Genomic DNA, 288,358 nt, shown 5'->3' with positions numbered 1-288,358 from the left:
GAATATGTATCCCATGATTGTGGCCTTATATATTTTTACATGGCTTTTTAACCAGGGCTGTTACAGAACCCTCCCCTTTGGGGGAACACCATCCTTGGTGTTCAATGACACGTATAACCAATAAGACTGCTGAAAACAAAACATATAGCCCATGGAGATTTATAACACAACTCGTTGTAGTATTTACAATGACCATCTGCTAAAACATGACAAACATACCATTTACTGGAGCTTTATAACACAACTCATTACAATATTTACAATCCACATATACTTGTACACATTTTATTCAACCAACAATTAACCATATTTTCTATGGAGCTTGATAAACTAATTCGATACAATATTTACAATAATATACACATATATACATATGATCGACCGAAAAATAAAATGATATGATGCTTGTATTAATCAACAATGAAATCCAGAGGCTCATACCTCCACCCTCAAAGGTAGTACTAGGATTCACATCCTTCCTAGGAAGTCCAGAATCCACTGTGAAAGTCAAATCTACATCCAATGTCCAACATTATAATCAAGTGCCAATTTTCCTTTTAGTTAATAATTACCAAGTAATTGTTCTAGGGCAAACTCCCAATGTGCATATGATTCCATCTGGAAATTCTAATGACCAAAAAAAATATATCCCTGACCTTCCCTTCTCTGCTACACAGTCCCTCAGGCAATGCGCTCACCCCCTTCCATTCAGTCACACACCTTCCAAGTTCCACTGACACCCCCATCCTAGGCAGTCCATCCCTTGGCAAGGCTTCCTCGCATCGGAAGATACAAAAACCAAGGTGTATCCCTACCTCAAACCATACCGGTCATAACATCTTCATGGAAATCAATAGACACTATTGGGTACTAGTATTCCATGACTTTATCAACATACTATTGCATTTTCCAATTCTTTTTACTGTTGCAAATTCTTGTAGTTCACTTCAACCACCTAACCGGGCATTTCATATTTTCCTGTACCAAACACATAATGCCCATTAGATTCAAATTAAATTTAAATAACTTCAAATCATACCTCAGTGGTGGCTCATGAATAAGGTATACTTGCAATTATGTTTGCTTCCTGTTACAACAAGTCAAACTAGCATCTTTGACGAAATCATCATAAAACATCTCACATCATGTTAGCTCAAAACACAACCATCATAGATCAAAATCATAAATAACATGTACCCATCATAAACCAGAATCATAGATCACATGTAATCATCATAGACCAGAATAATAAATCTCATGTGTAATAAAATTGAAATAAACCACTGATACTTATCCTTTAATCAATCCTTAGCTCAAGGATAATTTTAGGGGTGAATGTTCGCCATTTGGCGAAATTAAGGGGTTTTAAATTTTTAGTGGGTGAATATTTTGTATCATAGTACATTTTTACAAATCACCTCAAATAGCCCACCTTATTTTAAGGGAGAGGGTAAAAAAGGTAAATTTAGCCCGTGAAATTAGGACTTACAACCTTCCATTCGCCCATTTTCAAGAATAGGTTTTATTTAAGTGAATCCTATAGGCCAAATACCATATTTATAAAAGAGGTATGGTAAATTAATAAAAATATAAATAAATGAGAGGTATGGTAAATAAATAAAACATTTTTTATATTTACTCCATAAGTCACCTTATATACATGTAAGCGTGTAAACAAATAAAAATATAAGTAAAGTGGAGGTATGGTAAATAAATAAAACGTCTTTTTATACTTACTCAAAAGGTATGGTAAATAAATAAAAATATAGATAAACTAGACGTATCGTAAATAAATAAAACCTCCTTTTATATTTAATCCATAACCCTCGTTCTATTTATGAAGGCTCAAGAAAGAGGTTTTATTTAAGTGAATCCTATGGGCCAAATACCATATTTGTAAAAGTGGTATGGTAAATTAATAAAAATATAAATAAATGAGAGGTATGGTAAACAAATAAAACATTTTTTTATATTTACTCCATAAGTCACCTTATATTTACGAACACTCAAAAAATGGGTTATATTTAGGTGAAACCTATGGCCAAAATACTATGGGACAAATACCATGGACTAGATTGTTATTAATACCATGCAAAAAACCATTATTAACCCTAATATTAGAATTAATAAAAATAAAAATGGCACCTGGTATTGACCCATGGTATTCACCAAAATGGCACATGGTATTGACCCATGGTATTCACCTGGAATGTAGCCTATCTAAATGGGGGAATTAAACCAGCATGTAGCCTATGCTAAGATTCACTAGGACTTTACAAAGTTTTATTATTTAGTGAAAGACTCGCCACGATCTTACAAGATTTTATAATTGAGTAAAATATTCGCCATGCCTTGTGAGAGATTCGCCAAAAAATTATATATACATATTATATTATTGATAAAATCGCCTTCCATTTTTCTTAAAATTTTCCCTGCCTTAGCTTCTACCTTTGTCTTATTCTGTATGCACTCTGAATTGGTTTCCACACCCACCATGTTAGTGTTCGTATCTTCATCCCTCCGTCAGTGATCAAATTATCTTGTTGCATTGCATTTTAGGTGTCTCGCTCGGTCAGCTGCATTCCATTAGGATCATGGATCATCTAACGGTAGTGGCTTATTATACATTTTCCCTCATGTCCTTTACTTGCTGGCCCATTTTCATTCATCTAGATCATCTGCAGTCATTTTTTGTCTTTAAATCCACAAAAGTTATTTTTAGGGTTTTAGGTCTCATTAGGTCTAGGGTTTCGTCAAAAATGTCTTCAAAATGCTCAATAAGGGTCAGCAAGTGGATGAGGAGGACAAATAAAGTTTCAACAACAATAATTTCTATAATCACATGTTCAGTGATTGATTTTTCCTCAAAACCTTGTTTTGAGGAAAAACAGAATTTTTTATGTTTTTATGTATAAATTTGATGTAATTTTAGTTTTTCCATATGTAATAACTTTAGTGGCAACCCTAGTCACCTTGCCAAGCTTCAACATCTCCATCACCTGCAAGGAAAAAAAAAAATCAAAGCATTCAGTTCATCACAGGAAAAAATAAAGCAAACTGCCCAAAAACAGAGTTTGAAAAACAAGTCAAACGCAAACATTAGAAAGTGGGTTTTTGATAAGTGAAAAATTAAAATCTTTTGTATATAATCATGTTTAAAGAGCTCATTTGAATCCAAAGGAGAAGGAGTGAACAAGAGAACAATCAGGTTGAAAGCAAAGAGAAAAATTGCAACAATTTGGGCAAGTTTCAGGGGCGCGGTGCATTGGATCGTGGGCATAGCGGATAGGGCTGGCACGGTACATTGGGCCACCCTCTGCAGTGTTAAACTTACACTGGCACAACGCACTGGGTTAGTGGTGCGGCGCATAGGGCTTCAAGCCGATTTCACCCACAAAATCTCCCAAATTTGCAAAATTTTCTCAATGTTCAGGTGTCCAAGTAAGTCAAGCATTATTCCACTACTAGTGAATGAGTTTCTCTTAGAGTTTATGGTGATTTAATGAGAAAAACTTGAAACCCTACCTCCTTGCAATTTTGCCAAAAACAATTGCATAGGGTTTACAATTTGTGTTTTTGCCACCAATTCCACTCCATCATTCCCTCACGCTTTGCTTCCCTCATTCATTTTCTAGTTGCATCAACCCATTCCCTAATCCCCATATCCATAAATTCATTCATCCCCTATCCCCAATTCCCACTATCCCAAACCCTAGCCACAAATCCCTAAACTCTAATTGTTGTCCCAAGAGCCTAAATACTATTCCCTAAACCCCCTATTCCCCAAAAACTTGTCAGCATCATTCCCAAAACCTCTCATACACATTCCCTCCACAGTCCCTCATACATTCTTATCCTTGGCAGCAAAAATCTAAAAACACCATAAATCTCTTCATACTCATCTAAGAAAACTCAAACATTGGCAAACATGGAGTCTGATCCTTCCTATGAGAGGGATGATGAAACTATCAGTGATTCTTTCCAAAAGATTCATGTCACCATTCAGCTGAGCGTACCATCATTTAGAGGGTTGTCATCATCACGTCAGGTTCTAATGGGTCATTTTACACCTTGTTCATGCTTCAGTTGTGCCTAGGTAAGGTTTGTTTCCCTCTCCTAGGGTTTTGAGGGTAATTTCTTTTGGATGGTCAAATCATCATCAAAAATTGTATCTTGATGTTCATACACCTTCCCCTATCCTTAACGTACCTTATTAAACAATTCCCATCACTGATATGCCTTAAATTCCTCATTTTCCCACAAACCCTATTTTCTTGCTACAATTTGGCAATTTTCTAGGCTAGGCCTGTGTTTTGCCCTTTTGGACCCCTTCCCCTCACTCAATCTTTGAAATTCAACTTTCCCCTATTTCATAACATCCCTTCCTACTTCCCAAAATTTCCTCAAGAATGTAGAAGCCCCTTATCTCCTTCATTTCCCTTCATTTTGACAAATCCCCTATTCCACACATCGGGGTAGGTTTTACTCAAATGATAATTCTGAGCAAGGAAATATGAATTTGGAAATCCTGAGAGAGGTTTTGTCCAAAAGAGGCCAAGGAAGAAAAACCTCCTTCACATTTTACACAAGTGTCATGGTTTTAGAGAAATGTCAAAAATACAGTTGCCTCAGGAGAATTGATGCACCTCTGAAGTGACTTTGGGAAAATCATGATTTCGCCTAGCTTGGTTGGCCAAATGACTTTCTTGATGAGTCAAATGATAACTAGACACAAAGATATTTCCAATGATCTATCATGAGCTCACTTTGGGGTTGAGGAAGGCCTTCAAAAGTTGACTGCAACAACACTCTGCCTTTAGGTAGCCTCATTTTGCACATTTTGACCAGTCGTGGGAGATTTGACTTTTGACAGGGCAAATGAACTCCAAATTGAAAAATTCTTATTGGGTTGGAAAGTAGATTCAATAATATTTCCAATGAGATATTTTTCACCCAATATGGACACCAGAAATACCCTCAAAATGTATCTGCAAAAAGGCACTACGCATAGAAAGTTTTAAGACAGGTTTTTCTGCCCAATGCGCCGCGCCACCTGGTGCTCGCTTTTGATGTGGACCTCCTTTTGAGGAAAGATTAGAATTTTTGGATTTTTCATGAAACAATATGCATGATCACCAATTTTCAAGAAATTTTGACAGGTTTTGAGCCCCAAAAAAGGTCAACAACACCCTAAAAATGACCTTTCTGCCCCTTTTTTGACACATAGGAAGCAGTCTTGGGAGAACTCCGTTTTGGAGAAGAAAATGGAGGATACATTCAAAAATTATACTTTTTCTATAAAGTAGACATGAATACCTTTCCAACAAGCCCACTTGGAGCAAATTTAGACACCGGGAAGGCCTCCAAAAGTAGCTTCAAAAAGGTGCTACGCATAGGGAAATCAGCGCGGCGCATTGGAGAAATTTCGCTCAGTTTGACCATAATACTCCATTTTTGACCTAGTTTCTTGACAGTTTGAATTTTCTCCTTCTTAATGTCAAAATATTGATGTAATTCAATTTAATTTGATGGATCTTGATGTAATTATGTTGAATTTTTTCTCATAGAGATAGATTCATCCATGAAAAAGTAGTTTGCAACTGAATGAATCATTTCCCTAGTTTTTAGAGGCATGATGTTCCACTGCCTACTTTTTAGTTCTCAGTTTAGAATTTGTTGGAATAGCTCCTAAACTCATGAGCTCGACCACTAGAAGCTAGGATGAGTTTTTTTTTGCCTATATCGTATGTTTTTCAGTCATTAGCATGGTTGGACTTTTCAGAAAGCTTGGAGCTTATTGTATACTCATTTCAACAGTTTTGGCTAAGGAATAGACTAGTGGTTTGCAGCACTCTATGGGATTCATGTGGCATGTTTCTTTGATATTGTGTTTCCTTCTGTAAATGTAAGTTTATATTTGTTTTATGTATGCCATTATCTCTCTTGTTTCTTCTTAACTAAAACAAAGAAGGATAAAGGTAGAATCCATTGAAATTGGAGTGCTCTACCTAGGGTTTGCTTAGTTATTGATGTTTTCAGCTGATTCAAGAGGATCCTTGAGGTTTTCTTGCCCTCTTCAACTCCTCACCTATCTAAATCTCTCCATTTCATTCAATTTTGAAGTATCAAATCATTTTCCTACCTTTCCCCATTGAGACCTTTGCAAAACTGAGCCTCATTTCCATGACCCAAAACTGCCTTTCCATTTGAGCCAACAAAATCATCAAATTCAATCAAGCCCTTTTTCATAAATACCTAGCCTAAAATCAGTCTTCATTCAATTCATCTCAAGCCTCATTGATCATTTTTGCTGAGATTGATAGGAGAGAGCCCTCTCCCAACCTGGTAGGGCTAGCTATCAAGTTAAGCTTGGTTTGATGTTACCCTAGATCCTACCTTTCTCAGCCTGAGGTAGATTTAGGCCCTAACATATTGGAAACCATATTGGGGAAGAAAAGATTATTTGTTTGTTAGTGTTATTTCTTTATAAACTACAGACGGAGCCTGAAGTTATGCCAGGAAGCCTTCGAACTGCACATTTCTTTGCGAGTGCATAAGTAGATAAAAGAAGCTTCAGTCAATCTCTAGTCTAGTCTTATAAGCTGAACATCTAACTTGCAAATTGCCATAGTACATGAATCAAGTTAGATCTGATTGTTGATGGTGGACAACAGTCAGACACATATGAAGGCTGAAATCATTCTCCTAGCGACTCCAGTGTCAAAGAATCCCAAGCTTCAGAATTTTTATGGCAACTCCACTGTTCAAGAACCAGTAGCCTGAAGAATTTCTTGGTGAATTCATTGTTATCAAAATTGTTTCGCTGGATTGAAGGTATGCTCCCATGAGCCGAGATCACATTCCAGGTTTCCAAAATAAAATTCCTAAGGTAGATTGGCAAAGGAATTTGCCTACGTTCGAAGATGATGATAGGAAGGATGTTGCTTTACATCTGGTTAGATTTCACATACATATTCGCAAGTTGAAGGTTGATTTTCCTGAAGATTGTTTGATGAAGATATTCATGGCCACTCTGGAAGGTGAAGCCCGATCTTGGTATGAAATTTTTCCGCCTACTTGTATTTACTGTTTGAAGGATTTTCATACCATGTTCTTTGAGAGGCATAAAGAATCTTATCCATCCTTAACCTTTGTTCAGGACTGTTGTAAACATGTTTATAGTTTTATTGAAAATCTTGAAAAAGTTTATGAAGATGATGACTTCATGGACGATGAGATCATGGAGGCTCTGTACAAAAATCCATTTCAGCAGCATAAAGAGAACTTAGAGGACACTCATCAAGATGCTCAGGAAACTTTGCAGTAGGATCAAGAACTTAGTACAATGGAAAATAATGAAAGAGAAGGTTTTATTTCAGATCTGTCCATAGAAGAAAACAGTATGTAGGAAAGTCAAGTTTCAATTTCAAAATGGGATAAAGTCAAGTCGGCTATTTCAAATCTAGATTCAGATCGTGATGATCAAGAGTACCTTGGTTTGAATCCCATGAAGGAGAGATCTACTGTTGAGGTCATCTGGAATGAAGAAGATAGAGTTATTGACCCAAGTGTTCTCATTTCATTAGAACCAAGCCTTCATGAGGAGGTAGTCCAGTCATTTTATGAAAAACAAGATGAGATCTTTGTTCAAGTAAGTGAAAAATCCTCTTTCGATAACTTGGTGGTAAATGATAATTTGATTGCCATGTCATATGAAGATGATAAAAAATGTTTTCAAATTTCAAAAGATCAGGGAAATGAGGATTGTCATTCAGGTTTTTCATGTTTTGAAATGTTATTTCATGAAGAATATAATCACTTGAGCAAAAGAAAACAAAAGGTAGTATCTCCTCTATCTGAAGATGAGATAGATCAAATCCTGAAAGTTCAGGTTACAACCCAAACTAATGTAGGTCTACAGTGTGCACATGGTCAAGAAAGTGTTGGTGAAACTTCTTCCACATTTGAAAATAATGATAGTCTTGAAATTAACTTTATTTATCAGTGAAAAGATAATGTTTTCCTTCATGAAAATGATAAGATTGTCATGTTTGATAATCTTGAAGATTGTTTTCTATTTAAGAATGACCTAGACCATGAAGTTGAGGGATATGAGCTTGAGAGAGACAATATGCCAGAATTTCTCATGGTCAAGGAATTTACAGCTAACACTTAGATGGAAGAAGCTTATACCTCTCTGTGCCTTCCTATCACTTAGCAACTAGTTGTTCTTTCAGATTAGAATGAAGGGAGTACTTGTATTTTTGCTGTTGGATCTCAAGACAAGCTAGTGCTTCAGGATTTTCAAGATCCTTTCGGCATTCTTTTGCAAGCACTAGAGAAGATGAATGTTGGCTGGTTTGTTAGCATAAGCCTTGGTTTCAATTGTTATTGTGAGTTGCCTACATGTACATCGTTCTGCCTGCTCGAGGAAAGAGAGAGCAGAATTTCATTGAGTAGCCATTTGTTGGATTGGTTACATTGGAAGACCCACTTCACATGAATGTACATATTTCATCAGTAAGCAGGTAATTTTCGTCATGATTTGAAGCCCTCAAATCTCGATGGACTGCTTCCCTTTGAAAGCTTTGTAAGTACTTGTTTCAATTAAGTCAGTCTTGAGTCATTTTTTGTTTTAGTCAGTTCAGTTTAAAGATAGTTTCAGCTGAGTGTCTAGTTTTAGCTTTTGAGAGTCTTGTTTCAATTTTGAATTAGTCAGTCCAACTATGAGTCTTGAGTCAAAGTTTCATATCAATTGGTTTTTGGTTTATCGAAGTTATTGACTCCATAGCCCAATGGAAGAGGCACTGCCTTCTTTCCCAAAGATCTGTAGTTCTTGGCACCTCCAAGGAGCTACCATCCCCATTGGAGCCAATGTTAGTGTCGGTATCTTGATCCGTCCCTCAGTGATCAAATTCTCTTGTTGCATTGCATTTTAGGTGTCTCGCTCTGTCAGATACATTCCATTAGGATCATGGATCATCTGAAGGTAGTGGCTTATTATACATTTTCCCTCATGTCCTTTACCTGCTAGCCCATTTTCATTCATCTAGATCATCTGTAGTCATTTTTTGTCTTTAAATCCACAAAAGTTATTTTTAGGGTTTTAGGTCTCATTAGGTCTAGGGTTTCGTCAAAAAGGTCTTCAAAATGCTCAATAAAGGTTAGCAGGCACATGAGGAGGACAAATAAAGTTTCAACAACAATAATTTCTATAATCACATGCTCAGTGATTGATTTTTCCTCAAAACCCTGTTTTGAGGAAAAACATAGTTTTTTATGTTTTTATGTATAAATTTGATGTAATTTTAGTTTTTCCATATGTAATAACTTCAGTGGCAACCCTGGTCACCTTTCCAAGCTTCAACATCTCCATCACCTGCAAGGCAAACAAAAAATAAAAGCATTCAGTTCATCATAGGGAAAAATAAAGTAAACTACCCAAAAACAGAGTTTGAAAAACAAGTCAAATGCAAACATTACAAAGTGGGTTTTGATAAGTGAAAAATTAAAATCTTTTGTATATAATCATGTTTAAAGAGCTCATTTGCATCCAAAGAAGGAGTGAACGAGAGAACAGTCGGGTTGAAAGCAAAGAGAAAAACTGCAGCAATTTGGGCAAGTTTCAGGGGCGCGGCGCATTGGGTTGTGAGCACGGCGCATAGGGCTGGCACGGTGCATTGGGCCGCCCTCTGTAGTTTTAACCTTACATTGGTGTGGAGCATTGGGTTAGTGGCGCGGCACATAGGGCTTCAAGCCGATTTCACCCACAAACTCTCCCAAATTTGCAAAATTTTCTCAATTTTCAGGTGTCCAAGTAAGTCAAGCATTCTTCCACTACCACTGAATGAGTTTCTCTTAGAGTTTATGGTGATTTAATGAGAAAATCTTGAAACACTACCTCCTTGCAATTTTGCCAAAAATAGTTGCACAGGGTTTACAATTTGTGTTTTTGCTACCAATTCCACTCCATCACTCCCTCACTCTTTGATTCCCTCATTCATTTTCCAGTTTCATCAACCCATTCCCTAATCCCCATATCCCTAAATTCATTCACCCCCTATCCCCAATTCCCACTATCCCAAACCCTAGCCACAAATCCCTAAACCCTAATTGTTGTCCCAAGAGCCTAAATACTATTCCCTAAACCCCCTATTCCCCAAAAAACTTGTCAGCAACATTCCCAAAACCCCTCATACACATTCCCTCCATAGTCCCTCATACATTCTTATCCTTGGCAAAAAAAATCTAAAAACACCATAAATCTCTTCATACTCATCTAAGAAAACTCAAACATTGGCAAACATGGAGTCTGATCCTTCCTATGAGAGGGATGATGAAATTGTCAGTGATTCCTCCCAAGAGCTTTGTGTCACCATTCAGCTGGGTGTACCATCATTCAGAGGGTTGTCATCATCACGTCAGGTTCCAATGGGTCATTTTACACCTTGTTCATGCTTCAGTTGTGCCTAGGTAAGGTTCGTTTCCCTCTCCTAAGGTTTTGAAGGTAATTTATCTTGGATGGTCAAATCATCAGCAAAAATTGTATCCTCATGTTCATTCACCTTCCCCTATCCTTAATGTACATTATTAAACACTTCCCATCACTGATATCCCTTAAATTCCTCATTTTCCCACAAACCCTAGTTTCTCGCTACAATTTGGCAATTTTCTAGGCTAGGCCTGTGTTTCCCCGTTTTGGACCCATTCCCCTCAATCAATCTTTGAAATTCAACTTTCCCCTATTTCCTAACATCCCTTCCTGCTTCCCAAAATTTCCTCAAGAATTTAGAAGCCCCTTATCTCCTTCATTTCCCTTCATTTCAACAAATCCCCTTTTCCACACATCGGGGTAGGTTTTACTCAAATGATTTTTCTGAGCAAGGAAAGATGAATTTGGAAAAACTGAGAGAGGTTTTTGTCCATAATAGGCCAGGGAAGAAAAATCTCATTCACTTTTTACACACGTGTCATGGTTTTAGAGAAATGTCAAAAATACAGTTGCCTCAGGAGAATTGATGCACCTCTGAAGTGACTTTGCGAAAATCATTATTTTTCCTAGCTTGGTTTGGCCAAATGACTTTCTTGATGAGTCAAATGATAACTAGACGCAAAGATATTTCCAATGAGATATCATGAGCTCAATTTGGGGTTGAGGAAGACCTTCAAAAGTTGACTGCAACAACACTCTGCCTTTAGGGAGCCTCATTTTGCACATTTTGACCAGTCGTGGGAGATTTGACTTTTGACAGTGCAAACGAACTCCAAATTGAAAAATTCAAGTTGGTTTGGAAATTAGACTCAATAATATTTCCAATGAGCTATTTTTCACCCAGTTTGGACATAGGGAAGGACCTCAAAACGGATCTTCAAAAAGGAACTACGCATAGAAAGTTTTAAGACAGGTTTTTCTGCCCAATGTGCCGCGCCACCTAGTGCTCGCTTTTGATGGGGACCTCCTTTTGAGGAAAGCTCAGAATTTTTGGATTTTTCATGAAAAATATGCATTCTCACCAATTTCCAAGAAAATTTTACAGGTTTTGAGCCCCCGAAAAGGTCAAAAACACACTAAAAATGACCTTTTCTGCCCCTTTTTTGACACACAGGAAGCAGTCTTGGGAGAACTCAGTTTGGGAGGAGAAAATGGAGGCCACATTAAAAATTCCACTTGTTTTGGAAATTAGACAGACATACCTTTCCAACGAGCCCACTTGGAGCAAATTTGGACACCGGGAAGGCCTCCAAAAGCAGCTGTAAATAGGCGCTATGCATAGGGAAATCAACACGACGCATTGGAGAAATTTTGCTCAGTTTGACCAAAATGCTTTGTTTTTCACCTAGTTTCTTGACAGTTTGACTTTTTTCCTTCTTAATGTCAAACTCCTAATGTAAGTTAATGTAATTTGAGGGATCCTGATGTAATTATGTTTAATTTTTACTCATAGAGATAGATTCATCCATGAAAAGGTAGTTTGCGACTGAATGAATCAGTTCCCTAGTTTTTAGAGGCATGATGTTCCATTGCCTAATTTTTAGTTCTCAGTTTAGAATTTGTTGGAATAGCTCCTAAACTCATGAACTTGACCCCTAGAGGCTAGGATGAGTTGTTGTTTGCCTATATCTTATGTTTTTTTAGTCATTAGCATGGTTGGACTTTTGAGAAAGCTTGGAGCTTATTGTATACTTATTTCAGCAGTTTTGGCTAAGGAATAGACCAATGTTTTGCAGCGCTCTATGGGATTCATGTGGCATGTTGCTTTGATATTGTGTTTCCTTCTGTAAACGTAAGTTTATATGTGTTTTATGTATGCAATTATCTCTCTTGTTTCTTCTTAACTAAAACAAACAAGGATAAAGGTGGAATCCATTGAAATTGGAGTGCTCTACCTAGGGTTTGCTTAGTTATTGATGTTTTCAGCTGATTCAAGAGGATCCTTGAGGTTTTCTTGCCCTCTTCAACTCCTCACCTATCTAAATCTCTCCATTTCATTCAATTTTTAAGTATCAAATCACTTCCCTACCTTGCCCCATTGAGACCTCTGCAAAACTAAGCCTCATTCCCAAGACCCAAAACTGCCTTTCCATTTGAGCCAACAAAATCATCAAATTCAATCAAGCCATTTTGCATAAATACCTAGCCCAAAATCAGTCTTCATTCAAGTCATCTCAAGCCTCATTGATCATTTTTGCTGAGATTGATAGGAGAGAGCCCTCTTCCAACCTGGTATGGCTAGCTAACAGGTTAAGCTTGGTTTGATGTTACCCTAGATCCTATCTTTATCAGCCTGAGGTAGATTTAGGCCCTAACACAAAAAACACCCAGTACCTTCTCCTCAACCATGTGCAGATACACATAGTGTGCATCACACACATACAACCACAAACAACATACAACACCATGCAATACATGCAGCTACACCTGACATACCATACATACACCTACACCCAGGGTTCAACACAACACATACATACACCTACACCCAGGGTACAACACAACGCATACATACACCTACACTTGATGTACAACACAATACATCCATCTATACCCGATGTACAATGCCAGACAATACATGTACCTACACCTGTCATACAACATAACACAATACATACACCTACACCTGATGTGCAACACAATACATCCATCTATACCCAATGTACAGTGCCACACGATACATGTACCTACACCTGGCGTACAATGCAACATAATACATCTACACCCGATTTACAACACCACACAAAACAAGTACTTACACATGGCATAAAACAAAACACAATACATGTGCTACACAAAGTACAACACAACAAGTACACATGTCATGATAACATGACTACACAATGCACATACATAATACCGCATGTACCCAACACAACGTCCACGACATACACATAATACCACATGTACAACATGTACACAGTACCACCTGTACAAAGCACCACCTGCACAATGTATGCACAACATCACATGTACATGACACAACCCACACAACATGTACACATTGATGCCACATGTCCATCATACCACTTGCACAATGTGTACACAACACCAGACATACACAACACCACATGCACGACATGTACATGACAACACATGTAAACAAAACCAAAAGCACGACATGTACACAGCACCACCTACACACAACACCATATGTACAACATGTACACAAAATTACATGCACACAACACCATATGTATATAGCACTGCATATAAAAATGTATATAACACCCTATGTACACAACACTACATATCCAACATGTGCACAATACCATATGCACACAACACCACATATCCATTGTGTGCACAGTACAATATGTACACAACACCACATATCCAACACGTACATAACAGCATCTATACCCAACACTGCATATGCAATATTCCTACAACATTGTCTATAGCACCTTGTAGATAGCATTGCATAAACAAAAGGTACACACACTATATATAAAAAACACTGCATGTGCACAACATCACATATTCAACATGTACAACATATTCACAACAATAGTACCTCACATCCAAAACCACACTATCTCTACCAAGCAACCTTGCTTCCAATATCTTATCCACGCTTGTCCTAGCATGTCGTAGACCACATCGGTTTCATTTCACTGATGTATCTCTTGGTATATCCTACCCATAACATAGACATAATATAATCATATAATATCAAATCATAACCACATGATATTGACCTCATAGATTTGTCAAGGCTACTCCTCCCAATTGATTCCTTGTAAGACTAGGAACCTCTTCATGCCATTAACTTACATAAGAAAACATTCTTCCACAAGAATGATCTCTGGTCACCCATTGGATAGTGAAATAGATACATGTATACATACATACATATACATAAACATTAGGATAAAAAATCATGATCCTTTCAGACAACGATATGCATACATTCACATACATACATATAAAAACCAACAAAAAATAATAGTGATCTAGTCAGTCAACAACATACATACATATATATATGTACATATAAACATTAGCATAAAATAATCATGATCCATGATGACCCTGTTAGACATGACATACATACATACATACATACATGTATACACATATAGACATTAGCATAATCGTGATCACAAGTTAATTACTAGGTATCATAAGGTCATGATTAAGAGAACTCCCTTTATACATGCAACACATGCGTAACATTGAGAAAAACTATTCCAAAAATAGTTAAGGCATATGATGCCTTAAATCCCTTCACCTTACCTTTACTGATTACTTTTCCCATGATTGTCCTGCCATCGTTGATTTACATGAATATACACAACCAGTCTAATAGGCTATCATACTCTTTCCTTCAACTGCACTTATACATGCACTGATTTTCATCTAGCTCTTACCTTACATGTTAGGTACAACATATCACTCCCTGAGCTCCATTAACTTCCTCCTTCCCCAACCAATTCCCAAGACTCTCAAAACAATAAAGGCAAGATCGAGAAGCAAAAGGAACAAAACCATGGAAAACCAACAACAATACAACACCATAAACAAAGTGGAAAGGCCTTGCACTAGACATAACAAAGATGCAATCAAGTGAAACCAAATCACAAAATACCAAAAGCACAAGACTGAAAACATATGCCATGACTCAATACCAATGTTCCTAGTGCTTCCAAAGGAAAGTTCAACCGGATACTTCTTCATAATTTCATGGAAGTCTCTTTCCATGAAATCCCCTACATGATATTTCCATGGACATGTAACTGTCAGTGCATAAATAAACATAACAATACACCATTTACCTTACCTTGTTTTTCCAGGTACATTGCTTGCAACTGAAAACATCCATGCCATCTCTCAAGGGACTCCAATTCCCTTGATAGATCCACCTGTAACTAGAGACTAGATAATATAGTTTTCAAGAACATGTTCATGAGTCTACCACTTATCCACATAATGTCACACAAGAATAAGGTTAAGAAGAATTCCTATATGCAAAGAACTCATTTGTTTTGACTTAGGATTTCCAAACACAGCCAGAGGAATTCTTTCTCAATTCATTTCTTTTACCTTTTTACCTTACTGCAATCAAGGCTTACTATGTATTGTCACCTCATCCAACTGTAAAACACATCAATTTTTACCTTTTCAAGAAAATACCAAGGATGTTTCTCTGCAACTGCGTACACATGTCAATCACATATTCCAAATATCAAGACATCATATCTATTAATCTAAAATCAACCTTTATCAAGACTAAAAATCATGTCATAATCCATAGTCAATGCATAGTCATCGGACATAATGCTACAACTGTCACCTATTACACTCAAGTACATGTCAAGTATCTCAATGCATATGCGTGAGTAAAACCATATTAAAACAAGTTCATTTCTTGATGCAATCTTATAGGCACATACTCATATCATGTGATTAATCAAGCATTCAACAATAGATAGATGACATAATAGATAACAACACTCAAACACCAAATATATGACATAATCAAACATTCAAGAACAAAGTAAATGACATAAGAAAGCTCATAACTTAATGTATCTCAGGGGAGGCTACCTTGTCTGCACAATCAATCTAGTTAGCACGAGATAACTTTACAACACATCAGCTCAAGAACAAACAAGATCATGATATCCATAACAGTAACTAACTAACATGTTGACATCATAAACTCATAAACAATTATCATTCATACTTAATAATCACATATAAACAGTCAGTCTAGATTAGTACGACACAATGTCACAAATATGTCAAATCATACCATAATTTCATAACCCTAACCATATCCATATGAAAATCCAAGTTAGTGTGATACATATATCATCAAGATATTAAATGTAATAACCCTAATCATCAAGTTACTAGCATATAACAACAACAAGTTATATATCATGCTCATCAACAACATATAATCTAATCATCAAGCTAACTATCATGTAACAACAAGAAGTTAACCGATAACATACTCAACAACAACATATAACATATAACATAATGATAACAAGTTATCTATCATGAAACAACAATAGAAATGCATACAACCACATGTTACTATCAGTCAGGACTATCCGACACATGTGCATATGACTATACTAATCAAATAGTATCTATCATGTATGTAACCATAACATCAATATAATGAAAGGCATACACGTAATCATAATTCATATAACAATCCTTAACCTACATACCCGCATTCGCAACATACAAACATGTATGATGACATGCTCTTGCCTCGACATCCATTGTTGCAACTTGACTTTGATGGTCTAAATCTTCTACTCTATCTCAATCAACACATTAGAATCATAACATAATAACTACATCATGATGACATAACCACATCCAATGACCTCACAATGCATATCTAACCTACCATACATGCATAACCATAACCATGGCAATGCATGCATATAGACACTGACATGCATAGCAATGCATATACACCCATACACTCATGATGAAACATCCCACAGCAACACCATCAACCTTCACATGGTGACATCATTACAATCATGATCAACACCATGCAAATGCAGCAAGCACATGTACTACAAGCAAAAGGAAAATATATGCAACCAACATGAATGCATGAACAACACAACGCCCATCCAGTCCGAGGGGTGAACCATGCTGAGATACCACTCTATAACACCCTCCTCTTAATTCTACTGAAGTAACTGGCTAACGGGGGGAAACATGTGACGATAACCTACTATGATATGATTCCAACCAAGGCTTCTAGGACTAGTAACTCAACCCAAAAATTTTACAAGGATTCCAAATCATTTTTCCAACCAGGGCTTCCAGGACTAGTAACTCAACCCACCAAAGGCTTCCATAGAATTTTTCCTACTAAGGCTTCCAGGACTAGTAACTCAACGCAAGTTGTTACAGGGATTCCAAAGATTTTTACCAACCAGGGCTTCCAAGAACTAATAACTCAACCCAAGCTAAGGAAACAAGAGAACCAACCAAAACAAAACAAGGAAGTAAACACACAATCTTTGTGGCTATCTAGGAAATGGAAAGGCTAGGCAAATCAACTATCAATCCAGGAAATCCTCCATGTCAATGACATATCATAGCTAAGACACCACATGCATGTTCCATGTATGCCAAAACTAGTGAGGAAAACATACATGCAACTCGACACCAGCAAGAAAAACCCACTATTGCTGTTGATCCTCATGTCCTTTTGCACCTTCCTGCTCTTCCTTTGCCTTCTTGATCCAAAACTCCAAGTACGTCACACTATTGAGAAGGTTAATCCTCTACGCGGATAGAGACGATCCCTTTAGCCCAATGAGTGATTCTAGCAACTGAAGGGACAATCAACTAGACATCTTCCTAGATTATAATTGAAAAGTAGAACAAGAGAGGTGGCTTACCTTGTTATGATGCTAATCCGGTTTCCTTTGTTGAGATCCTCAAACTGCATGTGTCACGAACTTGTTCCTACTTCTTTTAGCGCTTATATACCTGCAAAAATGACCAAAAGACAACAAAGCATGCCAAAACCAATAGCAAATACAATAATAATCTACTTAGCTAATCAAGGAATGCCAAGCCAATACATACATGCATATATATATATATATATATATATATATATATATATATATATATATCTATATATTGGGAAGATGAACCAACAATTGTATTATTATTTAAAGAATAAAGGGGAATATTACAACCATAGCCTTGATGTTGAAAGGCTCTGCTTGAGTGGTAATCCAAGTCCAAGCCAAGAAACTCTCTAACACTCCTTCTCCAAGTCTAATGAATAGCCTCTAAGCACAAGCTCAGCATAGGGGTGGAAATGGACATAGATCAACCATTTGGGAATGGTAGAGGGGGGGATTTACAGGCTAGGAGGAGTTAGGTCTCCTCCAAAGATAGGATTAGGCCCACATCTCAAGGAGGTAGCTCATATGGATGAGACAAAGAGGTCAAATTAGGAGGATTCGACCTCATCTATGTGAAACCACCTCCAGCTCGCTACTTTGGAAGCTTCTAGACCATTGTTGAGCTAATTTGTGGACCTAAATTAACACAATTATTTCTTATCAATCCGAGTTGTTTATGATTTGAGGCAAGTTCACTATATGTGAAGATCAAATGTAATCAAACCTTGAAAGATAAGTTATTCAAAAGCTAAAAGCAATACATTCTATAACTCTAATTCAATCAGCTTAAAAAGAGGAAAAAACATTGAAAGAGTTCTTGACTTCAAGAAGTCCACCTTCACCTCAATTATCACTTAATGAATCAGAGATTGAAACCAAAAGCTTAAGATGGATAAATTATTAATGAAAGAATCTCTTAACTTAAGAGACACATAAGGTATTCCATCATAATTCATTCATCTCAATATCAAAATCTCAATGAGAAACTACTTGGATGCGAACAAAAGAAACTAGTTTTGATTCATCATTTTAGCAGAAGGGATGCCCAACTTGAACACCTATTTTTCCAACTCAATAAAGTGATGAATAAGCTATTAACTAATGAAATCAATCACTATGCATAAACCATAAAGCAAACTGAAATAAAGCTTTGAAAAACTAGTGCTACAATCAACCAGATTACAAGGAAATGAAACTAGTTAACAAGGAAGTGTACTTAGCTTGGAATGGGGGCCCTCCACCCTTGCCTTGCACACTTTGAGAGGTGATATCAGAAGCTTAAATTCAGTCACACATCCATAGCATTGAATAAAAAAATAATAATAACACAATTCTTCAAATTAACTCCTCAATCCAAAGATGTCACAACATAAAAGTATATCATAAAATCAATACATAAGCCATCAAAGTTTTGGCTTTAAATAATAAGTCTCATGAACAAACTGATCTATATTCACTCAAACAAACCCATCTACTCTCATCCACCTATCTAAGTCAAATTCATTACTCCCATCCCAAGAAAGATGACCATTCCTATGAAATCTCAAAACTGCCCTATTTCTATGGGATTCCTGAATGACTAGTCATGGTTAACTAGCACCAAATGGGCCTAATAAAGCTTGTTCTGTTTGAACTAAGCATTGCTGGCTTAGTCCTAGTTCCCAAGCTATTCATCCATGCATTCCATTCGTGCCCAAGTGTCCTGCAACCATATCAACCATAGAGCTATCACGGGAACTTCTGAATCTGCCAATTTTGCACTAAAAACCAAATTTTCATAAAAACTTTAGAAATTGAAAAATTAAAATTAAATACCTGAATGGATATCAAATATACATAAAAATGGGATAAATGAAGGGAAAATGGATGGAAAATAAATGGATAAGTAAGTTTCTTTGAGCAAAAATAAGACCAAAACTAAGGCCCAACATCTCTCCCTTGCTTATCATCAAGCATGTCCCTATGCTTGCTTGCTCCTCTTTGACCTTTGTCTCTCTGTAGTAGATGCTGTACCTGTAGATGCTTCCTGTTGTGCTGCCCTGACCAAACAATCCAGACCTGTGTCATGTCTCTCCCTAAACAAAGTTGCTTTGACCTTTTGTTTTTCATACTTTGCTTGCCACATGTTCTTTTCCTTTAGCCATTTAAATGCTTTCTTAGAAAGTAGATCATTTTTCCTTTTCAGCCTCCCCAATTCTTCATTTAATTTTTCATTGGCCTTAACCAATTTAGCATTATCTTTCTTATTTGCCTTGTTTTCTTCTTTTAATTGTTTCTCCAAGATTTTGCTAATTTCCAATTGGTCAGTTAAATCCCTGATTCTTCCCAAATTGATTTCTCTCTCAAAATCTTGTGTTGTTTTCATTAGTGATGTTGCTGCTGCATCATCATATGAAGAATCCTTCTCAAATACCTCTTGTGCAATATCATTTTCTTCTTGTTGTCTTGGGGAATATGTTTCTACTTCCTTGTCTAAATCAATGGGACTTTTATTCCTAAATCTTCTACGAATAGACATAACAGATGTTTCATTTTCTTGCATATCCATGCTACTCTATTGTTTGGCTCTTGTTCTAGGATACAAGGGTGAGTTCATCAATCCTCTGTTTTCCTGCTTTGTTTTATCCTGTACCTCATTAACCTGTTCAATGAATTGATTTTTAGACATGAATTCTCACCACACCCTGTGATCTCACCTGATACTCAACTAGGATTTTGATTAATCCTTGGTGGTAAATCTGTCCTGCTTTAGGCCTGTGTTCATGTTTGACTATTTCAATCATTCTCAAAAGGCTCCTATATAGGAAATAAGGCAAGTTAATCCTATCCTCCCCTTTTATATGCTGCAAAAGTCTGACATGATACAAGTTGGCAACGCTATATCCTCTATCACAGGTCAAAAACTTTTGGATAACCAAAACCAACTCAGCCCATGGTTCATTAAACCATTCCCTGGGTATCCCTTTTGTTCTATCAAATGTCCTTTTCCAGTTCCTCTCAAGAAAGAAAGTCCAAGATTTCTCCTTGAAGTGCAGGCCTTTGTAATACTTCTCACCTATCATGGGTAGATCTAAAGCTTGGGAAAGATATTCCTGGGTTACAGGAATAATGACATCTCCCACCCGTGTCTGGTCTTGACTGAAATTGTTTATAAAGTCCCTAGTTATTTGTTCAGAGTGGCCATCAAAGTTTTGTAGGAAACTTATCATCCCCGCCTGGTAAATTTTTTCTATAATTTACTTCCCCCAACTCTCTATCTGAAATTTTGGCTCTACTCTGACTGACATTGCTTCTGTAAAACAATGAATGAATTCCTCTGTTGTTACTAATTTCATTTTGACAAAAAGAGATATAACTATTTGTTTGTTTTCAAAATGAAATTTTGAAAGCGAAGAATCTTACCTTCCTCCTCTCAATCAACTTAATTCTGACCTCTGCTTGACTCTGTTCTCTACAACAACACTGTTTTAGTTCCCTGCTCAATGCAAACATACACCTGTATACCCCTGTTAATATGCTGCTCTCTGTTTTTTTTTTAAAACAAAAATACATATATAAACAATATCCATATATGCTTAGTGCCTTATTTCATTGCCAAAATTCAAACCATTGTTTTAATGTGTATGTTCAACCAGGGAAACTGAGTAGTTCGCATGCACATGGCTCTCGGCCTCATAAAAAATTCAAGATGCTCTCGGCCTAACCAAAAATATTTGCAAAAACGCTTTTGACTGATCACAAAATTTGGAAAATATGCCTACAGCCTCATCATAAAAACAATTACCAAAAATGCGCTTGGTTGCATCAAAAATATGGGCAAGAAGGCTCTCGGCCTCAGCATGGCAGATTGAGGACTATACACATACGCTCGGCCTCACAAACATGAGTGATAAAATAAGAAAACACGGCGCATTTAGCTCAGCAATCAAATCTTCATTTGGCAAGTCAAAATTTCACATGCATTATCTATTCAATCCTTAGGCATTTCAATCCCCTGTTTTCGGTGCAAACAAAACAACAGTGCGCAGCAAGGGTTATGGATGCATGTCGTTTCATAACAGTTTGACTGTTTGTTTTAACGTTTGAAACGGCGCGCAATCAAAACAATGTATGGCAATAAACAAGCGCAGTGCGCAGTCTATAACACTCACATTTTAATACCCACTCACCGCCATTCAATATAACATGCCATAACAACTAAGTTTCGTGCCTCCTCTGTGTATAGTTTCCAATGTTAACACGGCATACCATAAAAATTCCTTATAACAATGCCAAATCCTAAACGTGTTAACCATGCAATGCATTGTCATTTAAGGGAAGCGTGATCCACTAGCAGTGCATACCAAGATTCACGCAGCGAATCAACGGATTTGAGGCTATGGTTTCGGCTTACCTGTTATCAACGAGCGCTTTGAGGAATATCCGGTGCTCCAAATCCTTGTTCAACTGTGCAATTGACTGGTGGCAGGGACAGAGCAATCGTAACCATTAATTCAGATAGTTCATGACCTTAACTCACTGTGTGCCAAGCTTTAAACAACTAGCGCCTTACCTGATTAAATCCCGAAAATCTGCTATCCCTGAATGTTAAACCCGGGATGGTTTCCTTCTTTAAATCCGCCCCAACTCAATTCACTCTTATTTTTACTATGCTACGACCTCAAACACCATTTCTCTGAGCTATTTGGCAATGAAGATTATGGTTTAAACAGCGCAAGAGCTCAGTCGGTTCATGACTGTTTCAGGGTTGTACTGCACTTTGTGTCCATTGGTGTTTACAATGCGTGGTTTACATGGCCGTCCTGTTTGACCAGTCGCCCGACTGTGTCATGAGGATGGCCGAATCATTGTTTTCATACGCATGACCCCTGCGCAGTATACTGTCCAATGACCATGAGTTGCCATGCCACCGTGTTAAGCTCGTACCTGTGTGCTGGCCGGTAGTTGTTTGGGGTTAATGTTTTGTTTATTGCGGTTGTTTTACCATCATGCCCACCGTCATGCGCTTGCAATGATATACAACCATTGCTTGTTTTGCAATGATTCGCATGTAATGATATTTCAACCTCCCCGCCGTAATGTTTCAATTGTTGGTTTGCATGCGGCCGTCCACCATATATATCATACCATATTGTATGCATTGTGTTATGAGCCTTCACTTATAACTATATCATATACCATATGTTGTGCACCACTTATCATATGCGCGTTGGGTGATATAAATGATTTTAGCGCATTCACACATTTTGTTTTGAACTATGGTATATGTTGTATGATATATAATAACTTTTGATTTCCATATAGCGCATGGGGTTTATTTGACCTGTATAACATAGCTTTATAATTTTAAAATGACCATTTGGGTCATATTTAAAATTATCACCATCACTAATGCTTTGAGTTGTATGTGCAGGTTGAAGGTTGTCCCAGTTTGGTCTTTCTAAGCTCTTAAAGAAAAATACTTTAGGAGTAATAGGGAATATGTATGGAAATGAAAGGGAATAGGGTTATGATGTATAAGGGTTAGGAATATGTATGGAAATGAAAGGGAATAGGGTTATGATGTATAAGGGTTATAGGAATATAGGATATGAATGATAATGAATATCCTCAAGTACTAATTTCAACTTAACAAAAACTAAAAATTTCTAAGAAAAATTTGAATTTTTAAAGCACAAAATGACTATACATATACTCCCCTGGATGATGGCTGTACAAGTGAGATGAAATCAATTGATCAGATGTTGTAGATGGATCAAAATGTAAACTTTATTGTTGCTCCTTGTTCTTCATGTTCTGGTTCTTGAAATGTTAATCAGGTCCCTCTATAATGATTCTTTGTTTCAGGTCCCTTTCACTGCTTACAAAATATGCACATGTTGTTTTGACATTGGCAGGTCTTTCAGGTCCCTTGGCAATGATTTGTTATGTCAGGTCCCTCTGTTGACAATACAAGTTCTGTCTATACTTCAGCGTTCCAGCTAAAGAGTTGATGTTTGCAATGTCAGCTTTTAACTTCAGCTGGCCAGTTTAAGAGTGGATGCAAGTCTCCCCCTTGTTGAAGATATGACTTGTCCTCAAGTCTTTTGGTGGTGGAGAGTGCCTGCAGTAAAAGTATCTGAGAACAGTAGAACAAGTAGAAGGAATTCATAGAGTCCAAGTTGCCCTGGTTTTCCCCTATGAATTCGTGTTTGCAAAGTGCCAGTTGCCTGGTTTTCACTTGCAAACAAATTATTTGTTTTTTTATGTTTTTTTTTCTTTTGTTATGTTTTTTTTATTTTTTATTTATTTTTTATGTTTTTTTTATTTATGTTTATTCAACTACTAGACTGGAAGATGGCTGACCCTGTGCCATGAGTTCCAGTTTTGTATCTTCGATCAGTTGTTTCATAAATGCTTCATTACTAATAGGCCTATTGTAAACTTTGAGCCTATGTCCATTCACTATAAACGAGGTGGAATCCTGGTCGATTGTTTTGATCATGACTGCTCCATTGTCAAAGATTTCGTCAATTTCATATGGGCCTAGCCAGTGTGTTGTGAACTTCTTTTTGAAGTCTTTGAATTTGGAGTCCAAAAGCAATGCCCAGTCTCCCTTGTGAAATGTCTTTGTTTTGATATATCTGTCGTGCCACTTCATTCTTTGTTGTTGCACCAATGTAGTATGTTCCATGGCTTGTTGACGATGCTCATCTAACTGATTCAGCTCCATGATCCGCTGCTGTTGTGCTTCTGTCAAGTCGAGTGCTAGTTCAGCTACTAGTCTGTATGTATGTATCTGAAACTCTATAGGCAGTAGGGCCTCTTTCCCATATACTAACTGGTATGGACTGAAACCAGTTGTAGTTTTCCATGTGATCCTATAGGCCCATAGTGCATCTTTTAATTTTTTAGACCAATCTTTTCTGTTCATCTGTACTGTTTTTGTCATGATATTTTCTAGGACTTTATTTGTTGATTCAACCTGCTCATTTGCTTGTGGATGATATGGTGTAGATTTCCTGTGTTTGATCTTGTATTTCTCCGTTAGATCTCGTACCAAGTTTGATGTAAACTGTGTGCCTTGATCTGTTACAATTTGTCTAGGTACTCCATATCTGACAAAGATTTATTCAAAAAGAAGTTGACCACTGTATCTTCTGTTGCTCTATTTACTGCTTTTGCTTATGCCCATTTGGTTACATAGTCTTTACATACTAAGATGTACCTCTTCCCATTTGATGGTGGATTGATAGGTCCAACAAAGTCAAGTGCCCACTGCTCAAATGGTTCTATGAGAACCTGTGGCTTCAGCGGCATTTCATCCAATGTTATTGGTCGCCCTATTCTCTGGTAGCTGTCACATTGCTTGACATATTTCTTAGAATCTTTGAAGATGGATGGCTAGTAATAGCCCAGTTGCAGCACCTTGTATGCTGTTCGTTTATCTGCAAAATGGCCACCACATGGTTCATCGTGACATGCTCTTAGAATGTCTAATATTTGTTTTTTTTTTTAATTATCAAGTCTGAACCAATATAAAATAAATCACCATTTACCCAACTATATCTAGAGCTTGCTCTAACAATTTTGTATTTTTGCTTTTTAGTGAATTGAGTTGGAAACTTCCCAGAAGATAAATAGTTTGCAATGTCAGCAAACCATGGTGTTTTGATTGTGATGGCAAACAGATGTTCATCTGGAAAGTTATCTGCAACTGGATTTGGATCGTTGGGTGAGTGTATGCAGGACAGAAAGTCAGCCACTTGATTTTCTTTGCCTGGCTGATCTTGTATTGTGATATTAAATTCTTGCAATAACAGTAACCATCTTGTTATTCGTCCATTGGTGATGGGTTTATTCATCAAGTATTTGATTGCTGAATGATCAGTATGAATGAAAACTTGATATCCTGTTATATAGTGCCGGAATTTATTTACTGCATGTATAACGACTAACATTTCTTTTTCTGTGACTGTGTAGTTCATTTCTGCAGGTGTTAGATTCTTGCTTATAAAGTATATTGCATAAGTGAACAAGTTCTCTTTCTGTCCAAGAGAGGCACCTATCGCGGTATCAGATGCATCAGTTGATATATGAAATGGTAAAGACCAGTTGGGCCCACGAAGAATGGGGGCAACTGACAATTTCTCTTTTAGAATTTGAAATGCATTTTGACAATCATTTGTCCAGTGAAATTTGATATCTTTTGCTAATAGTTTGAACAGAGGTTGGGATATTTTACTAAAGTTTTCAATGAATCGTCTATAATAGCCTGTATAGCCTAAGAAACTTCTTACCTCTTTCTGTGTTGTAGGAGGCATTAAGTTTACTGGGACTTGGATTTTTGTTGGATGCACCTTTATTCTTGAAGCAGAAATATGGTGTCCCAGAACTATTCCTTCTGTCAACATCATATAGCATTTCTCATTGCTTAATGACAAATTTGTTTCAATGCATCGTTTCAAAACTTTCTCAAGGTTGTTTAAGTAATCATTGTATGTGTTTCCGTAAACTGTGAAGTCATCCATATAGACCTCTACACATTCATGAATTAGATCAGAAAATATTGCAAGTACTGCTCGTTGGAAAGTTGCAGGTGCATTGCATAGACCAAATGGCAAAACATTATATGCATATGTTCCCCATGGGCAAGTAAATATTGTCTTGTCTTGGTCTTCTGTTGCTATCTTATCTGGTTGTATCCTCTAAACCCATCTAAGAAGGAGAAAAATTTCTTCCCAGCTAATGAGTCTAACACTTGATCAATGAATGGTAGAGGAAAATAATCTTTTAGTGTAGCTTTGTTTAGTTCCCGATAGTCCACACATACCCTCCAATTTCCATTTTTCTTTGGTACAATAACCAGTGGAAAAATCCATTGACTATCTGAAATAGGATAGATGAATCCAACTTTTAACAATTTTTGCAGTTCTTCTTTCACTATTTCCTTCATCATGGGATTCATTCATCTTTGAGGTTGTCTTACAGGTTTAATTTGATCATCTGTATAGATGTGGTGGATACATGTGCTAGGATGGATTCCTTGCATATCAGTATAATCCCAGGCAAAAGCTTTTGAATATTTCTGTAATAATGCAATTACCTCTTGCTCTTATGCTGATTGCAATTCATTTCCAATGTTTAGATGTTTTCCAGGATGAACCTCAATTGTTTTTATTGTTGGCTTGGAGATTGTGTTTACAGGAAAGATGTCTATAAAAGATTTCTGCAAAGTTTGAATTGTACAAGTTTCCTAAAAGCATTGATTCAAAAGGTTACTTGCAGCTTCATATTGAACTTTTCTAAGCTGCTCTGAAATAATGAAAAGATCCATTAAGTCTTCATTCTCTTCTTCTTCTCTAAAATCAAAGAATTGATTTATACTTAAAACTGATTTTGTTTGTTGTTTTTCTTGAGTTTCAAGTACTGATTCTAAAGAAGTTGATTGTGCAGGTAAATAAAGAGTTATGTGTTTCCTTTCATCTCCATGTGAAATAATCATGCTTCTAGATCTGCATCCTATGAAGACATCAACGGTAGCTAACCATGGTCTGCTTAAGATTAGAGGATGTCCTCCCAAATTTGTCTTTGGTTGCAAGATCAGGAAGTCAACAGGATACTCCCATGAATCCAAAGAGACTATGATATCTTCTAATATTCCTTCAGGAACAACTTTAGATCTATCTGCTAGTTCCAATATTGTAGAAGTTGATCTAATGTTATTTAAATGCAAAGTTTTCATTGTCTCCATTGTCATTACGTTTATAGCTGCTCCCAAGTCTATTAATGTGTTTGGTATTGAGAAATTATTTATTGATATAGTAACCATAGGGATACCAGGGTCAATATATTTCTCTACTATAGTTTGTGTAGACATGAGGCTTGCTAATTTACCAATGACTTGGATTGTAGTAGGATCCTTTTTCTTTTTCTCTGATTTTCGAATGCACAATTCCTTTATTGTTTTAGCATATATTGGTATTTCTTTAATTGCCTTCAACAAAGGAATTTTTACATAAGCATTTTTTAACTCATCTAAGATATCAAATTCAGGAAGGATTGTTTTGTTTTGTTGTTCCACTAACCTCTCAGGATAAGGTGGTGTTCGTGTTGTAATATTTGTTCCTTTCTGAATTTGTATCTCAGTTTGTGATGTTTCAGGTGATTCTCCTTGTTCAGTTGGTTCTTCTATGATTGGAGGAGAATCCTTTTTAAGCACTTTTCCAGACCTTAGAAGGACATCATTAAGAGGAAGAATCGAATATGTAGGAAAACATGCTGCTTCCTCTACAGTGTATGCAAATTTGTCCACCTTATTATTTGGATTGGCCATTGGTTGGGCTGGTAGTTGCGTTGGTCTGGGTTGATTTGTGGGTAGCTGTAACTGTTGTGGTTGGGTCAACAACGATGGTCGATTCTGCTGTGGAAGTGGGATGGATTGCGGATATGCAGAATGTTGTTGTTGAAAGGGTATGGATTGTGGATATTGTGGATATGCAAATGGTTATTGGTATTGTTGCTGGTATTGTTGTTGATATTGTTGAGGTGGCTGGTTTCCTTAACCATATCCTCTCCAACCTTGTACAGGTTGTTGTGAATATTGTTGTGGAGGCCAATCTTGCCATGGCATTGGAGGGGTCCAAGGATTGTGAGGTGGATAGGGATAATTTTGTTGAGGGAATTGCTGTTGATTTTGTTGAGGCATCCTAGGTTGCCATGGTCTTCGTGGTGCTACATAATAGAAACCTTCTATCCCTGGCACTTCTTCCATTGAGTTCATTTGTAATTCTTTCAATCTTAAACAATTCTCTGTGGAATGATTTTCTGTACAAAGACCACAAACCTGAATACTATCCAAAGGACATTCTCTCAAGGGATGTTTCTTTTTACATTTGGAACAAAAGATTGCTAGAGCTTGTTCTTGTTCTTCTTTCTTCTTGTTTGCCTTTAGCACATCTACTTGTGTCCCTAATGTACGCAAGAGATCTGTTTTGAATTTTTCAATAAGCTTCTTATTTGAGCTCTTGTTATCCCTCCTGCAGCTGATTTTGCTGCTTTTGAACTTACTTCCCTTCTTCCGGTTTTTGATCTTCCTCTAGAATATTTTTGACATAACTCAACAATTTCATCGAATGGTAGGTTTGAAATGTCTCCTTTACCCATCACATTCAAAATGTCAAGGTATTCATCCCTTACACCCTTGAGAAAGATCGTGCGAACGGTTTCTTGATTTAGAGAGTGTTGTTTAGATTTCTGTAGATTATATGCAAATCTTTCCAAATATTCTTCTAAACTTTCATCTTCTTGTTGTGTCATTCTGAAAACATCTTCCTTTGAATCTCTAGATCTACAATAAGCTTGATATTTCTTAAGGAAGACAGATCTCATATCATCCCAAGAAGCTATTGTTTGTTCTCCTAAACCCATAAACCATTTCAAAGCTGCTGCTTTTAATGTTGCAGGGAAAAGACGAAGTTTATGAACGTCATCAGTATATCCATATGTTCTACATAGAATATCAAATTCAAACATAAATGCATCAGGATCTTCTGTGGACATTCTATAAAAGTTTGGCAATACAGAAGGTGGAATATTTTTCATTTTTACTTCTTCTCCTAATATTGCACTTGTGTCTACTATTGGAAAGCCAAAAGTAGTTTCTTGATCATTACCATCTTCTTGTCTTTTCCGATCGTTTTCTAGCTTCCTATCATTTTCTTGTTTTGCCTCCTCTTCTCTTTTTCTTCTCCATTCTCTTTTTTGTCTTTCATATTCAGCCCTTCATTGTTCAAGAGTGAAAATAACGGATCCATGTCCCTCTTCTGCCATTGATTGATTTGTTTCAATTTCGAGTGGAATTTCCGGTTGTTGGAAGATAGGAGGATTTATGGATGGAAAGACAGGTTGTTTTCCTTTAATAATTTCTTTTTGTTTTCCAGAAGTGGAGAATTGTTTTTGTTTTGCTTCCCAAGCTAACAAAGTTTTCCTTTCAATCAAGGTTAATCTTTGTCCAGTTCTTTGTTTTTCTGCCAATTCCTCAATTATTGGATTACCAGTAACTGGGGTGTGTGATGTTCCTATCTCTACTTGTGGGGGGTTTTTGATAAATCTACCTTGAGGATCTTTATATCTAGGCATAAATAAACATAACTAAAAAGGAATGTAACTAATGTTTTTGTTGTTTTTAAATTTATCTTTCTATTGACTATGTCGATATTTGCCTCCCCGGCAACGGCGCCAAAATGTTGAGCTAATTTGTGGACCTAAATTAACACAATTATTTCTTATCAATCCGGGTTGTTTATGCTTTGAGGCAAGTTCACTATATGTGAAGATCAGATGTAATCAAACCTTGAAAGATAAGTTATTGAAAAGATAAAAGTAATACATTCTATAACTCTAATTCAATCAGCTTAAAAAGAGGAAAAAACATTGAAAGGGTTCTTGACTTCAAGAAGTCCACCTTCACCTCAATTATCACTTAATGAATCAGAGATTGAAACCAAAATCTTAAGATGGATAAATTATTAATGAAAGAAGCTCTTAACTTAAGAGACACATAAGGTATTCCATCATAATTCATTCATCTCAATATCAAAATCTCAATGAGAAACTACTTGTATGCAAACAAAAGAAACTAGTTTTGATTCATCATTTTAGTAGAAGGGATGCCCAACTTGAACACCTATTTTTCCAACTCAATAAAGTGATCAATAAGCTATTAAATAATGAAATCAATCACTATGCATAAACCATAAAGCAAACTGAAATAAAGCTTTGAAAAACTAGTGCTACAATCAACCAGATTACAAGGAAATGAAATTAGTTAACAAGGAAGTGTACTTAGCTTGGAATGGGGGCCCTCCAACCTTGCCTTGCACACTTTGAGAGGTGATATCAGAAGCTTAAATTCAGTCACACATCCATAGCATTGAACAACAAAATAATAATAACACAATTCTTCAAATTAACTCCTCAATCCAAAGATGTCACAACATAAAAGTATATCATAAAATCAATACATAAGCCATCAAAGTTTTGGCTTTAAATAAGAAGTCTCATGAACAAACTGATCTATATTCACTCAAACAAACCCATCTACTCTCATCCACCTATCTAAGTCGAATTCATTACTCCCATCCCAAGAAAGATGACCATTCCTATGAAATCTCAAAACTGCCCTATTTCTATGGGATTCCTGAATAACTAGTCAAGGTTGACTAGCACCAAATGGGCCTAATAAAGCTTGTTCTATTCAAACTAAGCATTGCTGGATTAGTCCTAGTTCCCAAGCTGTTCATCCATGCATTCCATTCGTGCCCAAGTGTCCTGCAACCATATCAACCATAGAGCTATTACGGAAATTTCTGAATATGCCAATTTTGCACTAAAAACCAAATTTTCATAAAAACTTTAGAAATTGAAAAATTAAGATTAAATACCTGAATGGATATCAAATATACATCAAAATGGGATAAATGAAGGGAAAATGGATGGAAAATAGATGGATAGTAAGTTTCTTTGAGCAAAAATAAGACCAAAACTAAGGCCCAACAATCATGAAGCTTCTCATCATCTTTGGGAAAACTTCCTTTTCGAGACCATCACAAGTATGAGAGAAAACAAAGTGAGTCCATTGTTTGCTTAACAAGGTGAAACAGACGATCATCACAGTTTTGAGCTTCATAAGGGCGATGACTCTCATCTTAAGGTTTCAAGAGCCATTTCTTTAGGGAAAGCTCCGGGGATTTTCCAAGAAAAGTTAAAGGAGGGATCTTAGTTGTATACATTGATGAGTATACTATATAATGATCATGTTTCAGGCACTTCAAGGTATGTCACAGGGAAGTGCAGGAGGCGTGACAAAATACTGTGTAACAAATTCCCTCTAAAGCATGAAGGCAGAATGAGGAGTGATGGTTGAGATGCTTTATGGGCTTTTGGTAAGGACGAGGACGCACACTATGAGGAGGCCTGCAAATCAAGGACGCATATAAATATACATATCTGAGATCAAGGAATGAATCCACGGCATGCATGTAGCCATCCAGATGATGAAGACTAAATAAAAGATCCATGGTATGGGCGCAACCATCCAGATAACAAGGATCATCATAAATATAAAGTCTCACGGTATGGTCACAACCATCCGTATAGTAGAAACATGTGTACAATCATGAATAACATATAACTCCATGCAGCCTTATCCATAAGAGACAAGTCGCAGGCAGGGTCTTGCACTCCATCTCGACCTAATCAATGTACAAATTCCAGCATGCAAATAAACGTGATGAAGTCAAACATGCTAGGAAACCACTTGATTATGGCCAATGATGTGGACCGTTAACAGGTATGAGAGAAACCACCAATAATGATAATGGCTCTCAAGGTACAGCAGTACAATTTGTGAATGTGATAATGAAGCTGATATCAAACACTCGTGGAATCTCTCGATCGAAAACCAATAATGAAGACTTGTCGTAGGATGCGAAGAACTAACCATTAAGGCATGCTAGCTATAAGGTACTGAAAGGGAGTTCTTAAGTCATCTTCCTGGATAATGAGCTGAAGTCGACAGGAAGTGACCCGTCGAAGGAGGGAAATGATGAATACCCCATCATCGACACGAAATAAGGAATAAAGTGGAATGATATTCAGGACTTTAGAAATGACTCAAACAATGTGTAGGTAAATAAATGCATATTGGACTTCTCTTGAACATATTAGCGACAGGACTCTAGAGTGTGGCAGCATCTGACTCAACATGGGCCTAAAGGTCATGATGACAGTGTGGAATATTCAAATGAGAGGCAGAATGGATCACCCAAACACAGGAGGAAAAGTGACTGAGTGAGGATATCCCAAACCCAACACGAGAGAAGAAGAGTGTCATGTTCAAGAGAGACATGCTGCCTATACCAAGGATCTCTGATCTTCATTTTTCCGTACTATTTCTAGCAAGTACCCCAATTATTTTTATCACAAGCTTGAAGGGGATATCATATGCTTGTTATGTAATTTCATTCTTCAAATGAATCCATCCTCGTAAGTTTTACAAGCCCTAGGAAGGAGAAGCTCGGTCTCATCATGGTGATAAGTCTTTCGTCATAAAGTTTTAATGAGAACGATGTAAGAATAGCTCTGTATCTTTTTCATGTTTAGAGAGTTTGAAAAATAAATGAAAAAATAAAACTTCGTCATGTCCCTTTTCCTAATTTGTCCCTTGAATCCAAAAAGGTAGAAAACAATATCTGAGGGAACCTCTTGACCATATCGACCAAGGTGTACATTTTTCATAAATATTCAATCTCAACCCGAAAAATGGGTAAACATATACTAAGGTGATGTTGATTCATTAACTTTAACGAGTTCCAAACGAAAAGTACTCAGAAATCTTTTCAATTTTCGAGATTCAGAAAAGCGCTGAAAGATGACCCCAGGGGGGTTCCTTTTTCGTTTATTTAATGAGTCCGAAAAAGAGATAAAATAAAACTCCCAGAATCGGTCAATAATGATCATTGTTCACATTGAAGGCACCTATAACTGAACAAGAAACACAACCATCACTAATATTGAGGACATATTGAAATATTATAAAACTATTTGACAAAATGACTTTCAAAACTTATAAGTAGGTAGAAGTAATTTCATTTTTTACCATTTTACGAAATTGAGCTCTGAAAGTACTTTTGTGCCCTAATTTCTTTGATTTTCTAATGGCTACTGCAAGAGATTCAGGGTATCATTTCATGATCTGTCTGTGACCAGTAACAGCCTCATCCATGCTCTTGCATTTCATTACTTTTTTATGCAATTTGAATGGTAAAGTTTAGTCTAGAAAAGGAGGATTTTAAAATTTTAGGTTTCTTGTGACCATCGTGGGTGTGGTCATCAAACCCGCGATGGTCGCACTTGAGACCAAAGGCTCGTGCGATGATGTGAGAGTGATTTTTTGAGATTAAAAAACTTTCTTTAAAGAAAAATTTGTTGATTTTTATCCATGTAAGAAGCATTAGTAAGTGTTTAAATGTTGTTTTGCAGGAGAATATGATTTTGGAATGGAAAGAAAGGGGCCATGAGGCCGAATATTTCCAAGCATCTTAGGATTCGGTTTGCATAAATTCTCTAAGGGATTGTGGACTGCTGAAATTCTTCAGGTCCACAGGGTTGAGGGCTTAGATGGAGATATTACGTTATTTGATCAGCCTTTGGGATGTAGATCGAGAGATATTCATCATCAAAGGGCAATAAATGGAACTAGAGGAGATGGATATTTATTTCATCACAAGATTATCCCGTTGAGGAGAAGCAATTCAACTCTTTCGATCTCACTAAGGAGGTGAGAGTACCAAGAGTCTAGTACAGAGATACTATTCTGGTGCCAAGATAATCAATGAAGGTAAGGTGAAGATTGCAAAAATCACCAAAAACCTCATTCTGAGAACAATTTTGTTCACCACAGCATGTGTATCCGGTGCACAAGCTTTGCATGAGGCTTCCAAGTCTCAGTTTTAGTATGCTATCGCATGCTTGACCCCCACCATCTTCAACTGCTGTGGAGGCCTCTTGGAAAAAATGAAGCGACAACTGACCAAGGGTAAGCACAGACACCTGAAGCGATTCAAGTTCAACTCTATACTGGTGACCTTCTTCTTGGAGTGAGTGCCCCTCTTCTGGTATCAGTGGGAAGAAGTACCACATCCTGCCCCTCAAGATCCGAGGCTCGTGAGATGGAGCCATTTCATGCCTCGATGAGGCATGGGTCAACATATGCATTATCCACCATAGTTCTTCACTTGGATTGAACTCCAACTACTTATGGTAGATTACTATTCTTATGATAGCACAAATTTCAGAGGGGATCCAGATCTACCTCTGCCACTAGGCGTGTTAGGATTCCAAGAAACTCTCCTAGGTTGTAGCTCGGAGATGCCTGGTAACATATAAATTCAACTTGTTGTTGCAAATGGATGAATGGAAGGAATGATGCTTGTTCAAGCCAGATAACCACTTCTATTCCATTTCACTCCAAACATGCGTGAACACCCCCAGACTACAAGGCTTTAGACCACCAACTACTCACAGTTTAAGGATTGGGTGATTATGGAGAATACTGACCACACCAACAGATGCACAAGACCATGTGATGGCCGGTTGCAACCAGTAAAGAAGTATGCAAATCTAATCTCCTAATACACAGACATGATGACAGCTCTCTGGCACTAGATAAATAGAAACTTGAATAACTTATGCGATGATACATGCAAGTCTTTAGCACAGAGATAGGATGACAGCTACTCTAATTCTAAAAATCAAGAGTTCAAGCATACAACATATCAAGCACAGCTTAGAACAGAGGAGAAATGGAAAGTGATCAATTAATAGCAAAAGAAGCTTGTATTAGCTAAAAATGAAGATGAGATGCTGCAAGTTTAAAATAGTTACAGTTTTGAACCTTACATCGAAACATCAACCATCAACCCCGATTACATCTGTTTTTTGGGTATATATATAGAGTTTCAATACAAAGGCACTTGGCCAATTTAGGTATGGAGGGGTCTTAATTGACCACCAACTACATTTAACTGTCTGATGGAGTCTCTGAGTACGTTTACTTGCTTTAGTAGATGAATCTGATCTTTTCAGGTGCTCTGCTATCCTCTCAGGCAGCTGGAGTGTTCGTATCAATGAAGTTTCTTAACTGCTAAATGCAGTTACATGCTCATGTTTTGTCCTTTTCCTCTTCGGCCATACTGTCTGTTAAATGTGGTTGTTGAGGAGCAACAGAAAATGGTACTGGAAGGCCGGTCACCTTCGTCCTTTGGGCACACAGAACGGTCAAGGGGCGTGGACTGCATAGCGAGTGGACGAGTTGGATGAAGGAGCAAGATTGGTCGTCAGATTGGGAGGATAGACGACGGAGATGACCTGGTGGAGGATATTGGAAGAAGTGGGAGTGGGATGAATGTGGGCCATTGGATCTTAGATGGAAATATCCAATGGTGATCGGGTGGCAAAGGCACGTGACGATTATCGGGTGGGGATGGAGGATTAAGCGGTAAGCGGTATCAATCGCACCGCCTTTGGGCATTAGGCGGTAAAAGGATGAGGGCTTGCGATTCCATTCAGCGCGTGACACGTAGCGGCAGAGGAGAGAGAAAAACATCTCTCCATCGCACGCTAACGTCCCCTCGCTTTGTGGGTGCGAAATGTGAGAAGGTTGTCTGATCTTGGCGGAGCTGATCGGATGATGGAGAAGTGATCGGGAAAGGTGCTTCATCGAGCGCGACGGGAGTCATCGGATCAGTTTTTTTGGTAATTTTGGGCCTTTACATATGGCGATGCATGATTGTGATCATATCGCGTCGCAATATCACGTCAACGGAAGCCGAGGAGTGCAACCTTTACACACACATGGATGCGACTTGCGATATCGATTAAACCTGGACCCGATAAAGGAATTAATCGTTTTTTAGTACTGATGAAGGGAGAATGAGCGTGGCAAAGGAAAAAGGAGAAAGTGACCGTTATGAGATTCTTTTGAGCATGACCAAGGACCAAGCTCACTTCTGACCTTTTAAAAATCAAAGATATGCAGCAGAGCTACCACTGGCTCCTTCTCGGGATGAGATCCTCCTTGTGAGGTCTCAAGAACTGTAGACCGTTGCCTTTCCTTCAAAAACTAGATCAACAAAAATTTCCTAGTGTTCCATTGGGCATGGAGTCTAATTTGGCCTACACTAAAACTGATAAGACAACATAATTACAACTTTAAGGCCTGAAGACCTTAAAAAACATAATTTTTCAAAAATCGCCCATTAACTGGGCCATCAAAAACTGTCTCTTCTTCCATACTTTGTAGCGTGAAAGTATTGTCCCCTTGTATCTGATTGATGAAGAAAGGTCCAATCCACATAGCATCAAACTTCCCATGGTTGCCTTTCTTCTCTTTCAGTGCATCCCACTTAAGAACCAAGTCTCCAAACTGAAAACTATCTGTCTTTGCCTTCCTATCGAAGGCTTCTTTGATTCTTCCCTGATTTGCTACAGACTTCTCAACCAGTTGTTCTCTGATTTGATGTACTTCTGCTAAATCAGTGATCCTTTTTTCCATGTCTTCTTCCTCATTCTGCTCTTCTTGCAAGAATTTTGCCACAGGGAGGGTTAACTGAATTGGGAACACAGCCTCAGTGCCATATACCAGCTTGAATGGAGAATTCCTTGTGGATTTCTTGGTGGTCACTCTGTTAACCCACAGTGCATACTTGAGCTTAGAATCCCAATTCTTTTTGTTGTCTTCCAACAACTTTTTAATTATCCTTATTAGGCTTTTGTTGGAAGATTCTGCTAGACCATTGCCTTGAGGGTAATATGAAGTGGGATGAACCAACTTAATTCCCATTGAGTCACACATATCCACCAACTCTTTTGCCCTGAAGGTTGCTGCATTGTTTGTAACTACTTTATGTGGACAACCAAACTTGGTGAAGATATTCTCTGTCAAGAACTTCATGACCGCATAATGATCAACCTTTCTGGTAGGGATGGCCTAAATCCATTTAGTGAAGTAATCAGTGGCTACTAAGATCCATCTATGTTGGCCACTGGAATGTGCATTGATTTCCCTTATGAAATCCAAGCCTCACTGCTGAAAAGGACCACTGGTATGAATAGGTTTCAAAGGCAAGGACTTCAACTGCTACTTTCCCTCAAACCTATAGCACCTGTCACAATATTTAACAAATGAAAATACATCAGAAAACAAAGTGGGCTAGTAATACCCAGCCCTGAGGATCTTGTGAGCTGTGGTATTCCAATAGTAATGTCCTCCGCAAATGCTGGAATGAAACTGGTGCATGACCTCTATGCATTGTTCTTTGTCCAGACACCTTATAAGGATTCCAAATGGGTCCCTCCAATAGAGCAGGTCTTCATGAATGCAGTAATTGGTTGCCATCAGCTTGATGGTTCTGGCTTGGCTTGAACTTAGGCCTGAAGGGACTTCTAGCTTCATCAAAAATTGAACTATTGTGGAATACCATTCACAAGAAGCTAGATTTTCTACCACTAATTGGCTTTGCCCCGATTCAACTGTTTCCTCTGTCTGTCCATCTTCTGAGACTGTGCTTATGAGATTTATGTCCAGCATCCTGCGGTTTTATTCAGCCATCCATTTGGCTAGGCCCTGGCCTCTGACCAGTTTGGTGGGCTTCATCTCGATGTTGAATTCAATCAGCTTTGCTATCCATTTAGCCCTTCTTCCATCAACATCTGGCTGTGTTAGGACATCTTTAACTGAAGCAGAGGGCACATATGCAATTACCTTGGAGTGCAGAATGTATATCCTAAAATATTTCAAGGATTTGATAAGAGTATAGGCTTGTTTTCTATAACATCGTACCTCAGTTCGGCATCCCTTAAGGTTTTTCTGAAGAATGCCACGGGATGTTTTGAACCTTCATCATCTTTTTGCAACAGAACTGCTGCAAGGGTGTCATCTGAGGCAAATGAGAATATATGGAACTCCTTGCTATAGTCTGGAATAATCAAAGTAGGAGCTTCCATAATGGCTCTCTTGATGGATTCAAAATATCTCCTTGCTTCCTCGGCCCATCTAATTTCTGACCCCTTCTTCAACACAGAGGTAATGTGCTTTACAAGTTCTGAAAAATTTGGAATAAACCTCCTTACAAAATTTATTTTGCCCAGAAAGGACTAGATATCCTTCTTTAATCTCGGGACAGACAAGGTATGTACAACTTTCACTCTTTCTAGGTCGATCTTGATACCTACAGCAGAGACAATGTGCCCTAACAGATTGCCCTCTTCCAATGCAACCTGTGATTTTTTAGGATTGACTAATATCCCAAACCTTTTGCATTTCAGGAATACTTTCTTCAGGTGCTGCAAATGATCTTGATGGCTGCTGGAGTATACTATTATATCATCAAGGTAGATAAGGAAAAACTTGTCCTTCTCTCCCACAAATGCTATATCCATAGCTCTTTGAAAGGTTTCTCCAGCATTCATCAACCTAAAAGGCATCTTGGAATACATGAAAGTGCCCCAGTGAGTGGTGAATGTAGTCTTCTTTTGGTCATCTGGATGCACAACCACTTGATTATACCTTGGAAATCCATCAAGGAAAGACATCACTTTGGCTCCTGAGACTTTCTGCAGCAAATGCTCCATCTTGGGTAAAGGATAATTGTCTTTCTTTGAGCACTTGTTTAAATTTCTGAAATCAATGCAGAGCCTGATTTCTCCGCTTTTCTTCCTCACCACTACCAAGTTGGCCAACCATTTCGAATATCTGAGAGGGACTATGATTTTGGCAGCCAGCAACTTCTTGATCTCCTTTTCAATTAGAGGAAGGAGCAAAGGATTTATGGGTCTCAGCTTCTACTTGAAAGGTATGGTGTCTTTCTCCAAGGGGATCTTATGTTGGATGATATTTTTATCGTATGCTTTGAGGTCACTGTATTCCCAGGCAAAGACATCAACCAACTGCTTCATCAAGGTATAGTATTCAGAACTTTGGGTGGCAGACAAATGAGTGGACAGGTTTATATATCTAGGATGCTCCCTATGTTGTGCTTGTAGACTGCAGATTGATCGTCTTTTTGGGCAGCCTTATAAGGCACATCGTTCTGGTCAAACAACTTTTCTAATGGAACTAGGCCTTTAGGTATATGATTGTTGGGAAGCTGGACAATGCTATCTTTGCCAATTTTGTTCTTTAGCTAGGATTGGGGGCTTTCCTGCAAGGCTTCATTCTCTTGGTCAATTTGTATTTTAGAGAATTCATCAATGACTTGAAGGAACCTATTTAATTCATCATCATCCTCAAATACTTTCCAATGTTGGACATTATCAGGCAAGGATGGTCTATATTTCACTTGAAATTCATAAACTAGTCTGGGAGGCATGGGAGGGATAAACATACTCGTAGATACAGCAAGGGAGTCAGCAAGCTGATTTTTGACTCTAGGGATATATGAGATACAAAAACTGTCAAAAGAATCTTTGAGTCTCCAAACCTCATCTCTATATGCTTTCAACCTCGGGTGCTTTGCTTGGAACGTTTTGTTCACTTGTTGAATGATGAGATCAGCATCTCCAGGCACCTTTATGCTTCTAATCCCTCTGTCTTTAGTTGCGTTAAGGCCCAATATCAGGGCCTCATATTCTGGTGTATTGTTGGTGACTTGGAAAGTCAACTTGAAAGACAGATGCATGCTCTCTTGTTTTGGATATATCAACACCACCCCTGCTCGTGCAGTTTCGCTCGAACATGATCCATCAAAGAACATCTCCCAAACCTGACTACCTTGTTCTTCCATAGCCTGGGCTATTGGTTTCCTGATCTGCAACGATGCCTTCTGGGATTTTTCAATTTGGAGAATACATGCTCCAAAATCAGTGTCCACAGCATAAACAGGATGATTAGTAGGATTCTTCTCATCACTGATGATGTAGGCCAGCTGTGCTTCTCTGTACAATATCTTGCTTTCCCCTACAAAAATTGGGACAATGGTGTAAGATAAATCATTTTGTAATGTCCCACCCAGCCTCTTGACCCATCCTCTATAAAGTAGCATACCAAACTTAGGGGGAACATTTACCACCACAATATCCATCATCATGCTTTTCATGGGCAGCTGAGTTAGGGTAATGGCCAAGTCTTTGATTAATCCCAGACATTTTACCTTTCTTGAATCAATGGAGAATACATCATGATAAGGTCTGGTAATTTCATGGCCTAACTCTTCCATGACAGCTTAGGGCATCAAGTTATGGCTGGCACTGGTGTCCAGCAGGTAGTTATGGAGGGTTTTGTCATGGATGGTCAAGGAGACATAGAATGATGGGGAGCTATTATCAGAAGGTTCAGTCATTGGGATAAGCACAACTGCAGGCATATCATCTTGCAAATTTACATAGTCATGGGAGGCTTGTGAGGCCTTTAGCTCAAGGGCATCAAGGACAGGATTTCTAAATACCTTACTCTTTGCAAGTTCTATCAGAGGCACAAATATTTTTAACTTCTAAAATTCTGATTCAAAACTGAAAGGGGAAGGGAACTTGTCAGGACCTCTTACCTCTTGAGTTGGAGCTTTAGGGATGACTAGTTCAACTGCTGGCTTTTTCTGCTAACCAGCCTGCTGCTCTATGGGGATAACAGCTCTTTGAGCAGGACTCTCCTTGACATTGTTCATTCTTGACCTCAAATTATACCATTGTTGTTCATCGGTCTATAGAACAACTTCTCTGTCCCACTCTTGATTGGTCTAGTCTTGGAGTAGTGATTCTTCATAGGTAGCCAATGTCAAAAAGACAGCACTGCCCTTATCTTCCATGCAATGAATCTCATCTTCTTCTTCAAACTGCACCTCCTCCATGAATACGTTCTGGAAGGGAGCTTTAACATTCTTTTCTTCACCTGCTTCTTTACCGCTCAGAATGATCTATAATTGTTCATTTTCTCTTCTGAATGGATTTGGGTTTCTTGAAGCAAATGTGTTTGGAAGCCTTGCCTTCCCCGAGCTTTGCTCAACCTTCAGCTTAGATATATCAGCAGCCAATGACTCTATCATTTTAGTCATCTTGTCTAACTTAGGCTCTGAAGATGAAATAGAGGAGGAAGATTCCTCACCTCTCTGCCTTCTTCTATTAGCATGACCCTTGAGTTTTTCTGCAGCCATGATATTAGATTCTACCTCTAGGGTTGCATCTTTCATTTCGGCCAACGTGGCACATCTTCTTTCTCTCAACAGTAGGCAAAAGTCAGAGTCAAATGCATTAGCATAGGTGAGTTTTGTAGAGGTGGGGGTAGGTTTTACCTCATCTGGTATCTTTCCATACATACGATTAAACCTTTTATTAAAATCAGACAGTGATTCCCCATTTTCTCTCTTGAGGTTTCCAAACTCAGTATGGTAGTATAACAGGTCTTTTTTATCTCCCCAATGCTTCAAAAACACATCATCTAATGCTTCAATGTCTGTTGTTGACCTAGGGGTCAACACTCTCAACCACTTTCTAGCCTCTCCATGAAGGCTCTGGACAAACACTCTCATCCACACATCATCCTCACTGATATCAAGGTTATCAGCATAACTATAAAAAGATTCAAGGTGTTCTTCAGCTGTTACTCCCTCTGTACCAATGAATTTAGGCATGTATTTTTGATATTCTCCTACGGGCATGGCATTCAAAGGAACAGGTAGGACAAGAGGTCCATACCTAGCAGCTATGATTCTTTCCATCTTAGTGGGAGCTTGTGGGCCTGCCATGGCTAGGTTAGGTGAATGGATGTTGGCAGTTTGAAAGGTAGGGGGCTGTGAATGAATGATAGGGAAAAAGTAATATGATGGAATATGTGGGAGGTTTTCTTTGGGCTGAGATCCAAAGGGGAACTTAACGAACAAGGAGTTTTATGAATCTCTGAGGGTATTTCTTCGCTAACAATGCTAGGCTTTATATCCTCAAAATGCATATGTTCAGTTACAAGCCTCTCTTGCAGAGATGCATAAAATTGTTTAGGATTACCTGATCCTGATGCCCCTTTCTGTGATGTTTTTCTTTGCTTAACAATCTTCTCAGGGTCAGGCACTGGGTCAGCAGGCGATTTTTGAGGATTTCTCCAGGTATGCCTCAGGAACTGAGCCAGAACTGAAATGTGGAGTCGCCAAAGGTTGGTTCTCCAGTAGAGTCACCACATAGATGATTACAACTAGAAATGTGTCCAGGATTTGTCTATCATCAAAGCTGGAACTGTGTCGTTTTCCCAAGGAAGATGAGCTTTAATCTCCTCTCCCCATCAATGGTGCGAATTATATTAGGATTCCAAGAAACTCTCCTAGGTTGTAGCTTGGAGATGCCTGGTAACATATAAATTCAACTTGTTGTTGTAAATGGATGAATGGAAGGAATGATGCTTGTTCAAGCCAGATAACCACTTCTATTATGTTTCACTCCAGACATGCATGAACACCCCCAGACTACAAGGCTTTAGACCACCAACTACTCACATTTTAAGGATTGGGTGATTATGGAGAATAATGACCACACCAGCAGATGCACAAGAACATGTGATGGCCGGCTGCAACCAGTAAAGAAGTTTGCAAATCTAATCTCCTAATACACAGACAAGATGACAGCTCTCTAGCACTAGATAAATAGAAACCTAAATAACTTATGCGATGATACATGCAAGTCTTTAGCACAGAGATAGGATGACAGGTACTCTAATGCTAAAAATCAAGAGTTCAAGCATACAACATATCAAGCACAACTTAGAATAGGGGAGAAATGGAAAGTGAGCAATTAATAGCAAAAGAAGCTTCTATTAGTTGAAAATGAAGACGAGACGCTGCAAGTTTCAAATAGTTATAGTCTCCAGAAGTTGAACCTTACATCTAAACATCAACCATCAACCCCGATTACATCTGTTTTTTGGTATATATAGAGTTTCATTACAAGGCACTTGGCCAATTTAGGTATGGAGGGGTCTTAATTGACCACCAATTGCGTTTAACTGCCTGATGGAGTTTCTGAGTGTGTTTTCTTCCTTTAGTAGATGAATCTGATCTTTTCAGGTGCTCTACTGTCCTCTCAGGCAGCTAGAGTGTTTGTATCAATGAAGTTCCTTAACTGCTAAATGCAGTTACATGCTCATGTTTTGTCCTTTTCCTCTTTGGCCATACTGTCTGTTAAATGTGGTTGTTGAGGAGCAACAACAAATGGTACTGGAAGTCCGGTCACCTTCATCCTTTGGGCACACAGAATGGTCAAGGGGCGTTGACTGCATAGCGAGTGGACGAGTCGGATGAAGGAGCAAGATTGGCCGTCGGATCGGGAGGATAGACAGTGGAGATGACTTGGTAGAGGATATCAGAAGAGGAGGGAGCGGGATGAACGTGGGTCATTGGATATTAGATGGATAGATCCAACGGTGATTGGGTGGCAAAGGTGCGTGACGGTTATTTGGCAGGGACGGAGGATTAAGCGGTAAGCGGTATCGATTGCACTGCCTTTGGGTGTTAGGTAGTAAAAGGATGAGGGCATAAGCTTCCATTCAACATGTGACACGTAGCGGCAGAGGAGAGAGAAAAACCACTCTCCATTGTGCACTAACGTCCCCTTGTTTTGTGGGCACAAAATGTGCGAAGACCGTCCGATCTTGGCGGAGCTGATCGGACGGTGGAGAAGTGATTGGGCAAGGTGCTTCATTGAGCGCGACGGGAGTCACCGGATTGGGTTTCTTGGTAATTTTGGGCCTTTAAATATGGCGATGCGCAATTTTGATCAAATCATGTCGCAATATCATGTCGGTGGAAGCCGAGGGGCGCCACCTTTACACACACATGGATGCGACTTGCGATAGCGATTAAACCCGGACCCGATAAAGGAATTAATCATTTTTTTAGATTGATGAAGGGAGAATGAGCGGGGCAAAGGAAAAAGGAGAAAGTGACCGTTATGAGCTTCTTTTGAGCATGACCAAGGACCAAGCTCACTTCTGACCTTTTAAAAATCAAAGATATGCAGCAGAGCTAACAAGGTGAACAGTGGATCGACACAGGTAAAAAATTGTTTTTTGGATTTTTTGCAAGTTTTATGATTTTTATAAAAGTGTAAACTGAGACTCAACTTATGATAAATGTGTAGATGTGGGACCAGAGAGACCATCAAGCATGTCTCCAATAGCAGGATGAGCTGCCCATCCGATAGTGGGTGCGGACTACGAGGAAGGGGCTGACCCCTTAGTAGAGATGGAATGCAATTTGGAGGCAATCACTCGAGGGATTCCAAATTATGCCACTATCAACGATGTTCCACTGCATTGGAAAAGACATACCGTGGGAGTCTCTGTGAGACTATGTCAGATTCTAGGACGAGTGATCAAGGCAGTCTCGTGCTACCATGAGCACCGTGTAGTTTCATAGTTTATCTAGTCTTTTACACATTTTGTAGGCTTTGAAAGCGAAGTGTCACATAACACTCTATTTTTTGACATTTTGATGTAAACATATCTAGCAGATATATATATATATATATATATATATATATATATATATATATATATATATATATATATATATATCTGTGTGTGTGTGTGTGTATGTTTATTTCTACTTACGTGTTCATAACATGATTTAGTTTTATAAATGACGCAAATGTTTATCAAGAACAAAATTTTCTAATGCATCGATTAATGTATTTAAATTACGTGGAATATGTTGATATGTAATGTAATCAAAATTTCTTTCCATCAATCTAACACGTAGATACATACACAATATTCGTGGATTTCTCACTGAAGTAATGTTTTTTAATTGTAACACAACAAGATGCGAATCCAACTTGACAACTAAATATTTAATGCCAAGAGCAACTACTTCTGACAAGAGTTCGATAACTACACTATATTAACAAATATTATTGGTTGTTCGCCCAAGGCAGATACCTTGTAAGTTAATCAACTCGCCGTTAGGGTCATAAAGTACACATGCTGTGGAAGAGATGTTCTATGTGCTACGACAAACACCATCAGCAAAATCAACGTAATGACCTGATGACATCTGCAAATCGAGTGGAACACGGGATAAGCAGAAAAGCATATGTCTGCAAAGAAATCAAACACACTGAAAATAAGAAACGCACACTAATGAATTAACACTAACGTTTAACACACGTTTGACATTGTAGGGCCCATGCCACATGGGTTCGAACTTGCCTACTCCAAATTTACCATTGGCTTGATCGTAAAGAAGTACCAAGTCGCCTTTAGCAAAAGTGCGAGGAGAAACAGTTTGGTCAAAATTAGCTTTGAATCACTTCTTTTGAGCTTTTATGACAATCGCAGCAATGCGACGAGTCTCGTCGAGTCTCTCAAGATACAGTAGCCACTCCTCTTCAGGAGAGGTATTCTAAAGAAGTTAAATAGCTAGCTTAAGTGAAGGGATTTCACATTCGATTGGAAGAGTTGCCTCTAAACTGTACACCAACTGGAACAGAGTGAATCCATTGGCCATCTTAGTAGAAGTTTTGTAAGCCCAAAGAGATGAGAATAACATTAAATTCCAATCCTTTCTATGCTTCCCAATGGTACATTGAAGCATAGTAATCAAAACTTTATTGACTGCTTCAACTTGGCCATTGGCTTGTAGATAATAAGGAGTTGAGCTATCATGTCGAAGGCCCAACTGAGCAGTTAGCTCTGCCATCATGTGTCGATGAAAATGTGATCCATGGTCAGTCACAATAGCTTCATGGACACCAAAACATGCTATGACGTGGTTAAAAATGAATTGTGTGGTAGTAATACCATCAACCTTGTATGTAGGCATTGCCTCGGCCCATTTCATAAAATAGTCGATGGTGACGATAATATAACCATGCCCCTCGACTGAGCGAGGGTTACAGATCATGAAATCAATGCCCTATTTGGTAAATGGGTCAATGGTAATTACTGGGTGTAGGGGTGCGGGTGGGGCATGCTGTTTGCTATTGAAAATCTGTCATTCATGGCATTTTTAGACAGTGAGAATGTAATCCTTGAAGATAGAAGGCCAGAAATAACCAGCACAAAGGATCTTCTGGGCAGTGGCATATCGAGACATATGACCACCATAGGAACCAGATTGTTAATCATTGAGGACCCACTCAGGCTCTTCAAGGGTGATATATCTGCTACGGAGAGAGTCCACATCGACCCAATACGATGTATCACCGAGGATCCGATATGGTTGGGACTAATGCCGGATGTGGTGTTGGTCGGATCAGGACAACTCAGATTGGAAAGTCTTAGTTTGAAGATAAACAATAATGTCTCCATACCAGGGGTCAAGAGTGTTGATTAGAAACAAAGTTTCAACGGGTATCTGCTCAGTAAAATTAGTTGGGGTGCTTGCAGATGGAAGAGCACAGATTAACTCAGCAAAGACAAGTGATTTCTTTGATTTGGCAGCAGTAAATTCCAAATCAAACTCCTGCAAGATGACAATCCATTTGGAGTATTTTCCCCCAAGTAACTGGCGAGTCAGTATATATGTCATGGGGTTGCAATCAGAAATCACGGTGGTTTTCCATAAAAGGATATAGTGTTGAAACCTTTGGACGGCATGAATTGCCACCAAAGCAAGCTTCTCAACATGAGCATAGCGAGACTCAGTATTAAGAATATTTTGGTGTAGATAATAAACCACGTGCTTGTTTCCAACATTGTTGTCCTAGACTAACACCATAGAAATAGTGGTATCAGTTGTAGCCAAATATAGGAAATAATCGCGATGGTAATTGGGGGGATGTAGTAAAGGAGCATTAATCATGGATTTTGTTAAAGCATCAAAGGATTCTTGGGCAAATTCATCCCAAATAAAAGGGATCCCCTTCTTAAGTAAGTGAGTATAACCCTTGGCAAGTTCGGTGTAATTCAGGACAAATCGATGGAGAAAATTATCTTTTCCTTGCAAGCTTTGCAATTGCAATAGTGATGAAGGAGGGGTAGATTGATGATGGCCTCAACTTTCAAAGGATCAATCCTGATATCTTCACGAGACACCACAAAACCTAAGATTCGGCCAGACTGGATGCAAAACACACACTTGTGTGGATTGAGACATATATTATAATGCCGACATTGTAAAAAGATGGCTCTTAAGTGATCCAGATGGTCACGACATTTAGTTGAATGAGCGGGTAAGTCGTCAAGTTATGGCTGAACAATGTGTCGAATTTCATGGAATGCACATGACATTTCTCGTTGGAAAGTAGTGCCAACATTCTTCAAACCGAAAGGGATATTTTTGTAAGAGAAAGTACCCCCGGTATAGATAAAGGCTATTTTATGTTGATCGACAGGTGAAATGTTAATCTGGTTATAGCCAAAACAACTGTCCATGAACGAAAAAATCTCACTCCCAGTGCATTCGTCAATGATTTGGTTGATGAAGGGAGTAGGATAATTATCCTTAGGACATGTGTGATTGATATCGTGGTAATCAACACAAGCACGTATCATGCCCTGCTTTTTGGCAACAAGGACGATATTGGATACCAAAACCATTAATGGAATAGGATAAATGAAATCATATTTTAAAAGCTTTTGTACTTCTTCTTTGATAGAAGTAGCCTTTCAAGGGTGCACAGGGCGAAGCCATTGCCGAACAGGCTTAGGTCTAGGATAAGTCTAAATCTCATGCACCACTATATCTGGATTGATAAAAAGCATTTCCTCGTATGACCAAGAGAAAACGTCTTGAAATTCTTTAAAACGCTAAGTATAAATATTGATCTCATCAGGAGAACAGGAAATCCCAATATGGATGTTCTCGACAAATCATGGTTTAATGGAAATGTCAAGAGGCATCGTAGCAGTGATGTTTCCCATATTACCCTCCGACAAGAATTCATGTACCCAGATAGGTGTTTGAAGTGGAGGTTAGGAGAATGAGAAACATACACTTCAATATAGGAAGGCATCTCATTGAGGCTAGGGAGAAAGGAAGAACAATGATGTAGACCATTCCACAGAACTTCATCCAAAGACATGACCTCCATGATACTTGCGTCAGTGAGGAATGTTTCATTCAAAGGATTCAGAGAATCCCAAGAACCAAGCCAAGGAGATGGCACATAAGTGTCCAAGTTCATACTGAAGATAGTATGACTTTCTGAAGCAACTATTGAAGCTAAAACAATTTCTTGATAATTTATCTCCAATGGACTCGAAGGCATAACATCGCCAATTGAGTCAATTTGATCTTCGGTAGGGATAATCCAAGGATCCATAGAATCTGAGATCATATTGACTGAATGAACATTCAGAGGTGGGAGAGTAAAAGTACCCATTAAGGAAAATAATTTGAAGAGACCTGCCCCCATGCTCTCGTAAGGAATCTCAGTATTTCCCACGTAAGGAATCTTACTGTTGGATGAACCAAAAGAGAAGAAAGACAGTTGATCAACCGTGACAATTTTTCCTTCATGAGGAAAACAAAGTACGTGGAATAAAGAAGACACCACACAAAACATGGTGTGAGGCCAACTTCGCCCAAGAAGAAGGTCGTAGTTGAGATTTGCATCTACAACTTCTACTTTTAATTTAACAGTCTTTCCTTCTAATGTAATCGGTATGTTTGTGAGAATATCTCATGGTTGTGAACCTATACCATCAAAGGCTTCCAAGGTGTTCAAAGATTGGTTAAGAGGAGGAGAGCCAATGGATTTCCAACACGAAATTGACATGATGTAAGTAGAGGCACCTTCATCAATAACAATCTGATGGATCGTCTTTCTTTTGATAAGGACCTGTATCAGAAATGAAATCTGATTAGGAAGATGAGGTACATGATTCTCTATATCGAAAGTAATCAAACCTGAATTAGAAGGATCGATAGAACCTATAGCAGACAACAGTGACTTTCGCTGCGTTGGACAGGATTGAAGAACCACCAAGGTAGACATTTCCAAAGGTGCCTGAGCTAAATCCTCAACAATATTGTAATGTTGTGCAACTCTAGCATTTGGATTGAAAGATGACTTCCGAATAACACCTTTGGGAGGTGGTCGGATGACAGACTCACTATTAGGATGCTTGATATGGAGCGGACCAGAACTAGATGGATTATAAGTAGAAGGAGGGTCGGTAGCTTCTTTTTCCATCATCTACTTAGACGTGGCTTGATAGTCCTTAGTTCAAGTAGCGATTGAGACAGGTGATGAAGCTTGCATCATGAACCCTTGGGAACCTGAGGAAGAAGAAGATTGGGGTTGGTCTTCAAGTTGGGTCTGGTGTGGTGGAAAGGGTTATTTTAAGACAATCGGAGTCCCTTTTAGCAAGCGACTAACTTCAGATCATTGGGGACAATCCTTAGTGTAATGATCCTCCTCATAGATGAGGCAAGGATATTTCGGCTTTCTTTGAGAAGAATCATCAGCAGAAGACTTAGACGGGTCTTGTTTTGGGGCATCGACTTTGACCTTACCTTTGCCCTTCTTTTTACCTTTAGAGGTCTTATCTACCGTGGTAGATTGGACAGCATGGAACTCAGATATTTTACCAAGATTGGATGAATTTTTGGAAGGATTATTGGAACTGGCGTTCAAGACAGATTTCTTCTTCGAACAATCTTTCCCGGGAGCCTGATACACAAAACCAATCACACAGTCAACAGGTGGTGTATCTGGAGACTTCAATGCTATCAAATCTGATGATGGTCTCAGATCATCAGGTAACATCTCATACAATGTGATAGATTGTGAATAGACCAAGTCTAAATACTGGGCATGGGCGATAGATTTCTCTTTAGTAACAAATCCAGCCATGGCTATGTCCTTCGCAATTTTGTTGACGAATGATTTTGTAAACCATTCTTTCAACAATTCATCAACAATCTCAAACTTTATGAGGTGACACCGATGTCTCCATTCATGGATATGATCAGAAATATGGGTCATAGTGTCTTGCTTAAGTGACGTAAGTTCTAGTTTCATAGCGAATTGGCAGTTGGAAATGAGTGAGGAAAGCCATAGCGAGATAGTTGAAGTCATGGTAGGTACCTCGAGGAAATTCGATGTACCATTTAGCAGCAGCACCTGTGAGAGTTCTTTGAAAGAGTTGAATATGGATAGAGTAATCGACATATGAATTGGAGGAACACCAGAAAGTGATATGTCATCATGTGGGCATGTGTATCCTCCTTCGCTTTTCCCTCGAATTTGGGGCGATCACTTGGAATCTTAATCGAAATTGGAGGCCAATAAGGAAAATGAAGAATGGGATCATTCGTGATCCTCAAAACATCAGGGAGCTCTAACATAGCCAAGAAAGACAATTGCATGTTAAATGACATATAGGGCCTTTGAGGAGACCCAAACTGCAGAGTCCATCCTTGTTGTTAAGGATCTTTCCCCCACAATGGAGGATTTTGTCCAAATGGAATCTGGTTATTTCCCCACTAAGGGTTACCTTGTACGTAAGGAGGATTCATTCCTGGGTAGGTTTGATACTAACCCACCATAGGCCGTTGATGAGAATGGTACACGACATACGGGTTATAAGGTTGTTGAACCTGTTGACCCTGGACGTAAAGTGATTGACCCTGGTGATGCAGGGGTTGACCTTGACCTTGCAAAGGCTAACCTTGTTGATATGCATATAAATCTTGCTATTCCCAAGGCGAACCTTGTTGTTCCATAGGCTGACTTTGCTACTGTAAAGGATGACCTTGCGGCTGTAATGGTTGGCCTTGTGAGGATGAAGGTTGGGAGAACTACTGGACAAACTGAGTTTGCAACTGCAAAGGTTGTTGCGACTGTTGTAAAGGTTTCCGTTGTAGTTGTAATAGTTGTCCTTGCTGCTACAATGCTTGCCCTTGCTGCTGCAAAGATTACCCTTGCTGCTACGAAGGTTTCCCTTGCTGATGGAAAGGTTTTCCTTGTTGCTACAAGGGTAGCTAGACAATTCCTGGGGTTATACCCTGAGGGTATTGATAGTTCCTGAATTTGATCTAGCTATATCCACCAGGCACAACAGATTGACTAGGCTGAGAATAAGGTCTAGCTTGAGGAATGTAAGGAGGATTAACCAAGGCTTGCAAAGGATATGGGACATAAGCTAGTTGGAATGGGACCTGAGCCATATATAGCGGTTGGTATTGGACATTACCTAACCTGGAAGGACCAACAGGGTTAGGAATAACACCGTCAAAAGGTTGATCTTTCCAGCCATGTGAGTTTGTAATCCAATCACACTCGTTTTGCCTGACATGAGGGGAATATTCAGATCTTGCCCCTCGGGTAGTGGCACAGTCTATCCACTAGTTGGAGAAATAGAAGAACTTACTGAGACCTGACCCGAGACAGCCAGTTGAACTGAAAGAGTCAGTGAAAACGATGAAACATGTTGAGACAGAATGGTAGGTTGAACTGGAAATGAGATGACCGTAGTTTTCACAATTGGTCAAGAGGTCATATTTTGAATGAACAAACCTAATGTAGGCATAGCATTGGAAGACTAGATGGGGTAATGATACAATGATGAGGCACTCAGAATGCTCGAAACCAATTGAGCTAAATAATTATAACCATGTGGCAACATGGGTTCACTAATCTCAGGAAAGCTAAGAGACGTGACTCTTCTTGTATAAGGAAAGCCTTCTGGAGGGAATTCATATCCCTACTCATCATCTATGTGAGGAGTATGGGTAACGGAAACTTACGAATTAACCGGAGAGGAGACTGAGATTTCACCTTCTGACTCCATAGGTGGAAATAACTGGAGATGAGGAACTGAAGATGTACGAGGAGATAAATCCAAAGGAATACTAGGTCGATCGTACGGATTGTATGGACACTGAGGAGATATCACAACAGGATCGAACAATTGGTTCGGTGGATAGACAACCAGCCTCTATGGACTTTCAGGAGTCTGCGGACTGTCAGGAGTCTAAATATGGTTATCAAAGGAATCCAGATCATATTTGTGAGGTAACCATGAATCTGATTAAGGCGGATGAGAAGACAAAGCTTAAATACTCATAACAATTCCAAGTTCAACACTTTGATCCTCAAGTGACTGAGGAAGTTCTATATTAACTCCTTGGGAGGATCCTTGAGTATCAGACAACGAAGGGGAACTATGAGATGGACTCAATGGTTCAACCATGGTGGCTTCCCCTCAACAACAAAAAATGAAAGGAAAAATTCTTTTAGGGATTTAACATTTGTTTGTTGATAATTTTAATCCTCTCTATAAATAGAGACGATCCCTCTAGCCCAATGAGTGGGTCTAGCAACTGAAGGGACAATCAACAAGACATCTTCCTAGATTATAATTTAAAAGTAGAACACGAGAGGTGGCCTACCTTGCTCTGATGCTAATTTGATTTCCTTTGTTGAGATCCTTGAATTTCTTGTGTCACAAACTTGTTCCTGCTTCTTTCAACACTTATGTACCTGCACAAATGACCAAGATACAACAAATCATGCCAAAACCAATAGCAAATCCAATAATAATCTACTTAGCTGATCAAGGAATGCCAAGACAATACATACATCATATATATATATATATATATATATAGATATATATATATTTTGCGAAGATGAACCAGCAGTTGTATTATTATTTAAAGAATAAAGGGGAAGCTTACAACCATAGCCTTGATGCTGAAATGCTCTCATTGAGTGGTAATCCAATTTCAAGCCAAGAAACTCTCCAACACTCCTTCTCCAAGTATAATGAATAGCCTCTAAGCACAAGCTCAACATAGGGGTGCAAATGGACATAGATCAACCATTTGGGAATGGTAGAGGGGGAATTTATAGGCTAGGAGAGGGAGTTAGGTCTCCTTCAAAGATAGGATTAGGCCCAGATCTCAAGGAGGTATCTCATATGGATGAGACCAAGAGGTTGAATTAGGAGGATTCAACCTCATCTATGTGAAACCACCTCCAGTTCACTGCTCTGGAAGCTTCTATATCACAAAGCTTCTCATCCTCTTTCGGAAAAATTCCTTTTCGAGATCATCATGAGTATGAGAGAGAATAGAGTGATGCCTTTGCTGGCTTAACAAGGTGCAATAGGAGATATTTCACGGTTTTGACCTTCATAAGGGTGATGACTCTCATCTTAGGGTTTGAAGAGCCATTTCCTCAGGGAAAGCTCCATGGATTTTCCAAGCAAAGTTAAAGGAGGGATATGAGTTATATACATTGATGAGAATACTATATAATGATCATGTTTCGGACACTTCATGGTATTTCATAGGGAAGTGCAGGAGGCATGACAAAATACTGTGTAATAGATTCCCACCAAAGCATGGAGGTAGAACAAGGGGTGATGGATGAGATGATTTACTAGATTTTAGCAATGACGAGGATGCACACTGTTAGGAGGCTTACAAATCAAGGATGCATATACATATACATATCTGAGATCAAGACATGAATCCACGGCATGGATGCAGCCATTCGGATTATGAAGACTAGATAAAAGATCCATGGTATGGGCGAAGCCATTCAGATAACAAGGATCATCATAAGTATAAAGTCTCACGGTATGGTCACAGCCATTTGTATAGTAGAAACATGTTTACAATCATGAATGACATATAAATCCATGTAGCTTGATCCATAACAAACAAGACTTAGGGTCTTTTGCTCCATCCCAACACGATCAATGTATGAATTCCATCATGCGAATAAATGTGTTGAAGTCAAACATGCTAGAAAACCACCTAATTACCAGCCAATGATGTGGACCATTATCAGGTACGAGAGTAACCACCAATAATGACAATGGCTCTCAAGGTACAACAATGCAATTCGTTAATGTGATAATGAAGTTGAGGCGAACACTCACGAAATCACTCGATCGAAAGCCAATAATGAAGACCTGTCGTTGGATGCGAAGAACTGGCCATTAAGGCATGCCAACTCTAAGGTACTGAAAGGGAGTTCCTAAGTCATCTTCCTGGATAATGAGCTGAAGTCGACAGGAAGTGACCTGTTGAGGGAGGGAAATGATGAATCCCCCATCATCATCATGAAACAAGGAATAAATTCGAATAATATTCAGGATTGTAGCAATGACTCAAACATTGTATATGTAAATAACTGCAGATTGGATTTCTCTTGAACATATTGACGACACAACTCCAGAGTGTGGCAACATCTAAATCAACATGGGACTCAAGGTCATGATGACAGTGTGAAATAGTCAAATGAGAGGAAAAATGGATCGCCCAAACCTGGGAGGATAAGTGACTGAGTGAGGATATCCCAAACCTAGCACAAGAGCAGAAGAGTGTCATGTTCAAGAGCGACATGCTGCTTATATAAAGGATGTCTCATCTTTATTTTTTCCTGCTATTTCTAGCGATTACCCCAATTATTTCTATCACAAGCTTGAAGGGGATATCATATGCTTGTTATGTAAGTTCATTCTTCGAATGAATCCACCCTAGTAATTTTTACGAGCCCTAGGAAGGAGAAGCTCGGTCTCGTCATGGTGAAAAATTATGAAAATGGACATGATGAAGTTTTATTTTTTCGTTTCTTTTTCAAACTCTCTAAACATGAAAAAGATACCGAGGTATTCTTACATTGAGCTCGTTAAAAATTTATGACATTTGATCCCAATGGAGTCGCTATTTTGTTCACAAGGTTAATCCTCTCTGTGGATAGAGATGATCCCTATGGCCCAATGCGTGGGTCTAGCAATTGAAGGGACAATCAGATAGACATCTTCCTAGATTATAATTTAAAAATAGAACAAGAGAGGTGGCATACCTTGCTTTGATGCTAATTTGATTTCCTTTATTGAGATCCTCGAACCACTTGTCTCACGAACTTGTTCTTGTTTTTTTCAGCGCTTATGTACATGAGCAAATGACCAAGAGACAACAAAGCATGCCAAAACCAATGTGAATCCAATAATAATCTACTTAGCTAAACAAGGAATGCTAAGCTAATACATGCATGAACATATATATTTTGGGAAGATGAACCAACAGTTTTATTATTATTTAAAGAATAAAGGGGAAGATTACAACCATAGCCTTGATGTTGAAACGCGCTCCTTGAGTGGTAATCCAAGTCCAAGCCAAGAAAATATCCAACACTCCTTCTCCAAGTCTAATGAATAGACTCTAAGCACAAGCTCAGCATAGTGGTGCAAATGGACATAGATCAAGCATTTTGAAATGGTAGAGAGGGAATTTATAGGCTAGGAGAGGGAGTTAGGTCTCCTCCAAAGATAGGATTAGGCCCACATCTCAAGGAGGTAGTTCATAGGGATGAGACCAAGAGGTCAAATTAGGAGGATTCGACCTCATCTATGCGAAACCACCTCCAGCTCACCGCACTCGAAGCTTCTAGATCACGAAGCTTCCCATCCTCTTTGGGAAAACTTCCTTTTTAAGACCATCACAAGTATGAGAGAGAACAGAGTGGTTCCATTGCTGGCTTAACAAGGTGCAATAGGTGATCATCGCAGTTTTGAGCTTCATAAGGGCGATGACTCTCATCTTAGGGTTTCAAGAGCCATTTCTTTATGGAAAGCTGTAGGGATTTTCTAAGAAAAGTTAAAAGAGGGATCTGAGCTATATACATTGATGAGTATACTGTATAATGATCGTGTTTTAGGCACTTCATGGTATGTCATAGGGAAGTGTAGGAGGCGTGATAAAATATTGTGTAACACACACCCTCCAAGAGTGCTCCTAGTAAACTCTAAGTGTCCAAGAGTGAGAGAGAGAGAGAGAGAGAGAGAGAGAGAGAGAGAGAGAGAGAGAGAATAATGAGAGAGCTCCAAAAATAAATGACAGAAGTCTATGCATTGATCCTCTTAATCCTTTTATGAATGAGGCCTCCCTTTTCTTCATTTTCCATTATTTTCCTTCATTTTCCGCCCCACATGCAACCTGTGATGTTTCAGCTCCCTTTTTTTCCTAATTTCCATTATTTTCATAAATAAATGTGCCAAAAATGCCTCATGTCTTTCAAAAGCCTTTGCCATTTCCTTTGCCATAATAAACCGAAATGAACACCCAATAGGACGTTTTTCCCACCATTCAACTTGGAATATGTGCCCCATGACCATGGCCTTATATATTTTTACATGGATTTTTAACCAAGGTTGTTACAAACGCATTGGATGCATTGCATTGTTTACAAAAATATCTTCCAAATGATGTCATAAAAAGTAAAAAAAGAGTTGCAAATTCGCAAGCATACCTTATTAATATGGAAATTCCATATGAAAAAGGTGGGGTTGAATATGGGACATTTTTCTTGCAATGAGCAGCAATAATTCAAAGTGAACATACAAGAGTGGTCCTTTCTAACTAGAAGCATTGTCAATTATTTCCAATGCAACAATTGTTCAAGACAAACATATAGCTTAATGTCACTTCAAATAGATACACTACATATTCATTATGCCCCTTTCAAATTAGATGAACATAACAATAGAGACCATTCAAAATGTCAAATGCTACCAATAGGAACAACCTCCTTGCACATCGAACATGGACCCATGTCAAAAAATGCACATAGGCATCAATACACATTGCAATGCGTCATGTTGCCAATGAAAACACAAAAAAATAGTAAGATCAATGTCCATAGATTAAAACAACTACTGCTTCTAGTGATCTAAAATGGAGCAGATTAGTAATGTTGTGCTAATTCACCATTCATAATAAAAGCCAAGATGCTTATCATTTGATTATCAAGTGCTTAAGGATTCACCCTTTTTTCTTAATTAACTGATTCCCATGAGAGTTTCTTATGTAAATGTTATAAACAATTTAACATAAAACATATGCTGAACAATCACAAAATAATAACAAATAACATCAAAATACAACACACAACACAGATATTTGATGAGGAGTTCACCCCTCCTGGGCTACATCTCCTTGGTCTAGTTTCCAATGCTTGGGCATCTATATTATGCTCAAAATTACAATAAAAGTGTGTTTACAATGCTCAAATTCCTCTGAAACCTGTCTCAATGAGTTCAAAATACCCGAAACTACTAGAATTGACTCTTTTTACCTCTAATTTGGATAATAACTGAAGAAGTTACGACCTCTCCCACTTCTCCCACAATTTTCTCAACAAATTCCCCATTTTGGTCACTAACCATCAAACTCGGCCTAAAATTCGCCAAATTTTCCACATTTCGTCCAGCAGAGCCATACTTCCCAGCGGGTTTGGAAATCACAATATCAATCGGTGTTGGTAGAGAGATGGATGGAACAACGCCTTTCAGAAACTGTGATCACCGATCCATGATGGTGGACTTAACAATTTATGCACCATGGTTCATAACAATTTCGCGTCTGGTATATATCGGCTTGTCACAATTGGTGTGGGACTGGGGGACACCTTAACAACTTGTCATTTGCTGCTGCGAAGTGCAAACTATGATGAATTGTTGGACCCAATCATTCCATACATTACAACCTATTCTATTTTCACATTTGGTTAAATCGGAGTTTCATTATCAGCGTGGATAGGGTGATATTTAACAATACTTTCTACTGTGTTGTGATATCGCATATCACATCTCGACAGGACAGGGGGCCGATTTTTAACAGAAAACTTATGTCAATGCGATGCGATGGGCCAATTTGTGGGACCACCGACAGAGTGACACTTGGCATCTCCCGATTGGCTGAAGAGACTTGAACTTGTTGACTGTGCACTTGTTTCACTGGTAGAAAATGATGAAATTAGTGACTAGGTGACTGAAAAAATTAGTCACGATAGATTTTCCTAGTGAAATACTACAAAAAATGAAAAGTATTAAGTGATTAACTAAAAATCACTAGCATAAATGACTAATTTAGTCTCGGGTTAAAATATATGACTAGCTAATAAGTAATACCACTAAAAATGACAAATTTAGTCTAGTAACATAAATATAACTACTTAAAAAGTAATAGAATAGTACAAATCATTCACTTATGTTAGTCATTTTAATTATGTCACTTCAGCAATCTAAACTTACAAGTGATATGGGATTCAAAAGTTGTTATAGATTGGCTGAAAGGTTATACTTCCTTAAACACTTATTTATTGCAGCAATTGACTATCAGAGTTATGGAGCTAATTAGAACCTTCAAGGTTATACCCTTTGATCACATTCATAGGTAATTACATTAAGATATTGATTGATTATCAAAAATGGGAGTGGGCTTATAGCTGGGTCAAATACAATATGAAGAATACCTATAATGAGAAGGGTTGAGTAATTAGTAGAGGACACATTTCATTTAGTTGAAGACTTAACTTTTCATGCATATATACATTTTCTTATTATAAGGGTCATATCCATTGAAATTAGGAGTGACTATTTTTTAAGTTGGATACCATGTTATTTATCTAGTTTGAACATACATTATGAAAATAACAATACTAGACTCTTATGAAATTATTTTGAATCCTATGGGGATCTTGATATTGCCTGAACATTAGATGTTGAACATATTACAATATCATGTCATTCAATTAAAACAAATTTAGTATATGTTAGATGATGTAAATTACATATTTGCATTAATATTAATACAAAAATGTTGTCTTTTTCTTATTGAATTTTTTTTAATGGAATTTCCCACCACCTAAGTTATTAGATATAATTTACGTAGGAATACATGCGTCTACAAGAATATTTGTTGAGTTTCTAAAGATGGTTTGATTTCATAACAATGATGATCATTATTTGTCTTCTTGGTACCATATGTCAATGTTGGCCTTCCATGATGGCTCTGTGATGGTTGGGATTCCTCTCAATAGGCATGTGAACCCCTAGGTGTGCACACAACTTGTTGAATGTGAGTATGGGGTTTGAAACTTGGTATGCACAATGTTGTCTATGTTGTATGAAAGGTTGTTTAGGTTTCAAGACATTACCTTGAATCCTACAAGAACATTCTGCCACCCCTTAAACCTTATGTTAAACACTCCATGCTTTGATATTGATGTGAAAAAGTAAATTTCTCGAAAAATATATATTTATAATTTATATAAAACCATACATCAAATACATGCAATTATGCTAAAATTATACAAAATATCCAATTATGATTTTCCTCATAAAAACTTCAAATACATATAACTAGCATATATCCATCTTAACAACGGATCTATCAAGCGTCGAGAGGGATCTAATCTCTCGAGGTGAACAACTATTTTTTTAGTGAAAAACTTGAGGAAAGGTGTGCACCTCGAGACATTTGATCCCTATCCGTGCTTGATAGATCTGGGGTTAAGATGGATCTAGGAAGGTTAGATAATACTATACAATATCTATTTGTGCATTTATGTGTCTCTTTCTTATTCACTCTCTCTATTTCACCCCCAAACATGCACACACTCTCTCCATATCTATCTATCTCTCTCCCCCTTCCTCTTCCTCTTTTCCTCTCTCTATCTCTCTCACTCTCTCTCCATCTTTATGCCCTTATGTATTTCTTATTCCTTCCCTCTATCTCTCCCCCTCCAAGTCCATCCCTCTCTCCTCTTCTGTCTTTATTTCTCTCTCCCCATTTCTCTCCCACCTCCCTCTATCTCTCCCCCCATCTCTCTCTCTCTCTCTCTCTCTCTCTCTCTCTCTCTCTCCAACTCTATCACTATCTCCCTTTCTCTTCCCTTCTCTCTCTCCCCTCCATCTATGTGTCTCCCTCTTTATCTCTTCCCCTTCTCTCCCTATCTCTCTCTTCCCTCCTCTCCTCTCTCCCTCGACCTCTCTCCATCTCTCCTTTCTCTCTCTCCCTTTGCTCTCCAAATTTGTCACTATATCCCTTCTTCCCCGCTCCTACCCCCCTCCACGCCCCCCCTATCCCCTTCAATTTTCTTTTTGTCATCCCTTGGATGCTTAGTCTCCAACTCTATTGGTATCTACATTTCTCTTCCCTTCTCTCTCTCCCCTCCATCTATGTGTCTCCCTCATTATCTCTTCCCCTTCTCTCCCTATCTCTCTCTTCCCTCCTCTCCTCTCTCTGTCTCTCCCTTCTCTCTCTCTCTTTTCCCTCCATATTTGTCACTATCTCCATCCATGCCCCCCCCCCCCCAACTCCTCTCCCCTTCACTTTTCTTTTTGTCATCCCTTGGATGCTTAGTTAAGATGGATCTATGTTGGTGCTTACTAACACTATTTATATTATATAAATTCACATCTTAAAATATAAAAGTATTTTCATTTAAAATTTTATTAAAACCTTAATTTAATTTATATGGGAATAGTGGTGAGGCTAAAGAGTTTAGATATATCTCAAAATTAATTATATCTTTTTCCTTTTAGCTTATTTTTATTTATATTGTGAAATATGTTATGGTTTTTGGGCATGTGATATTGATAAGCCATGGTATTGGCCCATAGTATTATAACAAAGTCTATTTACAAGTTAATAATATCCATGGTAAACTAGGGGTGAATATCCATGGTTAATAATGTTGTCATATTGTTAAAATATATTTTGATTGTGAAATAAGTTATGATTTTTTGGCATGTGGTATTGATAAGCCTTGGTATCAGCCCCATGCTATTATAACAAAGCCTATTAACAAGTTCATAATATCAATGGAAAAGTGAGAGTGAATTTCCATGTTTAAGAATCTTGTCATATTTTTATAAAATATTTTGATTGTGAAGTAATTTATGTTTTTTGGGCATGTGGTATTGATAAGTGATGGAATTAGTTCATCGTATTGTAACAAAGCCTATTTACATGTTAATAATATCCATGGTAAAGTGGGGGTGAATATCCATGGGTAATAATATTTTCATATTGTCTTAAAATATTTTGATTGTGAAATAAGTTATGGTTTTTTGGTATGTGGTATTGATAAGCCATGGTATTGAAATAGAGCGTAGTTTTTACAATTTAATGATATCCATGGTTAAGAATCTTGTGATATTATTATAAAATATTTTGGTTTTGAAATAAGTTATGGTTTTTGGGCATGTGGTATTGATAAGCTATGTTATTAGTCCATGGTATTATAAAAAATCCTATTCACAAGTTAATAACAAAATCAAAATATAACAATTTTATTTTTAATATTTTTGTTATTGTAATTTTTTATTATTAATTAACCCAATATTTAAATGTTTATAGTCATCTCCAATACCAATTTTATTTATTTTTTCGATTTTTTAATGAAGTTGATATTTAATATTCTTTACATATTTATGTTACACCTACACATGTACTCTATACTGTCAGGCCAGGGTAACTCCTCATTGAACGAGAGAAAACACTGATTGATTTATTCATTAGCTAGTACTTTATTTATACAAATACAAAACGGATCAGTTCATCTTCTAGATGACTGTCCGGCTTCACCTCATCCGTTTCGGATTAGGTGTCAACATTCCCCCCCTTAATCTGAAGGGATGTTGGTGAGTCCAAGCATCATTTTGAATCTTTCAAGCTTTTCTCTTCCAAGCGCTTTGGTGAAGATGTCTGCAATTTGCTCGTTTGTGGAACAATGACGGAGATGGATTGTTTTGGCCTCAACATGATGTCGGATCAGATGATATTTAGTATTGATGTGCTTAGTACGATCATGGAACTTTGGGTTCTTGGCCAACTTTATTGCAGATGTGTTATCAATCATGAGTGGAGTTGATTGTATTTGTTTTACTTGCAAATCTTCAAGAATTTTCCTGAGCCACACAATTTCTTTCGTTGCTTCAGCTGCTGCCACGTATTCTGCTTCTGTTGTGGAATCTGCTCGTACTGATTGTTTGCGTGATCTCCAGGAGACAGCTCCTGATCCAAGACTCATAGCATATCCTGAAGTAGATACCCCAGTTTCTTTGTCTCCATCGAAGTCTGAATCAGAGTATCCAATCAAGTTGAAGTCGTCCACCTGTGTATACTTGATTCCAAGGTCTTGAGTTCCCTTCAAGTACCTTAGAACTCTTTTTGCAGCAGACCAATGTCCCTCACAAGGCTTTTGCATAAACCTGGAGAGGATTCCAACAGCAAATGAAATGTCTGGTCTGGTAGTAGTGAGGTAGATGAGACTTCCTACAAGCTGTCTATACCTTGTTGCATCCTCAAATTCCTTTCCTTCAGTAGATGTGAGCTTCAAGTTTTGTTCCATTGGAGTAGAAAGGGGATTGCACTCTGTCATGCCAAATCTGTATAACAAATCTCCAATGTATTTCTTTTGAGAAAGAAATATGGACTTTGGATGTTGGGTTACTTCAATGCCAAGATAGTAATGAACATAGCCCAAATCAGTCATTTCAAAAAATTTTCCTAATTCTTTCTTTATGGATGCAATATAGCTTTCATTGTTCCCTGTCATTAAAAGATCATCTACATATACCACAAGATATACAACTGTTTTGCCAACTTTCTTGACAAATAAAGTTGCATCATCAAGATCAAAATGTTTGAAGTTGAGTTTCAGAAGATGCTCAGTTAGTTTTTCATACTAGGCTCGTGGTGCTTGTTTGAGGCCATACAAGGACTTCACAAGTTTGCATACTTTGTGTTCATGTCCTTTCACAGCAAATCCTTCAGGCTGGGACATCAAAACATTCTCTTTTAGATCTCCATTCAAGAATGCAGTTTTTACATCCATTTGATGGACTTTCCAACCGTTCTGAGCAGCTAGTGCAAAGAGTGTCCGGATGGTGGCCCATTTTGCTGTGGGAGCAAAAGTTTCCTCATAATCGACCCCTTCCTTCTGTGCAAAACCTTTTGCCACAAGCCTAGCTTTGTGCTTGTCAAGTGAGCCATCAGCTTTGTACTTGTTCTTGTAGACCCACTTGCAGCCAATTGGTTTGGTTCCAAATGGAGGATCAACCAGCTTCCAAGTGCCATTCTTTATGAGGGCATCATACTCCTTCTGCATCGCTTCTTTCCATTCATCATGAGAAGCAGCTTCTTTGAAGGAAGTTGGTTAAAAATCTGTAGACAAGTTCAATTCACAATCATAAGTAACATCCATATCAACAGGTGAATTAGAGTTATCTACATCACCTCCATCTTGTCGGTTTGAATTTCTGGTTCCTGTTTTTCCAATTTCATCAGGATGAACACTTTCAAGTGTCTTTGTCAGCCACTTTGGGGGACCTTTCTGAGATGGTCCAGGCTGTTCTGTTGATGGAGTTGGGTCTGAATCAAGATTGAGTCTCCCAATTCTATCAATTACATCACTTAAAGCATCATCCGTTGTTGGAGTGTCATGCAGGGGAGATTGTTCTTCAGAAGAAGATTCCACATGTTGATCTAGTATAGGAATCCCCCCTTCAAGATGTGGAATCTGATTATCAAACTCTTGAAATGATTTTGGTTTTGTGAATCTATCCAAGCGATCAAGTTGCCGCTCAACAACACTGTCAGATTTGGATGATTCAAGAAAAATGACATCTCTAGATAAAACAAACTTTTTATTTACTTCATCATAAAGGCGGTATGCTTTAGATGTGTTTGAATACCCCAGGAAGATACACTTACGACTTCTAGCACCAAGTTTGTTTCTATGTACCTTTGGTATTAGAGCATAACAGGTGGAACCAAATATCCTGAGATGTTTTACCGAAGGAACATGTCCATACCACAATTCATAAGGAGTCTTGTTTCTTATAGCACTAGATGGACATCTATTCTTTATATATGCAGCACATAGAACAGCATCAGCCCAAAACATTGTCTTTACATTTTTGAAGAAAAGCATGGATCGTACCATATTCAAAATTGTTCTGTTCATTCTTTCAGCTACACCATTCTGTTGAGGATTATAAGGCACAGTTGTTTGATGTTTAATCCCATGTTGGCGAAGATATTGTTCAAATTCATTTGATGTATATTCTTTTCCATTATCAGTGCGAATAGACCCAATATGAGATTGTGCATCATTTTCAATCCATTTATGAAAATTCTTGAATGTTTGAAAAGCATCAGATTTGTTCTTCAAAAAATAAACCCAACACATTCTGTTGTAATCATCAATAAATGTCATGATATACTTATTTCCATTTGCAGAAGGAACAGGCATTGGACCACATAAATCTGAATGAATAAGTTCAAGCTTCCTATGTGCTCTTGAATGTGAATCATGAAAACACTGTTTGCTATGCTTTCCTAGAATGCAAGCATCACATTGTTTATGTTTTCTAGGAATTGTAGGCAAACCAGCAACACCATTTTTCTTCAACAAGCAGAGACTATCATAGTTTAGATGTCCAAATCTAGCATGCCATAATAAACTTGATGGAAGTGTACCTTCATCATGATGAGAAATATATGAAAAATGATGTGCATGAGCAGAGGTTCCTTGCAGTTTAAGAAGTCTTTCTTCTTCTATACCCCTCATGACAAGTGAGTGGTCAGATGCCTTTCTTACCTCAAGCTTGCCATCAAACATGTGAATGGAGTGACCTTGCTGGCAGATGTGGACCAGGGACAACAAGTTTCTCTTCAGCTGTGGGAGATATAGAACATGATCCAGAAGAAAGTCTGGAAGACCAGGCAGTTTAAGCCTGATCGTGCCAAGCCCTGATGGCTTGATTTTTGACTGATCTGCAAAGTATACTGCTCCATCAACATTATCAGTGAAATCTTCAAAAAAATCTTTCCTATGAGTCATATGACAGGTTGCTCCTGAATCAAGCAACCAGTCATTTTTCGAAGAAGTAAGTGAAGCATTAAACAGATCTTCATTTACTCCAATGTTACATTGTGCCTCAATATAGTGAGCGGATTCAAGTGCTTTACCTTTGTCTGAGTCATCAGTTTTACCTTTCTGCTGATTTCTTCTCTGCTCAATCTTTTCCCATGGTAGCTTGCATGTAGAAGCATCATGAGATCCTTTTTGTTTGCAGCGAATGCAATGTAAGTCTGCCTTTTCTTCTTGAGGGTGTCTGCCCCCCCTGCCTCTGAAGTATCTTCTTCTTTCTATTGAATGCATACTGTAACAAAATATCTCTGCCAAAAACTTCTGTAAACAAAATCCTTCTGAAAAAAAAATATCTCTGCCAAAAACACTTCTGTTGAGAGAAAAAAAAAAAAAAAAATTCTTATATGATAGCCTTATGCATTTTATTTTTCTCTTAACATTCCATCAGCATATATATCACTGCTCACATATATATCATGTATATCACTGTTTAAAAAGGGGCGCTCATATACATATCACTTCTCACATGTATATCACTGTTTTAAGAAAAGGGCGCTCATATATCAATGTATATCATTGTTTTAAAAGGAGGGCGCTCATATACATATCACTTTTCACACATATATCAATGTATATCACTGTTCAAAAAAAAGGCGCTCACATATATATATATGACATGAAAACACTGTATTCGGCCTTGTCTTTCACGCAAACACTGTTTCAAAAAAAAACTCGGTTCTTACGCATAATATATATGCTGCTACATATGATGCAATACCATACCCTTTATCGCATACAGACCAGAACAGACCAGGAGTTACAACCAATTTGGGACCTGTGCTCTGATACCATGTCAGGCCAGAACAGACCAGGAGTTACAACCAATTTGGGACCTGTGCTCTGATACCATGTCAGGCCAGGGTAACTCCTCATTGAACGAGAGAAAACACTGATTGATTTATTCATTAGCTAGTACTTTATTTATACAAATACAAAACGGATCAGTTCATCTTCTAGATGACTGTCCGGCTTCACCTCATCCTTTTCGGATTAGGTGTCAACATATACTCGACATTTCCATAATTAAAAAAAATAATACATTAAACAATTACCATCAATTTAATCTCTAACTTCTTTAGTAATTAGTCGCAACTTTCTAATGGGAGCTCCGTAGACAAGTCCAAATTATGTAATGTAACCTCTTTTGAATGATGAATTCAAATGGAAATGACTATCCAACCATAGCCATCAAATTTGAATATAAACCACATAACAAATTTAAAGGGGGGAATTGACTGTCCAACCATAGCCATTAAAAAAATGGCATCGTCTACCAAGGCTGCAGCTAGGATGGCCAAAAAATTGTGGTGATGGCCCAAAATTGGCCTAGATCTTGCAAAAAAATTCCCAATAAAATTGTTTGAATTTTATTTTTACTAGCGAAATTCTAAAACCTTATGTTACCTAAATTCTTGAAAATCCCAAAATTGGCATGGATCTTGCAATTTTTATTTTTTTTTTCTCAGTAAATTTGTTTGAATTATATTTTTATGGGGGATATTCTAAAACCCTATGTTACCTAAATGATTGAAAATCCATAAATATAACCTGGATTTACAAAGTGTTCTGCAAGAATCATATGAAGGGTATATTATTCATAAAGTTATATGTAAAACTGTGAATAATTTGAAAAACCACTTGACATTTTCAGCGACCAAAAATATACAAATTGTTACAGAAGAGTCGAGCAATATGTGAGGAGGAATTGCATGAAGAAGACATTTCTCTTCTTGAAGACATAGTACTCTAATATTTTTGCTTTGAGCACTATAGGAATTGCTTTATCATTACCTTTATCATTCACCAATGGCTACCAAGGGTTTTATGGACAAGAATGTTGTATTCAGAAAGATTTGGGTCAAACCCTAAAATAATGTTCTATTCATATTTCCTGATGCTTTTTCTCTTCAAATTTTTTATGGCTAATTCATTTCTTTAGTGGGAACAAAATATTTTCGCCAAAGAAAAAAGCATTTCATTGTGGGTGAATTGTTTTTATCATTCACAACAAAACATAATGTGATTTGGGTAATTTGAGACCAGATCTATATAGGTATTTTTTTATTTCCTGTAGATATCAGATGATCTAATGTGATTTTTATTCGTGGCAGATGTGTTTTGAATGTAAGACAAGGAGTCCCACATGGGAATTGATCACTTATGGGATTTTTATTTTCCTGGATTGTTCTTCATCTCATCGTACTCTTGGTGTTCCCATTATCTTTGTCATGTATGTATTTTAATCTTTACTACTCAAATTTCAATGTGTATTTCTTTGTTTAGGCACTAAAATTACTTAGGGGTGCTTGTCCACTTTGTGGTTCCTTCTTGTATTTGTGGTGTCTATAAGAAAATTAATTAAAGTAAAGTAATATATTCCATTTTGAGGGTTTTGGTTACTTTGTGACGTCTTCTTCACAACAAGTTTTTTAAATTAAAATTAATATGGCATATCCCTTTTTGAAGATTTTATTTAGCATGAGTTCCATTATCTCCTTGTAATGCATATTTAATGATACATTGCAAATTTCTCTGTTAAAAATGAACATTAGTGAAGATGGTGTTATGATATTTAGTGTAGCACAATATAATTTAGCATAGGAGGGCCTTCATGACATATTTGACCCTACCCTACAATCAACTACACGAGATATATGCCTTGGTCTTCTCATTAACTTAAGGTAGAGGTTCTAATTTTTGTTATAATTGTAATATATTATCCCTAATTTAGGCACTAACATTGCTTAGAGGTACTTGTGTGTTTTGTGTTTCCCTATTGTCTTTGTGATATCATTTTAATTACAAGCTAACTTAAAATAAAAATTTAAGTGACATTTTTCCACGAGGATTTTGATTTGTATTAATGACATTATCTCCTTGCAATGTATATTGGATGATAATTGTAAAATTCTTTGTTGAAGTGCATATTAGTTAAGGTTGCATTTTGATAGATAGCTTAACATAATAGTGACTAACATTGGACAATCATGCTAGATATGTTGATACTATTAATAGTAATTAATAACCACAACACCACATTATTTATGAGGGTATACATTGGGATAACACAATTGGATGTGGTGGTTTTGAACATATCATAGTGTATGTCCCTACATGTACGCTCATCAAATTTTGTAGTGCTAGATGCATATTCATTGTCTACAATCAAATAGGTGAGTGCCCTATTTTATGTAGAAGTTTGTATATGGTAGGAGATATGTCACATTTGAATTATGATGTTTATGTGTTGTAACTGGTTATTGCATTTTTTACTTGGAGACAAAAAAATATTGTCTACTACTAATCAAAATGGAAAAATACCCCCCCAAGGCTGAATTTTGCTACCAGTGATGTACTATTTTACACAAAAGACTGAATTTTAATGGATTGATGGGGGAACCATGAGAAGCTATTTCAGTAGATTCCACTTAGATATTACACCTAGGACTTTTACCTAGTGTCATCCCTTTCAAATTTGTGCCATTTAGGTGGGCAATGCACATTCAAAATGGAATCCTGGTGGACAAATTAATTGCCTGTTGACCTGAACAGGTAACTAATACTTCATTGCTATGTAGAGAGGGTTTATGAATGACCTTATCATATAAATTTGGTGCATGTAGTGGTAGACAAGACATTTTAGAAAAGAGTTGGGAAGGTGCCTACTCAAATGGATGAATGTTTTTGGTAATGTGAATTCATGGATGGGATATTACATTGGTTATAGTCTATGAAGAATAGGGGATGCACATGTGAATGGCTAATTAAGGCGACTTTATATTCTTTCTATTGTGTTTTGACATAAATTTAACTCTTTTCTTGCTCACCTTTAGTTTTCTTGAATCTTTCCTAAACTATTTTAGGACTATTGTCTCTAAAATCCCTTTGAGTCAATTGTGTGTCTTATGGTTGGGCTAGAGCAAACATGGCTTAAGATATCAAAAACTTCTCCTACTAAAACTTTCTTATTGATTTTTTTTCTTTAGTTTCTTTTCTTCTATTTATTTCTCTAGTTTCTATGATATTAGCCTTGTAATGAAACTATTAGAGAATATCCTCTCTTTGTAGTTTTTCAACTAAATTTATTGACACTTGACATTGCATCGAGAGGTGCATTCTATAATCTACATATCTAGTATGCCAAAAACCATATAAAGTTGATGTATTACCAATAAAATATAAACCAATGTATATTCGTATTAACCATGTATCTATCATGTGTTGAGATTCAAGGTGAAAACATTTTTTAGAGTGAAAAAACTTAAAGAAAGTTTCGCACTTCAAAGGATTTTGTCTGTCTTGGTGCTTGATAGGTCTAGGGTTAAGATAGATCTATGCAGGGTGATTTGAATTATGATACAAATAAATATCACTTTTTGATATATTCATCTCCATCTCTCTCAACCATATTTGAAAATTTTCTTATTTCCTATTTTGGTGGGCTTGCTAGATTATGACCACATTTGTGCCTATTTATTGCAATATATTGTTCATATTTCTTGCAAAAAATATCATATTAATCACCTTGGGCCTAGAGCATATGAATTTACAAGAGAATGAATTCATGGAAATATTTTAGTTATGTATTATAGCTGCGGATGTGAGCATACACAATGGAATAAAAGAAGAAAAATGGAAATATAATGAATAGAGGGAATGTGTTGAATGTTGGAAAATATCACCATTAAGTATCTCCAGTAAGAAGCATTACTAATCCAAATTCACACCTTGTTACACAATAAAAATAAGGGTTAATAACATTCATCATGGCTATTTGTAAAGAAAAACAATTAAATTAGTGGGTCCAATGCTGGATCATTGACTAGTCCTAGCTTCATTTGCTTAGGGCCTTCCCAAATATCTCTAGGAAACAACCAACTGATCTTATAAGCTATAGCATTAATCCATAGAAATCTATAGCCATTAATTCCCTTCAGATTGTTGGGTATGTGTTATATTCTTTGTATGAGTAGCATCATGTGTAGGTCATATATGTTAGGGGCAATGAGATCATACACAATTGAGATGCAACAAAAAGGGTTATCTGTCAAGATCCTAAAAAATCAGTTGGAAATGGTAAAATCTAATGGTAAGTATAAGTCATGACTCTTAGAAAAGTTAATAGCCCTGGCCACACACAAAGAGAAATTTATCAACACAAAGGAACAAGTTCATGTAGAAGAACTTCAAATGTCCACTAGGTTGGTTTTGGATGACTTTAATGATGTCAGTTGAACGTAGTTGACTAGTTTTCTTCCAAAAAGAAAGAAATATGGGTTGGCATCATATAATTAGTCATTTTTTTGCACGATGAATGTTTTCTTTTCAAACCTATTGTTTTCTTATCTAAAACTCCACTAAGGGAAACTCAAATAATGCACATGCAAGAAAACAAAAATTGAGAAAATGAAAGTTGACAACTCAGCTGATGTAACAACTAATTCCTCCAATATCAACTGCGATTGTTCATGGAAAAGAAAGTGTGGAATATAAGAATGCAACATATACTCTTGATTAAAAAACCTTTCAATATGCATGCAAGTTAGCTTCCATGTCCAATAAAGATATGGGAAAGAAAGCTGAAAATGAAAACTTGTATGTATCTAGTTGGCTTCACTTAGAATAATCAATGAACTATATTACAATTAGGATTTTGTTAGTTCTACATGCAGTTTTATGTCTCCTCTTTTGTTTTGTAATATTGACCATCTCTATTAAGATTCCTTTTCTATCCGAAATATGTATGTTTTCCTTTTAACATGAAGCCTTCTAAGAAATGTTGTACATAATTTTTTACTTGCTTGAATTATATATCACATGGTAAAACTATAATTTTTCAGTACAAGAAGCATTTTATGAAAAACAATGAAATTCACAGCTTCATTTGGCAAGGCCTTTGGGAAGCTTCTGAAACCTAAAATATTGAATGCGAATTCTGTTTTGAGGATAATAGAAAGCTTCATGGATAGAACAAAGAATTTGGAAGATGTGTTCTCCAATTAGTATTTCTCTTTGAATAAGACCACTACTTGCAATGGATTGTCAATATAATATATAGTTGTTTATCAAGATTAAGAAAAAAACTTATCCTTTTTTGATTGATTATTAATTGATTGATTTGTTATTTCTACTTGTTGCTCTTTCTTGAATTTTTTGTGCTAACTAGTTTGAACTAATTGAGCATCAAAAATTGGTGGTATTGTTGTAGTATGTTAACTTCTTGTTTGTATTGAATCAAGTATTTGTTGTAAAATATCAATCGATGTGTTATATCTTGGAAATTACAAGTATGGTAAACATGGGAAAACTATTGGTGCTTTGCATGTAAATCTACAAAATAGATCAAAACTACTCTTATTTTATCTTTTCATTATAATGATCACTGATGTTTTGAGTTTGAGTGATTGAGAATGGCCATGGGTGTTCCCTCAAATTGGATGTTTGGTGTTGGAATTTAGTGTGGATTTTCCATTCAAGAATCATATAGCAATTGGAATCTGAAAGTTACATTTCAAAATAATCCTATTTGGGGGATTACTGGTAGAGATTACTACATATTTTCAATGTTGGAAATTGGCTCCAAATCACAACTAATATATTGTACCACAAGTCAGGAACACAATGGGAAGAGAATTGTCTCTGAAATTTATATACTTATATTGTAGTGATCCATAAATATAAGAAAAACATTAATAATTTGATATAGACTAGTTGGCTTATTCATATGTGACAATGAACCCAAATATTAGTTCTTATATGAAGAAATGCTCATCATACTTGGGCATTCTTGACATCATCGACCTCTAGCCTTGGAATTATTCACTTAGCCTTCTACATTATTTAGTTATATACATGTGTACAAGGCTATCCTACTATTTTATCCTTTTTACTTCATTTCATTTTATTCTAGACTTAGCTCTGCCTTTTTCTAGGAGTTTTGTTTGCACTCCCACACTGTGTAAGTAATCTATATTTTGAGATTTTTAGCATGTAATTTATTTTGCATGATTGTGCCTAACATTCCTTGAAGGTTGAATACTAAGTTTACTAAGGTGTTATTTTCTATGGTGATGTTTTATTTTCTTTGTTTATATAGGTCATCTAGCCACATAATTGCCACTATTTCCAAACTGAAGAAAACTTGTTCGAGTTTATTGCTTTTATGGGGGGGAATGGCATTGACAATATCGCTGACGTTAAGGTATATATCATATAAATCCTTTATAGTCTGCTTTATTTTATATTCCAGTGTTCATCGTCTTTCATGTCTTATACTTTTCATTATATATTCTTTATTTTAAAAAAAAAACTCGGTATTGATGGGAAGAAGCAAGAATTGAAGAAAGAGGAGAACAATAACACTCGAGTGTCAAAATGAAAATTAAAGGGAGAGAGAAGAGAATTGGTCTAGTGGTACTTGTAGAACGAATATCCCACATAAGACAACACATAGAGACTGATGGTCAAGTCCTCATAGTTGGTGAATTCACCTGAAATGCCTTGACAACACAATGATAATGTTTTGAAGTGATGAAATAATATTTCATGTGTAAATTTTACTACAACCAATATTAAGTTGGAAACTCATATTGTAATACTAGACATTTTATATAATATAATTTTTGTGGTTGAAATTATTTATAGTTGCACTTGATATTATTTAGTATTATAATTAACATCTGTAACTTTGTGTTTTCATATTAGATGAACATGTATATTGTATGACATTTTTTTTTTAATTTTATTGCAAAATCGTGCTAATTAATTTATGTTGATTAATAATGAACACATAAAATCAATCTAAAACTACTAAATTAGTAGTTCATGTTGATTAATGATGATCACAACTAAAATGAATGTATGACTAAATTAGTTGCTTGTAATGATTGTTAATGAATGTAAATGAAACGACTATAAACTACTAAAGTAGTCATTTATATAAAGAATATGAAACTACCAAAAAAGGTAAATGACTACCACAAATGATAAATTTGTGATTACAAATGACGACTAAATTTTGCATATATATGACTATTAGTAGCTAATTTACAATATCTTATAACATGACCAACATTTTTGTCATATTTCTTTAGTCATTAATTGGTTTTCTCTGGTGATCATTTAGTAATATATTTTGTTGTATATTTGGTCATTAATTGTGGCAATTAATGACTAAATTATGACTAAATATATTACTAGATAATAAAATTGAGACAACCAATTAATGACTAAGCTAAAAACGACTAAAAGTTGGTCGCATTATAAGATATTGTAAATTAGCTACTATTGATCATTGATCGAAAAATAGTCATTTATATGAAAATTTTAGTCATTTTTTTAGTGACTAATTAGCCATTTTGTACTAGTGTTTTGCTTGTTTAGCAAACTGATCATAACTCATTTCTAGGAGCATCTGAACTCCGTTTTTGATGAAACGAGTTGTGTTGGATTTATATCACCGAGATCTATCCAACCATACAGTTTCCATTCCATTCTATGAACTTTTATTTTTGAGCATAAACTTGAGCACCTGATCACTCCTCCCCACTGGAAGCTTTTGGATCCCAAAAGATTATATTCAATTATTGAATAGATGAGGGTATTGTTCCTCACCTTCCCTTCTTCAATCCATCTGGCCTTTGATGGATTTGTACCTTTGAGACCCACTCGAAGATAATCAACATTTCCCCTCTTTGATGACCTTGTTCTTCTGTCAAGTATGGTGTCTTGATGAATCTCATCAAGAAATTCTGGAAAAAAATCTTCAATTGATGAAATATGTACACTTTCTCCTTGATCTTTAATCAAAGGAGGCTCATACAATCTCAAATTTTCAACATTAACAATGGAATAAATTTGCATATATGAAGGCAAATCAAGCTTGAAAACATTATTACCAATATTTTCTAGAATTCTAGATGGACCATAACGGATTGGTTTCATCTTTTTACCTTCATATTGAAGCCTTTTCTTGCTAATGTAAAACAAAAATTCATCACCTACTTGAAACTGATGATTCACACAATGCCTATCATGCCTTGCCTTATTCTTTCCTTGAATCTTTTATAGTTTTTCTTGAGTTGTTTGATGAATCAACTGATTTTTCTCAATGAATTTCTTTGCTCTGTCTATGTCGCTATGTCCATCGACAACTACATGTTTCTCAAAGATGAAATTCGAAGGTGATTTAGGCAAATAACCAATACATGCATCAAAAGGCTAAGTTAGAGTAGAAGAGTGTTTTGCTCAGTTGTAAGCATGTTGAATATAATTCAATTGTTCATCCCACAACTTAGAATGTTTGCTGTAATATCCTCTTAGAAAATGAATAACTGTCTTGTTAACCACTTCAGTTTGAACATATGTTTGTGGATGGAAGGTTGTAATTTTATTCAACTTGGTGTCCATCAAGTTCCATAAATTTTACCAAAAATTCCCAATAAATCGGGAATCATGATCACTTACAATAGAAATAGGTAATCTAAAATGAACCGATACATTTTGAAAGAAAAGTTAAGTTGCTTGTTCAGCTGTAATTTTTTTTACAAGGCATTAATATTCACATCTTGCTGAACCTATCCACAACTACGTACAAATAATCATGACATTTTCTTGATAAAGGAAGACCTCCTACAAAATCCATAGAAACACTCTCCCATGGAAGTGAAGGCATTGGAAGTGGTGTGTACAATCCTAGTTTCCTATTACTAGGCCTTACTGACTGAACACAATGAACAACCTCTGATAAAACATGACACACTTTCAAGCATACAAGGCCAGTAAAAATACCTCTGAATATTTTTCATTTTTTTACTTACATCGAAATGTCCAACAATAAGAGAAGTGTGTGCTTCCCTTGTGACATTTACTCTCTCTCCCTGTGGAACACAAAATTTTCCCAAATGATACAACATATTATCATGTACATGGTAGTCTAGTTCCTCAACTCGGTGGCCTTGACTCAAGTTTGAATATACCTCTTGAAAGTCAGCATCATGTGTGTATTGTTAAACATAACTTTCAGGAAAAACATAACGATTATTGAGTAAAATGGATACATTAACAACCGGTTTAGAAAGCATATTAGAAAATCTATTACAAATACCTTTCTTGTACCTAATTACCAAGTGGAATTTCTTTAAGAATCCCATCCAATGAAAATTGCTGCAATTTTTTTTGAGATTGTAGATATTAAGTAATTCTTCCATTTCTTCACACTTTGCACCAATGCGTAAAGATCTTTATCATATGTAGGATAGTAAATAAAAGAACCATTAAAAATCTCAGAATGAAATGAAATGGGCTTACCATGTTGTAAAAGAACTGCACCCATGGTATAGTCACTTGCATTTTTTTTATTTCAAATGGTTGTTTCAAATCCAGCAATGCTAAAATTGGGGTTTAACTGATCTTTTATTTTAAAGCAACGAATTGTTTTTTTGTTTGCCTCCCAACAGGAAGACAATCTTCACACTGGTCAAAGCATGTAGTGGAGCTGCTATGGAAGAGAAATTGGCAATGAACTTCCTCTAGTACTGCGTTGATCCTAGAAAACTCCTTACCTCTGTGACTGATTTGGGTATTGACCAATTCACAATGACCAAAACTTTAGCGGGGTCAATCTTCAGCTCGCCTCCTCAAACTATGTGGCCCAAATACACTAAGGAAGTTTTCCCGAATTCACATTTATACATCTTCAGAAATAACAGTTCTTTTTTCAAGACTGTAGAAAATTTGATGGCAAGTTAACCCGATAATGCAATATAAATCAAAGCAGAATACTATAACCTAATTCTACTATCAATTTGTGGAAGCTTAAAGATTGAGTTGAATAATATAACTAGAAGAAGAAGAATCAATGGCACAATACACATGAAAATACTTTGGGGAAAGCCTCAGCTAAAAACCCCACACTATTGTATTATCATACATGGTGGAAATAAATAGGAACTATACAAAGCCTTAGCTCTCACAGCTAGCCAGTTCTCAGTACAATCCTCACAGATGCTCGCAGGCAATCTTGGCTTCTCTCCAGCCTTCATCTTTTCCCTCCAAGCTCCTATTTCCTTGTGATGTTCCTTATGGATGATTTTCCTATACCAAGTGGAAATCTAATCCTCCAAAGCTATGCAATACTCAAGGATGAATCCTTGACTGCATGCATGAGTTTTCTCCATGAGAAACGACACAAGCTTATCCTGCTTACACCGATAGTATGCATATACAAATGCATAATCACGTTTTTCCCCAGGAATTTAACTCTATAAGGAGTCAAATCTTCAACTATCAGTGGTTAAGGCCCATTTATTAGTTTTAATGTTGAATGATTTGCTAAAACCCAACATAACCTAACTCTTAGGCAAAATCCACATATCAGGAATTAAATCAACCCTCAAGCCTTCCTTAACCCTTTTATTAAAGCCTTCCTCAAATATCTCTTATCGGGACTTTTAAAACCATTCATAACCTTTATAAAACCCTTAAGCCCTCACATTAAACCTTCATCTTATAAACTTTGGTTATAATTGGACTTAACCTTAAAACCCTTCTATTGGTGCTTTAATCCTTTGTAATTCTCTTATAAGAGAATACACTTAAAAACATGCACCAACATACCTTTTCGCCAAACATAAGCCTTTTCACATTTCCTAAGGATTGCCTTTATCACAATCACTCATCAAAAGTTACGATGGCCATACCACATATATACTCTTAACTCTCCTATGACTCCGATATCTGACTATCGGAAGCGGTTAAACAACACTTAAGCCGTAAAAGACTCAGCCCATGCACTTCATAGAATACAAAGGAAATACACTAAAGTTCCACTCCAAACCATATAAGCGGATCTCAAAATTTATACGTCCACACTTATATTTATCATCGGGTCCACCACGCTTCTGTTGCACTGCTCCTCCTTCTATTCCTGATCACTAATGCCTCCTATCTATCACATCTCTGATCTGCCCAATCTCTAATCGGCCTCATCGCTCATCGACGATATCGTAATATTGCTATCAGCTATCAGTGTCACTCTGCCCCTCTGCTCCTAACTTTTCCGATATGTGATTACACCTCAATCGTCGATCAGGCTTGTGATCTGACGGTTGAGGATTAATCACATGATCACAATCACTTATTCCCTTTGGCCATCTAACAACACTTGAAGGGTTACTGCCAATGCGATATTCCTTTGTCTCCTCTGAGATTGGATTTGGTCTATTGATCTTAAAGATCCAACAATTTCTATCCAATGATACTTCATTCTTTCATCCGCCTCTTTACTTGGCTTTCATTGTTTCTTCAATGTTTATTGTGGTTCTTGGGGTTTTCTTCGGGTTTTGATCCCTTGGCTATTTCACTGCGCACTTCCTCCTCAGCTTTGACTTTTATCCTTCTAATGGATACAATGATCCATTACGCTCCTATGTCTCTTCTCCTCCTCTGTGGAATTTTCTCAACTCTGCCTGCACATATTTATATTACGCAAATCTCTGATAACACATAATTCATCATCTAACACACGAAAAACACATTTATACATATTCAAATCAATCTCTAGATCTATAAACATAAGCAATTATTACAGAATGAAATCTATATCTCTCGGGCTTGATTATTCTTTACAGTGGCCTCTGTTTCCTAATCTACCCATAGGCTTATAGCCACACTCTCACTCTCGCTGGCCTGGATTTTCTTGGCTAACCTATCCAACCTCTCTCTTTTTTCCTTTTCAATACATTAGAAGCAACTTCTTTACAGTTGAGGAACTATTCCTCACTTACTTTTCAGTTGCTCAATAGTTTCTTCAAACTAGTCCCTAACTAATCCTAATTCTCTCATGTTCTCCTACATTAAAGAACATTTACAAATATGCCTCTTAATATCTAATTAATTCCTGTTCTCATTAAAATCACTCATAAGCCTAAATATTCACATTAATTCAATACTTAGGAAACCAACTTCCTTAAAACACAAGACCCCCTATGTCTACTAAAATACAATGATATTGTTGGGTTGAATGCTCCTGCATCAGACTCCCAAGGTAGAAAATAATCATGATATCCTGATCATGTTTCTTCATATGTTGTTAGAAGAAAAAGCCTCCAGGGTCCCAAACTTTAGTTGGCAACTGCCAAAATGATTCGCTCCTTCGCTGATTCTGTATGACCGTTGTCTTCTGTTCCATCTTCCTCTCCTTATCAATCAGGTTCATACTCTGACTGATCATCCTTCCTATTGTCATCAACTTTCTCCCTATGGCCTGTTTCATCATCAACTGCCACAATTATTCTTCAATTTCTTTTTCCAGCACATCTTTGGGCTGATCCACACTCTTCCACTTACTTTTTCTTATTTCTCTCTGCCTCAGGTTGTCGTTGCTGTCCACTAACTCTTCAAATTGCTGTTGGTTACTTCCACCATGTAGTTGTTGGTTCCTTGTTCCTCTCTTGTTCTTGATGCCTCCTTTCATCCTTACCCTCTTTCATAGTTATATCTATCTACACTGAATTCTAACTTTCCAGCATTCTCCACAGCAATTGAACCTCTCTGTTCCATGGATTAAATTCTTCCATAGAATCTTCTTCTTTCATTTTTATTTTGCTGCTCATTTGTGCCAAATTTCCTCCAACATCTGCAACTATACCTGCACTCACAAAATAATTATTAAAATAGAAAACATAAGGCCTCAGTGCCTCTTCTTCCTTTGGCAACACATCAGTATGCATCTCCTTGATGACAATTTTAGCAAATTGTCCTTCCTCACATGCTTCACCTGCAAACATACACAAGTTATCAAATTTAACACCATAAGACCTCTTGGGCTCACTTGAAGTTTCGATCTTCAAGTCTTCCTCCTGATACTCACTTATTCTGAGTAATTCTTCCTTCAGTCGAGCATTCATCACTTGTTCTTTCCTCCTCATTGTTGTTTTCAGCCATTTATCCAGTAGTTCCAATTTTGTCTCCCATTCACTAATCCTTTGATGAGAGTTTAGTCCTTATTCCTCAATATAATTTTCCTTGCTATCCCTCTGTAACTCTTCTTCCATATCTATCCTTGTCTCATCATCTGCAGTAATATTCTCCTGCATTTTTTCTTCCTCAATAACATTAATCAAATTCATTTGATTACCTTCTTGAGATAATATTCCTTCATTCTTCATTAGAATAGGATCATGATCCCCCATCTCTATGACAACTTCCATAGACTCATCCGTATACTTTTCCTTCCGTATCCTGTCAAATTCTTCTTCTTTTGAGAAATTTTCTTTGTCACCTTTTACTTCTAGATCTTCATCTATTCTGAAGATATCTTTAAAAGGTTGCTTTTCTCATGTAATACCTGCCATCATACACAAACTATTAGTTTTAAAAACATAAGACCCTATGGTCTCACTTGATGCTTTAGTCATCATGTCTCTTTGTTGTTCTGAATCCTTCATGTGATTCATAAGATCTTCCATAAATCTCCAGTCTTCAACTTCACCCAGAATTTCACCCTGTTCTGGTTCACAAATGGATTCTTCCATTTCCAACTCAGCCTCTCTGAGTTCTTCCACCAGGCTCTTCAATTGCCTCTATTTTAGTCTTCTATGTAGCTTAGACTACTTCACTGCCTTTTTCCTCAAGGCCCAACCTTGTCTTTGGCTTTCCTCTAGTATCATCCTTTGTATATTGGGTTGTTCTTTTAACTCAACAATTTCCTTGTCAATCTCCTCTTGACTCATCCTCTTGCCATTTGCCTTGGCAACCTCTTTCTTCATATTTCTTCTGTTGTGGTCTTCCTCAAAACCTCTACTATGACCATCGGTAGTCATCTTCTTCTCCATCTTCATGAGTTCCTCACTCATTTATTGTGAGCTGCATTAAAGCCTCTACAACAGCAAGTCCTCCTTGTTGCAACTTACCTCACCAAGATTTCCTCTATACTTGGTCTTTTGGAAAGCACTTGGTTCTCTATTTTCTAGAACCTCTTTGAGCACTACTCTTTGCTCCTTCTAGGCTTCTGTAATCTTTCACTCTTTCTTGAGAACACTTCTGTTGTCCTCTCTGTCCAGTCTCTTCTTGTATTTTTCAGGTTCACTGCCACTTCCCCTTCAAAGTGTTTTCCTTACTCTACCTTCAAGAACACATATGGTTCTCCTCTCATAGCTTCTCTTGTTTTCCTTTGATGAGATGTTTCATCTGCAACCACAATCTTCAGTTTCAAGTTGAAACAAAACACACTATCTCACCTCCAAGATCTATGTATGATCTTATTCTCCCATTCTTCTGTACTTTTAATGGATTGTCCTCTGTTTGGTCTCCAAGTCCTCTTTATTTCAGAACTTGTACTAAGTAATCTTTCTGTCACTTTTCTTCAAGGAATCCTCTTTCCTGTCTACTCCAAGCCTCTGTTGGAACTGCTACAATCTCCTAAGAGCTCCAAAGGTTCCCCTACAATCTTCTGTTGTAGCCTCTATCATTCATCAATTAACTTATGCACATTACCTTCTTTTGTGTGCAAACTCCTTTTCATAAGATATCTTTCCCCACTCTAATTACAATTATGCTCTGATACCAATTGACACAGGGTTATCTTGCTTACAACCACAATATGCATATACAAATTCATAATCACATTTTGCCCCCAAGAATTTAACTCTTTAAGGAGTCAAATCTTCAACCATCAGTGGTTAAGGCCCCTTTATCAGTTTTAATGCTGAATGATTTGCTAAAACCCAGCATAGCTTAACTCTTAGGAAAAATCCACATATCAGGAATTAAATCAACCCTCAAGCCTTCATTAACCATTTTATTAAATCCTTAAATATCTCTTATCGGCACTTTTAAAACCCTTCATAACCTTTATAAAGCCCTTAAGCCCTCACATTAAACGTTGATCTTATAAACTTTGGTTATAATTGGACTTAATCGTAAAACCCTTCTATCGGCGCTTTAATCCTTTGTAATTATATTATAAGAGAATACACGTAAAAACATGCATCAACATACCTTTTTCAACAAACATAAGCCTTTGCACATTTCCCAAGGATTGCCTTTATCACAATCGCTCATCGCAAGTTACTGTGGTCATACCACATATATAATCTTATCACCCCTCCGACTCTGATATGTGACTATCGGAAGTAGTTAAACAACACTTAAGCCTTAAAAGACTCAGCCCATGCACTTTATAGAATACAAAGGAAATACACTAAAGTTCTGCTCTGAACCATATAAGTGGATCTCAAAATTTATACGTCCGCACTTATATTTATGGCCAGGTACGCCATGCTTTCGTTGCGCTGCTCCTCCAATTCCCGATCACCTATGCCTCTAATCTATTACAACTCTGATTTGCCCGATCTCCGATCGGCCTCATCGCTCATCAGTGATATCACAATATCACTATCGGCTATCACTGTCACTCCACCCCTCTACTCCTAACTTTTCTGATATGCGATTACACCTCAACCATCGATCAGGCTCATCTGATGCTTGATGATTAATCGCATGATCGAAATCGCTTATTCCCTTCGGCCATTCGACAACACTTGAAGGGTTACTACCAATGCGATATTCCTTCGTCTCCTCTGCGAATGGATTTGGTCCGTTGATCTTAAAGATGCAACAGTTGCTGTCCAATGATACTTAATTCTTTCGTCTGCCTCTTTACTTAGTTTTTGCTGTTTCTTCAATGTTTATTGTGGTTCTTGGAGTTTTCTTTAGGTTCTGATCCCTTGCCTATTTCACTACGCACTTCCTCCTGAGCTTTGGATTTGATCCTTCTAATGGATTCAACGATCCATTACGCTCCTCTGTCTCTTCTCCTCCTCTATGGATTTTTCTCAACTTTGCCTGCACATATTTGTATTACGTAAATCTCTGATAACACATAGTTCATCATCCAACAGGCTAAATACATATTTATATAGATTCGAATCAATCTCTGGATCTATAAACATAAAAAACGAATACAGAATGAAATCTTTGTTTCTCGGGCCTGATTATTCTTTACAGTGGCCTCTATTTCCTAATCTACCCATAGGCTTACAGTCACACTCTCACTCTGGCTGGCCTGGCTTTGCTTGGCTAACCTATCCAACCTCTCTCTTTTTTCCTTTTCAATACATTAGAAGCAATGTCTTTATAGTTGAGGAACTGTTCCTTAGTTACTTTTCAGTTGCTCAACAGTTTCTTCAAACTAGTCCCTAACTAAACCTAATCCTCTCATGTTCTCCTACATTCGAGAACATTTACAAATATGCCTCTTAACATCTAATTAATTCCTATTGTCATTAAAAACATTCATAAGCCTAAATATTCACATTAATTCAATACTTAGGAAACCAACTTCCTTAAAACACAAGACCCCCTATGTCTACTAAAATACAATGATATTGTTTTGCTGAATGCTCCTGCCTCAAGAAAACACATGAAAATGATAGTACAATGTCCTTAAACATTTATCTCAACTGGTTCTTTCTCATAATAGACATGCATGAGGGAATTTCCAGTTAACTAGAGTAGCACTAGTTGAGTGCATTAATGCATCAACTAACTGTTAACTCACTATTAGTTCCTCAAACATTTTTGAACTAATATAACTGGAGTTAACTCAATAAACTGAGTTAACTAATTACAACTCAAATATAACTCAATCTTATCTCCTTAATTTAAGGGATAACTCTTGCATGACTTCAAAAATACTTCTAAGTTGAATTTCTCCATGTAATTAATTTAAAATAAATTAATTAATTATTTCCAAGTAGCTGTTAAGACTAAATTCGATTTTAATTCACAATTTAATTCAAGGAAAAATTAAATTGGAATATTCTTGTTGCCATATTTCAAAACTCTCTCTCAACAAGAAAGGGATTATCTGCCACCCGATCCTGTCCCTATGGAACTCAAATTTCCACTTTGACAATGCCTTTGTCAAAATGTCAGCATATTGCTCCTTTGTTGAAATATACTATAGCAACATGATCCTCTTGACCTGTGAAAAACCACGGGCAAACAATCTTGCCTTGTTTTTCTCCGCACTACCATCAGTAGCTTGCTTTACCTTGTAAAGCCAACGGGAACTCACAACTGACTTTTTTTCCAGTCTCGGAACCACATCCCAAACACTATTACGTACTATGGAGTCATACTCCTCCACCATAGCATCAACCCAAATTGGCTGTTGCACTGCTTCCGCAAAGCAAGATGGCTCAGTCTCAACACATTGCACAGCAAGGGCCATGTATCTAGTGTACCTCTCAGGTGACCTCCTCTATTTGTGCTGAGAAGATGGTGCTCCCACATTCTCTCTCGCATCCTCCAACAATCTGTCAGCTTCTTTTGTGCACTTCTGTCCATCTCTAGAAGATTATGCTTGAGTGGATGTCTCCACTCCTGGAACCTCTAGATGTGATTGCTCTGCATCAGTCTAAGGCTCTTCCTCCTTAGGAACCAATAGTTGCTCCAAAACTTGTAGTTGGAGCTCCCTCTCAAGGGAAACTCACATGGCCTTCTGCTCATCAAACTTGAGATCTCTGCGAGCCACTGTCCTCCGACTAGTAGGAAAGTACACCTGATAGTTGTGAGGTGTATCATTATACCCCACAAATATCCCAAACTCTATTGTTAGCTCAAGATTCTTCCATGCATCCTTTGTCACATGGCAATATACCAATGACCCAAAGATCCTGAAGTGACCCACATCTGGTCTCTTACCAGAGAAAGCTTCCTCTGGTGTGTTCATCCCAAGTATTCGATGTGGGCTTCTATTCTGCAAATAGACTGCTGTGTTGCATGCCTCAGCCCACAAGTGAAGTGGTAGGCCTTCGTCGTGCAACATTGCCCATGCTACGCCTACAATAGTTCTGTTCTTCCTCTCAACCACCCCATTATGTTGTGGGTTATGAGGTGCCGTCAACTCTCATTTAATTCCTTCCATTGCACAAAAGTACTTAAACTCTTGAGAGACATATTCTCCACCATTGCCGCTTCTGAAGGCCTTGATCTTCTTCCCTGACTCTTTCTTGACCAAAGATTTGAACTTACAAAACTTTGTGAAGGTTTGGTCCTTCTTCTGCATGAAATAGATCCAGCATTTACAACAATAGTCATAAATGAAAATCACATAATACCTTTGCTTCATTGTGGATTCTGTTGAGAATGGTCCACACAAATTAGTATGAAATCACTCTAAGATAGCCTCTACTTGATTGTCTCGATCATGAAAGGAAGACTTGGTGTACTTTCCCAAGGTACAACCTTTGCATGTGTCAACTTGCTTAAGTTTAACTTTGGGAAGTCCTGTAGATATCTGCTACATTATCTTCAAAGCCCCATGATGCAAATGGCCCAACCGCCTATGCCACAACTCGCCAATGTCTTGCTTTGCACCAATTATGCTTTCGTACTCAATGCTGCATAATCATCTACTTCTAGTTTATAGAGATTCTTTGCTCAAATCCCTATCCTCTTGGTCTGACTCGTGGTTATGTGTCTTAGGAACACATTTCCTTTACTGAAGAAAACCTCATAGCCTTTATCCTCCAACATCCTGATTGATACTAGGTTCTTCTTCAGTCTAGGCACATACATCACATCTGTCAAGGTGAGAGGAGCTCCATGCTCCCTCTGAAAAGAAACTGTGCCCACTCCTGAAACACTATACCTTCCATTGTTGCGCATCTTGAGGTCTTTCTCCTCCAAGGCACTGAACAAAATTTTATCACCAGTCATGTGGAATGAGGCTCCACTATCAAGATACCAGACACAACCCATAATCGATGACACCATGCATGCGATGAGGGTAAAGTCCATTTCGAATTGAGAGGCTAATGCCTCACCTTCCAATCCTTCTGAGGATCCCTTCTTGGACTTCTTTGATGGGAAATTAGTCGCATAATGTCCCATATTGTGATAATTAAAGAATCTTACTTTAGACATGTCACCCTTCTTCCCTCCATTAGAAGAATTCGATTTGAAATGGGAAACCTTCCCCTTCCCTTTCCTTGCCTTACTTGCTAAGGCTAGATTTTCTTCATCATCATTATTGGATGAAGAACCATTTCATGTGCTCCTCTTGATCTCCTCCTGCATAAGATCCGACCATAGTCGTTCCCAATCCAGCAGTTTCTCCTTTCCATTCACAGAGTCCTGGTAGCGATTCCAACTCTTTGGAAGGCCAAGGAGAGCGAGGCTCACCATATCATCATCAACAGTAGTTATTCCCACACTACCAAACTCATCTTTGCAAGTGGCGAGCTTGTTCAGGTATGTGGAACTAATATCGCCCTTCTCCATCTTGATTCTTTGAAGCTTATCCTTGAGCACTAATTTCCTCTGGTCGCTACTATTCTGGTAGAGGTCCTTCAATGTCTTCCACATTGAAAATGGAGTATCCTTCCCATGGAGACTCGAGACAATATGGTCTCGAACTCCCTCAGGGATGATCTGTCTCACCTTCACCACACACTTCTTCCACTCAGCCAACTCTTGCGCATTAGTTGAAGCTGGCTTTGGGATTTCTTGATCAATGAATTCCTTCAAGCCATTGTATTCTAATGCAGCCTCCATTCTATCTTTCCATGCTATGTAATTCAAGCTACCTTCCAAGGCATACTCAAGTCTCAATCCATAGAACACTATTGGTCAACCTTGAAGTATGATATGAATTCGAACTTCAAACTTCAAACTTTGAATTCTCTTCTCAGTATATTGTTCACAGCTCTGATACCATGTAGAAAATTTGTTGGTAGGTTAACCTGATAATGCAATATAAATCAAAGCAGAATACTATAACCTACTTCTACTATCAATTTGCGAAAGCTTAAAGATTGAGCTGAACAATATAACAAGAAGAAGAAGAATCAATGGCACAATACACATGAAAATACTTTGGGGAAAGCCTCAAATAAAAACCCCACACTATTGTATTATCATACATGGTGGAAATACATAGTAATTATACAAAGCCTTAGCTCTCACAACTAGCCAGCTCTTAGTACAATCCTCACAGATGCTCACAAGAAATCTTGGCTTCTCTCCAGCCTTCCTCTTTACCCTCCAAGCTCCTATTTCCTTGCGTTGTTCCTTCTGGATGATTTGCCTATTACCAAGTGGAAAACCAATTCTCCAAAACTGCGCAATCCTCAATGATGAATCCTTGACTGCATGCATGAGTTTTCTCCATGAGAAAACACTTGCAACTGATAATACACTGTCCTTAAAAATTTATCTCAACTGTTTATTTCTCAGAATAGAAATGCATGAGTTTCTAATGAGGGAATATTCAGTTAACTAGAGTAGCACTAGTTGAGTGCATTAATGCATCAACTGACTGTTAACTAACTATTAGTTCCTAAAACAGTTTGGAACTAATTTAACTGGACTTCACTCAATAAACTGAGTTAAATAATTACAACTCAAATATAAATCAATCTTATCTCCTTAATTTAAGGGATAACTCTTGCATGACTTCATAAAGACTTCTAACTTTAAATTCTCCAACTAATTAATTTAAAATAAATTAATTAATTGTTTCCAAGTAGCTATTAAGACTAAATTCAATTTTAATTCACAGTCTAATTTAAGGACAAATTAAATTGGAATATTCTTATTGCCATATTTCAACAAAGACATCCAACACTTTCCTCACATGCTTGACATGCTCTTCTCGTGATTTGTTGAATATAAAAATATCATCTAAGTAGACAACTACAAACTCATCAAGAAATGATATTAAAATGTCATTCATAACTCTCATGAATGTAGTTGGAGCATTGCAAAGACTGAAAGGCATAACCAACCACTCAAACAATCCCTTTTTGGTTTTAAAATTAGTCTTCCAAATATCCTCCTTAGCTATTCTAAGTTGATAATATCCACTTCTCAGGTCTAATTTAGTGAAATATTTTTCATTCTTCAACTAATCTAGCAAATCATCTATTCTGAGCAGTGGGTATCAATTCTTTATGGCAATTTTATTTAAAGATCAATAATCTACACACATGCACCATGTTCCATATTTCTTGGGTACCAAAACAATTGTGAACCACATGGAAAAGTAGAGGGATGAATTACACCTTTATCTAACAATTCCTGGACTTGTTTCTTAATTTCTAAACTTTCCAGAATTGACATTTGATACATACCGATATTTGGGAGTGGACAGTCTTGCTATAGCTGAATTTCTTATTGAATTCCCTTTTTTTATAGAAATCCCTTTGGTTCTTGAAACACATATCCATATTAAGGTAATTCCATTTGGATTAACTAATGCTCCAATGACGACTGAAGACTGGATATCGGAGCGACGATTTTTGAGCTAGGGTTACAGACTTGTAGAGTTTGTTCTCCATGGAAGGATGTAAAGGAGGGAGCTCCACTCCCTCCTTCAAGTAGGCAGTGGCCAGTAGAGGTAAAAAACCAATAGAAGAAAACAGAGGGCCTTCAGATGGAAGGCAAGGAAATAGTGAAGAGGAGAAGGAGGGCTCTAAGTCTAGGGAGAATAACAACACTACAGAAAACGAGGTAGAGGACAAGAAACAGGGAGCAAAATACAAAGCTCAAAAGGGACCATGCAAGCCTAAAACCACAATCATGCCCAGAGTAGTTTTGAATGATCCTGCTCTGTAGGTGCATAGGGACCACATGCAGACATATGATATCATTTGTAAATTCATGGGCTTATGGCCCACCAAAAAATCTTTACAAACATGTGTTAAATACCACTGGAAACCAAAAGGAAGCATAGAACTACATCTTGGGTCAAAGGGATTCTTTACTGTAGTCTTTGCAAACATTGAAGATAAGGACAGAGTATTTGAAGGAAGGCCTTATTTTTATGCAGCTGTAGGCCTGTGCATGCAACCATGGGTTATAAATTTTGTCCTAGAATGAGAAACTTTTACCTCGGTCTCGGTTTGGGTTAGACTCTACTCTCTACCTTTGGATTATTGGCAACTAGAATCCTTATCTACCATAGGGAATAAGTTAGGGCGTTTTGTCAAAGCTTCTGAGGCCACTAGAAATGGAAAATACACATCCTTTGCAATAATATGTGTGGAGATGGATCTTTCAGGAGCTCTACCGGATGAGGCAATCTTGGAAGTGTTTGATGAAGAATGGGTGCAAACATTGGATTATGAACACATTCCCTTGAGATATCGCAAATGTCATGAGCATGGGCACCTATTTAGAGATTTCCCTCTCAGTGAAACAGAAAACAAGAGTAAAACCAACACCATGAAAGATACTGAAAGCTTTCATAAAGTGGTCCAGAAAGGAAAGGGTAACAAAAGGGGAACGAAGCCACTTCAAACAGAAAAGCAACTGGCCAACCAAAACATGTTTCAAGCACTAGAAGACGAAGAGGAGATAACGAAAGTAGATCAGGCCAAGGGAGGCAGTCCGGTGGAGGAGGAGAACAGAGATAATGATGAGCAAACACAAAACATCAATAAACAAAAAGAAGAAATGATGAGTGACACAGAACTGGAGATGGACCAAGAAATGACCCAGAGTGAGATGGAAATGGAAGACCACGAACTTCAGGAGATTCTTGAGAATGAGAATCTAGATCTAGAAGGATTCTTGAAACAAGGAACCAGGGAGGGAGTGGATTCGTTACCTATAGAGGAGTTCAATAGAGTGCAGTAGCTGTTCATATGGAAAACTCAGACCATAGGACTGGAAAAGCAAAGGGAAAATGAAATATAGGGCAACGAATGTGTGAAAGCTACAAAAAGCACACTAGGATTAGCACCTAGAAACCTAGGAAAGAAAATAGGCAAAAAAAAGCAGAATGCGCTTTTGATGGAATGTGGAAAGCTAATGATAGACTCAGGTAAGATGAAAGACCTATCTAGTTACTCCTTTACAAATCTTTAATAATGAAGTTCATTTCTTGGAATATTAGGGGTCTAGGCAGTAAAAGAAAACAAAGGTTACTTAGTAATAGGATGAAACAAGCAGCTCCAAATGTGATATTCATCCAGGAAACTAAATGTTCCATTCAAAAAATAAAAGATATTCACAGCAAATGGCTCAATATATTTGAGTTTCTGGAAGTCAAATCAGAGAATACAGCATGAGGTATTCTCACGCTTTGGAACCCTCAAAAAATTGACATTATAGATGCTGAGGCATATAGGGATTATCTTTCAGTGGTCATGCAACCAGTGGGAGATAAGGATATTTACCTGGTCACAAATGTATATGGCCCCCAAAGGATGGATGTAAAACTCAAGCTTCTAGATTCCCTGAAGGATCTCAGGGAAAGATATGCAAGAATCCCTTGGATCATGGGGGGTGATTTCAATATGATCAAATCGCTATCGGAGAAAAAAGGGGGTACCAGAATTCTAAATAAAGACTCTTGTGCTTTTCAAACCTTCATAGACAATATGAAGCTAGTGGATATAGTAATGAATAATGGCACTTTTACTTGGAATAATAAAAGAGGAGGAGAATCTCAGGTGGCCTCCAAATTAGATAGATTCATAATCTCAGAGGATCTCATGCTCAAGGACAAGAACATAGCTGCTAGATTTCTACCCTTTGGAGGATCTGATCACTGGTCGGTACAATTGGAAATTCAAAGCATTGGTACCCCCAGGAATAGACCTTTCAGATTTGAAAATATCTGGCTTTCCCACCCAGATTTCAGCAACAACGTAGCCATATGGTGGGCAGAAGATTTGAATATTCAGGGCACAAGAATTTTCCTTCTTCAAAAAAGGCTCAAACATATTAAACTCAGGCTCAAGGAATGGAACAAGAGGGAATATGGAAATATTTTTGTTGCAAAACAATCTGTTGAAGGAAAAATGCAAGAGCTCAACCAAACACTTATCATGGAGGGTTTTGATAAAGATAGAAGTGATTAGGCAACCAAATATCATCAAGAATGGGAGAACTTATGTAAACAAGAGGAGATTTTTTGGAGGCAAAAATCAAGGGTGCAATGGCTAAAAGAAGGAGAATGTAACACTATATTTTTCCACAGATCCACTATGGCGAACAGAGCTCACAACAAGATTTCTTCAATCAAGGACGAGGGAGGTAACCTTCTCAATTCCCATGAAGACATAGAAGTAGTGTTGGTTCAGCACTTTCGTGGTATTGCACAGGAAACTTGTTCAGACAGAGAGCAATCCATCACGTGTATATCACAACTTCAACCTTAATAGACCAGTGACGGAAGAGGAAATGAGTGAGGTCCTAAAAGAAATGCAAAATGGTAAGGCACTAGGCTCGGATGGATTCAATGTAGATTTCTTTAAAGCTTGCTGGAATATAGTAAAACAAGACATCCTGAACGTTGTGGAAGACTCTAGGAGGGACAAAACTATATTGAAGGCGCTTAACACAACCTTTATCTCCCTGATCCCTAGACAAGAATTGGCTCAAACTCCTGATAGGTTTAGACCCATTGCCTTATGCAATGTTGTCTACAAGATAATATCCAAAGTTGTGGCAAATAGACTCAAACCTCTTCTTCCTACCCTGGTGCCAGTTGAACAATTTGGATATGTGGAAGGTAGGAAAATCCTTAACAACATCATTCAAGCTCATGAGGTGGTGCTCTCACTGACAATCAATAGGAAAGCTGGAATGATCATGCAACTGGATATAGCCAAAGCTTATGATAAGATGAACTGGACCTATATCAGAAAAGTTCTCATTGCTTTTGGGTTTTATCATAACTGGATCAGATGGGTAATGGCCCTAGTAACTTCTCCCAGTTTTTCAATTCTTGTTAATGGATCTCCCTCAGAAACTTGTATTCCTTCAAGAGGCCTCAGGCAGGAAGATTCACTCTCTCCCTTTCTCTTCATACTCATGATGGAAGGGCTGGGTCGATCTATCAAGCATGCTAAAATAGTTCGGAAAGTCAAAGGTATCCAACTTTCTGAAGATGGTCAGGCCTTAACTCATCAACAATTTGTTAATGATACCATGCTGCAGGGTATCCCCACGGTCAAAGAAGCTCTAGCTTTAAGAAAATCCTGAGAGACTTTGCCATGGCTTCAGGTATGGAAGTTAATCTCTCCAAATCTAAGATTTTTTTCTTTAATACTCGCATTGCTATTTAGAGGAATATTTCCAAAATTTTGGGCTTTGAAAGGGAGATCCTCCCCTCAAAATATTTGGGAGTTCCTCTTACGACCAAACCTTTACATAAGAGCATCTGGGAACTAGTGATTAACAAATTGCAAGACAAAATCATGAAATGGACTATTAGATCATTAAATCTAGCTGGTAGGTTGGTGCTAACCAAGGTTGTACTACAATCAATCCCAGTCTTTATGCTATCAGCTCTCCCAACACCATTAGGAGTCCTGCATCAATTCAGAACCATACAAAGAGACTTTCTTTGGGGCAAGGGGGAAGAAAAAAAGAAATGGGCCTTGGTAGCATGGGAAAAAATCTGCAAACCTAAAAACTATGGAGGGCTTGGTTTAGATGATCCTGAGATTCTAAGCAAGGTTTTAGGAGCTAAATTATGGTGGCGATGGGTAAAAGACCTAGAGGCCCAGTGGGCTAGAATTTGGAAAGAAAAATATGCCAGCAATTGGCAAAACAATGATCTAATAAGAATGTCAGGACATAGAAAGGGATCACACATTTGGAATAAGGCATGGGATAACTGGGGCTTAGTACAAGGAAATAGTTTCTGGGAAATCAGAGATGGAAACCTGGCCCTATTTTGGGAGGAAAAATGGCAACAAGAACCTATTTTGTTAAAAGAATATTTGAGGGATCTCAAGGAAGAGACAGATACCAAAGGGTTATCTAAAGCAAAAGACTTTTGGGATCAAACCAACAGTATGGGAAAATGGAGAACCTGGAGGCACTTTGATTTTAGGGATGACAACCCCTTGAAGGCTAAAGCAGAGACTCTAAAAAAAATGGTTGAACAAAGGAAGATTTTGAGGTTTGAGGGGAAAGACCAGCTAAGACGGGGAAACAATAATGAGGGAGCCTTTAATCTCAAGGAAGCTAAATTCATTCTCCTTGACCTTAACTCTCAAGCTCCGAATAAGATTTGGCAAGGCCTATAGATACATCAAGGTTGGAAGAAAATTAAACTCTTCATGTGGCTGGTTCAACATAGGAAAATTCTGACCTGGGAAAATATTAGAAAGAGGGGAATCCTGGGGCCTTCTAGATGTCAGCTCTGTGAAGCCCTAGAGGAAACTATGGAGCACCTTCTCAACAACTACATTTTCACCTACAATTTGTGGGATTCTTTTGCCACCATTTTCCAACAGACTGATAGGGACAAAGGGAGTATCATCAATACCCTAAAAAAATGGAGAAGAAACTTTTTAGATGATGAAATTCTTAGCTCAACATGGGCCATCATTCCAAGCTTCATTATTTGGAATGTCTGGAAAGAACGAAACAATAGAATCTTCAAGAATGAAAAGAAGCCTTTCCAATGCCTTTTAGAGCAGATCTTAAATCAACTCAAGGAAACGGTCGGCACTACTGTGCGAACTCTCCCTAAGAACCCACCTTCAATGGCTGATTTGATAATTCTTAGTGAGTTGGGGTTGCAGGGACTTATTCCTCAAGGATTGGATAGGACCGTATTCTCCCTGGATTCTGAGCAAGATTTCTGGCATCCTCCCCCTAAGGGCCTTTTGAAATTCAACATTGATGGGGCTTCTAAAGGCAACCCAGGAACCACAGGTTATGGAGGAGCGTTAAGGGATGAGAATGGAAGTGTCCTTTTTATCTTCTACTGTCATTTAGGGAAAGCCACCAATAACATGGTGGAATTGATGGCTATGGAGCAACGTTCAGATCTCCTGGAACAGGAGAACTGACAAAATCTGATAGTTGAAGCCGATTCTGAGTTAGTCATCAAATCGGTGAAGAGAATCAACTGGGGGTCAAAGTCAGAAAATGTCTCAAGGAACTGGAGGCTGATCCAGGGCTTTCAACGGATTCAACAACATATCTAGAGCCTTCGCACAGTTAGCTTCAAACATGTCCGTAGATCGGCCAATAAATTGGCGGATCTGCTGGCCAATCAAGGTGTGATCAACACAAAGAACAAGATAGCGATGAGCTGGAAAGAGTGGCCTCAGAGTAGGTTAAGGCGATTTGTAATGACCAGGAAGATGAAGATAGGTTTGTGTTTTGGAGTAGAGCCATCGAGGCGAAGTCCGGTTAATTCAGCGACTCCCGGCGGTAGCTAGTCTGGTGGCTCTGGTTCTTTGAAGATGGGCAGGTCAACGGGCGTTTCTTCTTTCCTCAGTTATAGAGGAGAAGACATTACAAAACTATGGAACCCAGACACTATCGGTGGCCGCATTACCATGGGTTTTCTGCCCGTGCACGAAATACCGGGTCAGGAGCAGTTTTTCGGCGATTGCAAGCCTCACAAGCGGGAAATGGTATTTCCATTTTGGAAGTGATTCCATATAGTAGGTGACACGTGGTGGTGGGGTCAGCTAAAATTTCGCCCTCATCACATGCTAAAGTTTAGTGATATTGGCCGGAACAATATGAACCTCTGCCGTCGGATCCAGCAAGTCGAATCGAAGGCTGCGATTGATCATGCAAGTTGGTTGTCTAGGCGGGTAAGTATAGCACTTCTTGAATAGGTGAATTAGTCCTCTGCCGTCGGATTGGGTCAGCTGGCTCAACGGTGACGATTAAATCGGCTTGTCTGGAAGTTAGCGGGAAGAGTTTATGCTCCTATTTCTTGGCGGGAAGAATTGGCTAATTGTTTTGGGTACGTTGTAGGCTTCATCCTTGTTTTGACTTTAAGAGTTTAGAAGTTGGGTTTTTTGGGGTAGGGGCTTTTTCCTCGAGCCCGTTCTCTATTTGGTTTGCGGGTCTCCTCCTTGGTCCACAACTCTTTGTGGATAGATGTAAATTTTGTACTTTATTTATGAAATAGAAGGTCTGACTCTTGCATTATGAAAAAAAGAAGAAAAACATCCCCATATTGATTAACCACATCAACCAATTCGGCTTTCAGATTCACGTTACAACCTACAAAGGATTCACGCTCTGTGTCATTCTTATGCTTGATCATAAGGAGCACGAGATTCTTGTTGGAATTGACCAGTCACTTTATTTTCCCTGTGCTTGCTAAAGACAGATTGAAATTTATACGATGGGATATCACAATATACTCCACTCCATCTTTGAAAAAATGATATTTTTTCTCAAATCTATGGAAAACAACTTTCCGGTCATACATATAGGGGCTTCGCAACATAATTCCGGAAATATCCACCGACATTACATCTAATTCGACTTCATCAACGAAATTGGAAGTAATAGAAAACCTGGAAACACATTTCTTTATGACCTGAAGATTTTCATCCTTGGCTATCCAAGCCAACAGATACTATTTATGATGAGGCATGGTTTCCAGGTTTAACTTCTTGACCAAGTCTGTAGAAATTAGTTTTGTCTAGGATCCATTGTCAGACAACGTATCAATCTTGGTGTGTTTGGAAATGAATATGATATGGAACAACTCAATTTTATTTTCTTCATTTGAAGCATTGTTGGAGTTATTTTTTGTGCTAGTGCTTGCCACGGCTTCCTCTTTGCTTGTTTTTGCCACATCTTTCCCTTTAGTGACTGTGGCTGCAATATTTGTTTCATCACCTGAGTCGGAACCCAAGCCTTGTTGTACAACAACCTTTGTCTTCTGTTTCCCATTATTGTTAAATTTCTTCAGTTTTAATTAAAGATGAAGCTTCCAGCAATGTGCTTCGTCATGGTCCTCTTTGGAACAATTCTTGGCCACAAATTTCTCCCCTTATTTCTTATGAGGAGCATTTTTCTTCTACTTTCCTTTATATTTCTTTCCTTTTTCACCACTCTGGAATGACTCCTTCTTACCTTCTTCTTATACATTTTTCCCTCTTGCTTCGAGGTGTGTAGCTTGAACGTATACCTCATCAAGATTCATGGGATTAAACATAAGAATGGTGTGTCGAAGATAGTTATGCAAACCTCCTATGTATTTCAACAAAGTATCTTGTGATTGTAAGTTTACTCCTAGCATAAGAGATCTTCTAAAATCCTTAGTATATTCTTGCACATTTTTACCTTTTAACTCTCCAAAATTTTTCCAATTCATGATATATTTTTGCAATATATGAGGTAAAGGGTAGAATTGTCTTTATATAGTAGCAATGAAATCAGACCAAGTAATAGAGATCTTACCATGTTTTTTGATCTCATCTCGATTCCTTGCTTCCCACTAAATGAGTGTTGCATCCTTCATTCTCAATGAAGCCAACTGAATTTTGATATCATCCTCTTGAAGGTTTTGAATTCTACAATACACCTCCAATTTACAAATCTAGTTATCCAACTTTTCTGCATTAACTTCACCATTATACATGGGCAACTCGAATTTAACATCAAGATTTTGAAAAGGTAATTTACCAATTGCTTTTGAAGAACGATGATGAGTATGAGTAAGGGTTGTATTAGTGGAAGAGTGTGAAGATTCTTGTGAAGAATAAGATGAAGAAGATGGTGGAGAGGGAGGAGGTTTGTCTCCATTCCCATTACCTCATTTTCCATTACCTCCTTCTGAAGAGACTTCTCCTTTGGGAGGTTTGGAACTTTCTCCTTGTAACCTACTATTCCTCTCTTCCTAGAGGACCTTCACCATCTTTGTCATATCAAAGAAATCCTTTCTAAAGGTCTTCTCATCTTCTGCCATGTTTGTAGGTTCTCCTTCATGAGACATGATCTCTGGAGTCTCAACTACAACTTGAGGATGTATTGGTGTAGAAGACTTTGGAAACCTTTCTCTTCTTCCACTTGATCCAACTACAGGGCTTTCAACCAAATTTTCTTCACCTCTTTTTAGTTTTAACCTTGTTAGCATAACACAAAACTAGCAAACAATGCTCATTCTTTGCACAAGAAAATCTAGTAAGCAAAAACCAATGCTCTGATACCAACTTGATCTGAAATGGAGTAGATTAGTAATGCTATGCTAATTCCCCATTCCGAATAAAACCCAAGGTGCTTATCATTTTCTTATGAAGTGCTTGAGGATTGACCATTTTTTCTTAATTAACACATTCCCATGAGATTTTCTTATGTAAATGTTATAAGCAATTTAACATAAACCATATGCTGAACAACAACAAAATAAAAACAAAGAACATTGAAATACAACAAAAATATTTGATGAGGAGTTCACCCCTCCTGGACTATGTCTCCTTAGTCTAGCTTCCAATGCTTGGGCCTCTCTATTATGCTCAAAATTACAACAAAAATGTGTTTTCAATGCTCAAATGCCTCTGAAACCTGTCTTAATGAGTTCAGAATAGCCAAAACTACTCAAATTGACTCTTTTTTCCTCTAATTTGGATGAGAACTAAAGACGTTATAACCTCTCCCAGTTATCCCACAATGTTCTCAACAAATTCCACTTTTCCAGTCACTAGCCATCAAATTCGGCCTAAAATCTCCCAAATTTGCCACATTTCGGCCACTAGCACCATACTTCCCAGTGGGTTTAGAAATTGCAATCGCAATTAGTGTTTGCAGAGAGACAAACGAAACAAATCGTTTCAAAAACTGTGACCACCGATTTGCGATGGCCGACTTAACAATTTAAGCACCATGATTCATAACAATTTCGTAGACGATATATATCGTCTTGTTGCAATCGGCACAAGATCGGGGGATTCCTTAAAAAATTGTCATTTATCGCTGTGAAGTGCGAACTACGATGAATCATCGGACCTCAACATTCCATACATAGCAACCTATTCTCTTTTCACATCCGGTTCCATCAGTGTTTCACTATCGGCGCGGGCATGGTGATTCTTAACAAGACTTCCCGCTACAATGCGATCCATGTGATATCGCATATCACATCTCGATGGGATTGGGGGCCGATTTTTAACAGAAAGCTTATGTTGATGTGATGTGATGACCTGATTTTCGAGACCAGTGACAAAGTGACACTTGATGCCTCCTGATTGGCTGAAGAGAGTTGAACTTGTTGACTGTGCACTTATTTTGCCTATTTAGCAAACTGATCAGAACTCATTTCTGGAAGCATATGAACTTCATTTTCTATGAAACAAGTTGTGTTGGATTCAGATTGTTGAGGTCTATCCGACCATACAGTTTCCATTCCATTATATGAATTTTGATTTTTGAGCATAAACTTGAGCACCTGATCATTTAGAAATAAAGAACCATAAACAAGCATGCAAAGAAAAATTGCAAAGTCAACATTGTTGCTTGTCCAAGAAACATCCCTTGACAATTTACTAAGCCAAGATAGATACATTGTTAGCATTATGATACAAGTGTTATCCTTGATGGCAACTCACTTAGATGACAGATCAGAGTGCAGTAGGTCAATAACAAATAATTAATGATCAGACTACAAAGAATGAAGAAAAAGAAGTATACACAGGCTCACCTTGACAAAGGAGCGTATACACGCAAGTTAATAGACCAAAAGGAGCGTATAACGTACACACGCACTTTCACGGAAGGAAAAACATGTATATCTTGGAAAACTAAGTTTTGGTCCAAGGTATTTGGTCCATGGTATTTTGATCCATGGTATTGGTCCAAGGCATCTGGTTCGAGGTATTGACCCTAGGTATTTGGTCCAAGGTATTGGTCCTAAGTGGTTTTGGTCCATGGTATTGAGAAAGGCCTAAACTATATAAGGAGGATAAGATCATTAGGCTAGGGTGTGCAAGTATCAAATATATGATGAAGTGTGAGATCTAATATGCAGGTTATTGCGTTATGGTCCATAGTTGGATCTGAACCAAGGATGAACCTTAGATGATGATGAGGAATCAGATCTAATGATGAATCAGGATCTTAAGATGTAAAATGAACTATCTTTTGTGTTGAAGCTCATGTATACTCTAGATCTGAATAATGGCGCATATATTATTCTGTGAATGATATGATATGGGTATAACTAAAGTCAGGAATAGATGCAGAACTCTGAATTTATATTTGCAGATGTATACACTAGTTGGATTTGATAAAAGTGCGTGTACACATAGGTTTGACACATGGAAGTAGCGTATACCTTATAAAATATGTTTTAGATGTCGTTGTTTGTTGTTGCAGAGTTCTGGGTTCTGGTTACTATAGTCTGGTGACAATACTCTGAATGATCATATTGATGGGTTATCTAAGTGAATGATTGATTCGGTTGTGGATGGTTCAAAAGGTGAGTGGTTGATGCAGATGTATTTGATGATTGAATGATGTTTTTGATGGATCCATTCTAAAAATTTATGAAACGTGATCCTTGGAGGAAGAAAGAAGGTCGTAGCCTTCTATAGGTTGGCACCTACGTACTAGTAAATATATTGGCTAGTACAAGAGCTAGGGGGTTGTGGCTCCCTTCCAGTAGAAGCTGGAAAACGAGAGAAGGTTGTAGCCTTATGCAGGTAGAAGCCTACGTACTAGTATAAGACTGCACCAATACAAAAATTGTAAGAAAAATTTTCTTATTATTAAAAGAAGACAGAGATGGAAGCACCAGGTGGTTTTCACCCACATTGGGTTTCCACCTTATATCTTGGTGTTCATGTGTGTTGCTTATGTGTGATGCTTTATTCTACTTTTACTGCACTATCTAATGAATTCCTGATATACTTTTAAATTTCAATGTGTGATCATTTGGGTAAATCAAAAGATCTCTGCATATACGCTGGTTGCATTAAGTACAGTTGCGTATACACGCTAGTTCACCAAGCTAAAGTAGCGTATACAAATCAGTTTTGAAAATTAAATTATTGATCTGATAATATTGATTCACCCTCCTCTTAGTGTTATTTCCAACAATTGGTATCAAGGCAGGTCCTTTAGAAGAAGCTTGATCGCTTGAAGGAAGATCCATCATCATGAGTAATCAAGAAAGCGGGGGATCCATCAGACTGCCAATCTTTGATGGGAGCAACTTTGTTTATTGGAACGTAAGAATCACAACCTATCTTCAATCACTTGGAACAGATGTCTGGGAAATTGTGGAAGGAGGAAATACATTTCCATCAGTAATTCCTACAGATAGGGCAAGTAAAAAGCTATATGAAACCAATGCCAAAGTTGTCAATACATTATTGGGAAGTTTGTCACAATTAGAGTTTTTCAAAGTTATGCAGCTCAAATCCACCAAAGAAATATGGGACAAAATCATTCTAAGCTACGAAGGAGACTCTCAGGTAAAATGTGCTAAACTGCAAACTCTTAGAATTCAATATGAAACTCTCAAAATGCACAATAATGAATGTATAGCTAGTTACTTCTTACTTATAGATGAGGTTGTTAATTTCATGAAGAATCTGGGTGAAGAGATAAAGGAAGTTACCTTAGTTGAAATTTTTTTAAGATCCTTGTCTGCTAAGTTTGAATCAAAAGTATCTGCCATAGAAGAAAAGCAGGACAACAACAGTGCTATCTAAGAAAAAATGATGAAAACTAGCTATGGCACAGAAGATTGGGACATCTAAGCTTTTCTCAAATAAGAAAAGCATGCAGATTCCAGGATGTTCGTGATCTTCCAGATATCAACATTCCTGAAAATACTATATGCAAATCATGTCAATTCAGTAAGAAAACCAGATCTCAATTCATCGAAAAGGAAGGATCAACTAGTAAGCCTCTTGAACTTGTTCATACTGATTTATGTGGACCATTAAGGAAAAAGTCACCTCGTGGAGAAGAATACTTTATATTGTTCATTGATGATTTTTCCAGAATGTGTTGGATAGGCCTTCTAAAGCATAAAGATGAAGCATTTGAAAAGTTCAAAGCCTTCAAAGCTTTGGTTGAAAATGAATCAAATCGCAAGATCAAATGCCTTAGATCTGATCAAGGAGGGGAATTTACCTCGGATGAATTCTTTGACTTTTGTGAACAACATGGAATAAAAAGGCAGTTCTCCATCGTAAGGACTCCTCAACAAAATGGAGTGGTAGAAAGAATGAACAGAACTGTTCAACAAATGGCTCGTGCTATGCTAGATTAATATGGAACTCCTGCAACCTTTTGGGGAGAAGCTGCATTCACCGCCGTCACTATTCTCAACCAAGAAAATATTTGGGTAAAAAACACTCAAAGTCCACATGAACTATGGTATGGTAAGACTCCTACTATAAAATACTTCAAACTTTTTGGAAGAAAATGTTACATCAAAAGGACTGATGAAAAGCTTGGTAAGTTTGAACCCAGGGCAGATGAAGGTATTCTTCTTGGCTACTCTTCCTGAAGTAAAGGATATAAATATTATAATAAAAGGCATGGGAAAATTATTGAAATATTGATGTTGTAGTTGATGAAGCATGCAAAAATCCAAAAAAGATAAAAAACGAAGATTATGATAATGAAGAAGATGAGGATCATTTTCCCACATCAAATCACACTGGTTCTGAAGAAGAAACCAATGAATCACCAAAGGAAGAGATAACGATAGAAGAAAAGACTCCGTCCAAGTATGTTTAGAAAAATAATCCAGAAACACAAATTTTAGGGGAAAAAGGGGCAGGTGTGCAGACAACAAGAACTATTGCCGAAGCCTCAAGCTATCTAGCATTACTATCTTCCACTGGACCTCAAAATGTAAATGAATCATGCAGAGATGAATGTTGGGTCAAGGCCATGAAGGAAGAACTTGAGCAAATTGAAAAGAATAATACTTGGGAATTAGTTCCTAGACCTCATGATAAGAATGTCATAGGAACCAAATGGATATTAAAAAACAAATTGAACAAAAAATGGAGAATTTATTAGAAACAAGGCCAGACTTGTTTGCAAAGGATATGCTCAACAAGAAGGTATATATTTTGAAGAAACTTTTGCACCTGTTGCTAGACTTGAAGCCATAAGAATGTTTCTTGCTCTTTCTAGTTTTCAGAAATTCAAAGTATACCAAATGGATGTAAAATCTTCCTTTCTTAATGGAGACTTAGAAGAAGAAATCTATATTGAACAACCAGAAGGATTCATTCTTGGAAACGATGCAAAACTTGTATGCAAACTCAAAAAGGCTTTCTATGGTCTAAAACAGGCTCCAAGGGCATGGTATTACCGTCTTGACAAATATCTCCACCAATAGGGTTTTTCAAAGGGGTCAGTAGATAGTAAGCTATATACAAAGATTGACACTGGTAAATTGCTAATAATTGTTGTTTATGTTGATGATATTATTTTTGGTAGTAATGAAGAATCCATGAGTCAAAATTTTGCTTCAGTAATGCAGCAAGAATTTGAAATGTCCTTGCTTGGTGAGCTTACCTACTTTCTTGGTCTACATGTTCAGCAAAATAAAGATGGTATTTTTCTCTCACAAACCAAATATCTCAAATAGATCATGAAAAAGTACGACATGGAAGATTCTAAACTAGTATGTACCCCAATGGTAACAGGATGCATTCTCAGCTCAAATGATGAATCAGCAACAGTACATCAACCAACTTATAGATCCATGATTGGCAGTTTGCTTTATCTAACAGGTACCCCACCTGACATCATGCATGTAGTAGGAATAGATGGAAGATTCCAAGCAAATCCAAAGGAATCACACCTTCAGGCAGTCAAAAGGATTTTGAAATATCTTCAAGGAACACAAAACTTTGGTTTATGGTATCCTAGAGATATAGATCTTACACTTCATGCATATACAGATGCAGATTGAGCAGGAAACGTTGATGACAGGAAAAGCACTAGTGGTGGTGTATTCTATATGGGCTCCAGGTCAGTGTCTTCGTTCAACAAGAAACAAAGTTTAATTGCATTATCTACAACAGAAGCAGAATACATGGCTGTTGCATCTTGCTGCACACAACTACTTTGGATGATGAAAACCTTGCAAGACATTTAGATCACATGTACCCCACCCATCTCCATTCTATGTGATAATACAAGTGCCATCAGTATTTCAAACAATCCAATCATGCACTCCAAGACCAAGCACATACCCATCAAATATCATTTTCTACGTGAACAAGTGCTTGAACAAAAGGTCAAATTAGAGTATGTTCCCTCCAAAGAACAGGTTGCTGAGATATTCACTAAACCACTGTCCAAAGAGACATTTGAATATCTTAGACAAAAGCTAGGAGTAGTTGCTGCATCATCCTGCTATTAAATCCTATTTTCTTTAGAGAAAGGTGGTTATACACAAGTTTCATGAAGCGTAGTCGCGTACATATGCTGGCTTCTATGTGTGCAGTTGCATATATGTTGGTTTGAGGAAAAGAAGTGGGCCAGACTCAGGAGAAAGGGGTCTGATATGGTTCAATGAATTATCTGCTCTGCTTGATGATGGTTACAATTTGTTGATGACATGTGGAAATATGTTGGCTCTCATAAGTTGTTGATAACTTGATGTATATCTGATTGATTATGATGCCTTGATAACTCTTCTGATATATGCAATGATCATTTCTAACAGTGAGCATCTAGCACAGGTTCAGGGGGAGCATATGCTTCTAATAATGCATTGTTGGCATTATCTTAGAATATCTTGGTACAAATCCACATAGTTGTTTTTGATTCAGGTGATTCTTTTGATGGACATATACAGGTTGTTGGTCTCGATGCTGTTGACATATGCTTATGGAGCAGATCATACATGCTGTATGATAGTTGATGATGAATATCATGGTCTTGTTTCATATATTTGGTCTCATTTATATATGTCATGTATATCATTTAATGTTAAGGTCATGAAAAGACCTAATTTGTAACCCCACTATGCATGGGACGGGTGATGTAATGTTTACTGTTTTTATCATGTGTAAACAATTGGTATATCCCCACTTGGTTGGGTGGATGAGTCAAATTTGGTATATCCCCACTTGGTTGGAAGATGGATGTATGTATGAGTCATTGGTGATAGGAAAGTCATACTCACTTAGTTGAGTTGTAGAGTCATGTTATTCTTTTGAAAAATATTTTTGCAGACTCTGCATGTGATCAAGGGGAGCATGGACAAATTGGTACATCTTAGCATGTACAAAGGAGGAGCTCAATGAGAGATTCCAACATGTACTCAGGGGGAGTATGGATAACATAATGTATATCAAATGGAGAGAATATCTTGGTCCGCCCTTTGCCCTTGATGTCAAAGGGGGAGAGTGACTTGGTGTGGTTGCTGCCATCAAGTCCAAAGGGGGAGATTGTTGGCATTATGATACAGGTGTTGTGCTTGATGGAAACTCACTTAGATGACAGATCACAGTGCAGCAGGTCAATAACAAAGAATTAATGATCATACTACAAAGAATGAAGAAAAAGAGGTATACGAAAGTTCACCTTTACAAAGAAGCATATACGTGCGGATTAATAGAACAAAAGGAGCGTATAATGTACACACACACTTTCATGGAAGGAAAAGCGTGTATATCTTGGAAAACTAAGTTTTGGTCCAAGGTATTTGGTCCACAGTATTTTGATCCGTGGTATTGGTCCAAGGCATCTGTTCTGAGGTGTTGACCCTAGGTATTTGGTCCAAGGTATTGGTCCTAAGTGGTTTTGGTCCATGGTATTGTGAAAGGCCTAAAACTATATGAGGAGAAGATCATTAGGCCAGGGTGTGCAAGTATCGAATACATGATGAAGTGTGAGATCTAGTATGCAAGTTATTAGGTTATGGTGCATAGCTGGATCTTAACCAAGGATGAACCTTAGTTGATGATAAGGAATCAGATCTAATGATGAATTAGGATCTTAAGATGTAAAATGAACTATCATTTTTGTTGAAGCTCATGTATACTCTACATCTGAATACTGACGCATATATTATTCTGTAAATGATATGATCTAGGTATAACTAAAGTTTGGAATAGTTGTAGAACTCTCAATTTATATTTGCAGATGTATACGCTAGTTGGCTTTGATAAAATCTCATGTACACGCAGGTTCGACACATGGAAGTAGCGTATACCTTGTAAAATATGTTTTAGTTGCTGTTGTTTATTGTTGCAGAGTTCTGGGTTCTAGTTTGGGTTTTTGTTACTGTAGTCTGGTGACAGTACTCTGAATGATCAGATTGATGGGTTGTCTAAGTGAATGATTGATTCGGTTGTGGATGGTTCAAAAGGTGATTGGTTGATGCAGATGTATTTGATGATTGAATGATGTTGTTGATGGATCCAGTCTGAAAATTTATGAAACGTGGTCCCTGGAGGAAGAAAGAAGGTTGTAGCCTTCTGTAGGTCGGCACCTACGTACTAGTAAATATATCGGCTAGTACAAGAGCTAGGGGGTTGTAGCTCCCTTCCAGTAGAAGCTGGAGAACGAGAGAAGGTTGTAGCCTTCTGCAGGTAGAAGCCTACATACTGGTATAAGACTGCACCAGTACAAAAATTGTAAACATAATTTTCTTATTATTAAAAGAAGATAGAGATGACAGTAGTAGGTGGTTTTCACCCACATTGGGTTTCCACCTTATATCTTGGTGTTCATGTGTGTTTCTTATGTGTGATGCTTTATTTTGCTTTTACTGCACTATCTAATAAATTCCTAATATATTTGTTAAAGTTCAATGTATGATAATTTGGGTAAATCAAAATATCTCTGCATATACATTGGTTGCATTAAGTACAGTTGCGTATACACGCTAGTTCACAAAGCTGAAGTAGCCTATAAAAATCAGTTTTGAAAAATTATTAAATTATTGATCTGATAATACTGATTCACCCCCCCTCTTAGTATTATTTCCAATAAACAGTATATATCGTCTTGTTGCAATCGGCTTGGGACTGGGGGATTCCTTAAAAACTTGTCATTTGCCGCTGCGAAGCGTGAACTGCGATGAAGTATCAGACCCCAACATTCCATACATTGCAACCTATTCTCTTTTCACATCCAGTTTCATTGGCATTTCACTATCAGCGCAGGCATGGTGATTCTTAAAAAGACTTCCTGCTGCGATGTGATCCATGTGATATCGCATATCACATCTCGATGGGACTGGGGGATGATTTTTAACAAAAATATTATGTCGATGCGATGTGATGGGCTGATTTGCGGGACCAGTGACAGAGTGACACTTGATGCCTCCTAATTGGCTGAAGAGACTTGAACTTGTTGACTGTGCACTTATTTTGCCTGTTTAGTAAATTTATCAAAACTCAGTTCTGGAAGCATCCGAACTTCATTTTCTATGGAACAAGTTGTGTTGGATTCGGATTGTTGAGGTTTATCCGACCATATAGTTTCCATTCCATTATATAAAATTTTGATTTTTGAGCATAAACTTGAGCACCTGATCATTTAGAAACAAAGAACCATAAACAAGCATGCAAATAAAAATTGCAAAGTCAACAATATTTCTTGTCCAAGAAAGATCCCTTGACAATTTACCAAGCCAAGATAGAAGAAACATCTAAAATGAATTGGTTGTATAATATGTAAACAATTTTAGTTTCAAAAGAGCTTACTAAGCATTGGTGAGGACTTGGAAAAAATATCTATAGATTTATCTGATAGTCATAAAAGACTTCGTACAAGAGTAATATGCAAAGTTTTCAAAAGAGCACTTCAAAATTGAAAATTGTTGTAATTTGTTGTTCCTAAGAGGATTAGACGAAATAAACCATTACAAATTGTACCCACACTCACAAAACTTGAAGAGTGTTGGGTCAAGATAAATGTATTTTTTCTCCTTGGTAATAGCTTTATTTAGCATTCATCCTCACATGATTATCTTTGTTTATGATTAAAAGTAGAGGAAATAATAGCTAAAGTTTGGTAAAAGTAATTAGTAACAAATTAGATGAATCTAAGCAGGAAAAACTGATTTTTACTATCTTTATGTGCAGAAGACGTGAATTGGTCAATAGCTGCTCAATTGATAGAACAACAACATCTCATAAGGGAAAGAAACAGTGTCAGAGGCAAGGCACGACAATGGAAGATCGGGAAAACCAATGACTATTTTATGACAAAATTAGATAGAGTATAGTGAAATCCTTAGGATCCCCTGATCCTGAGGATTTGCTTTTACCTATTTACTTTATAAATGTAATATATAAGGCTGAATGACAAAACTGCACGACTAGTTCAGAATTTCACAGTTTGCAATTACTCTTTTCGACATATAATACTATTATCTTGGATGTTGTAACTTGGTTACTTATTTTAATTATTGGGTTGGGTTGTGTTATATTGTGTTAGGTGGGGTGAACCTACCTATGGTTTTGTGCATGGTTTTTGCACATGGTTTTGGGCGTGATGGTTTTTGGTACATGGTATTGGATGCTTCGACATGGATATATATAAATTGTAACATTGAAAGGAACACAATGAAAAAGCAATTTGGTAGTCCCAGTTTTGGGATCTAGGGGAAAATCTCTGTGTATATGTGTTTTATGTGTTATGCTCTCGCATTGTTTATTTTCTATGTTTTAGAGTTCGTATGCAAGTAATTTCTATACAGGGTTAAAACCTACATCTGGTATGAGAGTTATTTTGGCTTCAAGGGGATACCTTTGTTGCTGAGGGGTTTCGCTTAGGCTTTTGGTAGACCCTATCCAATGGGAGATCTACGGGATCAATTCTGGTGGTGAAAGAATATGGTGAGCAATGGAAAGATAGAGATCGATAAATTTAATGGTCAGAGTTTTGAGTTGTGGAAACTATGAGGATCTATTGGTGGATAAAGATCAGTGGATCATGGTAGATCTGGGTAGTAAACCAATGGGAGTGTTTGATGATGAATGGAAGAAGTTGGATTGGAAGGAAAAGAGCACAATACGATCGTGTGTCTCAAATTCAATATTGCTGAATGTATCAGGGGAAGCTATGATGAAGGCTTTGTGGGACAACTTAGGGCCTTTGTACCAATCTAAGTCTCTGGTGAATAAAATGTTCCTACGGAAAAAGTTGTATAACCTGAGGATGAAAGATGGTGACTCAGTGACAGAGCATTTGAACACATTTAATACTATCGTAAGTAAGTTATTATATGTTTATATTAAAATTTCATATGAAGATAAGTGCATCAATTTTTTGTGCTCTCTACCAGATTCATGAGACAGTCTGGTTATTGCAATAGGTAGCAATGAAATTTCCTTGCAGTTTGATGAAATTGTCTCATCCTTACTAACGGAGGAGATGAGATGGAAAAATATGGAGAGCCAGAATGGTAATGCCTTGTCTGTACAAGGATCATCCCAAAACAGAAACAAAAATAAGTCATCGAGTGGGAGATATAAATCTAGAGGGAGATCTAAATCTCTAGGAAAACATGTAAAGGTAGTGTGTTGGAAATGCATAAAGGAAGGGCACTACAAAAAGGACTGTAAATCTAAATCTCATGAGAAAGGAAAGGGATCTGATGATTCCTTCTGTAGAGGCAAAAACCACCTTAGATGAAGGTGGGGATGTGTACTTGGCTTCTTCAAGTACACATGTAGGTCATGAGGCATGGTTTATTGACTCAGGTGCATCCTTTCACTTCACTCCCCATAGAGAGTGGTTTTTCCAGTAGGAGAAATAAAATGGTGGTGATGTCTTCTTAGGGGATGATACGAAGGATAGAATCTATTGGTTGCGGAAAAGTAAAGTTGAAGTTGCAAGGTGGAAAGGTTAGAAAACTTCCGAGTGTTCTTCATATTCCTGCATTGGCCAGAAATCTAATTTCTGTAAGCAAGCTGGATGATGTAGGTGTAAAAATAGTGTTCGAGAAAGATACCTACAAGATGGTCCAGGGAGCACTAGTATTGATGAGGGGAGTTCAGATTGGAGCTCTGTACAAGCTGCAAGGTAGCACTGTTGTTGATGGTTGCAACAATTTTGTGGTTCTTGAAAGTGGAGCAGAAAATCTAGTGGTCTTTGGAGAAAATACCATGCTATGGCATAAAAGGCTTGGACATATTGGAGAGAAGGGCATTCGAATACTTCATGGTAAAGGTATGGTAGAATGCATGACTAATATTTCTCTGGATTTTGATTTCTGTGAAAATTGTGTATATGGGAAGCAGAATCAGGTGAGTTTCCCTTCTGGTGGTAAGAGGGCGAAACAGATATTAGAACTTGTGCACAGTGATGTGTTTGGACCTATGAAGGTTCCATCATTGGGTAAGTTCGTGTACTATGTATCATTTCTAGATGACTTCTCAAGGAATACATGAATATATTTCCTCAAGAAGAAATATGAAGTCTTTGACAGGTTTAAAGAATTTAAGGCTCTGGTGGAAAACCAGAAAAAGAAGAAGATAAAGGTGCCGAGGACAGATAATGGTGGATAGTTTTGCAACAAGGAATTTGAAGAATTTTGTAAGAAGTGTGGTATAGCATGCTAGAAGACCACTCCATACACACATGAGAAAAATGGAGTTTTAGAAAGAATGAACAAGACATTGATGGAAAGGGCAAGAAGCATGCTCAGTGGTGTCGGGTTAGAATAGGAATTCTGGGCAGAGGTGGTGGAGACAACATGTTACCTAGTCAACAGATCACCTTCATCATCATTGGGGGATAAGACTCCATAAGAGGTATGGAATGGTAAGAAACCCTCTCTTTCACATCTAAGGGTATTTGGATGTGATGCATATACATGTTCCAAAGGAGAAAAGAACCAAGTTGGATATTAAATCTGAAAAGGGCATCTTTATTAGGTATAAGGATGGTTTAAAGGGTTATAACCTTTGGAAACCAGTAACAAGGAAGGTTGTGTACAGTTGAGATGTCGTGTTTAGAGAGGTGAAAGATGTTATTAAACATGAAATCCTATCAAGCGAACCTGAGAAGATATAGTTTGAGCTAAAGGAGGAAGAATCAGACTCTACACTAGAAGAGGAATCAGAAGATGAAGAGCCACAAACTCGGGTTGTGAGAAGTTCAGTTCGAGAAAGAAGGCAGCTAGAAAGGTATAGTCTGTCTTCTTTCTGTTCAAATTTTTCTTTATCTATTGCTGATGATGATCCCAGAACTGTGAAGGAAGCAATATATTTATAGGATGGAAAACTCTGGATAGAGGCTATGGTTGATGAAATGGTATCTGTGCACAAAAATGAGGCTTGGGATCTGGTGGAGTTGTCGTCTAGAAGGAAACCCATTGGAAGCAAATGGATGTTCAAGAAGAAGACAAATGTAGAAGGAAAGGTGGAGAAATACAAAGCTCGGTTGGTAGAAAAAGGTTATTCCTGGGTACCGGGAATTGATTTTGGTGATATTTTTTCTCCTGTTGCCAAGGTAGCTTCTATTAGATTACTTTTATCTGTTGCTGCTTCTTTTGATTTTGAGGTAGAACAGATGGATGTAAAGACAACATTTCTCCAAGGGGATCTAGAAGAGGAGATATACATTAAGCAACTTGAAGGCTTTACGGTGAAGGGTAAGAAAGAACTAGTATGCAAGTTAAAGAAGTCTATGTATGGGATAAAACAGTCACCAAAGATGTGGTATTAGAAATTTGATACATTTATACGGGGACTTGGCTTCACCAGAAGCAAAGAAGATCACTATATGTGTTTTAAATTAATTGGTGACTGTGTTATTTATCTGGTCTTGTATGTGGATGACATGTTGCTGGTTGGAAATTAGAAAGAAATTATCCAGGATTTGAAGACCCAATTGTCCTCCAAATTAGACATGAAAGATCTTGGTGCTCCAAACTATATTTTTGGCATGGAAATTAAAAGAGATTGGGCAAAGAGGAAGCTCTGGTTAAACCAGAGGAAGTATGTAGAGACAATATTGCAGAGGTTTAATATGCGGGATAGTAAACCAGTGAAGGTTCCCATTCCTGTAGTTGTAAAGTTATCTGTTGAACAACGTCCCAAGACACAAGAAGAGGAAGCGGTCATGTCCCATGTCGGTAGCCTGATGTATGCGATGGTATGTACTAGACCAGACATTGCACATGCAGTGGGAGTATTGAGCATGTTTATGTCAAAGCCAGGGAAGGAGAATTGGACAACAGTGAAGCAGGTTTTCAGGTATTTGCATGGCACTAGTGATTATGGTTTGTGCTACCAAGGAAGGCCAAGATTGGACAGGGTTTTGGATATACGTGGCTTTGTTGATGCAGATTAGGCTGGAGATCTGGATCAGAGAAGATCTACAAGTGGGTATGTGTTTAACCTATTTGGAGGTGCAGTCAGTTGGATGAGTAAGAAACAATCTACAATGGCACTATCAACTATAGAGGCAGAATACATGGCACACTCATGCAAGAAAGGAAGCAGTTTGGTTGCAGAGATTGTGTTCAAGTATCGGGTTAATACAGGGAGCTATAAGGATAGACGGTGACAACCAAAGTGAAATTTTCTTGGAAAAGAACCCTGCTTACCATTCAAAGACAAAGCACGATGTTCAGTATCACTTTGTGAGGGATATGATAGAAGACAAAAACATGTTGTGGGTAAAGGTGGACACTTTGAAGAATACTACAGATGCATTGAAAAAATCTGTGAGCTTTGAGAAGTTCTCTTGTTGTAGAGAAAAAATTGGCGTTGCAGGGCTGGACAAATGACTAAGCTCTCCTGTGGCCCCCTGAGGAAAGAAAACAACAAGTGGGAGAATGTTGGGTTGTGTTATATTCCTTCCACGACTAGCCCACCTAGTTAATCGGGGGGTTAGAGGGGGGGCAGAGGCCCCCCTTCGTTGCACTGATTGTGGAGAGGGGGTCTCACAGGGGGTTTGAGTGGGGCAGGTATCCCTCCTCTACAAGGTCTGGGGCAGTGCCCTGAGGAAATTTGTTTTGGACCCTATATTAGGTGGGGTGAACCTACCTATGGTTTTGTGAATGGTTTTCACACATGGTTTTGGGCATGATTGTTTTTGGTCCATGGTATTGGATGCTTTGGCATGTGTGTATATGTATATATATATATATATATATATATATATATATATATATATATATATATATATATATATATATATATATATATATAGATATAGATATTGTAACATTGAAAGGAACATAATGATAAATCAATCTGGTAGTCCCGGTTTTTGGATCCAAGGGAAAATATTTATGTATATGTGTTTTATGTGTTATGCTCTTTCATTGTTTATTTTCTGTGTGTTAGAATTTGTATGCTGGTAATTTCTGTATGAGGTTAAAACCTAAATTAATGAAGAAAGATTTTGTTTAACTCATACTTATTTTCTGAGTATCTCTTAGTGGAGACTTTTGGCAACTCTGGGCCCAGTCAAGAGAAGATCAACTACTTCACCTGTGTCATAATCTTTTCTATTTTATTCTTTACTGCTTGTTAATGTTAAGTTGATATTACTTTTGATTATCATAAGGATTGCCTATTCAATTTGATTTTGTTATTCATTTGAGATTCAAATTGATCCTTGTTTTATATGTGAGTAATTCTTTTGATTTAATTGGTTATGCTAGTTACAGCTCAAATCGATGTTCATTTCAAGTAATGTTATCATATATTTTAGAGATATAATTGATCACTTTCCATAATATGATTATACAGTTATTTGCTATTCAGATATTATTTGTTATTCTAGTATCATTTGCTGTTCAATTAGGATTTCCTGTTCAATTAGGATTTGTTGTGTAATTATCATTGTTTTTTATTGTTACAATTCTCTTTCATGAGTGAGTGAGTTAGTTTCAAATTCCATTTAAGACTGCCAAGCATGATTCTTTATAAGTTGTATTCAGATCCATCTGCTTTCATGATAGATTAATTAGAATTTCAAAGTATGTTATGAATTTATTTCATAGTTACTTCTTTCATAATTGTTTGGATTGAGTTTGAGAAGATAGTCATTAGGAATTGCAACAATTTGTTATTAGTTAACCTCTGAATTCACTGCATATATAGTGCTGACACTCTTGAAATTAAAATACTTGCATTGGGTTGAAAATTAATGTAGGAATTATGATTGCCTATAAAAAGACATCTTAGTGCACCAAAATTTTGGCGTCATTGCTAGGAATATTGTTTCAAAGTGATTTCCTTTTTATCTTGCTACAAAAGAATTGGGTTTTAAAAATGGGAGGTAAGAACCTGCATACCTAGTAAGTAAAGTGCTTGCTTACCAGCCCACTTTTTAGAAAAATCTTAGAGCGTAAATAGGAATTGGTTTTTATGAATGACTAGCAATAGAAAGATAGGAAAAGAATAGAACTCCCCTCCTAGATCTACAAAACCCAAGGGATCGGTGAACCTTGGGAGAACAAAATATATAGACGAAATTGTAAGAAAAGAAGAGTCTCATGCATCAGTAGGATTCCGGGATGTATCTGGAAAAATTCTTGTTGTAATCCCTCAAGCAGCAGGCTCACCATCTGCAACTTATCCTAAGATTCAAAGCCAAATTGGAGGATCTGAATAGAGCCTTCAAGCTACAACAATTTTTCATTCGGATCCTCTACAAGAGACAAAATCATGTAACTTAAGAGAAGGAGAAGGAGAAACCAATGGAACTACTAAGGCAGGACCTCAGCTGTCTGAACAAGGGTCTCATGTGATCCCAGATCTAGGCAGTGTTGCAAAGCCATCTCAGGTTGCTAATCCTTCGCTTACTAAAAAGGCACCCCCTGAAAGCCCTAAAGGGTATTGGTGCATCTTTGACCAAATGGAAAATCAACCACCTCAAGGTCAAACCTCGACATTGGAATACCCCATAGCTGACCAGGAGGCCAATGCCCCCGTGAAAGTTATTCCTTTATAGAGCATCCCAAATTTTCATGGGATGATCACAGAGGATCCTGATGTCTTCCTATTTGAATTTGATGTCCTCTGCAGAGGGTATGAATACACCACTGACCCCCAAAAGCTAAAACTATTCCCTTCTACTCTGAAAGGAGCAGATTTAAGATGGTTCATTGGTCTGGGTGGACGTACTACTAATTCTTGGGACGATATGAAAACTTCTTTCCTCACAAGATACCAAGACTTTTGCAAGACTAGGGAGCTAAAATATGAAATATTTTAGATGGCTATAAAGGATAATGAAACTATAGAAGAATACGTCAAACAGTTTCATTATAACATGCAGATATCTCCACACACCACCCTACCAAAATAAGTCCTAATAACTATCTTAATTAAAGGAATGAAAGAGGAGTGGTTAGAAACACTAAATTTAATGGGGAAAGGAGATATTTCTCAGGAATATTATGATGAAATCATTCGCTTATGTATCAGTTGTTCGCGAGGAAGCACATGCACAGGAGCAGCAAGCCGAGATCCCATGAGCAGTGGAAGCAATCCACATAGTGGAGGTGTAACACGAATGGAAATCGGTAACCTCTTGGAAGATTTCAAAACGAACATCCTCAGCACCCTCATAATGCAAATGGACGTCCTACAGGCTAAACAAAAACAACCTTTAAAAGGACAAAACTTGGCCATTTTCTGCCCACGCTGTCGAAAGAAGCACAACCTATGGTAGTGTCCATTAGACATGGTTCATACATGCGCTATTTGTACCATGGATCACGCCATTAAACAATGTCCATCACTCTCGGGGTTGAAAGCAATGTTCAAGGAAGAAAAGGAAGAGACAGATCAAGTATATCTAATGAACTGGCATTGACAGTGGCATGCCAAACCTACAGGTATGTCATGAGGTGCATCCCATTTCTTTCCTTCTTCACAGTTTAATCAGCAACAAAACCTTGGGGCAGTATGGCAAGGCCAATCACACTACTCGAATTGGAAACCTAAGCCATTCCCCATGACACCATGGTCAACTCAATCCTTTCTGGGTAATGGTTGGCCAAATTCACCTTTTACCCCTATTTGGCAAGGTAATCCCTATCAATCCCAATGGCCTGCCTCCACTTCTCAAAATCCAAACTAGTCTACAAATTGGCAATGATATTTGGTAATATCCAACACTCCTATGGGGATAGGTCCTTAACCTCAACCTGCATTGTCAACTCCTTATCCATGACAACAAAATCCTTAACCTCTTCTGCACCCTCAACTTCTAGCCCAACCGAATCCGAATCCGAATAACAGGCCGATCCAGTTGGTGCAAATTGTAGAAATATCACACTATGAGATTGAGCAAAAAGAATGTAATGAACTTAGATTGAGGTCAGGATGTATCATCACCCCTAAGGAAAACAAGGACCAACCATCAATTTAGATCGAAACAACACCTTTACATATACCACCACCTATGATTGATATTGAAATGAAACGGGGAGAAGAGATAGATTAGCATAAAGATATGAGGAACTCATAGTCACTTCTCCCCCATTCCCCGAAAGGTTGATGATACCTGAGCCGATTGTTTACCTAGATTTTGATCTCATAGGGGAACTAAAAAATCTTTGTATAAAAATTCTGCTCCTCCAGGCCATCCAGGACATTCCCATCTATGCTAAAACAATTAATGACTTATGTGTAAAGAAGCCTGGTGAGGAAAGAAAAAAATTCACCCACCATTCATGTTGTAGTAACCTTATTTGATTTACTCTTGGGAGGGGAAACTCTGGTAAAGTATGAAGATCCTGGGAATCCCACAGTGAGTTCAAATATATGGCCACTCTTTTCCCAATAAGCTAGTTGATTTGGGTGCAACCATTAACATTTTAACAACAGAAACCTGTCAAGCACTTGGTATTACAGCCTTCAAACCAACCACCACCTTACTAGAACTTGATGATCGTTCAGTGGTAAGGTGTTATAGCTCCAAATCTCACTCTTATGGTTTGTGATGCTGCACTCATGGCCTAGGGCAACCCCTCCTTCCAGACCTGGTCCTAAAATTTAAAAAATAGTGTTTTATCCCTTATACGCGACATTGCCCTGAGTCAAACGCGTGTACACGCGGGTCTGTGTATACCCAACCCGCGTGTATGTATTAAAACACTTAAAAAAATAAATAATTCCTTATTTTCGGGCGGAGATCACGGGTTTTACCTGCTGATCACCTGTTAGTGCCCGTGGCCCAACTGTTCCCAACCAACTCCTAACTAAAAAACTACTTTGGAGATGGTATAAAAAGACATCAAAGGGAAGGCCTAAGGGAGAGAGAAAAGAGAGCAAGATTATTATGATGAGATTTTCCCCTTAGACCAGGTCTGAAGTCCTTGGTGCTTTCTGCACTTCCCCCATTTTGCATGGGAAACCCTTGTTTCCATGTGTATTGGTGATCATTCATCCTTTATATCACCATTGAGTAAGACTTGGAAGGAGCTCTTGTTGGAGGCTTGAGGCTAGAACGAATCCGGGAGGAAGCTTTGCTTGGAGCCTGCTGAAGGTGTTTCAGGTGAAATCTTTCCGTTATATGTACTTTACTTGCCTTTATATAAAGAAACACGTCTTGGTTCCCGAAACAATCTTTCTTTATGCTTATGAGATTCTTGTCTTGAATTCTTATGCAAGTAGTTACTTAAAGATTTTTATAACTAACTTTATAGCATAAAGATGGTTTATATATAAGTATTCGTCCATGTACTGCTGTGTTCTTTGATTTGTTTGTTTTACAGGTCAAAGGAGAAGAAGGGAACTCCAAGAAGGGTTTGGACCCTAAAGGCCTTCTCGAACGTAGGACCTTAGGTACGTACCCTCAACATTAGAATTTGCTTACAGTAAAGATAATGGCTGTGTGTGTGTTTCTTTGAATAAGCAATTTTCAGTCTGGTAGAGTCTTAACCCAAAGGACCCTCGGGGTACTTTCCCCTCAACCAGAATTGGCGACTCCACTGGGGAACAACACTCTTGTTGTTCCTAGTTTGGGTAGTCTTCAAGCCAATCAAGGCTCAGCCACTCTGTTTGCTAGCTTTGACTGTCTGATCTGTTCTTGAACTCTAAGCTTTTCCAGTTTTTTCAGTCTGTATTTTTTATTTTTCTTGAAAATCTTCAGATACACTGTTTTTTTGGATTACAGAAGCGTATATACGCAAGTTGTACTAAGTGAACCCGCGTATACGCGAGTTTCCTCAGTTACAGTCGCGTGTACACGTATTCTGCACATCACTGCAGGCGCGTATATTATATAATTTTCAAGATTTATAAATTTTCTTTTTGCTGAATGTTTGTCTCGTGGTTTGGGTCAGTTTGAAGTAGTCATTTTCCAGTAACAGTCCTCTGTCTAACAGGGGGCATCTTGTTCCGAACTCTCTCTAGTTATAAGGAGTGTTAGTCTTGTTTTCGTTGATTGCAAGCGTCATTGTTTTTGACACACAAGATTTCTGGTTAATAATCTTGACTGCTCTGTTTTGGTAGAGTAGGAAGATTGGATTCAATCTTTGTGTTCATTTTGTTTCGGTGACCCTTTTTGTTTGCTTAACGAAACCATTTTTGTGACCATTTTCTCCTTCGTTTCGGGAAAGTTGTTTGTTACCATTTTCTTGAAACATGTCTTTTGATCTTTTGGACTTTCATTGCTGCTTTTGATTGCCAAGAGCGATTTCAAATGCATTTGTTTTTGTTGGGTTTTCATCATTTGAAAGGTGTCAATTCACAAAAATGTTTGGTTGCCTATTCATCAATCATTGGTGTCAGTATTTTTGAGAGCATTCTTTGAAAAAGACTTCTTGGTTTGATTGAAAGAAAATCTTTTGAAAGTTTTGAGTTTCGCTTTCTTAAACTTGCTTTTCATTTGATTTCCTTTTTTGCAAAGTGAAAGTGCTTTGTGTTTATCTTCGAACTTGTTTTTATTGTTTGGACGAAATGATTGGTAACACATCATCTTCTATCTAAGCATTTTAGTGGCAAGACAAATTTGATAAGGCAGCAACTTTCCTTCTTTGTTTTTAGAGTAGTCTTTAAATCTCGCATCCACATATAATTCTTGCATTAGGATAGATTTGCATCTTTTTTTAGGCATATATAGTTTTGTTAGTTTTTGTGAGTGTGGAGTCTGAAAAGGAAAGGAAAATTTGTTTATATTAGAAGTACCTCTGAACCTCATAGAAATTGCTCTTCATCGAAAACAAAAAGTGCATGTGCATGTAGCTAAGTTTTATTAATTTCTTTTGCGTCCATAAAAACACCACAAGTTTCATCTCCATTACCTTGTGACTTAAAGAGCAGTCTAATAAAATCAAGCGCTAATTAAAATCCATTAGAATTTTTTGTTTTAGTCAGTTACACTAACAAGTTTAGGATTTTAGGGCCTTGGATTAGGCGAGTGGAGAGTTAACTCTCCAAGGCCACATAAAATGTCAAACATAAGATTCTGAATAACGAGAGTAAATCCAATAGTGTTAGGAAGACCAAGAAAGCTCCGGATCTAGGAGTTAAGCACGAGGGTCTGTGAAGACAAGGAAGAGAGATACCCCCTCTCCTACTTGTCCGAACTTACCTCACGACTGTTCCGCCTGGCTTCTGCGACGAGTTGGTACCCATAGTTTCCTCTCCTAGGGATCTACACAGGTGGCTGCGGAGGGGAATCCCGTGGCACCTGAGGTTGACGTTGTATCACTCTCGACAGTACTACTGGAGGGCACCCTTGCGAAGCTTGGGGGCTTGCACCGGCGCAGGCTGTTGTTAGGAGGTCAGCGTAACTTCCTCTGATACCTTTGCTGATAGGACTAGGCCCTCATCATCCCAGACTATCTTCGGAAGGCCCCTTGATTCACTTTCTCATATTTTGGTGTCCGGTCCTAATCACCCGGAGCGGAAATACGTGGAAGTTGTTTGACTAGCTGTATCTTTAGGGACTTTATAGTGTGTGCTCTGTGCTCCTAGTTGGCCTAGCTTTTAATTTTTTGAGTCTGTAGTTAGATCATAACAAAAAATTCAAAGTGGCTGACCGATCTCCAAGACGGTCTCGAAGACTTCGTGGTCTCTCGCCACCAAGTTTAGAGCCTTCTCCTAGAAGGCGCAGAAGCAATACTACCGGTGGGGTCCGTCCCACGCCAGTTGACGCATCGGGGATTGATCCTCCTCTCGAGGACATTAGCAGCCAAGCAAGGCCTGGCACTTCTGAGCAAGAGAGGGACACTCCAGTCCTTTCTCGAGTTCACTTTCAAGCAGAGAATAATGTAGAGGTAGAAGAACTTTCAGAGTCATTAGTGGCTCCAAATTCTCCACTACCATCTAGTTATCCAGACGTATTGTAATACGTTGGGACTCCGTCATATATACCATCAAGTCCAGGTTACGCTACGCGCTTACCATTCATGACCACTACTGGAAGCATGGCTTCTACGAGTGCTACGACTATGCAAACCCCTACATCGGTGCAAGGGGGAGGAACCATTTCCATCCCCTCCGCTTCCTTGTTCGGATCTTTTCCTAGCACATCATTAGTGGGGTCTACCTCCATTCCGTCCACGAGTGGAAATGCCCAAACCAATGCTTTTGGTGCTGGACTCTTCCCTTTTGGCACCCAATCACAGGGTATTCCATCGGTTCCGTTTAGTGCCGCTACGTCCATGATGGGCGAATCGGCTTCATTCCAAGGTTTTCCTTTCGGAAGTGGTCATATACCACATTCCAACCCGACGGTAGGATCCATGCCTTTTTCTTCTATAGGATAAAGCAGCAATCCTTTCCAAGGTTGGAATAACCCTGGGGTTAGTAGCGCAGGAACTGAGAATTCGTTTAGCGGCCAACAAGGGAATAGGCCATACTCCACGGTTAGCATGTTTCAAAGTATTCCTCCCCTTGCTTCGGCTTGGAATCCATATCAGGGGTTATCAACTCCTTACCATTCTTTAGGAGGAAACTTTGCAGGTTATGGAGGTTATACGGCAGGAGTTGGTCAAACTCCGAATTTTGCTGGACCACAAGGCTTGCATTTTGGTTCAGCTGGTTCTACTGGTCACTTCGGGCAGCCTGGTGCCTCCCAAATTCCAGGACAATCTTTTCAGAGCTTAGGGAGTTCTGCCCAGTCTGGGTGGAATCCCCTAGGTCCTCCTAGGCTTCCATTTCTGGCAACGTTAAACTTGCCAGATCTCACTAAGTTAACAAATGACCCAATCAGGTATAATCCGGCCTGGCCTCCGGTCCCAACCAAACTCCCTTTGGACATTCCAAAATTTGAAGGGAGGAGTGGTGAGGACCCAGGTGACCACGTAACCACATTCCATCTGTGGTGCTCATCCAACTCCCTCATCGATGATTCGATTAGGTTGAGACTCTTTCAGCGCACCTTGACTGGTAATGTGGCCAAGTGGTATATAGAGTTGCCAAGGGGCAGCTTCTGGCCACCTTTTGTTAGGATAAGGCAACCCACATTTCCGATCACATTCAGGAATGGAGACGGAGAAAGAGGCTCATTAAAGCCGAAATTCCTCCGGAATACCATCTCGAGTGGTTTTTGAAGTCTTTACAACCCGAGATCTCCAAGGATGTCTCCATGTCTGGGGTCTATTCTGAGGAGCAAGCCATTTTTAGGGCCCAGCAATTAGAATTGATCTACTCTCAGTCTAGGATCCTACAAAAGTACTTGCCAGATGCTCCTGGATCTAAGGTTGATTTAGCTAAGCCAAAGCCAGGTCCGCATGCGGATGGTATCGTTAGGTCAGTAGACACAACTACAGTGAACTTGTTGAATCAATTGCAATAGTTGTCTTTGCAAACTGCTTCTAACAACCAAGTCACATTGTCTAATCCTCCCGCTTCCCAAACTTCTTCAATTAATGCCGTCCAATCCGATAACCCTAAAGGAAATCAAAGTTCCAATGGGAAAAAGAAAGGACGTGGTAAGAAGAAGAACTCGTATGGGAAGCCTGATGCAAATAAATCTGGTAACAACGCTGGTGGTGGTAAAGGTGAGTCGAGAAAGAAAGTTAAGTTTCCTTGCAAGTTATGCAAAGGAGACCATCTAACTCATCTCTGCCCTAGGATTGAAGACGCTCAGCGCTTGTTAGGACAGCAAGGGACTTCTAGTTCGCAAGCTGTGTTAACTAACCCGTTTCCCCAAGGGCAGCAACTTCTTGCTGGCACAAGTTCGAACCCTGGGACCTCCTCAGGGGGCAACAAGGAAGGGGAAAAAGCATCAAATGTTTTTATGATGGGTTCAAATGTCCATGTGACTACTCGGTCACGTGATTATGGTGAAGCCGAAACATCTAAGGATAAAAATGTTCCCGGAGGTACTGACCTTCATATTGAGCGACCCCCTGTTGAGACTATACCTCGGATACCGAAAGGTTCCGCCAAACGCACGACGATTAACCCTAATGCTAGGGTTGCCCAGAACTACTCCATTATGGAGGATCTGGCTCAAAGCCCGTGTGCTATGTCCGCTTTAGAGGTTCTCCAGTCGTGTCCAGCTCAGAGAAGTGCTTTACTCTCCGCAATTAGAGTAGTTGATCCGGCCAACTCTTTAGTGCTCACTTTTGACATGTTAAATGTCAAAAAGCGACTCCCTCATCATATGGCTTTTCAGATAAAGTCTACATACCGGAAAATCAATATTTTCCGCACCGTTATAGATGAAGGAGCTTCCACATGTGTCATGTTGATGTCATGTTGGAAGGCTATTGGTTCACCTTCGGCTGTTCCTTCGCCAACCGTCTTGACTGTGTTTGATGGTCATTCTCACAAGCCGCATGGGATTATCCCGGCCTTTCCTATATGTGTTAGAGGGAAGGTCGTTAATATCGAAGTTGAAGTCGTAGATGCTAACCTAGACAATAATCTCCTATTAGGAAGGAATTGGGTATACGAAATGGAAGCCATCGTATCGACTCTGTTTCATGTCATTTGCTTTCCTCATGAGGGGAAAATCGTTAAGGTTGATCAATTGGACTATTCCGCAATCGATCCTCAAGCAAGCTCCGACTCTACTGTTCCTTTGGTGGATAACCCTCACCCGCCGACTGAGAATTTAGGAGTAGGGATGTATTCCTCATTGATGGGTACGTTTGATCTTCCCTCTCCTTTTGCAAAAATCAATGCTATTTCATCATCCAAGGAGTCTCCTCGAGAAGAGTTCTTCCGAACTCATTATTTTTCCGACCCTTGGACCTTGCCTTCACCTACGACCACATTAGTTGAAGGACAAGTAAATGGAATGGCGGTTCCTATATCTGTAGCTAAGCTTAGATATCAGTCTATCGTAGACTCTGTAGATAACCACTCCACTCCTTTTTCTGAAGAAGAGTTGGATGGTCATGTGGCTCCAGCCTGGAGCCTAGATTCTATCTCCACCTTGGATTGCTTGGATTCAATTTTACCTTCTGAAGAAGCAATCCTTGAAGCAATGATGGGTATAGATCAACCTTGGGAAGACTTACACCATCGTTCGTACTTTCTTCCTCCTTTGCAGGAAGTGGAATCTAGGTTTTCCGAGCTCTGTACTAGTGATGTTGATATGGTGTCGAACCCTTTGGCTCCAGCACACATTCGCGCCGAAGGTAATATGTCAGTAATTTCAAAAACGATACCCATCAACATCTCTAGGGACCCTAACATCATTGAGAATATCTTCATCGGAATTGAGTGTTCCCCTGAAGAAATTCAAATCTACACCGACCTCTTTAAGGAATATCGTGACGTGTTTTCTTGGTCTTATGAAGAAATGCCTGGCATTGATCCTTCTATAGTTCAACATGAGATCAAGACATATGAAAACACGAAACCTGTTTGTCAAAGACTTCGTCCGGTTAACCCTAGGAAAGCAGCAGCTATCAAAGCTGAAGTCCAGAAGCTGCTAAAGGCGGGTTTTATATACCCTGTTCCTCTTACCGATTGGGTTTCTAATCCAGTCCCTGTAGATAAAAAGCAAGGAACAATCCGTGTATGCATCGATTTTAGGGATCTAAATAAGGCTTGTCCAAAAGACAATTACCCCACGCCATTTATTGATCAAATTATTGACGAGTGTGCGGGTAATAAGATTTTCTCCTTCATGGATGGTTTTTCAGGTTATAATCAAATCTCTATCCGTCTTGAGGATCAGCATAAGACAACCTTCATATGTCCCTGGGGTACTTTTGCATATCGAAAGATGCCTTTTGGTCTTAAAAATGTTGGAGCCACGTTTCAGCGGGCCATGTCATACGCTTTACATGACATCAAACATGTCATCGAGGCATACTTAGATGATCTCGCTGCTCGTTCTCGAAAGAGAATAGATCACCCTAGTCATCTTCGATTAGTATTTGAGAGATGTCGTTTTTATAAAATCCGGTTGAATCCCAACAAGTGTGTTTTCGCGGTTACGTCCGGTCGGCTGTTAGGGTTTATTGTGTCCAATGAAGGGATTCGGGTTGATCCCTTCAAGGTTGAGGCAATAATTCAGTTGCCTCCCTCGTCTTCACTTCGGCAACTTCAAAGTCTTCAAGGGAAGGCTAACTTCTTAAGACGGTTTATAGCAAATTACACCGAGATCACTAAAGGGTTCATGCGTCTACTACGGAAAGGAGTTCCATTTATATGGGATGACTTTGCGCAGCGGTCGTTTGATGCTTTGAAAAAAGCATTAGTCTCTGCCCCACTTTTGAGTCCACCGGATTATGGTCGAGACTTCCTTTTATATCTCGCTACAGCAGAATCAACCATTGGTATGGTTCTAGTTCAGGAGGACGATGCTCTCGCCGAGCACGTCATTTATTATTTGAGCCGAGGCTTAATAGGCCCTAAACTTTGCTATTCTCCGGTTGAGAAGTTGGCCTTGGCAGCTGTCCATGCTGTCCAACGGCTCCGTCATTATATTTTGCTGCGTAAAACTTTTGACTTAGTGGCAGTCAATCCATTTCAATTTGTCCTCAGTAGGCGAGTGATTGGGGGCAAATGTAATAGATGGATAGTCATTTTGCAAGAATTCGATCTCGAGTTCTTGTCTGCCAAATCTAAGAAATCCATGGTTTTTGCGGAACTTATCTCGGAGCTACCTTGTGGAGATGATATTGTTTATGAGGAAAGTTTACCCGACGAACATATATTCCTCATCTCTGCACAAGACCCTTGGTATGGAGATATCATTGTTTATCTCCAGACTTCGAAGTGCCCCTGTACTTTCTCCAAGGATGAACGTCACAAATTACGTCACCTGGCAAAAAACTATGTTATTGTTGGTGACACATTATATCGTCGAGGGGTTGACTCAATCCTCTGGCGTTGTTTAACCTTAGAGGAAGCAGAGTCCGTGCTCAATGATTGCCACAGTGGAGCTTGTGGTGGTCATCTATCAGGGCTTGCTACAGCCCAACGCATCTTACGTGCTGGCTATTTTTGGCCTTCACTTTTTAAGGACTGTGTGGAAGCGGTCAAACGCTGCCACCCATGTCAAATATTTACTCGGAAGATGCGTGCGCATCCAGCTCCTCTTTTTCCCGTTGTCACTGTCGGTCCCTTTACTAAGTGGGGCATTGACTTTACGACTTGTAATCCGCCTTCAGCAGCGAATCACAAGTACATTATTGTGGCTGTAGACTACTTCACGAAGTGGGCTGAGGCCATGCCTACTTATAAGAACGATAGTGACACGGCAGCATTGTTTCTTTTCAATCAGATCATCTCAAGATTCGGTATCCCAAGGGAGATTGTCACTGACCATGGCAGTCATTTCCAGAATCAATTGATGTCTGAATTGGCTCGTAAATTAGGCTTCCGTTAGGAGCATTCGTCCCCTTATTATCCTCAGGCCAATGGGCAGGTCGAGGCAGTTAATAAAACTCTTAAGATGATACTCCAACGGACAATCGATAAAAATCGGTCCAATTGGCACATTATGTTGTATCCGGCTCTATGGGCATACCGAACCTCCATCAAAATGGCTACTGGTTTTACACCTTTTCAGTTGGTTTATGGGATGGAATCCATCTTCCCGGTCGAATGTGAAATTCCATCTCTCAAGTTGGCTGTTGAACTCCTTCCAGAGACCTCGAGTCTCGAAGAGCGCCTAGTTCACTTGGAACATCTCGATGAGCAGCGTCGAGACGCCGCCACGATGAATGAGGCTCATAAGAAAAGGGTTAAAACGTAGTATGATAAGTCTGTCCGTCCTCGAGTCTTTGCTGAAGGTGACCTTGTATTGGTCTACGACCAAGATAAAGACACCTTGGGGGCAGGCAAATTTAGGCCTATGTGGTACGGTCCTTTCATTGTTAAACGAGTTTTAGAAAAAGGGTCGTATGAGTTAATCGACTTTGAAGGGAACAAGCTGGCGGAGCCCCGAAATGGGCTCTACCTAAAGAAGTACTTTGCTTAGTTCAGGCTGGGCAATGACTTCTTTGTACTTTATGTATATATTTATACATATATCGTCGAGCGTTCTTTGATATCAGTGCTTTTTGGTCTGCTGTGGCAGGTGCTGATGGATGATTTGGTCTATTTTGGGTTCGCCGATGGTGCTAGTCGACACACTCGGAATCTTGCTTCCGCAGCTTGGGTACTTTATTATCCAACTGGTCAATTGATGGTATCGAGAGGCGTGTGTATCGGTCCTGCTTCAAACAATATGGCCGAGTATACAGCTGTTATCAATTTATTATCCGAGGCAATCTCTTATGGGATCGACTCGTTGGTAGTATATCTTGATTCTCAATTGATAGTGTCTCAATTAAATAACATTTATCACGTTAGGGATCCATTATTATATCGCCAATATTTAAGGGTGAGGTTGTTGCAAAGATCATTTATTTACATTAATTATTTGCACATTCCAAGATCTCAAAATTGGTTAGCTGATTCTATCGCTAATCAAGCATTAGACTGGCATATCAATCATTCATCATCATAAAATCATGCATCAAAAAGTCAAACTGTATATATATATATATATATATATATATATATATATATATAGATATATCATAAAGCGCCTCGAGTGTACACATGTGTGTCCAAAAATATACAAAATTGGGACTCAAATGCCCATAATCATGTCAGGCATATCTAACGCCTCGGCTCAGGATGAGAGTCTAAGTATGTCACTATAGCATTGGCCACGCGCCGAAAGACGCGAACCCAGTCACGTGGCATGCCAACCACATGACGCTGCATATCCGGAGGAAGGTCCTCTATCTCGGCCATCGGTACTCGGCAGCTCAGTCTCGCCAAGTGTCGTTGGACGTTGTTTAAGGTCCGTTCCGTATCCGCAGCCGCCTCTTCGGCTCCTCGGCCACGCCGTCCATGCCGCGGGAATCCATCTGGTCGTACGGGCCCAATGTCTAGAACATGATCATCATATTAGTCATTTGAGTCTCACCAAAAATATTTTTCAAAATTTATCATTATATTTGAAAAATCCAAAAAAAAAAAATAAAAAAAAATTCTTACCAATCTCGCCCCATGCTGCATCCGGTGGTAACACTAGATCAGGATCTCCTCGGAAATCTAGCCCAGCATAGGGGTAGTCATCCACGGCGATGATCTGCTGCTCCCACCAGGCAAAGAAGTCATCGTCGAATGCATTCCTTGGGACTTCCCCACCCCCCAGACGTTTCATCAAGTCAGCCCACCGGCCCATGCGTGGATCACGTGGACTACTGATGGCAACTGCTACCCTGGGGCGGAGTGCGGGAACCTTCTCGAAGAAGAAAGTGCACAAGATGGTTCCGAACCCAAAGTTCTTGGTCTGTCCCCTCCTGATAGAAGTGAGTTGTTCCTTCATGTTGGCAAGAAGAGGAGTACACCAGTCAAACACAGTAGTGAGACAGTCCACTGCCACGCTCATGGTTACCCATGACGCCTGATGTAGTGAGGATGATCCGTTCACTCGAGCTATGGTGAACAAGATTATCCTGAGTGACAAACTCACCACATGTGGGATAGAGATCTGGCTCCTAACCTTCCGATGACCCGGGCAGTAAATCTGTACATAGTCATCTACACTGAGGCTATTCCGTGTCCTGCCCCGGGAATGTACTACCTTCCGATGACCCGGGCAGTAAATCTGTACATAGTCATCTACACTGAGGCTATTCCGTGTCCTGCCCCGGGAATGTACTACCTCTCCCCTTTGGGAAAGGCCCGTGATAAAATATATGTCTTCCACTTCTATCCTGAGTGGCATTTGATCAATCACAAATGATTCCTCATCGACATCCCAATAATCAATGAGCCTCTCGAGTAGACGCGTGTTTGCTTTCATATTTGGAAATTTGAAGAATTTAAGCAACCCGCATCCCCGTAGGGCATCTAATGCCTCATCATTGCCCATAAATTCATTATCCACGGCTGAGTGCTCTCTTTCACGCCATGTGAGAGTCATCCTGGAAGAAAAAATCATTTTCATTCGTTAGTTTTGTGTATAAAATTAGTTCGCTGCGCACACGTGGGTTCATATATACACAGTCGCGTGTAGGGCCGTCGTATATGCGAGTTCAATATGGCCAACCCGCGTGTACACCGCGAAGGAATTTTTTGCAAAAATCCAACAGTAAAACATCAACTAAAATTCCTAAAAACTATCACAATTAATTGCAAGACAAGTTTGAGGCTTACCTAGAAGTTTTCAGCAAGTTTGAACGGTTGGCTTGGTCACAGGGAAGTTTGCTCCTTTTGCTCCACAATTTTTTCTCTCCAAGTCGAATGGTGAAAATGGTAAGTCAAAAATGCCTTTTATAAGTTTTGAAAATGCAAAATTTTTTCAAAATTTTATTTTGTTTGCCCTCATGTGACTTTTAACTTGGGAGCTTGGAATGCCGAGTTTGGTTTGTTTTTCAGGACATTTTGGACATTTTTCGACAGTTCAAGACGATTCCATGACCGCTGACCTGTCATGGCAGGTATCGTGTTTTCACTGGCATATAGGTTAGGGACACCATTTTTCCGTTGCATTATGCATACTGGCCTCCATATGACCGATACATCTGCCGTAGGGTCCACCCCATCGTGTTATGGTTCGTAAGCCATTTTCACTCGCCGATTCTTTAAATCATGACACGATGGTAGAGCCATCCCTTTACATGGGCATCGTAGTTAGCACCTCACTGACATTTGTTGCCCATGCTGCTTCGTTTTGAGTAGGCTCGGGAGTCCTCTGTAGTCACGCCATGACTTATGCGTTGAAGACTCATTCCTCTTTGCTTCTTCGCTTCGTTCTGGCCTTATACCCTGGAGGCTCCTATGTGTGTCGAGTTGTACTTCTGCATTGCATGTTGACCATTTGCGCCTTTTGGCCTAGAGTGACACCTCCAGAGTGGTTGCAGGATGAAGATGCGTTTCCTGTCAGTAGTTGTCGAAGGATCTGGCCAAAGTTATCCATCATTATGTTCCTTTGTCGCGAGAGGGCTTCCTAGAGCAATATTTTGAAAGGGATATCCTGCCACCTTGTCTTTATTTTCTTCTGCCATAGGAGGTCGTTGGGGTTTGCAAGGCTGGTCTTACAAAGGTTAAACAAGTTTTATCCCTAACTCCTTATACCTTGACCTCGTTGGAAACATGAAAATAAACATAGAGAAAGAGCAAACCCCTCTGATACCATTGATACAGACTTATGCATGAATGCAACAAAATACAAATGTACGCATAAACATAGAGATGCAGTAGAAATAAAACTTCATTTCATTAATATCAAATAAATGAAATACGCTTACATATAGAAATGTAAATATATTAGCTCGGACGATGGTGGCTTATTTCTAAGAAGAGATGTGGCAGCTACATGCCTCTGAACTGTGTAAGATTGAGGCTCAAGGGAATTTTTATTATTGAAAAACAAGGGAAAAGCATAAACAACCAAAATCCTAACCCCACGATATGGAACACCAAGAGTTTGTGGGCCCCATTAGGGTTAGTTAGGAAGGCAATTTTCCAGGGTCGTAACTTGGTCATATTATCTTTGTTTGGCATGTATGACACCTCATTCAAAATATATCTTTGAGTAATATAGGATTTCCTGCCAATCGTAGTTAACAGCCACAAGCTTACTGCATACCTCAAGAAAACACCGTTTAGGGGGTCAAAACTACTCTGGAAGCTTAGGACCTAAAAAAACTGCAAAAAATAGTAAATGCTGCTATAAACAAGGAAACTGATGAAATCAACTAGAGGTCTAGGTGGAATAGGTGAGTGGCCACCAATATCCACCTAGACCAATCCTCTCCCCTTGGGAAGCAATGGTCCCCATTTCGTGCAAAGCCTCTATGAGGTGAGGAAAGTTTTGTTAAACATGGTCTCTGGTGAACCACTTGCCCTAGTGAAGGAGTTGGCCCACTTTGATAATTCAATATAGATGGATACTCTGTTGGTGATTTTTATTGATCTGTGTGTCCATGATTTGATCATTTTTGTCCTGTCCTATGTAGTCTGGGTTTAAATCCGTTGGTGTGGGATGTTTTTCAATGTCGGATGTGTCCAACAATGGTGGAAAGTATGTTAATTGGTGGTCCACATTGAATACTGGGTGCAGGCCAAGGAATAGTGGAATGTTGAGCTCCAAGGAATTCTCCCCTATAGCCTTGATGATGGTGTATGGTCCATATCAGAGAGGGAGAAGCTTGCGGTGGGGCCCGGTGAGGTGTTCCTTCTACAGATGTATCGAAACTTTGTTACCCACCTAAAAATTGTGTGGCACACGATGTTGATAACATTGTTTCTTGTTCTTAGTGTTGATTTGTCCAATATGTCATGGAAATATTGGTGGATGTGTTGAATAAAATCAATGAAGTTGTTAGTCCAGCCAGATTGGGATTGGACATGAGCCAAGTCTGCCTGAGTAGATGCAAATGGTATGGCCACATCAATGAGGAATAGTGGTTGGAATCCCAATACCACCTGAAAGGAGCTCTGGCCAATTGAGCTATGGAGAGCTCTATTGTAGCTGTCATAGGCATAAGGGTGGATTTCGTCCCATATGTGTGGATGCTTTGAGTTGTACATGCACAAAATGTGTACGGTGATCCTGTTGATGGCCTTTATTTGATCATTAGTTTGGGGGTGGAAATTCATGGACTTAGTGAGCTTGGTATTCAACATCGACTAGAGCCTTGACCAAAATGTACTTAGGAACCTGCTGTTACGATCTCAGATAATGGACTCTAGGATCTCAAAGTGTATCCACACTCATTTAAAAAAGAGCTTAGCAGTGGCTTTTTTTGTGATACTCTTCTTGCGGGCTGCCAAAATGGACATCTTAGATAAGCTATTGACGGCCATGAAAATGTAGTCATTTCCATCCTTAGTAGAAGCAAGGCTTGACTTGTAATCCATGGAGATGGATTCCCAAGGTCAACTAGGAGTAGGCATAGGAGTATATAGGTCTTGTTTCTTGATGGTCGGTATGGCAATGGCATAGGTAGTGCAGGATCAAATGTACTTCCCAACCTCATGTTGAAGGTTCATCTAATAAAAATACGTTTGCAACACTGCCATTGTTTTCTCTACCCCGAAATGTCCAGTGAATCCACTGTCGTGCACCTCCCAAATTATCTTGGCACACTCACTTGAAGGAACACAAAGGTGTCCAAGATGGCATAACAGTGCATCCTTTAGGTGAAACTTCGGAGCTTGCTTGCCTTCCAGGAGTGTCTGGTATGCGTTGTCGAATGCCTGATCGCTCTTGTAAAGATGCAACCACCCCATAGTATCATGCCCACAAGAGTAAAGTACAATGTTTAGCACCATTGACCAGTAATCGACTAAGGAAATCTGCAACATTGTTGTTTCTTCCCTTATTGTACTTAATGTTCAAATGGAATTGTTGCAAGTATGTGGAACATTTATGATGGCAATCGTTTTGTAACTTCCTATGTGTCTGTATGAACTATACGGATCGATGGTTTATGTGGATGGCCATTTCCTTCCCTAGAATGTAATTCTTCCATTGTCAACAAGACTGCACAATGGAATACATCTCTTTTTCATAGGTAGGATACATTTGGACTGTGTTTGAAAGTATCTCACTGTGATATGCCACTAGATTCTCCTGCTAAGTAAGAACTGCACCAATATCATAGTTGAAGGAATCTGTCTCGATCTCAAATGATTGTTGTAGGTATGGTAATGTGAGAACTAGTGCTAACCAAAGGAGATGCTTCAACTCAACAAAATCCTTCTGTTGGGATTCAGACGAAAATAATTTTCTTCCACTCCTCCCTTGGTGACTTGACTCAAAGGCCAAGTGATATGAGAGAACCCCAACATGAACCTGCGGTAGATGTTGGCAGGGCCCAGGAAGCTGCAGAGCTCCTTAGAGTGGTTGGGGATGGCTAATCCATAATGACTTGTATCTTCACTGGTTCCACATGCACACCCTTCTCATCAATGATGTACCCTAGATATTTAGCTTGGGTCATACCAAAAGTACATTTCTTCAAATTGGCACACAACTTGTGTTGCCACAGGGTTTGAAGTACCTATCTAATATGATAGAGGTGCTCTTCCCATCTCTAGTTGAAGATTAGAATTTCATCCAAATAAAACACCACAAATGAGTTGGTGAAGGGTTGCTTGATGTCATCTATCAATATCATGAAGGTTGCAGGGGAACTCGTCAACCCGAGAGGAATGATCAACCATTTGAAAAGGCCCTCCTTGGATTTGAAGGTAGTCTTCCACGCATAAGAGGTTTTGATTGGTACCTGGTGATAACTAGAATTCAATTCAATATTTTTGAAATATTTTCCCCCTTGAGATTGTCTATAAGGACATCAATATGTGGCTTTGGATACCTATTCCAGACAGTTATCATGTTTAACACCTGATAGTCAATACACACTCTCCAGGTCATGTCCTTCTTCTGCACCAACATGATCGAGCTACCACAGGGTGATGAAATTGGCATGATGTGACCTTTCTGCAGCATCTCCTGAATATTCCCCTTGATTTCATCATTCTCCAAAATAGAGCGTCGATAGATCGGCCCATTGGGTAGTGGTGCGCATGGGGTTAGATCGATGGAGTGGTTGACTTGACAGTGTAGAATTACCCTTGTGGGTGAGGTGAATATGTCCCTATACTCCTCCACAACCTTGTCTATTTTCTTTTGCCATGAGGAGGATCTCTCTCTAGACATAGTGGACACAATATTCTTCTTTCCCTGAGGGCGAAGCATAATTAAAACAAATTTCCCGATCTAGGAAATGAACTTACTACATGACTTTGCAGTGATTAAGGAAATGGCAATAGGCAGTGCTACCTCTAGTATCTTGTACAACTTATTTTCCCAAAGTAATAATAATAATGTCAGGCTTAGACGCATACATAGCATGTTGCTTCCACATGTATGGCTAGCCTAATAATACATCACAAAATTCAAGAGGACAAACATCACTTAGTACCTCATCTGTGAATGACTTGATGTTGTAGGGAAGGTGACACTATTGGTTGACGCAGAGATCTTTCCCTCAGTGAAGTCATCTGATGGTGTACAATTGCAAGTGTGGTATCATCAGTTGTCCTAACCACTTCATGACCTCTTCTAAAATGAGGTTCTTTTGGCTCTCACTATTGATAATGAAATGCAATGGAGAACCCTTCACCCACATTTGAGAGTGGAAGAGTTTCTCCCCCTCGGCTAGATCTTCAGGCTCATCCTTTTGGATCTTGGTGGTGGCAACGATGGAAGTAGGCTCCACATTGATAATTTTCTTCCCCTTGTCATTCCCCTTGTCAGTTTCTGACTCAGAGTTGAAACATGCATCTGATTCGGAAGCCTTCATCTCATCCACCAATGACTACTTACCTTAGCGCTGAGTTGTGTTGTGAGTGGGGCTCTTATGGAACTCACAGCATTTCCCTATGTCCTTGTTTGTCTTTGTGGTGCTTTTCTTTGCTTATGGCTTCGGCTGGTTTTCCTGGGTCACCCTGCCTTAGCTTTATTGTTTGTTCTGTGGTTTGGAGGTGCCTTTCCCTTGTTTCAGATTTGAAGATCCAAAGTCTCGCTTCTTCTATTTAAATTTCTGCTCGATCTTGACAGCATATCGATAGGTGGTTCCAAGCTATGAGAACTCCAGGAACTCCATCTCGTACATGATGTAATTGTGTAGATAGCCATGGTACCTGAGTACCAAATTCCGCTGAGAATCCTTGATACCCACTTTCATGCGAAGGGTATGGAAAACATTTGTGAAATCCATCACATTTTGGTCCCTTCCCTACTGCAACATGGTCCACTTTATGTATTTATATTCATAGCTCCCAGCAGGGCAATATTTTTCCTTGATGGTGTCTTAGAAAGAATTCTAGGTGGGTGCTTCTAAAAATAGTGAGGATTCCATCTCATCCTTTTGGTCACAGTAGGTTTCCCACCAATGCTTGACATGTGGGGTGTCTTTGAGGAGTGCAAAAGTAATATTTTTACAATTGGAAAAGTCATGAAATGAAAAATATCCTTGCAAAAAATTTAACCATATATCTATGACACCTAGATCTATCTGGCCTTCAAATATGGGAATGTCAAAGTTAACTTGTACCTTAAAAGGAATGGCTCCTCCAGAGTGGCTGCACTGGATGAAGATGCACTACCTGTGGATAGTCACCAAAGGATCTGGGAAAAATTATCCATCATCACATTCATTTTTCACTCGAGAGCTTCCTCAAGAAATATTTTGAAAGGATCTCCTGCCCCCTCATCTTTCTTTTCTTCTACCATGGGAGCCCATTGGTGTTTGTAGGTTGGTCTTATATAGGTTCAACTAGTTTGAGCCATAACTCCTTATACCTTTACCTTGTTGGGGACATTCAAAGAAAAGTAGAGAAATAATAGATCTCTCTGATACCACTGATCCAGAATCCAAATCCCACCTGAAAGGGGCTGTGGCCAGTTGAGCTATGGAGAGCTCTGTTTCATCCCATGTGTGTGGATGCTTTTAGTTGTACATGCACAAAAGTTTTATGATCATCCTATTGATGACCTTTGTTTGGCCATGAGTTTTGGGGTGGAAAGTCATGGACTTAGTGACCTTGGTATCCAAAATCGACCAAAGAATTGACAAAAATATACTTAGGAAATTGATATCATGATCTAAGATAATGGACTATGGAATCATAAAGTGTACCCACACTCATTCAAATAAGAGCTTAGTAGTGGCTTCTCCTGTTATACTCTTCTTTCAGGTCGCCAGAATGACCATCTTAGAGAATCTATCAACGACCACAAAAACGAAATCATTGCCATGCTCAGTAAAAGGAAGGCCTGACATGTGATCCATGGAGATGGATTACCAAGTTCGACTAAGAGCAATCAGAGGATTATATAGGCCTTTCTTCCTGATGGTTAGTTTGGCAATGGTGCATACTATTAGAAAATTATATATTATAGATAAATGGAACACATAAAATATATCACAGAAATATAAACACAGAAAACACATAAAACAAGAGAGACACAAATATATATGGTTCACTCAATTTGGGCTACATCCACAGAGAAACAGCCAGTCCTTCATTTTATATTATCTAGCCAACTGAAGAGATACAAACTACAACAGATCCGTTGTAATTCCCTCTTCGCTCTCACACAATCTCCTCTCTCTTTCTCTCTCAGAATACATATCTATGTAGATGAAACACAATTCCTTGACATATAGCAAGGGTTTACCTTCTAGGGGAAAAAAACCTAAATTAAACATAACTTCTAATGTCAGATCTCTGCCTAATGAACAACCCAGATTGACTACAAAATTACATGATTTTACAAGGAAATTATATATATATATATATATATATATATATATATATATATATATATATAGCTTCGGGGTGCTGCCCTTGATCCCCCGCCAAGGGGGCTCAAAATTATCATCGTACCCCCCCGGACCGCCCTGGCGGCGCACATTTACCGATGGCGTTGCCGCCACATTACGAACTGGGGTCCAATGTAGTGATACCTCTGAATAAAGAAGACAATTAGGCTCCACACCCAACACATATAGTGAAGGATCACATGTACTTCCCAACATCATGTCGAAGGTTCGACCAATAAAAATACAACTGCAACACTGCCATTGTTTTCTCTACCCTGAAATGTCTAGTGACCCAATTGCAGCGCACCTCCAAAATAATCTTGGCATGATCGCTTGAAGGAACACATAGGTGTCCCTAGTGGCATAACAATGCATCCTGGAAATGAAAATTTGGAACTTGATTTTTTTCGAGGAGCGTTTGGTATGAATTTCTGAATTCTGGATCGCTCTTGTAAATATGCAGCCACCCTAGAGTCTCTTTTGCACAAGATTTGAGTACAATGGTCAACACCATGACTAGTGGTCAAATGAGGTAGTTTGAAAAATTGTTGCTACTTCCCTTCATGTCCTTAATGTTCAAATCAAACTATTGCAGGCATGTGGACCATTTATGATGACGATCAATCTGCAACTTCCCCTGTTACTATATGAACTACAGAGGTTGATGGTCTGTGTGGATGACCGTTTCCTTCCCCATAATTTAATACTTCCATTGTCAACATTCCTTCACGATGGTATACATATCTTTGTCATAGGTAGTATAATGTCAAAATGTGTCTAAAAGTGTATCACTATGATATCCCACTAGATGCCCCTGTTGAGTAAGAACAATACCAATAACATTATCGGGGGCATCTATCTTGATCTCAAATGGTTGTTGTAGGTATGGTAATGTGCGCACTGGTGTAGAGCAGAGGTGATGATTCAACTTAGAAAACACATTTTATTGGGATTCAGATCAAAATATTTTTTCTTTTGCTCCTCTCTTGGTGACTTGACTGAAAGCCCAAGTGATATGAGATAACCCCAACACAAACCCACGTTAGAAGTTGGAAAGAACCATAAATCCATGGAACTCTATTAGAGTGGTTGGGGCTAGCCAATCCCAAATGACTTGTATCTTAGTTAGGTCCACATGCACATCCCGCTCATCAATGATGTACCCTAGATATTGAACCTGGGCCATACCAAAAGTGTATTTCTCCAAATTTTCACACAACTTGTGTTGCCACAGGGTTTGGAGGACCTGTCTAATAGGATGGAGGAGCTCTTTGATGAGCCTCAGTATTGCAACAAGAATTTTTCAACTCCCAAGGCTACCAAATTTAATTATCAACCCGGGGTTCATACAAACTTAAGATGTATCAACACTAAATGTGCAACATAAAATGTGTCCTTCCTTTGATGTCATGATGTAAAGGAGTGAATGTAATAAAATTAGATCCTAAACTAATTGAAGAAAATGAAATGCTCAAAATGGAAACCTTAACCTATTGCAAGAAAGAAAATTCAATGAAAGATACATATTCTAATTGCATAAAGTAAATATCATGAACTAAATGTTAATCATTACATTTCAAAGAGTTTAAGTCCATTAACATAGTTCATTGGATGTGGCAATAATCATTGTATAATTCATTTCATAAATCTGTAAATTAGCCCAAATCACTAAAATGTTTTGCATGGGTAAAGAGGCAAGTCCTAAGTGGTCTTTAGGCTTCCCTAATCGTTGATTTAGAGCCTAGGGGTCTTAAATATTTTATGTCTATAAGAATTAAATGATAAATAATGTGATGGCGATTAAGAGGCATTTGTTTGACTTTCAAATAGACTTGGTGATGCATTTTTCTTTTCTATTTAGATTATGTAAAATAAATGTCTATTTTTATGTATTTATAATTAAATTATTTAAAGTAGACATGTCTTTATAACTTTGGTAGTAATAAGTGATAAGGTTACATAATAAGGTGTTGCGTGTGATATATTATTAAAATCCCTCATGCCCAGAATGATTATTGAAGGTCACAATCCCAAGCCATATGCATCATGTTATTGATAGTCATGAGCCTAAGCCATATACATCTCATTGCCGTTTGAAGGACATCAATTGTATGACATGACAATGTTGTCAAAGGCATGCCTGTAATTTCACTCTTATTTTACCATTTGAATTGGCAATGTTTAACAAAGTATAAACGTTTCACAGTTCTATTTTTGAAATCTGGGGTGCCATGGCGGTTTGTAGCAAGGATCTCTAAGATCCAGGTAAGACACCTAGAGTGTGTATTGTAGGACAACAATTAGGTGTTCTCCATTTCCATAGCCTCATATGGCCGAACCATATTGTATGGATCTTCCATTGTCTCCTGCTCCTATTGTTGCTCCCTCTACTAATGTCTCTACTACATAATTGACATATAAAATACATCAGACTCATACATAAAATATTTTTTTTTATTAAATGAAAAATGTATTTTTTAATATGGAAACATAACTTTAAATTTGAAAAAAAAAAAATCACTGGTGCACCAAAAATACAGTGATGCACTGGCTCTAGTGCGTTGTAAAACACAACCGCACTAGAATCAGTGCGCACATATGTATGAACTACTGTTGTTGCTTCACAAATTTAAATTTTCATAGTGGTGCATCACACTTATGCACCAATGTGCACGTATAACATTTTTTCACTGGTACGGAACATTCATGTTATCAAATGCACAAAGCTATAGCAATATTTTTAAATATTATTTTTGTTGTGAGTTTAATAAAAATGATCACACTGGTGCAAGAGGTAGATAGCAAGCGCACTGCATTTGTGATGGTGATTAAGAGGCATTTGTTTGGCTTTGAAATAGAATTAGTGATGCATTTTTGTTTCTTATATTTATAACTAAATTATTTAAAGTACACATGTCTTTATCATGGTGAACATGATGTAATGTTAGCCAGAAGAAATGTGAAAACATGAATTTTAGTGACTATCTTGTGATAAGTATGTGGAAAAAATAGCATTTTTGAGTTGTTCATTAAGAAATAATCAAATATATTATTTATCAAAAGTTTAAATCTAATGTAGTATCATTTTTGTACTATTTAACTCATATTTATCATTAAAAAGAGTTAAATTTAAACTAGTACAATAGAAAATAAAGAACCAAAATAGCACCAAAATGTTATATCTTTATTACTAGAAAAAACTTCACTTGCCTCTTTAAGGGAGAACTTCCAATAGAGAAAATCACCTACTACAACTTCACAAGCCTTATTTTACATTTCTTGACCCTCATCTTTATAGAGAGAAATGTCTAATTTAAATTAGTAAGAATTGCTATAAATATTAAATTTAAATTGCTTGAAAATCTCGTAAATTTAATAATAAATTAAATTTTATAAAAATAAATTTTTTTAAGTTGTATTAAATCTGCATTAATTGCACCGGAAGGTGCTCTACAACTCAGTATGGGAGAGATGTTGTCACATAATGTTACATTTTTTTTTAGTCAAAGGTCTTAAATTATATTCTCATGAGAATAGATGATACAAAATGTCTCTACAACTCCCTTGGCCTCATTCTGACTAGAGTTTTTGCCGAGGGGAGACAGAGGATTTAAAAGATATTCCCATTTAAGCATTATTTCCACTAGGCTAATGAGCCTTACAAACCAAAAAGGAGGAAAAATGATCATACAAATTGAAAGCAACATAACATAGAGGAAGTTGAATAGGAACCAAAATAGGTTCCGCAAGAAATATTGCTCGTTCATGCATGTTAAATTTGATATGTTCTACAAATGTTTCCATATCGCAAAGGTGATCATTGGTTCAACATTGGCTTCAACGAATGTTGTCCAACTATTCTAAAATTTCATTTTTTCTAAACTAAATGTCATTCATGTAGGCTACCAGTTCATTTTTTTCCTCATACTTGTGCTCTTTGAGGATGCCCATGTTGGCCTGGATTCATCGGATCTAATATACAATGGACTCCAGAGATGTCGGGGCATCCATACATCCTGGGGAGTAGCATTGGTCATCGACCACTTCCCCCTCTCATTCCACACTTTTCAAATTGTCCATAGAAGAACTGTGACTATTTTCCTAGTGCCTTGCAAGGTTGTGTTTCCCTCCACCGAGGTGAGGTTGCCCGAGCTCTACTGCGACATTACCACCTGAATAGTATAATTCCTTAACGCTAACTCAGAGAAAACCCCAACTATCTCACTAGGGAAAGAAATCAGGGATCAAACTAAGAACCAAGGAGCCTAGCCCTGCCTCTGGGCACCATACCGAATAATAAAATAAGACCTAAATAGTGTAAAAGTGGAAGCACTCAAGACTAACCCCTAGGTAAATGCACCACCTGCAAAAGAGGAAATAAACTCCTGGACCCACAACCATATTGCCACCCACCTGGACAGGGAACCCAATAGCAAAAATCTTAACCTAGTCCAGAAACTGAACGATATAATCTTGGGCTAGAGGCTAGAACTAAGCAGATAGAGCCCAAAATTAAGCAGGTTGGTGGATAAGGAAGCCAAATGAGAGCGAAAAGGAGAAGAAGGTTAGAGAATAAATAATTCCCAACATGAATATAAATCATCAACTAAGAGTCATTCATCAGAGACCCTCCATCTTAGACATATAATATCTTCATCTGGTGTAATTCCATGACCACCCTCATGAGCCCAATTCCACATGGAAACACAAACAGAACTTTGCCCAGAATTTAACCACAACACAAACCAGAAATGCATTAGAGAGCTAAAGACAAAGCAAAAGGATTACTTGCACTGGAAAAGGGTCAAGGCTAGCCAAAACACCATGCCATAAATAGAATTAGATGGACCCAAAATCTGGGCCAGACCGACTACAAAGAATAGGACCTCCACCTGATTTTGCTTTGGGGTCCCAAATGACAACCTAAGAGATGAAACTGAACCAAACAACTACAATATAGGAAGCCTCTATGTTTCTATAGCTAAACCAACACCAAGGTGAGTACACATGGCCTCCAAGAACCTTACTTACCACACTACACCCAACACTCATCACTTGTGTTTCAACGTCCTTTCCATTTCCCATATCCATCATTAAATCACCATCACCTACTTCTTGAGGGTTCAAATGGTCGTGGTATCAACACATTAAACTTGATTTAAAACATATCATGTATGTCATGTGCTTTGTGGGGAAATCCATGAGGCCCATCAACCACCTATTTTCCCACCCCCATCGGGGGAAGAGTTATCTTCATCTACTAGCTAGGAGAGAGTGTTTATTTCACTTGGATCCAAGTCGGTTGAGCTTAATGCTAAGTTCCAACTAGTTGAGAATTCTTGATTATGTGCCATTGTTCCCCAGTTCACTAACCAATTAGCTACCTTGTTTCCAGATCATAGAGAGTGGGTGGTGGTAACATAATACAAATTTTGGCATTATGATGCATGTGTTGTCCTTGATGGAAACTCACTTGTAACAGAATAATTATATGGTAACTAGATGAATCCATAGGTCAGTTCAGAGGTGACAGTGTGATGGAACATAATAACATAATGATGGGACAAAGGTTTACAGATTAGAATCAGAAGTTTGATAAAGGTGAATATTTGAAGATCTATACATGGCTTCGTTAAGGCCAATTCGCATATACACATAGGTACTAAGAAGAAAAGTCATGTCCATGTTGGTGCACTAATTTAAGAATACCAAGGGTCCTTACCATGGTATTACGCCGCAATATTGAGCACAGTAATGGTTACTTGATCCCGTCCAAGGTTACCACCGACACTAGTGTATTTTTGACTCATGGTATTGGCTAAGGCTCTACCTAGATAAGGAGGTGAAGATTAAAGTGCTAAGTGTGCATGTGAAATGGTTTTTGATGAATACTTCAATCTGAAGTATATTTGAATTGTAAGGGCCACAGTTGACACATAGATCTGAAATAATTATGCACCGATGAATACAATGATGGATCAGGATCATGAGACTTGAAATGAATTTCCATTGTATGATCTTCCCATGGATTGAATAGATCTTAGTATTGACGCACATTTTTATCTCTGAATATTATGATCTGGGTCTTTCTGAAGTTCTGAAAAGCTCTGCAATTTTAGTTGAAAATTGGCAAATCTATACATAGTTTGGTCTCGGTTAAGTCGTGTATACACATAGGTCCATTTCTTCAAATTTGCATACATAAAGGAAGGGCTATGTTCATAAATGACTGATCAACCTTATTAGTGTTTTTGTATCTCCATTGTCTATCAATAATGTCATCATGTTGATCTGGGTTGAGTGATAATGTCTGAAGTAGAACTAATTGAATGATGAAATTGAATTTAGTTACATGTTGATTGGTTGAAAATATTATTGATGTTTCTAACTGTATTAGGGTTCTATAAGCTAACAGAATATTTCAGAATATCTCTGGTCAACTCTGTGTCTGATTTAGAATTACAAGTTTTTAGTATATTGAGATCTGTACGCATTTTTCTCTACAGAAAATCATGTATACATGCAGGTTTCCTGAAGTGTAGAGTATACATGTTGGCATATGAATGATCAGGGTTGCAGTTGACTCTATGTGTTGATGCAGTATTTTGAGTTTCGTTCTATGTTTTGGTTACCGTGATTTCATTATTCTGTTTGAATTAAGTTGGTGTTTACTTCAGTTGATCTACAAGTTGTGATGTATTAAAGCAGGTGGATCTAGTGTGAAAATTTATGAAATGTGGTCCACGGATGTTGCTGAGGGTTAGAGCCATCAGTGAAGAAGTCGAAGCTTCCTGCGAGTAGTGGTTGGTAATCAGATCAGGAGGTTGGAGCTCCCTTCAAATAGGAGCTCGAGAACGAGTGAAAGTTGTAGACTTCAACAGGTGGGTGCCTTCATACTGGCATTAGTCTGCACCAGTACAAGAATGTAAAAAGTTGTTGATATTAATCAGTTTGAAGATTGAGATGACAACAGCTGTGGTTTTCTCCCACATTGGGTTTCCACCTTAATTCTTGGTGTTCATGTGTATTTCTTATTTGTATTACTTTATTATGTTCTTACTTCACCTGCTTACTGCTTAATAAATTCCTGATAAATCTCATACATTCTGGTTTAAGTTTAATAGATAAATAATTAGTTGTTTTACAAGTTTACTAACGCTAGTTTCTTTTACAACAGTCGCGTACATACACGAGTTGGGTTTAGTAAAGTCGCGTACATATTTCAGAAAAGAAAATTATTATTGTGAGATTTTTTCTAAACACTGATTCAAACCCCACTCTCAATATTTTTCCCAACAATTGGAATCAGAGAAGGTCCTTCAAAAGAAGCTTAATCGCTTGAAGGAAGATCTCACAAGATGAAAAATTAAGACAGAATGACATCTACCAGGCCATCACTCTTCAATGGAAATAATTTAATATATTGGAAGATAAGAGCCAAATCCTATCTTCAGTTCCTCAAAGCATATGTTTGGGAAATTGTGGAAGGAGGTTGCCAATGTCCAGTCGCAATTCCCACAGATGAAGCAAAAAAGAAGACATATGAAACCAATGCCAAAGTCATCAATTCATTCTTGGGAAGTCTCATAGAATTAGAATTTGTCCATGTAGTTAAAAAAAACAAAAGAAATATGGGACATAATCATTCAAAGCTATGAAGGCGATACCAAGGTAAAAAGTGCTAAAATCCAAGCACTCAGAATTCAATATGAAACTCTTGGAATGCATAATGATGAAAGTATTGCTAGTTTCTTTCTATGTATAGATGAGATTGTAAACCACATGAAAAATGTGGGTGAAGAAATAAATGACACCACTTTAATAGACAAAATATTAACATCTCTAACTCCTAAAATTGAGTCAAAAGTGTTTTCCATTGAAGAGAAGAAAGATCTATAGACTCTTATTGTTGTTCAACTTCATGAGATCCTGACTGCTTTTGAAATGAGGAAAGGAGGTCCCTTAGAATTTAGAGTAGCTACATTTAAAGCATCTGAAAAAGGAAAAGAAAAGGAAGAACACAAGGAAATAGGATATATATCAGAAGAAGATGAGATGAACTTTGTAAAGAAACTTCAACTACGCACCAAAAGGTTCAAAGGTAAGCTTCGCTTCAATTTTTTTTTCTTGTGGTAGAGTTAGTCATTACGCTGCTAAAGTTCCTCATAAAGACAACCATGACAAAGGAAAGGATATTGCGAAAGGTAATAGGAGACGGTTTGACAATAGAAGAATTTATTATACTCATGAAGATAGTGATGGCTTGTCAAATAGTGAAGAAGGATAATTTGATCAAGATCTTAAATTACTCATGGATTTTGAGAAAAATACTAATGAGTCTGACAATAAATTTGTGGATGCTTTGGAGGAAAAGGATTTCTTTGAAGAAGGCACTCAAATCAAAATTTGCTTGGAAGAAAACAAAGTAGCCATAGATACATTGAAGCATCAACTCATAGAGAAGGAAAATCATAATGAGAAGTTAGAATGTGAAGCAGTAAGTCTAAGAAAGGAACTTGAGAACATAAAAACTCTGAATCTTAGATTTTCTAAAGAATCTCAAACCTTAGATGAAATTATCAAGTTACAATTCTTTCATCTTATGAAGACAGGTCTTGGATACACTAGAGAAACATCTCAAATAGAAAAGTCTTCAGCCACCACCGAAAGCTATCTAAATGTAGCAAAAACCAATCAACAAAGCTTCAGTCCTCACGAAAAGAATAGGAATTCCACAGGTAAATCATGTTCACTCTAATCCAAGGATGAACAACAACAGAAACACCAATCAAAAGGTAAACAACACTAGAAGATTCTATGATCATAAAAATTTCTTCTTTAATGGACAATGTTTCTCATATCATAATTTTGGTCATAAGGTTGATCAATGTGTTACATACAAAACCATCATGACTAGAGAAGCAAGAAAAAAAAGGAACGGGATAGGAGTCAAGAATAAGACTTATAATAACTTATCACCTCTTAAAAATGAAATTGAATGCTCATTTTGCAATAAATTTGGACATGAAGAATCTGAATGTAGGAGAAAATTATAGCCAACATCTCAAAAAGAGTAAATATCATCAAATTCCAAGGTATGGAAAAGGAAGAAGTTACAGTCTGAAAGTTGTGACATAGCATTGTTTGCAGAAGGAAAAGAAAATGAACGGTACATTGATAGTGGATGCTCAAAACACATGACAGGTGATAAAGATAAACTTATTTCACACAATGCTTTAGAGAAAGAAAATAATGTCACTTTTGGAAATGACTCGCCTATTGTCATTAAGCACTAGTCGAAAATGAGCAATTAGTGACTAGGTGACTAAAAAAGTTAGTCACCAAAAATGAGCAATCTTAAGTTACCGAACTAAAAATGACTAACATAAATCACTAATTTAGTCACATGTTAAAATATGTGACTAGCTAATAAGTAATACAACTAAAAATGACTAACATGAATGACTAATTTAGTCTAAGAACAAAAATACAACTACCTAACAAGTACTACAATAGTATGAATCAATTTTTTATGTTAGTCATCTTAATTGTGTCAAGAAATCTAAACTTACAAGTGATAAGGGATTGAAAGGTTGTTAAATATTGGTTAAAAGGTTATCCTTCCTTAAACACTTCATCCTCGCATGGTGTATAGGTGATCAACCAACTTTGCATTATTTATCTCTAATAATTTGTAATTTTAAACAAATGTTTTTAATAAAAAAATATTTTATGTATTTTTTAAAAATCTATTCACTGAATCTAATTGGATCTAGTTCTAAATTGAAATTAATTTGAAGGGAAATTTTAATTTTTAAGACTATAATATCAAATACAAACTACTTTAATTTCATATTAACCGACCTAGATCCATCTTAACCCTGGATCTATCAAGCGCCGAGAGGGGTCCAATCTCTTGAGGTGTAAACTTTTTTTTTCTAGTGCAAAACTTGGTGAAATGTTTGCACCTAGAGAGATTGGATCTGTCTCGGCACTTGATAATTATATGGTTAATATGGATCTAGGTTGGTTATATAATACTATATAATATCTATATTTGTATTTGTGTCTTTTTGTTATTCCCTCTCTCTATCTGACCCCCCAAACATACACACACTCTCTCTCCCTGTCTTCCCCTTCTCTGTCTAACTCTCTCTTCCCCTTCTCTCCCTCTATATCTATATCCTTCTCTCTATTCCCTCCTACTCTCCTCTCTCCCTCACTCTCTCTCCATGACTCCCTATTCACCCACTCTCTCTCTCCACCTTTATCCCTCTATTTTTTTCTTTCTTCCCTCCCTCTCCTACCCCGACAAATTCCATCTCTCCATCCTCATCTCTATCTTCCTCCCTCTCAATCCCTTATCTCCCACCTCCCTCAGCTATCTCTCCCCCAAATCACTCTCCCTCTCTCTCTCTCTCTCTCTTCCTTCCAACTCTATCACTATCTTCCCCCCTCCCTGTCCTTCTCCATCTCTATGTCTCCATCTATCTCCCTTCCCCTTATCTCCCTATCTCTATCCTCTCCTCTTCTTTCTCTTCCCTCCTCTCCTCTCTCCCTCACTCTCTCTCCGTCTCTCCCTTCTCATTCCTCTCTCTCTCTCGACCTCTATCTCTCTATGTATTTTTTCTTTCCTCCCTCTCTCCACCCCTCTCTCCCCCCCTCTCCTCCTTCCTCTCTCTTCCTTCCTCTCACTCCCTCTCTCCCACCTCCCTCTCTCTCCCCCATCACTCTCTCTTTCTCTCTTTCTCTGTCTTTGTCCTCCAACGTTTTCACTATCTCCCTCCTTCTCTCCGCCCCCTCCCCAAATATCTCTTAAATTTGATCACATTGTATTATGTTTAAGAAATTATCTAAATTAAAAAAACTTAATTGGTTGTAAAATATTAAACCTATATTTTGGATCAATCATGTCAAAGAAAATAAAATAATGAAAAACTTTAAAAAGTCATGCACTATATTTAATCTATTATAATTAGTCAATTTGCTTGCTCTCATCCCTTGGATCCTTAGCTAAGATGGATCTATGCTGGTTCTTTATATATATATAAAGAACTGGAATAGATCCATCTTAGCTTAATTTTATTAAAACCTTAATTTAATTTCTATGGAAATATTTTTAGTAGTCGTGAGGATAGAGTGTTTAGATATATCTCAAATTGTAACATTTTCTCTTTTAGATTCAATAAAAAAATGTTGTAAAATTAAATTAAAATAAAATATTTTTACTATGAAATAAGTTATGGTTTTTTGGCATGTTGTATTGATAAGCCATGGTATTGGCTCATGGTCTTGCAACAAAGCCTATTTACAAGTTACTATCCATGGTAGTGAGGGTGAATATCCATGGTTAACAATCTTGTCATATTGTTATAAAATATTTAGATTGTGAAATAATTTAGGTTTTTTGGCATGTGGTATTGATAATCCATGTTATTGACCCATGGTATTGTAACAAATGCTATTTTTTACAAGTTAATAATATGTACCATAATGTGGGGGTGAATATCCACGGTTAAGAATCTTGTCATATTGTTATAAAATATTTTGGTTGTGAAATAAGTTATGGTTTTTGGACTTGTAATATTGATAAGCCATGGTATTGGCCCATGGTATTGTAACAACGCCTATTCACAAGTTAATAACAAAATCAAAATATAATAAATTGAATTTTATTATTTTTATTAATTTAACTTTTATTATTATTATTGAGGTCATATTTAAATGTTTACACTCATCCAAATATCATTTTTAACATCTTCTTCTTCTTTTTGACTTAGCGTCTTACGCAAAAATAAGAAATTCTTATTAAAAATAAATCATTTAACCCAATTTCAATTTATATATTTTATTTTATATTATAAATATTTCTTTTATTTTTTCCATTATAAATATTTATTTTCTTTTTCATTTTCAGTTTAGCATTGGGTTCAAATAAAATATTCACAGATTACAACATCACATTGTAGCACTGCATTTTTCTCTTCCTGGTCTATATTTGCATGGAAATGCCAGAGAAGGAAGACCATCAGTGTGATCTATGGATTTCATGGGATTAGAACCCCAGATGGAATTTTCATGGAAAACACCTTAGGAGAGCATCAACGAGTAGATGGAGGAAGGGCAACGTCATTCGACATGGACATTTTGGTAATTTTTACATGGGTATGAATTTGGACTCTGGAGAATTCTTCCTTTTTACTAAAGATGATTTTTGTTCTTATGGGTAAACAATTTCGAGGTTTTATATGATCAAAGCCTAAATTTTATCTAGAGTTGAGGGTTTAATGATTATGATAATGAAGATCGGTAATTTTTACATGGGTATGAATTTGGACTTTGGAGAGTTCTTCCTTTTTACTAAAGATGATTTTTGTTCTTATGGGTAAACAATTTCGAGGGTTTATATGATCAAAGCATAAATTTTATCTAGAGTTGAGGGTTTAATGATTATGATAATGTAGATCTTGATTACGGCCAACAATTCATGAAAAGACAATGCACAAGTAAGCATTTTGCATGTCCTTATTGATATTTTGGTAATTTTTACTTGGGTATGAATTTGGACTATGGAGAGTTCTTCCTTTTTACTAAAGATGATTTTTTTTCTCATGGGTAAACAATTTGATCAAAGCATAAATTTTATCTAGAGTTGAAGATTTAATGATTATGATAATGCAGATCTTGATTGCGGCCAACAAGACAATGCACAAGTAAGCATTTTGCATGTCCTTATTGTACAAAGGGTTTAATAATTATGATAATGTAGATATTGATTGCAGGCAACAATTCATCAGAGGACAATGGACAAGTAAGAATTTTGCATCTCCTTATTTTATAGATTAGTTTTCTCCTCTGTAACTTTTCTAGGGTCAGAATGCACTATTTTTTTTTTTTTTTTATTTATAACTTTTTTTTAGTGTTTGATTGTTTGTGTAATGGACTCTACCATGCCTAAATTCAAAGGGCTCGAGTGATGCAAGAAATTTTTTTGGTAGGATGCAAATGCTAGACCTTCCTCAAACTTTGTTACATGAAATTAAAATCTCCTGTAGTCATGAACATAAAATATTTTATGTTTCATCCTTAGATTATGATCTCAATGCCTACAGTTTTAAACCATGTTACTATATTTTAAGTACAATATACTTAGATCCATTAAACCTTACAACTCTCCAAAGCTTAGGTTGATTTTAGCTAAAAATAATGAACTTGAATGGCTTTTGCAATTTAGATTCAATGATTACAGACAATTATTAAAAATGGAAGAACCCAAATGGTATGATAAATCTTACCCACCCATCAATTTCCAAGACCTTTCCTATTATTTTGAACCTAAATAGAGAGAATAGAAGAAGAAGAAGAGCCTGGATGAGGTGGAACCTGCCGTACTTGAGACTTTTCAAAAGTTGGGCATGCCCTTGACTAGAAGAAGAGATTAACCAACATTGTTGTAGATGTTGCTTTTGACAATGTTTTCATTGCTACCATGCATAGGTAGACTCCATAGGAAGTTGATGTTATCTTTTTTTCGTTATAAGAGGTAATTCAAGAGTGCCTTTATGTAGTTAGGAAGTAGCTTGGTAGGGTTGTTCCTCCTACTGATAACTATTATGCTGCATTGTATTTTTTTTTTTAGTGATAGTTCCTTCTATTAAATCCCCAAGCACACTTTGTCACCCATGGAAATATCCACTTATTTCAGGATCAATGAGATGGAGACCAATCAGTTTGAGAGGACTCTTATTGTTGTAGATGAGAGGATTTCTCTGAGGTGAGAGGAGTTCTGTGACATATATTGAAAGATGCACTGCACCATTTTATGACACCAATCATATCCATGCCATAGTAGTGGATCTCTATTGTACCGAGGGAGCAATGATAAAGTATTCCACTTTAAAGAATTGGTATGTCAGGGATGAGGAATGCAACATGTGATTTATAATTTTATTACGAAAAAAGGTTTTGTGATGGAGACAAATCCTATAGGTAAATCATATCATTATAGTTGTATGAAATATCGGAATGTGTTCAGTTTAGAAATATGTATGTACTCTTGAATTTATCTATGTTGTAATAAGATCAAGAATAAAGTTGTCATTGCAAATAATTGGGATCTACCATGTAAGTTTACTTTACTGCATGGAATTCTTGATTTGTTAGATTCCAACTAGTTAGGGTTGAAATTATTTTTATTGTAATGTGATTAAGAATAACATTGTCATTTTAATCACTGAAATATACCATGTAATATGTAATGACTACATGAAATTATTTATTTTTTAGAGCCCAACTTATTAGGATTATGAAGAGTCCTCTTTCATGACAATATTTTTGAATTCTCTGTTCTTGCTTAAAGAATTACATATTACAGAAAGGTGGAAAATAAATTATATGCAACTAAATGGTTTATATTTTAAAATGTGTGGAGGGAGTATAAAATCATTTTCAGTTGCGTTCAAATATTTTGGAGCACCCACTAAAGTCCTTCAATTTCCTCCTAGTTCATTCCATTCTACTATCCCAATGATTCTAGAAATCCTTCTCCAAAATGATCTCTTGACTATCTTGGAGGGAAATTGATTACTTGATTGGAACCCAGGGATTACAATTTGATTAGGAGAAAGGGATGAGAAAGCTTCATATTCTTCAATATATTCTGCAAGCTAAAAGCATAACGAACGATTGCCTTTTTGTTTAATTGATACGACAATCACTCGACAATTTGTTAGGATTTTGAGACCTTTTACAATGAATTTTTTTTCTTCTGAAAGTTATGTTCTCAATTAAAGAAATTAAAGAAAAGGTGAAAATGATGCAATTGAAGGATTTTTGTTTTAGTGCCTACGAATTCCTTGCTAATGTGAAGGTCTTGGTATTTTCTTGACTCAAGATTAGTCGCATTTGACTTTCTAACATTTATTTAAATTTAATTTTTGTTGTGTTTATATTTCTATCCTTGAAGTTGGTGATATACTGTGTGTGTAATAGGAAGTATTAAATACTAAACACTCTCAAAGGTGATATTGATGGATGATTGACTTTAAATGACCCTACTTGACACTTTAGTATTACATGATCATGCAAAGAAATTATTAATCAATATTAAAGGGAAGATGATTAACGTGCAGTGTTTCTTGGCTTGTCATATAATTACTGCATTTTGGCCCCCAATAATATATTTGAGGCTACGTTTTGGTTGTTACTTGTGGAGCTTCCCTTTGGCTCAGAAAAACATCGAGGATAAATGTCCACTGCATTGGCATTGGACATCATCAAAGAGGAATTCACCAAAATCAGTAGAGGACATGGGAGCAATTGGTACAATGAGCGGATAACGCTAGAGAAACACTGAGGCACCATAATTTATTATGTATTTAGATTCACTCGTATATTTTCATGTATACATGAATACTAAGAACGCAGTTTCAGACTAATTATTAAAACTGATAATTATCTGATAGTCATAATTTATAATTAAATAGTATAATATGATTAATATTATTGGACACAACTATAGGGTCCGACTGTGAGGGGCATTGTGACAATATATGTACACTTCTCATTGTATTTGACAATCATCTGTTAGAGAGTGATATCCATCCAACGAAATGTTCTCCCAAAGGCTATTGTGGGATTGAAAATTTTTCTTTCAGTGGAAAAGTGATGATATTTTTTCTTAGGCCTTAGTGTTCTGCTTCCGTAAGGTTATGACACTACTCACAGCTAGCACCTTCATTCAACCAATTGAGGTACTCATCTTGGAAGTTGAATAAATCTCATGATCCTAAAACTATAGGTCATAATAGTGAGGAAATTTTACTGTGGGAAAAAACATATCCAAATTTAAGGAACATGACTCTTTTAGAACAAGCAATAAGGATATTTTTTTACACTCATAATTTTTTTTTCCATTTGTTTTCACAAGTTATCTATTGCGTGATACTTTTAACATGTAACTTAGTTGGTATGATTGTGCCTAAAGTTTTTTTGAAGGTTGAATACTAAGTTCCTAAGGTTTTATTTTTGTGGTGATGTTTCATTTGTTTTGTTTATACAGGTCATCGAGTAGCATAGTGGCCATTATCGAATGTTGAGATACATGTTGTATAAATATTTTATATTCTACTTTATTTTATATTCAAGTATTCATCAGATTTCATGTCTTATACTCTACATTGTATCTTTTTCCATTTTCAGGAGAGGAACTCAATATTGATGGTAAGAAGCAACAATTGAATGAATAGGAGAACAATAACACTGGAGCAACAAATGCAAAATGAGAGAGAGAAGAGAATCTGTTTAGTGATATCCTTAGAGGAAATATCTTGCATAAGACACACTCATAGAGACTGATGGTCAATCCTTCAGAGTTGGTGAATTCACTTGCAATGCTTTGGCACCAGAGTGATAATGTTTTGAAATGATAAAACAATATTTCATGTGTAAATTGTAGTCTAACCGATATTAAGTTGGAAACTCATATTGTAATACTTGATATTTTATATAATAAAATTTATATGGTTGAAATTATTTTTATTTGCACTTGATATTATTTAGTCTTGTAATTAACATATGCAACTTTTCATTATCATATTAGATAAACATGCACATTGTATGACAATTTTTTAAAATTTAGTCGTCGCAAAATCATACTAATTAATTTATGTTGATTAATAATAAACACATAAAATCAGTCTAAAACTACTAAATTAGTAGTTTATATTAATTAATGATGAAAAAAAATAAAATGAATATATGACTGAATTAGTCATTTATAATGGTTATGAATGAAATTAAATGAAATGAATAGAAACTACTAAATCAGTCGTTTATATAATGAATATGAAAATACCAAAAAAAGATAAATGGCTACTGGAAATGATAAACTTTTTATTAAAATGAGACTAAATTTTGCATATATATGACTATTAGTAGCTAATTTATAGTATCCTATAACACGACTAAAATTTTGGTCATTAATTGGTTTTAAATGATGACTAAAACTTGCATATATATGAATATTAGTAGCTAATTTACAGTATCTTATAACACGAACAACATTTTGGTCATATGTATTTGGTCATTAATTGGTTTTCTCGAAGATCCATATAGTAATATATTTTGTTATATATTTGGTCATTAATTGTGATAATTAATGACTAAACCAATGAAAATTTAATGACCAAATTTATGACTAAATATACTACTAGATGGTAAATTGAGGAAACCAATTAATGACTAAGCTAAAAATGACTAAAAGTTGGTTGTGTTATAAGATACTGTAAATTAGCTACCATTGGTCACCCACTGAAAAATGGTCATTTATATGCAAATTTTAGCTGTTTTTTTAGTAACTAATTGGTCATTTTGTACTAGTGAAGGGTAAAGGTCCTATTTTTCTAAAAGAAAATGTTAAAAATGGTAATGTTATATATGTCGGTGGATAGAAGCATAACTTGTTGAGTGTTAGCCAAATGTGTGACCAAGGAAATGAGGTGGTATTCTGATCAAAAGAATGTGTGGTTCATGAACTTGACACAAGAAAGACCATAATAAAAGGAACAAGAAACTCAAGCAATTTGTATATATTGAAAGGTGGCCAAGAACGATGTTATCTAGGCAAGGCAGAGGAAAACTCGTTATGGCATAGAAGTTTGGGACATCTAGAATTCTCTCAAATAAGAAAATCAAGTAGGCTCAAAGTTTTTCTTGATCTACCCAACATCACCCTACCAGAAAGTACCATATGTAATTCATGTCAATTCGGTAGAAAACCAGAGTTCAATTATGTTAGGTCCCTCAACTACTAGTGTGACCCCTTATTGTATTATTGTGCCCATATAGTCCCCATGTTGTTGTTATTATGCCCCGTAGAAGCCCACTATTGTTATTGTTGTGCCCCTACAATATTATTGTTATGTAGGCTCTAATTGTATTGGGACCCCTTAGACTCCTACATATAGAAATGAGATCTTGTCATTTGCATCAACCAATAATTGTTAATTTGTGTAATGTAAAGGAGATTTCCCCCTCGAAGAGGCTAATTTTGAAGTCGTTTACCTATATTTTCTTCTATTTTGTGAGCTGGTTGCATAACATTTGGTATCAAAGCTTTGGATTCTAGGGTTTTGCTGCTCCAAACAGGTCATCGTGACATTTTTGATATAATTTTTTCTCTATGAATTTTCAGAAGCTAAAAAAAACCCATTTGATCCGAAATTGTTATAAACCACGGGTCCAAATTTCTGATCTTGTCTTGCTATAGTTTCAAAGATATGATCTGAGGAATTCAGGGTTTTTGCAAGCTCCAGAATTCCATCGCAAACAGGTCATCGTGGAATTTTCATTATAATTTTTTTCTACGAAGGTTCAATTTTGTAAATTAAAACTCATTTGAGGTGAAATCACAAGGAAGCTTGGACCTAAATTTCTGATCTTGTTTCACTATATTTTACGAGATATGGTCCAAGACATGTAGGGATTTTGCAGGCTCCTGAATTACATCCCAAACAAGTGACCCGATGAAAATTGTCATAAATTTATCTCTGAGCATCAGATTGAAATTTCATAAAACTTTATAGAAGGAGAAAGGATTTTGGTTTTCGGTTTATTGGTTTCAGGTCCTAAGGTTGAAGCAGTGACACGTGGCACTTCGTACAAGTTCTCTCTACTGAACCAGTCTATAATCAAGTCATTGTGGGAAATTTAGCATCAATCTTCCTTGGAGAATCCACTCTTGATCAGACTTACAGGGTTAAAAGAGGTCTAAAAGGGCTACCGTAGGTTACAATGTTAGACCTTCGAGATCCAAAATTACAAAGATACAACAACTTCAATATTGAGCTCCTACAAAGTGAAAAAAGGTGTGTAATTTTTTTTTTATGTTTTGCATAAGTTTGGTTGAAAAATTAGTTTGAAGGAATTCAAAGGGTGTGAAAGCTAAGATGGATGGTATAGAAGAAAAACTTAAAGGCAACATGGAATATTTGAAGACATATTTGACAAAGTTTCTACAATAAATGCTTACTAATGGAAAAAGGGTAGTAAAGGAAACTCATGATGAGAACAAAAGAAATGTTAATCATGATTTCATAGACTCTAACATTGGATTGAAGGCCCACCATGTTCCAAAGATCGATATGAGAAATTTTGATGGAAAGGATCCCGTAACATGGATACTACAGATGGATCAATATTTCTATCTCCATAATGTGAAAAACACAGAAAAGGTACGCATTGCAACTTTATATTTGGAACCAAATGAGTTTGTATGGTATCGATGGTTTTTCTCTCATAAAAAATTTGTCATTAGGAATTTTTTTACGAAAGAAATGACAGCACATTATGAGGATACAAAAATCAAAACCTTTTTTAGCCAATTGATAAATCTCAAACAAAAGGGTTCAATGATGGAGCACATTGAGGACTTCCAAAAATTTAATATAAGGGTAAAAGATATTCCAGAGGAGCATAGGATTGATGTGTTCAAAGGGACTTTAAAGGATAACATCCAACATGAGGTTTGCCTTTGGGAACCTGATTCATTGGAGAAGGCATTCAAGTTGGAAAGAAAAATGGAAACCAAAATTATGGAAACAAGGAAGCCTACCACTTACAACTATAAAGATGGAAGTGTTGTTTCTCCTAACCTTTCATCACCTACAAGGTTGACAACACAACAATTGGAAGAAAAAATATCAAAATGGATTTGTTACAATTATGATAAAAAATACACTAAAGGTCATAAGTGTGTTGAGAAGAAATTAATTTACATAGATGGATACGAGGAACAAGAAATGTCAAAAGAAGAGGATATACACCAGGAACCAATCCCAAAGAAAGAAGAAATGAATCTGACAATAGAGGAATTACCACTCCTCAAACTCTCAATATAGAAGCCTGGAATATCAAGAAGAAAAAGGCAATAGTGATGATTGATTCGGGTAGTACCCATAATTTTATTCATTGTAAGATAGCCAAGGAATTGAATTGCTTCCTATATCCAACACTAGGGTGTCAAGTAATGGTTAAAAATGAACCATAAATTTCTCTAGAAAGTTCCATAATATCAAGCTATCCATGGGAGAATATGTCTTGAATAGTCCAATGCTTTCCATTCCAATAGGTGGTGCAGATGTTTTACTAGGAGTCTAATGGCTACAATCTTTAGGTACAATGGCTTTTAATTTTCAAGATCTTTTATTGAAATTTTTTTGGGAAGGAAATGAATTTGAATTAAGGGGTATCGAAGGGAAACCGAGAAAGATAATCAGCTCTAACAACATGAAAAATCTTCTAAATAAATAACAACGGAGCGTAATTGCACAATTATGTTCACTACAAGTTCCCACATTGAAATCATCTATTTCTCCATATATCTGAAACATTTTGGACAATCATCCAAGGTATTTGAGACTCCCAAAGGCCTCCCACCTATTTGTGATGATGATCATGCTATTCATTTGATTCTAGGAAGTGTTCCTCCAAACGTCAGGCCTTAGAGATATCCATATGCCAAAAAGAGTGAAATTGAACATAGGGTTGCATAAATGCTAGAGGTTGGTATAATTCAACCTAGTCAAAGTTATTTCTCTACTCCAGTGATGTTGGTACACAAGAATGATGGATCATGGTGCATGTGTCTAGATTATAGGGAGCTCAATAAGCTTACTATTAAAGATGAATTTCCCATTCTTTTCATTGATGAATTATTAGATTAATTACATGGAGCAATTTACTTCACCAAGTTGGTTCTTCGTTCAAGATATCATCAAATCAGAATGAATTCTGAAACCATTCCAAATATAACATTTAGAATTCATGAGGGTCATTATGAATTTTTGGTCAAGCCTTTTTTCCTTACCAATGCACCTTCTACATTTCAAGATTTGATGAATTCCATTTCCAAACCCTTCCTTCGAAAATTTGTGTTAGTATTTTTTGATGATATACTAATCTATAACAAGTCTTGGAAGGATCATGTTCAACATGTTGACAAGGTGCTCAAACTATTGGAGAAGAAACAATTATATACGAAAAAGATCAAAATGTTTCTTTGGAGTACAAGAGGTGGAATATTTGGGTACTCAGTTAGCTCATAGCTCATCTTATCATCCTCAATATGATGGGAAAACTGAGATAGTGAACAAACGTTTGGAAGGATATCTTCATTGCTTTATATCTGGTAAACAGACACAATGGGTCAATTGGTTGCCTCTAGTTGAATGGTGGTATAACAATTCCTTCCATACTGTAGCAAAAATGACCCCATTTATGTCACTTTATGGATATCATCCATCATCCATTACATCATATTTAAATGAAAATTCTAAGGTTCAAGCAGTGGAAGATCACATCGAGCATCAACAACAAGTTCTCAAACTCTTAAAGGATAACCTCACTTTGGCGCAGAATAGAATGAAACAACAAGAAGATCAACATCACAACGAAACAAGTTTTGATGTAGGTGACTGGGTATTTGTACAAATACATCCATACAAACAAATGGCTCTCAAGCAAGATAAGAAGGATAATAAATTATCACCAAAGTATTATGGTCCGTACAAGGTGTTACAAAATATTGGTACTATGGCATACAAATTGGATCTTCCTGCATCTTCCCGAGTGCACCCAGTTTCCCATGTTTCATGCTTAAAGAAGGTTATAGGTGAGAAGATCCCAGTTCAAACAATATTGCCATAACTTGACGAGGAAGGAACAATCATATTGGAACCAGAAGCAATCACAAAAACAATAAATCGATAGCTATGGAATTGATCAATTTTAGAGTATCTCATCAAGTGGAAGGACTTACTCACTCAATATTCCAAATGGGAGGATAATAATTTTATACAAAAGAATCCAGAACTACTCAAGCTATAAGGACAACACTTTTTGTAGGAGAGGGGCATGTTAGGTCCCTATACTACTAGTGTAACCCCTTATTGTTATTAGTGCAACCCCCTTATTGTATTATTGTGCCCATATAGTCCCCATGATGTTATTATTATGCCCCATAGAAGCCCACTACTGTTATTGTTGTGCCCCTACAATATTATTGTTACGTAGACTCTTGTTGTATTGGGACCCCTTACATTCCTATATACAGAAATGAGGTCTTGGCATTTGTATCAGCCACGAATTGTTCATTTGTGTAATGTAAAGGAGGTTGCCCCCTTGAAGAGGTTGATTTTGAGGTTGTTTACCTATCTTTTCTTCTATTTTGCGAGCGAGTTGCATAACAAATTCAATGCCAAAGAAGGATGAGCAAGTAAGCCTCTTGAACTTATACATATTGATTTGTGTAGACCAATAAGGAAAAAGTAACCTCATGGAGAGAGATACTATATATTATTCATTGATGACTTTTCTAGAATGTGATGGATCGGTTTATTGAAACACAAATATGAAGCATTTAATAATTTTAAAGCCTTAAAAGCATTAGTTGAAAATGAATTATATCTAAAAATCAAATTTCTCGGATCTGACCGAGGAGGAGAATACATATCAGATGAATTCTTTGATTTCTATGAACACCATGGCATAAAAATATAATAAATTTATGTAGGTCAAACTTCTCAACAAAATGGCGTCACAGAAAGAATGAATAGAATTGTTCAAAAAATGGCTCATGCTATGCTTGATGAGTCTAGAACTCCTTACACCTTCTCGGGTGAAGCTACACATACCATAGTAAATATTCTCAACAAGGCTCATGTTCGTGTGAATAGTGATAAAAATCAGTATGAACTTTGGTATGGTAAGCCTCCCACTGTAAATAATTTTAGAGTTTTTGGAAAAAAATGTTTCATAAAAAATAATGATGAAAAATTTGGTAAGTTTGAAGCTAGAGAAGATGAAGGAATACTTCTTGGTTACTCATCTAGAAGCAAAGGATACAAATGTTACAATAAGAGACTTCGGAAAATTGTTGAATGCATTGATGTTGTGATTGATAAAGCATGCATAGATCCCAAAAAGGTAACATCAGAAAAAGAGGATGATGATGATGATGAATGCTTTCCCACATCAAATCGCAATGATATAGAAGAAGAAACTAATGAAGCATCAGAAGAAGACACATCAGACAAAGAAAACACCCCATCCAAGTATGTTCAAAAGAATCATCTAGAATATCAAATTCTAGGAGAAAAGGAATCTGGGGTACAAAAAGTAGAACCGTTATAGGATCTCCTAGTTATATAGCTTTATTATCCACCATTGAATCACCAAATGTAAATAGCTAGTAAATATGAATGTTGGGTTAAGGCTGTGAATGAACAACTTGATCAAATTAAAAAGAATGATACTTGGGAATTGGTTCCAAGGCCTCATGACAAAAATGTTATTGGCACAAAATGGATATTCAAAAATAAGTTGAATGAAAATGGAGAGGTCATTAGGAGCAAAGCTAGACTTTCTTGTAAATGTTATGCTCATCAAGAAGGTATAGACTTTGAAGAAACATTTGCACAAGTAGCTAGACTAGACTTAAAGCCATAAGAATGTTTCTTGCTCTTTAACGTTTTTGACATTTCAAAGTTTATCAAATGGATGTAAAATATGCTTTCCTTAATGGAGATCTAAAAGAAGAAGTATATATTGAACAACCAAAAGGATTCACTTTGGGGAATGATGAAAACCTTGTATGCAAACTCAAAAAGGCTTTATATGGGATAAAACAAGCTCCGTGGGCATGGTATTATCATCTTGACAAATATCTTCAAAAACAAGGTTCACAAAAGGATCCACATACAACAACTTGTACACAAAAATTGAGGATGATAAACTACTAATTATTGTTGTTTATGTTGATGATATCATCTTTGGCAGTAATTAAGAATCTATGAGTCAAAACTTTGCTTCTGTTATGCAACAAGAATTTGAAATTTATTTACTTGGGGAACTAACCTATTTTCTTGGTATACAAGTGCAACAAGAAAAAGATGGAATATTTCTCTCACAAACAAAATATATCATGCAGATTCTAAAGAAGTATGGGATGGAAGATTGCAAACCTGTATGTACTCCCATGATGACAGTATGTAGCCTTAGTTCTAATGATGATTCTCCCGTAGTAAACCAACTAGATTATAGGTCTATGATTGGAAGTTTGCTTTATCTAACAGGTACCAGATTAGATATCATGCATGTAGTTGGGCTTTTTGGATGTTTCCAAGCCAATCCAATCCAAAGGAATCACATCTCAGGTAGTAAGGAGAATATTCAAATATCTCCAAGGAACCCAAGACTTTGTTCTATCATATCCTAACGATGCAGATCTTACCCTTCATGCATACAGAGATGCGAATTGGGATGGAAATGTTGATGACTGAAAAAGCACTAGTGGAGGTACATTTTACATGGTGCCCCAAATGGTATCTTAGTTCAGCAAGAAAAAAGTTCCATTGCCTTATCTACAACTGAAGCATAATATGTGGTTGTTGCATCTTATTGCACACAAATTCTCTAGATGATGCAAACATTACAAGATAAAAAAAATGTTCTCCACCCATCTCCATCCTATGTGATATTACAAGTGATATTAGTATTTCAAAAAATCTTGTTATGCACTCTAAGACCAAGCATATTCCTATTAAGTATCACTTTCTATGAGAAAAAGTGCTTGAGAAAAATGTTAAATTGGAGTATGTTCCCTCCAAAGAACAATTTGTTGATATATTTACTAAACCTCTTCCCAGAGAAGCATTTGAATATCTCAGACAAAAACTAGGAGTTGTCTCTGCCTCATTTTTTTGTTAATCTAGTCTACTCAGTCTATAGGTGAAAATTCATAAGGTTTCTTTCTATACACGGGTTTCATGAAGTATAGTCACATATATACGTGAGTTTCTTTGCAAACAGTCACGTATGTTTTTCCCAAATAGAAAAACAGTGCGACGAACTCAAGATTAGCCTTTGAGATGCTACTCACATCTATGATTTGATTTTTCTTGGTTTGGTGTTGATGGGTATAGTCTGCTGATATGGTATTGAGTTATTTTTTTATCATTGATATTTATCTGGTTGATGAAGATGCTTTGATGAATGAGTTGTTGACAATGAACATGTAGTACAGGTTTAGGGGGAGCATTAGCCTTGCATAATATAATGCATTGTTGGCATTATGGTTGTTGAAATATGCTACTATTAAGATGTTTTGGTCACAGTTATTAATGACATATATGTAAAGGTCGTATGGATACCTGTGATTAATAATTGTCATATTCAGTCATGTATGGACTTTTGAGGTCATGTCAGATATGTATCCCCACTTGGTTGGGTGATTGATGTGATTACGATTCCTTGGTGATAGGAAGATCATACTCAGTTGAGTTATAGAGTCATGTTCTTCATTTGAAAATATTTCTGAAGGTTAAGCATCTACTCAAGGGGAGCATAGATAGGATAGTGCAAATTAGATCCAAAGGGGGAGCTTTGGTCTACCCTTTTCCCTTGATGTCAAAGGGGGAGAGTATCTTGGTGTTTGGATAATGGTTATTTGATCTATCTAAAAGGTTTATGAAGGTTGAGGTGATCAACACCAACATGGTTTCCATCAAGTCCAAAGGGGGAGACTGTTGGCATTATGTTGCATGTGTTTTCCTTGATGGCAACGCACTTGTAACATAACAAGTATATGGTAACTAGATGAATCCACAATTTAGTTCAGAGGTGATATAGTGATGAAACAGAATAACAGAATGATGGGACAAAGGTTTACAGATCAGAATCATAAGTTTGATAGAGGTGAATATTTGAAGATTTATACACAGGTTCGTCAAGACCAAGTCGCATATACACGCACGTACAAAGAAGAAAAGTCGCGTACATGCTGGAACACTAATTTAAGAACACCATTGTTCCTTACCATGGTACTAGCCCACAATATTGAGCGCAATAATGGTTACTTTATCTCGTCCAATATTACCACAGACACTAGTGTAGTTTTTGCTCATGGTATTAGCTAAGGCTCTAACTACATAAGGAGGTGAAGATCAAAGTGCTAAGTGTGCATGTGAAGGTTTTTTTATGAATACTTCATTCTGAAGTATATTTGCATTATAAGGTCCATAGTTGACACATACATCTAAAATAATTATGCCCCGATGAATACAATGATGGATCGGGGTCATGAGACCTGAAATGATTTTCCACTTTATGATCTGCTCGTGGATTGACTAGAGCTAAGTATCGGCGCATGTTTTTATCTCTGAATATTATGATCTGGGTCTTTCTGAAGTTCTAAAGAGCTACGCAATTTTAGGTCAAAAATTGTAGATCTATACGTAAGTTGGTCTCGGTTAATCCGTGTATACACGTGGGTTCGTTACTTCAAAGTTGCATACATAAAGGAAGGTTTTTTGTTCATAAATGACTGATCAATATGATCAGTGATGTTGTATCTCTGTTGGCTGTCAATGATGTCCTTCGTTGGATCTGGTTTGAGTGATAATGTCTGAAGTAAAATTGATTTAATGATGAAGTTGAATTTGGTTACATGTTGCTTGATTGAAAAGATTATTGATGTTGCTAACTATATGAGGGTTTTGTAAGCTAACAGAATATTTCAAAATAACTCTGGTGAAGTCTGTGTCTGATTTGGAATTACAAGTTTTCAGTATATTGAGATCTGTATACGGGTTGATCTACAAAAAAGCATGTATACTTGCGGGTTGCCTTAAGTGAAGTAGCATATATATTTTGGCATATGAATGATCAAGGTTGTAGTTGATTTTGTGTATTGATGCAATATTATGAGTTCAGTTTTGGGTTCTAGTTATAGTGATTTCACTGTTCTATTTGAATTAAGTTAGTGTTTGCTTAAGTTGATCTACCAGTTGTGATGTATTAAAGGAGGTGGAACTAGTGTGAAAATCTATGAAACATGGTCCACGTATGTTGTTGAGGGTTGGAGCCTTTAGTAGTTGGTTGCCTATGTATTGGCATGAGTCTACACCAATACAATAATGTAAGAAGTTGTTGATATTAATAAGTTTGAATACTGAGATGATAGCAATGGTTTTTTTCTCCCACGTTGGGTTTCCACCTAAATTCTTGGTGTTCATGTGTGTTTCTTATGTGTGATACTTTATTTTGTTCTTACTGCACCTGCTTACTTCTTATCAAATTCTTGATAAATCTCTTACATCTTGGTTAAAGTTTAACAGATAAAGAATTAGTTATTTTATAAGTTTACTAAGCATGCACTAGTTTATTTTACAACAGTCGCCTACATACGTGACTTTGGTCTAGTAAAGTCACGTACATGTTTCAGAAGAGAAAATTATTATTGTGAGTTTTTTTTTAGAATATTGATTCACCCCCCACCCCCACCCCCAACCACCCCCAACCCCTTCATATTTTCCTAATAAAAAACTGTCTAGAAGGGTATTTATCCATCCTACTTGCGACCCCAACCTCCAGCTATGCACAAGATTGGGGGGGGATCCATCAATGAGATTTTTCATCATACAGATGATAATTTTTTAATCTCCTATTATTTAAATATTATAATATCCCATTTTGTGAGCAAGAAGGAGTTGTTTCTCTAGGCTAGTTAACTCCACAACATTATTTTATGTGGTGCCACAACAACCTACATAAATACCGATTGGGGAACCCAGGGAGCCACAGTTCACTCCTCAATAACCTATAAGACTTGGGTTATGCTTAGAGGCCCCATAAAAAATAATTTTAGCAAAACAAAAAGTAGGCGTGGTCAATACTGATAGTGAGGATACTGGAGCATATTTCATAGTTGTTGCTTGATGGAATATCATCTTAGTGGAAAAATTGAGGGAAGAAAGAATCGTTTCTTCGGAAGGGTCCACCTTCCAATCCTCATCTCCCCATTTCTCTGCCAAAATGGTTTCACGTAGGATTTCTTTCACAAACTTTTCTATGGAGAGACTAGAGGGTTGTTGGTCTCGTAAAAGTGCCATGTTCCTTTCCTTCCAGATATTCCAAAGGAGGAATCCCAAGACTAGATTCCATGCTCTATTGGCAACCAGGTTCTTGAAGTGGGATCTTTTCCAATTGTCAATTCTTGACAATAATTCATCACAAGTCTACTCAAAGGCCCAAACATATTACCAACCTCCATCCACACCTCTTTCTCAATCGAGCATGAATTCAGAAAATGATGCATTATTTCTACATGTTGTTTGTACAATGGGCATTGGGATGGACCAACAAAACCATTTTTTAGAATTTGTTCCCATGTTAAGATCTTCTTATGTCTGATGATCCATAGGAAATGAGAAACTTTTAGCCATAGCTTCAAATTCTCGACTTTGTCCCAAATAATTTTGTGCGGCATGTCATGAATATTAACTTTGATAAGGTAGGCTTCCTCCATTGAGAATGAGCCTGTAGACTTGTAGCCCTGATATTTTCCTAGTCTTGAGAGATAGGGATGTGTATTTCTTGCAGCAGTTGATTCAAGGTTGACCATCATTTTGAAGATCTCTCCACCTTCCAATCCCGATCTGTTTTCCAAATTCGCTAGACTTCCTGATTAGGGTCGTCCTTCCATAAATCTGCCACTATTATATTACTTTGTCGATCCAAAATTTCTTTTAATCCTAGAAGTGACTTGTTTCAGTATAGGTGTGGCAATTGCTACCAATATTCCTCCCAGAAAAGGGCAAAAGAGTCATTCCTAATTATCCAAAAGAAACGATATTGAATGATATGGTTGTTTCAACAAGCCAAGTTCGAGATCGCAGAACTTGGATGTATATAAGAATCTCACAAGAGCATAATTTGAGATCTTCCCTGACCATATTTTTGGGTCCATAGGTTTTTCCATTTTTCTATGTTGTATCCAATGCCACTAGAGCTCAACACCCATAACCACATTTAAGTTCTCCAAGGAAAACATACCTATACCACCATGAGCTTTTGGGATGCATAGTTTGTCCCAAGCCACAAGAGACTGTTTCATTTCTAGGTTAGCTCCTTGCCATAGGAACTTGTAAAAAATGGAAACCAAATATTTATATATACATTCGTGGGTAAGGACAACTGAAAGTTGATAGACAAAGATAGCTTAAAGGACAACCTTAAAGAGAGTGGCTCATCCTGCTAAATTAAGCACTCAAAAATTCCAATTGGACAGCTTCTTCAAGAGATTATTACAAATATTACAAATATCCCTCCAGCATACTATGTGTAAGGGGTTAGTAACTAATGGAACTCCTACATATTTCAATGGAAGAGAATGAATCGAAAACCCCAGTATACATGCTAAATTTTTCTGCACAGGCTTGGGAGTTTGGAAAAAATAGAGATGATATTTTTCTTTTTTGATGAGCATACCTAAGGTAGCTTGGAATTCAGAATGGATCCCATCCATTACTACTTCCCAAATAGTGGGCTCTCCTAACAATAAATTATCATTGACAAATTGTTAATGAGTCATGGTGATATCCATACCTAGGAGGCAGAGTCCCTTTAACTCATTTCCTTGTGTCGATGCTCTAATTAAGCAACTAAATCTTTTTGCAGCAATGATAAACAATAATGAGGAGATTGGGTCTCCTTGCCACAAGCCTTGAGAAGATCTAAATGTGACTGAGGGAGCACTATTAAGTAGGATTGAAAAAAGATGGAGTGGAAATCATGGATAGGATCTAGTGAATCTAGTTATTTGCAAATCTAAATGCCTTCAACACTGAGAGAATAAACAACCATCTTAGGCGGTCATAGGGTTTGGAGAGATCCAGCTTCACCAACATACCTCAGGGACTCCATTTTGTCTGAATCCATTGTAAGATTTCTTGTTCCTTGGCCATATGCCCAGGAACTTACATATCAAGGCATGGTCTTTCATGTGCAGGTGATATATTTCTAGTCGATTGTTGGGAATGAAAAACTTTGGCTTCTTCGCAGCCTTTGGGAGACACCGACTATGCCCTCGCGCCTGCCATTGTGCACCCATGACTAGGGTCTTCGTCATTTCTTATGGATTTGGAACTTGACCCTATGTTCTTACCTATGAGGCACTTTCCCTACTAACCACATCTCGAAACGAGGACCCCCCCCCCCCCCCCCCCACCCTGCAAGGGGCCACTCATGTAGTAGCCACTCCACACAACAGATTGAAAATCACTTCCTGTCATTGATGTAGATAGTCTTGGCTTGGCCAACCTAAAGCGGCCTGCGTCAACCCTGCAAACTTCTAGTGATGCCCTAACAAACCCTAGATTCGTTGATTGCTCCTAACCTACCACATCTTAACAATAATATAATCGTCGTAATGGTACATTTAAAAATGGTAAAGTAATAATTTAAGTTAACAAATTAAAATTAGTAATAACAAAATAAATTAATGTCCACCATAATTACAATACTTCAATTTACACCTTAATCTTATATAACTTTATATAGAGATATAAAGTAACTGAAAGTAAAAATAAAATAAAAAATATTGCGAGGAAGAAATGTAATGAGTAAAAAATATAATTTCCTTTTTACGACAAGTAAGAAATGTAATTTTTTCACATGACAAAAATTGATATTACATTATGTGTAATTCATTCTACGTTCCATTTACATGTGATATTTAAAACAAAATTATATTTATAACAAAAAATATTTTACCATCAACCATAAGTAAAATATTTCAATGTCCATATTAAATAACATAATTTTATAGACACTTTATATAGATAAAAATAAAGTAATTGAAATTGAATATGGTCTTATATTTTCATTTTAGTGAGAAATATTGAGAGAATTCTTATTCCATTAATAGTTGCTTTTTAATTCAATGTATAAGGGATATTAATGATTTTTTCAATGTTTAATATGGATTTGATATGTAATATTTTAGAAAATATTAATAATTAAAATAATTTAATTTATACATATAGGAAAAAAATATGGGGCATATTTTAACATTTTAATGTGAGGAACATGAATTATAAATAAAACATTTCAATGTAAACTACATATATATTATACCAGTGTAGATCCATCTTAATTCCAGATCTACCATGTGCCTAGAGGGATCAAATATATTTTCACTCTAAAAAATGTTTGCATCTCAAGGCATTTGATCCCTCTCGACGCTTGGTAGATCCAAACTTAAGATGGATCTAGGTTGCAGGATATAAAAAAGTTTGACTTATGTTTTTTTTTAATTTAACAATAGATTGAATTTTATAAACCAATGTTGAATTAGTTAAATTGTACTTTTGAATCATTTATTATTAATAATATTTTATATTAAAAATTAAATGAGTTACACCTTTTCGTCTTATTAAGAACTAACTAAATTATTTTACCTTTAATTACTTTTTCCTTGTGAGTATTGAAATATTTTATTAATGAAGTTAGATTGAATATCAATGAACTATCCAAGCAATAGAACTTCATTTATCGTAATTTTATAATCATAGTTTCAACCATACTAAACTTTGTGATTTATAAAAGTATATTTTCATTATTTTTAAAGTAAGTCATTTTGCATGCAATTTCATATATAAAAGTTAGATATAAGTTCAACAATACATAATCTATAATAAATATTATTTCATAAAAATAAACATCATGATCATAACCCTCTAACAAACATAAACATCATCTAAGATACACATTTTAATTCACCACAATCATCTAATTATATACATATCTAGCACATATAAACATCATTAGATAACAAACAAATCTAATAATCTAATAGGGCATCATCATGATGATAACATCTAACAAAACACAAATATTGTAATCTAACATCATCACCACACACATCCTTAAATTAATATAAACCTCATGTAAAATAACTTCTATTCATGCACATATATCTACAAGCACATTAAATGAACATATCTAACATGACCTAAAAATATACATCTCAACAACATATAAATTAAGTACATAAACATGAACAAAAAAATGCACCGTCTATATATAGATACATAAGTCAAATAAGTACATCAAGTCAAATAAGTGGAATCAAATATCTAATACAACAAACGTAGTAGTGCCATCCTGGTCTCTAGTAAAAGACGATGGATGGTCAACTACTGCCTCAACATGGTTTTTCGAACTCGGAGGTGGAGGAGGAGGTGGCTAGTATGCTCTTTCAGGAGAAACATAAGGCACATCCACTAACTTTGGCATCTCATCATCAAGCGACTGACGAGGAGGTGTACTACCAGAAGGATCACCGAAACCCTAATGGCCATGATCTGATGGGGTGGTATTACCAAAAGCACCATGATCACCACCCTCATCATCATAATCATGATCATCACCCTCATCATCATCATCACCACCCTCATTTGATGTATATGTCGCTGCATGCCCTACATCCTTTATCGATATCAGTACCCTACTAGCTCTGATGATATACTACATAAGAGACATCATCTCATGTGAACAATCCTTGTACAGATTCACAAACCTAAGATTTGCGTTGATATCCCGAGCCCTTATAAGGTGGACTGCCTCATCCACCAAAACTTTGGATAATATGTCATAGTATTCCATAAAAAATCACAGACCAACTCTATAGTCCCCGACGCCCACACCCACCTGAGGATGTGCCTCACCCTCTTGGGCCTTGCTCATATCCTAATATCCTCTATCCAGTGGTGGGGGAGGAGGCATGACCCCATCGAATGTGTCGATTTCTAAAAAATATATAGTATACAAAAATAATTAGATAATTTCATTGAACAATTTTATAAAACAAGTTAAAGAATGTGCTAGAATAATTTTTATTCTAATTTATTAAAACAATAAAATAAAACTAGATTAATTTAAAGAAAACATGAATATTACCTTGATCATCTAGAGCCTCAGTCGTTGTGAACAAGATTTTGGGACACTCTCTCCAATCAACCCATGCATACGGAAATGCCAACGCAACAAGCGCATGGTCATCCTCACTGGATAGTGGCGTCAGTGCCTCAGCAGAAATCCTAGCAGGATACTCTGGCAAGCCCCTCTTGGGCCTCATCTGCCCCCACATGCGCATCCAAACCTCAATGATTGGCTGAGGAGGGATACAGTCAAATGTAGGCCTCGTCTCTAGAAACCTTTCAAAAAATAAACAAAAAATCTCTTAAGTGAAAGGGAAGGTTGCCCTCCCATGTCTCAACGCGCGACATCTATCTAAAGCCATGCAAAACTGGCTCAAAAAAATGGCATACCATCTAATGAAACATGGCACCTGAATCAAAGAATTAACATAATACAAAAGAGGGAAACTAATGTAATGTCCATTACTACTAGTATGTGCAATAGTGGCGACTAATAACGAGATTCACCCAACCTCCTGTGCAACAAAAGAAGAAATTTGTAGTTGTCGACCATGGACCTGAAAATTTAATGGATAGACCACATGAGGCCCAACATATCTATGAGTGAAGACAAGTTGAGGCTTGGCTACAACCCCATGTGGGACATCAGGGAACTAGGAAAAATCTCCCCTTCCTAGATAGGCAAGTGATAAAGCATATGTCCTCCTCAATGGGCCTATACCACGCCCCATGACCGAATGGAAAGCCTTCTCCTAGACACTCCATCGGTGAATTAGATGCACCAATAATACAGAGTGTGCCTTCGTGGATGTATCCTCCTCGTAGTAATTGAGTAGGCCTACATTCATTAAGAGAGCTCAGGTCACTACAGTAATACAACAAGGGTATAAATCCCTCTCCCTCTCTCTGACCTCCCACAGTTAGACAATGTTGTATGGGTCCGCCTACTGCTCCTACTACTAACATCTCTGCTACATGATTGACATATAAAATACATCAGCCTCATACGTAAAATACAATCTTTTTTAATTAAATAAAACATGTATTTATAAATATGGAAACATAACTTTCAATTAAAAATAAAATTCATCCGTGCGCTCAAAACACAGTCATGCGCATAAGTATGACACACCATTGTTGGTTAACAAAATTACATTTTAATAGCAGTGTGTCACACTTGTGCAATGGTGCACACAAATAACCTTTTTCGCACCAATCTAAAACGTTCAAGTTATCGAATGCACCGAACTATAGCTATATTTTTAAATATTATTTTTGCAGTTCATTTGGTAAATATAAATGCACCAGGAGTGACACACCGACGTAAAATTTATCTCTTTCCCAATGCTTTTTCATTTACAAAACACATCGTAATAACCAAGGTGTGTTATGTTCACGTACCGAAATGCAATGCATCCTATAAATTTACAGGGTGCACTGCTATAAATGTGAGCCAAACATATCGAGTGCACAGAGTAAGGAATTTTTTTTTCTCAAAAGAAATGGAAAATTTAACCTAATTTGCAATTCTAATATGCTAAAAAATTAAATTAGAGAGAAACATAGACATTACCTGGACATTTGGTTGTCGAGGAGGTATTGTGGACACGTAATGAAGAAAAACAAATTTTAGAATGGTTTGAAAAATTTTGAAATTCAGATAGTGTACACGGTACGAGAGGATGGTGAGCAAGAGGAGCACCAATGTCAAGGCACTTGCATGAATCAAGAGTGGCACCAGTTCTTCGAAGCTCTCCAGCACTGTAGATGGTAAAAATAAAATTTACATCCAAGAGGGTTTTTTTTATTTAATCCTCCTCCATTGTGTTTCTCTAACTGCATCAGGGTGGAATAGATCCAAGAGCATCATGTTTCTTTTTAAATTAAAAAATATACCACAGTGCTTTTCTTGAGATTCCCCGGGGTGTTCTAATATAGGTACCACATCGGTGCTTTGTTTTACTATAACACCACTTTATTTTTAAAAATTAAAAATCACCTAGCGGTGCTCTTTAGAAGAAGCACTGATGTGTCGGTGGAAAATAGCACCACATTTTTCTGAAATTTAAAATTGTAGCAGTGCTCCTTAGTGGTATTCTTATGGTTGTTTTACTACATGAAGGGAAGTAGTGCTATAGACTATTCAAGCACCAGTGCATTGTGTTATTTAACGCATTGTATTTTTTTTATTTTATAAAAATAAATTTTCCACGGTGCACCATGTTCTATGCAGTATTGGTGCTTATATGGATAGTAAAGCACTAGTGCATTTGTAGATTTTAGATGCATCGTCCAAAAACATCCGCTAAAACATCTTCTCACCCACCTTCACAAGTGACCTCCGCTATAAATAAATTTTTTTGTTATTTTTATAGGGGTTTCCACAAAAACCTCCACTAGAAAGTCTTTTCCTTGTAGTGTCTGTAAAAGTTTTAAATGGAAAAGAGTTTTAAATAAAATAATAAGAGATAAACACACTAGCAATATACGTCTTGTTGTCAATGTCAAGAGCACTAATTGAATAAGTTCCCCCTCACTTACCTAAAGGACCTGCTCAGAGCATTCTATCAATGGCAGTGTAAGAGCGCTCACCAACGGAATGCCCAATCACAAAATTAGCCTCTTTTTTATTTTAAGATGATTTGTTTGACACTAAAAAATACCAAAAATAAATCTCCTTACACCAACGGAATTATGTCACATCAAGTCTCGCTCAACCAATGGAAAATTAGAAATAAGATTTCCAACAATTAGAATTTTTTTTTTTGAATTTACAGGAAAATAGAATTATTCAACATTTTCCAAAAACATTGGTTGAAATTGAAAAAAATCAACAAAATAATATAGAGTCAACACACTTTGATTATGAGGCGAATATTATAGTCCCTAGTGAGGTAGGGACTGATAAGTATTTTTCATAAAGAAAACAATTTTTCTTGTAGTCACTTAAATTACACTCAATTAACAAGATTTTTTCATTTTTGCAAAATATATATATATTCCCAAATGGGGTGCTAGTTTCAAGAAAGGGTGGAGGAAGGATTCTCATCATCCCACCAAGCCACATGCCAACAGACGTGATAGCATCGATTAAGGTCCCGGTGATGCATGCATGAGGCATTGGGGAATTTCATTACCCATTGCCCTTTAACCCATATGGTGTTCCCTTGACTCATTGTGATTGTTACAGATTTAGTGGAGTTCATAGCCTCTAAAGAAATTCTCTTGCCTAGTCAACACATCTTGTTGAGGGGAGGCATTAATTAAGCATTTGGTGATTATTATGAAGATTGTGATTGCAAGAGCATGTGGATTAATTAGTGGTCTGGATGGTATTATCATAGTATTCCTTCACTCTGTCTCAAAGCTTTAGTTCTCTGGTGAGGAGGCGAGCAATTGGGTTTTTCTACTCTCATCTCAATTATATAGGTTGGAAATCTAGTCCTTAGTCTAGTTGGATTCAAGTATGGGGAAGGCTAGTTAAAACAACAATAAACACACTATTGTTTCCCCTACTGTGCCCCCCGCTCATCCCTCAAAGAGAAAATGTGCCTATATCTTTCTTATTTCTGCATTTGTGTAGTTTATTTCAGCAAAAATAAGTGAGGAAATTGGACATCCAAGTGAAGAAGGTGACCAAGAAATTGGAAAATTTAGAGTTCAAAATTTCATATACTACTCCACTTGTTATAGTTTAGGTGGATTCCCCTGCAAAATAGTTTTCATATATGATAAATTGTGTTGCTATGTTTTGAAATTTTTTTAAATCAAAAGATAACAGGTATAAACCTATGATAGTCAATTTAGGATTTGGTAGATGTGAATGGAAAGTATCGTTAATCACATTTAGCATGTGCCCTTTTTTCAATATATCTATATCTATATATATATATATATATATATATATATATATATATATATATATATATATATATATATATATATATATATATATATATATATATATATCTATATATATATATATATATATATATATATATATATATATATATATATATGATGATGATTATTATGATTAACGTCCACTGAGAACAATGTGGCGTATCGGACTTCAATAAAAGAAAAAAGAATCTAAGTGTGATTCTTCAAAATCTTGTTTCTATTATCAAAGAGAAGGGAAAGAAGCACTCCAAGATCGCTATAGCTAGGTTGGCTTAATAAGTCAAGAAGATTGGAAGTGTGGCGGATGTTAGGAAATTGAGAAAATCATAATTTAGTCTAATCAAAGCCTATTAAGAAAATAAATTGATCTAATCAAAGTTTGTTAAGAAAATTGTCCATATATTCATGAATCCATGTGTTTTTGATTTGAAATAAATCCATAAATGCATAAATAATTTTCTTAATAAACTTTGATTAGACTAAATTTTGATTTTAACTCATAATCTATAGTGTATATATATGTATTAGTTAAAATTATAATTTAGTCTAATAAAAGCCTATTAAGAAAAATTACATTCTAATCCAAACCTATATTAAACAAATTGTCCATACATTTATGAATCCATTTCAAACAAAAAGACAATTGAATCTCTTACACATTTAAAATAAAAAATGTCATTGAACATTTGACACTTTCTTTCTACTTAAAATTTCTTTTATACATATGTATGAATCCATTTCAAACAAAAAGACAATTGAATCTCTTACAAATTTAAAATACAAAATGTCATTGAACATTGGACACTTTCTTTCTACTTAAAGTTTCTTTTATACATATTTACACAGCTGCTTCTTATAAAGAAAAGGGCATATCTTGAACCGGCCTATCTTCAAAGAAATTTATTTTAAAAAACCCTCAACAAAACGAAACCTATTAAAGAACTATTTCAAATATTATTAAAAACAAAAAAACACCAAACCAAACCATACTTCATAAATTCTTGATTCGCATTTTAAATTATTTCTCACACCATCGTTTATAAGAAAATTATAATCGTTTCCATCCCAACGTAGAACCCATATTGTGGGTATAATCTCTTGCAGTAAAATATTGTAAATATGAAAGCGAGTCATAGTAGAGTTCTTAGAGGAATTGGCCAATGCTCTCATAAACAATGTCATCTAGAACCCCAACGAATATATATATATATATATATATATATATATATATATATATAATTATTTGTATAGAATATTTTTATTCAATAGAATGTAAACATTCTTTTAAATAATTTATTTTATATATATATAAAAGTTATTTCTGAATGTAAACATTTTTTAAATAATTTATTTTACATATAGATTAATAAATAGTGGTATAAAAATTGAAAATTTAACAAAAAAATATTATAATTTGGATAATGAAAAGGAATAAACCTAATTTAAAATATTAATATTTTTCAAATCTAATAAGTAATGGTATAACCAATTGAAAATTTAATAAAAGATATTACAATTTGGATAGTGAAAGGAAATAAACATAATTTGAAATATTAATATCTCTCAAATCTAATGTGATAGGAAAAGAATAATATTTAATAAGTGAAATTAGTAATAAAACTATTTATACCTATCTTTTATATTTTAATATAACAGTAAATATTTATAAAATTTTTAAATAAGAATTTTTTTAATTAACTTCCTAACATAGTATAAGAGAAAAAAAATGATTTATTTTATTTTATTTTTAATTAAATTTATCTAATATTTTATAAAATTTGTATATTTTAATGTAATTAAAAACATACATTTCACTGTAATTAAAAACATTTATGATTAGTAAATTATTTTTAAAATTTTATAATAAAAATACTTTTAAAATATCTATAATATATAAAAGTTTATAATGTTAATTATGAAAAAGAAAAAAAATATTTACAATTATATTAAATTAGAACAGGTAAGATATTCTTGCTTAATGAATATTGTACTCCTTTAATAAGGTTTGCCTTATTGACATCACAACTTATCACAGTAGCTAATCTTCCTTTCTGCATGTAACAATAATCATACATACTATTGACATGGTCACTATGAAAGTATTAATTATAGTTTATAAGATTAGTTATGAAAAATAAAAATAAAAATGTTTACAATTACATTAAACTAGAAAAAGTAAGATATTCTTGCTTAGTGAATATTGTACTCCTTTAATAAGGTTTGGCCTATTGACATCACAGTTTATCACATTAGCTAATCTTCCTTTCTAAATGTAACAATAGTCATACATACTACTAGCATGGTCACTGCAATAGTATTAATTATAAACCATCTTTCAATTGTTGCAAAAGTGTTTAGTTTAGAAATTATTACTCCATTTTTTTATGATAGTCACGATTCGTTGTTGTAGCAACTCTAACATCATCATTATCATAGATACAAATTCTTCAATACCTAAGAGATTGTGACCTTTTTCATCAAATAAATCAAGTCACAAAATCAAAATATATCTCTAACTCAAATATTCATTTTTTACGGATTATCATGTTGAGTGAGTAATAACATTCTAAGCATTATACCTGTGGACCTTCACACACTTTTTTGCACATGTATAAGTTAAAGTAAAAACATTTTTCATTAGTCATCAAATACTTAACCATAACTATGAAACCAGTTAACTATTACGTACAAGGATACTTCTGATACATTTAATCCAAATGAAAAATCATGCAAATATATTTCCACAACCATGATGTCTTTTTCCTTGTCATTATTCTTGTTGCAAAACCATAGCTATTAATACACTTATTTGTTTTTAGTACAAAATCATTATTTGTGTTACCCATATTTCAACATATACAAATAATATAAATCACGTTTATCCATAATTCACATGCATTAAATAAATGCATTCAATTATTATTAAAAGTTTATATAATGTAATACCACGCTGGTAATTTTGTAAATATTAAAATTACTGCAGTTAAAAAAAAAATAAACTATGGATATATATATATATATATATATATATATATATATATAATTTTGATTTCTAATTGATGTCGTGTGGACCAAAAGGAAAACAGGGCTAGAATGAAAGAGCTCACACCCCGGTGGTTATTCAGTTATTGGATTATGTAGTTACCTACATAAAACTTCTCATTTAGAAATAGGAAAAGTTTTTCCAAAAATGGGCCAAGAGGGTATGAGGAACCTGAGGCTAGAGAAGAAGAAAAGAGGAAAATATCATAAAGAATTAGAACTCCAAAGATAGTTGGCCAGTGGAATCTGGTTAGAGTTGGTAAGCTCAGAAAAATTGAACTAGGGCTAAGTATGGTTATGATCAAATAGCCTGGATAATCGCTTGCATTGTGAAGCAAGCTCGAGGGGAGAAGCATTTGTGTGAACTGACCTCAAGGTTGGGAGGAGCACTATTTTCTAGGTGGTTGAGACTCAATAGTGAACAGGCTGAGTTTAGAGAAGTATAATATGCTTATTATTCTTAAAATAAAGAGAATAAGTTTATTCTGTTTTTACATTTTTTTTAAGCATATATTAAAAAAATTAATTGCTAAAAAAACAACTAAAATTTGCATATAAACGATTATTTTTCAATCGATGACCAGTAGTAGCTAATTTACAGTATCTTATAAAGCAACCATATTTTAATATTTTTTATTTAGTCATTTATTGGTTGTCTCAATTTTATACTCTAGTAGTAGATTTAGTCATAAATTTAGTCATTGATTTAGTCATTAATTGCCACAATTAATGACCAAATATACAACAAAATATATTACTATATGATCACCCAAAAAAACCAATTAATGACCAAAGAAATGTGACCAAAATGTTGGTCTTGTTATAGGATACTGTAAATTAGCTACTAATAGTCATATATATGTAAATTTAGTCATTGTTTGAAACCAATTAATGACTAGAGAAATATGACTAATTTTTGGTCGTGTTATAAGATACTATAAATTAGCTACTAATAGTCATATATATGAAATTTAGTCCTCATTATATGAAATGTTAAAGTATTACAATAGGAGTTTCCAACTTAATATTGGTTGGACTACAATTTACACATGAAATGATGTTTCATCACTTCAAAACATTATCATTATGTTGCCAAGGCATTGGTGAATTCACCAACTCTGAAGACTTGACCATTAGTCTCTATGTGTGTGTCTTATGTGGGATATTGAATATAAGGGTATCACTAGATCGGTTCTCTTTTCTCTCTTTTTGCATTTATCGCTCCAGTGTTATTGCTCTAAGCCTCTTTCTTCAATTCCTACTTCTTACAATCAATATTGAGGTATTTTTCTGAAAACAAAAGAAGGTACAATGTAGAGTGTAAGACATGAAATACAATGAATGCTAGAATATAAATTAAATTAAACAATAAAGATTTTATACGACATATACCTCAACATCAGGAATGTCAAAGCCATTTTTACCCATACAAGTAAGAAACTCAAACAAGTTTTCTTCAGTTGGGTATTAGTGGCCACTATAATGTGGCCATATGGCCTATATAAACAAAGCAAATAGAATTTCACCATATAAAATAACACCTTAATAACTAAGTATTCAACCTTCAGGGAAAGCTTAGGCACAATCATGCCAACTAAGTTACATGCTAAAAATCTCAAGTTGTAGATAACTTGTGAAAATAAATCATCTGAGGTATGATGTTTAATCCTTGTCATTTTATGTGCAACAACATTTCATTTTCTAATGCATGAACTTGGTCAAGTATATAAAAAACATGTTCTCAAATAACAACATGAAAGTAAATTTTTCTAATAGTCATGAATTGTTTTAACTCAAAATGGCTATAAGGATTCCAATGAATATCATGTAATACTAATTTCATCTTCAAGATTTTGTTGTTGCTTAAATGGACATGATACCAAATATTTTCAACTTCATAATTAAAAGAAAAACAAAATAAAAATAAAAACGTTTAAAATACAATCAAATAATAAAGAGAGGATATCATGGAATGGACATTGCAATTATAAAAAAAAATTACCTGTCCACTGACGTCTTATCTAGCATTCCTAAAACATTTTCTTGCCTAAAATAACCATGGGTCGGTGAAAGAATCACAACATTAAAAACCATAGGAATCCCTACTAGAAACATTTCCAAAGTCAATGGCTCAGGTGCATGAAGGATCTCTAACAACAAATTAATCATATTCAATACATGTTATGCATTGCCTCCCCATCCTTTTTCCAATCACTTTTCCTTTAACCTGCCCACAACAAAGTGAAGTAACAATCAAATGAATGCATTTACATTTGCTTTTATCTTTCATATCTATAAAATTTCAATCTGATTTGTTTCGGGAATATATTAATTCATATTTAAAGTCTTCCTGACATATGAGAAGGTATCAATCAAGCATGACATCAGAAAAATCAACCTCAATGAGGTCCTCAAACAATTTCTACAATATCAATATCTTTTTTGCTATGATATCTTAGGTAAAAAATAAACATATATGCAAAAGAAAAATCCATATATTACTTATCTTCAAACTTTGTATATGGGGTATTCTTAGGTAGATTTTAAGATGTTACTTCTCATTTACCAAAGAGAACTATAGCTTGGTTAAACTCTTTATCCTTTCATTCGGCATCAATTTCTACAAGATAAATGTCATGCATTATTCTTTCTCATTTCTCAACATGATACATATGGTAAATTTAAAGTCACATAAAACCAAGAGAAAACCCTTTTCTAACCAAAATAAATAAACAAACAGTGCCTCTAATAAAACTTCATTCTAATATCAGTAGATGAAAAGAGAGTGGACCATTTTTGCTGCTTGACTTTACCGAGTTTTGTTATGAAATTTCTCGAGCTTTAGGAACCAACAATTGTGAGTGAAGTTGTAAATGTGAAAAAGTTTACCTTTGTAGACTTCTTGAAGCAATCTCTTGCAAAACTTCACCCAGTCTTTGATCCACAGTAGGAAACTTAATATAAACATCCCCATCATGATTAAAAGTGCCATATCCTTCTAGAAGATTAGTTGATCCAACTTCCATTGCTTTGGTCTCTTAACTAGGCATTGACAATTGGTTCATTATTCCATATAGTTGTAATGCTTACATGGCATCAGTAAAAATGCCTATGGATCCCTTATCCCCTACAGTAATAGGCAAGTTGAGTTAACATTGTGTTGCTACAAAAGTCTGAGGCTTTTCAATGCTCTAGTAAGCTTGATAATAATCACCCCAACCAAAAGGGAAAAATGTATTCATATTCACTGAACATTCTATTCCACCAAAGCTTCCAGCCAAGTTAGCATTGCAACTCCCTGAAAACTCAGTGATTTTCTCAACATCATTTCCTTTGGATTGATTTACTGATGTCCTCATAGCAGGGTAAATTTTATCGTCCTAGTCCAATGTTGTCTTCTGAACAACCCTATCTATCTCATCTGACCTCTCATTAATATGAGAATTAAGAGAAGGCTATTCATCTAAATTCTCTCCATTCACTTGTTTAACTTTATCCCCTTGTAGTCCAAAAAATATGGGTGGGCCTATATTGACTTAATGAACATATTGAATTTTTCCATCACCCATATCTTGTTGATCTTGGAATGACATAAATCTTATTTGTGATGGGTTTGATTTAGAATATGAAGGCATTATCTGTAATGAAATTTATGAGTGATGATCTTACAAAAAAATAATTCCTTCAGAAATAGGATGGTTGGAATTCATGACATGTGTTTGTAGCATAGGATTGAAAAGCACATGAGGTGATGCCTATTGATGAATTGATTGTTCAGCTAAATCTGTAATTTGTTCTTTGGGAATGGTCTATTGATGAGAAAATTGATCCTTGAGATGAGACACCTTCTCATGAGGAAAAGTATGTTGATAAACAACATCTTGAGGCAATTGTTCATTATAATTATGAGATGTTGAAGAGAGAAAATATATGTTATTTAGTAAAGCCTATGCACGAATGTTAGTTATTTGGTACAAGGAAAGACATGGGAAGCAAGGGAATTGTGGAGATTCCCTACAACTATTTTCCCAAATGTGACACGTGAGGATCTATGCTTATTACACAACTATAATTGAGAACGTGCACCAATTTAAAGGCAAGACTATTTTGGATGTAGGCGTAGGAAGTGGTAATTTGGCAATCTAGTACACACAAGTTGATGTAAGGAATGTTTAAGTTGTTGAAGCAACCAAAATGTTAGAACATGTAATCAGAAATGGTGTTAGCCACATTGTCGATGGAAATGAAGGATCTATGGAGGATGTCATGTTTCTTGAAAATTTGATGTCATTATCTCAGAGTGGATGGTGTATTTCCATATACATGAATCCATGTTTCGGTGATCCATAGACGTGATCGATTTTTGAGGCTGGCTATAAGAATGGCATCTATGTGTACACTTAGTTCTCATTATTGTTATTGCAGTCACATGGTGGCCTTGTCGCATGAAATAGTTACATGTTACATGTTGATGAATGAACTCAAGCATTGGCTATAATTTAGTTATTTATTTTGGATTATGAAGTTGAGTTTGTGAATTGGAAATGTTAGAAGAGAAAATTCTCAAAGCTTCAATTTATAAATTTTATATTGTGTTGCTTCTTTCACTTGTCCAATGCACTAGGGGTAAAGTGCCCCACAACCCCTAAATTGGAGACAACTATGGCCTTTAAGCATCATTACTTTGCCTACACTAGTTCTCCACACAGTACCATGTTGAGGGCTCTTAAGAGGAATCAATCTATTTGGGAGTGTCCAAATGCTTGAAGATAAAGTTTGTTCAGATTTACATGGAAAATATTGTACACGATCTCTTTGGTGTTCCTTCTTTGAATCATCATACCAAGAGAGACAACATCATTTAGGACTTGAAATTGAAAATCACTCTGAGAACTAATTTTGATTTTTTCGAGATAATATGGTTTGCCAACCATCGAAGAAATTTTTTGATGAGGCTTTGTTGTCAAACTACAGAAATATAATTTTCCAATGAAATGGAACATTTTGTCACGTTTTTAATAATAATAGCATAATTTATTGCCACTTTTGAAGGGTTATGGAAAATAAATGGCATACCCTATTCACAATGAAATTGAAGCACTCTGAGAACTAATTTGGATTTTTTTGAGGTAATATGGCTTGTTAGACATTGAAGTAAAACACTATTCATTTAGACAAGAAGAAGATTTGATGACAAAATATAACTTGTTTGCTACATGTTTTGGTAGTGGCTTAATGATAGTAATGCCAACACTTCAGGAATCTTGCATTTCAGAAGCACGCAGAATGTGAGCCTTTGACTTAAGATGTTGAGCATGTTCCTTGAAACTTCTTTTCCAAAAGGTGAGTAGCTATACAACATTTGGTTTCTTTTAAGCCTCTTCTATTCCTCAGTGAATGGTCATTGCATTGCCTTATTTTCCTAAATTACACTTACGCTAAGTTACAATAGAAACTTACTCAATGTTTGAGCAAGTGTCCTAAGGAAAATTTGGGTGACTTTTGCATGTAGAGACACTTAGACCTATGTCGACCTAGCTACAAACATCAAAAACACAATATCCTATCTAATGGAAAATAAATTACCCAGGTCGAGAATATTTAGACTCTCTTTCAAGCCTTCTTTGATCCCAAATCCCGAGTCACTCACTTCAAGAATTTGTGTTTAAATCTCCAAGATGCTTCGGCTTCCAAGTAGTTTCCTATCTATAAATAAGAATTTTTTCTAGTTTAAAAGAAATGATTTTCTGGTTAAAAAAACATGATTTTTTAGAAGATTTCTCTCTATGGTGTTTGGTGTTTGTTCGAATTATTAGATCCAATAAAATGAATGTTCACACAAAGTTGATTAGCAGAATATCAATAGTGATCTACCTAAATAAGAAAGGCATTTTGATGTCCAAGATTTAGGCACTCTTATTTTAGGCAAACATCCCCTAGAAAGTTGAGCAGTAGATTTAGGCAAACATCCTCGGCATTTAGGCACTCTTATTCCTTCTATAAAGTTGGTAAATCTAGTACCTTACAACATGTACCTTCCAGGAAATGTTTTCCTTCCAACAACTCTAGGCTTCACAAAATTTTTTCAAAATGGTGTGAGCTTTGTTTTTTTTTATTCCCTCTATCACAATATGACTGAGTATGTCAGAAATCAAATAAGACAATCACTAAGAGACTTAGAAATTGTATAACACTAAAAAATTGTAGAGGGAGAAATAGGGATGTAGAAACTTGAAAGAAAACAACCAAATTAATCATTACAAAATGACCTAGAAAGAGGAGAAATAGCATGCCCATTACGGGTTGAACATATATAGAATAGAATAACTTAGATCTATTTACTATTAGCATGAAAGCAATTTCAATCTAATTGATGCATTCCAAACAACAGAAACATCCCTTTCTTTCCAGTTATTAGAGAAGGAAAAAATTAAAATCACCTGGCATTGCATCAAGAACATCATGCATGACAACTGCTCTAAGCTCCAAATCAAAATGACTTTCAACCCTTTGTTTCATCACAATTTTTGCCACTCCCTTTGAATGATGACCTTCAAACTATCATGCAAGCAAGTTTCCAATCCACCATTCTAGCACTGGTATTATACCACATATGAAAAACAACAATACTTTCCACATTGGAACACAAAATCCACATTCAGGTCCTTTCCCAACAGGCCTAGTGTTAAAGCAGTAATAATTCAAATGCTTCATATATTTAGACATTCTTATTTGTGGCATAATTTGATATACTTGTAATGATACATACTAGTTAACTGCCCTACATGTGAAAATGTATATTGTAATTTTTCTACTAACTAGAAAGTATCTACATTTCTGAGTCAAAATTGGATATCTGCATTGACAACGAGTTTTGTTAGTCACAAAATTTCACAACATAAATGGAAATCATTTCCAAAATATTACTTCTTACACTCCTTTGTTGTGAGTGTCTTCACAGGCTTCAAATTGAAATTGTAAGAAAGATGAAGACAATTCAAGTTCTTTAGGTGAATAATAATTTTCAACATATTGTAACCCTGTCTGCAAACTTGAAGCCCAACCTCTGTCCATCTAGCTTAGTTGTATGGAAAATTTTGGTAGCTTGGAGGGAAAAAAACAAGTATTTATTCTTTTGATCCTTTGAAGTCTTGCGATGAATTTCATTCAACACTTAACATTTTAGGAGCTTCTAATAGCTCACACGAACCTTCATTAGATATGTAGGGCCCGGGTTGCATGACATGAAGCATTCAAGGAATCAAATCCATGGCACATGCAGCACAACTAAAGAACACAAAGAACATGAATATGTGTCATGCATCATAAAAATGCATACCATTGTTCCTTGTACCAATTAGAAACAAGAGGAATATCTTTCGCTCGTCACATAAGACCTGATTGCATATTGAATTGATGTGGAGAAAAAAATAATGAAATATTAGCAATTGTTGTATCTGTGTAAAGTGGTGTATGGTGCAACAAAGGTTCCACACCTTCTGGCAAAAAAAATCATCTTCATCATCCTCCTTGTAAGTTTTCCTCTCATGGAGATTATTCTTATCAAAAGAATTTGGATGAATCAAAGGATCAGAATAAAATGTTGGAAAATCTAGATCTTAAGTGTTTATGTACATCACCATGGGACTATCATATACACAAAACTTAAATTTCTTAGGCCTGTCGTAGAGATGAGGAAATGAAATTATATACTTTGTCTATAGTGGAGAGTGGATAATAAGCTTATTAATATCATTGAAATCATTCCAATTTTCATCACCCTTCTCCATATATTGGTACAAAGGATCAAACTTTGTCCCTCCTGTTGTTAAAATAGACATGTCAGTAAAAGTTTGAACTTGATTTCAACAATAAAATTTATGACAAGAGAAAACAAAATAGATGACCAAATAATGACCCAACAATTTCCTGGGCATTGGCTTCATAATACGTAGTATGCGCATGTTCAATTCTTTTGTTTTGAAAAATGACTCCATATCAAAGAGATAGAAATAGTTTTTATCAATCAAGCAATAAAGTAGTTGTCCCGCGAGAGGATGCAAAGTTTCCATGATGGGAAGCGATAATTGAAACCTTCTATAACTAGGCCCATTTATAAGTTTTGTTTTCAACGTTTCGCTAGGGGCTTGTTGACATAAAACCATGTGTACACAGAAGAATCTTCTTCCTCATATAGCTCTAACTGGATAGGTTCAAGAGGGTCGACATCTAAGAAATTGTCTGCATAATTTAGAGGAGGTTCCTCATCATCAAATGGTGGAAAGCGCATTCTTTTAAAATGTCACTTTTCTCTTTTTTCTCTCCGCATTATGATCCACATTATACCCCATTGCAAGAAAGCTTCCAATTAGGCACAATTATTCATCATAAGACTAAAAAATGCAAGAATAGAATCCAAATGTCAGAATTACATGAACTTTACATGTGCCATATATATGGACTCAACAACCCATGGTATTTAACTAGAAAAAGTGATAGCCCCAGTTACGTGATAGAGTACCTTCATATCCTGGACCTGAATAGGAAACTAAATAATATAAAGATACACAAGGATTATAGTTTAGAAAAAATATGTTATGATAACGATCAGTTACTAATTAATGGGTTTCGTGAGCAAGTCATTTTATTTTTAGATGCCTCCCATTGTTAGCCTTTAGGATATGTCATCTAGTCATTAAAATTCAAAGAGAGTCAATGTCATGTATGAAGAACCCTTCTTGGGCATGTTACAAATGTATATAAGTCAATAATATTGTCAAGTAGCCCTCCAAGACAAACACAAGTGATCCTTCTTCAAGTCGGCTTCAAGATGAAATATAAAACTCATGTCGGCTCACCCAAATTGGAGACACAACTCTTCATATGGTCATATCGGCTAATATACATGGACAAACTAAATAGGAAACTCGGCCTATTCCACAGTCAAGAAATTCAAATATGCTCTGAAATTCGGTGGCTAATTACAGAGACAAGTTCAGTGAAGGAGCTTGGATAAGGGTACAGGAACTCAGGCTAACTACAGATATAAGTTCATATAGAAATTTCAAAGACAAGTATTTTAGTGAAGGAGCTCGAGTATATTACAAAGATAATAACAATGAACAGTTTGGATGCAATTATAGTGAGATGCTATTACAGTGAATAGTTCAGATGTTATTACAGTGACTACAGTAACTACAGGTCTTGGTGCACTTACAGTAATGGTCTTGGTTCTCTTACAATCTTGGTACAATTAAAGTGGAGCCTATCATAGTCTCAGTGCTATTTTGGTGGAGATATCTTAGTGCTACTACAACAAGTGATCTCGGTATTGCTACAACAAATAATTTCGGTGCTACCAGTAGAAGAGAGGTCGAGAAAAATAAGGTCTGAATTCAAAGAGGAAGTAGTAGAAGTCTAGAAGGAAGGCCGAAATTTTTGAAGCTAAAGAAGATTGAAGTGGAAGAGGATTTGTATCTTGGTCTTGGAGTGGCACAAAGGTCAAGGGTCTTGGTCTTGGTATTCGTCAATTGGAATCTCTATAAGAAGGATTTGTGCAGGTTTTCCTCTCAAATAGTGAGAGGTTTTGGCCCTAGCTGATATTCTACATTATGTGTCTCTTGTCAAAATGGAAGGAAGAAAAAGCTTCCTAAAGGTTGGGATCTTGTACCAAGGATAATGGCCCAGTTACAAATAATTTTGATGTGCAATGCTTCTACTACTAATGTTAATGATTCCCATTGATGCTACTATTATTGGTGTCACACTTTTTTCCACTATTTCCTGCTTCTATCGACTTACCACAATATTGTTGTATCCAAATGTTGTTGTCAGTTTCCCTGTTCCATGCAATTGCCTCTTTTGCACTTCACAAGTCTCACCACTACTGTTGTTTATCCATTTTATGCTATCTCTTCTACTCTCTTGATGCTCGTGACTATGACCACTGTTGTTTCATGACCCTTACCTCTACTAAAACCTTAGATGTGTCAAATCATCAACATAGATGCCCTAGCTTCATCGACAAATTCTTGGAATACTTATCCAAGACACCGCCTCTGCAATTTCAGTATTTACTTGAGTTCCTTTAGTTCCTAAAATTTTACTTCTTGCAGACTTCAAGCATAAGTGTTTTGTCATGGGATTTTCTTATTACTTCATGTGTCAAATAAATCTTCCTTCCAAATCAACATTTATTAATGTTTTAACTGTGATACATATGGGGCTATTTGCACTATGATGATCTCCCAATAGGTCTCCATATCTAGACCAACTAGGCTTTAGGGTAATGAGACACATAGTGCCATTTTTATAATATCAAATATTTTCCATGCTTTCATATCACTATTACATATTATGGATGGATGAATGTATGCCTTCCAGTCAGAAAAAATATTTAAAAAATTTCCTTTATACAAAATTAAGGCATAAAAATAATTCTTGATACTTGTAATTTTGAACAAGATCTACCAATAAGGATTCAGTCTTTAGATGAGGATGATCTGGTATTTACCTATAAATGTATCATCAACTACGGATCATTTATCATCATAGGATGAGAATTTTTATATTGACATCATGAAACAATATCCATTAGTTTAATTACAGGTGTCATCCAAATATAATTTGTGAAGAGATATTACTTTTTCGTTACTGAAAAGTCAAGTCAAATTTCCACTGTACATTCCAGTGTAGGATATGACTGGATAATTAGATAACCATTGCATGTCATCATTAATTGGTCAAAGGTAATTTCAGATCTATTTGACAAAATAATGATTACGATAAAAAATATTATGATTTCAAAACACATTCTCAAGGTCCCTTTAAGATCAACGTACTTCAAATGGATTCATAATTTCTAAAATTCAAGGTGAGCATTGATATAGAAATCAAGCTTGATACTTTCAAATGTGTAGTGCTCATATAAGGTGGAAATATAATTATGGAGTGATGATTGGTATTGACTATTGTACAAGAGAGGAAAAAAATAGCAGCCACCTTCAATGAAACCCCAAGTCCAACGAGTCCAAAAAGAAAATATTCTGAAAACCCAAAAAAATAATTCCCATAATTTCTCCAGATTAGCTTAGAACATAAAATCTCCTATACTCAACCCTTAAATGACCCTAACGGCATAAAGTGAGAGTGGAAGTCAAAAAAATTATGAAAGAGACCCAACTACCAAGTTATTTCTCTGTTGTTCGTACACCTCCAAGAATTTGTGTATAATAGTCTACTTAGGGAGCTAATTTTGGGTTCTGCAAAAATCTATATATAATAGTCTACCCAGGAAGCTAAGTTTGGGTTCTTCTTGAGGGATCAAGACTAATAATAAAGTGGATCTTGTGGTAGACTTTGTAGTTGCTGGAAAGAGATATGCTTGCTCGCGTATTTATCAGGTTCCAAAGTAAATTTTAATGCGCTGTAACAATGTTTACTAGACTTTGTGCCATTTTATTGATCGATGTCATAATACCGAGCTAAAAAATTAATAAAAAATGCTCATTCCATTGACATATCGCATATATCCATGGTATTTTCTAGTTGAATGTTTGTAAAATATATGTTACCATCCTATATTATCTCACTTGGAACCAAAACGATGAATGTACACCTACAACACTCTAACATCAAAACTTTTGAATAAATTCTTCATTGGAAACATTTCATAAGCTCATAAAACTCAGTGCTATATTGGAAAACTTATTTTTGGGAATATTACACTTACAAGTTTAACTTTGTAGACCCAGTGAATGGTTAAGAGGTATATGATGTCGACGGGAAGTTGGTTTCCTCTGTGTGCTAAAGAGGGTAGACCCAAACTTTGGTTGTGTCACCACTATTAACATCTAGAGGCCTTTGTTACCCTTCATTTGTAAAACAGATTAGATGTAAGGTGAAAATCAAACTTCTTGCAGCTCACGCAGTTGTCAAGGCATATGCATATTGTTGCATGAGGAACAGGCCTAACATTACAAAATATTAGGGATTTGTACCATTTTTTTCAAATGACCCAACCCTCCTTGAAAAATTTTGGATTGTGCTTCTCCAAAATCATACACTTCTACATACGTGTGTGCTCTCAAAGGAGTACAAGCTATTTCTAGATGGAACTCAATAAATAGCCATTGGATCAGTTGTGCTACCATATCTACATGAAGTTAGGCCAATTATTCTTTAATATAGCGCTTTGGATGGAAACCAACGAAGTTCGGGTATGGAAACCCTTACACACAAAATACCAAAGAAATGAATTCACTGGATACCAACACGTCTAGTTGCGTCATGGTTCAATTGGGAATAGGACAAAGGAAAAGATTCAAGGACCTCTAAATGGAAAGAAAAATAACTTCTAATTCCAAATGAATTTTAACAATTAAGTACAAGATAACATCAAATTGTTTCGGAAGAAAGTGAAATTAAATTATCTAGGTAAAGAAACAATACTTGTGAAACCTCAAGAATGCATTCCAAATAGAAGTAAGTTGGCTCCCCAATGCTTGGAATCCTTCTATCATTTCCACATTGGATACCAAAGGCCAGTGCACATTTTTGGACTCAAATGATCCACTATCTTGCTGCAAAAGAATTGTACAAGAGGAATAAAAACAATGATACATAATGATACAGTGTCATAACTGTGCATGTAAATACATTTGATTATACTATATATTAATCATGTAAAATGTCAACCCCCTTCCTCAATATACTTCAGAATACACACAAAGGAATCCTACTAGATAATGAAAATTGGTATCTTTACCTCTGAGGCACTACTTGACACATCTATTGATCCTTCCAACATTGAATTCTCATTTTCAATTACTTCATCATTTCCAAAACCCCTCAAATTTCCATTAAGTTTATTTTTAACTAACTGTATAATCATATGTTCTGGTTTATCCAGATCATCAATTCTCTGATTAATTTCCTTGCCAACATTCTATAATTTATCAAGAAGATATCTCAAGATGTGTAGAGTGATTTCCATAAGCCAATATCTTGGGAATCAACTTCAGGCTCCCCAGTGATTAGAGCCTACAATCTCAAAAAACTTCTTGTAAGCTATCATTGGATTAACAATAGTTTTTTACCTTTTAAGAGAATTAAACTAGCATAGATTGCACCATAATGAAATAAATCATGTTACCAATGGTGAGATCTTAATAGAAAATGTGAATCTAATCTAACATTATGTTAATATCCATTAACTGTTTCTTTTCTCAATTAGAATAAAAAGGAAAATGGTACAGATACAAACATAGAATATATGCATGCTTTCTTTCATCCTCGACGAAATTTTTTAACCCATAGCAAAAACTTAAAGAAAGAACTCATGGAATGTGATATTCTGTGTCACAACATTGAGAAAATTCTGCACTCTGGAATCTAAGTAAAGCAACAATACCTGTGAAACCTCAAGAATTGCTAAAAGTAAAAATTCCAAATTTTTGCAATACTATACCTAAACCTACAAACACATATTGTTGATAAAAACAACAAACATGCAAATTTGAACACACAAAATAGCATCATGAATTTTCTATTAAATCTAAGAAAAGAAAACTAAATGCTACAACTCAAAACTCAACTCTCAAACCATAAAGTGCTTCCACTTTATAGACTAGGAAGAAAAATAGGTACAATGAATTTGAATGCATGCACAATACCACCTCTACTGGCAATATTAACTCCTAACCCTAATACACCTTCCTCACAGGGATAACCAAGCCAAATAAGCTGCACCTCTACATGTAGATGGACTAAGGCATGGAAACATGCATCAACCTAAAGATTTGTACCCCTTCACTAAGTTAGGAATCCAAGTGCACAAGTGCTAATACAGACTTGAACTGCACCCTCTAACTATACATGCAACTTCTAAATAAAGAAAAAGACAGATTTTGAACTGAACTGTTGAATATGGAAAAAGCATCTAAAACTGGAATTGGACTGCACATGCATGTTTTTGGCATCCACATGCAGGTAAAATTACACATGCATACAAAAGCATCTAAGCTATACAAGTAAAACTAACACTCTTTTTTAGCAAAGAAAGTGTTCTCCATTACACAAAGCCTCTCCTTGAACATCTCAAACATCCCCTTTTCCAAGGGCTTGCTCCAGGTATCTAGAACCTGTCGATCTGTAGGAATGTACTAAAAAATCATTACTCCAATTTGAACCCTATCTCTAATAAAGTGGTACCAGTACCAGATATCAATATGCTTGGACTGATCATGAAGCATTGGATTCTCAAAGATTTTGATACAACACTGATAGTCATATAAATCATACTAGTGTCCAAGGTTTATCTTTTAAACTAAGCTAATAACTTGTGAACTTAAATGGCTTCACAACTAGAAGAGTTGGTTGTCATTTACTCTAACTCTATTGAACTAAGTGCCATTGAAACTTGTTTCCTACTAAACAAGGAAACCATACACGAACCCAAACTAAAGAAACACCCTGAAGAAAACCTCCTATCATTAGCACTACCTACTCAATCAAATCTATAAACCCATTCAACATCAACTCTCCATCACCAAAATACCCTAAACTACTGGAAAACAAATTTTGCAACAACACAATGAACCTACTTAGGCTTCACCATATACTAGTTCACACTGTTAACTGCAAAACAAATGTCTAGTCTAGTATTCACCAGATACATAAGGAGTCATATTTGCTTCCAATACAAAGTGAATCAATCAAATAAAAATCTTAATAAAAAATCAAATAATCATAATCGAATCAGAATCAGAATCAAATGGGCATGGTTTCCAGAAAGAAGAAAAGGAAATTTATATGTTAGATGTAATCATCAAAAATGTATCTATTTGTCTAGTATTAGTTGTCATATGGGATGGTGTATATAAATTCCTTTAAAGGTGATTTCCAAGATGAGACCACTGCATAATTTATTGCCTAGTTCTTTGTCTGCATTATTTTGGATATACCATCTTAGAATCCAATATTACACCCTCCCATTCAGAGATACATAATACATTCCTTAGCAATCACTAGCCATTGCTTACCAATTTTTATCAGCAACAAATTTGTTTTACACCATGATATTCATCTAACCCTCTTACACTCACTCTGGGTGTGTGGCTATAGAGATCAGCCCTCGAAACACATTAAAATGGATTTTTTAGAATAGGTACCTTTTTGGCTGCCTAATCATGTGATTTTCTGTTGGGTGCATTTTCTAGCAAGGGGAAATGCCCTTAGTAGATGGGGAGGAATTTCCCATCTGGGATGTAGCCCAAAAAAATAAAAAATTAGAAATTGAAAAAAATAAACATAAGAAATAAAACAAAAATAATTACATAGAATGCCTCCCCACAATGAATTTCTACTTTGGGAAGTGCATCCTCCCAATTTTTTTAACCATCTAGAGAAGAGTCAAGACAAAAAATGTCAGTTTTGAGCATAGAAATTTTTGAACTTGATGTTACTATTCCAAATGCATTGAATAGTTTGGAGAAAAAATGTTATAAACTTGAAGGAAAAATAGGGCAAAGGGACCATGAAAAGTCTCCAAAACAGACCTATGTTGACCAACCCCACCCCAAGGAAGTTACCTAGCTAAGTAGTTCAAGGATCCATTTGGGAAAATACTTATGTAGGTGCCCCTTATCTCATCTTTTATGCTCTTCCTATGCATTCCTACTTTTGGTATTCCATCTTTCATAATATTCAATAGTTTGTTTCATAATGATGTAAATTCATCCCACAAACCATTTGGCATCATGGTTCCAAAAGGTTATTTTATTTTCATCTTTAGCTTCTTCAAAAAGATAAATATTCAGTATTCGAAGGTGGTCCCTGGATTTTTGATAGAGATGGTTTTTTAATGAAGTAATGATATGAAGATTTTGATTTGTTGGAGTCTGTGAATCTGGAAATCTAAAGGAGGCAAAGAGAAAAGCCCACAAATATGAAGGGAAAATAAAACAAAAGAAGGACTGTGTAGCTTGAAGAAGGCTCAAAAGGAAAACCTTGATGAAAAATTAAAAGACTCCATAAACATGGCATATCATCCATGCTTTTCTAAATCCCCTCATACGAAGCAACCAAAGGAAGCATTTGCTAGACAAGCCTAGGAATCCAAAGAAAACCTGAGTCACATTCCAGTGGGCTTGTAACATTGAAGGTTATCTTAATAATACCCCATCATAAAAATGGGAGTGAAGTATTATCCTAGATAGTCCAGTGAATTCTTGATACAAAGAGGAAGGGTTGATTGAAAGGGAGGGACGAAAAGATGGAAAAAGAGTTGAAGTGAACATTCTCAATTGATGAACATGATCAAAATATAGAAAATCAACAAACAACAAATATAGAAAAGGATACCAATGCAAGCCTACAAGTGTATATTGAAAAATTAAACATTCCCTCGAGATAAAGAAAAAGCAATGAATCCTGGTATTTCTCCCTCAAGAGAGGTAGTTGTGAATAAAACTCCCTTGGGAGGAATAAAGCGATATCACAACTCTGACAAGTCTGATTCTGATAAGGCGTTTTTCCACCATAAAATTTCTGGAAATGAAAAATTATGATCTATAGTTAGTCCTTGTATAACCTTCTCGAGGAATATAGATTGAAGTTGAAAAGAAAAGATGAAAACAAAAAGTAGGATCAAGGATAATTTTCCTCATTATTAATTGACATTATTTCTTCAGTGTAATTGATGTGTATCTTAAATTTGTATCAATATGTATCTTATGGATATTTATGAATCATTGGATGCTTTTAAGGAAATTCCTTTTATAAAATGGTCTATAAGGTCATTTATGAGGCGAGGGCAGCAAAATGAAACACATTCTCCCTAAAATCATTTCAGAAACCCATTGTGGACTTGTTAAAGGTCAACACATATAGGATAGCATCACAAAAGTATATTGGTTTGGAGAATTATATATCTAGATATCGTGAGCTCAAGTGCATTTTCACAAACAGAAACATAGTAAAAGGCTGCATAATTTGGTTTCTGTTGTGTTGGAGAAAAGTTTTCCTACCCAAGTGCCAAGTTAGCAACTTAACTTAGATAAGGAAGCCAAGAAAGCTCACTTTTAGAAGTATATTGGTTTGGAGAATTATATATCATGAGCTCGAGTGAATTTTCACAAATAGAAATCTTGTAAAAGGCTTCAAAATTTGATTTTTTAACTGAACAAACATAGAGATAGTCAAACAACAATGGTTTTAGGAGTTCAAAGGAAAATCTCTGGAATGAAACTTGGAGATTAGCCAGGTGCCACTTCAATAAGCTCTCTAAAATACTTGGGATGGGAAACCAAGTGTGGTCCAGGTCCGGGTGTGACGAAGGACCCTTCTAAGACCTTTTACTTTCATGATGTGTTAAATTGCATTTTTACATGAACATAAATGAATACATTTGTATGCTGTAAATAATAGGAACATGGCAGTCATCAGCACATGAAAACATAAGACATTAATAACAGAGTTCGTCTAGGAGGGACTATGTCTTCGAACCCTGGTCGCAATATGGTGTAGGTCGCTGCATTAATTGTTGTCAATAGTGATGATGTACAAAAGAGATGATGTTGCGATCATACAAGGGAAATTCCCTCATGCAGGAGTGGCTCTAAGATATGTTCCACTATAGGAACTCTTAGTCAAAACACTCCTATCAGTATGACACAAAACTCATGCAGGATGAGGATCCCGCCAACATGGCATAAAAGGGATCTCAATGCAAAACATGCATGATGACAACAAGAGTATCCTAGCAACATACAACAAAGGGATCTCAAAACATAACATGACGAATCATGGCAACAAGTAGATCACATATACGATTCTGCATCACATCAAGCAAGGAATCATGAAGACATGTAATAGACAAGATCCTACATCAACATAAATCAAGGATCTTTGTAGCATAACGCATAAAGAGGAAGTACATGAACACATCATATACCTCACCACCAGGGGCCATCTGAAGAAAAAGATGTCAAACTGCTGAAGCTTGTTGAACCATCCATCTCATGGCATCGATCGCATGAAAATGACTGCTCGCACATGAATGTGGATGTCTGCACTGGCACTTAGAAAAGTGGCTGGAAAATGAAATGAGAGAATGACAATCTGAATGCACCATCAAATTTGTGGTGTCGAGTAGTGCAAAATCGACTGCCCAATCCAAATTTTGAGAAATTGAGAATCTCGGGTTAAAGGAATATTTTAGATTCCCCCTAGAATCCTTAAAGATTATGCTCCATGGGTGGGCTGGAAATCTACAACTCAAATGGCAAATCTAACCTCGCCATTTGATCCCTGTGGAAAACTGTGAAAAACAAGTATAAACTTGACTATATTCCGACATGGAGAAAAATTACCTCAGGAAAATTTCAAGGATCATGGTTCCGCTCCATGTTTTTACAACTATCATGGTTCCACCTACATACTGAAAAATGGCCAAAAAATTCAGAACTGTGATGGAGAAATAGACAGCACCATCTCATTTGTGGCGTCAAGAGGTGTTGAAACCATATAAAATTAGTCAAATTCTGACAAAGTGGAAATTTGGCCCTCCTGCATAATTCATGGTTCCACCTACATTAAAAATTAATTAAAAAAAAAAATTTGTCTCGAAAAGTGTGCCCTCTCTTGATTCCTCCCTCTCCCCCATGCACTGTGCAAATAAAGTTTATATATAAATTACTGGGAAAATTAACCAATGAGTTTGTTTGGCAGGTTGGTAAAGATCCTGAATAGTAAGGAGGAGGTCAAGAGGTCAAACCCTGCCCCCTCCATTTTAATATATTGTTTGTTTTAAAACAAAATTTATATTTTTTTTTAACTCTCGCCATTTGATGGTTTGGGTACCGTAATATTTATGGGGTCATTCATTACAGGCTATGTACTTTTTATGGGTGGTAGTACTAGTTTATGGTGGTGTGATTCACGAGGCCGCCCGGTGAGCCAGCCCATGTGGCCGGGTGGGCTCAACTCCCATAGGCCTCACCTTATGGTACGTAGGTTGGTTGGGGGTGGTGAGATTGGTGGCCCCCACCCCCTTAATATATATATATATATATATATATATATATATATATATATATATATATATATATATATATATATATATATATATATATATATATATATATATATATATCTATATCTATCTATATATATATATATATATATATATATATATATATATATATTTTGTTTTAAATAACAATAATGCACATTTTTGAAATTCAGATTTTTAGCCGTAGGAGACAATTTAACGACCCCACAATTTCACCCAGAATCTAGCCCAGGTTGGTCGGACTCCGGTGGCTGGAAAAAGTCCAAATTATGGCCTCCTTAACCCTGCCCTGTCATCAAAAAGTCAACCCAACTTTGACTGCTTCTAACTTTCACATACAGACTCGGATTGACGAACCATTCACGCCTCCGCGATCAGGACAACGAGATCTACGCTTTGGTCCTGGGTTGTCATCATTCTGAACACTTGATTTTAGATCGTTCATAAACCCTCTTTTTCCTATGTGCGTCTCTAGAGCGACCTAGATCAATCCTCCCCACTGAGGAGCTTTTGGTCCTCCAAAAGCATGAAAAAAATCTACAACTTCTTTGTACCTTGTCTGCATCACAAGCGTCCTAAAAAGGTCTCGCTTCCATCTCCTTCACCTTTGTTCTTCGGAGCCTTAAGTGATGAGCCGATGTTGCTATCTCTGCAACCTGTAGTACATTGTTTTGAAAATTACATGCTTGAATTTTATGGCCAACTAGTGACTCAAACGTCCCACACTTGCCACAAGTTTATAACACATACTCAGTGGTCAAGATTACATCAAGATGGATGCAAGACCTCAGCTATGACAACAAGGCCAACTTATAATCATTGCTTCAACAAGTAATGGGAAACACATCATCACTGCAACACATGATTTACAAAGATAAGGCCAAACACTATTTGTTGGAAAAATGATGGAAACATGACATCACGTTCACAGTTTATCATGCAACTGAAAATAATACCAGACATCATTGTTGCTAAACAAGTGATGGAAAACACATCATACTTTTACATTTTAAAATGCAACAAATGATTTACAAAAGAATGACCATGAAACGACAACATGTCTAGAAACCATTTTTCACTTATCAATGTGAATGGGTCTCCTCCTTGTCGTGGTTTTGCTTGTCGAACAACTGCTTCACCTGGTTCACGCACCAACACTTTGTCTTTAAGGCACTACTCTGGATGGATCTTCCAACAAGTGGCTCTTTTATGGCCACTTTTGCCACAATGATTGCAGTAGGTTTTCTTCCTCCATATATTCTTAACTTGTTTCTTTTCATGTTGTTGAGAGGGTCTTTCACGCCTCATCCTTTTGTGTGCTACCATTCATTTCCAACACTTAGAAAATGTATTGTTATGTAATCCACAAAAGGTACATGTTTTTCAATTCCATGTTTTATGTTCATCATTAACAACATGATCATAATTGACATGAACATTTGAATGTCGAAAGTGGTTATGCCTTTCCTTGTTGTCTTTGGTGTAAGTATGGCGATGAGATCTTGCCTCAACTCTTTCCCTGCAATGGAAACCGTCATGGGATGATGGGGATGTTTTCCCATCATTATCTTTCCTCGACGATTTCAACAATGCCTCGAACGAATCTGACACCTTCGAACAGACTCCTTTAGTGTATCTTGAGTCGGACAAAGGTTGAGTTATGCCTTGGTTATTAACACCAAGTTCTTCTTCCTCCACATGCCTCATCGTTGTAAGGAGCCTCATGTTTGTCCCTGTAATTAGGATTTCCAAATCTCCAACAGAACTCATACTATGTGATGATGAAACTGAAAGGAAATCAACATCTTTTACCTCCTCTGTCGATTTGGAAAACATTATTGATGGCTTCTCATCATCTGTTGTTGGTGATTCGCTAGTTGTCTCGGCGCATTCCCCAACTTCCTTTCTGACATACCCAATTCCTATCTGACGAGGTAATTCTTTTACCTTGATGGGGTTGATAATGCCTTGGCCATTAATGCCCAAGCACTTTCCTTCATACCCCATTTTCTTCAACAGTTTGGAGCCAATTCCTGTGGTATGATTTTAAAAAACAACGAAATCATCATCACAAAACACACATGAATTCAGAGAACTACTTTTTACCTCACATGGATCACGCTGCAATTTTTCCAAGGCCTCATCCTTTGCTTGCAGCTATCATAGAAAACTATGTTTCTCCTCTTTCTCTTCATGTAGACGCATCTTCAATTCAGTGTTATCTGTTTGAAGACTTTGGTTTTTTTGCTTCAATTTTTCCAAGGCCTCTTCTGTGGCTTGCAACTGAAGTTGCAATCGCTCCTTTTCCTCTGTCTCTTTCTGTAGATTTTCATACATGATTTCCACTCTTTTGGAAATGTTGAGCATGGTCTTGTACATCGCTTTTTCATCCTCTGTCATTGCACATTCCATTGTTCACATTTGCAATTCACATCAACGCAAAGACCGCTTTGATACCACTTGATCCAGGTTCGGGTGTGACGAAGGACCCTTCCAAGACCTTTTACTTTCATGATGTGTTAAATTGCATTTTTACATGAACATAAATGAATACATCTGTATGCTGTAAAGAATAGGAACATGGCAATCATCAGCACATGAAAACATAAGACATTGATAATAGAGTTCATCTAGGAGGGACTACATCTCTGGGCCCTAGTGTCAAGATGGTGTAGGCTGCTGCATTAATTGCTATCAATAGTGATGATGTACACAAGAGATGATGCCGCGATCATACAAGGTAAATGCCCTCATGCAGGAGTGGCTCTAAGAGATGTTCCACTACAGGAACTCTCAGTCAAAAGACTCCTATCAATATGACACAAAACTCATGCACGATGAGCATACTGCCAACATGGCATAAAGGGATCTCAATGCAAAACATGCATGATGACAACAAGAGTATCCTAGAAACATACAACAAAGGGATCTCAAAACGTAACATGACGAATCATGACAACAAGTACATCACATATACGATTCGGCATCACATCAAGCAAGGAATCATGAAGACATGTAATAAGCAAGATGTTGTGTCAACATCAATCAAGGATCTGTGCAGCATAATGCATAAAGAAGAAGTACATGAACACATCATATACCTCACCACGAGCGCTCATCTGAAGAAAAAATTCTCAAACTATTGAATCTTGTTGAACCATCCATCTCACGGCATCGATCACATGAAAATGATTGCTCGCACATGAATGTGGACATCTACATTGGCACTTAGAAAAGTGGATGGAAAATTAAATGAGAGAATGACAAATATGAATACACAATCAGATTTGTGGCATTGAGTAGTGCAAAATTGACTGTCCAAAATCCAAATTCTGAGAAATTGAAAATCTGGGGCTCAAGGAATCTTTTAGATTCCCCCTAGATTCCTCAAAGATTCTGCTCCATGGGTGTGCTAGAAATCTACAACTCAAATGGTGAATTTGACCTCACCATTGAGATCCCTGCAGAAAACCGTGAAAAACAAGTATAAACTTGACTATATTCCGAAATGGAGAAAAATTACCTCCTCGCGAAATTTCAAGGATCATGGTTCCATTCCATGTTTTTACAGTGATCATGGTTCCACCTTCATACTGAAAAATGGTCGAAAAATGTAGAACACTGGTGGAGAAACATACAGCTCCATCGCGTTCGTGGCGTTGAGAGGTGCTGAAACCATATAAAATTTGTCAAATTCTGACAAAGTGGAAATTTAGCCCCCCTACAAAATTCATGGTTCCACCTGCATTAAAAATTAATTAAAAAAATTAATTTGTCTCGAAAAGTGTGCTCGCTCCTGGTTCCTCCCTCTCTCCCATGCACTGTGCAAATGAAGTTTATATATAAGTTACTGGGCAAATTAACCAATGAGTTCGTTTGGCACGCTGATAAAGATCCCAAATAGTAAGGAGGAGGTCAGCTGGTCAAACCCTTCCCCCTCCTTTTTAATGCATTGTTTGTTTTAAAACAAAATTTATCTTTTTTTTAACTCTCCTCGTTTGATGGTTTGGGTACTGTAATATTTATGGGGGCATTCGTTACGGGCTACGTACTTTTTATGGGTGGTAGTATTGTTTTATGGTGGTTTGATTCACGAGGCCGCCCAGTGTGCTGGCCCACGTGGCTGGGCGGGTTCAACTCCTACTGGCCTCACCTTATGGTACATAGATTGGTTGGGGGTCATGGGATTGGTGGCCCCAACCCCCTTAATATATCTATATATATATATATATATATATATATATATATCTATATATATATATATATATATATATATATATATATTTTGTTTTAAATAATAATAATGCACATCTTTGAAATTCGGATTTTTAGCTGTAGGATACATTTTAACGACCCCACAATTTTGCCTGAAATCCAGCGCAGGTTGGTTGGAATCAAGTGGCCGGAAAAAGTCCAAATTGTGGCCTCCTTAAGCCTACCCAATCATAAAAAATTCAACCCAACTTTGACTGCTTCTAACTTTCGCATACAGACTCAGATTGACGAACCGTTCACACCTCCATGATCAGGACAATGAAATCTATGCTCTGGTCTTGGGTCACCACCATTATGAACACTTTGATTTTCGAGCATTCATAAACCCTCTGTCCTGTGTGCGCCTCTGGAGCCACCTAGATTAGTGTGCCTACTAGATAAAGCAGTCAGAAGGGATGCTTACGGAGAAGATCAAGAAGGATGTCACGATAGAAATAGAGTTAAGCTAGATTCGAACCAACTTGTAGACCTAGTGGTTAGCTTTAAATCCTTTGCATAGTAGAAACATAAAATTTGAATTAAAATGGTCATCTTATTGCAGAATATTGCCGTGTACTTTTTTGATATGTGTACAGTTTTTTTTCCATTTTGTGAGTTAATGAAGAAAAAAAATATGTGTTTCTGACTATTTTCTGAGTACTTTGAATTCTTATTAGTTTGTTGCTAGTACTTTTTAGTTAGCTTATGAATTTTCAGATCTAAAATAAAGAAGTAATTTAGTGTGTTCGTTTAAGTTTAAGCTTTCTAGAGTTTATAGTTACGGATATGTTTACCATATAGTGAAAATGCTAGAAATGACATCCTTCAATTCATGATCTTCCCATATAAGAAGTCATGTTTGTACTGTACAAATCCATTTCTGAATCTGTCAATGTTTCTAAAAGATAGTAAAATCTATGTGGTATCACATTTCAATTTATCGCAGTGAGTTAAGTTCACCATTAATGTGAACCTTGCATATGAACTGAAACTACAATAAAGCATCTATTAATTTTTTATAACATGTTCTTTTCATAGGATAGATACTTCAATGAACCCAATTTTCATTACCAATCACACTAGACATTATCATTATGATAATAACTGAAGAAAGAACATGTTATCAAAAATTAACATGGAATCTGTTAGGCCCCTATACTACTATTTTAACCCCTTATTATTATTAGTATAACCCACTTATTATATTGATGTACCCATGTAGTGCCCATATTGTTACTATTGTGCCCCATAGAAGCCCACTATTGTTATTATTGTGCCCTTACATTATTATTGTTATGTCGGCTCTGATTATGTTATGACCCCTTAGACTCCTATATATAGAAAGGAGGTCTTTTCATTTGTATCATCCAAGAATTGTTCATTTATGTAATGTAAAGGAGGTTGCCCCCTCGAAGAGGCTGAATTCTAAGGCGTTGATCTATCTTTTCTATCTTTTCTTGAGCTGGTTTCATAACATTTGGTATCAGAGCTTTGGATTCTAGGGTTTCGCTGCTCCAAACAGGTCATCGTGGAATTTTCGCTATAACATTTTTTCTGTGACGTTTCAGAAGTTGCAAAAAAACCCATTTGAGAAGCAATCGCGCTGAACCTTGGGTCCGAATTTCAGATCTTTTCGTGCAATATTTGCGGAGATATGCTATGAGGAAGTTGGTCTTTTTGCAGACTCCTGAATTACATTCAAAACAGGTGACCTAGGGAAAATCGTCATAACTTTCTCTCTAGGGATCGGATTGAAATTTTGTAAGAAGGTACAGAAAGAGGACGGACTGTAGTTTCTTGTATATCTATTTCAGAACCAAAGGTTGAAAATTGTACACGTGAAACTTCATACAAGTTCACTCTTCTGGAAAGGTCTATAATCAGGTCATCTTGGGAGATTGTGCATAACTATTTCTTGGAGAATCCAATTTGGATCAGACTAGTGGCATTGGAAAGAGGACACAGAGAGCTACTACATATCACAATTTCAGAACTTAAAGATCTGAAACTACAGAGTTACAGTCGTTTCAAGGTAGAGCTCCTAAAATCAAGAAAAAGCAAGATGAGGAAGTTTGATGGCAAGGATCCGGTAAATTGGATACTTCAGATGGGCAATATTTTGATATACATGGTGTACAAATGTTACAAAAGGTATGTATTGCATCTTCATATTTAGAACCAGATCAATTTTTATGGTACAAAGGGCTTTTTTCTCGTAAAAAACTTGTTACGTGGTCAATTTTCACGGAGGAAATGATAGCACATTATGAGGATACACAGAGAAACACCTTCTTTAGAGCAACACCACAACAATTGGAAAGAGTAAAAGGGCTTTGTGACATAGTGGAAAGCAAAATTATGGAAACCAGGAAGTGTACCCCTCACAACTATAAAGATGGAAGTGTTGTTTCGCCTAGCCTTCCACAACCTACAAGGGTTACACCACAACAATTGGAAGAAAAAAGAGAAAAAGGGCTTTGTTACAATTGTGATAGAAAATGCACTAAAGGTCATAAGTGTGCTGAGAAGAAATTATTTTACATATAATATGAAGAGGAGGAAGAAAAGGATCAAGAAACAACAAAAGAAGAAGATATGCGCCAGGACCCCACCCCAGAGAAAGAAGAAATGAATCAGACCATATCTTGTAAAACATTGGCAAGAATTACCACTCCTCAAACTCTCAAGATAGAAGGACATATCAAGAAGAAAAAGGTGCAAGAAGTGAAAGATCACATCGAGAAAGAAGAAATGAATCCAACCATATCTTGTAATTCATTGTTCGAAATTACCACTCCTCAAACTATCAAGATAGAAGGACATATAAAGAAGAAAAATGTTGAAGAAGTGAAAGATCACATCGAGCATCAAGAAATAAATCCGACCATATCTTGTAAAGGATTGAAAGAAATATCCACTCCTCAAACTCTAGAGATAGAAGGACATATCAAGAAGAAAAGGGTTCAAGCAGTGAAAGATCACGTCGAGCATCAACAACAAGTTCTCCAACTTTTAAAGGATAACACCACTTCGGTGTAAAATCAAACGAAACAACAGGCACTTAAAAAATGGCAACCTTACCAAATGGGAAGACTCTTCAAGGATAAGGATGTGGAAGCATTATTTTGTGCTATTTATATTATCCAACCAGATTGGATAAACGAAGCAAGGGATGAATGGAAGAGGGACGAAGAAGTATGGCCACTTATTCAAAAGTTGCAAAAGATCCCAATTCAAACAATATTGCCAGAAATTAAAGAGGAAGGAAAAATCATATTGGAACCTGGAGCAGTCACAGAAACAAGAACCCAACAGCTACGAAATCGATCAATTTCAGAGTATCTCATCAAGTGGAAGAACTTACCTGCTGAATATTCCACATGGGAGGACAAGAATTTTATACAGAAGCATCAAGAACTACTCAGGCATTGAGGACAACGCTTTTTGAAGGAAAGGGGCATGTTAGGCCCCTATACTACTATTGTAACCCCTTATTATTATTAGTATAACCCACTTATTATATTGATGTACCCATGTAGTGCCCATATTGTTACTATTGTGCCCCATAGAAGCCCACTATTGTTATTATTGTGCCCTTACATTATTATTGTTATGTCGGCTCTGATTATGTTATGACCCCTTAGACTCCTATATATAGAAAGTAGGTCTTTTCATTTGTATCATCCAAGAATTGTTCATTTATGTAATGTAAAGGAGGTTGCCCCCTCGAAAAGGCTGAATTCTAAGGCGTTGATCTATCTTTTCTATATTTTCTTGAGCTGGTTTCATAACAGAATCAGAGCCAGGAGAATTCAAGCACAAGCTACGGTTAGATGGACCAGACATATGGATGACAGATTCTCTATGGCACTATTTTGAGTCAGATTTCATTGTATTGTTAGCACAGAATTTATGGCTTGGCTAAGAGGCTTATCCTCTCATGAAAATGGCACAAGACCTTCTTCACGTATGATCTCATGATAGCTCCTTCCAACAAGGTGTTCCTCTCTCTTCATAGAACTCTAATGTGATGTAAACTCATTGATAAGGTATTCTCTCTTACATGTATGAGGCACTATAACTCACTAGTGGGCTTGCCCTCTCGCTACGAGACTCCTTCCTTGATCTCACTCTCAAGTACCACTATAATTTCTTACAATCTCACACTCGAGTATGACTGCTATTAAATTTGGTCTCGATCTCACTGAAACAACATATGGTTTTGACCTATGTTGTCTCACACTAGTTGGCTATCACTTCACTCTATGTATCGTATGGCATCTCTGTGTCATGTATGGCATCATCTGCTTATGGTATCACTGCGTATAATATCTCTGCGTTATGTACAACATTATTTGTCAGTTTCTGTGCAAGGAACCTGATCTTGCCCTTTCTCTTCATTTCCCTTCATTTTCTGTGGTAGTCTTCATTTGCTTAATGAAACTTAATAAAAATGTATTGTGTTGCACATTTTGGTTTGCAGAGGTATTGAATGACTGAGAAAATGGGTTACCTAGCTTTTGTAGAGTCGTTGTGACTTGCAAGCTGGATCTCTTCATCACCACTCTTTATATTTCCATTTTGTTGAAGCATCACAACCCTTTGATATAGCTTCTGAGGTATCTACTTCAATTTTTATCAGGGTTTGAAAACACTGGAGTAGAATGCTTTGGTTCGACTTGTCGATTTGGAAGAGCAAGGCTATCTCCAAGGTTTGCCTTGTAAGAATCCTATTTGACATCAGTGGAGATTAGAGTGTCCATACCTTGTGCCTCCGAAGTTAATCTCCTACAAGAAATTGTCTCACAAGAGATCCAATATGTGCAAAAGGTCATAGCTTATATCTTTAGAAATCTAGACTTACTTTAGAGATTGAGTCTTGAAGCATTTTGGAGCCCATATGCATAATTCTTGTTCAAAGGGTGTTTATGTCTTTATTTCAATCAATCTTAGAAGATACCTATGACCTACTTATGCATTTTCCAAGGTAGTTAAACATAACTCTGTGGCAAGGTCAAATTATAAAGCATCTCATATCAGTCGCTATGATTTGTAATTGGGTTGGTATATCTCGCCTTGAATAAATTTGTTATGATCTTGAACCTAAGGTATAAATTTCCTTTGTTAATTCACTGAGTCTACGATACCAAGACTCATTTATAGAAATATTGTACGCTCATTCAAAAATTTATGTGGAGCACTTCGGACTGAATCATGAAAAATGTTTTTGTGAGGATTAATGTTTTGGTGATTTTAAAGGCCATCCTTCCCTCCTTCTATAACTGATCTGTGAATATACATTCATCTCCTCCCGTGATCATATATTCAGCATTCATTTCACTAAGATAGAATATTCAATATTGTTTTCTGATATATCGTGTGGACAAATTTGCATAAAAGGCTGAAAATTTAAGATGTGGCGCCTTCCTCAGAAGCTTATATGTATGTATGCACTTGGCCTTGATCAAAGTTTTAATGCTAGCATAGACATCTTGATCTGAACATCTTGTTTATCTTCTTTAGGACAAATTCACAATTCTATAAGAATGTGTATTTAAGGTATGAGACTACATTTTTCTGAAGAAACATTTAGGGTGAGCTTCTAAGGCAATCATTCGTGCCAAATTCATATTTGATTGAAGGTTCAAATTTTGGATATTGATTGTATGTCGAACTAGAGCATATCAAAAGTACTTACTTTACAATCAATATATATAGTTAAGTATGGTTTGAGGCCTTTAAGGCTTCTCTTCAAGGTCATCTATATCAAGCGTGTCAAAATCTGAAGTACACCTCTTACGGCAAGAAAATTCAAAGAAAATCACACTAAGGCTGTTTCAGTGCAAATCACTTGGCACCTCCATACAATCAGGGATATTAGTAACAATGCACAACAATGTATTCATCCTAAGAAGCATCACCAGTAGTATCATTTGTTGAAATGGATTCTATAGCAGAAAAGAAGCTTTGGTCCAAGTTTTATAACTTTGATAAGAAGGTAAATTAGTTCTGTTCTTTATTGCACACATGAGGCATTCATTCAATCATAAGTACTAATCCCTAATATAATTTTATACAAATGTTAGCATATTACTATTATATGTCATGTGCAAGTAAAGTAACATAACATAATCATTAAAAATATTAGGAAATAAATATTGCTAAGATTTGCACTTCAAAGATCAGACTGGCTTGAATCATGTAATAGCAAATACAATATGCTTGGATGAGGATGGTGCCAGTATCTTAGTATCTTCTTTCAGTCAGTAATTCTTATGAAATCATTAATAAGGTTATATTGATATACTGTTGTTGAGGCCTATCAATTGAACATGCAGATTGTGTGAGAGAGTTTACTTGGGCATTGCTGAGGTTTGGTAATTGAAAGTTGTTGATATAGTTGCAGCATGATAATGTCTCATCTTAAATATGAGGAGAAGATTGAAAAAGGTTGGATGTTCAAATGAATTAAGTCTTTAGAGGGAGTTATGGAATCCCTGGTAGAATGGCTTGTCAACTCTTCTTGCTTGATGATTTTTACAACAGAAAGACCATGTCATAAGACATTGATCTTTAGATGCTGGATAACTAAATGATTTTGGATTAATAGTAGGTTACAGATAGCCTGATGGTTATGTTTTTGGAAAAGTTACTTTTTCCAATCTTTAGAGGGAACCTATGATCAGCTTACAGCTATTGATAATGTTTGTAAGAGGAGGTTGTCTTAGCCTTGATGGACTTCCTCCTAGGTAAAATGGAGAAGTTTTTTATCCAAATAGAGACAACTTATGTAGGCTCTCATGTTCATGAAGATATCTCCGTTAACTATGATCAACAACACTCTACCAAAATTGTTGGATTGGTAGTATGATAAATGAAAAGAGAACCTTTAGGTGCTATATGGATCCACCCCTTATTTCATGGATGAATCAAGAACTAAATTCTAGGAGCATCACTAAGGCTGAATATTTAAAGCAGCAAGCATGGCTTATTATGAATCCATTTGGTTAAGGGAGCTCTCCCCTGTAAGCGATTTGAGCACGTGTTGGAAACCACTGTTGTATATTGCAAAATGTGATTTTCCTTTCGCAGAATCCCATGTTCCATGAACATTCCAAGCATGTTGGAATCAGGTACCATCTTATATGAGATATAACACAGCAAGGAGCAATCAAGCTCCATCATTAGAGAATGGTTGTGCAGATTATCGACATCCTCTCTAAGCCTCTTGGTAAGGTCAAGTTTATCTCCCTTTAGGTAGAGGTTGGGAGTTGTGGATAGACCCTACTATGAGGGTCCTGGTTGAACATTGAGCTCTGGCAACTCCCGGGAGCTTGGGTTACTTATTGATCTATGAGCGACCATAGGGTGAGTGGTTCACCTTCCCTTATTGGCGCGGTGTGTACAGGGTGAGTGGTTCACCTTCCCATGTGATACCTCGTGATGGTTGATATGTGTGTAGGGTGAGTGGTTGATGTTCCCCTACGATTGTGGATACATGTATGTAGGGTGAGTGGTTCACCTTCCCCTATTGTTAATGACATATACATAGGATGGGTGGCTCACATTCTCCTATAGCATATGAGCAGGATGCATGGTTCACCTTCTCTTGTGGATGCCCTAGTGAGAGATGCATTTAGGAATATGTTGACATGTCAGTGGGACGTGGTTCATCCTTTCCCCACGTGTAGGATTCTCATTCCCTAATATTATTGGTTGACATGTCAATGGGATGTGGTTCATCCTTTCCTCACATGTAGGATCCTTCATACAATTGATTGTTGTGCCTTGGGTTTATAGGATGTGGTTTGTCCTTTCCCTACATGTGATTGTGATGTGTGACTATAGGATGTGGTTCATCATTTCCCTACGTGTGATTGTGAGTAGGATGTGATACATTCTTTCCCTGTTATCGATTCAGTATCATCCTACTCATGTAGTCTGGGACACATGGGAAGTGCCTCTCAGCTGACCAATGAGTTGGGAAAAGTGGTTAGGGACCATAGCACTACCGATGGATGCATCGGGTATTACCGTACTCCCTATGACTAGGATGAATGGTGTTCTTCAACTTGATCGGGGATCAAGTCTGGTTGAGGTTTTACCTCTAGAATGGCTTTTGTCAGTGGATAGTGGTAAGGTCTTGTGACTCTCTCTCGATCAATTCTTCTTCATTATTATATTGGTGTTCAGCAGAGTAGAGTAGAGATGAGATTCAAATATGGTTATGTGAGCAGGCTGATTGATGATGATAGATGGATTGGCTGATGGAATTCTCCCTAGTTGAGAGGGAGTGTTAAAATTGGAAACTAGGGCTAAATTCTACTTTGGAAAACTCCTTTGGTAATGATAATTGAAACATTGAATTCCTCTTTTCGAGAGGACCAAAATCGATCTAAAGATCATTAAATTTGGACAAGTAGAAGTGGGATTTTGAATTTATTCTTCCACATGAAAATTAACAAGGTCAGCCTCACCTTATGTCGACTCAATAAGCCCAAGAGTCATCTCTCTTCAACCCCATCATATATATATATATATATATATATATATATATATATATATATATATATATATATATATATATATATATATATATATATATATATATATATATATATATATATATATATATATATATATATATATATATCTATATATATATATATATATATATATAAGAATATCTCTCCCTCATTTGAGACACATCGACTTGCTAGAAATTATGTCTGAGGCAGTCGTGGAATTGGAGGAGGTCGAAGGTTTGTTTATGGGTTATCTTCTACCCTAGAGCCATGTCTCTCCAAGCAAGATAGCCACAGGTCTGAGGAGGGTTTTTCATTGGGTGATTCTCTACACAAGGTCTGAGTTCCCTCAGATAATCAGCTGCAGGGTTTGAGGACTATCTATGAGTAAATTATGGATCTAGTAAAGTCTGCAGGCATGCTTCAGGTCAGGACAGAGAGGTCGAGAAGGGTCAGATCAGCCACAGAAGGATCAAATCAACCATCTATGGATAACCCCTTGCTTGGAAAGGGTAAATGCATATGAAAGGAGGGTTTCTAGGTCAATTGGATGGAACAAGGGTGAACTGTAAGAAACCCTCACTTTCCACTGTTGACAAAATGATATCATTACAGTTTTGAGTTGCTCACTAGTTCAATGGCATTCATTTTGGATCCTCAAATTGGCAAGGCATTTTGTCTCTAATCATTGTACTTTATCTCTTTGTTGAACATTTGATATTAATAATAATATGAATTGATCAAGGGTTTTCCCCGTTGTGGGGTTTTCCCCTAGCTTGAGCCATATTTTGTGTCCTCTTGTATTGGCTTGTCTTCTACACCTTTTTTTCATGTTCTTTCTTCAGTTATTATCATGATAATATTGTCTAATGTGATTTCTAATCAAAATTTGGTTAGCTAAAGTATCTATCCTATGCAAAGAACGTGTTATCAAAAATTAACAGCATTAGTTTTCCTCATAGAAATGTTTCCAAATTTGACAAACGATACAACGAATATTTCATTTATTTACTAGTTTTCTCAAAATAAAGTGGCATCAACATGTTTGCATTTACATTCTGGATGCCAAATATTATATGTCTATGATTAATAAGAGAGATTACAAAATCTCAAATTGGAAGCAATGACTAGAACTAATGAAAATTACATTGCAACTTCTATTGCTCTAGACCCATTATCATAGATTCAAGGCTTAGTCATTTTTTAAAGGAATGGAGAATAAGATCCTTCACTTAGAACAAATCAGAGAAAAATATCCAGTTCTTACGTAATAATTCAAGTATCGAATAAGTATGCTTCACCTAAACTAAAAATTTGGATGTCGGGATAGAGCAATGCTTAAAACCTGAGCCACGACCAAGGATGTTTCCCCCATCACTGTTTGAGCGAATCTCGTGCTAGTCTTGTCAGCGTTGATAAAGTTCTTTTCTTGAACTAGTGGCAATGCCAAGAAGGGTAAACAATAATAACTACTTTAGAAGCTTACAAATTCACATTGACAACTCTGCCTTCTGCATTGCATTGAATCACATCAGTCTTAATATAGTGACTCATAAGAAACAAAGAACTAAAACATTTTTCAAATCATAAAGGTAGTAAATATTCACGATCTCGGTCATTCATGTGTCTATATCAACTGGCATTACAACCATATTTCTACCTAACTTGAGGGTAGATAAGTCCTAAATTTTATCCTTAGATATTTTAATAAAACAAAGCATGGTAAACCTAGAAGGAATAAAAGATCATCATAAAAAAAGAAACAAAAATAGGTTAGACAAAATGCTAAAACCAATTTAACTATATAGACAAACTTCATTGTTGCATCTAATAAAAGAAATCAAATATAAACCAAGCATTTTGTTTAAAGTAGTTTTTTGTTTCAAGGAAATGCTTTGAAAAACATGCCTTGTACAGCTGCACCATAAAGAGCGAATTCGTTTTACCTTAAGTGCTAGGTTTGGGGCTTATGTAGCCACCGTGCTCCCAATATTTTAACCCAGTCCAATCCTTTTGATTTTCACACAAATCAGGTGGGGCATACCATAGTGAGAATGGAACCCTGATGGATGCCTCTATTGACCTCAGCAGTGAACCAATGCACCATTGGCATTTAAGGTAGTTGTCAAGGAAATAAATTTCAAAAGATAAAGTTGTTAGTAAAAGACAGAGTTTAAGATGAAAAAATATGATGATGCCTATACTAGATTTCAAGCTATAGTACTTGAACTTCCATATCATGAAGTATGTCTTAAATGTTAAAAATAAAAACAAGTCACAAATCAATCTAGTTGGTACAGTAATTTCCACCATCCCTATTAGAATGAGGTTCATAAATTAGTAAGTGCTTATTCTTGCATCCTTCTAGAAGAAACCTCGAAACCATGTTTTGTGCATAAGCTCATGTGCCTGCATATAGCATGCATATAGGAGCTCATAATATCATAGGAAAAGGTGATGGCTTAAGTGATAAACCTTGATGAGTGTCACTATCACCATGGCTGGATAGTCACCATCCCAGCCACACCACAAGGAGTAAAAGCTATTTTTAAAAATTGGAAGATGGCATTCACCCATATATTCTACAATTCCATATGATATATTTTACTAGTAACAGAGTCTTTGAGGGGAGGTTTACACACTTTAGTTGATTAAGCCCTACTACCTCAAACTATAATTTGCTTCTGGTTAAATATGAAAGAGAAAGACACATATAAAGAAATAAGCACTTTATAGATATAAAGATTTAATGCATATGGTTAAAATTGTAGTTGTCCATCAAATCCTATTATGTTAGAGCCTTTATCAAATCTCTAGTTACATGATAATAACGTAAACAAACTTAGTGGGTAATAATCCAATAATAGTTATACATGCAAGATCTCATTGATTATCCTCATATCAATCAAAAACCTAAATAATTTTTTATATCATTATCAAAGGATCTACAACTAAAAGACAAGAATGGAAAAATAATTGGAGATCTTGCCCTTGTTTGTTTGTTTAAAATGTGGCATAGAAATATATCTTTCTCTTATGCCTTCAACATGCAAACTATAGCCCCAACAAGGCCCTCCCATGCATCAAAACCTTGAGGATATTATTCTTCACTAGCTAGAGCTTGGTCCATCTCAAATACTGAAATTTCAACCATAGTTTACTACTGGTCAAATCTTCAATCACTGGGTACACACAAAGTATTCTCCAACTGAAAATTAATGGAAAGCAGGAAAGGAAAAAAGGTCATGAAAACGAACAACACTGAAAGAGGAATAATGGAAAGAGGCCCACAATTCTAAAGTTGTCCTCTCGTTATATACAACATAAGCTTGTACTCTCAAGTAGGGTCAAAAGTGATGGCTGCTTTGAAACCTTCGAGATTAATTCTTCCCCATCCCCGATCATATCAACATAAATTAGCTTTCCCTTATCGGTAAAGTGGAAATTAGGCACATGTCAACTACTACATGTACAAAGAGGGAAATGTGAGGAGAAAAACTACAAGAGAATAACGTTGTAAAGTCTCCAAGGTGAAAAAATATCACAGTCAAAAGGGACATGCATGACCCGGGTGTTTTCTGCAATCAGATCAACCTCACCATGGAGAAAAGGTAGTGGATTGATAGAGACACCAACAATTGAGAAAACTACACCTGGTCAAGAATCAGAGTTTGATCTATGGTAAATAGAATGATGACTTATGAATAGATTCTTGTTTCATTGTATTGTCTTATGTAGAAATTTTGTCAAATAAAGATATCTACTCCGAAGGACATGGCTATTAGAGTGTATGTGACTAGAATTTTACTTGAATTTTATTTTCATTGTCAATGAAATAGATATGATGTATTTATAATTTCCAATTCCTTTGATACATCTTCTAAGTCTCTTTCGTTTTTCTTGTCACTACAATAAAAGAAAATCAAGGAAGACATCTCCACCATATCGTGTATTATTGCACAATGACAATTATAACAAATGGGAGTATGATGTGCAAGTTTTGATGGAGGTTATTCCAAGAAAGACCCTTGATATTGTTGTTAATATCCTACAAAAATCCCACTAAAATGACCTTGCAATCGTAATTATTTGTGCTCGAGTTGATGCTAAAGAACACTATACACAACTTCAAGGAAATAGCTTAGTTCCATTGAGCCTGCCAATGATGGTTGCAGAAGATTTCAGTCATATTGACTTGTCAGGAGCACTGCATACTATGATTAGGGTAGAGTTGTAGGTATGCACATCAATGTTAGTCATATAAGTACAATATGTAAAATTAACTATAGGAATCTTAGAATGCAGTCCCTTGAAAATGGAATGCTAATACCTCTATAATTTTGAATGCACATTTGTAGCTCTCTGTAAATGAAATGAACCAAAGCAAAGAGATCATGCTACTTGTGGTAGTTTAGGAACTTGTATTATGAAGGAAATGATAGAGAGTATTTTCTATCTTCTTTCAGTTTAAATGGCTAAATTTTTTGTAGTGCATATCCTTGTCTGCAATTCATGGAAACTTGTCTTTAGTTGTATTTTCTAAATTGCAAGATAATTATTTTCCCTTGCAGATCATTTTGGTGACTTGGTCAAGTGCCTCTGAAGAAATCTTACTTCTATGATTCTATCTAGTCAATCATTCTACATTTTTATGTTGCTTTGCACCTTTGACGAGGTTGAAGGGGCAAACAGAATCTGAAAAGCTTTGCAGGTAAGAGAGACATATATATTTTGTATGTATTTTTCTTGTTTTGATTATTTGATATGAAGGTTGTTTCTATTGTATATTATGTTATATGTAGCCCAAAGAGTACCTAGGTTAACTGAGAGGTAGCATCACATGATTTTGAGGGGTTAAATGTCTTAACACATTTCACAGATTTGTCAAAGTGGACATGCAACTGTGGTAATAGTTGCAATTATCCGGGACATCACAAACATGACAACTATGAACCAAAGAGGGCCACAAGGCGCAACACAAGGTATGGCACTCAATCCGCTAAGGATGTTAATTCTAGACCGACAAAAGATACGATCACATCCACCTGGGGTTATGCACCCTGAAAGCCAACTTCTAAATTGGTAAGGCTCTAGAAAAAGACATTCATTTCTAGTTGTAAGGCCCGCTTAATGATACCTAAGTATCTCGGAACCTATTGCTTGCCATGCTCGAACCTCAAACACATAAAATATTCATGAGTACTGTGTGATTTAGACAATGAAGATAAATGAATGACTTTTGAAATCATTTAAGGAATATGTAATAAAATGTTTCTAACAACCAACTATTGATAAGTGTCCACAACCCGGTACATCTAAACTAATTTTTTGCTCAAAACTAGTATAATTGCACAAAATCCTCACCCATCTATCAATATCCAACCAAAAAGTAATAATAGATTTTATGCCAACCGATCCCAATAACAAGTTGCATGCCACACTATTCGACCCAGGTGGGATAGTTTAGTTTGGACCAATTGGTTAGAATAATTAATTTGCACAACTTTGAGAATTCATTTTGGTAATAATTCGAAAGCATTTTACCTGGAATCAGTAGATTCTGAAGTAGCTTAAGTAGTAGGTCCAGTTCTAGGTGCAATTAGTCTAGAGCCAGTGAATGATCCAATAGCTTACTCAACAACAAAGGTAGAATATCCAAATCCAAGAAGCCTTAAGCAATATATAAGTGAAATGATTGAGTTTGGGATTTGTAGAGATCATATAGTCCCCTAGTCCCCTGGAAGTAGAGATCTCGCCAACTATGACTAGGTTGTAATTCCAGTTTGATAGCCATAGAAAGGAGTTTCAGTTGACCCAGTGAAAATAGGGGCACCACCACCCATAACACCCGATAGCATAGGTCAACATTATAAGCACCCTCATTTTGAGCTTCCATTTAGCTAGCTATAGCCTCCTACACAGTCCCATGCCCAAAAATATGAGCCTAAGGATATTTCCTGAAGGCGTGAAAGTTGAGAATGTTTTCTTCCTTCTTGAAAGATGAATGGGAATGTCAGGTTTAAGAAGGTGCCGGATGGCAGGTTCAGTGAAATGTTCTTAACTAGATAACATTGAAATGTGATAAAAAGATGGAGACCCCGTAATTAAATGCAAGATAACAGACCAAGGTTTAAGAAGGTGTCGGATGGCGGGCTCAGCGAAATGTGCTTAACCAGATAACACTAAAATGAAATAAAAAGATGGAGACCCCATAATTCAATGCAAGATAACAAACCACTAAAACAAAAAGAAAGATACGGAAATGAAAGAAGGGACCACATGAGGGAAAAATATGTGACCATGGAGAATGTGAAGGGGAATTAAATTCCATTAAATAAAATGTTGAGTCTTTTCTTTTGTTTAATGGGAGGTATTTATGATTATAAATAATTGTTAATTGTATGAAAATTGTTAGGTATTTGTGTCACCAAATATTAGTTGAGGGGATTTTCGTGGATTTATCAAAGTGAAATTATGGTGATATCAAAACAAATTTTGTGTGGTTAAAAAGTGCAGAAAAATAGTAATGTTATGGTAATGATCAATCATCATTTCCAATTAGTTTTTTGGTTTAATAAGGATAACTAATTTATGGAGATTTTTTATGATGTTCAATAGAGGGAGTCAACATGGGAAAGGTAATACTTTGGCTCTCGCATGTTTCAGAAAATTGATATCTCTTTGTCCATAAATATTAGGGGCGGAAAAATAACATAGGTTCTAGAGCTAATTTTGTTCCAACTTAGTTATATCTTGAACCAGAAATTGGACCTGTTGACCTCATGGGTATGATAATTTGGTGGCTTGTAGGGTAGTATTGTCATGAAATAAGAAGGGTGGACATCGAAATAAGCTTTGTGGCCAAAAAGTATAGTGAAGTAGTAATGTCATAGGATTAATGATCATTTCTAGTGAAATGTTTCTTTTAGTAAGGATAAATAATCTATGGATATTTCCCATGATGTAGTCAACATGGGAAAGGTGATACTTTGACTCCCACATGCTTTAGAAATTGATCTCTTTGTCCATAAACATTAGAGGTGGAAAAAAATCCTAGGCTCTAGAGCTAAGTTTGCTCCAAATTAGCTATATCTTGAACCACAAATTGTTGTTGACCTCATGTATATGATAGAAATTTGGTGGCTTGTAGGGTAGTCTTGTCATGAAATAATTTTGTCAGTTATTATCTAGTCACGTTTTTTAATCCTAGACTAAATTAGTCATTTAAGTTAGTCACTTTTGGTTTAGTCACTTGTTATCTAGTCATATATTTTATCCTTAGGTTAAATTAGTTGTTTAAGTTAGTCATTTTTAGTTCGGTCTCTTAAAATTGCTCAAATTTAGTACTAATTCACTTGAAATAATTGCATTGACTAACGTTTTTAGTCACCTAGTCATTAATTTCATCATTTTCTACTAGTGAAAACTACCCCGCATAGAATAGAAATAAATTGATTAATGGTTCACATAAAATATATGTATGTAATTATTAGCAATAAACATTCATCATTTATGTATATATCAAATGTGTATGGTTGATTTCGTCAATTAATTATTCAAGAAATAAATAAAATCATTTTAGTTCTTTCTGGACATTTTCTTTTAGACCAGCCATCATTTTATTAGGAATTTTGTTTTATTTATGTACGTTATGTATTAGTGATAAGTAGTGATATGAAATTTATGCATATTTCACATGCTTTAAATAAATGCATTCAAATACAAAAGCTTACTTATGCATATTTCTTATCAATTAAATAAATGCATGCAAATACAAAACTCTATACATGCATATTCCCCATGCATTAAATAATTTCATTCAATTTTAAAATTCAATAAAACTAATCCAAGTAGAGTAATATTAAAAAAAATTAAAACAAAAGATAAGTCTCACCCAACAAGCAAAAAATAGAGGACACTCAATAACCTGATATACACATACATAAACCAAAATCTTGGTCGAATCTAGCAAAGCATCCAACACGTGAGATAGAAAAAACATTACTGTGTAAAAGTATTTTATATTATTCACCATGTTTAAAAAGTATATTAAAAAACTTCATTATATAACAAAGTAATATAATAATTTATTAAAATATTACATTTCTATTATAATTTTTTATAAATATACAAATTTATATAATTTAAATATGAATAATATAAATACAAAAGTATCTTAAAAAAGATAAATTTTAAAAATTAAAATATTTTTTTAATATACATATTTTTTAAGATTTTTATATTTTATTGAAGTATTAAACTTCTACTATATATATAAATATATATAATTTATATATGTTTCATTCATATATTTAATTTTTATATTTTATTGAAATAAAATATGTTATTAATATTGTTTATATATAAATAATAAATTATAACAATATCTGAATAAAGACCTCTCTATATTTTATTAAGAGTCTCTTTTAAAGCTATTTATTTATATTTACAATTTATTTTCTTATTCTTACCCCTATCTTTAGTTTTTATATAAGATTCATTATAATTTAATACCTATTTTCCTTATTCTATTTATGATTTTAATTTATTATAAATAATTTAATAATTATTTACTTAAAATAATTTTATTTATTTTCTTTCTTTTCTTTTCATGATTATATTTATGATTTTAATTTATTATATAATTATTTAATAATTATTTACTTAAAATAATTTTATTTTTATTTTTTATTTTCCTTCTTTCCTTTGCTCTTTTTTTTAATTTAAATTTAAATTATGATTATATATTTTATACTTTTAATAGATTGTTATTTAATATATATGTGTATGTGTGTGTTATTTTTAATTTAATATTATTATTCTTTATTCAGATCACAATCTCTTCATTTATTTTGACTTTATGATGAACCATATTAGATGGTTTGAAAAACATGGATAAATTTTTTAATTATGTGATAGATCTAGAAGACAACTATCTAAATTATGACAAAATTTAAAGATTAAAATACTTTTTATTTACATATTTTTTTGTTTTTGTTTTGTTTTATTTATTTATTTTTGTATATTTGACTTTTATATTTTATAGAAATATTACACTTTCATTATAATTGTTTATAAATACATAAATTTATATAATTTAAGTGGGTCTAGTATAAACAAAAAGTTAACATATCAAAATTAAGATAGAGATAAACAATTAAAAATGAAAAATATTATTAAAAAGAAAATATTGTTCCACTACATCCTCCCAAAACTTAACTAGTATTATTCTCTAGTTGTTAAGTTTGACATTGACAAATAACATTTAGTTAATGCAAACAACATTCAATTAGTACATGGAACCTGGAATTTTGTATTAAAGCGAGTAGGTTTTAGGTTTGTTTTTAAATTATTATTTTTTATTTATGAAACTATTTGAATTTCCTATTATTTCATAATGAAGTTGAAACAATTTTCAATAGAATGTTGAACAAATTTTGTGAAATTATTGGTGTACATGTGTACATATTTGTCTTGTTCATGTTCATTTGTTATTTGAGAACCTCATCACATAAATTTTTCCATGAATGATATTAGACGAACTTTAATTTTAATCAAATTTGTTTGCCTAACCTTGTGACTTAGACAATAACCAACAAAATTTAAAATATTAGCTACCTTCTATTTCTAAATCCATATTTATTTATTCACATTTTCCCAATATATTTATGAAATTATAATTGCAAATTATTAAATAATGAATTTCATAAGTAGCTTTATAAAACAAATGGAAAATTATGCTCATCCATGCATATCAACCCTATTTTCTATTATAATTTTATCATTGATACCTATTATCAATTCAATTGAGCACACTAACATGGTGAGTGAGGTTAGAGATCTCCCTCAAACCATAGAATGATGGTAATATAAAAGAAGGCTAAAACTAGATATTTCCTTGAGCTAGGTGAGGCTTTAGTCAATAGACTTGCATGATTTGATCGGATATCATTTCAATACCCTTAGGGAGACATAATCATTGTGTTGGAGAGGTATTTCACCTGTGAATTCCATTGTGGGATAATATATTTACAACACTTAAGGTCCTTGGACCACATAAGGAACGATAGGCTAGTTAAGACATCCTCTCACATAAAAACCTCACAAATTTATTAGTTGACCTTACATTACATAGGGGAGGCTAGGTCTGGAGTGATGTAGTAGGAGTAGCAATTGAATAAAATTACTACATCTCCATAGGTTACAAATACTACAACTATGGAGGTAAAAATCATTGACACTCCTGAAGCTAGAGAATACCATACTTCCATTATCATAGAGGAAGACCCTGCTACAACTCTCTAGAGAGAAGAAGTTAGAAATGATAGTGTTGTGTAACAAACCATAGAAGGAAGAGAACAAAATATATCATAGAGTTGAGACCAATTTCTATGACTCGAGCAAAATAGGGAGAAACCACTATTAACATAGAGGAACTAGCAAGGGTGGAAGAAGAACCTAATATAGCACAACCAAAAGAATCCCATGTTGTCCCACAAGAAAAAACATAGGTTATGGGGGAAGAATAAGGCTCTTAGAAGAAAGAGTTGGGATGGAGATTGAGGGCCTTTCTTCTACACAAGAACCACCAAAGGGAGACATACAAGACGACCTTCCTGCTACACAAGAAATAGAAACTAAAGATATAAAAGAAGGCCATACTCTAACTTTAGAAGTTTACATGGAAAAGTAGGTCGAAGAAGAAGCTACAAAACCCAGCACACTAGTGGAAGCACAAGAAGTTGCTACCAAACCAAAACTAAAGAATACCCTTCAAGGCTATGATGCAAAGGAAAATAATAGATATTCTTTACTCGATGCCTTTGTATACTTCTCTTCTTATAAGGAATAAAATAATTGAAAAGAAAAATAGAAAATTCCATACCATAATCAAACTATTGGAGAGTGGTTTGAAGGAAAGTAGACCCTTTGAAAGATTAGAATTCCTTGCTCAATTTGCAAGATTTCTTGTTGTTGAAGAAATAATAGAACCTCTTCCAAAGTTAAAGGAAATAATGTAAGAAAAACTGCATGAGAAAGAAACAATAAGTGAGGCTATCAGTGCATAACAAAAAGGACCTTAAATGATAGAATTTGTTCTTTAGATAGATCCTGTTGAGATGAAGGACTAAGAAGTTCAAGTAAACCTCACAAACCAATGGAAGATATCCAAAGAAGATAGTTGGAATGGGACGTTGGCTACTTATGAGGAGGAGGTAATGTCAATAAGGGAACATCAACCAATTGTCAGAAAACTTAGAGACTGACGAGATGAGTAGCTGAAAATTCATATGACTAAATGGGAGAAATTTAAGAAGCGAATGGATGAAGAGGATGAAAATATTATGAAGCTACATAAACAAGTGGGTAAACTAGAAGTTGAGTAGATTTAGCTTGGATTTTTATTGGAGGGTGCACCTATATATAAAGCCCCTTCTCTTGTGTACAATAAGTATTTTTAGGAGAAGTATTTCATGTTGGAAGGAAAATCTCTCACAACCACCAAACCGTATGGAATCACCTCTCCAAATGCATTCGTTAAGGCCTATTTATGCATGCACCAATGAGGAGAAGAATCTATTGTGCAAGCTCTATCAACACAAAATTTTGCTAAATCAGGACCCCGTATGGAATTCCAACCATTTTGTAGGGGATGTTCAATTCTAATATTTTTCGTCATTCTTAAATAACTACATTGATTAGAAAATTTACCATCAGCTAGTTGAAAACAATTTTAAGTGTAATTTGTGGATTATAGTGGAATATATTATACCATGGGATGTCGATGGGTTAACTCACTTATACATGCAAAATTATAGCCTGAATTACAATGCAAGAGGTCATTGAACATTGTAAGGAATATCTTGAAGTACTAACAAAAAATGTTGTAAAAGAGTGTGTAGAAGGTTGGGGACAAGTCATATAGGGCATATACAAAACAATGAAAACATGAAAATGAGAAACAACTTTGGTATGGAGGAATAAATTGCAGTGTGTTTATGAGTTTCTCAGAGTCAAAAAAAAAAAAAAAAAAAACTCTCGAATGAGAGTTTGACAATTTTTTAATTGAGAAGTTTGGTCAAAAAAATTCTCAGACACAAACTCTCAGCTAAGAGTTTAGATTGTATTTAAAACTCTCTATCAAGAGTTTAGATTCCATTTAAAATTCTCATATGAGAGTCTATATTCTTTTATGAGAGTTTAGATTCCATTTAAAACTCTTGTATGAGAGTTTAGATTCTCATATGAGTGTTTAGATTCTCATATGAGAGTTTATATTCTCATATGAGAGTTTAGGTTCTCATATGAGAGTTTAAATCATATCTAAAACTTTCAACCGAGAGTTTAGATTCCATTTCAAACTCTCCATCGAAAATCTAGATTTTAATTAAAACTCTTGGAAAAAACTATGAGGCCAATCCCCTAGTCAAGAGAGGAATATATTTCTTAGAAAGCTCCAATATCTAACTTTTTAAATTCCATTTCACATCCTTTTAACTCCCTTCACACTCCTCTACCATTTCGTACCATCACCATAAACCCTAACCTCAAAATCTTTTGGTTACCCATATGGTGATGTTAATTGTTTCAAGCATGTTAATAATATTTTCATATGAATGCCTAAAGTAAATAAGTAGATTCTGGGGATATTAGAGAGAAACAACATAAGAATATTTTTAAATGTTAATCACGATCGGCAACATATATCAAATATTTATTTGGATATCAAGGCGTCAAGCAACTAATAAATCTTATCAGTGTTCCAACATCATCCTGCCATCATTGCAAGGATGAATAGCAAATGAAGAGGAAAAATAATATTTTTAAATACTAAGCACATCCAGTATTTTTAAATACTAAACACAACCATCTAGATAGTAACAACAACAATTTGCATCGTCATCACATGTACCATGTGGTGGGCACCCCTCACAAATGACTAGTACCCAACAAATATTTACACAAGAGTCAAGTCCTCCCACACCTAATTGTGCAATGAGAAAGAGTGTGATGGCAATCCATACAACATAAACCAAAACTAGTTTACTTGCTTCCTCATCTCTGCAACATAAAACAAACAAAAACTAGTTAGTGGCGAAGGGTGGATACTTAGCCACGGTTTGTAAAATCATCTTCGAATGTAACGATGAGTGGATCAAACAAGCATCAAATAGTCGCAGGAAAAATGCTTAACAAAGCCAAAAACAATCCTAGAGCAAATAAAAACCTTTAAAAAACTTGGTGCCAAGATGAATGGCTGAACCCTAGTTATGAAGAGTCACAAGTCTAATCAACCTCAGATCTAACCACAAACAATCACCGACAAACCCCACGGGAACAAGATTTGAAGTGAGAAAAAAATTATAAGAATTCATTAACGAAAATAAAAATATCACTAAGATAGAAAAAACATTACTGTGTAAAAGTATTTTATATTATTCACAATGTTTAAAAAGTATATTAAAAAACTCCATTATATAACAAAGGAATATAATAATTTATTGAAATATTACATTTCTATTATAATTTTTTATAAATATATAAATTTATAGAATTTCAATTTATATAATTTAAATATGAATAATATAAATACAAAAATATGTTAAAAAGAGAAATTTTAAAAATTAAAATATTTTTTTAATATACATATTTTTTTAAGGTTTTTATATTTTATTGAAATATTACACTTCTATAACTAGTTTTAATATATATATATATATATATATATATATATATATATATATATATATATATAATTATAATTTACATATGTTTCTTTCATATATTTAATTTTTATATTTTATTGAAATAAAATACTTTATTAATATTATTTATATGTAAATAATAAATTATAACAATACCTCAAAGAAGACTTCTCTATATTTTATTAAGAGTCTCTTTTAAATTATTTATTTATAATAATAATTTATTTATATTTACAATTTATTTACTTATTCTTACCCCTATCTTTGGTTTTTATATAAGATTCATTATAATTTAATACCTATTTTCCTTGTTATATTTATGATTTTAATTTATTATAAATCATTTAATAGTTATTTATTTAAAATAATTTTATTTTTATTATTTTTTTCCTTTCCTTTCCCTGATTATATTTATGATTTTAATTTATTATATAATCATGTAATAATTATTTACTTAAAATAATTTTATTTTTATTCTTAATTTTCTTTCTTTCCTTTGCTTTTTTTAATTTAAATTTAAATTTAAATTATGATTATATATTTTATACTTTTAATAGATTGTTATGTGTGTTATTTTTAATTTAATGTTATTATTCTTTATTCAGATCACAATCTTTTCATTTATTTTGACTTTATGATGAACTATATTAGATGGTTCGAAAACATGGATAAATTTTTTAATTATGTGATAGATCTAGAAGACAGTTATCTAAATTACCACAAAATTTAAAGATTAAAATATTTTTTATTTACATATTTTTTTTTGTTTTTGTTTTGTTTTATTTATTATTTTTGTATATTTGAATTTTATATTTTATTAAAATATTTCACTTTCATTATAATTGTTTATAAATACATAAATTTATATCATTTAAGTGGGTCTAGTATAAATAAAAGGTTAACATATCAGAATTAAGATAGAGATAAACAAATAAAAATGAAAAATATTATTAAAAATAAAATATTATTCCACTACATCCTCCCAAAACTTAACTAGTATTATTCTCCAGTTGTTAAGTTTGACATTTAGAAATAACATTCAGATAATGCAAACAACTTTCAGTTAGTACATGGAACTTGGAATTTTGTATTAAAGCAAGTAGGTTTTAGGTTTGTTTTTAAATTATTATTTTTTATTATGAAACTCTTTGAATTTCCTATTATTTCATAATGAACTTGAAACAATTTTCAATAGAATGTTAAACAAATTTTGTGAAATTATTGTTGTACATGTGTACATTTGTCTTCTTCATGTTCACTTGTGATTTGAGAACCTCGTCACATAAATTTTTCCATGAATGATATTAGACGAACTTCAATTTTAATCAAATTTGCTTGCCTAACCTTGTGACTTAGACATTAACCAACAAAATTTAAAATATTAACTACCTTCTATTTCTAAATCCATATTTATTTATTCACATTTTCCCAATCTATTTATGAAATTATTATTGCAAATTATTAAATAATGAATTTATAAGAAGCTTTATAAAACAAATGGAAAATTATGCTCATCCATGCATATCAACCCTATTTGGTATTATAATTTTATTATTGATACCTATTATCAATTCAATCGAGCACACTAACATGGTGAGTGAGGTTAGAGGTCTCCCTCAAACCACGAATGATGGTAATATAAAAGAAGGCTAAAACTAGATATTTCCTTGAGCTAGGTGAGGCTTTAGTCAACAGACTTGCATGATTTGATCAGATATCATTTCAATACCCTTAGGGAGACATAATCATTGTGTTGGAGAGGTATTTCACCTGTGAATTCCATTGTGGGATAACATATTTACAACACTTAAGGTCCTTGGACCACATAAGGAACAATAGGCTAGTTAAGACATCCTCTCACATAAAAACCTCATAAATTTATTAGTTGACCTTGCATTACATAGGGGAGGCTAGGTCTGGAGTGATGTAGTAGGAGTAGCAATTAAATAAAATTTCTACATCACCATAGGTTACAAATACTGCAACTATCGAGGTACAAAGCATTGACACTCCTCAAGCTAGAGAATACCATGCTTCCATTATCATAGAGGAAGACCCTGCTACAATTTTATAGTGAGAAGAAGTTAGTAATGATAGTGTTGTGTAACAAACCATAGAAGGAAGAGAACAAAATATATCAGAGAGTTGAGACCAATTTCTATGACTTGAGCAGAATAGGGAGAAACCATTATTAACATAGAGGAACTAGCAAGGTAGAAGAAGAACCTAATATAGCACAACCAAAACAATCCCATGTTGTCCCACAAGAACAAACATAGGTTATGGGGGAAGAATAAGGCTCTTAGAAGAAAGAGTTCGGATGGATATTGAGGGCCTTTCTTCTACACAAGAACCACCAAAGGGAGACATACAAGACGAACTTGCTACTACACAAGAAATAGAAACTAAAGATATAAAATAAGACCATACTCTAACTTTAGAAGTTTACATGGATAGTAGGTTGAAGAAGAAGAAGAAGCTACAAAACCCAGCACACTAGTGGAAGCACAAGAAGTTGCTACCAAACCAAAACTAAAGAATACCTTCAAGGTTATGATGCAAAAGAAAATAGTAGGTATTATTTACACAATGCCTTTGTATACTTCTCTTCTTATAAGGAATAAAATACTTCAAAAGAAAAATAGAAAAGTCCATACCATAATCAAATTATTGGAGAGTGGTTTGAAGGAAAGCAGACCCTTTGAAAGATTAGAATTCCTTGCTCAACTTGCAAGATTTCTTATTGTCAAGGAAATAATAGAATCTCTTCCAAAGTTAAAGGAAATAATGTAAGAAAAACTTCGTGAAAAAGAAACCATAAGTGAGGCTATCCAGCATAACAAAAAGGACCTCAGATGATAGAATTTGTTCTTTAGATAGATCCTATTGAGATGAAGGACTAAGAAGTTCAAGTGAACCTCCCAAACAAATGGAAGAAATCCAAAGAAGATAGTTGGAATGGGATGTTGGTTGCTTATGAGGAGAAGGTTATTTCAATAAGGGAACATCAACTAGTTGTCACAAAACTTAGAGATAGACGAGATGAGTAGCTGAAAATTCATACGACTAAATGGGAGAAATTTAAGAAGCGATTGGATGAAGAGGATGAAAATGTTATCAAGCTACATAAACAAGTGGGTAAACTAGAAGTTGAGTAGATTTAGCTTGGATGTTTAGTGGAGGGTACACCTATATATAAATCCCCTTCTCTTGTGTACAATAAGTATTTTTAGGAGAAGTATTTCATGTTGGAAGGCAAATCTCTCACGACCACCAAACTGTATGGAATCACCTCTCCAAATGCATTCGTTGAGGCCTATTTACGCATGCACCAATGAGGAGAAGAATCTATTGTGCAAGCTCTATCAACACAAAATTTTTCTAAATCAGGACCCCGTATGGAATTCCAACCATTTTGTAGGGGATGTTCAATTCTAATATTCTTCATCATTCTTAAATAACTATATTGATTAGACAATTTACCATCAGCTAGTTGAAAACAATTTTAAGTGTAATTTGTGGATTATAGTGGAATATATTATACCATGGGATGTTGATGCGTTAACTCACTTATACATGCAAAATTATAGCCCTAATTATAGCGCAAGAGGTCATTGAACATTGTAAGGAATATCTTGAAGTACTAACAAAAATGTTGTAAAAGAGTGTGTAGAAGGTTGGGGACAAGTCATAGAGGGCACATACAAAACAGTGAAAGCATGAAAATGAGAAACAAATTTTGGTATGGAGGAATAAATTGCAGTGTGTTTATGAGTTTCTCAGAGTAAAAAAAAAACTCTCGAATGGGAGTTTGACAATTTTTTTATTGAGGAGTTTGATCTTCTCAAACACAAACTCTCAGCTAAGAGTTTAGATTGTATTTAAAACTCTCAATCAAGAGTTTAGATTCCATTTAAAATTCTCGTATGAGAGTCTATATTCTTGTATGAGAGTTTAGATTCCATTTAAAACTCTTGTATGAGAGTTTAGATTCTCATATGAGAGTTTATATTCTCATATGAGAGTTTAGGTTCTCATATGAGAGTTTAGATTCCATTTAAAATTCTCTGCCGAAAATCTAGATTTTAATTAAAACTCTTGGAAAAAACTCTAAGCCAAGATTTCTTAATTCTATGGTAGAGAGTTTTATCAGAGAAAACTCACTATGCTTAGCATAGACCAATGATGAAAGATAAATTCATATGAGAGTTTCAAATTTCTCAACCAAGAGTTTTCGATCAACGCAAATTAGGAAAAAGTTTGTAATTTTCAAGAAATGGAAACTTTAGAGAAGCCAAATCCCTACAAAATTTAAGAGTTAGATGACGCATTTGATTACACTAGATTCATCACTAGATCTAGTTTATAATGACTTAATATTTATTCATTTTCATGAAGAAATTATTTTTATTACTATTTTTATACTAAAATGTTTCACTACAGATTTTGAGAGTTCTAAAAATTACTAAAATTGAGAATTCAATAAATTCAAAATCGAAAGACCAAATCATTTGAAAATTTACATGGAGATTCCACTCGTTGTCCTCTTTAAAACAATATTTTCAGCTGAATCATCGATGTTCACATTAAAAATAAAAATAATGGATCACTGAATATGATCAAAACTTACCATTTTTTGTCTTACCCTATTTTATTAAATGATAAAACATAATGGCTGAATCTAAAAAATCTTGCAGAATAGTCCATGTTCTAGTGAAATAAGTGTATATTGTGATGATATAATTTTTTTCTTAAACTAAATCACCATCTCTAGAAACCATGGTGGTTTGTTAAGTCACTCTTTATACTTTCTTGAAATTTTCAAGTATGCGCAATCAATAAACACCAAATTTCTCTAGCTATATGTCGATAATTTTTTTTTTTAATACGAGTATGGAGGAAAGAAAATTATCTACAAATATTTTTTTTATTGTAAATAAAATTTCTCAAATAAAATATGGTTTTCTAGAGGATGAAATTGATGAAACATAAAATTCACAATTTTCTATGTCAAATGCAGGCTAAAGGTGTTTCCCAATTTCTTGTTTTCACCCAAAAGAGTTCCCTCCAACCTCGATGATTTTGCAATCTTTCTAAAAAGGGTGAAATGATATATTAAGTTTATAGTGAGTATCTCAAACCATCGGGTTTGCCTCAGTTTCATTATCCAAAGATCTAGCTTCCTTCTGCCAAGTATTATAAAGACTATAATATGACCAAAAAGGAAGAAATTCCTTGATGGAGGGAAGTTAATCAAAGGAATCTCCACTACTATGCTCTTGAGTTAGGAACAGTTGATTACATCATTCGTAACCTCCATGGACATTATTATTACTCAAACTCATACTAACTATTTTTCGCATAGGGACATGCAATAGTTTTGGCTGGTGAAGGTGATGGGTACCCAATTTGCCATCTTTCTAAAACCTTTGTAAGACGCTTTTATGTATATTTTCCCAATTTCACTAGACTCCAAAAACCATTGTTCCCATTTGAATTCATTTTTGGTCAACATACATTTATTATCTTAATATTCCATTCTAATTCTTACTCTTATGCATTTATGGAGATAATTACCTTTCTATACTAACCACTAGTATTCTAGAGGTAGAGATGTAGATGGAAGAAATATTCCTGCATTAAAAATCACCATGGATAGTTGTTTCCACTCCTTATTTCCAAGGGATATGTTGGTGTCAAATGAAACACCCATGTAAAATTCGAGGCCAAGGGTGACTACCTAAAGGACCAACTCCAAATGAGGTTGTTCATGGGCACCAACATTTAGTTGCGACACGGGAACATCCCCCTTAAGCCACATTGCACTACAACTTATGAGCATCGAGCTTCGGCCATGTGTTCGATGTATTTAAACGGTCCTGCAATGACCTTGCAGGGGTTTGTAGTTCGGTCGACTCTGTTCGATTTATTGGTTGTTTGAACTATGCACTGTAGTGCTCGGCTTTTGACAAATATATATATGTATTTATGCTGTAAATTCGATTGTTTAAATTTTGCAAATGAAAATGGGAATGTGGTCATTTCTGTACCTAAAAACTTGTCTCTGTGGATAATGGCTTGCTTGTCCCTTCGTATATTTGTTCTGTTTGCACTATAGCTTGTCTGGGAGCTCTCCTCGCTTTGGTGCTTACTGTTCACCTGTGTGTAATTGCTTTGCTTATGGAAAAGGAAATAATTTAACAGTATTCTGTAGGAATAATTCTAGAGCTGTAACATGAATGGATTCAAATGTTTGTCTTCAGAAAATATTTTTGTGCTTTCTCTTCATTCAATTCTATGATGGCAAAAAGATTACATTAGTTGTTTTCTCCTTTCGTTTTGTAGAGAACACTGGACAGTTAGCAAACTTCCAATAGTTACAATATGTGGTTACATTAAATGGTTTTTGAATAACTGTCTTTTCTTGCTTTGTAAATTAAAAACAAATTTTAAATAAAACTAAAAAAAAAAGTAAAAATAAATACGTAAGCAAACATTAACATTGGCTGAGACAGCCACTCCTAGAAAATGAAAACTAATGCAACTCAAACTGTTTGAAAGAGACAAACTTCCAGCCATGTCCTCCCTGAGCTAGATGCTCTTGCATCAGGCTCCCGGGGTAGGTGAAAAATCATGGCTCTAGTCCATGAGCTCCTCGATAGAATACCCTGCACGTTGTATCTATCCTGCATCAAGCCACGAACTATCCTCAATAGGGCGGTTCTTCCACTTGACGAGGTATTGTAGGTACTCCTTCCTCCGAGTTCGCCTGGCCACTTGTGTGTCAAGGATTCCTTCAATTTCAAGTGGCTGAGCTAAAGGCATTTGTCTCATCCATGAACTACTCTTTTCCTGGGTGTCCTGCTTTGGCTGTGTTGAACTGTCCTCTTCCAGACTGGCAATGTATGGGAATAAATCTGCCACATTAAAAATGGGCGATATTCCTATACCTGGAGGCAATTGCAGTTCATAGGCATTTGCAGAAAACTTACGCAGAATTTTACAAGGTCCATTTTTTTTTAATTTCAGCTTATTTTATTCGCCCTTAGGAAATCTTTCCTTGCGCAGATGCACTAGAACCTGATCCCCTACATTAAATTGTACCTCACGTCATTTCAGATCTGCTTTCTGTTTGTACCTCTGACTACTGTCCTGTAATTTCATCTTCACCTGCTCATGTAGGTCGTTAATTTCTCTTGCAAAGTCTTCCCCGTCAGCACTTCTTTTCTCCAACTGTCCCAAATCCCACAGCTCATGCACTCCTCGGGGATGCATTCCATACAAGATCTAAAAAGGACTACTTCTTGTGCTTCAATTCGGTGAATCATTATAAGCGAATTCCGCTTGAGCAAGTACACGATCCCACATTCGTGAATTTTCTCCAACTAGACTTTGTAGCAGGTTTCCTAAACTTCTGTTCACCACCTCTGTTTTCCCATCAGTCTGTGGGTGATAAGCGAAGCTAAAATTTAACTTTGTGTCTAGCTTTTTCCACAAGGTGCGCCAGAAATGCCCTGTGAATTTCATGTCCCTGTTGGAAATTATGGACTTAGGTAAGCCATGTAGTCTGACGACTTCGGTGAAAAACAAGTGTGCTACATGGGTAGCGTCACTGGTTTTTCTGCAAGGGATAAAGTGTGCCATCTTTGAGAATCGGTCCACCACCACCATGATGGAATCAAAACCTCGCTGTGTCTTGGGCAAACCCAGGACAAAGTCCAGACTGACTGAATCCCATGATCTGTTTGGAATAGGCAAGGTTGTGTACAACCCCGTGTTTTGATTGTGCCCTTTCACCAACTGACATATCTTACACCTGGTCACATACCGTTGTACGTCTCTTTGCATCTTTGGCCAGTAATAGACATGATTGAGCTGATCCAAGGTCTTATCAATGCCGAAATGTCTAGCTAGACCTCCACTATGTTTTTCCCAGATGATGTTCTCCCTCATTAAACATTATGGGACACATAGTTGTTTTCCCTTGAATAACAGCTCCTCCTACAAGTTATAGTCCAGCGACGAACTATTATTCCTCAATAATGGATTTTGGCAGGGTTCATAAGCCTCCTTGAAATCTGCATCTGTTTGATACAAGTCTTTCAGGTGTTCAAATCCCAACACTTGTATCTTGCTTTCCTCCAAGAGTAGAACTCTTCTGCTTAGTGCATCTGCTACCTTGTTCGCTTGACCACTGATATGCTTCAATATGAATGTAAAGCTCTGTAAGTACTCCACCCATTTTGCATGTTTGTGATTCAGCTTATGTTGCTGCATAACATACTGTAATGCAGAATTATCAGAAAACAAGACAAACTCATTACCCAACAGATAATGTCTCCAATGCTTCAAAGCTTGGACAATGACATAAAACTCCTTGTCATAAGACGTATACTTTTGCCTGCTTTCATTTAATTTTTCACTGAAATAGGCTACTGGTTTGTCTTCCTGGCTGAGTACAGCTCCAATGGCTATACCACTGGCATCACAACGAACTTGAAAATTTTTGTTGAAGTCAGGTAGCCTCAAAATTGGCCTCTCAGTGATCTTCTTCTTCAATATCTGGAAGCTCTTCTCTGCAGCTTCAGTCCACTGAAAAGGTTGACTTGCCTTCTTGATTGTATCCAACATAGGTGCACAGATTCCACTAAATTTTTTTATAAACTTGCAATAGAAACTTGCCAACCCATGAAAACTTATAACTTTGAACAGACTCTTAGTGGATGGCCAGCTGAGTATAGATGCAACTTTTTCTGGGTCCATTTTCAGCTCGTTTTCTGCAATCAAAAAACCCAAATAGACTAACTCCTTTTGAAAGAAAGTACATTTTTTCAGATTTATCAGCAACTTGTTTTGTTGCAACTTCTCTAGAACATATCGAACATGTCGAAAATGTTCCTCCTTGGTCTTGCTGAAAATCAGTATATCATCAAGATACACAACCACAAATTTCCCAGTGAATTCCTTCAACATCTCGTTCATTAGGCGCATAAAAGTACTAGGGGCATTACTCAACCCAAATGGCATCACCAACCATTCATACAGCCCTTCATTAGTTTTGAAAGTTGTTTTCCATTCGTCCCCTTCTTGGATTCTAATCTGGTGGTATCCACTCTTCAGGTCTATATTCGAAAAATATTCTACCCCGCTCAAACGGTTCATCATGTCATCCATTCATGGAAATGGGAACCTATACCTGATCGTAATTTTGTTTATTGCTCATGAATCTATGCAAATCTGCCACTCACCTCCTTTCTTGGAGCTAGAACTATCAAAACTGCACATGGGCTTAAGCTTTCTCGAATCATTCCCTTTATTCAGTAACTCCTGTACCTGTTTCCTAATCTCCTCATTGTCTTTGGGACTCATCCAGTAAGTAGCTTTATTTGGTAAACTAGCTCCAGGGATGAAACCTATGTGATGACTGATACTCCATTTTGGTGGAAATTTATCTGGTAGATCTTCCACCACAATGTCACTGAATTCCTGCAACATTTCCTAGATTTCTTCGAGTAAATCAGGAATTTCAGTGTGCAACAGCACTGTTCTTGGTTTCCTTACAACAACATACTTCACCTCGTCATCTTCAAACTATTTTAGAAATTCTTTTCCACCCACCAGTAACACTTTTGTTCCACTAGTATCTGATGTTTCTTCCTCCTTGATAGGTACTAGCGTATGCTTAATCCCATCCTTAACAAACTTGTAACAGTTTGTTTTCCCATCATGAACAACTTTTTGGTCATACTGCCATGGTCTACCTAGAAGAATATGACACACGTCCATGGGCATGACGCCACAAATCACTTTGTCCCTATACTTGCCAATATGGAATTCCACCTCACACTGCTCATCAACTAGTAGTTGGTGACCCTTCTGTAACCATGACACCTTGTAGGGAGTTGGGTGCTTCAGTCGTTTTAAACCCAATCTCTCCACCATCTTTGTTGCAACTAGATTATCAGTGCTTCCACTGTCTATAATCAGTTTGCAGCATTTTCCATGTGACTTGCACACAATCTGCAATAATGCCTTTATTTGGGTTTGTTCAACTGTTTCTTTTGCCGGTTTCAGCAGTACCTTGTTCAAGACTAAGGCCTCTCTTGTCTTTTATACATTCTCTACCTCTTGAGGCAGTTCCTCTGCTTCCTCTGTCTGAGCAACATACGCTTCTCTTTGACCAGTCTATTCTCCTTCAGGACACTCAAAGGATCTATGCCCCCACTTTTGACACTTGTAGCACTGGTAGGCAACTCCTCTACCTCTGCCATTTCCTCTTCCTCTCTGGTATGGCCTTCCTCCTATAGTGCTACCTTCCTTTTCTATTGTCCTTGAGGTCTTTGAAATGCTTCCCTCTTCACTGTTGTTGGTAGTTCTTCCACTACCAAAGGATTGTCCTTCCCTTTTCCAATTCCTCATCCTCTCCTGGCATTCTACTTTCTTATGATATTTTCTTCTGCCTTTAAGGCACTCTGGTATGCTTCCTCTATGGTTTTCAGAGAAAGAATACTTATCTCATCCAATATCTCCAGCCTTAGGCCATTCACAAACCTTGCTATCTTTTTTGGGGTGTCCTTAGTATAACTAGCCCTCAAATTCACCCGATAGAATTCTTCAGTATATTCTTTGACAGTAATTCCTCTCTACTTCAAATTTGTACCTGTTGAAGGAGAGAAATATGGTAATCTTTTGGCAGAAACCTACCCTTCATCTTGGCGGCCATTCTGGTCCACCTTTTAATTAGTAACTTATTCAATCTTCTCCTATCTGCTTGGACACTGTCCCACCATAAGGCCACATGTCCTTTCAGCTTGGTAGCAGTGAATTTAACTCTCCTGTCTTCACTAACCTCCTCACATTCAAAATATTTGTCCGGCTCGCTAATCTAGTCCAGCAACACTTCTGTGGACAAACTGCCATCATAATTCAGAATTTCAAGCTTTGGCTTACTGCTAGCCAACAAGACTAACCTTAAAATTTTGATTTCAGGTCCTTCTTCATCTGATCCATCTGTTGTAACTACAGCTTATGTCGGAGCCAAATAAGATTCCAGCAAAGGGAGGAACAAATCTCATAGCCACTACTTCAAGGATAGGTGTGACATCAACTTCGATGTCAACGACCTATGTCACAAGTAGGGGCAGTGACACCGTTGCTACCTTTATCAACACCGCCAGCGACCAATTAACCATAATTCACAATGTAATGTAGTGCTCGTCCTAGTCAACACCCAATAGAGAGTAAGAATGAAACTTCCAACCATGAGAGAGATAAGTGTTACCAAAGATAAATCTAGAGGGACCCACTCCACAGCCAGCAAATCCTTCAAGAAAATTATAGAAGAAGTTAGTCATAATATAGCTGGCAATTTTGTAACACATTTTCAGTGGTTTTCCTAATACCACTAAATGTTTAGAGTAGGTCTTGAGTGCCTATATATAGGCCACATTTTGAAATTTAAAAAGGGGGAAGAAATCTTGGTTGTAAGGGAAACTCTACCAAAACTTTTGTTTAATTGTTGAGAGGTATTGAAGTAATCTTGGGGAAGAATTTTGAGGTAACTATTAGATTGTTTGTTTTTCTTATCATGTATATTCCATACCACCTTACGTTTTTAATTTTACTACTAATTAAATACAGGATTATGTATTTTTGATGGAATTTTAAGTTGTGAACCTAATCTATTGATCCAGGTGGACATTGGTGGCCACCCACCTATTCCACTTGGATCCCCACTATTGTTTCTTTTTAGATTCCTTAATTATAGCACAACTTACTATTTTTGGAAGTTTTTTGGGTCCTAAACTTTCGGAGCCATTTTAAGGGACTGAAAGGTGTATTTAGGGAAAACAGAGAGACCAAGTAAGTTCCAAAGAGATTCAATAGATTTCTTTGCCCTCCCCTTTGAGATCTTCGAAACAAGGTATTATGATAGCCATATGGAGATCGTATGCCAAAGTTACAACCTCCGGAAGTTGATGTACCAACTTAACTAAACGAGGCCTACAATTTTGGAACTTCATCTCCTAGGGTTAGCTTTTTGGATGTTTAGGGTTTAGGCCTTTTAGCCTCATTGTAACATAGTTCAAAGGCATGTAGTCGCCACATTTCTTCTCAATGATAAACTACCATCGCCTAAGCTAGTTTATTTCAATTTTTGTATGTAAGCATATTTTAGTTATTTGATATTAATGAAACAAAGTTTTATTTTTGTTGCATCTCTGTGTTTATGTGTATATCTATATTTTGTTGCATTCATGCATAAGTATGGATCATCTATTATAAATATTGTATAGTATTGTATCAAGATTATTAGCTGGAATGAATTTTGGCGTCAATTTGATGCTTTGTTTCAGTTTTGTGAGATCTATTAAGTTATTTGAAAGAATATCTTGACTTTCTTGATATTTCTTACAAGGTTTTTACAATAAAATGGTTAATTTCAAAATTATATGTTTCTAATGGTTGAATTCTTAATTCCTCGATCATCCACTACTTATACCTGATTTAAAATAATTCGTAATTGCTCCTTTAAATTGGGTAAGGTTTGATTTTCCATATTTCATGCATATTTTACATTTAAAAAAATTTATGTCAAACTAAAGGGTTATGAATTATCCCACTTAGGATCAATGGAAATGCAATCTAGAGAAAGCAATTAATGTGTCGTGTTTTTCCCTCAACCATGATTCCCAAACAACTTTTTAATTAACAGCAAATCTTAACAAAATTTGAAAGATTTTAATAGATGTTTCATATTTTCTTGAAGAACCTATAATGAATGTTGGATGTGAATGATGAATTGATTTCTTGGATTACTTGTGATTTTTATTTTGTTGCTTTTGTTGATTCACAATTTGCTACTAAGAAGATTATACTTGCATAAATATTTTGATTCAATGGTTATGATGGAATTCTTCATGTAAATTCTTTTTCTTGTGACACTAAAGGGGAAATTGAAATACATGTGTCTTGAATGTGAAATGAAATTTTTTTATATAAACCATTTTCAAGTTTGAATACAGATTCATTTACTTGATAGATTTAGAGAGACAAATTAAATATACAATTTTGTTTTCTTGCGTTAGACTCATCTCATTTTTACTATCCTTAGGTTGAAGAACACATGCCAACATATAATATCCAAGAGTTTCTCAAACATAAGGATTATGTCCATAATAATAATATGACCATTAACATATCAAACACAGAATGTTTCCATAAACATAGCAACAAATAAAATCACATTTATATGTTCACATGGGGGCTTCTGTTATGAAACCAACTCACAAAAAGATAGAAAAGATATATCAACGCCTTAGAATTCAGCCTCTTTGAGGGGGAAACCTCCTTTACATTACACAAATGAAAAATTCTTGGATGATACAAATGACAAAACCTCCTTTCTATATATAGGAGTCTAAGGGGTCACAATATAACCAAGCCGACCTAACAATAATAATATAAAGGCACAAAAATAACAATAGAGGGATTCTATGGGGCACAATAATAACAATATGGGGACAATAGGGGCACAACAATATTAATAAGGGATACAACTACAATAGTAATAGGGGAATCACTAGTATTATAGGGACCTAACATCCCCCTCTCCTTCAAAAAAGTGTTGTCCTCAACGCTTGAGTAGTTTTGGATGCTTTTGTATAAAATTCTCATCCTCCCATGTGGAGTCTTTAGCGGATAAGTTCTTCCACTTGATGAGATACTCTGAAATTGATCGATTTTGTAACTGTCGAGTTCTTGTTTCTGTGACTTCTTCTGGTTCCAATATAATTTTTCCTTCCTCGTCAAGTTCTGGCAAAATTGTTTGAACTGGAAGCTTGTCGCCTATAACCTTCTTTAAAGATGAAACATGGAAAACTGGGTGCACTCAAGAAGCTACAGGAAGCTCAAATTTGTATGCCATAGTACCAATCTTTTGCAACACCTTGTATAGACCATAATACTTTGGTGATAAATTATTATCCTTCTTAGCTTGCTTGAGGGGCATTTGTTTATATGGTTTTAGCCATAGGAATACCAAGTCAACTACATCAAAACTTCTTTCGATGCGATGTTGATCTACCTGTTGTTTCATTCTATTCTGCGCCAACGTGAGGTTATCCTTTAAGAGTTGGAGAACTTCTTGTTGATGCTCGATGTGATGTTCCACTGCTTGAACCTTAGAATTTTATCTTAAATATGATGTGATGTATGGTGGATGATATCAATAAAGTTCCATAAATGGGGTCATTTATTTTGTAGTATGGAAGGAAGTGTTATACCACCATTTAGCCAGAGGCAACCATTTGACCCATTGTGTTTGTTTATCAAATACAAAGCAATGAAGATGTCCTTCCAAACATTGTTTACTATCTCAGTTTGCCCATCAGATTGAGGATGATAAGATGAGTTATGAGCTAACTGAGTACTAAGATAAGAAAATAATTATGTCCAAAAATTTCCAGTGAAAATGGGATCTCTAACACTTACAATAATATTTGGGTTTCCACGTATCTTTTGAATTGTTTCCATAAATGCAATAGAAACTGTATTGGCTTTAAATGGATGTGATAATGCACAAAAGTGTGCATACTTGGTAATTCTGTCAACTACCACCATGATGACACTCTTTCCCTCAGGCTTGGGTAAACCTGTGATAAAATCCATTGAAACCTCCTCCCAATGTTGGCTTGGAATGGATAAAGGTTGTAATAGACCTGGGGTCTTAATTGTTTCAACTTTATTTTGTTGGAAAACCAAACATTCCACCACAAACTTTTGCAAATCCAATTTAAGGCCATCCCAAAAGAATTCCTTCTTCACCCTGTGGTAAGTTTTAAAAATCCTAAGTGCCCTCCCAAGGGAGAAGTATCCAATTCCATAAGAAGCTTTTGTTTGAGTTGGGAATTCTTACATAGGTATAAGCGATCTTTGTACCATAACGAATCATTTTTCCAGCTAAATGTATCAGATGTACTGGAATCTTGTTGTAACTTTTGAATAAGTGCCCACACATCTTTGTCATTTTTCCATTCCTCCCTTGCTTCGTTTATCCAATCTAGTTGGATAATAGAAATGGTGCACAACAATGCTTCCACATCCTCATCCTTTCTTGAGAGTGCATTTGCCACAACATTGTTCTTCCCTTTTTTGTAGATCATTTCAAAGTCATAACCCAACATCTTTGTGACCCATTTTTGTTTCTCTTCAGAGGATAATCTTTGTTCTAAAATGTATTTAAGGCTATCATGATCCATTTTTACCTTGAAGTGTCTTCCCATTAGGTAGGGTTGCCATTTCTTAAGTGCATGTAGTATTGCCAACATTTCTTTCTCTTTAATAGCTTTGTGTAAATACTTTTGCTTGATTGGACGACTTTCGAAAGCAATGGGTCTTTTTTCTTGCATTAAAACCGCACCAATTCCATTTCCTGAAGCATCAAATTCCACATAAAGGTTTTTGTGAAGTCTGGTGTAGCTAATACCAGTGCTTGGCACATTTCTTCTTTAAGATGTTCGAAGGCCTTTGTTGCTTCTGGAGTCCATGAAAATGCATCTTTCTTCAATAATGTTGTTAGAGGTGCTACTATTCTCCCATAATTCTTAACAAACTTGTGATAATACCCTGTCAACCCAAGAAATCCTTGGAGATGCTTTATGGATGTGGGGATTTTCCATTCCTTAATGGCTTTAATTTTGCTACGGTCTACCTTAACTCCTTCATGAGATACAATATCACCAGATATTCCAGCTCTTGGACTCCAAAGAAACATTTGGATATTTTTGCAAATAATTGTTTCTCCTCCAATAGTTGTAGCACCCCGTTGACATGTTCAACATGATCCTTCCAAGACTTGTTGTAGATTAGTATATCGTCAAAAAATACTAACACAAATTTTCTAAGGAAGGGTTTGAAAATTGAATTCATCAAACCTTGAAATGTAGAAGGTGCATTAGTAAGGCCAAAAAGCATGACCAAAAATTCATAATGAGCCTCATGAGTTCTAAATGTTTTTTTTAGAATGTCTTCAGTCTTCATTCTGATTTGATGATATCCTGAACGAAGATCCAACTTGGTGAAGCAAATTGATCCATGCAATTCATTCAATAATTCATCAATGACAGGAATGGGAAACTTATCTTTAATAGTGAGCTTATTGAGCTCCCTATAATCCGGAAACATGCGCCATGATCCATCCTTCTTATGCACCAATACTACTGGAGCAGAGAAAGAACTTTGACTAGGTTGAATTATACCAACCTCTAGCATTTCTGCAACCATACATTCAATTTCACTCTTTTGGGCATAGGGATATCTGTACGGCCTAGTGTTTGGAGGAACACTTCCTGGAATCAAATGAATAGCATGATCATGATCACGAATAGGTGGGAGACCTTTGGGGGTCTCAAATGCCTTGGAATGAATGTCTAAGACTTTTTGGAGATCTGGAGAAATAGATGAGTTCGATGTGGAAACATCTAGCGAATATAATTGTGCAATTAAACCTCGTTGTTCCTTTTTTAGAAGCTTTGTCATACCGTTAGAGCTGATTATATTTCCTGGTTTCCCTACAATACCCCTTAATTAAACTTCCTTTCCTTCTGCAGAAAAATTCATGAAAAGTTCTTGAAAATTAAAAGCTATTGTACCCAAGGATTGTAGCCATTGGACTCCTAGTACAACATCAGCACCTCCCATTGGAATGGAAAGCATTGGGCTATTCAATACATATTCTCCCATGGATAGCTTGATATTATGGCACTTTCCAAAGCAATTTATGGTTCCTCCACTTGCAACCATCACTTGACACTCTGGTGCTAGATATAGGAAGTAATTCAATTCTTTTGCTATCTTACAATGAATAAAATTGTGGGTACTTCCTGAATCAATCAACACTATTACCTTTTTCTTCTTGATATGTCCTTCTATCTTGATAGTTTGGGAGTGGTAATTCCAGTCAATGCATTACAAGATATGGTTGGATTCATTACTTCTTTATCTAGGGTTTTTTCTGGAGTATATCCTCTTCTTTTGACATCTCTTGTTCCTTTTCTTCCTCCTCTTCACAATCTATGTAGAATAATTTCTTCTCAGCACACTTATGACCTTTAGTGTATTTGCTATCACAATTGTAACAAAGTCATTTTGCTCTTTTTTCTTCCAATTGTTGTGGTGTCAACATTATTGGTTGTGGAAGGCTAGGGGTAACAACACTTACATCTTTTTAATTGTGAGTGGTACGCTTCCTGGTTACCATAATTTTTCTTGCTAACCTGAAGGCCTTCTCCAATGAATCAAGTTCCCAAAGGCGAAACTCATGTTGGATATTATCCTTTAAATTCCCTATGAACACATCAATCCTATGCTCCTCTGGAATATCTTTTACGCTTATGTTCAATTTTTGGAAGTCCTCAATGTGCTCCATCATTGAACCCTTTTGTTTGAGACTTATCAATTGGCTAAAAAAGGTGTTGCTTTTTGAATCCTCATAATGTGCTATCATTTCTTTTGTAAAATTACCCAAGTGACAATTTGTTTATGAGATCAAAGCCATCGATACCATACAGACTGATCTGGTTCCAAATATAAAGTTGCAATACGTACCTTTTGTGTGTTTTGCACATTATGGAGATTGAAAAATTTCTCCATCTGTAGTGTCCATGTTGCAGGATCCTTGCCATCAAACTTCCTCATATCAATTTTTGAAATATGGTGGTTCTTTGATCCAATGTTAGAGTCTATGAAATCATGATTAACATTTATTTTGTTCTCATCATGAGTTTCCTTTACTACCCTTTCACCATTAGTAAGCATTCCTTGTAGAAACTTTGTCAAATTTGTCTTCAAATATTCCATGCATGTCTTCAAATCTTCCATGTATATCTTCAAATATGTCTTCAAATCATCCATCTTAGCTTCCACATCATTCATCTTAGCTTCTACATCTTTCTTTAAACTATCCATCTTAGATTCTATTACTTTTTATGCTAGTGACATTTGTTGCACTTGGTCTCGTAATTTTGATATATCATATTGCATTTCTTCCTCTTCTTCATGAGTCATGCTAGAGCTTTCAAGTTGCTTATTAGGTGTTTGAATTTTCTTTCCTTGGGGAATCAAATACTGATAATAATTCTTTACTATGCCCTTTGAATTCCTTCAAACTAATTTTTCAAACAAAGCTTATGCAAAAATTAAAAAAAACTACACACATTTTTTCACTTTGTAGGAGCTCAATATTGAATCTGATGTATCTCTATAATTTCGAATAATTCAGTTCTAAAATTGCGATCTATAGTAGCCCTCTATGTCCTCTTTCCAATGCCACCAGTCTGATCAAATTTCGATTCTCTAAGAAAGAGTTATGCACAATCTCCCAAGATGACCAGATTATATACCTTTTCAGAAGAGCGAACATGTATGAAGTGCCACATGTCACTGTTTTGACCTTCGGATCTAAAGAATATACACAGGGAAATACAGTCCGTCCTCTTTCTGTAACTTCTAACGAAATTTTAATCTGATGCTCAAAACAAAATTTATGAGGATTTTCCCCAGGTCACCTATTTGGAATGTAATTTAGGAGTCTACAAAAAGGCTAACTTCCTTAGATCATATCTTCGCAAATATAGTGTGAAAATCTTGGAAATTTGGACCTGAGGTTTAGAACGATTTCGGCCCAAATGGGTTTTTTTTTAGCATCTGAGACGTCGAAGAAAACAAGTTATAGCACAAATTCCACGATGACCTATTTGGAGTAGCGAAACCCTAGAATCCAAAGCTTTGATACCAAATATTATGAAACCAGCTCACAAAAAGATAGAAAAAATAGATCAACACCTTAGAATTCATCTTCTTCGAGGGGGAAACCTCCTTTACATTATACAAATGAACAATTCTTGGATGATACAAATCAAAAAACCTCCTTTCTATATATAGGAGTCTAAGGGGTCACAATATAACCAAGCTGACCTAACAATAATAATATAAAGGCACAAAAATGACAATAGAGGGATTCTATGAGGCACAATAATAACAATATGGGGACAATAGGGGCACAAAAATATTAATAAGGGATACAACTACAATAGTAATGGGGGAATCACTAGTACTATAGGGACCTAACAGCTTCACTCAATGAACCTCTAACATAGCATGTGCGTTTGTGGCATACTAAACAATATGCTTAATTTGACTACATATTGGAAAATACCTCTAAAAATCACTTTATTTAACCCCCTACCAATATGAACCCAATGCACTTCCCAATTTAAAAGGTCCCTACTTTCACTAGATATTGTAGGTATCCATTTTTTCATTAACATTTTTTATACCCCTTCATATTTATATCCCTTTATTTTCGTTAATTTTTGCACCTAGAAAGAATAACCTAAACACTAGGTAACTTAAAACTTGAAAGTTTCAATAAAAAAGAGACAGATATAAGTTAGCTGATTTACAAATACATACTATGGAAAATTTGAATGGAAAATACGTAGATTTGAACTCTCAATTGCATTTTTATTCTATTGAATAGTGGAAAAGATACACTACAGTAGTTCAAAACAAAACCTTGATAACCAACACAATGGCACACCATTCACATCGCTTATAGAATAGGAAGAGGAGAGAAACTACAATGAATATAGACATGTGAAAAATCATATTTGGTTGCACTTTCTCAAATCATAGCCCTAAGCTAATCACCTCGTGCACCATAGTTGCATGGTAAGAGTGACAAGTAAGTATGTCTCCATCAAAAGATGAACTAAAGCATGCAAGCATGCATCCCTTCCTTGAGATATGAGTCATCTACCTAAGATGGGAATTTATCATGCATAAGTATTATAATTGACTAAGGATCTGCACCCTCTTAGGAAGAATAGAGCATGTCTAAAAGAACAAAATAAAATCTCTAATAATAGAAAAACTCCATCCAAAACTGAAATTGCTAAATTTGAAACAACATCTAAACTTGAATTAAGTGAAGGTGTGACATGTGTGCCCTTAGAATGCATGCACACTATTCCAAAAAATGGTCTATTTCACTATCTCCTATGGCATGCATGTGCCCTCTACCAAGCAATAGTTGGTATCACTGTCTCCTCCACTTTCATTCAACCTACTCAATACTAATGTAAGGAAAGGGTGAAGGTGTCATACTTGTTGTCTTTTCTACTACCCCATCATAAGGAGGATCACTAGCTAAGAAAAAGGTAAGAATTCTTAACACACGCATTAGACATAGATCATAGAGGTATTAGTAATGTGATGCATGTATGTTCTAGAGCAAGGCTACTTGGGAGCGAGAGTAGAAGCGGGAAGTGGGAGTGACATTTTCAAAATCTCCCAAATTGGGAGTGATTTTGTGAGTGGGTTATATATATATATATATATATATATATATATATGTATATGTATATGTATATGTATATGTATATGTATATGTATACATACACATATGCATACATACATATATATATGTGTGTGTGTGTGTGTGTGTGTGTGTATTGATATTGATGTATATATGTCAACAAAAGCATGTAGAATGATGAATTTACGATAAAAAAACATAAAAACATGTATTGAAACATATAACATCATTCATCTAGTAGTTATAATCTTTGTCAACCATAGGTACACAAATTACAAGTTCTCATTTATATATCATGTAAGGGTGCACATAACCAAAATAACATTGAGTACAATCTATCGCTGAACTGAAAATACATCAACAAGTAGGCTCTTGATGGCCTCTAGCATCCAAAAAATCATGTTACAACAAATACCTACATATCATCAAAATCATTCCCTATCTTGGGATCTTTGTCATTAATAGCACCCTCTAGGCATTAACATAAGATAGGAAAAATGTAACATGTCAAGTAAAGATTTTGTTTGAGTGACGGGTACATTTTTAGTAGGGTCATGATAGAGGAGTTTGAAAACCAATGTCACTAACATCAAGGTACATAGAGGTCTTGGTTTTCTTGGTTAAATATGAGTTCCTTACCCTAATACATGACAAAATCCAATGGAGACATTGCAATCCCCCCAACCCTAAAATCCTGAAAAACTAATAAGTCTATTGCTTTTATAGTCAAATACAAAATTTTAATTTCTCCATATGAAATCTAATGAGGTCGGAACCACTCTTAAACATCTTGAGTCATTTCATCGTAATGTTAAAATTTTAAGTAAAATGATGAAAATGAAAGATAAAGGAGAATGTCACTGTAACATTACCATGAATTGCATGTCAATACTAGGGCCATAGGTTTGAATGTTAGGCTCCTATGGACCTAATATTATAATAGTTTTTTCTTTCTCTCTCCTACTCTCGATACTCCCACAATACTCTTGAACCTCTATTTCTTCAGCCCACTTGTTTTTTGCCTACGTGTGGCCAATGTATTATATAAACACTACCTTATTTTACACACATTGCTATACTACATATAAAAACCCTTTACTCTCCTATTAAATGCTCGATATATTATTTCATTTTTTCTTATTTTTTATTCCCAATATGAACACACGTAATATAGTATTGCTTTGTTACTGAAACCCCCATAATTGACCTATTTTTAAAACATGAGACTTTTCTAAATTTGGTTGACCCTAAAGTTTAACAACTTAAACTTAAAATCACTTTAGTATTATAAAAATTAGAAATTAAACATCCTAACTAAAATGCGATAGAACATTCCTAAATTCAAAACTTGAAATGATTAAGAATATATTTGTGAAAGCCAATTTTGTTAAAGTAGATACTATCACTTTGAAATGTGACTATATGATAACTAAAACGATATATATTCAAACAATATAGATACATAAATATTAATTATAAATTAGAATTGCATTGCAAGTTCTAAACCTATTATATATGTTCAAATAATATAGATACATAAAATATAAAATATTAATTATAAATTAGAATTGCAATGCAAGTTCTAAACCTATTATAAAAATTACCATAGATTAATTCTTTGTATAACACATCCAACTAAAATATATATAATTTTTTACTCGAATAAAAAATCTCAAAACCATTTAATATCACCAAATTAATATTGATATAAACAATAACGATAATAATCTTATATATATATGGTTAAATAAATAATCTTATTAAATGTGAAAATCCAAATAGTTTAAGTAAATTTTAAAAATTTATATTTTAAATCATAAGGATGTTGATTATTGCATATTAAAACTAATCATGCTAATTAAATATAGGCTTGTAATTTAATTCGGGTGGAAATTTCAATAATTAAGAGGCCATGGTGATGTATTATTTATTATTTATTTGAGCATTACTCCTTCAAATATCATGACAATTATTCTCACAAAAATTAACATTACACCCTTTTCAAAAATGAAGGTAGTAAATATCTCATCACATGCACTTATAAATGATGAAGTTGAAGTGCTCAATAAAGGTCTAGGTTTTGTTATTTCCCCAAAGCGGATTATCTTTGAAAGCATCGTATGTAGTGTGGAAGATGGTATCCACCGATTAAGTGATGTGGATAAAGAAAGGATCTGTCAAGATTGTTCCGTTGTCATCAGGAAAGCCAAACCTCTGAAATCTAATCTAAATCACAAATTATTATTGTGTCTCAAAAACTTGAGAAATAATGATAATATTGTTATTTTAAAAGTTGACAAAGGGGGAGCCACAATAATTATGGACAAGCAGGATTATAACTCTAAAATGAGAGATCACCTCTCTAACAGTTGTACTTAGAATAAGCTACAACGGAATCTAATTTATCACATTGTTAAAGAGGTCAAGTAGGCCATTAAAGAATCTAACTTGGATGATCATCTAAAAAAGAAGTTAACCCCATGCAGTGAGATCACCCCAAGGATTTATGGCCTCCCTAAAATACACAAAGAAGGTATCCCCTTGAGACCCATTGTGAATACCATTGGCTCTCCCACATATATTCTCACAAAATATGTAGTCGGTGCCCTCAGACCTCTAGTTGTTAACACAAATTCCTTCATTCAGAATTCTAAGCATTTTGTTGATCTTATCAAAAGTGAGAAGCGTGACCCTAATGATTTAATAGTGAGCTTTTATGGTGTTTCATTATTTACCAAAACCCCCCTTGATGAAGCAATTGAGCTTGTCAAAGGTGGTACTGACCCCAAAACTGCAAAATTTGTTGAAATCTGCCTTAGTCAACATTTCTCAATTTCCAAGGAGAATTTTGTTAAAAATAGCAACAAGAAATTCCAATTTAATTTGTCCTTGAATTAAATTGTGAATTAAATTGTCATTCCATTCTCATAGAAATTTGTAATAGTTAATTAAGTTAAATTGACTTAATTGACTTAGGAAATTCAAGTTGGAAGTATATCTAGAGTCATGTAGAGTGATCCTTCAATTTTAGGGTCCCAGGTTGAATTATTTTGAGTTGTAATTAGATAACTCAGTCTAACTAAGTTATAGTCAATTAAAATAGTTCTAATTGTTGGAGGAACTAGTAGAGGTCTAGTAGTGGAGTAGTGCACCAGTGCATCACTAGTACTATTGGGCCTCCAAATTTTCACAATTCCAATGACCGAATTATCCATTTTACATCATTCCATTCATACATTGTTAGAAATTTTTAACCATATTCCTCCATAAAACACACCAAATTCCATTATTTTTAATGAATTAAGAAGAATTTTGCACGGTTTTACTAATGACAGTTTAATAAGTTCAAGTTCGTGCAGTTTTGTCAAGTTTCCATAGTTATCTCCTTGGTTGAGGTAGTAGCACTAATGGGGCTCATTAGTTGGTAAATTATATGGACCTTAATACAACTCTCCAGCTTACTAAAATAAACTTTTCTCATAATTCATTACATGTTTTGTTATATTTTTCTTAATGAGAAGGGTAAAGATGAGATGTCATGTCTAGTGGTCTAATATGCATTGATTGTAGGTTTTGGAGAAAATTTTGTCTAATCAAAGTGGAGGAACTCGAAGGAGACAAGACAGAGGGATTTTAGGAAATGGGATCTCCCTCCTTAACTCCTCACTCACTCAAAGATTCCTCCATCAAATCACATTTGCTCAGAGTTGTAGGAAACCAAGCCATTAAGATCATTGGGAGCCAAGCCAGTGATAGTTGAAGACCAGTTGATCTTAAGATTGGGAGACAAGCCTCCTTAAATTTAAGGAAGTTGTTGGTAACTTCAGTTGTATAAATAAGAATTCCTAGACCATCATTAGGATTTGGATTTTTGTTCATTGTAGCCAATAGGCATTTTCGAGTTGAAACTTTGTGACTAATCACTCTTGTGTATTTTTTATATTTTAATGAAAATGAGAAGCATTCCCTTGATCCAGCACTGAGTTGACTCAAAGGGATGAAGTTCTTGGGTTAGAGCCCAACCCTAGCAACAAAGGTTCCTCTTCTTGTATATGTATTCGTAGATTACATTCATAGTTAGTTGTTGAACTGCTTTTGGGGTTGTGAATTTGCAAGTATTAGTATGATTAATTAGTTTGGTTCCATTTGTGTATAGTTAGAACAACAGTATCATAGTGACAGAAGGAATTTAGAAAATATGGTGATAGTAGTTTTCGCCTCATCTCTCTCTTTTGGGATTATGACTTGAGGGATACTTTCATACAGTCAAAATATAGAGTTCTTGCTTTGCTGCATAAACTAGGGTTTCTTGTTTAGTAGGTCATTATCTTTAAGTTTCTTAGGATAAGTTGCAATTTTCATTTCTCATCTCTTAGGTAGTGTATTGATTTCAAATAACTTCCATTCATGCACTTAGCCATTAGATGGTAATAGTTTTGTTTTATTCCACTTAATAAATCTTTCCCGTGTATAGAGTTTCATTTGTGTATAGATGGAAACAAGAATGTATGTTTGTGCAAGAGATTCTACATTGCAAGGAGACCTCGTCTCAGTTGCCTCATCCAAACATTATCCACCCATGTTTCCAAAATCCACTAAAATCTCAATCTGGACTCTTGTTTTATAAGCCAAAATTGCCATTTCCATTGAGAAAATCCAACCTTCTTGAAATAATTGCTTGAGATATAGGTAGTTTTGACCCCCTTCATGCATTATTCTCCCATTATCTACCTTTCCCAAACTTCATTCCACCTTCTAAACCACTTCCTAAGCTTTTTGCCTGTTCCTATAGTAAAACAGGGGATCCTATAGGAGAACTAGGACATCATGTAGTTTTCCTGTAGGAAATCCTGTAGCACCCTGTTTTGAGCCTGAATTGAGAAAAATCATCACTCAAGCTAGGATTAGGCATCTAATTGACCTCCATGCCATCAAGACCATTCTAACCCTCTTCCTTCATACTTGTCTCCCTTACCAAAGAACAAGAAAATATTAGCATATGCATTCATAAAATGAAAAGATAAATAAAAAGAGTTCTTTTATTTCCTAGTTAGCACATGCATGCAACAGTTAATACTTCCTATATCACATTCCATGCTCAGATAGTTTAAATCATCACATGCGATAAATAGGGTGAAACTAGGTTTCTTTTGCAAGAAAAATGTGTCAATGAGTAGATAGAGGATTTCATGTTACTTTACAAGCATCTTCCAATTCAGTCTTTCATTCTTTAAAATAGTAATCATTTCTTTTCTTTCATTTAGGATAATTTTCCCTTCTCCAATTGGTAGTCAAACTTCTTCTACTCAATAGAATATTGGTTTGAAAAACCCTAGTGGTATATCACCCGAGTTGAACAGTGACAATAGTAGACCATTACATCTATTTGTGTATACAGCATTGCCACCTTCAAGTTTGTACGAACCCCGAGTTGATGAAATAAAGTTGGTAGCCCCAGGAGTTGCAACATTCTTGCTACAATACTGATGTTCATCACTTTTTTCTGTCGTTGCCAGGGAGGTTTCTGAGTAGATGTGATTTATGCTTTCTTTCTTTATTTCCTTATTTATTTATCATTCTGCAAATAATTCTATTCATCAAGTAGTTGTAATTTGGTTTTGCTTTCTTTCCATTCTGCAATTAGTTTCATTCAGAAAGTAGTTGCAATTTGTTTTTGTTTTCTTTCCATTCTGCAAGAAGTTCAAAAACAAAAGAAAGAACTGGAAAAAAAAAATCCAAATACCCCCACCACATCAAATAGCCAACCTTCCCTCTTCTTCGATGGTTGTGATCTAGAGGAACCATTAGGCAAACAACCAAATATTTTTGAAGAGCCTATTAGGGTTTTGGGTTGTGTTATATTATTTCCACGACTAGCCGAGGTAGTTAATCGGGAGGTTAGAAGGGGGGCAGAGCCCCCCCTTCGTTGCGTCGATTGCATAGTGGGGAGTTGTCACAAGGGGTTTGAGGGGTGCAGGTAACCCCACTCTATGGGGTCCGGGGCATCACCCCATAAAATTTTGTTTTTGTACCCTATATTAGGTTAGGTGGACCTACCTATGGTTTTATGAATGATTTTTCGCACATGGTTTTGGATGTGATGGTTTTTGGTTGATGGTTTTGGACGCGATGGTTTTCGATCCATGGTATTGGATGCTTCGGCATGTGTAAATATGTATTGTAACATTGAAAGGAACATAATGAAAAATCAAGTTGGTAGTCCCAGTATTGGAATCCAAGGGAAAATCTCTGTGTATATGTGTTTTATGTGTTATTCTCTCACATTGTTTATTTTCTGTGTTTTAGAATTTGTATGCAGGTAATTTTTGTACGGAGTTAAAACCTACATTTGGTATCAGAGTTGCTTTGGCTTCAAGGGGAGGCCTTTCCTGCTGAGGGGTTTCACTTGTGCCTGTGGTAGACCCTGTTCAGTGGGAGATCTGAGGGATCGATTCTGGTGGTGAAAGAAGATGGCGAACAGTGGAAAGATAGAGATCGAGAAATTTAATGGTCAGATTTTTGAGTTATGGAAACTCAATATGGAGGATCTATTGGTGGATAAAGATTAGTGGATCATGATAGATCTGGATACTAAACCAATGGGAGTGTCCGATGAAGAATGGAAGAAGTTGGATCGGAAGGCTAAGAGCACAATACAATTGTGTGTCTTGGATTCAGTATTGTTAAATGTATCAGGGGAAGCTACAACGAAGGCTTTGTGGGACAAGTTAGGGACTTTGTACCATTCTAAGTCTCTGGTGAATAAAATGTTCCTATGGAAAAAGTTGTATAACCTGAGGATGAAAGATGGAGACTTGATGACAGAGCATCTGAATGCATTTAATACTGTGGTAAGTTAGTTATTATCTGTTGATATTAAAATTTCAGATGAAGATAAGTGCATCAATTTTTTGTGTTCTCTACCAAATTCGTGGGATAGTTTGGTTATTGCAATAGGTAGCAATAAAACTACTTTGCAGTTTGATGAAATAGTCGCATCCTTGCTGACGGAGGAGATGAGGCAGAAAAATATGAAGAGACAAAATGGTGATGCCTTGTCTGTATGAGGACGGTCCCAAAACAAAAACAAAAATAAGTCATTGAGTGGGAGATCTAAATCTAGAGGTAGATCTAAATCTCCAGGAAAACCTGTAAAGGTGGTGTACTAGAAATGCGGAAAGGAAGGGAACTACAAAAGGGACTGTAAATCGAAAGCTCCTGACATTGGAAAGGGATCTGATGATGCTCCTTTTGCAAAGGTGAAAAGCACCTTAGATGAAGGTGGGGATGTGTATTTGGCTTCTTCAACTACACATGTAGATCATGAGGCATGGTTGATTGACTCAAGTGCATCCTTTCACTTCACTCCCCATAGAGAGTGGTTCTGCAAGTATGAGAAATACAATGGTGGTGATGTCTTCTTAGGGGATGGTAGGAAGGCTAGAATCATTGGTCGCAGAAAAGTAATGTTGAAGTTGCAAGGTGGAAGGGTTAGAACACTTCCGAGTGTTCTGCATATTCCTGCATTGGCCAGAAATCTGATTTCTGTAAGCAAGTTGGATGATGCAGGTGTAAAAACAGTGTTTGAGAAGGATACCTACAAGATGGTTCGAGGAGCACTAATATTGATGCTTCGGATTGGAACTCTGTACAAGCTACAAGGTAGCATTTTTATTGATGGGTGTAATAGTTCCGTGGTTCCTGAAAGTGGAGCAGAAAATCTCATGGTCTCTGGAGAGAAGACCATGCTATGGAATCAAAGGCTTGGACATATTGGAGAGAAGGGCCTTCGAATACTTCATGGTAAAGGTATGGTAGAAGGTATGAGTAATAGCTCTCTGGATTTTTATTTCTGTGAAAATTGTGTATATGGGAAGCAGAATTGGGTGAGTTTCCCCTCTGGTGGTAACAGGGCGAAACAGATATTAGAGCTTGTGCACAGTGATGTGTTTGGACCTCTGAAGGTTCCATCACTGGGTAAGTTTGTGTACTATGTATCATTTATAGGTGACTTCTCAAGGAATACATGGATATATTTCCTTAAGAAGAAATCTGAAGTCTTTGAGAGGTTTAAAGAATTTAAGGCTCTGGTGGAAAACCAGACAGAGAAGAGGATAAATGTGTTGAGGAAAGATAACGGTGGAGAGTTTGCAGTAAGGAATTGAGGAATTCTGTAAGAAGTGTGGTATATCACAGCAAAGGACGACTACATACACACCTGAGAAAAATGGAGTTGTAGAAAGAATGAACAAGATGTTGATGGAAAGGGCAAGAAGCATGCTCAGTGGTGCCAAGTTAGGATAGGAATTTTGGGCAAAGGCAGTGGAGACATCATGCTACCTGGTCAACAAATCACCTTCATCAGCGTTGGAGGATAAGACTCCACAAGAGGTATGGATTGGTAAGAAACCCTCTCTTTCACATCTGAGGGTATTTGGATGTAATGCATATGTACATGTTCCAAAGGAGAAAAGAAGCAAGTTGGATAGTAAATCTGAAAAGTGCATCTTTATTGGGTAAAAGGATTGTTTAAAGGGTTATAAGCTTTGGAACCCAGTAACAAGAAAGGTTGTGTATAGTCGAGATGTGGTGTTCAAAGAGGTGAAATATGTTATTAAACATGAAGTCCAACGAAAGGAACCTGAGAAGATAGAGTTTGAGCTAAAGGAGGAAGAATCAGACTGTACAATAGAGGAGGAATCAAAATATGAAGAGTCGCAAACTCTGGTTGTGACAAGATCAGTTCAAGAAAGGAGGTAGCCAAAAAGGTATACTCCATATCCTTTTTGTTCAAATTTTGCTTTATCTATTACTGATGATGATCCTAGAACTGTGAAGGAATCAGTAGATTTGGAGGATGGAAAACTCTGGAAAGAGGCCATGGTTAATGAAATGGAATCTCTACACAGAAATGAGGCTTGGGATCTGGAGGAGTTGCCGGCTAGAAGGAAACCCATGTAGGTTTTAACCCCATACAAAAATTACCTGCATACAAATTCTAAAACACATAAAATAAACAATGCGAGAGCATAACACATAAAACACATATACATAGAGATTTCCCCTGGATCCCAAAATCGGGACTACCAGCTTGATTTTTCATTATATTCCTTTCAATGTTACAATACATATTTATACATGCCGAAGCATCTAATACCATGGACCAAAAAACCATCACGTCCAAAACCATGGACCGAAAACCATCGCGTCCAAAAACATGTGCGAAAATCATGCACAAAACCATAGGTGGGTCTGCCCAACCTAACATAGGGTCCAAAACCAAAATTTTCTGGGGTGCTACCCCGGACCCCATAAAGTGGGGTTACAGGTGCCCCTAAAACCCCCTATGACCTCTCCCCCTCTAACCCCCGGTTAACTACATGGGCTAGTCGTGGAAAGAATATAACACAACCCAACATTCTCCCACTTGTTGTTTTCTTTCCACAGGGGGGCACAAGAGAGCTTAGTCATTTATCCAGGCCTGCAACGCCCATTGTTTCTCTACACCAAGAGAACTTCTCAAAGCTCACAGCTTTTGTCAATGCATCTGCAGTATTCTTCAAAGTGTCCACCTTTACCAGCAACACCTTTTTGTCTTCTATCATATCCCTCACAAAGTGATACTGAACATCAATTTGCTTTGTCTTTAAATGATATGCAGGGTTCTTTCCTAAGAAAATTGCACTTTGGATATCACAGCCTATCCTTATAGCTTCTTGTACTAACCCCATACTTGAACAAAATATTTGCAACCAAAATGCTTCCTTGCTTGCATGAGTGGCTGCCATGTATTCTGCCTCTGTAGTTGATAGTGCCACTACAGATTGTTTCTTACTCATCCAACTAACTGCACCTCCAAATATGTTAAACACATACCCACTTGTAGATCTTCTCTGATCCAGATCTCCAACCCAGTCTGCATCAACAAAGCCACGAATATCCAACACTTTGTCCAATCCTGATCTTCCTTGGTAGCACAAACCATAATCAATAGTGCCACACAAATACCTGAAAACCCGCTTCACTACTATCGAATGCTCCTTTCCTGGTTTTGGCATAAACCTACTCAATACTCCCACTGCATGTGCAATGTCTAGTCTAGTACAGACCATTGCATACATCAGGCTACCGACTGCACTTGCATATGGAACACGGGACATGTCCTCTTCCTCTTCTTGTGTCTTGGGACACTGTTCAGCAGATAACCTCACACCTACAGGAATAGGAACCTTCATTGGATTACTATCTTGCATATTAAACCTCTGCAATATTGTCTCGACACACTTCCACTGGTTTAACCAGAGCTTCCTCTTTGCCTGATCTCTTTTAATTTCCATGCCCAAAATATAGTTTGCAACACCAAGATCTTTCATGTCAAATTTAGAGGACAATTGGGTCTTCAAATCTTGGATAATTTCTTTGTCATTTCCAACCAACAACATATCATCCATATACAAGACCAGATAAATAACATGGTCACCAATTAACTTAAAATACACACAGTGATCTACCTTGCTTCTGGTGAAGCCAAGTCCCCGTATAAATGTATCAAATTTCTGATACCACATCCTTGATGACTATTTTAACCCATACAGAGACTTCTTTAACTTGCATACCAGTTCTTTCTTACCCTTCGCTGCAAAGCCTTGAGGTTGCTTCATGTAGATTTCCACTTCCAGATCCCTGTGAAGAAATGTTGTCTTCACATCCATTTGTTCTACCTCAAAATCAAAAGCAACAAAAATAGATAAAAGTAATCTAATAGAAGTTATCTTACAACAGGAGAAAAAATATCACCAAAATCAATTCCTGGCACCTGGGAATAACCTTTTGCTACCAACCGAGCTTTGTATTTCTCCACTTTTCCTTCTGCATTTGTCTTCTTTTTGAACACCCATTTGTTGCCAATGGGTTTCCTTCCAGCCGGCAACTCCACCAGATCCCAAGCCTCACTTTTGTGCAAAGATGCCATTTCATCAACCATGGCCTATTTCCATAGTTTTCCATCCTTTGAATCCACTGCTTCCTTCACAGTTCTGGGATCATCATCAGTAACATATAAAGAAAAATTTGAACAGAAAGAAAATGGACTATACCTTTCAGGCTACCTCCTTTCTCGAACTGATCTTCTCAGAGCCAGAGTTTGTGGCTCTTCATTTTCTGATTCCTCCTTTGCTGTAGAGTCTAATTCTTCCTCCTTTAGCTCAAACTCTATCTTCTCAGGTTCCTTTCGTTGGACTTAATGTTTAATAACATCTTTCACCTCTCTGAACACCACATCTCATTTGTACACAACCTTCCGTGTGACTGGGTTCCAAAGCTTATAACCCTTTAAACCATCCTTATACCCAATAAAGATGCACTTTTCAGATTTACTATCCAACTTGGTTTGTTTCTCCTTTGGAACATGTACATATGCATCACATCCAAATACCCTCAGATGTGAAAGAGAGGGTTTCTTACCAGTCCATCCTATTGTGGAGTCTTATCCTCCAATGCTGATGAAGGTGACTTATTGACCAGGTAACATTTAGTATCCACTACCTCTACCCAGAATTCTTGTCTTAACCCTACACCACTGAGCATGCTTCTTGCCCTTTCCATCAAAGTCTTGTTCATTCTTTCTGAAACTCCATTTTGCTGAGGTGTATATGGAGTAGTCTTCTGCCGTGCTATACCACACTTCCTACAGAATTCTTTAAATTCCTTGCTGCAAAACTCTTCACCATTATCTGTCCTCAGCACCTTTATCTTCTTCTCTGTTTAATTTTCCATGAGAGCCTTAAATTCTTTAAACCTTTCAAGGACTTCAGATTTCTTCTTAAGGAAATATATCTGTGTATTCCTTGAGAAGTCATCCATAAATGATACATAGTACACAGACTTACCTAGTGACGGAACCTTCACAGGTCGAAACACATCACTGTGCACAAGCTCTAATATCTGTTTCGCCCTCTTACTACCAGAGGGGAAACTCACCCAATTCTGCTTACCATACACACAATTTTCACAGAAATCAAAATCTAGAGAGCTATTACTCATACCTTCTACCATACCTTTACCATGAAGTATTTGAAGGCCCTTCTCTCCAATATGTCCAAGCCTTTGATGCCACAGCATGGTCTTTTCTCTAGATACCACTAGATTTTCTGCTCCACTTTCAAGAACCATAGAACTGTTGCACCGATCAATAACAGTGCTACCTTGCAACTTGTACAGAGTTCCAATCTGAACTCCCCGCATCAATACCAGTGCTCCTCGAACCATTTTGCAAGTATCCTTCTCAAACACTATTTTTACACCTGCATCACCCAACTTGCTTACAGAAATCAAATTTCTGGCTAATGCAGGAATATGTAGAACACCTAGAAGCGTTCTAAACCTTCCACCTTGCAACTTCAACTTTACTTTTTCGTGACCAATGATTCTAGCTTTCCTGTCATCCTCCAAGAAGGCATCATCACCATCATATTTCTCATACTCACAGAACCACTCTCTATGGGGAGTGAACTGAAAGAATTCACCTGAGTCAATCAACCATGCCTCATGATCTACACGTGTACTTGAAGAAACCAAGTACACATCCCCACCTCCATCTGATGTGGTTTTCGCATCTACAGAAGGAGCCTCATTAGATCCCTTTCCTTTGTCAGGAGCTTTAGATTTACAATCCCTTTTAAATTGGCCTTCCTTTCCGCATTTCTAGCACACCACCTTTACAGGTTTTCGTGAAGATTTAGATCTCCCACTCGATGACTTATTTTTGTTTCTTTTATGGGACCATCCTCGTACAGACAAGGAATCACCATTCTGGCTTTCCATATTTTTCCATCTCATCTCCTCCATCAGCAAGGCTGAGACTATTTCATCAAACTGCAAGGCAGTTGCATTGCTACCTATTGCAATAACCAGACTATCCCACGAATCTGGTAGAGAACACAAAAAACTGATGCACTTATCTTCATCTGAAATTTTAATATCAACATATGCTAACTAACTTACCACAGTATTAAATGAATTCAGATGCTCTGTCACTGAGTCTCCATCTTTCATCTTCAGGTTATATAGCTTTTTCGCAGGAACAGTTTATTCACCAGAGACTTAGATTGGTACAAAGTCCCTAACTTGTCCCACAAAGCCTTCACCGTAGCTTCCCCTGATACATTTAGCAATACTAAATCTGAGACACACAATCGTATTGTGCTCTTTTCCTTCCAATCCAACTTCTTCCATTCTTCAACGGACATTCCCGTTGGTTTAGTACCCGGATCTACCATGATCAACTGATCTTTATCCACCAACAGATCCTCCATCTTGAGTTTCCACAACTCAAAACTCTGACCATTAAATTTTTAAATCTCTATCTTTCCACTGCTCGCCATCTTATTTCACGACCAAAATCGATCTCGCAAATCTCCCACCGAACAAGGTCTACCACAGGCCCGAGCGAAACCCCTCAGTAACAAAGGCGTCCCCTTGAAGCCAAAACAGTTCTGATACCAAATGTAGGTTTTAACCCCATATATAAATTACCTGCAATCGAATTCTAAAACACATAAAATAAACAATGTGAGAGCATAACACATAAAACACATATACACAGAGATTTTCCCCTGGATCCCAAAACTGGGACTACCAGCTTAATTTCTCATTATATTCCTTTCAATGTTACAATACATATTTATACATGCCGAAGCATCCAATACCATGGACTGAAAAACCATCGCGTCAAAAACCATGGACCAAAAACCATCACGTCCAAAAACATGTGCGAAAATCATGCACAAAAACATAGGTGGGTCCACCCAACCTAACATAGGGTCCAAAACCAAAATTTTCTAGGGTGCCCCTCAAACCCCCTCTGACCTCCCCCCCTCTAACCCCCGGTTAACTATGTGGGCTAGTCGTGGAAAGAATATAACACAACCCAACAACCCATTGGAAGCAAATGGGTGTTCAAGGAGAAGACAAATGCAGAAGGAAAGGTTGAGAAATACAAAGCTCGGTTGGTAGCAAAAGGTTATTCCCAGGTGCCAGGAATTTATTTTGTTGATATTTTTCTCCTGTTGCAAAGGTAGCTTCTATTAGATTACTTCTATCTGTTGCTACTGTTTTTTATTTTGAGGTAGAACAAATGGATGTGAAGACAATGTTTATTCACGAGGATCTAGAAGAGGAGATCTACATGAAGCAACCTGAAGGTTTTGTAGTGAAGGGTAAGAAAGAACTGGTATGCAAGTTAAAGAAGTCTTTGTATGGGTTAAAATAGTCACTAAGGATGTCGTATCAGAAACTTGATACATTTTTATGGGGACTTGGCTTCACGAGAAGCAAAGCATATCACTGTGTGTATTTTAAATTAATTGGTGACCGTGTTATTTATCTGGTCTTGTATGTGGATGATATGTTGTTGGTTGGAAATGACAAAGAAATTATCTAGGATTTGAAGACCCAATTGTCCTCCAAATTCGACATGAAAGATCTTAGTGCTGCAAACTATATTTTGGGCATGGAAATTAAAAGAAATCTGGCAAAGAGGAATCTCTGGTTAAACCAGAGGAAGTATGTCGAGACAATATTGCAGAGGTTTAATATGAAATATAGTAAATCGGTGAAGGTTCCTATTCCTGTAGGTGTAAATTTATCTACTGAATAGTGTCCTATGACACAAGAAGAGGAAGAGGACATGTCTCGTGTTCCATATGCAAGTGCAGTCGGTAGCCTGATGTATGCAATGGTCTATACTAGACTAGACATTGCACATGCAATGGGAGTATTGAGCAGGTTTATGTCAAAACCGGGGAAGGGAGCACTGGACAACAATGAAGCAGGTTTTCAGGTATTTGCGTGGCAATAGTGATTATGGTTTGTGTTGCCAAGGAATACCAGGATTGGACAGAGTGTTGGATATTCATGGCTTTGTTGATGCAGACTGGGCTAGAGATTTCGATCAAAGAAGATCTACAAGTGAGTATGTGTTTAACCTATTTGGAGGTGTAGTCAGTTGGATGAGTAAGAAATAATCCGTAGTGGCACTATCAACTACAGAGGTAGAATACATGGTAGCCACTCATGCAAGCAAGGAAGCAGTTTGGTTGCATAGATTGTGTTCAAATATGGGGTTAGTATAGGGAGCTATAAGGATAGACTGTGACAACCAAAGTGCAATTTTCTTAGCAAAGAACCTTGCATATCATTCAAAGACAAAGCACATTGATGTTCAGTATCACTTTGTGAGGGATATGATAGAAGACAAAAAGGTGTTGCTGGTAAAGGTGGACACTTTGAAGAATACGGAAGATGCATTGACAAAATCTGAGAGCTCTGAGAAGTTCTCTTGGTTTAGAGAAACAATGGGTGTTGCAGGGTTGGATAAATGACTAAGCTCTCTTGCGGCCCCCTGTGGAAAGAAAACAACAAGTGGGAGAATGTTGGTTTGTGTTATATTCTTTCCACGACTAGCCGACATAGTTAACCAGGGGTTAAAAGGGGGGGCGGAGCCCCCCTTTCGTTGCGCCGATTGCGTAGAGGGGGGCGGGGGGGTCACAGGGGGTTTGAGGGGTACAGGTAACCCCACTCTATGGGGTCCGAGCAGTGCCTCAGAAAATTTTGTTTTTTGGACCCTATATTAGGTTGGGCGGACCTACCTATGGTTTTGTGCATGATTTTTAGCACATGATTTTGGACGCGATGGTTTTCAGTCCATGGTATTGGATGCTTCGGCATGTATAAATATGTATTCTAACATTGAAAGGAACATAATGAAAAATCAAGCTGGTAGTCTCGGTTTTGGGATCTAGGGGAAAATCTCTGAGTATATGTGTTTTATGTGTTATGCTCTCGCATTGTTTATTTTGTATGTTTTAGAATTCGTATGCAGGTAATTTTTGTACGGGGTTAAAACCTACACGGGGAAGAAGATGAGACCATTCCACCAACTTACATTATGGCTAATAATAGAAATGAAAGGGGATATAGAGATAGAGCTGAGGGTGATTTTCCCATCAAAGAAACTAATGGGGATGCTAAGATGAAAAACATAAGCCCCTTTGTTCTTCCTCACTTCCATGGTCTGACCTCAGAAGACCCGGATACATTTTTGTTCAAGTTTGTTGTCATATGCAGAACTTATGATTACACCTGTGATGATCAAAAGTTGAAATTATTCCCATCCAATCTCAAAGATGCAGCCTTGTGTTGGTTCATGGTTTTACCTAGGGATAGTATCACCACTTGGGCTCAAATGCACAAGCCTTTAACAACAAGTATAAGGACTACTGCAGGTCCAAAGATACCAAAGAGGAAATTTTTAGAATGGCCTTAGGACATGATGAATCTTTAGAATATTATGAGGAAATATTCCAGCTCAGCTACAAAAGGGTCAGGTGCACCCTTGATCCTGAATCGCTTAACTTAGTCCTTTTCAGGGGGATCAAGGAATATCTCCTAGAAATCCTAAACTTGTTTTTAGGAGGGGGTATCTATGAGTTAACCTATGATGACATCAAGACAGTTTTTAAGAATCATTCTAGGGCAACTAGAAAGAAGGGTAGGGCTAGCCAAGTTGTGTCTAGTTTTTCCTCTTCCAACACATCCATAAATAGTGAAATTGGGAACATGTTCGAAGAATTTAAGAGTGAAATGCTACGTACCCTTGCTCTGCAAATGGACACTATGCAAGTTAGGAGGAAGCAGGAGGAAGTGGAGAGAGCCTTAGCTATCATCTGCCCTAGATGCACCAGGAGGCACCCTAGGAATGAATTTCCATTGAATCTCATAGAAATTTTCATGGTCTGTGAGGAAAACCACTCCACAAACAAGTGCCCTTCCGTACCTAGATTAAAAGTTGTGTATCAGGAAATGGAAGGGGTGATTAAACAAATATGCTACATCATTCAAAGGAGGCCTCAAGGACCTCGACCATACTAGAAAGGCATGCAAGGGGTATCCTATTCATAATACAACCATAATCATAATACATCCATTCCCCCTTGGTGCCCTCCTGCTCATCCTTCGTGGTCCACACCTTCTCCCTAGTCCTTTTTACCTCAATACAATTCCTGATCTACCAACCAACCATTTCAGCCATATGCTCCTCCACAGCCTTAGTGGAATGCACCATCCTAAGCATGGAGGCCCCCATACAACCAAGCTCCAACTCTATTGCCTCCACCTATATCTCAACCAGAGCTCCTACATCCTGCTCCAACTAAACAACCTCATATGCTTGCCCAACCAAATCCGAACCCAAACAATAGACAAGCACAACAGGTCTACAGTGGAGAAACATCCTACCCTATCTATGTTGTGGAAATTCATGAAATTAACCTCAGGTCTGGGAGGGTGCTTCTGGATAACTAACCTCCATCTCCACCTGAGGAGTGTGAAGAGGAAAAAGAGGAAAGTGTCCCTCAAGAAAATCCACCTCCTTTTCCTAAGAGCCTAACCCATCCTATCCAACACACCCCAGGAGAGACTGAATTTTTGGTTAGCTAAAAAATATGTGTGTCAAAATCCCGCTTCTTCAAGCTATCAAAGATGTGCCCATCTACAACAAGTTAATCAAGGATAAGTGTTTTAAACATCCACGAAGTTGAAATAAAGACACCCCTACCATTAATGTCATTGGACAACTATCCGAATTATTTTTGGGGCAAGTGACTCCCAAAGTATCTAGATCTTGAAATTCATATAGTAGATGTACACATTGATGGCACCATTGTCCCCCATACCTTGATCAACCTTGGGGCTGTCATCAATGTGATTACTAAGGAGACTTTGCTTAAACTGAATCTCCAGAGATCATTAAGAAAGACCGCAACAATTTTGTAGCTTGTGGACAGATCCACAGTAGCTCCTAAGGGAGTTGTTGATGATGTGATGGTCTCCATTGATTCCTGGATATACCTTAGTTCTCCAACCTAAGACCAATTTCAATGGTTATCCTCTCATCCATGGGAGGCTATGGTTAGCGACTACCGATGCTTACATAAGTTGAAAGGATGGGAATATGACCATTAAAAATGGGCATATACCCAAGAAATTGGTCTTGTACACTCCTGCTCAACCATCTCTAGAGCATGACTTACCTTTATGGCTAGAAGAGGAGGAAGAATATGAAGTCTACTCTTCCCCAATCTATACCCTAGGTGCTACTATAGGAGGGGGCAAACCTGATGAAGATGACCTAATTAAACACGTCCTCCGAAATTAATTCCCCAACACCATGTCTCTTGAGGAGTTAGTAAAGGAAGCCAAAGACAAACCTCTGATTGATCTATCCTTAGATGAATCAAACCCTACTCATGTCAAGATGATAGAATTTGGCCCTGAAATAGCATTGAAAAAGAACCCCTCTCTCTATGTACACCAATAAGAGGATTTATGTGACAAGCTAAAAAAGCATTTGGATGCCTTTGCTTGGAGTTACAACGAAATGAAGGGAGTTCCCCCTTTGTTGTGTAATAACCACATTTACATCAAGGAAGGTTCCAGGAGAATGAACCTAGCTCTCAAGGATATATTCAAAGAAGAACTGTAGACATTTTTGGATGCAGGGTTCATTTACCCCATCTCAGACAGTGAGTGGGTGTCTCCTCTAGTTCTGGTTCCAAATAAAAATGGGAAGTGGAGGATCTGTGTGGATTACCAAGAGATAAACAAAGCCAAAAAAAAGGACCATTTCCCTCTAACTTTCATTGACCAAGTATTAGATGGTTTGGCAGGAAAGAAATTCTTCTCTTTCCTGGATGGATTCAGTGGTTACAATGAAATCTAGATCAACCCAGAGGACCAGGATAAAACCACCTTCCCCTGTCCCTGGGGTACCTTTTCTTATAGGGTCCTTCCTTATGGTTTATGCAATGCCTATGCCACTTTCCAGAGAGTATTCCTAAGCATCTTTGTAGAGCTAGTCCATGATTATGTGGAAATTTATATGGATGATTTCACCCCCCATGAATGCGATTTCCTGGAGGATCTCTCTAACCTAGAAAAGGTGTTAAACAAATGCATTGAAATGAACTTATCCTTTAGTCCCAAGAAGTGTGAATTCTTAATGACTGTAGGGACTGTTCTAGGTTACTTAATATCCTAGGAAGGATTACAAGTAGACCCAAATAAGATAGCTATCATAAAGAGGGCCCCTACTCCTCAGAAGCAGTGGGATGTCAGATGTTTCTTAGGCTTGGTCAGATACCATAGGAGATTCATAAAATACTTTAGCAAGGTAGCCTCACCCTTCTTTTTTCTATTGGCTAAGGACTCTAAATTTTTATGGTCAGAAAGCTACCAAGAGGCCCTAGAAACCCTAAAGGACAAGTTGACTATTGCACCTATTCTCCGAGGCCTAAATTGGGCTCTTCCTTTTCATATGCATGTTGATTCCTCTCACAAAGCTATTGGAGCAGCTCTGGGCCAGATAGATGACAAGCTACCTTATGCCATTTACTTCATCAGCAAAATTTTATCCAAAGCCGAGTTAAAATACATAGTGACCAAAAAAGAGCTCCTAGTTGTTGTCCATTCATTGAATAAATTTAGACATTACATTACTAGTTACCAGACATTTGTACATACTAGCTATGATGCCATTAAATATTTGATGTACAAGCCTAATGTGAATGCTCGAATTATTAAATGGTTACTCTTGTTACAACAATTTGATCTAACTATTATTGATAAGCATGGCAAAGAAAATTTAGTTGTAGATTTTTTGTCTAGATTGACTTTGCCTGCAGGTGAGGTATGAATGGTTGATTACCAGCTGCTAGATGAGCATTTATTCGCCATTTCAGTTCTCTCTCCGTGGTTTGCTGACATAGCCAACTACTTAGTAGTTGCATAGTTCCCTCCAAATTTTTCCTCCAAGGAGAAGAGTAGAATCATATGGAAAAGTGCCCCTTTCACTTGGATTGGGGGCAATCTGTTCAAGTTGGGCCCAAATCAAATTCTAAGAAGATGTGTCAAGGAGGAGGAATTTTTTGACATCCTTCTGGCATGTCATGATGGGCCTTACGGAGGTCACTTTGCAGCCGAAAGGACAACATTAAAGGTACTACAAGCTGGCTATTACTAGCCCACTCTCCACCAGGATGCAAGAAGGTATACCAGCCAGTGTGATTAGTGCCAAAGGATGGGGAAACCTACCCCTAGGGATGAAATGCCTTTGCAACCTCAAGTGACTTTCGAGCCATTTGACAAGTGGTGCATGCATTTTATAGGACCCATTGATCCTTCATCCAGACAGAAAAAGCACATCATTGTGTGCACTGACTACTTAACAAAGTGGGTTTAAGCCAAAGCTGTCAAGGTAGCCACAAAGGGAAAATTAGTTGAATTCTTGAGGGAGAATGTGTTTTACAGGTTTGGATACCCTAGAGAGTTGGTCACTGATCGAGGAAGTCAATTCACCTCACACATGATTGAAAATTTGTTAATCCAGCATAAGATCAAGCACAGAAAGTCCACTCCTTACCACCCTCAGTCTAACGGAAAAGTAGAAGTCACCAAAAGAGTGTTGGAAAGCATTCTCACTAAAGTGGTTAGTAGCAAAAGAAATGATTGGAAAGACAGACTATTGGAGGCCACTTGGGTCTAGAATACAACTTGGAAGACCACCATTGGCTTTACCCCTTATGATTTTTTCTATGGGAAGAAGGCTCTGGTGTCCATTGAATTTGAGTACCACACCTTAAGGATGGCAGCACAATTGGATCTAGATGTCACAAGGGCACAACAAGAGAGATTTCTCCAGATAAATGGGTTAAATGAATTCAAGATGCAAGCCCTCCTACATACAAAAGTGACTCAAGTAAAAAGAAAAATTTGGAAAGACAAGAATATCAAAGACAAAATGTTTCAACAAGGTGATTAGGCCCTGTTGTATGACTCCCAATACAAATATTTCAAAGGCAGGTTGATGATCAGATGGTCGGGACCATATGTGATAGAAAAGTTCCATGATAATGACACTGTTTAGAAAAGAACCATCGATGAAGAAGGTATCCCTTTGCTTGCCAATGAGTATAGGTTGAAAGTCTACAAAAAGCCTTTGTCAAAGAAGGAGTTAATTAGTAGCATGAGCAAGGTAGTGATGGTGATTGAAGGAGTCTTGGCTTCCACCTCACGAGGTTCCTGAGGTCTGTTGAAGTTTTAAAAAAAGAAAAAGAAAAAAGAAAAATATAAAGAGGCCAAGGTGAAAACCTCCATGAGACACCTGAGTTCCACTCTTAGGTTGAAAACATCTTTAAGGCAACCCAAGAGTGTTTTAAAAAAAAGAGGAAAAAAATGAAAATAAAAGACCTCTAGGTGAAAACCTCTTTTTAGGCGACCACGATGAAAACCTCCTTTGAGGAAACTTGGTTGTCTTCCAAAAACAAAAAAAAACAAAACAAAACAAAACAAAACAAAGCACAAAACTAATGGCAGGGACCTCAAACCTGCCCACTCATAACACTGCGGCCCCCTCCCACCCCCTCCCAATTTCTTATTTCTGCATTTGCGTAGTTTATTTAAAAAAAAAAAAGTCAAGAAATTGGACATCCAAGTGAAGAAAGTGGCCAAGAAATTACCAAATTTAGAGTTCAAAATTCATATACTAGTCCACCTATCATAGTTTAGTTTAATTCCCTTGCTAAATAGTTTTCATTTATGATAAATTGTGTTGCTAAGTTTTGCAAATTTTTTAAATCAAAAGATGGCACGGGTAAACCTATAGCAGGCAATTTAAGATTTGGTAGATGCCAATGTGGCCTATCGAACTGATGAACCCCAAAAATGGGTACCTCGTTAGGCTCATTTTGCCTATTATTCTCGATTAATCCACCATTCTTCATATTTTATGCATTCTTTTGAGTGTATTTATGTTAATTGAATGAATTAGGTTAGTCACTTTACCATGAAGTCTAATATGTGCTTAATTGCATATTTTTGGACATCTTTTGGACCAAGGTCAAGCATTTACGAGTCAGTTAACAACCAAATATGAGGGAACAAGGCGAAGGATTTGTAGGAAGGGTGTCTCCTACACTAAATGGCCCCTTCCTCGAGTTCTCCACCATCAGCTCGGAATTCAGCAACCCACCGAAGATGATCCCCGAGGGCAGCCGAGCAGCTTTTTTGAAGTGGCTGATTACTTGCAGTTTTGAGTAGCCAAGCCCCTTGAGTTAAGGAGGGTTGTTGGAGGTTCTCGTGGTGATAAGTAGGAAGGCTTCCAGCCTTCGTAGTTTTTTAGCTCTTAAAAAGTTGTATTTTCGTACTTTAGTGCTACTCTGCCTTTCAACGCATTTTCGAGCTTTTGTTGTAAACCTTTATGTGACATGGTTATTTTTTGAGTAATGGAGATTAGTTTCACTTTTCATTAGCTCTGAGCTTCTTTTAGGAGGCTGTAGCTCTTGGGGTTGCACCCAACCCAAGTGCAAGTACCTCCTTTTGTGTACTCTTATATGTTTTTGCTGCATTCCCAGAATAACTTCTGCTACTTAGATTAACATATTGCTTTGTTATTTAGGTTTCTTTTGATGATTGAAATAGCTTTTCATGCTTCAGGTTGTTTTGATAGTTTGGTAGGGGAAAATACATGCAAAAAGGCCACCAAGCAATCATTGATCTCATCTCTCCCTCCTTGGGAACATGAGCTGAGACCAAGGCATACTTGCTGCCAAAAAAACACTGTTTTGCCTTTCCATGCAATCATAAGCGTTAGATTTTTGGTTAGGGAAGCTGATACTAGTTGTGATGACATGCTTAGATCTATTCTTGCTTGGTTTTCATAGTTGTCTTACATGATTTTCTGCCAATAAACTTCTGTCCACCATGATTTTTAGTTTTTAGGTCAAAATAGGTTAAAGTAGATAGACCTCTGATGTTTTTAGTCTCTCTTTGATTAGTTTGGAGAAATAGTGTGCAGTTCACCTATAATCCATCCCTGCCTATCCTTCCTTCCTCACACCACCTGCTCCAACCCCAGATTCCAGATTCCTTCCCTTCATTCACCACACTCTGCCAATTTGACCTAATTTCTTCATTTTTGTGCAACATTGGTCCCTCCATCCTTGAACAAATCCAACCATATTCATCGCTCACTAGCCTCATTTACTAGGTCCTAGACCTCTTCATAGCCTCAACCAACCTCCATTTCCACTTTCCCACTGGTTTTCCTCCATCAACCCTCAAAAATCCTCTCTCAGCTCTTCCTGTCGAACATCCTGTAGAACCCTTGCAGACTTCCTGTAGAATATCACGTGGGCAGTTTCTCAAGATCTGATCGTTGTGAAACTCTCTCGAAGGGCGCTAGGGACCCCTTAGGCCCTCTTTTCACCTTCCCAACCTCCTACAAGTTCCTGCTCCATTTCCTTTTGCCAATCAACCTCTACACAGTCAAAAACAGTTAGAGCACATGCATAATAATTCTGCAAAATTACTCAAAATAAAAAAAGATGTTTTTTTCCAGATTTTACTTGAGAAGTAGCTTAGAAACCTAAATTTTACCTTTCCAAGAGTCAATGGCATCCATTTCAGCAGCTTTCATCTATTTCCTTGCACCAATAGGGTTAGTCGGTAAAACTAGGTTTTGCTAGGGTTTGCATTTCCTTTCAGCTTTTAGTTTATTTCTGCAAATAGATTAGCCTCCTTAGAGTTATATTTTTCAATCATAGTTAAAAGCTTATTCTAAGATCTCATAGAAGTTGGTTTAAGCTCCTAGAGGACTTGTGCCAACTGATCAAGTGACAACCTACAGCAAGAGCTAGTACTTGTGCATATAGCACCATCGCTTCCAAGTCTGTTACGAACTACCGGGTTGATAAAAGTAAAGAAGGGAATCCCAAGAGTTGCAGCATTATTGCTGAAATACTAGAGCCCACCATATTTTTGGTGTCGTTGTCGGGGAAGCGTCAGAGTATTTGTGATTGCTGCTTTTCTTCTATTTTCTACTACAACCATCTACTCAGTAGTTTATTTCAGCAAGCGTAGAGTAGTTGTTTCATTTCCATTCTGCAATTTCATTTCCGCAAAAGTAGATTTGACATTTCCATTCTGTAATTTCAATTCCGCAAGTGTAAATTAGCATTTCAATTCAGCAATTTCAATTCTGCAAGCGTAGTTTAGCATTTCCTTTCTGCAATTTCATTTCAGCAACGTAGATTAGTCCTTTCCTGATTTCATTTCAATTCTGCATTTTCATTTCAGCAAGATATATTTTAGTTAGTTGCAATTCAATCCATTTCAGTTTTGCAGGTACAAGAAGAAAAAGCAAAAATCAACCAAAAATATTTCATTTTCATGCCTTGTAGGAACAGAGACCATACAAGAAAATTCTTACCCAACACCCCCACCACATCACTGAGTCACCCTTCTCTCTTCTTCAGTGGCAGTGATCCAGAAGAACCCATAGGTGAACCTCTAGAGATATACAAAGATCCTATAACAGAAGAAGAGCAAGAAAATTTTCCACTTGAGACCATGGCTGAACACAGGAATGGTATGGGGAATGAGGAAAGAATAGAAGGTGTCTTTCCCATCCGAGAGACAAATGGGGACACAAAAATGAAAAACATAAGTCCCTCAACCTTGCCTCACTTCCATGGATTGACCACTGAAGACCTTGATACCTTCTTGTTTGAGTTCGCTGTCCTTTATCGAACTTATGACTATGCAGAAGACGAGCAAAAGTTGAAACTCTTTCCCTCTACCCTCAAGGATGCAGCACTACGCTGGTTCATGGGGTTATCTGGAAACAGTATCACAACTTGGGCTCAAATGCAACAAGCCTTTAACAACAAATACCAAGACTACTATAGGTCAAAGGAAATGAAGGGAGAAATCTTTCGAATGACCATGGGAATTGATGAGTCTCTGGAAGAGTATGAAGAAAGATTCCAACTCAGTTATAAAAGGGCCAAGTGCACACTTGACCCCGAATATCTGAAGCTGGTTCTGCTCCAAGGAGTCCATGAAGACCTTCTAGATACCCTCCATTTGATAGCTGGAGGAGACATCTACCAACTACCTTATGAGGACATAAAGACTGTGTTTAGAAACCATTCTAGGGAAGCCCGGAAAAGAGGTAGGGGAATCCACTTTCAGCTAGTGCCACCTTCTCCAAACATGAGTTTACAAATCAGATGGAAGACCTTAAAAGTGAGGTGAGACAAACCACTGCCATGCAACTGGATACTTTCTGAATCCAACAGAAGAAAGAAGAAGCTGAGAGGGCTTTGGCCATCTTTTGTCCTAGATGTACAAGGAAGCATCCTAAGAACGAGTGTCCATTGCACTCAGTAGAGGTATGTTTCATTTGTGAGGAATACCACCCTACAAACCAGTGCCCAACCTTACCCAGACTTAAAATTGTGTACCAAGGGGCTGTAGGAGCCACTAAACCACTCTACTTCCTCAACCAAAGGAGGGCAAATGGATCCAGACCTTACCAGCAGGGGATGCGAGGGACATCCCAAACATATTAGAACCCCAACCAATCCACTCACATACCTTCTTGGGGTCCCTCTGCTCATCCTTCCTAGTTCGCATCCCATCCTTGGTCATATCCACCTCAATACCATACTCAACCTGATGCTCATTCGTTTCATTCTCATGTTCAGCCACAACCTCAGTGGAATGCACCGCAATAGGGGTGGAGGCCCCAGTACAACTCTCCTCTCGCCATTTTGCCTCCATCACCTGCTCAACCACAACCATTACCTCTTGCTCCTCTAAAACAACCCCAAATGCCTGCTCAACCGAACCCGAACCCCAATAACAGACAGGCCCAGTAGGTATATACTGGAGAGACAACATGCCCTACCTATGCGATGGAGATTCAGGAGATCAACCTATGGTCTGGGAAGGTCTTCCCAGATAGCCAACCTCCTCCTAAGGAGGATGAAGTAGAGGAATAGGAAAGTGAACCCAAAGCCATTCCACCCTTTCCTGAGAGACTAACTGGAAACACGCAACCAAACCCAGAAGAGACTGAACTTCTGGGAGAACTTAAACAGCTGTGTGTAAAAATAACACTTCTCCAGGCCATCAAAGATGTACCAATCTACAACAGACTGATCAAAGAGAAGTGTTTCAGGCACCCAAGCAGGCACAAGAGAGATGCCCCAACTATCAATGTCATAGGACAACTTTCCGACCTAATGTTGGGACAAGTAATCTGTCCAAAATATTTGGACCCTGGGAGTCCTGTAGTGGATGTCCACATCAATGGAACCATAATCCCCCACACCCTGATTGATCTGGGGGCTTCCATTAATGTGATGACCAAGGACACTATGCTCAAACTTAACCTTCAAGGTTCCCTGAGGAAGACCTTGACAGTACTACAGTTAGCAGACTGCTCCACCATGACTCCCGAAGGGATTGTGGAAGATGTCCTGGTCTCTGTTGATTCTTGGGAGTACCCTGAGGACTTTTTGGTCCTTTAGCCAAAGGCAAAACTCACTGGATACCCCCTCATTTTGGGAAGGCCTTGGTTAGCTAATGCAGATGCTTACATCAGTTGTCCAGTTGGGAGCATGACCATTAAGAATGGGCCAATGTCCAAACAACTAGTCCTATATCCTCCTACCAAACCTTTTCTCGAACATGACTTACCTCTCTGTTTGGAGGAGGAAAATTAGGATGAATAATACTCTGCACCTGTGTGCACCGTGGAAGCCACCTAGGTGGGTCCTCAAATCGAGGATGACCTTATTGGGAATTTAATCCAAAATCGACCTTCCGGTGTGCTGCCATTAGAAGAGTTAGTAGGAGACACCCAAGCCAGTGATTTAGGGGATCTCTGTGTGGCTGATTCGACCTCTTCCTGAATTAAGAATGTGGAATTTGGCCCTGAAAGAACCTTGAAAATCAACTCATCCCTATCTCCCTCTCAATAGAAGGAGCTGTGTAGCTTATTGAACCGCCATTTGGATGCTTTTGCTTGGAGCTATAAGGAGATGAAAGGAGTCCACCCTTCAGTCTGTACCCATCACATTTACATCAAAAAGGATTGTAAACCAATTAGGCAGCCTCAGAGGAGAATGAATCCAGCCCTTAAGGACATTGTTAAAGAAGAACTGCAAAAGTTGTTGGATGCAGGATCCATCTACCCCATCTCTAACAGTGAGTGGGTTTCTCCTCTGATGCTTGTGCCCAAGAAAAATGGGAAGTGGAGAATCTGTGTAGATTATCGAGAACTTAACAAAGCCACCAAGAAGGACCATTTCCCTTTGCCTTTCATAGATCAAGTGTTAGATGGGCTGGCAGGGAAGAAGTTCTTTTCTTTGCTAGATGGGTTTAGCGGGTATAATCAGATCCAAATAAACCTGGAAGACCAAGTAAGACCTCTTTCACTTGTCCATGGAGTACCTTTGCCTACCGGGTCCTTCCCTTTGGGTTATTTAACGCTCCTGCCACTTTCCAGAGAGCAGTACTGAGCATATTCGCTGAGCTGGTTCATGATTCGGTGGAAATCTATATGGATGACTTTACCCCTTATGGGTCCAACTTCCAAGAAGCATTGACTAACCTAGGAAAAGTTTTAACCAAGTGTATTGAGATGAACCTCTCCCTCAGTCCTGAGAAATGTGAGTTCTTGATGACTGAAGAGACCATGCTAGGTCATACAATTTCTCAGCAAGGCTTACAGGTGGATCCCAACAAGATTGCTATCATCCAAAGGGTTCCACCTCCTCAATAGGTAAGGGATGTTCAGAGTTTTTTAGTCTTAGTGGGATATTATAGAAGGTTCATTAAAGATTTCAGTAAGCTAGCCTCTCCATTGTTTGGTCTTTTGGGGAAAGATGTTGAGTTTATATGGATTGGCATCTGTCAAGAGGCTCTAGATGTGTTGAAGGATAAGCTGGTAACTGCCCCAATCTTGAGACGTCCAAACTGGGCCCTACCTTTCCACATTCACACGGATGCCTCGAACAAAGCTATAGGAGCAGCCTTAGGACAAGTTGAAGAGAAGCTACCATATGCCATATATTTTGTTAGCAAAAACCTTTCCAAGGTAGAATTAAACTATACGGTAACCGAGAAAGAGCTCCTAGCTATAGTCCATTCCCTAAACAAGTTCAGACATTACATCACTGGTTATCAAACATTCGTACACACTGATCATGCTGCAATTAGGTATTTGATGAATAAACCTGATGTAAATGCTCTTATCATTAGATGGTTACTTTTATTGCATCAATTTGATTTGACCATTATTGACAAGCCAGGTAAGGAAAATGTTGTTGCTGATTTTCTGACTAGACTAGATTTGTCTGCGGGAGAAGAAGTGGTGGTGGATGATCAACTGCCAGATGAACACCTGTTTGCTATTTCAATACTCTCGCCATGGTTTGCTGATATAGAAAATTACTTGGTTTCAGCACAATTCCCGCCACACATATCCTCAAAAGAGAAGAGCAAGATCGTGAGGAAAAGTGCCCCATTCACTTGGATTGGGGGAAATCTATTCAAACTTGGCCCAGATCATATTTTGAGGTGTTGTGTCAGGGAGGAGGAATTTTTTGACATCCTCTTGACCTGTCATGATGGACCCTGTGGATGGAACTTTGCAGCAAAGAGAACCGCTTTCAAAATTCTACAGGCAGGCTACTATTGGCCCACTCTTCATCAAGATGTCAGAAGATACATCAGCCAATGTGACCGATGTCAAAGGATGGGGAAACTGACTCCAAGGGATGAAATTCCCCTCCAACCTCAGGTGACTTTCGAGCCATTTGAGAAGTGGGGCATGGACTTTGTGGGTCCTATCAACCCTCCTTCAAACAAAATTCTTACATCATTGTGTGCACAGACTACCTGACAAAGTGGGAAGAAACAAAGGCAATCAAGGCAGCAACAGAAGAAAAAGTGGTTGAGTTTTTGAGGGAAAATATCTTCTATAAATTTGTCTACCCAAGAGAATTAGTCACAGATCAAGGAAGCCAGTTTGCCTCTAACCTGATTCAAGACCTGCTTGCTCATCAAAAGATTAAGCACAGAACTTCCACCCCTTATCATCCGCAAACAAATGGGTAGGTGGAAGTCACTAACAGGGCTTTGGAAGAGATCTTGACTAAAGTGGTGAGCAGCAGCAAAAGGGATTGGATAGATCGCTTGGTTGAGGTCACCTGGGCCTACAACACTACTTGGAAAACTACAACAGGTTTCACACCTTATGAGCTGGTCTACGGGAAGAAGGCTTTGTTGTCCATAGAATTTGAATACAATACATTGAGGTTGGTAGCTCAGCTAAACTTAGATCTCAGCCATGCACAATAGGAAAGACTACTTCAGCTGAATGGACTAAATGAACAAAGAATTCAGGCCCTCCTCCACTCAGAGGTAGTCCAACTTCGAAGAAAAATATGGCATGACCGACACCTTAAAGAGAAGCAATTTCAGCTAGGAGATTGGGCACTATTATACGATTCAAGATACAAGGATTTCAAAGTGAAGCTGAGGATAAGATGGTTGGGACCATATACAGTGGAGAAATGTAATGACAATGGTTCAGTCCTTATCAGGACCATTGATGAAGAAGCCATCCCCATGCTCGTCAATGGGCATCGTTTGAAGATCTACAAGAAGCCTCCTTCTAAGCAGGAGTTCATTAAAACTATGGAAAAATTAGTGTTGGTAGTGGAGCAGGTCCCTGTCTCCACCCCATCCACATTCTGAGCACCAAAAAAAAAAAAATAGAAAAAGAGGAAAAAAACAGAAAAAGAATAAAAAGATCCTTGGGTGAAAACCTCTTAGAAGTGCCTGGGAAAAACAGTGAGGGTGAAAACCTCCTGGAGGCACCCCAACTGTCTCTCAAAAAAAATAAAAAAATTAAGAAAAATAAACTTGACTTCTGTTGAACAATTTGCAGGTTGCAGGAAGGACATTGCAGGTTAGGAGGATCACACAAAACAAGGACAGAGGTCGGCACCAGACTACAAGCATCCCTCACAAACAATTCCTCCATCATCACCTCCATGACCACTCCCCTTTCCTAATATTTGATCTCATTCGGGCCAAGATTTCACCTTCTACAGGAAGTTTTGTGTCTTCTATAGGAAGTTTTGTGTCTTCTACAGGAAGATCCTGTGGAACCCACAGACAAGCAAAATTGATCTCAGAAGAGAATTCGAAGGTTGGGAATCTACCTATGAGACCTGCCAACAGCCCTGTTTCCGTCCATCACCATATGTCACCCTTTTTCATCCCTTTACACCTTCGTTGTAGTCATCATGTTATTTATTCATGCACAGTCACAAAAAAAAAACCCTGTTTTCCTCATACTGCCAACAAGAAATTCTACTGACAAATCAAGCAGTAGTGTCTCGCTCACCATACCTGTCAATCTCCATTTGGATGCCTCATCAACCGAACCCCTCCTCAGCAGTATAGCCCTGCTCATTCTAGCATTGCATTCCAGGAGGAGAAGCAGCTACAGGACATCCTACAGGAATCTTGTAGTAGCTGATCCCTCTAGAAGACACACTCTAGAGACAGGGACAGCCAAAAATGACAAAGAAGACATGCAAAGGGCTCTCCTTGAACGTGGAAATATCAGCAGCAGTCGAAGCTAAGCAAAACCCGTGCATGCAGCATCAGCGAATGAAGGAATGGGTTCCAAAACCCGTGCATGAAGCAGCAGCAAACGAAGGAGTGGTTCCAAAACCCGAAGTCTGCATAATGCGGCCGTGACCACACAGGTAAGTGCCTAAACTCATTCGTTAATTGCATAAATTATATTTTAAAAGCTTCATGCCTATGGGAATGGTTCGGATTGAGTGGAATCGGTGGCCAGTCAACTGGCCACCCTCGGCCAGTTACATATCCTCGCGGGATCCAAATGAGCCCCGATACATTCAAAATTGCCAACAAAATTTGCAGCCAACACGTGTGGAGTGTCCATTCTGGGAGAAATCATCGGGACTGGTAGTGGTGAAGATGGATAACGGCAGAAAGGAGGTGATGGCGGTCAGAAACACGCAGAGAAATTATGGCTGTGATGTCGAATCAATGGTCCAGTCCGGCCACCTCATCCCCTCACCACGAATCATGCTGCAGTTAAAAGATGCCCAGCTAAAACTTACCCCACCTTCTGTTCATCTTGCAGTTACAACATCCTCGACTAGAGTACGTGTCCTCCACTTCCAAAAACTATTAACCAATCATCCTCTGCTGGTTTTCCTGCTTGTTTTTGAAAATCTCCTGCGTATCGGGCTTGCTCAGCAGCACAGTGACATTCTACAGGAACCGGGGGCCTTCTACAGGAAGGGTTCTACAAGAAAACCTACACAGCTTTCCGGAGCAGGAGAACCTGGGATTTTTCGTCGAATTTGGAGCTCCAAACAAGGTAGGCTCGAAAAACTCCTCTATGCATGATATGTTTGTGCAAGGTGGTGAATTGAACAGCATAAGATTGGAAAATCAGAAAAAATCTGCCTATGTATTGGACGTAAAATGTTTTCCTACGTATTGCACTGAGTTCCCAATTTTCTGCACCAAAATTCCCCTCCACGTTTCCTTTTTGAATTCTCCTGTAGGGAGGATATATGCAGCCATGGGGGCCAGCCTGTGTGTGTGTGTAAAAAAATTTTGAATTTGCATATCTGTTTGTGTGCTGAGAAGAAAAGTTGATCCTTGTGCTCTGTCCGTAAAAACCAAATTCGTCTTTTCATAAATAGACAGTCGAGTTTTGGGTGACAGCAGTCTTAAAACCAAATAATTGTTGCTAGTTGATATTGGACACTCAAGAAATTCCTTCTTGGGTTCAGGGGAAACCATAAAAGGCAATTCCTTTTCTGATTAAAGCATAAAAAGAGCACTCTCACCATGCTAGTAGGATTCATAAGGAAAGAACCATTAGACTCTAGCAAACTGCATGAGCATCCTGAGGTGGTGGACCTTTTCACCTAAGCAAATTGGATATCCTTCTTTGACAAAATTCAGGGTCATGATGAGGAGATAATTGAGGAGTTTTTAATATCCCTAAGACCACAGTCAAAAACACATACCACAGTTATTTTTGTTAAACACACATGGACAGCAAACAATATGAAAGATAAATCAGTGAATTCATTCTTTTTTATTAACATAAGATACACATTTATAGTACAATAGGTGACTCTTGGGATTCAGATCCCAAGGTCTCTTGGACTGCTTAGTCTTTCCGACTTCCACACTAACCCTTTAGGATTAGGTGTCCAACATTCCCCCCCTTAATCCGAAGGGTTATGTATGAGTCCAAGAAGAGAGCTGTAATACAAAATGTGCAAAAAATACATGGCAGCACTAGGCTGAATGTGCTCTATGAAATGTTGGTAAAAAAGGGCGGTGGTTTAAGGATGACCACCAACACTGGAACGCTTAGTGCAGTTCCCGGAACTCTTCCAAAACTGGCAAGAAACTGAAGTTTTCTGCTAGAGGAAGTGTTCTCAATCTGTGATGGTTTAAGGATGACCAACAACTCTGGAATGCTTAATGCAATTCCTGGAACTCTTCCAATACTGGCAAGAAGCTGGTGTCTTCTGCTAGAGGAAGTGTTCTCAATCTGTGATGGTTTAAGGATGACCAACAACTCTGTAATTCCTGGAACTCTTCCAAAACTGGCAAGAAGCTGGAGTCTTCTGCTAGAGGAAGTGTCCCAGATTGCCAACTGAAGGCATGTTCAGGCATCTTTGTCTCTGGCTGCAACTCTGAAACTGGTGTGGCAGGTTGTGGCTCAGGCTCGCTTGATGTGACTTTGAAGCTTGTAGATGACCATCATTTCCCCCCTGTCAGGTACAAGGTGAGAAGATGGAGAAAACTCAACTGCAAGACTGTTCAATACTCTAGAACAAGTTCTAACATGTGTTTGGAATATCTTCTTGGCTGTTGATGCCCATTGCCAAGAAGCGATCCATCCAAGATGAATCTTCGTTCTTGCAGGACGTTTGTTTTTGAAGCATCTGTGTGAAGAATGACTGGTTTTATGACAGTGCTCACATGGATGAAGATCAAAACAGTGATCTTTCAGATGGCCAACTCGATCACAGTGTTGGCATTTCACGATCTGTTGTTTTTGTTGTTGCTGTGGAAGAGGGGTAGAATCTGGAACAGTTGAAGCTGAACTGTCATAAGGAGCAGGTGAACTGTCATTAATGAAACCAGCACTCTGAAACTGAATGGGCTTGGCATAGTCTGGAATATGAAAGGACAAGTCCTTGTCATATCCAAGACCGGTTCTGTGCTTGTTGTGGACAAGCTGTTCCCAAGGTCTGATGATGGGCTTGGGAAGTGCAGACTGAACCTCTGCATCTGCATGTAACTTTGTTGCTTTATCTGAATGAACTGTAACATTATTGACTTGCTGTTTATGGGAGTCTGCTTCATTGTTCTGAACAGAAACAGGTTCAGAATGATGACTCCACTGGTGTAATTCTTCCTGCTGTAGCTTTGTTTCAAGCTGCAAAAACTCAATATTCTCATGTGCAGTTTGCAGAGAGGTTTGGATGTCAAAGAGAGTTTCTTTGTTAACTTTGACCATCTCATCAACAGTGGAATGAATTAGGATATTCAATAACTTTAATGCATCTTCAAGTCTGGCCATTTTTCTTCAATGTCACTTAAAAAACACAACTGAGGCAACAGCGACAGAAAAATAATATTGTACTACAAGATATTGTAAGGGCTTATCAAGTGGCAACAATGTCGCGAAAATGGTTGATGGAGCAGGACCTGAGTAAGCTGGATGTTACCAAGTTAAACTACAATAAACATTTCTCGTCAAGCTACAATAAACATTGGTACAATTGGGCACATGGTAAATCAACAGTCCACAGTTCATTTCAAGAATGAACTGGAGCATAACATCACCAATGCAAAAAAAAATATATAAATGTGAAGATGAACGCTGTCCTCAACTTCAAACTTCAGAGCATCTAGCTGCTATGGAAATCATGCAAAATCTCTACAAGAAACTGCTCCAAAATCTCTACAAGAAACTGCAAAAAAATGACTTCCAAAAATGTCTTCAAAAATGCTTCAAATTCACTTCACAATGCTGATCACTTCTCCACGAATCACTTCACTCAGAGGTTGTTTCAAATTGTTCCATGGACAACACCAAATCTGCTTCGAGGTGGCTTCAATACTGCTCTTAAAATCTGCTTGAGCATGTGCCAAGTCATAAAAAATTGTTGGTCATTGGAAGATCAACCCAACAAATCGGATCTGCAACAAATAAAACTCCTTCAAGGCAAACAATCCAGGTAACAATCCGAGTTCGAATCTGAACAAGTGCTCAACAGAATATTCACCTCAACAGAATATTACTTGAAAAAAGATGACTAAACTCAGAGATAGTGAAACCTGGTATACACACTGCCCAGAAAACTTCAACTCAGTGTTTACTTTAGCAACAGAGGTTCGACACTTTGTGCTATTTAATGGATAACAATAGACTTCACTGGAATATCAGTCCCAGAATACCAAAAAAACTCATCCCTCAGTAGAATAGTGAATGTAATTAGACTTGAATGTAATTAGACTTGACCAGTTGGTACAGGAATGGCTTGGACTCAAAATAAACAGACCACAACTTCAACAGATGTTTATGGTTTGACCCTTCTCAAGGAGTGAAGTAGCATAAACCTCAGGACCATATAGTCTCATGATTCATCCACATGGATCAATATAATATCAACTCCTAATTATAAGCCCTTGCTAAGAAAAATGTTAGTCGAATAATCGCTATTCTTGGCATATAAAACGCAGAGATGTTTGCAATGTTCAGGCCACATGCCAAAGTGCACACACCATCGCATTATTTGATCTCAAGCTATCACAACCTCTGCTATAACAAAGTGTAACGATCTAGAAAATAATGTTTCTCAGACCAACGAAGACTCAGCAACATCAAACTCTCAATGACCTTATTTACAACTCTGCCATTTACTTATCGCACTGCCTTGCACCCCGTAACAGGTTCTTGCAACAAATTCATAAACTGGCTTATCACACTTGTTCCGAGCATACACTCTGCGCACTGGGTTACCACGATGCGTTCACGCCACTATGAAATCAATTGATACATGCAAGATTACACCTCCATCGATACCATGTTAGACGCTGTCAACCGATGCCGATACCAACACTACCACTTTGTTATGATTCCGAACCGTCGCTGAAGATTGATCATGACATTTCTGTAATTTGTTCTGTTTGGTGCGTCGTTTTTTCCATCACATACCCATCAGACCATCACTAGGGCACGTTCGCCTCAACTTACCACCAACCAGAGGCCCCACGGGCTCGAGCGCATCACAAAAAATCTCTTTCTGGAGTTTAGATGCATAACTACACTACGGTCATATGTAGAGTCGTATACAACATCATAGATAATCATAGGCGCATCAAAACTGATTAAATTATTGGTAGAATCTTGAACGCAGTTACCATTACAGACTTCAATAAAAAAATGCAGTCATCTTTTCAGTCTTTAATACATTAATACAACGCATAACCACCATTCAGAACTGTATGCAACATTCCACACCATTAAAAAAACGCAGTCCACAGCAATATAATTTTTCTATTTCAAATGCGCTACATGGCCGTCAAATATTTCCACTTGAACAATAGCCCAAACATTTCATAGCAACATTGTTTGGTTTACAAATTTGTTATCAGGCCATCAAATAAAAAACGCAGTCCACAGCACTTAGCATACGCATACCACCATTAACAAAACGATACCTCAGTTTCACCAACAACGCAGTAATGAGAAGAGTCTCGCAGCGTTCTTCCCGGAAGTGTCAAGCGCCTTGCAGCTGGATTCAACGTAATGGCAGCAACGTAATGGCAGAGGGCGCAGTCTTGACAGTGTCAGGATAGAGAGCAGAGAGCATATGCAGCGCTGGTGCGCCAGGGAGTAGAGGTGTGTCAGAAAAAGAGTCTTCAGGCAGCGTGCGTTTCACTCAGCAGTGTTTCAGGCAGTGTTACCGTTTCAGCTCTAACATCATTTGGTATGCAGCTTCAGAAGAGCAGGGCGCAGGTACAGCGCAGGGATGGCAGAACTAATGGAGCGTTACAGAAGACTAGGCCAGCTCTAGTCAGCACTATTCAAGGCAACTCAGACCAGTTGCTCAGGGAAAACAGGCCACTCATCATGGCTCCGATACCATGTTAAACACACATGGACAGCAAACAATATGAAAGATAAATCAGTGAATTCATTCTTTTTTATTAACATAAGATACACATTTATAGTACAATAGGTGACTCTTGGGATTCAGATCCCAAGGTCTCTTGGACTGCTTAGTCTTTCCGACTTCCACACTAACCCTTTAGGATTAGGTGTCCAACAATTTTTAGGGGCTTGACCTTGGAACTCACCCCTGAACTCATTAGTGCAGTTACTAGGCTACCATTGGGGCTCCCTTGGAGCAAAGAAGAGAGATCATTGGGCCACATTGCTAAGTCATTCTTTCTGCCCATGGAGCATCCTGTAGAAGACAAAAATAGGGTTAGAAGAACCAGCTTGCCTCCTCTCTGGAGTGAAGTCAGTTTCCAAATTATGAAGTACATCACATGTGAAGGAAGGTTTAGCATCATCTATGGATATCATTTCAGGTTTCTATGTGAACTAAGGCATGGGATTGATTTGCCTCCAGCCAACAAACTGAGCATTCCCTATTTTCTTCTTCCGTCACTAATTGAATGTGGTACAAAATTAAATGCAGGGATCCCAGATCAGTTGGCCCATCATGGGCTCATCAAACTATTGGTGGAAGATGCCTTGCACACCTACATTGTCCCCATATCTTGGGAGACCTTCCAAAACATGTCCAGGGATGACAATATCAGAATTCTGGCCACTCAAGCACAAAAAGAACAGAAAGAAAAAGGGGAAATGGGCCATATTACTGAGCCTAAAACAGGGGAAGAAACAATAGCAAAAACACCACGGGAAAAGAGGATGTAGATTAGAACAAAGAAGGCCTAAAAAGCCAAAATGAAGGCTACCACAGCCAAAGTAGGCACACATAAACAAAAGGAAAAGACACACCCTGAAATCTCAACAACACAAACAGAAATAGTTGACACAGGGATTTCTACATGAAGCAGGGAAAAAGAACAGCAAGAGGAGAAATCACCTGAGATATTGGCAAGGGAGGCAGCAGCTATGCTTGTTGCCTTAAGCACACCTCCAAAACAAAAAGGGAAGAGAAAGAGGTAAACCTCCATGTACTTTAAAGAAAGGAGGAGCACATGGATAAAAGTGGGTAGACCCCAGCCACAGTCAAAAGAGCCAATTGTCATTCAGGACACAACAACTAAACCAAAATAAGAGTCTCCTTCAAAGATGTCTATCACCTATGAACGAAGAAGCCCAAAAACCTCCACCTAGAGAGATAATTAGGATGATAGACTCAAAGACAGCTCTACAGGAAGCCGAGATGTCTCTACAGGAAACTTTGGCTAAGTTAAAAGAGACCAAGAAATTGGAGGAAAAGACAGCCAAATCATCACAGGGGGAGGGAAAGACCGAGGAGGTACTAGAACCAAGCCCTCAGCATAGCTTGGGCTCATACTACAACTTATTAGAGGGTGGGAAAATCATCCCACAAAAATTTGTTGTGCCACTCTTCTTTGCATTAGAACAAGAGAGGATCAGAACACACACATGGATGAAAATTGCCAAATCTAAGGGAATTGAGGACATAGGCCACATGGAGGAGAAGTTAAAAGAGTTCAAAGGAGAACTGGCCATGGTTAGGCATGTAGAAAGCTGCAAAAGAGCCCAGCTGCACAAAGAGAATGAGTTGCTAAGAAAACAGTGGCAGCTACAGGGAAGTCATAAGGAAGATAGGCCCTCCATTTTAGGCGAACAACAGCAGCAAGAAGGGCCTCTGGCAGACAAGGAAGCATATGATGAACAACAGAAAGAGGACAAGCTGCAGGCTGAGGTTGAGGCACTAGCAAAACTGCTACAGGAAAAGGAGTCACAGGCAGTAGAGGAAATACAGTCCCTAAAGCAATAGGTGCAAGAGAAAGAGGCCCAACTGGCCTACATGGCCCGCTGGGCAGTAGAATCCTTACAATGTAGGAAACTTGCTAAGTCATATGCCTTATATCTTAAAGATCAATGGTTGCAATTCCAAATTAACACCTTGGCCCAAAGGGGCACCATTCCATTTTAGAATTACCATCAATTCATGGCTTTGTGTGATAGCAACTCAACAGAAGTTAAGGCCAAGTTATCAGAATTCTATTTACACAACTTGGCCCTTCCAAACATGAATCTGTGGGACCCCAATGCTGCATTGGGAGATGTGCAACTCATGGCCATGGCCTCTTGGTTAATCCATGAGGAAAAGAGGGCAGCAGAAATTTGAAATGTTATGGACAGGGAGCTACAGGAGCCACTCATGATCAGAGCAGAACCAGAAGACCCCTTAGCTTTAGTGTATGCCCATCAACAACTTGCCAACAACCCCCAGGTTCACCCAGATTACATTGAAAGACAAGCTCAGGCCATTGCTCACTTTGAGGACATGGAAAGATTGTTGGGGGATAACTGCATTCATGCTTGCACAAGGAGATGGAACACACTGTCCCACGGTCTGAAAATCAGAGAATACCACTCCCCAACAAGGATCAGGGAGGCCTTGGCAAGAGTACCACTCTATAAAAAGCCAATGCAAAATTTGCAAGCCAATTGGATCAGCCTAAAGTTTAGTCCTTCATTGCTTTTAGGACTACTGGAAGGGGTCAAAGAAGAAGAAGAGCACAAACAATGGGAGGAAGTAGAGAGAAAAGCAGGGTTTCATGACCAAGAAGAGGACATCACCTCGGAGGCCTGGGATGTTAGAGAGGCAGTCAAAGCAATCAAAGATGATGAGCTGGATTAGTTGCTCAGAGGACGAGCAACCCATTTAGCAAGGGGGTGATGATGAGCCCCAAAACTGGGTAACTTGTTGGACTCATTTTGGCTATTATTCTCCATTAATCCACCATTCTTCATAGTTTATTCATTCTTTTGAGTATATTAATGTTAATTGAATGAATGAGGTTAGTCACTTGACCATGAAGTCTAATACGTGCTTAATTGCAGATTTTTGGACATCTTTTGGACCAAGGTCAAGCATTTATGAGCCAATTGACAGCCAAATATGAGGGAGCTAGGCTGAGGATTTGTAGGAAGGGTGTCTCCTGCACTAAATGGCCCCTTCCTCGAGTTCTCCACCATCAGCTCGAAGTTCAACAGCCCACCGAAGATGATCCCCGAGGGCACCCGAGCAGCTTTTGTGAAGTGGATGATTACTTGCAGTTTTGAGCAGCCAAGCCCCTTGAGTTAAGGAGGGCTATTGGAGGTTCTCGTGGTGATAAGTAGGAAGGCTTCCAGCCTTCGTATTTTTTAGCTCTTGAACATTTGTATTTTCGCACTTTAGTGCTGCTCTGCCTTTCAACTCATTTTCGAGCTTTTGCTGTAAACCTTTTTGTGACATGGTTATTTTTTGAGTAATGGAGATTATTTTCACTTTGCATCAGCTTTGAGCTTCTTTGAGGAGGTTGTAGCTCTTGGGATTGGGCCCAACCTAAGTGCCAGTACCTCCTTTTGTGTACTTTTATATGTTTTTTCTTCATTCCTAGAAATACTTCTGCTACTTAGATTAACATATTGCTTTGTTATTTAGGTTGCTTTTGATGATTGAAATAGATTTTCATGCTTTAGGTTGTTTTGATAGTTTGGTAGGGGAAAAACCTGCAAAAAGGCCACCAAAAAATCCTTGATCTCATCTCTCCCTCCTTGGGACCATGAGCTGAGACCAAGGCATACTTACTGCCACAAAAACATTGTTTTGCCTTTCCATGCAATCGCAAGTGTTAGATTTTTAGTTACGGAAGTTGATACCAGTTGTGATAACATGCTTAGATTTGTTCCTGCTCGGTTTTCATAGTTGTCTTACATGATTTTCTACCAATAAACTTCTGTCCACCATGATTTCTGGTTTTTAGGTCAGAATAGGTTAAAGTAGATAGATCTTTGATGTTTTTAGTCTTTCTTTGATTAGTTTGGAGAAATAGTGTGCAGATCACCTATAATCCATCCCTGCCTATCCTTCCTTCCTCACACCACCTGCTCCAACCCCAGATTCCAGATTCCTTCCCTTCATTCACCACACTCTGCCAGTTTGACCTAATTTCTTCATTTTTGTGCAACATTGGTGTCTCCATCCTTGAACAAATCCAATCGTCTTCATCGCTCCCTAGCCTCATTTACCAGGTCCTAGACCTCTTCACAACCTCATCTAACCTCCATTTCCACTTTTCGACCGGTTTTCCTCCATCAACCCTCAAAAATATTCTCTCGGCTCTTCCTATAGAACATCCTGTAAAACCCCTGCAGACTTCCTGTAGAAGATCACATGGGCAGTTTCTCGAGATGTGATCGCTGTGAAACTCTCTGGAAGGGTGATAGGGACCCCTTAGGCCCTCTTCTCACCTTCCCAACCTCTTGCAAGTGCGCGCTCCATTTCCTTTCGCCAATCAACCTCTGCACAGTCAAAAACAATTAAAGCACATGCATAATAATTCTTCAAAATTACTCAAAAATACAAAAAGAATTTTTTTTCCAGATTTTACTTCAGAAGTAGCTTAGACCCCTACATTTTACCTTTCCAAGAGTCACTGGCATCCATTTCAACAGCTTTCATCTCTTTTCTTTCACCAGTAGGGTTATTCGATAAAACTAGGGTTTGCTAGGGTTTGCATTTCCTTTCAGTTTTTAGTTTCTTTCTGCAAATAGATTAGCCTCCTTAGAGTTAGCTTTCGTCCATCACAGTTAAAAGCTTCTTCTAAGAGCTCATAGAAGTTGAATTAAGCTCCTAGCGGACTTGTGCCAGCTAGTCAAGTGACAGCGTATGGCAAGAGCTAGTACTTGTGCATATAGCACCGTCGCTTCCAAGTTTGTTACGAACTACCGGGTTGATAAAAGTAAAGAAGGGAGTCCCAGGAGTTGCAACATTATTGCTGGAATATTGGAGCCCACCACGAACCTGAAGAAAAGAAAAAGAATCTAAGTATTATTTTTAAAAATCTTGTTTCGATGATCAAAGAGAAGGAAAAGAAGCACTCCGAGATGGCTTAATAATTCAAGAAGATTGGAAGTGTAGTAGATGTTAAGGAATTGAGAAAATCATAATTTAGTCTAATCAAAACCTACTAAAAAAATAGTTTAATCAAAACCTATTAAGAAAATTATCCATACATTCGTGAATCCATATATTTTTTGGTTTGAAAAATGAATCCATGAATACATATATAATTTTCTTAATAGACTTTGATTAACTGAAATTATAATTTTAACTCATACTCTATAGTATATATGTATTAGTTAAAATCATAATTTAATCTAATGAAAACCTATTAAGAAAAATTGTATTCTAATCGAAGCCTATATTAAAAAATTTGTCCATACATTTATGGATCCATTTTGAACAAAAAGATAATTAAATCTTTTACAAATTTAAAATACAAAATGTCATTGAACATTTGACACTTTCTCTCTACTTAAAGCTTATTTTATACATATTTACGCAACTGCTTCTTATAAAGAAAATGGCATATCTTGAACCGGCCTACCTTCAAAGAAATTCTATTTAAAAACACATCAACCAAACGAAACCTATTAAATAGCTATTTCAAATATTATTAAAAAAAACAAAAAACACCCAACCAAACCATGCTTCATAAATTCATGATTCGCAATTAAAATTTCTAACACCATCGTTTATAAGAAAATTATAATGGTTCCCATCTCCAACTTAGGACTCATATAAAAAAATTATAATGGTTCCCATCCCCAACGTAGGACTCATATAAAATTTTGAGTGAATAAGTTTGTTTGTATATTTTGGGTTCTAGATCTAATCTTCCGCAGCTAGATCTAGATCTAGGCGACTAGGTTCTAGATCTAATCTTCTGCAGCTAGATCTAGATCTAATCTTATCTTTTGCCTTATTTCTCTGCGGCTGGGTTTTACGGGCAAGTAAAATATGGTTCTTAGCTCCGCGAAAATAGTTGTTGTCTCATCCACTTTTGGAAGGCAAGCTCTTGCCCATATCGTCATTGAAACCCCAGCTCCCACTGTCCAGGTGGTCCAGGCCTCACTCGATGAGACTTTGAAGTTTTCTGAAAGTGCCCTAATCTGCCGATTCAATGGTTTTTGGCCACAGCTGACAGCTCTCCACAATTGGATCTCGGAGGTATGGAAGCCTATCATTTCTAATGAAATTAATATCTACCCTTGTGCTAGGGGTTTCTTTATAGTAGATTTTGAAAATCCTGAAAGAAGACAATTTATTCTAGATTTCGGCCCTTGGTTTTGGGGAAAATCAAGGCTATTCATGAAGCCATGGAACCCATCATTCGATCCCTCTATAGCAATCATAACCTTAGCAGTAGTTTGGGTGAGATTGCCAAGCCTACCCTTGCATCTCTAGAATCTCTCTTCACTAAAAGCCATTGGAAATGCAATTGGGAAATTTTACTGCAGGTGCCCAGAAATAGAGGAATATGCTAGAACCACCTATGCACGCATCTGTGTGGAAATGGACTTCAACACCGGATTCCCAACTAAAATAAACATAACAAGTAAAGACTACGTGTGGAACCAGAAACTCGATTATGAAAGTGTCCTCTTCAGATGTCGATCCTGCTTTGAGACAGGCCATCTAGCAAAAAATTTCCCAAAAGCCTCCCAGAAAAATTCTACTAGAAAAAACCAAAACCATCACAAATCTACATGGTGGGAAGGAGCACAAAAACAACACTACACTGTCATCAAAGAAGAATACTCTAAAGAAAGCTCTGAATCACAAGAAATCGGGCAAGGAAGAAACAACTCTCAAGATAAGCAGGGAGGAAGTCTCGCCCAACAAATCAACAGCTATAAGGATTCAAACACTGCATAAAATAAATCTTCATTTAACAGCAAAGTAGATCTCCTAGACCAAACTTCTTCTCCGACTATCTTCAAAAGAACGAAAACAATAGATCACGAAGCTAAGACACCAATGTCCCAAGAACCAGAAGAGATGAAGGAGATGCAAGATAAAGGAAGTTGGAAGACCGTAGAAAAAAAAAAAAAAAAGCTACAACACCAATCTCGCCAAGAAAGACGAGGAGCCAAATAATTAAAAACTAAGAAAATTGCAGGTCCAATAGACCAATTTGGTCTCAGTGGACGTTAACCACCACCACCACCACCACCACCATCATCATCATCATCAGCATCATCATCATCGTCCTCATCAAAAAAACTAATGGTTGCCATCCTTAACATAGAACCCATATTGTGGGTATAATCTCTTACAGTAAAATAGGTAAATATGAAAGCGAGTGGTAGAGTTCTTAGAGGAATTGGCCAATGCTCTCATAAACAATGTCATCTCAACCCCAACGAATTGTGTGTGTGTGTGTATATATATATATATATATATATATAAATTATGTGTAAAATATTTTTATTCAATAGAATAGAAACATTCTTTTAAATATTTTATTTCACATATCGATTAATAAATAGTAGTATAACAAATATAAAAAAATTGAAATTTTAATAAAAAGATATTACAATTTGAATAATGAAAGAGAATAAACCTAATTTAAAATGTTAATATTTTCCAAATCTAATAAATAATGGTATTAACCATTTAAAATTTTAATAAAAGATATTACAATTTGGATATGGAAAGAAAATAAACATAATTTAAAATGTTAATATCTCTCAAATCTAATGTAATAAGAAAAGAATAATATCTAATTAAGTGAAATCAGTAATAAAATTATTTATACCTATCTTTTATATTTTAATATAGCCGTAAATATTCGTAGAATTCTTAAATAATATTTTTTTTATATATTTTAATGTAATTAAAAACATACATTTTACTGTAATTAAAAACATGCATTTATGATCAGTAAATTATTTTTACAATTTTATATTAAAAATATTTATAATATATAAAAGTTTATAATATTAATTATGAAAAAAAAATGTTTACAATTACATGAAATTAGAAATATGGTACTCTTTTAATAAGGTTTGGCTGGTTTGGTTTATTGACATTACAGCTTGTCACAATAGCCTTTCTACATGTAATAATAGCCATACATACTACTGACATGGTCACCGCAATAGTATTAATTATAGTTTATAAGGTTAGTTATGAAAAAGAAAAAAAATGTTTACAATTACATTAAACTAGAAAAAGTAAGATATTCGTGTTTAATGAATATTGCACTCCTTTAATAAGGTTTGGCCTATTGACATCACAGTGTATCATATTACCTAATCTTCCTTTCTTCGTGTAACAATAGTCATACATACTATGACATGGTCAATGCGATATGGTCACTGCAACAGTATTAATTATAATCCATCTTTCCATTGATGCAAAAGTGTTTAGTTTAGAAATTATTACTCCATTTTTAATGATAGTCATGATTCTTTGTTGTAGCAACTCTAACATCATCATTATCATAAATATAAATTCTTCAATACCTAAAAGATTATGACCTTTTTCATCAAATAAATCAAGTCATAGAATCAAAATATATCTCTATCTCAAATATTCAATTTTTATGGATTATCATGTCAAGTGAGTAATAATATTCTAAGCATTATACCTCTGGACCTTCACACACTTTTTTGCACATGTATAAGTTAAAGTAAAAACATTTTTCATTAGTCATCAAATACTTAACCATAACTATGCAACAAGTTAACTATTATGTATGAGGATACTTCTAATACATTTAATCCAAATGAAAAATCATGCAAATATATTTGCATAACCATGATGTTTCTTGTTCTTGTCATTATTCTTGTTGCAAAACCATAGCTATTAATATACTTATTTGTTTTAGTACAAAATCATTATTTGTATTACCCATGTTTCAACATATACAAATAATATAAATCACATTTATCAATAATTCACGTGCATTAAATAAATGCATTCAATTATAAATGTTTATTTATTATAATATCTGGTGGTAATTTTGTAAATATTAAAATCACTGAAAAAAAAAACTATGGTTTTTATATATATAATTTTGATTTCTGATTGATGTCACGTGGACCAAAGAGACAACAAGGCTAGAGAGAAAGAGCTCACAGCCAGGTGGTTATTCAGTGATTGGATTAGGTAGTTACATACATAAAACTGCTCATTTGGAAATAGGAAAATAGTTTCCAAAAATGGGCCAAGAAGGTATGAGGAACCTAAGGCTAGATAAGAAGAAAAGAGGAAAATATTAGAAAGAATTAGGGCTCTAGAGTTGTTGGCCAATGGAGTCTAGTTAGAGCTGGTAAGCTCGGAAAAATTGAACTAAGGCTAAGTATGTTTATGATCAGATAGCATGGATAACATCACAACTAAGTATGGTTATGATCAGATAACCTGGATAACCACTTGCGGTGCTTGCGGTGTGAAGCAGGCTCGGGGGGAGGTGCATTTGTGTGAACTGACCTCAAGGTTGGGAGAAGCACTTTTTCCAGGTGATTGAGACTCTACAGTGAATAGGCTAAGTTTAGAGAAGTATAATATGCTTATTTTTCTTAAAATAAAGAGAACAAGTTTATTTTGATTTTAGATATGTGGTATGGTGATACAAGAAAATATTGGTTGTGTACTTGAAAATTAATTTTTAGCACTAGAAGGGAATTTAAAGGAAATAAAGAGGAAACTAATAAATGAGAGTTGTTTTTTCCATAAAATTTATACTATAAAATATCTATGAAAAATCCAAAGGACAGTAGAGAACGTTACATGTTGAGGAAAGGCAGGGTTTTCCAAATGGAGGGTTAGTCTCCCCACCTATTGTTGAAGCAACAACAGGTAGACAGTCCTTGGCTCTCGCAGGCAAACGACGAGTTAGTTAACAGAGAAAATAAATCAGTACAAGTAATAATCACTGCAATTTTTCTTTTTTTTTCTTAACACTTGCTGAAAATAAGAAACACATTCAATCTTAGTAATGCATAAACCACTGAAACTATGAAACTAGGAACAATAAAGTAACCCTAGTTTTCTAGAATTCATAGTGCAATAATATGAAAGATGAGTATATGAATAAACGAATTTAAATCAGCCACGATAACCATATATCCATAAATATATCCTAAGTAACATAGAATTAATTGTGGGATGTCCAGAAGAAATATTATAATTGTGTTTTTGCACAACCTTTCAAATTTAAGTATTAACGTAACTGAAACGAGAATATAATTGGTCTTGGAATGTTTGGAAAAATTAAAACTGATAACCCACAACATACAATATCAAATAATTACAACTGTTAGACTTCCGCACTACACAGTGAATTTTGACACCTTTAAAGACATGCAAGGTGCACGGTAGCCCTTTTGACCAAAACCATAACCCTGAAGGGGGAGATAAGAAACCACTAATCATAAATGACTAACGCATAAAACTTGAATAGCATACGAATGTCCATGGTAGGGAAGATGTTAGGGTCCAACCCTAACCTCCTTATTTATGTAATAGGGTCTAGTCATAGTTATAGTTAGTTAAAGAATCAATAAAGGTCATATTAATAATTGTAAGTGGTTGACCCGCATTTAAAGAAAGGGACCACTGTTAGTTGCAAATGGGCCATGGTATTAGATAGATGGTATTAAGAGAACCATGGCACTGACCCATGGTATTGCATGTATGAATCCTATATAAAGGATAGAGACTCCCCATTGAGGAGCATCGTGTCTTATTTTGTAATCGAGCCCTAGTCTATTGGAGGTTGCCCCCTCGAAGAGGAAAGTGAACATTGCTTTCATCTTTGAATAACAAAATACATGATGTTATTTCTCATTTTTTTCTGTGTTCTTAATTATGTTTCTTCGTATATTTAGTATTTTGGCATCTTCTCGTAGGCCAAGAGCATAACAAGTGGTGTCAGAGCACTTTCTAGGGTTGGTGGTATCTCCATTTTTAGCAGATTTTTTTTTTTTGGCTAGAGACATGTTTCGGCGTCTTTAAACCATGGGATCTGTCATTGAGCACATAAACCTGCGGATTTGGGAAGGCATGCATGCAGGAAATACAAGAGGTGGTCACGCTTGTTGGACTCCCTTGTAATTCCTGTGGGTACCCCTTCGAGTAGTAGCGCATTAGACAGAACTACGCACAAACTATCTTCCACGTACCCTCTGGGTATATCAGAAGCCCCCTAGGCTCACCTAAAACCTCATCGTAGATAAACCCTCGGTCATCTTTCTGCTACAGTACACCGAGAACAGCACTCGAGGAGAATACTCGTGCGTACAATTGTGTAGTCGAGTAGTACAGCTAAGGGTACGGTTGATCCTCCTTAGTTAGTGCCCTAAAAGATTCGACCGAGTACTACTGTTGGACCCTTATGTATATTGTGATTTGTAGCACCTGACACTCCTTGAGACCATAGTTCCCTCGTCTCTCTAAAGATATCCCATCATCTTATTTTCCAAATTAGATATAGTAGTTAGGGTTCTGTCGTCGCCACAACAATCAGATCCACCAGTTCAGGGTCTACCGCCACAAACCATTCAAATCTAGCAGTTGGGGTTATGTCGTTGTCGTCGTCCAACTCACATTCAGTAGTTGAGGGTTTCACAAACATATCTGACCATTTATGCAGGGAGGCTTGTGGCTCTTATACCCTAGGGTGATTCTCGCAGGACATTGGGTATGATTAACTTTTCTGGAAATTGGCTACTGTAGTATTGATAAGCGGGTAGCAAAACTCCTTTCAAAGTAACAAAAAAAAATAAAATTGAGGCCCTCCTGGGACACTTATAAGAGATTTAGTCCATAAGAATCAGGACGACGAGCTGAGTGAGGTGGTACCATTCACTTGTTTGCTTCAATTTTCGGGTGGTCCCAAATTTTTTCATAGTGACAACAAGTGACCCAAATCTATGTATGGTAGAAACCAGAGCTCAAGCCATGGCCAATGAGAAGATGGAGACCACTGAAAAATGGTTGGAGGCTTTAACGATGCAGGTCGAGACATTAACACACACAGTAAAAAATGGAAATTCGGCATTACAATCAGAGGCATATGCTTTTAATGAAGACCATGAAGGAGAATCTAGCCATCATCATCACTTCCATGGAAATCACCAACATTCCCACCCTCGACCAGCCAAGTTGGACATGTACAAATTTGATGGCTCTAATCCGGCAATATGGCTATCACAAATGGACCAATATTTCACTCTAAATCACATCGTAGATGATGATACTAAGCTACGTGTGGGAGGCCTTTACTTGGACCTAGAAAGATGGCAATGGTGGCAGTGGCATCACAAATTCTATCCAAGGACAATTACTTGGCAGGTGCAAAATCCATTTGTGACCGCTTTGACTGTGAATCTAATTTTTTGGGTTGTCTTACTAAGCTCAAATAGACAGGCACAGTAAACGACTATATTACAGCCTTTGAGACATTAGCCTTCTGCACAGTAGGTCTGGGAGATGAATTCTACTTGGAATGTTTTATAAGTGGTCTCAAAGATGCCATCCAAGCCCACGTCTGGATGCACCACCCAGCCACATGGATGGAAGCTTGCACAAAGGCTATCGAAGTGGAACATGCTTTAGCAGCCCAGTCGCCTCGTTCAAATTTCATAGCCAAGGAACTCCCCACCTAGGCTCAAGGCACTACCCAAACACTTAAGGTTCAAAAGGTGTCCCCAACAGAAATGGCTGAAAGAAAAAAGCAAGGATTGTGTTACTACTGTGATGACAAATACTCCCCAAGGAATAAATGCAAGGAGCCCAAATTATTTCAAATTGATGCTACTGATCACAGTTCATTTGAGGAAGCCCCACCCTTTGAAGGACCAGAGGAGGAAGATGAGGACAACCAGCGTGACAATGAGCTCCCAGCTACACCAAAAGAACCAGTTATCTCACTCCATGCTTTGGCAAACATTTATTCTCCCCAAACTCTCAAAATTAGAGATCTGGGAGATGAATTCTACTTGGAATGTTTATAAGTGGTCTCAAAGACGCCATCCAAGCCCACGTCTGGATGCACCACCCAGCCACATGGATGGAAGCTTGCACAAATGCTATCGAACTGGAACGTGCTTTAGCGGCCCAGTCACCTC

General features: G+C 36.9%; 1 pseudogene; it reads left to right on the top strand.

Annotated features, from left to right (window-relative positions):
• Positions 1–208,490: 208,490 nt before the first annotated feature.
• On the top strand, positions 208,491–209,328 carry LOC149234682 (ATP-dependent Clp protease adapter protein CLPS1, chloroplastic pseudogene; annotated as a pseudogene).
• The last annotated feature ends 79,030 nt before the right edge of the window (positions 209,329–288,358 follow it).

Source organism: Pinus tabuliformis, chromosome 8, assembly GCF_031772625.1.
Source record: "Pinus tabuliformis cultivar Carrire ecotype Pingquan chromosome 8, CPIR1, whole genome shotgun sequence".
NCBI classification, from domain to species: domain Eukaryota; kingdom Viridiplantae; phylum Streptophyta; class Pinopsida; order Pinales; family Pinaceae; genus Pinus; species Pinus tabuliformis.
This window is presented reverse-complemented; position numbering and strand designations above follow the sequence as displayed.